The 279013-nt window shown below is 56.0% G+C and overlaps 10 protein-coding genes and 2 long non-coding RNA genes across 26 annotated transcripts; 4 read left to right on the top strand and 8 right to left on the bottom strand.

Moving 5' to 3' along the window:
- Positions 1–4109: 4109 nt before the first annotated feature.
- On the bottom strand, positions 4110–18529 carry THOC6 (THO complex subunit 6). The gene is made up of 13 exons (XM_061562239.1): positions 18430–18529; positions 17977–18092; positions 15555–15619; positions 14358–14461; positions 13581–13618; positions 11528–11576; positions 10380–10451; positions 9386–9488; positions 8712–8761; positions 8514–8576; positions 6646–6756; positions 6259–6387; positions 4110–5688 (listed from the first exon to the last, which is right to left on the bottom strand). Exons 1-13 carry the CDS (start codon positions 18442–18444, stop codon positions 5605–5607), a joined length of 999 nt encoding a protein of 332 aa, XP_061418223.1. The 5' UTR covers positions 18445–18529; the 3' UTR covers positions 4110–5604.
- Positions 18530–26508: 7979 nt separating this feature from the next.
- LOC133349087 (claudin-4-like) lies at positions 26509–37942 on the bottom strand. Of its 3 annotated transcripts, XM_061562237.1 has the most exons (5): positions 37169–37942; positions 34329–35399; positions 33607–33941; positions 30053–30306; positions 26509–28230 (listed from the first exon to the last, which is right to left on the bottom strand). In XM_061562237.1, the coding sequence occupies exons 3-5, from the start codon at positions 33790–33792 to the stop codon at positions 27906–27908; spliced, it is 765 nt and encodes a 254-aa protein (XP_061418221.1). In that variant the 5' UTR covers positions 33793–33941; positions 34329–35399; positions 37169–37942; the 3' UTR covers positions 26509–27905. The 3 variants fall into 3 exon arrangements, 2 of the variants coding, with proteins under 2 accessions (XP_061418221.1, XP_061418220.1); XM_061562236.1 differs by lacking the exons at positions 34329–35399; positions 37169–37942 and having other exon boundaries at positions 33607–34179; XR_009755887.1 differs by lacking the exons at positions 34329–35399; positions 37169–37942 and having other exon boundaries at positions 28167–28230; positions 29305–30306; positions 33607–34179.
- Positions 37943–43483: 5541 nt separating this feature from the next.
- On the top strand, positions 43484–66733 carry LOC133349086 (septin-2-like). Its single transcript, XM_061562235.1, has 12 exons — positions 43484–43662; positions 53035–53143; positions 54053–54139; positions 55169–55292; positions 55729–55863; positions 56376–56493; positions 57832–57933; positions 58689–58834; positions 58997–59080; positions 59942–60008; positions 62640–62781; positions 64300–66733. The coding sequence occupies exons 1-11, from the start codon at positions 43627–43629 to the stop codon at positions 62736–62738; spliced, it is 1107 nt and encodes a 368-aa protein (XP_061418219.1). The 5' UTR covers positions 43484–43626; the 3' UTR covers positions 62739–62781; positions 64300–66733.
- Positions 66734–67446: 713 nt separating this feature from the next.
- LOC133349085 (golgin subfamily A member 6-like protein 7) lies at positions 67447–84267 on the bottom strand. 3 transcript variants are annotated; one of them, XM_061562232.1, is made up of 10 exons: positions 83566–84267; positions 81571–81808; positions 79898–79979; positions 78365–78500; positions 77061–77114; positions 74886–76272; positions 74052–74323; positions 72893–73192; positions 72144–72192; positions 67447–69864 (listed from the first exon to the last, which is right to left on the bottom strand). In XM_061562232.1, the coding sequence occupies exons 1-10, from the start codon at positions 83602–83604 to the stop codon at positions 69836–69838; spliced, it is 2586 nt and encodes an 861-aa protein (XP_061418216.1). In that variant the 5' UTR covers positions 83605–84267; the 3' UTR covers positions 67447–69835. The 3 variants fall into 3 exon arrangements, with proteins under 3 accessions (XP_061418216.1, XP_061418217.1, XP_061418218.1); XM_061562233.1 differs by having other exon boundaries at positions 74052–74248; XM_061562234.1 differs by lacking the exon at positions 81571–81808 and having other exon boundaries at positions 83566–84266.
- A 6107-nt stretch (positions 84268–90374) lies between these two features.
- On the bottom strand, positions 90375–92131 carry LOC133349298 (uncharacterized). 3 transcript variants are annotated; one of them, XR_009755931.1, is made up of 6 exons: positions 91868–92131; positions 91783–91833; positions 91477–91629; positions 91221–91407; positions 90829–91168; positions 90375–90504 (listed from the first exon to the last, which is right to left on the bottom strand). It is a non-coding gene; the product is annotated as an uncharacterized LOC133349298 (long non-coding RNA). The 3 variants fall into 3 exon arrangements; XR_009755933.1 differs by having other exon boundaries at positions 91255–91407; XR_009755932.1 differs by lacking the exon at positions 91783–91833.
- Positions 92132–92941: 810 nt separating this feature from the next.
- On the bottom strand, positions 92942–118250 carry LOC133349084 (inositol polyphosphate 5-phosphatase K-like). Its single transcript, XM_061562231.1, has 13 exons — positions 118120–118250; positions 110018–110138; positions 103463–103570; positions 102763–102871; positions 101480–101596; positions 100776–101041; positions 99946–100057; positions 99366–99475; positions 98233–98461; positions 95662–95802; positions 95076–95159; positions 94690–94791; positions 92942–93728 (listed from the first exon to the last, which is right to left on the bottom strand). Exons 2-13 carry the CDS (start codon positions 110122–110124, stop codon positions 93645–93647), a joined length of 1569 nt encoding a protein of 522 aa, XP_061418215.1. The 5' UTR covers positions 110125–110138; positions 118120–118250; the 3' UTR covers positions 92942–93644.
- Positions 118251–118350: 100 nt separating this feature from the next.
- LOC133349083 (DNA repair protein RAD51 homolog 4-like) lies at positions 118351–130959 on the top strand. Of its 2 annotated transcripts, none has more exons than XM_061562228.1 (11): positions 118351–118461; positions 118861–119067; positions 120014–120075; positions 122033–122151; positions 122885–122966; positions 123548–123691; positions 124033–124128; positions 124809–124920; positions 125860–125930; positions 126102–126338; positions 128233–130959. In XM_061562228.1, the coding sequence occupies exons 2-11, from the start codon at positions 118986–118988 to the stop codon at positions 128287–128289; spliced, it is 1062 nt and encodes a 353-aa protein (XP_061418212.1). In that variant the 5' UTR covers positions 118351–118461; positions 118861–118985; the 3' UTR covers positions 128290–130959. The 2 variants fall into 2 exon arrangements, with proteins under 2 accessions (XP_061418212.1, XP_061418214.1); XM_061562230.1 differs by having other exon boundaries at positions 118373–118469.
- On the bottom strand, positions 128019–146000 carry LOC133349082 (septin-5-like). Its single transcript, XM_061562227.1, has 11 exons — positions 145887–146000; positions 138010–138106; positions 137075–137161; positions 136037–136160; positions 135476–135610; positions 134875–134992; positions 134047–134148; positions 132942–133038; positions 132623–132779; positions 132078–132174; positions 128019–131419 (listed from the first exon to the last, which is right to left on the bottom strand). Exons 1-11 carry the CDS (start codon positions 145986–145988, stop codon positions 131345–131347), a joined length of 1191 nt encoding a protein of 396 aa, XP_061418211.1. The 5' UTR covers positions 145989–146000; the 3' UTR covers positions 128019–131344.
- Positions 146001–157177: 11177 nt separating this feature from the next.
- On the top strand, positions 157178–208959 carry GCN1 (GCN1 activator of EIF2AK4). Its single transcript, XM_061562226.1, has 57 exons — positions 157178–157438; positions 159372–159474; positions 160562–160625; positions 161425–161556; positions 161887–161995; positions 162567–162665; positions 163547–163681; positions 164648–164716; positions 166542–166650; positions 167139–167213; positions 168128–168256; positions 169010–169060; positions 169405–169503; positions 169817–169990; positions 170124–170276; positions 170699–170791; positions 175023–175098; positions 176227–176386; positions 176920–177118; positions 177546–177670; positions 178027–178205; positions 179102–179201; positions 180135–180266; positions 180887–181085; positions 181408–181539; positions 183080–183300; positions 184209–184289; positions 184529–184672; positions 184973–185103; positions 186338–186527; positions 188081–188317; positions 188862–189056; positions 189612–189858; positions 190140–190261; positions 191150–191264; positions 192382–192561; positions 192990–193210; positions 193748–193816; positions 194605–194743; positions 195505–195701; positions 196492–196634; positions 196928–197045; positions 197545–197760; positions 198078–198242; positions 198421–198582; positions 199240–199332; positions 200112–200255; positions 200841–201119; positions 201712–201828; positions 202443–202673; positions 202883–203076; positions 203403–203517; positions 203905–204001; positions 204480–204628; positions 205012–205122; positions 205735–205956; positions 206371–208959. Exons 1-57 carry the CDS (start codon positions 157418–157420, stop codon positions 206494–206496), a joined length of 8088 nt encoding a protein of 2695 aa, XP_061418210.1. The 5' UTR covers positions 157178–157417; the 3' UTR covers positions 206497–208959.
- Positions 208960–211733: 2774 nt separating this feature from the next.
- On the bottom strand, positions 211734–223690 carry RAB35 (RAB35, member RAS oncogene family). 3 transcript variants are annotated; one of them, XM_061562224.1, is made up of 8 exons: positions 223311–223689; positions 222743–223112; positions 219432–219482; positions 215890–216013; positions 215631–215755; positions 214256–214380; positions 212689–212851; positions 211734–212466 (listed from the first exon to the last, which is right to left on the bottom strand). In XM_061562224.1, the coding sequence occupies exons 2-7, from the start codon at positions 222792–222794 to the stop codon at positions 212720–212722; spliced, it is 609 nt and encodes a 202-aa protein (XP_061418208.1). In that variant the 5' UTR covers positions 222795–223112; positions 223311–223689; the 3' UTR covers positions 211734–212466; positions 212689–212719. The 3 variants fall into 3 exon arrangements, with proteins under 3 accessions (XP_061418208.1, XP_061418209.1, XP_061418207.1); XM_061562225.1 differs by having other exon boundaries at positions 212681–212851; positions 222743–223690; XM_061562223.1 differs by having other exon boundaries at positions 222743–223689.
- Positions 223691–224577: 887 nt separating this feature from the next.
- Positions 224578–253666, top strand: ABHD11 (abhydrolase domain containing 11). 6 transcript variants are annotated; one of them, XM_061562222.1, is made up of 7 exons: positions 224578–224801; positions 233218–233368; positions 234560–234817; positions 235485–235658; positions 236019–236221; positions 237700–237876; positions 238333–241307. In XM_061562222.1, the coding sequence occupies exons 1-6, from the start codon at positions 224785–224787 to the stop codon at positions 237854–237856; spliced, it is 960 nt and encodes a 319-aa protein (XP_061418206.1). In that variant the 5' UTR covers positions 224578–224784; the 3' UTR covers positions 237857–237876; positions 238333–241307. The 6 variants fall into 6 exon arrangements, with proteins under 6 accessions (XP_061418206.1, XP_061418204.1, XP_061418203.1 ...); XM_061562220.1 differs by lacking the exons at positions 224578–224801; positions 238333–241307 and adding exons at positions 229435–231423; positions 253604–253666; XM_061562219.1 differs by lacking the exons at positions 224578–224801; positions 238333–241307 and adding exons at positions 229435–231423; positions 242095–242236.
- Positions 252631–255565, bottom strand: LOC133349080 (uncharacterized). The gene is made up of 3 exons (XR_009755886.1): positions 255525–255565; positions 253655–253850; positions 252631–253173 (listed from the first exon to the last, which is right to left on the bottom strand). It is a non-coding gene; the product is annotated as an uncharacterized LOC133349080 (long non-coding RNA).
- Positions 255566–279013: the final 23448 nt, after the last annotated feature.

Raw genomic sequence — 279013 nt, 5'->3', positions numbered from 1 at the left:
TCGGGTACTCGAGGGGCATATGTTCGACCCGGCAACAACCCCGTTTCTCATGTGAGCGCGTTGACTCACTTATATTGCAAGTGGTTATTTCAGTGACAAAAGTGGCTGAACTGTGTGTGTAATCCAAACAGGAAGGCCTCTTCACAATTCTGGCAAATTGCCTAATTAAGCTGGTTGTAATCACCAGTGAAACGTCGTACAACTCAAATTGTAAATGTGAGTTTACTCTCCAACACGCAGCCGGTGTGCTGAAGTAGTAACAAAATGGCACGTTTGTTTAAGTGACAACCCTTCCTAATTGGCTGTCGTGTGATGGCGGGTTGACGACACGTGAATATCTATGCGAACCCAGACACCTTTATGGATATTGGTCGCGAACGCCTCCGTGTTAAATCGTGTTTGTAAGTCGGCTGTGCGGGCCTTCGTCGGTGAATGCTGCTACGGCTGTACGGGTGTACGGCTGTACGGGTGTACGGGTGTACGGCTGTACGGCTGTACGGGTGTACGGGTGTACGCAAACCTGGTGGAGAGGTCGTGCAGCGGTTTAGCACATTTCGCTACAAACCCGGCGACCCGAGTTCGATTGCAGCTCACAGCCAACATCGGTGGCGAATGTCTGAACCAATTATGGACCTCCCCGAGATCGACTCGGCCTTGAATGAGTATTTAGTGCATTGTGTAAACATCACCATTGGAGAGACAAAGACAACCAGGTGTAGTGCTGGCCATCCACCTCTTCATGTTAAACAATATGTTTAACCCTTTCTGGCAATGAAACAGATGTCAGGATGTTAAAACACCAAACAGAATAATTTTTAAAGGAATCCTGTCTGCATTAACCACACGTACTTGTGGTGAACATGCCAACAAAAAACATGCTCTGATAATATATGCATTGTCTTTGAAACTAATTAGTTCACACCAGAGATAGTTTTCTTTTGAGCCTAGTCTCAAAGTGTTCACCTCCTCATGTGCCGCTCCGGCCTTCATGTGTGCTCGCCAACGGTACTTGCCCTAACTGTCTGTTTCTTATGGCTGTATGGTTACATGGGGGACCTTTGTCTTTGTTCCGAAGCTCCGGTGGAGCTGGGGTCAGAGTTCATCCCATCATCTCTCCCGAGGTCAACACAATAAACTATTACTTTGGGCGGTCACCGTCAACTTCCCACTGCAAATTTAACGGTGGCCTGTGGAATTACTACTCCCGCCGTGGAAATGTGGAATTTCCAGCACTGGCTGGGTAGGCGTTTCGCGCCTGTGCTGACAAACTATCTGCGATGCGTTCTCTGGTGGCGTCACGTGTATTTGGGCATGATGTCCGACGTTTCGCTCCACGCCTTCGACCCCACATTGCGACCGCTCAGCATCTCCCTCCGCACACCCCGTGCACCCCCCCCGGCAGCTTCCATTCCCTCCCCACCTTGGCCCCCTCCCTTCCTTCCTGCACCCCCTATGCCCCCCCTCCCCATTCTCAACAGCCGCATTATCAGCCCGCGCGCAGCTTGCGCGCTGAACACGCGCCAGTTGCGCCGTGCGCGTGCCACGTGGCGCTCTTATTGTGCTGCAGCGCCGCCGCCGCCTCCTCCTCTATCTACCGCGCTGCTGCTGCTGCTGAGAGAGATTACGCACGCGACAGTCCTCTCATCCGCAGTCACCCCAACTCGTCATCCCCACACTTAGCACAATGCAGCAGCATTACAACTACAACTCATTTGGTGGTGCTGCACAAGCACAATTAAATACAACTCCACGCGTTCGTCAAAAACAACACTGTGCCTTGAAAAAAAAAAAGAATACATCGGTAACATTCTGCGATGAAGGACCATTGGTCGAAACGTCGCCTATTATGTATTTATTTTCATAGCATATGCAGGGGCAATGACCGAATGTCGCCTATTATATGTTCTCTTGTAAGGCCACACGGGGTTACTGACAATCATGTTGCGTTTAGTTATTGTCACTCATGCTTGTGCACCACTTGCCAACGCAGCAGCATCGCCAAATCGTGTGCATGGGTAGCTTCGTCAGTCAATGGGGATTGGGTCGGATGCATCACGGCTGAACGGGATGACGGCCGAAAGACAAGACTGGTGATGGAATGGCAGCCCAAGGAGAGAGCGCGCATGAGACGACGCCCACGTGCGGGAGTGAGATGGATCGTGCCATCTCAGCACCGCGTGCGACGCCCTGGGGAGGGAGCCCTCATCCGGCAATGGATTGGCAGAGGCACTGCGTAACATACGTGTAACCAGGCAAAGTCTTGACTGACTGTGATGTTTCCATCCTATCTGCCTATGTCAGCTGATATTTCCGACTCTCTGACTCTCTCTATGCCTGTCGCTTAGATCTCTCATGCTCACAGGCCCTTTGGATTGCACCCGTTGGGTTGCACTCCCTCGTCGGAGGCCGCTCTCCTTCTATCTTACAGTTACTTGCTAATTTCTCACATTAACATCACGAGCCCCGGCCACTTCTTTACGACCCTTGGGCTACACCCATTTCAAACCTTTAAAAAAAGTCTGCCTCAGCAGCAGACCACGCTTTCCTACTTGATGAAAAACACTTGTGTTGCGCCCGAAACGTCGTGTTTAATTTTATTGTATACCTACGTGACTTTAGCGAAAGAACCAAAGAGTTTACGTGTAACGCAACACCTCCGCAGACTCAAACACGGCCACCGTCCACAGCAGTGAAGTTGGCGGTGGTGTCGTCTTCACAGAGCCTCTGCCGGGCTGCGTGTCGCCCGGCTCTCTGAGCGTGGAGACCGGCGAGGGCTGGTTGACGGGACGGCTGTGGGGGGGGGGGGGTGACAGACCCAGGTGGCTCGGGGCACCACGGTGACTAGGAGATGTTAACTACCTCGCCTAGTATACAGGAGGTCGTGGGTTCGATACCGACCCTGACGCCTGCTGCTGCTGTATATTTCAAGTTTCCATATTTTTCTCCCGTTGGTCGGGTGGAATTTTCTCCGGTTCCTCTGTTTTTCCCCTCCACATTTAGAATCCGTGTTTAGACTATTTGGCAGCTGTAAATGTTCACACAAACCACTTCATTTAGCGACTATTTGTCACCAGGTCGCCTCTGAAAAAGAGGAATACAGCTCAGTGGGTGTCACCTGGTAAAATAATTAAAAATATTTAATTTTCGTTTTGGGCCGAGATTGCCGATGAGCACAGATACGAGTGACTGCAAAGTCACCCGCGTTGCGTTGTATCCGGAACAGTCCAGAACACCGCTGTTCTGCAAACTACTTTGGCACCCAGCCACATCCATCTCTCATTCCGTACACTTGGCCTCCTCTTGCGAATGATGACGTTACGGGATCTGTACCGTCCACCGTGGGTGAAGTAGACAGTGCGTGGGATTGTGGTTCATTCGGCACCGCAGGGGCAACCAGGGCTGCCGCCGGCTTCGAGCCGTGGATCTCTGCAACGAGCGGCAAATGCAGCGCTACCGCTGGGTCGCGTCACTTACATCGCAGGATTGTGATGGAGACAGTTTTATCCAGCGGCGGATTGACGATGGTAACACACTGCACCGGGTACTCATTTTAGGCTGCGTCGACCTAGGCGAGATCCAGTAAACGGTTCAGATAATCATCACTGGTGATGGCCATGAGCGGGAATCGAACTCGGGTCGCCGGGTTGGGAGCACAGCGTACTAACAGCTGCACCACTGCTCCCCACTTGTTACACACGCATACCGCTATTTTAAACGAGGTACTATTCTCTTTTTTACCAGGTAAGGCCCACTGAGCTATGTAGCTCTTTTTCAGAAGCGACCTGGCCACTAATGACAGCTCAACAAAGTGGATCATCACGTGGAAATGTAAAGCAGTCAAGGAATCTAAACACACGCTTAGAAATGTGGAGGGAAAACCCACCACGGGGAGAACATGCAAACTCCAAATATACAGCAGGCATTGGGGTCGGGATCGAACCCGCGACCTCCTGCATACCAGGCGAGGGAGACATCTCGTCCCCATGGTGCCCCACAGATGGACCAACACGCAACAATGCTCTCTCACATCGCACGCACGCACACAGCTCTGTGCGAGTGCGTGCGCTCGTCTCGTGGTTTTCTGCACAGTATCGACTCGTCTACCGCAATCTAAAACAACATTTTTATTATAAAAAAACGAATCTGACGAGTGGTGTGTCAACAACGTACGCTTTTCCGGATGTGGTGGAAGATCTCTCAGACGTGGGTACGAATGTTGTGCCAAGTTTGTGGAGTGACATACGAAGGCATCGCGAGGCGAACATCCACTTTTGGTTTACAGAAAGTTTGAAAGTTATTTTTTCGTCAGACGTTGCAACGACGGCTCCACACACTCTTGGCAGTGATTGGTCCCATGCCGAACAGTCCCCGGGTTGTGCGTGTCCAAGTGTAATGTATGCGCGCGCACAACAGCACTTGCGATATCACCTCGCTACGGAGAAACATGCTCATAGAGACCCCCCCATTTGTCCCGAGCGTAGCCGCAGGAAAGTGGTCGCCGCTCTCTCGTGTTAACTTACGCCCCCGCACAGAGATCACGTGGCGTATCACGATCACGCACGCACGTGCTACAAAACATCCGATCCCAGCTGGTATTTTGAGTTAACAGGATGCACACGTACCCGTGTGTAATGTTTTAATTTAGCATTTGACGAGGTCTGTATAAGCACAAACGCGAACATACCCAGCGATGATGCGTGAACGTTCTCGAGTGTGTTGTTGCAAGGCACAGTTAAACTTACTATTAAACCTGTTCGAGTGAACACGATGATAGAGTAGCAAACTTTCCCCGGGGTCTACGCGCGGTGCCATCGTAATAACGAGTCGATGTCTTCACACCCGTGCATGTACGTGAGCGTCAGTGTTCGCACGCACGCTAAACGTACACGTGCTGGGGCATCTGCCTTTCTATGTTGTGTGAGTGTAGGGGTGGCCGTAACAGGTGCTCGCAAACAGCGCTTGCCCCAAAAGCCTGTGAAAGGTCACACACGGGGGATGTTTGTCTTTGAGTTGGAACAGTGGCGCAGTGGTTCGCATTACGAATCCGGCAACCCAAGTTTGATTCCCGCTAACGGATACTTAAACCTATCCTGGGCCTACCCTAGGTCGACTCAGGCTTAAGAGAGTACCCGGTGTGGTGTATTAAACTTCAGCACTGAGTAGACGAAGGCAGCTCGGCTTGATGTCGGCCACCCAACCTCCGCTTGCACCATATTGGGTTTCATAGGTGCTCACTAACAGCACTTGCCCCAACATCCTGGTAAGCCTATACGGGGGATCTTTGTATGAGTGTGTATGTGCGCTAGGTTGGGACTTGCCAACCTAACAGTCTGTTAGAGGCTGCACGTGAAAATCTTTGTCTGTGTGGGCTATTTCGTGATATTGCATTGGCAGTGGTACACAAGCACAAATAACAAAATAACTCAATACGTTCATCAAATAACACTGTGGTCCTAAGAGGAGGCGCCTATAATCGGCGACGTTTTGTTGCAAATCGCATCTTTGTCAAACGCCATGAAGAAGGGCCATTGCCCAAAACGTCGCCTAGGGCCACACGCGGTGTTTAATCGACGAATGTGCTGAGCGTTTGTGGTTATTTGTGAGCTAGGTGAAGGCGAGGCAGAAGGCCCGGTACCCAAGGTTGGTAAACACCTCCAGCTTGTGGCTGCTACCAGCAGCAGATAGAACCTGTAGCAGACAAAGCAACAAAAACAAAATCAAGGTTAATATTCATCGTCCAAACTGAATAGTGGACTCTGGTTGATAACCAGACCACCGGAGTACACGGGGCACCGCGCGCGGTAACCAGCGGCACCGCGCGCGGTAACCAACGGCACCACCGCAACAGACGGCGCCACCGTCGCTCGGAGTCTCAATCGGCTGGAGACGGCGGCGACGACGACGGACCCCCCCCGGTGCTCCCATCCCGGGCACGAACGACGTGTACAATGCGTCCCATCGGACCACCGTGGGAGGAGGGCCTCCACCCCCACCGTAGGGTATACTTGGCCATACTTCACCACTGTCACGCGAAGAACCATTACTCCTGAGCGCAGAGCACGTAGAAAGGTGGCCCGGAAGTCAATTGAATCGAGCTCAGAGGTAGCTCCACAACATCTGCTTCCGCAAGCTCTTTCTCAAACATTAAGGAATGCGGCGGTCTACAAGCGATCTGCACGCCGCCACATTGTGTGACGTGAGGCCGATAACACAATCGGGACGAAATTGTGTAAGGGTTGAACGGAGAAATGACGCCACCTTGTTCTCGGAGGAGTTGTGGTTGACCTGGAGGGAGTAGACGGAGGGGGTGGAGACCGGGATGCGCGCGCGGACTTCCCCGTTCACCTGGCAGTGGTCGATGGAGTGGCCCGAACCAGCCGAGATGATCTGGGGGGGACACACATGGAATTTGACCGTACTGCAAATGGACCGGGGTCTTGCGTTGAGACTTTTTAACCTCAAAACAAAGTTGCCCAGGTATGTGTGTATATTGAACTTGTTTCGCATTGTACGTAGCCAACCGTGCTAATTGGAGGTGCTTCCAAGTCAGACGACATTTGCTAGCCGTCAAAGCAACGACGTAGAACACACGATTGCTCGGTACCCCCAACCCACCCCCGCCCCTCCCCCCCGGCGTGTTCTCACCAGGTCCTGGTGAAACATAGCTGCATGGTGAGAGCCGTTGAGCGGGAAGACCGTGGTGGGGGTGAGCGAGCGCAGGTGCCACAGGCTGAGCGCGGGGCCCCCACCGCAGATCTTCACGCGCACGTGCGCAGCGTCGGGGCAACGCACAAGCGACGAGGGAGAGGGGGACGGGGGTTCAGGAGGGAGTCGGGGGGGGTCAGAGACATACGGTAAGTCCTCGCTTAACGCTTTGGCGCTCACACGACGCGTTTTTGCTTTAATGCGGTTCTTCAATTAGGGAACACTTTTTGCACAACGCACATCTTCATAATGCAGAACGCGCACCGTTATAACATGGTTTCTGAGCGGTCGATGACAAACTACTTTCTTGAGCAGTGCGACTGAGCGGAGTGATGCGGTATGTGGAATGATACAGAACTGCTGCAGCGAATCCTCAGTTATCTATCCCGCCATCTCACGGTGTGTGTGCGTACATTGTATCTCACCAAACTTTCTCGTTACTTTCTTTATGGGGAAATTAATTTCGCTCAAAAGCGTGTTTCGCTTAATGCGGCACTTTTCAGGAATGCATCTACCGCGTTAAACAAGGAGTTGCTGTAGGTGCGTCATTCAGCAGCAGTAGCAGCAGTAGGGGGGTAAATATGACCGGCATGTCAGTATAAACGTTTTAACAAAGGGCACACTTTTAATGGACATAACTTGGAAGTAACGTCAAGAGCGATGTTGTTTTGGTAGGTGGTCCCGCACTAACAAGGCAGAGTACTCAGGCGATGGCGCTGAGAGTTCCATGAACCCAGGGCAGATGCTTGACCCCCCGGTTCCACTTGGGGCGGTATCACTCTCGCAGTTTCAAATTTCTTAATGTGGCCAATAACGGTGAATTATGTGAGGACCACTTGAAATGAGTGGGGTTTCAAGTAACTCACCCTTGTTAGCCATGGAAATGAATCAATTTCTGTTAACAAATCGCTACCTTGGGTAGTAACCACAAGAAAGTCTCGATAACGAATGACGCTCACATAATACAGATGCCCCCTTCTGGTTGTAGCTGGATGTCAGACTTTGCAATAGCCGGGGGGATCTTGCGGGGCAAGGGTAACGATGCATGTATTATTGTCCTTTCCCCGCACCTCCGATTAGCAAGGTTGGCTACATACGGTGCGAAAGAAGTTTAACATAAATGTATGGCCATGACAAATCAGTGACCTTCGTAACAGGTGCTCGCTAACTCTCCCCAACATTAACAAATGATTTGGCGATGCTTCTGTGTTGACAGTGGTGCCCGAGAACAAATATAACAAACAAAAACACCTCATCGCATTTGTCAACAACACTGTTCTAAAAAGTAAATGTGTATAAAGGGTGACTGTTTTCGCCAACGGATCTTCTTCACAGCATGTGCAAGAGGCCAGAGGGGCGAGTCATTGGTGTTGAAGGTGTGGGTGAAGGCGGCATGGGTAACGGTGTAGCTGATGGCCACGTTGGTTGCGGTAAAAGTAAAATTAAACAAAATAAAATTAATTCGAATTTTATTTTTTTACCAGGTAAGACCCACTGAGCTGTATAGCTCTTTTTCAGAAGCGACCTGGCCACAAATGATAGCTCAACGAAGTGGCTTGTCATCGCGTGGAAATTTACAGCAACCAAATACTCTACAAGCATGATTCTAAATGTAGAGTGAAAACCCGGAGGGAAAATCCACGTGACCACGAGGAGAAAATGTGAACTCCATATATACAACAGGCGTCAAAGGGTCGGGATCCAACCCACGACCTCCTGTATAATAGACGAGGTAGTCAACATCTCACAGCGACGGTGCCAATGTTGGTTGTGACGACAGTGCGAGGTGCCAGCGGCGTTGCTCTTACCATCCAATCGGAGTCCGTGGCCAAGCAACCGATCCACTTTCCAAACTCAGGCCGGGCACATTCCTGTCCAGATGTGAAATACGTGTTAGAAACGTGTCATTGTCATCGATTGCACACGATCGCCGCCATCATCCGTGGTCATCGCGCAACCACCATAAATCGCGATCACAGACGAGGCCGTGTGCCGCCCCCTCTGACCTGGTACTTGAAGATTTCCACGCACTGCACCAGGTTTCCGGTCCGGACATCTGCAAAGGTTGAGGTCATGGACCTATTAAGAATTTGACAGTGTTCTTCTCGTTGTGGCGAAATATCCAAAAACATGTCATTTTCTTGTGGTAGCATGTGTCAAGCCATGTCATTACTAATAGCAAAACTGGGGTTGGGCGGGGGAGCGGAGGTGCAGTGGTTAGCACATTGCGCTATGAACCCGGTGGCGGCCAGTTTTATCTGGACTCATTCATCAACCCGCATTGACCAGCGAGGTAAAGTATGCTCAGACAACCCCCATGGACAACGCGGCATGGGGAGGCCCTTCTGGACAAGAGTCATCCAACTCTCTCATCATGAACCCTGCCGCTTTCTCTCATAGTTGAAGCTGGCGAGCACATACAAGTGGGAGGCAACATTTGATGTTGCTGCACTGCCCTCTGCTGCCCAAACCTAACACCTGCTGCACATGGCGGTCACCCATCCAGGTGCTATCGAGGCTCAAACCGCTGAGCTTGAGGTCGGATGAGACCGGATGCATTCCAGCTGATTTTGGTCGCCTGGTTTTTTCCTAGTGGCACAGCCTATTTCTCAGCCCACCCCAGTGACCACCTCCCTCACCAACCCCCCCCCCCCCCTCGGGCGCCGGCTCCTCCTCTTACCCCAGTGCCTCACGGTGCCGTCTTCCCCGCCCGAGAGCACCTCGCTCACGTGGTCCCGGAGCGCCAGGCAGTGCACGTAGTCCGTGTGGCCCTCCAGGAAGAGCTGCTCTCACACGCAAAGACAACCACCCCCCCGCCCCGATAGACGTGAACAGACTGGTGGGGAAGGTGCTGTTATCCAGGAGCACCGATAAAGGCCGATGAAGGCCAACAAAGCACATGCGCTCAGCATAAACATAACATTTCTGCATGCAAGGGATCCCCATATAAACCGATATATAGTATATACAACAAAGACAAAGATCCCCCTCATAGTCTGTAACAGACTGTTGGGGCAAGTGCTGTGAGCGAGCACCTGTGAAAGCCGTCACGGCACATGAGGGGGTGGGTGGCCAGCACCACGCCCGGCCGCCTTTGTCTCCCTAATGCCAATGTTTTTTACACATCGCACTCGATGCTCAATTGAAGTCAAGCTAGGAGAGGCCCAGCACCGGTTGAAATATATCCGCAGTCACTGTTATTGGCAGTGAGCAGGAATCGAACTCGGGTCGCCAGGTTCAGTAGCCCAGCGCTAACCGCTACAGTACCGCTCCCCACTATGTATAGTATATAAACACACACGCATATTCTTATTTTACTCAGTGAAAGCTCACAGAGCCTCACGGCTTATTCTAAGACTTCACGGAATTTGGAGAATTCCTTGTATTTTTTGTGCACGTGGGAAGAAACGTAATGGCAAGAAAGTCGAGAACATATAAATTCTAAAAGCAGAGCGCGTTAGTAACTTAACCACCACAGTCAAACGCCAAAGCTCTTAGTTACCGAGCCCTCAAGTCTGAAATACAAATAATAACCCATTAATTCTTGAAGTAAAAAATCTCTTCCCAGCTGACAAGCCTACAACTAGTTTCTTGGGCTGCCAAGTTTGGAATGGCTGCTCACCTTCAACAACAACCATGCACTTGCATGGGCGTGCTCTGGCATGGCTGCTTACCTTACATGTGCCCGACTCGAGATCCATGTTGTACACGTTGCAGTCCCCACAGCCCAGGTACAGCGAGTTGTCCTGCAGCAGACCACGAACAAAAGCAGAATGAGGGAGTTGTCAGGATCGGTGGAGCTTGCGCTCGCGAGATCCGCAGTTAAAGCTCTGCTCTGGCTCACCACCACGACCTCATTAGCGTTGGAAGTCGCATGCATTGTGTCTCTCGTTCAAATGCCTCAGCATCTCGATGCACCTCGCGTCGCATCTCACCTCAATCATTCCAATGCCCAGATGTAGTTTTGCAGAACTCCTCTTATTCTATTATCAGCAAATTTACTCCACGTATCCCAGACATAAAATCAGTGGATAGGCGCAGATAATAGGGTGAATTTCCTGCGCAACTCCGCCTTCCGTGAAAAAATAGCAGAGGACCACAGATAATAGGACCGCGACTGCGGATATTGTACGTATAATTTCTTTCGCACAGTACGTAGCCAACCACACTAATCGCAAGTGCTGCCTCAGTGCAGCACAAAGCCGATGCAGCACCGGCCTGCAAGTGGGCATGTGTCCGCCCGTAGCGGACGATGTTGCAATTTGTTATTACATTACGTTTTTATTTGACAATTTACACAATGGCCTACTCTCTTTGAATATTCGAATAACATGACGGGACCCTGAACGTCCACTGTGAAGCAGGAGGAATAATCATTGTTAACACCCCCCCCCCCATGACCGACATACCACCATGGAAGCTTTCACCCAGCAGTGGACTGACACAAAGATGAAAATTTTGATCATAAAGAGATGAACCCTTTCCCGTTCCTAGATGACTGCACGTTGCAGGATGGGTACTGTTCACCGCCGTATCTCGCAATGCACAAGCGGTTCAGCGTTAATTTTATTTAGCGACACGCAGCGCCGCTGTTTTTAAAAACACTGCACTCACCACAGAGAAGCGTAGCGACACGGTCGCACTCTATGACAGCTGCACCAAACATTGCCACATGCCCTCCCGCATGGCCTTGTGGGAGCCTCGGTAACAATAAAGTTATTTTATTTTAGTTTTCCTTCTGGTTCCGGAATGGAATGGGAAGAAAAACTGAACGGGAACGGGTTAATCAGTGACAAGACAAAGGGGGCGATGGTTGCCTTGCCTTCTCATTCAGCAGAAGAGCGTTGATCTCAGGTACGTCCACTCCCATCCTGCCAACACCGAAGGCAAACGAAGGTCACTTTTGCTTGTGACATTTTTCTTTTTCAGAAAAATAAAACGTGCCATTGAGAGTCCATTGCCGATATCTCAAGCTCGACTCGCATATTTGTAGAAAGAAGAATCCCGCTGATGCTCAGCACATTGTCAACACTGGACATTTATGGCATTTTACAGTTTTATTTCTCAAATTCAGCGGACGATTCCTTGCCGCCAAAACATTAATCTGGATCCAGGTTTCTAATTTTGCAAAGACGACGTTTATTCCAGGCAAAGAAGAAATGTTAGTGATTAATTTTATAATTGCAGATATATATATTTTAACACTGCGATTTTAGATAGGAGCGGTGGCACGCTAGCTAGCAGACTGCGCAATGAAACTGGTGTTCCAAGTTCGATTTCTGGCCACGGCTAACATCAGTGATGAGCGATATCTGAACCGGTCCTAAGATTCTGCCGATCCACACTGACCAGCATAGTGAAGTATGGTCAAACACACCCATGACCAATAAGAGATGGGTGGACCTTCATACAACAGTGGAACGATATAAGAGGTGTCAATTATTGAATATAAATTATTTGACATGAATACACCAACACATATCTGTGGATTAATATTGGCGCACTAAAAACAGCCCAGTATATATACTCTTTGGTTTTTTCCGTAAAGTCACGTAGGTAAAAAATAAAAGAAATGAAAACAACTCAAATAGATCACGACGTTTCGGGCGCAACACAAGCGTCCGTCATCAGGTGGGAAAGCATGGCCTGCTGCAGTTTTTTACCTACGTGACTTTACCGAAAAAAACAAAGAGTACGATTCCTTGCAGTCACGATATAGTAGAGAGCGTACTTTAACGTAGTTCACAATGTTCAGCTTTTTGAGATGCAATTTAAATAATTTATGGGCTTCACCCATCCCAAACCTTTACAACTCCTTACTTTAGCAGCGCTCCCACCGTATATTCGCAGCAGCTCTCCTGCGATATGTCTCACCTGATGACGAGTGCTTGTGTTGCAATCGAAACGTCGTGATATTGTTTATTATTTGTTCTATCTACATGGCTTTACCGAAATACCTAAAGATTATGCAATATATACAATTATTATAAATTACCATGCAGTTTTATTGGGAATCTGTCAACTCAGCCTAAACTAGTTTAAAGGCAAGCAAGATGACGGCTTGGCCAATCACCCATCACATTTAATGTACATATTTTAGCTTTCAATTGAAGTTAAGTTTCAGTTTTAAATGTTTTAATGCATACCATATGTACATGATTTAACTAGTCATTAATCAATTTACATCAATGTTATACTTCTTTATCCTTTAAATGATAACTATTTAAGTAGAGCAGATGGCCATTTGAAGTAGCCCTGTGACATTCACTCCCGCGGGCGATTGTGGAATGTTCTGCGAGTGATCCGAGTGGGAGGTACTTTGTCTCATAATGATAATACAACCGTGTGGTTTTATATATGTCGCGCTACCATCGCTCGTGCAAACTGCAAAAGCTGAGGAACCACAGACGAGCTGGATGGCAGCTAGGTGATGAGTCAATGCCAACAACTGCCTGAGCTCTGTTGTCCTCTATATATTAAGATGTTTCAGCTAATTAACAAACAGTTTATACATGTTGGAAGAAACCAGAGCACCCAGAAGGAACCTCACATATGCGAGGACGCAACAGTCGATCCCCATACATATGAACAGATGGCGATATCTGTGAATTTGCTTAAATGCATTTTGCTGGGGAGCCAGGGTACAAAATCATAATCTTCCAGTTATACTGGAGGGATCCGATGAGCGATAAAGCTATTTTTCAAGATGTCAATGACCACGGAAAGGGCATTCGGCAACATTTGTGCGATCCACCAACCCTCGCTGCCTCCACGGCACTGGGATTCAGCCTCCACTGATACCGATAGCATAACCTGGATAAAACTAGGAAAAAGACAACCAAATGTAATACGTATTTAGTGGATGTAAGGCTTACTTGTAAGGTGGTTGCTTTGACCACACCTCCTTTGCGGTCTGCAACATAATCACCATCATCGTCACTTGCACATCAAAACGCTGCCTTTCAGCGGCTACTTTAAATACTGATAGTCATTTAATCCCTAAGAACCTCAGCCTCAAGACCTTTGTATGGAAGATTCTAGCTTGCAATGTGAAGAATGTTGGGCAAAAAAACTTTGAGTTTATAGAGAAAAACAAACTACACATGCGAGGACGCTCCAACTCTGTGGAAATTAAACAACGTGTACAGGGGTGGCAGACTTGAGAAAGCAGTACAGCAACATCAACTGCTGTACTGTACATTTTATGATACCGTACACGATTCCCGTCTTCACCAACCCGCACTGACCAGCGAGGTGAAGTTTGGTCAGATGACCCCCCACGAGCCTCCCAGCGTAGGGAGGCCCTCATGTACGTTTGCTGAACTTCTTTCGCACCGTACGTAGCCAATGGTGCCAATAGGAGGTGCGGGGGAAGGACAACAAACTAAACACAAACAGCAGTTCTAAAGAAATTAGTTTTCAATCAAGATTTGAAAGTGCATAGCTCCAGTGGCTTCCTAATATGGGAAGAGCGTTTAGATGACCGCAGAAGAGCATTGGAACATGTGGGTATGATCAGCAGGGTAAGACTTGTTCAACGCTGCCTAGTCACTAGATGCTATTGGCAAGGGAAACTCCATCTAAACTATGGGCTCCTGTTCATATAAGGTGTGCTTATATCCAGCTTTTGGCCTAGCTTCACAGACCCTTACCTTCTTAATCAAGTCGCTCCAGTTCCAGGCCTTCACCAATCCATTGCCGGCACTTATGAGCAGCCGATCCGTAGAAACGAGGCTGTACACTGGACTCTCATGTGCTGCCATTATGCACACACACACACACACCACAGGCAGTTAGTCACACATGCTTGTACAGAGAGCTGTAAAGAATTCATTAGCACCTGCAAAGAACACATGCAATTAGAAAATATACGCAGGTTACCAACATCATTCTAACTGCCAAGAAAATCAAGTGAGCTTGGGAAAGACACGTTGCAAGACGGGATGATGGCCGATGGTCAAGAATAGTCAGTTCTCCTATAATGCGGGAGTTACGATCCTGAAAAACACCGCGTTATTGAAAAATCGGGTTATAATAAATAAGAGATAACATAGGGTAAAGCACAGTCTGCGATAACACGTGAGATGCGTACGCAGGTTTAACAGAGACTGTGGCGCGAAGGGAGCATCTAGAAACATCCAGCAGCATCCCGCCTTGTGGGATGCTACTCTGAGGCAGCCGCTTCCTACTTGCGTGACGTAGTTTTGTTCAGTCAATCGCGTTATAGGCAATTCACATCCGCGTTATAAAAAATGTGTTCCCTAATACATCAATCGTGTTATATATCCGATTCTCATTATGAAAATAACACACATTATATTATCGGCGAACTGACTGTAATGATGGAGTGGCAGCCTAGAGATGCAACGTGTCTGAGGGGACACCCACGGAGGAGATACAGCAAAGGGTCAGCTTGCGTGCGGGCACGAGGTGCATTATTACATAGCAGGATCGTAAGAGATGGTAACTGGCGAAACGTCGTACTCAGATTGTAAATGTTGTGGCTTGGCTCTCCAACACACCGGCGTGCTGTACTAGTGACGAATTGGCACGTTCTGTTCACGTGACAACCCTTACTAGTTGGCTGTGTCAGGTGGTGGCGGGTTTTAACAACACATTTACATATTTTCGCGATCTAACCCAAAAACCTCTATTATGGATGATATTGGTCGCGAAAGCCTACGTGTTAAACAACGTGCTTACTCAAACATTATGTTACACACACACAGGCAAGAAAAGCTTAAGGAACAGGATTTGTACAGGTACGAGCAAATGCACCGATGCGTGGCATCGATGATGGTAAGACACGAGAGTTTGTGTGCTGTTAACACTAGGAGCCTTGACAATACCTGTAAAGGTGTATATGGGTTTTCGACTCTCCTCCGTGGCATCCAAACCAAGCGCCAAGCTAAGACTGCAGAAGAGTAAGAGAATGCGTTTAATTTTCTTCTTAAACAACCCAGTACCATTGTAGACAACTGCATTGTACAAAACAACTAGTTCTAACAGAAATAACAAAAACACGCGTGTTAATATTGGTGCACAAGAATAAACCACAAGCATACACCGACACTGCAATTCTTGTTGCGGCTTATACTTGCAGTCCGCAACTATACATCTGTTAAAATCCCTGTTGTCTCTTCTTTCAGGATGGACCACTGCCCAAACACAACCAAGTACAAGTAATTGTACATGACAACACAGGTGAACATACAATTTAGATATAACTTTTGAACGTGACCACATCTCATATTTATTTCTCGATCCTGGACTTGGCCAGGGGCAGGGAGTCCACAGCACGTAAGGTAGGGGAAGGCAGTCCAGACAGTAGGGGTAGCAGATGGTGAGCAAAATGGCAGAAATTATTGCATTACTTAACAAGGTACGAATTTAAACTGATAAACCTTATAGGAGTGTAATGAGTATAGTAATAACTTGTAATCTAATCGTGTCGATACACTTTTTAACAATACGACTCAAAAAGTGTATACTTTCTTGAATCAATGAGAAACAATACATACATTATGAATGTACATCTCGGTAGGCGTGGGCTTAATAGTTAATGTATAAAAACGTATTTCATACACTGTCTCTTTATTTACAACTACTACTACTCAAGGCTAGAATGGAGTTTAGACAGCTGCAGCCGGAGGGAATGAGTTGGGGGGACGGGATAAGTGTACATATGGGGGTACATACCGTAAATGAACAACGTCAAGACTTTTGATCAAATCACCCGGAATGCACCCGATCTCGAAAGCTAACCAGGCGTTGAGCCTGGCCAGTGTTTGTATGCGGAACCATCATGCATCTCGCAGGTGTTAAGTTTGGGCCGCAGAGGGCAGTGCAGCACAATGTATTGTTGCAAATGAACTGGTGAGGTACATGTGTGCCGTTCAGTGCGATGACGTCACGTCTCCTAGGGTATTTAAGGGATACCCCGTGACGTAAGCGGGGTCACTGTAGGAACGGGGATAGTAAACAGGGTGAAGAGGGAACCAGGGGTAGAGAGAGGGATCGAGTCGTGAGTCTGGGGAGAAGCCGGTGGTAGCCGTAGAGGTGCTTCTCTCTCCGGTCGGTGGAGTCGGCAGAGTCCACGATCCGACACGAGAGAGAGAGACCAGAGCTAGCCGGCAGGGACCCGGACTCAGAGTAGGACCCCTAGCCCCTGGGAGTTGTGTACCCTGTGTAGTATTGATAAGTGTTAATAAACCCTGGCGGAAGCCCCTAATTTACCTCCGTCTCCGAGTACGTCCGTCGGAACTTCTCTACACATGTATATCTTAAACAATTCTGCCAGAAGAAGTAGGTACAGGTGAAGGGTACAGACATTCCACACGGACCCAGAACTCACTGAGTGCGGATCTCTCGGCCGTTGGAGATCAGCCTTTCCGACAGTGTTGATATGTCCCCACTAAAACACATCTTTTCAAACAAAAGCTTTCTCATAAATATCTTTGATCCTCGCTGGCCCTTAATTTGCACACATCTCTTCATAAATGGAAAATTAACGACACGTCATGCAACCCACACTATGGACCGCATAGTAAACTACTGTGGTCTGCGCTCCGTCCACGGAGGTGGAACGGCACAACGAGGATGAACTGTCTGCTGAAGCCGTCTCGCAGTGACTCGCTGACCCCGGCAATGGCATCGAGCTGCTGAACACATCGCTGCTGCTGCTGCTGCGGCCGTCACACGCAAGATCAGACTTTGCCATCGCTTTATCTTTGTCCTATTCATGCACGGCGCCTTGAGACTTTGTGAAAGGCGCCTCATACTGTGTGCAACAGTCAAGCAAGCGCCTTTTGACCCATGCGCCTTAAACAATGCGAATTTAACGCTGCTGAAGCTTGAAGAGCTGAATAGAGTTCAAAATAACTCACGAACAAATAACGAAAGGCTCAACACAGAAGAACATCCCTGGGTTTGACCTTCCACGAAGCTCACAGCCCACCCTAAATCGCATCCGCACAAACCACGGCAGATGCCGATACTTTTGATGCAAAAATAGAAAACTACAAACTCTCCAGCGTGCGATTGGTCGTCGTCCAGAGCGAATATTACAACACGTCACGACGCAATCAATGCCCGAGCCACAGATGCGAAGGGGACGTGACCGCGATACACAAACTCCGCCGATTCTGACGCGGTTATCCGGCATGAGCAGCTGCAAGTTAAACTGTCGTTGTTGCTCTGCATCGACACCAGGAGTGCGGAGGAAGAGAGACGCAGCCAAACACACAAATCGGTCGGTCACTCGGGCTGCACCTGAACACCGCGACGCGTCCGTAGCTGTTCCCCGCCGCGAGGTGTCTCCCGCACGGCGAGAAGCTCTGCGAGAACACGGTCATGTGCAGCATCTCCAGCGTGTGCTGGATGTCGGCCTGTGGGCAGGCGGGCACAGCACCAACGCATCAGATGTGCTGCTTTGACGCAAAGACCGTACAGACCCCCACTAACCTCGGCCACCGCAGCGGTGTGGGCGCGAGGCAGCCCGGCTCGGTCAACTAGTCGAGGCCCTTCACACTGCCAGAGGAGAGGCCCCGCCGGGGCAACTCGGGCGTTCGATACGGAATTGTCGGTCAATGTGTGAATTGCACGGGGGATTCATTTAAAGCGCGACTTTGTAGAGAAGTAAACGAAATGTGGCCGCTCTGTGCGGCTGCTGGACGGGAGCGAATTCGTGGGAACGCGCGCGGGTCGTCTCACGCCGGCACCCACCGCGGTGGCAGCCATCGTGGAAGCGGCTCGCGGAGGATGCCGGGAAACTCGGGAAGCTCAGCGGAGAACCGCGCACGTGGTGCTCAGCAGCGCCGGGCGGGAGACGTGGGGACTGGGAGACGTGGAGACTGGGGTGGGAGATCAGGAGGGAGACGTGGGGACTGGGAGACGTGGGGACTGGGAGACGTGGGGACTGGGAGACGTGGAGACTGGGAGACGTGGGGACTGGGAGACGTGGGGACTGGGAGACGTGGAGACTGGGAGACGTGGGGACTGGGAGACGTGGAGACGTGGAGACTGGGAGACGTGGGGACTGGGAGACGTGGGGACTGGGAGACGTGGGGACTGGGAGACGTGGGGACTGGGAGACGTGGGGACTGGGAGACTGGGAGACGTGGGGGGAGGGAGACGTGGGGGGAGGGAGACGTGGGGGGAGGGAGACGTGGTGCTCAGCAGCGCCGGGCGGGAGACGTGGGGACTGGGAGACGTGGAGACTGGGGGACGTGGGGACTGGGAGACTGGGAGACGTGGGGACTGGGAGACGTGGAGACTGGGAGACGTGGGGGGAGGAAGACGTGGGGGGAGGGAGACGTGGTGCTCAGCAGCGCCGGGCGGGAGACGTGGGGACTGGGAGACGTGGAGACTGGGAGACGTGGGGACTGGGGTGGGAGATCAGGAGGGAGACGTGGGGGGGGGGGAGGGAGACGTGGAGACTGGGAGACGTGGGGGGAGGGAGACGTGGGGGGAGGGAGACGTGGAGACTGGGAGACGTGGAGACTGGGAGACGTGGGGGGAGGGAGACGTGGGGGGAGGGAGACGTGGAGACTGGGAGACGTGGAGACTGGGAGACGTGGGGGGAGGGAGACGTGGGGGGAGGGAGACGTGGGGGGAGGGAGACGTGGGGACTGGGAGACGTGGGGGGAGGGAGACGTGGGGGGAGGGAGACGTGGAGACTGGGAGACGTGGGGGGAGGGAGACGTGGGGGGAGGGAGACGTGGGGACTGGGAGACGTGGGGACTGGGGTGGGAGATCAGGAGGGAGACGTGGGGGGGGGAGGGAGACGTGGAGACTGGGAGACGTGGGGGGAGGGAGACGTGGGGGGAGGGAGACGTGGGGACTGGGAGACGTGGGGACTGGGGTGGGAGATCAGGAGGGAGACGTGGGGGGGGAGGGAGACGTGGAGACTGGGAGACGTGGGGGGAGGGAGACGTGGGGGGAGGGAGACGTGGAGACTGGGAGACGTGGAGACTGGGAGACGTGGGGGGAGGGAGACGTAGGGGGAGGGAGACGTGGGGACTGGGAGACGTGGAGACTGGGAGACGTGGGGACTGGGGTGGGAGATCAGGAGGGAGACGTGGGGGGGGGGAGGGAGACGTGGAGACTGGGAGACGTGGGGGGAGGGAGACGTGGAGACTGGGAGACGTGGGAACTGGGAGACGTGGAGACTGGGAGACGTGGAGACTGGGAGACGTGGGGGGAGGGAGACGTGGGGGGAGGGAGACGTGGAGACTGGGAGACGTGGGGGAGGGAGACGTGGGGACTGGGAGACGTGGGGGGAGGGAGACGTGGGGGGAGGGAGACGTGGGGGGAGGGAGACGTGGGGACTGGGAGACGTGGGGGGAGGGAGACGTGGGGGGAGGGAGACGTGGGGGGAGGGAGACGTGGGGGGAGGGAGACGTGGGGGGAGGGAGACGTGGGGGGAGGGAGACGTGGGGGGGAGGGAGACGTGGGGACTGGGAGACGTGGGGGGGAGGGAGACGTGGAGACTGGGGTGGGAGATCAGGAGGGAGACGTGGGGGGGAGGGAGACGTGGGGACTGGGAGACGGGGGGGGAGGGAGACGTGGGGGGAGGGAGACATGGTGCTCAGCAGCGCCGGGCGGGAGACGTGGGGACTGGGAGACGTGGAGACTGGGAGACGTGGGGGGAGGGAGACGTGGGGGGAGGGAGACGTGGGGACTGGGAGACGTGGGGGGAGGGAGACGTGGGGACTGGGAGACGTGGGGGGAGGGAGACGTGGGGGGAGGGAGACGTGGAGACTGGGAGACGTGGGGGGAGGGAGACGTGGGGACTGGGAGACTGGGAGACGTGGAGACTGGGAGACGTGGGGGGAGGGATACGTGGGGGGAGGGAGACGTGGGGGGAGGGAGACGTGGAGACTGGGGTGGGAGATCAGGAGGGAGACGTGGAGACTGGGAGACGTGGGGGGAGGGAGACGTGGGGGGAGGGAGACGTGGGGGGAGGGAGACGTGGAGACTGGGTGGGCGATCAGGAGGGAGACGTGGGGGGGAGGGAGACGTGGGGGGGAGGGAGACGTGGGGGGGAGGGAGACGTGGGGACTGGGAGACGTGGGGGGGAGGGAGACGTGGGGGGAGGGAGACGTGGGGGGAGGGAGACGTGGGGGGGAGGGAGACGTGGGGGGAGGGAGACGTGGGGGGGAGGGAGACGTGGGGGGAGGGAGACGTGGGGACTGGGAGACGTGGGGGGCGGGAGACGTGGGGGGGAGGGAGACGTGGGGACTGGGAGACGTGGGGGGCGGGAGACGTGGGGGGGCGGGAGACGTGGGGGGGAGGGAGACGTGGGGGGGAGGGAGACGTGGGGGGAGGAGACGTGGGGGGGAGGGAGACGTGGGGGGAGGGAGACGTGGGGGAGGGACGTGGGGGGAGGGAGACGTGGGGACTGGGAGACGTGGGGGGCGGGAGACGTGGGGGGAGGGAGACGTGGGGACTGGGAGACGTGGGGGGCGGGAGACGTGGGGGGGAGGGAGACGTGGGGGGGAGGGAGACGTGGGGGGAGGGAGACGTGGGGACTGGGAGACGTGGGGGGAGGGAGACGTGGGGGGGAGGGAGACGTGGGGGGGAGGGAGACGTGGGGGGGAGGGAGACGTGGGGACTGGGAGACGTGGGGGGCGGGAGACGTGGGGGGGAGGGAGACGTGGGGGGAGGGAGACGTGGGGACTGGGAGACGTGGGGGGAGGGAGACGTGGGGGGAGGGAGACGTGGGGGGGAGGGAGACGTGGGGGGGAGGGAGACGTGGGGGGCGGGAGACGTGGGGGGCGGGAGACGTGGGGGGGCGGGAGACGTGGGGGGGAGGGAGACGTGGGGGGGAGGGAGACGTGGGGGGGAGGGAGACGTGGGGGGAGGGAGACGTGGGGGGAGGGAGACGTGGGGGGGAGGGAGACGTGGGGGGGAGGGAGACGTGGGGGGGAGGGAGACGTGGGGGGAGGGAGACGTGGGGGGCGGGAGACGTGGGGGGGAGGGAGACGTGGGGGGGAGGGAGACGTGGGGACTGGGAGACGTGGGGGGGCGGGAGACGTGGGGGGGAGGGAGACGTGGGGGGGAGGGAGACGTGGGGGGGAGGGAGACGTGGGGGGAGGGAGACGTGGGGGGAGGGAGACGTGGGGGGGAGGGAGACGTGGGGGACTGGGAGACGTGGGGGCGGGAGACGTGGGGGGCGGGAGACGTGGGGGGAGGGAGACGTGGGGGGGAGGGAGACGTGGGGGGGAGGGAGACGTGGGGGGGAGGGAGACGTGGGGGGGAGGGAGACGTGGGGGGGAGGGAGACGTGGGGGGGAGGGAGACGTGGGGGGGAGGGAGACGTGGGGACTGGGAGACGTGGGGGGCGGGAGACGTGGGGGGGAGGGAGACGTGGGGGGAGGGAGACGTGGGGACTGGGAGACGTGGGGGGAAGGAGACGTGGGGGGAGGGAGACATGGGGGGGAGGGAGACGTGGGGGGGAGGGAGACGTGGGGGGCGGGAGACGTGGGGGGCGGGAGACGTGGGGGGGCGGGAGACGTGGGGGGGAGGGAGACGTGGGGGGGAGGGAGACGTGGGGGGGAGGGAGACGTGGGGGGAGGGAGACGTGGGGGGAGGGAGACGTGGGGGGGAGGGAGACGTGGGGGGGAGGGAGACGTGGGGGGGAGGGAGACGTGGGGGGAGGGAGACGTGGGGGGCGGGAGACGTGGGGGGGGAGGGAGACGTGGGGGGGAGGGAGACGTGGGGACTGGGAGACGTGGGGGGGCGGGAGACGTGGGGGGAGGGAGGACGTGGGGGGGAGGGAGACGTGGGGGGGAGGGAGACGTGGGGGGAGGGAGACGTGGGGGGAGGGAGACGTGGGGGGGAGGGAGACGTGGGGGGGAGGGAGACGTGGGGACTGGGAGACGTGGGGGGCGGGAGACGTGGGGGGCGGGAGACGTGGGGGGGAGGGAGACGTGGGGGGGAGGGAGACGTGGGGGGGAGGGAGACGTGGGGGGGAGGGAGACGTGGGGGGGAGGGAGACGTGGGGGGGAGGGAGACGTGGGGGGAGGGAGACGTGGGGGGAGGGAGACGTGGGGACTGGGAGACGTGGGGGGCGGGAGACGTGGGGGGAGGGAGACGTGGGGGGGAGGGAGACGTGGGGGGAGGGAGACGTGGGGGGGAGGGAGACGTGGGGGGAGGGAGACGTGGGGGGCGGGAGACGTGTTTAATTTGTTGTCCCTCCCCCCGCGCACCTCCGATTAGAACAGTTAGCTACGTACGGTGCGAAAGAAGTTCAACATACATGCGTATAGACCGGGATGAGAGACCGGGATGGGAGACTTCCAGTCACCAAATAAACTAGAGAAGCAACAATGAACGTACATCACTTACAACTCCATCCGTCCCACTGCCTTCTGGGGCTGAATCGTTTCAGCAGAAATGGTTCAGCACAAGCGACATTCTCGAACCGTTTCGACAGGCAGAGTCACAGCAGCAGTCAGCCCCGCTCCTGCCGGATGTTGTTTGTTTAAATCCACTGATGGATGCATGAAGCCCTCCCCACGCTGTGGTGCTTTGATTGACCATACTTCACCATGTTGGTCAGTGGGGGTGGGTGAAAGACGGAGGAGGAGTGCGGAGGAGGGTTGGCCAGGACTAGTTCGGGAATCACTCGCCACTGATGTTAGCCTGGCCGGAAATCAAACTGAAGTGGGAGGATTATTTATACCACGGTGCACTAACCACTGCGCCACCACTCGTCGACCCCCCACCCCATCTGACTCTCGGCGCGTTTTTAATAAATAAATAAACTCTAAGCTCTATGGGAGTCGTGCAATAGCCACAGCAGTGTACATCATGAAAGGATTGTATTCTTGTGATCTCCCTTCGCCTGTCCTCCCTCCCCTGCCATCACCCCGTGTTCCTAAGATTGTAATCTAGACCCTAATTAAGAGTGCTGAGTGAGCCACGCTGGCAATGAGCGTCTTTCTGTGTGGCAGAGCCCAGCCCCAAGGTCTTAGGATCCCATTGCTCAGCCGATAATCTTTTAAAGCGAGAGTGACGGTATGCGCACAGCCTTGTAATTTATTTCTCACGCCACTGCTGATGGAAGAGCCCCCCTCTAAAAGATGCTCGCTCTAGAGAGGCTGTGTCCTCCTTCTTCCACGCTGGCCACGGATGTTAGCCGTGGCCTCAGGAATCAAATAGAAAAGAAGTGGGCGCCACGGTGGCGAGATGTTAACTACCTCGCCTGGTATGTAGGAGGTCGTGGGTTCGTTCCTGACGCCTGTATATTTGGAGTTATTACTCATATATTTGGAGTTGCTACTACTAAACTAAACATTATTTATATTTTAGCAGGCAGGGCCCACTGAGCTATATAGTTCTCTTTCAGAAGCGACCTGGCCACGAATGATAGCCCAATGAGGTGGCTTATCATGTGGAAATTATAGCAGCCGAATACTCGAGACGTATGATGTTGATTATAAATGTGGAGGGAAAAACCAGAAGACCCGGATACAAATCTAGGCGACCACGGGGAGAACATGCAAAATCTAAATATACAACAGGCGTTACACTCGGGATCAAACCCGATTATCTCCTGTTTACCAGGCGAGGTAGCTAACATCTCGCCACCGAAATTGTCCTTTGAAAAATCAACGTTTTAAATCCAAAACTCAATCCTAAGACACGCAACAGGTGACTTCTCTTTTCTAGAGAGCAAGAAGCGTGACAGCTGTTTATCAATCTGCCTTCTGTGGCCGAGTTCGACTCCCCAAGCCAGAGCGTGCGATCCTGTCCGCGTGGCCTCGGCCCGTCTCGGTGTTTTGTGGGACAGGTTGATACGAAAGAGCCGGGGCCACCAGTTGCATTCCACTACCAGGCCACGACCGAGTTCACAGAAGGCTCAACACACGCAATTGTTAGTATATTGTAACTTTATATGAAAAATGTAAGCAAACACTAACAGAAACCCAACTCATAATAGCAAGTAATACTAACAAAACACTTTCAAGGCAGTTAAGGCAACATTTCAGTGTTTGTAACGTTAGTGCCAGGTGGCTCCGCGGCAGAGTGAGTAACGCGCCATTGGGAAGTTACGAGTTCAAATCACTGGTTGCGGGTTGACCTCGTCCATCATTCTCCCGGGGTTGATAAAGTTAGTACCACTTTGTCTGGAAGTAAATAATGGTTATCCTATTGATAGTCTAATCCGTGTCACAGAAATGCGGAGTTTGCACCTGTGGCTCAGGGCTGTCAACGGGAGAAGGGCACCGCCTCAGTACTCATTTGAGCAGGAAAGCGATTTGACTTCACGACATTCCCTGTCGATCCCGAGCCAATGTGTATCAGGGTAGTGTGTGAGAGGTCAACCAGGTCCGTGTCGTTCTTATTGAGATTTGTGAATTTAAAACTAAAATTATAAACCATTTTTTTATTTTACCGGGTAAGGCCCACTGAGCTACATAGCTATTTTTCAGAAGCGACCTGGCCACAAATTATAGCTCAACGAAGTGGGCTTATCACGTGGACATTTTAGCAGCCATTTACTTTTAACGTGCATCATTTCTCAATGTGGAGGGAAAACCCGGAGAATAATCCACGCGACCACGGGGAGAGAGAGAACACGAAATTCCAAACACACAACTCACGACATCCTGTCTATCAGGCGAGGAAGATAACATCTCGCCCCGCGAAGCCCCTTGATTCCACACACACTGCCCAGAGCTCAGGACCGAACCCAACCCCGTAGAGGCTCTCTACATCTACTGGAAGCTGTGGTGATGATGGGCATGGTGGTGATGGTGTTGCAGTTAGTGATGGTTGTGGTGCTGATGGTGCTGGTAGTGATGCTGATAGTAGTGGATGTCGTGAAAGTGGCAATGGTTATGGTGCTACATGATGTGCGTGATGATTCGTATATTCAAATAATATTTTCTCATGATAAATTCATCAGATCATATGTACACGGATAGAACGTTTAATATGTTATACAGTGCTGTACTAGAAATGTAAATTATATGTAAATGTAACGTTTTAGGCTAATGGGGAAAAACACAATTTCCAGACAATACAATTGGGAATCTAAACGATTCTTGATTCAAATAGTGGCCCTGAATCCTGAAAATGTATCTTATCACGTGCGGTGGTTAGGGCACATCATGATATGCCTGTGGTGGCTGTGGTGACGGTTATTATGGTCAGGGGTTGGCAACCAAAATAACAAGAAGAGCCATTTATTTCGAATTTGGTAAAAAAAAATGTTACAGTATTTCAAGAGCCGCAATGCACGTGAATAAGGTCACAAAGAATTCCTAAAAGAGCCGTATGTGGCTCCAGAGATGCGGGTTGCCGATCCCTGGCTATGGTTGACGTGGGCTGAACTGTCAGCAGGGGGCATGGGGGGGGGTAGATGCCCCCTGCTGAACTGTCAGCAGGGGGCATGGGGGGGGGTAGATGCCCCCTGCTGAACTGTCAGCAGGGGGCATGGGGGGGGGGGGTAGATGCCCCCTGCTGAACTGTCAGCAGGGGGCATGGGGGGGTAGATGCCCCCTGCTGAACTGTCAGCAGGGGGCATGGTGGGGGGGGGTAGATGCCCCCTGCTGAACTGTCAGCAGGGGGCATGGGGGGGGGTAGATGCCCCCTGCTGAACTGTCAGCAGGGGGCATGGGGGGGGGGGGGTAGATGCCCCCTGCTGAACTTTCAGCAGGGGGCATGGGGGGGTAGATGCCCCCTGCTGAACTTTCAGCAGGGGGCATGGGGGGGTAGATGCCCCCTGCTGAACTGTCAGCAGGGGGCATGGGGGGGGGGTAGATGCCCCCTGCTGAACTTTCAGCAGGGGGCATGGGGGGGTAGATGCCACCTGCTGAACTGTCAGCAGGGGGCATGGGGGGGGGGTAGATGCCCCCTCCAGGTCCCTACGGGGCTGGGCGGTGACCCGTTGAGGAAGCGAGCGGCTGCTCGGCTGGCAGAGGCTGCGACCCAGTGGCGGTGTGTAGTGCAGCAACCAGGTCGCGTGTGAGCTCGTTAGCAGTGTCGCCTTGGCACTTTTACATCCCGATGTGTTGTCTTCACAATAACTTTCTGAATGTTTTACAGGTGTTAAGGTGGGGGGGGGGGGCATATGGCTTGCACCCTATGTTGAGTAGGGATCTGTTATTTCTGTAACCACGTGGGTCGCCCAGAAAGTAATGCCCCACTGTGTTTTTTCTTGGCCAAAATAAGTTGAAGAAAATTGAACCCATCGGATGTATTGGTTACAAGCGCAACCTCGTGTCATCAGCCAGCAGCACAGTGTCGAGAGATCAGCTGTTCCTTGACCTTCTGCTGATGTCTTTCCCCGTTTTACCCAGCAGTGACCAACATGGCTTCTGCTGTGCCCCGGTATCGTCTCCGTAGACGGTGTTTAGCCTCTTTGTGAATGTTGCCCACTGACTTGATCTCCACGGTCAACAACTCAATTGCATCTTGACTTAAAGCTTTCGTGACTGCAGGAATTCGTATTCTTTGGGTCTTTCGGTAAAGTCACGTAGATAGGTTCAAAGAAAATGACAAAAAAACAAAAAACTACGACGTTTCGATCGCAACGCAAGCGTGGCAGTTTTTTGTTATTTTGTTATTTTCTTTGAACCTATCTACGTGACCTTACCGAAAGACCCAAAGAATATGAACTCAATTGCCGCTCGCTTTGTTTGCGACGCACATCACGAAGCCATGCCATTTTGATGACTAATTGTTGCGGGGCTATTTGCGGAAAAGGATCGGGATAGTTCAATCTTACAGCACCAAATGTTTGAACGTTTTCCAGTGGGAATATTTTTTTTAATGCGGGGTATTACTTTCTGGGCGACTCTCTCATATCTAAAGTTGGACAACTCCACGCATTCTTATACATGCGTTTATCTTAGTTCATTAGGTATTGTGAAAGTCTAAGGCCAACCAACTGATGTTGGTCGACTCGCTTACCTCTACCTCTACGTTGCACTCCTATCGTGTTTGTATTGTTTGCTGCTGTAACTTGCTGACCCGCCCTGGACACCTGTGAAACGGATCTTTGTAGCTCATCGGATTCCTGCTAAAGTCTAAATGAAGATTCAGATTCTGATGTTAACCTGACAGGTCCGCTAACCAAGTCGCTCATTTCGGTTCCAATGAGACATCACCCTCGAACCACAAAGACTTTAGAAGTTTAGAGTAAGACGTAACAATAAGACCAGCACCCCCAGGGGCGCCAACGCGCGTTCACACGTAGTTGCGCTTCAGGTAGTTGCGAGCGGCGCCCGTGGGGACGTGGCGGTGCGCGTGCGGCGCCGCAAGCGGCGGCTGCTGCTGCGGGGGACGACGGTCCCAGGCAGGCGAAGGATCCCAGGCAGGCGAAGGGTCCCAGGCAGGCGAAGGGTCGCGCCACGCGCCGCCCCCCGTCGCGCTCTCCGCGTGGGCCCCGCACGCGCCGCCGCACAGCAGGGAGCCGCCCAGGAGCAGGAGGCCGGCGCCCAGCCACGCCGCGTACACGCACGGCCCCAACTCCCTCTTGAGCGACGCCGGAATCGTCGGGTCGTGGAAGTCCCTGGCGCGACACGCGGCCACGTCGGCACGGTTACGCGACGCGCGTCTGCCGACACGGCCGCGGGAATGGTGAAATTGCAGGCATGCGTCTCTGATCAGCGCAGTTGGCTACGTAAGGTGTCAAAGAAGTTCAACATCCGTACAGACATACATCGAACACCTTTCAGCGATTGTTAAAAGAGAAGAGAGGGGGTGACGGTGTTGTCTTGGTGTGGTCTGTGACTGTTGTTGTTGTTTTGCTGCCTTGCCCCACTGAAGCCGAGTATTTGCTGTTAACAAATCGGCAGGAATCCATGTGCTTGTGCAATTTGTACTTTATACTTCCTTAATCTGTATTTACATATTTAGTTTTATAGACTGTCTGACCTTTTCTCTATCTTGCTCTTCTATTGCTGTTCGTATTGTTTGTTGATGTAACCCGCTGACCCCGCGCGACCCTTAACTGGACATCTGTGATAAAAGAGCGTCATAGCTCACGCACTCCTCGTCCTGTTCCAGGTTTCTGACAGAGTCGCTCTTGAAACAAAAAGTAACTTCTTAGCTCAATGGGCTTTACCCTCCTACTCCACATCCGACAAATCAACTGCATCATGTAATTATTAAAATCGCAACTAAACGCCTTTTTATTCATCTAGGCATACACTGAAAATCAGTAGTCACTTTTTGTCCGTTGGACCGATTGATATAAATGAGTTGCAACTTTTTGGCACTCAACCACCGCCCTTCCCGTGAAGTTTGATGGCTTGGTTGGGAAGTTGAGATTGTGCTCTGGGATGTGTAGACTTCATGGACTCATTTCTTCATTGCGATTTCTTTTTTGCTGTTTCTGCATTTTGTGTTGGTGCAATTTCTTAAATGGTTTTAATTTGCTTGGTAGTGGCTGTATTTGGGATTTGGTTCTTATATATAACTAGCGGGAAGTACCCAGCATTGCCCGGGTCTTAACCATATTTCAAAACTACTCATAAAAATCTAACAGCAGTGCGTACCGACTGTGGTGGTACCTGCTATCACTACAGTAGTACATGCTGACTCTATAGCAGTAATTATCGACTCGATAGCACAAAGTACTCACCTGACAGAGTGGCGTGGTGAGGCCTAGTCCCGTGCAGAGCCTCCGACCTCTCATAGATTGTCCAGCCGGCCGAGGTGGCACCTTGGCAGGCTGGGGCTGGGCAACTACCCCTGACCCCCCCCTACCCCAGGCATGATGTCCCCGGCCGCTCTGCAATAATATCTACGGCCTATAGTGAGTGGTAGCATCTAGCGACTGTATAGTAGTAATAACTGCGCGCATCGGGGTGGGAGGGACATGAGACAGTGAAGAATTTACCTGAGAGTTTAATGTCTTTTTATAGGATTTTTAACGCGAAAGAAAATGTCCCCCTCACTCCCACCGAAGGCATGCGACTTGGCATGGGCCGTCCTCTTCACCAAAGGCGCGTGAGTTGGTATGGTCGTGCACGCGTAATAAATAAATAAATAGAATGAAAGCGCACAAAATAGCACAAAATAGCTAATTAAACTAATTTAAAGTTGACGGATGTGAAAAAGGAATAGCGCTTGCTCACCGCGGGGCTTACGGCGTGGTAAGTGGCAATTTGTTTTACTTAAACCGTTGGAGAGCCAAGCGCGCGGCCACACACAACCCCACACACAAACCCATACACAACTTTTGACTTTTATATATAGAATAGATAGATTAGATTAGATGAAGGTACAGCGTTGTGGGATGCGATTAGCATGAATGACGCGATATAAAATGAAAGTATTATTATTATAAACTTCTGCTCCTGACTCTGGCTCATCGCAGTGCGAGACACCTGATGACCGCGTGCGCCGTCCAGCTGGGCGGAGCGAGCTGCAGGGCGCCCGCCAGCGCGGCCAGGCTCCCCGCCAGCGCCGAGACGCGCGCCTTGGAGCGCGCGTGGCCGCGCGCGCAGCCCGTGCAGGGCGCGCCCGCCAGAGCCAGCGGCAGCGCCAGCAGCGCCAGCAGCGCCGACAGCACGGAGAGCGAGCGCGCCGCCTGCAGCTGCGGGCCCAGCGCCAGCACCGAGTCGTACACCTTGCACTGCACCTGCGGCACGGCGGCGGCACGGCGGCGCGCTGGGAATTGTCATCTCGGAGTCACAATGAGCATGTGAATGCTGGAGGAATCCGATGGGCTATGAAGCTCTTTTTCACATCTGTCCAGTCGGGGTACGGGGCCAGAACGTTACAACAAACAACACAAAAACACGAGAGCAGTGGAACGCATGGGAAAGGTAAACAAACAAAAATACAAATAAACTAAACTATATTTTATTGTACCAGGCAAAGCCCACTGAGCTATTAGTTTGTTTTAGAAGCGACCTGACCACAAATTAAATCTCAACAAAGTGGTTTATAACTCGGAATTTTAAAGCAGCCAATACTCGAAACGCATTATGCTAAATGTGGAAGGGAAAACCGGAGGACCCGGAGAAAAATCCACGCGGCCACGAGCAGAATATGCAAACTCCAAATATACAGCAGGCATCAGGCGAGGCGCCCCTGAAACAAATAAATAAATATATGCCCTATGGCTCGGTTTCACTTTTATTCAAACTGCACGACACCATCTCACCAATGCCGCCGCCACCCCTCCACCACCCCTCCACCACCCGTCCACCACCGCTCCACCACCCCTCCACGCTCCATCGTCGTTTTTGGTCTCCCGCCCCACCTCCCCACAGTGTCGTCGTGCACGTGACATTTTAGAGGGTTTACGTTCAGGAGAACCAGTAAAGTTAATTAGTTAGTTAATTTAATGTTTACTGAAATAAACGTGGCGCCTTTCTGGCACAAATCTGCCGTCCAAAGCGCCGTCAGCCCCGCTGAGTCGTGGGACTCTTTCTTTTGAGGATCGGAATCTTTACTTAGGTTGGAGGAGGAATCCGCTGAGCTATGAAACTCTTTCTCACAGATCTACACGATGGGTGGGTCAGCAAGTTACAGGAGGGCCTTGCCGCTGCCTCGTAGACCTTTTATTTTAAAGATGTTTTCAGCTCATCAACGACGAGGTGTGTTTATTACACAACGTGTGAGAAGAAACCGGAGCACCCGGAGAAACCCCACGCCTTTGTGCGAGGGGGGCACCACTCTATCCCCCGTACAGATGGAAACAGATGGCGATTAATCCACTTTCTCTACTGCCTTCTCCTGGCGAGCCAGAGTACGGCACCTCATCGACACCCAGGTGGCTACTCAGCGCTAGAGAGCGAGCGGCTCGCAATCGGAAGGTTGTTGACGTTATTAACCAGGTAAAGCCTTAACTGACTGTGATGTTTCCATCCTACCTGCCTATGTCAGCTGTTATTTCCAACTATGTGTGTGTGTGTCTCTCTCTCTCTCTGTGTCTCCCTCTCATCATGTGTACCTCTTTCTCTTAGGGGTTTTTTTGTTCCTGTTTCCCGGCTCTCTGACATTGGCATGCGAATCTCTCACATTTACAGCTTCAAATCAAGATGAACGAAAACACATTCCTTCTCTAGCTCCGCCCACGTACCCTTGGGTTGGGCCCACCAACATCCGAGATAAACTCTCGTTGCAGCAGCAGCTCTTTCTCCTACGTCAGCAGTCATCCTGCTGTGTTTGCTTCACACCTGATGACGGTTGCTTGTGTTGCGATCGAAACGTCGTGATCTATTATTATTGTTTCTACCTACGTGACTTTACCGAAAGAACCAAAGAGTTTGTAAACATATGAATTGTATTAATAAAGAGAGGTAAACTGTAAAGTACTAAAACAAATGTCAATGTCCGATTTAACCGAAGAGTGAAAAGCGGATAGAAAACAGGAACTGGCTTAAATAAAATTCACCACCGATAACGATGACTTGGAAACTTGGCGGTCAGTAAACTCACCTTCCAACAATGGTCATTTGTTGCAGGATAAAAATATATTTAAAAATATATCTGCACACAATCTCCCACGACCAGGGATGCAATTAAGTTTGATAGGGGACCAGGACTGTTTAATATTTTTGGGGGGTCTCCCCTCTTTGGGGGTGCCACGGTGGCAATATGTTAACTACCTCGCCTAGTATACAGGAGTTTGCATGTTCGCTCCATGGTCGCGTGGATTTTTCTTCGGGTCCTCTGGGTTTTCCCTCCACATTTAGAATCAACAACATGCGTTTAGAGTATTTGGCTGCTGCTATGAATATCTACATGATACGCAACTTTGTTTAGCTATCATTTGTGGCCACGTCGCTTCTGAAAAAAACAACTATAAAGCTCAGTGGACCTTCCCTGGTAAAATAAAAAAATGGTTTTAATAGTTTTATATTTTTAGTGCTGGTGTTTGGCAATTCCCTCAGGACTACTTTCGACATGTGGGAAGGATGCCACAATGGCTGGACAAAATACACAGATATAAATTTTATTTTCAATAGTTTAGAATATCAAATTCCTTCTCCTGACTCTGTCACCACCACGCATGCCCGATGATGCCGAACGTCCGATCGTTATTCACGTTTTTCTTAATCCTGATTATTTTTGCGTGATGCACGTATACAAGGTGAAAAGATCTAATTTCGGTACATAACTAGGAGTAATGGACACGCAGAAAGGCTCTGGCTTTAACTATCAAATTGCCTTCAGGGTTCCCCCTGATGCTGCAGCATTGCGTTTCAACCGCGACAGAGCAGTGAATATTTTTGGTGGCCGGCCTGAGACCATCAACTCGCTAACAAACATCTTGCTTGGATTCCAACCGAGGATGGTAGCAGTCCCAGGTCGGCACTCTTAACAATGTGAGCCATCATTCTGTCATTCTCGTCTGGAGCCAGTTAGTAACATCTCCCATTCTCACACGACCCCATCATGCACTTCATGCATCCCATACCAACAACAACAGCCGCCATTCGCCACTAAGTGGCACTGATGTCACCGCAGCACTTGTGTCAGGCTAGGTGCACTTTAAAAGCATGTGACGCGTCGAAGGCTCGCAGACAGGATGCCACGGGACAGATCCATGTATTATGGCGTAGACTGAGATGACATCCCATACTCCATCCTTACATGAAATAAAGACAAAGATTCCCCGTATAGCCATAACAGACTGCTGAGGCAAGTGTTGTTAGCGAGCACCTATGAAGGCCAACGCGGCACACGATGGGGTGGGTGGCCAGGACCACGCCCGGCCACCTTTGTCTCCCTAGTGGCGATATTTACACATCGCACCGGGTACTCAGTGGAGGCTACCCAGCTGAAGCCCAGGACCGCTTCAGCTAATCGTCACTGATGTTGGCCATGAGCGGGAATCGAACTTGGTTTGCTGGGTTCAGAGCGCAGCAAGCTAACCGCAGCGCCACCGCTCCACACTCCATCCTTAGATACACAAATCCTCACGTACCTGGCCCGTGCTTTGGAACACGCAGCTCATCCAGAGGCCCTCCCATATGCCCTGGGCTGTCACGATGTTGTTCCCGATGAAGGCAGTGACCCGCCACATGGGAATGGCGCAAGCGATGATGTCGCAGAGCCAGCCGATGGAACAGAGGGCCACAGCCAGCCCCTCCACTGTGGCTGAGCCCATCATGAAAGCGCGCTGGGATGTGGATACGGACGCTAACGCATGGAGCCGAACGGATGGGATGCACGCAGCTTCGAGCCTTTTTTTGACTCGAGGATAATCGTCAAAGAAAAGTTGCGCGCTTAAGGTGTTCCGCTGCTGCCACGTGGGTTTCGCTGCAAAAAACCCGAACGCACTGATGTAAGCATTATATCGAGGAGCAGAAAACAAGTCGCTTCTAATCTGAGCAGTTGGCGATGAGTCTGGGTGCGCGCGCTCGGGTGACGGCGGTCGCTGCTGAAGTCTTTGAGCGTGCATTTGTGGGATGAATAGGGTTCTTTGGGAAATAAATAATCAATGTGCTAAAAAGAATGCCGTCCCATTTCGCCTGCCTCTTGTGCCCTCGTGCACCCACCGCCTTCCAGCTCCCCCCCTCCCCCACCACCTCGTTCTTTTCTAACCTCCTTTCAGCACCCACACGACTACCTCTCCTCCTCCACCCATGCCCCCTCTGCATTCCTCATCATTACAACCCATACACCACTTGCCCACCCACCACTCACCTTAACAACAACGAGTCTGGCTGACTACGCTTAGTCGAGATTATCAGGACGACTGCTGTTGGGGAGCACCTCTTGAGGTCATTCGATGAGCTATGAAGCGATTTTGTACAGATGTCCATTCGGGGAAGGTCAGAACATTAAAACAACAAACAATACAAACACACGATAGGAGTGTAAAGTATAGGAAAGGTAAACCAATAACTTAAAATAAGAAAATGTAACTATTGTTTTTTTTATAGTATATTAATAGGTGACGCTTGGGACAATGGCCCTCATCAATAGCGCGTCGGGAGGCCAGTGAGGTTATTGGCACGGCACGTGTTGAGTCTCTTCTTGTTCTTTGTACTTGTGCACCACTGCCAATGCAGCAGCAGCGGCACCTAATAATTTACGAAATACAATTAATCAAACTGAACTTGTACGTGAAAATCACCATACCAATGTGCGCCTCCAGAATATCGCTCGTTTCACATTGTGTATTGCCTGTTTCACATTGTGTATTGCCTGTTTCACATTGTGTATTACCTGTTTCACATTGTGTATTACCTGTTTCACATTGTGTATTACCTGTTTCACATTGTGTATTACCTGTTTCACATTGTATATTACCTGTTTCACATTGTGTATTACCTGTTTCACATTGTATATTACCTGTTTCACATTGTGTATTACCTGTTTCACATTGTGTATTACCTGTTTCACATTGTATATTACCTGTTTCACATTGTGTATTACCTGTTTCACATTGTGTATTACCTGTTTCACATTGTATACTACCTGTTTCACATTGTATATTACCTGTTTCACATTGTATATTACCTGTTTCACATTGTATATTACCAGTTTCACATTGTATATTACCTGTTTCACATTGTATATTACCTGTTTCACATTGTGTATTACCTGTTTCACATTGTATATTACCTGTTTCACATTGTATATTACCTGTTTCACATTGTGTATCACCGACTCTGGCTTATGGATCAGCAACACGGACACTCACGACACGTGTGGAGCAACCGCTGAAACGTGCCCAGAGAAGCACGGAGAGGTGCATGTTTGGGAATCACCCTGAGTAACAGAAAGTGTAACACACGGATTAAACAAGACACACACACACAAGCTGTCTGTATGTATGATGAACTTCTGTTCCACCGTACGTAGCGAACCTTGCTAATCGGAGGTGCGGGGGAAGGACAACAAACTGATCACAAATAGCAGCTTTAAATAAATTAGTTTTCAATCTATAAAGAAGATGAATCCCTTGTTGATGATCGTAAACACACCGCTGCAGCACTTGGCATGAACGTTAAGCGGAATTGACATCTGAGATGCTCCGAATCCGATAGTAATTGACTCCTTACAAAGACGTGCATGGTGCCTAGGAATTATACCCAGGTCGCCAACAATCTTCCTATAGCTACAATAATAATGTACATGTGTAAGGCGTATTTCATCCATATGTAGTGGCATGGTTGACCATGATCGCCACTCCTCATAGCCGGCAGTACTGGCTCGTGCCAGTAGGGAGCAGCAGAAAGGCCGGACCGGCTTCGTCGTGATGTTGGGCTCGACTACTCATTGGCTCTTTGGTTCTATCGGTAAAGTCACGTATAAAGATAAAATAATAAATTAAATAATAGCATACGACGTTTCGATTGCAACACAAGCAATCATCATCAGGTATAAATGAAATAGCAACAAAAATCTAACCAGAAAACTATAGACAGACATATAAACAGACAGATATCACCAAGATACATAGAGAGAGAGTAACACATAGGCACACAGAGAGAGAACGTCTCTGTGACGAGGCCTTAAATAGAGAGAGGGGGCGGGGGCGGAGAGAGGGAGGGGTTAGAGAAAATTAGCATTTCAATGAGTAGGACGACGCGTGGTAAGGTGCGCAAACTTGAAAATTAGGGGAACGGGCGAGAGACACACTAAATTAAATAACCTAGAAAAATATAGAAATGTAATGTAATGCAACACACAGAGTCGGTCAACACACAATTAACGCATAGCCTGGTTGATTACGTATTTCAAACATTGCTAAGTTATAATTTAAGTGTGAAAATTCCAAAGAGAGACAAAACACAAACACGAGGAACGGAGATACACAGACAGAGCAGAACATAAGAACGACAAAAAACGAGTGGAGACAGAAAAAGTACACTAAATCAAATAAAACCGAGCAAAATTTCGAAACGTAATGCAATGCAACACAGAGGGTCGGTCAACACACAATTAACGCATAGCCCGTGGTGGTGGTGGTGTCAGCCCGTGGTGGTGGTGGTGTCACGTGGTGGTGGTGGTGTCACGTGGTGGTGGTGGTGGTGTCAGCACGTGGTGGTGGTGGTGTCACGTGGTGGTGGTGGTGTCACGTGGTGGTGGTGGTGTCAGCACGTGGTGGTGGTGGTGTCACGTGGTGGTGGTGTCAGCACGCGTCACAATCAGAATCTTTGTCTGAATGTTTTGACTGCAGGAGGATGAGCAATGAAACTCCTTTTCAGATGTCCACTATCAGCAAACAAAACAACGATAGGGGTGCAACATAGAGAAAAATGTAAGCAAGTTACTAAATATGAAGAAAATATTGTATAAGACCGATTTATAAAGCTTGAGCAAGGCAGCAAAAACACAAATAAAACAGCCCCAGACCACACCAACATAACACACAGTCCCTTAATAAATGACTCTAACATTCAAATATCGATGCACAGGAAAGGATGAAAGTTGTAAATCACATTTGCAAATGTAGCCGTACAACGTGTGAGCTGGATGGTTAGATTGCAGAATCGCGAGAGATGTTGACAACTTGGAGGGAAGCCTTCATTTACCAGTCGATTGATCCCACGACATTGTCGCGTGTGATGGCATCACGTGGCCAATGTGGAGGTGTGCTCGCCACGACGAGCGGGCTGCAGGAGAGAGAGTTGGTGTCGTTTTGCTGTCCCACCGTTGAATGAGGGCAGGCCACAGTGGATTGATCATGGATCATGATGATGCTATTGATCATGACTCATGATGCCGATATTGATCACGGCTCATGATGCCGATATTGATCATATTAAACACGAAGCTTCACATGCTGTTGCCGTACAGCAACACCAGAGGTCGCAAACGGGTAGCCGGGTATCGGGTAGGGTATCGGGTACCCGATTGCGACCTCTGAGCAACACCCAGCCTGTTTACGATTTTAGCATGTAGAAATTTATAGCATCCAAATAATCTAAACGCATGGATGATGTGCTATGAAACAGGGTTTATTTTAATAATAGTAAAATGTTTAATTTTACTATCTTTATTGTTTTTTTGCATTTATTATTTTAAATTTTTATCATTTTTATTTTCTACCTACGTAACTTTACAGAAATAACCAAATAATATGAAAGAGGGTATTGCCCAAAACGTCTATTATTCAATTTGAGGACTAAGTGTTTTTATACGCGCACCACTACCAACGCAGATATCAGCAAACACTTCGTTTATATTTCATTGTATGTGCTATGAAAATGATCCATTCCCCGAGACGTCACCTGTAATTAGTTTCTTTAGGCCACAGTTAGTGACGACGAACTACAGCACTGGGCATCTGTGAACGAAGCGCTTCTTCGCTCGTCGGATTCCTCGAGTCTAAATAATAGAGCGTCTCGACTGCAGTGCGTCATTAAGCTAACAACTAGTTGGCGGCCATATTCCGTAGGGAAGTTTATCCCTGATAGCTATGTAAGTTGTGTTATTACGTCATCAACCTGCGACCCCATTCGAGTGAATGGCGGGAAAGTGTTTGGGGTGACCTTGCCTAAGATGGCCGAGCGTGGGGCACCGAGGGCGCGAGGCACCGAGGGCGCGAGGCGTGGCCCCGTGGGCCCCACGTGTGCGGGGGGGGGACGACTCGAGTCGCGGCGCGAGTTTGAACAGCAGCTCGCAAGTCGCCTGCTCACGAGGACGCTGTCGTGTCCGTGCTACTGCGGTCCAACTTGCGTCTCTGAAAGTTACGTTCGCTTGTACACTTTGGAATCGCGTTGTGTTAAAGAAGAGACAGTGCCGATTAGTTTGGCTCCAGGTTTTGTTGTTTATACACCGTCAAGTTTTGCGTGCAGCCATATTTACCAAAAGGTTTCTTAGTACAAAGTGCCAGGCGCTAAGCATTCGTTGGGCGTACACGATGCAACCCGGCGGCGATAAAGCGAAGGTGAGGGCGGATTAAGATGATCGCTGAGCGGCTGCGTTGCTGCTGTTACTACTGCTGCTGTTGTTGCTGATGCTGTTGTTGCTGCTGCTGTTGTTGCTGATGCTGCTACTGCTGCTGTCGCTGTTGTTGCTGCTGCTGCCGCACGCGCGGTGACCTCACTGCGGGTGTTTGTGGCACACTCGGGCATCGGGACATCGTCGCCTGCTTCGCACTGCTGCTCGAGGAGCACCGACTCGCGTCTCCGATGATACATTTTATTTGGGTTTATATCGGTGTGTCACTAGCGTACGCATCTCTAGACAGCTGCTGCCCGTGGCGCCTGCCACGCAGCGCGGGCAGGAGGTCGGGGACAAGGCTCTGGCATCAGCACATGCTTTACAATGAGTTCAAGTTAATTTATTAGGTATAGCCCTGTGAGCCATTCGGCTCTTGAATCGGGTGCAACCGCAACAAACAAAAATATGAACAAAAACATCTTAAAGTGACTACGTGACTGAGGCAAACGGAATGGGGATTTAGTACAGTGGGATACAATTTAATTGTCACATTTAGAAACCCTAATACTGAACCCATTTAGTGTGTGGTGGACTAATTAACAACATAAACAATGGAAACAATGACCTGGAACACCGGAAAAGACACCAACCCCTCCCCCCTTCACCAACCCGCAGTGACCATCGTGGTGAAGTATGGTCAAACAACCCCCAATTGGCCGCCACGGCGTGGGGAGTCTCTCATCCGGCAGTGTGTTGGTGTGTTTGTGTGTCTGTGTTTGTGTGTTGGTGTGTTTGTGTGTCTGTGCACACACGTGGCATCATTTACGTGCTGCACATTTAGCACATGGTTCATAACATCCCTTTTGTACTTCTAGTAAAGTTCAAATATGCAAAACACGATCGGGGTGGATGGACAAGACATGTTGTGGTTGCCCCTTGCTGGAATGACAGCAGGGTTGGTATCTGAAGTGCACTCGAAGCCATATCAACCTGTCCATCATCTGGTACATCAAGCGTCTTTAGATGTGCCACAGTTCGTTCGAGAGATCGTCGGTTCTAAGTGCCGCTGCGTAAGTTCTGTCGGTTGTGCCAAAGTGTGAATGTTTAAACGAACACTCCGTGCTTTGGTCAATAGCAGCGGGCCACATCTTAACCCGCCGTCGTCTTCAGCTGCGATAGCAACACTCCACTCCTCACGTCCTCACGACGCTAGCAGATGTCGACATAGGGACGTGTTGTTTTTATATCCTGAACATTGCCATACTCTAGAATCGAATAACACTGTCATTGAAAATAAAAATATATATAATGAACGACGTTTCGGGCCGTGGCCCTTAATAGCAGACCGACTAATTTGTTACAATTGTATACATTGCGTCAGTAATGCAAATTGCATCTCAAAACGTTGGAACATCGCAAACTACCATACTGCCTCGCTCTCCGATGCGTTTTCGGGTTATCACGTGTTGTTTGATAAGATGTCCGACGTTTCGCTGCACGTCCTACGAGCTCCAGGAACTGAATTCAGTGTCACGGAGCTGGTTCGGCATAATTTGGTGGGCGGTGTTCCTGCCCACACGCTGAGGCCGCCTTAATCTTTAGTTGCAACGTTGCTTCTGTAATCGGCAGTTCCTGTGCCGAGGTGGAGCGGTGGCGCAGTGGTCAGCGGCACTGCTCTGGGCTCCCAGCCACGGGGAGCATCGCTGGCGAATGATATCGGAGCGGGTCCGTCCCCTGGGCGACCCGCACTGCTGAGCATGGCAAAGCGAGCACAACCACCAGCAGTGGGTTGGCAAAGTTCTGTAAATAATTTGGTTTTGTCACAGTTTTGCCGAGGGATACGAGTTGTGTAAAACACTCGGCCTTTGTGCATTCTGCAAAAAAACTACCAGCAGTTAGCAAAACTGAATTGTGGGCCTCCTTATGTGAGTAAATGTCACCGAATGGGCAGCAGTGATTGATGCAGCAGTGGACGAACACGCTCTGGTCGCTAGTGCTCACCGCAATCAAGGCGGCTGCCTCTGAAACCCGTCTATGTGCAGTCCACACTTTGGGGCCATTCGTTTGGCTAATACTGAGAATAATGGCATCTGTAAATGACGAGAAACCCCGTCATGTCAGTCACAATACACACCTCTGTAGTGTGCATACAGTACAGGGTAAGCAGAAGCCAGCTCTGTTATCTCCACATACAAACGCACCATTAGTTTCCATGCGTCTAAGTTGGCTATAGCAGTGATGTGAGAGTGTGGAAGGGTGCTGTGAAGAAGGTCCATTGCCAGAAACGTCGCCTGTTTTATATATGTGTATATATGTGTGTATATATGTTTTAAGGCTGCGGTGTTTTTTACGGACGCGTTGAGTTTGTTGGCTTGTTGTTTGTGCTCATGCACCGCGGCCTACACCTCAGCGTCACCCATCGAATGCGTCTCACGTGGGAGGAGGTGGTGGTGAGTTGAATGGAGAGTGACACCCGCTGTGGTAGCTATTCAGAACAACACGCAGATTCTCTCTCGCTTCCCAAATGCTTCACCGCCAGGAGGACTGCTGCTGCTGTTGGTGTTGTTGGTGTTGTTTGTTGTTGGTGTTGTTGTTGATGTTGCTGCTGCTGCTGTTGGTGTTGTTGTTGATGTTGTTGGTGTTGTTGGTGTTGTTTGTTGTTGGTGTTGTTGTTGATGTTGCTGCTGCTGCTGTTGGTGTTGTTGTTGATGTTGCTGCTGTTGGTGTTGTTGTTGGTGTTGTTGCTGCTGCTGCTGTTGGTGTTGTTGGTGTTGTTGTTGATGTTGCTGCTGCTGTTGGTGTTGGTGTTGTTGTTGTTGCTGCTGCTGTTGTTGTTGCTGCTGCTGTTGTTGATGTTGCTGCTGTTGGTGTTGTTGTTGGTGTTGTTGTTGCTGCTGCTGCTGTTGGTGTGAACTCGGCGTGGGATGCACGCCGCGCTGCCAAGCTGCTCGCTCGCTTTGGGCATGCGGCACATTCACTTGTCCAGACGCATTGCAGCTCAACTCTGCATGCACTCGAGATCAATCTCGCACACACACACCCCGGCAAGTCCTGATAATTATGAGGCATCTCAGAAACTGGAGAACTGTTAGCTACCAAACCGATGATTCCCACGCCCACAGCCATATTTGTTCACAACCACCGAGCGCCTACACGACGAACACACGCAGTGGAAACTGAAGTTGACCGGTCTGGCATCAGATTTGAGAGGTGTGGCATTAAACGCGTTAAAATGCAAAATACGCCTTTGTGCTAAACCGTTGTATGGCTGTCGTGCGATAGAAACTGAATATATGCAACACACCCTTGTGCTTGTGTAGATGCCATGTGCCTTCTCCCCCCACTGGTGCAATATAAGCACGTGTTGCTGAAGCCATCACTACTGTGCTTGTGTTCCGTTCTGTTTCTCGTCTTCCTCGGTCCAAGGGTTGGCCACGTTATGGGCCCCGGGCCTCAGTCTTCGGCAGTTCTTGCGTGTTGTTTATAACGGTGTTACTTCTGGGTGTGCTTATATCCAGCCTTTTCACCAACCCACGCTGACTAGCGTGGTGAAGTATGGTCAACAACAAAAATATCTGGACCGACAGTGTGTAGAGACTTTGATCCATTGGTGGATTGAGAATATCTTGAATTTATCATTTTATATTTATAATCCAGCTTCGACTGGACCGTAAAGTCGTACCGGCTGGGCATGCAGACATAGCAATGACTCTCAGCATTGGTTATTCAATGTTAACATTTTTTTGACATTTCAAACAACTCCCAACAGCAGAGAGCAGCAATCCGACGAGAGAGACTGAAGGGGAATGAGTTTTGCGAATGTGAAACCAAAGCTGCTGGAAAAAAATCACTTCCAATAAGACCGCGAGGCTAATGGGATGTGTTAAATAACAAAAAACTCTAATTTTTTGTATGTCGAGGGTCGGAGGAGGCATGTTTGTTTCCCTGCATGTTGACGTCTCACTTGCCATGGCCCGACCAATCCGAACCGCCTCTCGTATCGTGCCACCACCCCACAACCACTCCTCCTTGACCGCCAACCCCCCCATCCCCAGAATGGGTGGAACTCTTAGCTGAGCAGCTGTGCAGATGCACTGGGTCTGCATTCCTTGTGCCAAAGCTTGTTGAGCAAAAGGGGTGGGGGGGGGGGACATTTTTGTGTGTTTACGGTGGTGGGAGTAAGCGGTCCAGTGAGCCAGCCAGTCCAGCCCAGTGAGCCAGTCCAGTGAGCCAGGCCAGCCCAGTGAGCCAACCCAGTCCAGTGAGCCAGTCCAGCCCAGTGAGCCAGTCCAGTGAGCCAGTCCAGTCCAGTGAGCCAGTCCAGCCCAGTGAGCCAGTCCAGCCCAGTGAGCCAGTCCAGCCCAGTGAGCCAGTCCAGCCCAGTGAGCCAGGCCAGTGAGCCAGGCCAGCCCAGTGAGCCAGCCCAGTGAGCCAGCCCAGTCCAGTGAGCCAGTCCAGCCAGTCCAGCCCAGTGAGCCAGTCCAGCCCAGTGAGCCAGGCCAGTGAGCCAGTCCAGCCAGTCCAACCCAGTGAGCCAGTCCAGCCCAGTGAGCCAGGCCAGTGAGCCAGTCCAGCCCAGTGAGCCAGCCGAGCCAGTCCAGCCCAGTGAGCCAGCCCAGTGAGCCAGCCCAGTCCAGTGAGCCAGTCCAGCCAGTCCAGTCCAGTGAGCCAGGCCAGCCCAGTGAGCCAGCCCAGTCCAGTGAGCCAGCCCAGTCCAGTGAGCCAGTCCAGTGAGCCAGGCCAGTGAGCCAGGCCAGTGAGCCAGGCCAGTGAGCCAGGCCAGTGAGCCAGGCCAGTGAGCCAGGCCAGTGACAGGCTGGTGTCTGCTCCGTGTGCCCCGCTCGTGGCTCTGGGAAAGTTTCCTCGTGCGCCGGTCTCCGCGATGTGGTGAAACCTGAAGCAGTCGGCTGGTTTCTCCCCCCCCACCCCCTCCTGGCTCCCCCCCACCCCCTCCTGCCCCCCCCCCCCCCTCCTGGCTCCCACCCCCTCCTGGCTGGTTAGCCGCTTCCTCTCCTGTGCGCGCCGTGACTTCTCGTCTCCTCTGGAAGCGGAGAGGCGCGTTGCCTTTGGGTCTCTCGGCGGTCCCCCCCCACCTGCGTCCGTCATGTCCACCCTGTTCGGTGGTGGTGGTGGTGAGCAGGTGAGAGGCTGACAGTGGGCAGGGGTGGTGGTGGTGAGCAGGTGAGAGGCTGGCAGTGGGCAGGGGTGGTGGTGGTGGTGGTGAGCAGGTGAGAGGCTGGCAGTGGGCAGGGGTGGTGGTGATGGAAGTTGCGTGAGGGAATGGAGGGGAACGGTAGAGTGGGGGTTGTGGTGAAAGAATGCTGTGAACAATGGAGAGATGGCTGTGGACATGTGAGAGAGTGGTGGCGGTGTGGAGGAGAGAGTGTTGGATGGAGGGTGGTGGTGGTAAATAGGATAGTGTTGCTTAGTCGGAAGGTGGTCGCGGTGAGTAAGATAGAGATTGGATAGTAGGATTGAGAGTGGTGGTGGTGAGTAGGAGACAGGAGTGAGTACGAATGAGGTTAGTGGTGGTGAGTAGGTAGAGGATGGAGGTGATGAGCAGCTGAGAGAGACTGGTGACCGTGGTAAGGGTGGGGGGGGGGGGTGGTATTGATTGTGTTGTTGATTGTGTTGTTGATTGTGTTAATTGTGTTGTCAAGTCGGTAGGGTATCTCGTGATGAGAGGTTGCGTGTCAGACGGAGGAAATGGCCTTTGGGGTTGTGGTTTTGAACGAGTGGTGTGGACAAGGGATTTTGCGGTCAACTGGTTAAAGGGTGGTGGTGATAGCGAGCAGATGAGAGAGAGTGGTGAGGGGCTGAGCAGGTGGAAAGTTGGTGGTGGTGATGGTGGAACTCTTGCCATGTGGTGGTGGTGGAACTCTTGCCATGTGGTGATGGTGGTGGTGGAACTCTTGCCATGTGGTGGTGATGATGGTGGAACTCTTGCCATGTGGTGGTGGTGGAACTCTTGCCATGTGGTGATGGTGATGGTGGAACTCTTGCCATGTGGTGGTGGTGGTGGAACTCTTGCCATGTGGTGGGGAGAGCGCTTACTGCTCGTCCTGCTCACGCTGGTCCTCGTGTGGATGGGGTTTGTCGATCGTGGGCGCCCCAACGTGTCTCTTTGTGCTCTTAGCACTGGACACGTGTTTTATACAGAGATGCTCTGATACTATTGTTTAAATATTACAAAACTGAACACATTGCTCAATAACGCTGTCCTAAAGGAAAAACATAGGTGACATTTCAGGAAACGGCCTTTTACCATAGCACTTACATCAATCATTTCCATGCTATGGGGGTGATAGCCTGAAACGTCTCCTGTTATATATTTGTTTCTTTTAAGGTTGTATTATTGATGAACTTGCTGAGTTTTGTTTTTGTTCATTGTGCTCGTGTACCACTGCCAACGTAGCAGCAGCAACTTCGCCGCTAAATCGTCCTGTGAGTCTCCGCAGGCACGCCATGACTCACGCGTGACATAATGCCATTGGATGTTGAACATTCAATATTGACGTGAGTTTCAATCTTTGTTCCGGTCTCGACCAGCTGAGTCTCGCAGAACTATTATTGCTGCTGGGAGACGGCGGCTCTAGTAAAATCAGCCTCCTGCACACACGATTCATTCAACAGCTTGCTGCAGATGGCATATTTTAAATGACTGGACTTCAATCACTCACAATGTTTACTTGTGAATGACCACTCCCTTTGCTTGGCCTATTGTTGTCAGCCTTCCAATTGTCGACTTGTAATTCCATCTAATTTGGACGTTTACAATGTATTTATGTCTTCTTCTGTATAGTCGTGGTCTTCAATCAAGTCCAACGATAACGTTTGCAATATAATGTCAATGCATTGTAAATAACTTATTGTCCACACACGTGCAATTGGGTGCACATTCTCAGCGAACATTTAAAACAAATCCATGAATCGATGCATCGTTGTTGTGAATATGCCTCAAATTCCTGCTGTGGGTTTCTGCGAGATCAGTTTCCCATGATCATCTCCAGTAAAATTTGTATTTGTTGCACTCGGTTACACCAGTTATTTTCGAAACCTGAATTCCGATATTCGTGACGTTATCCTGTGTGGCCTACATCACGGGCATCGGAGCGCAGTGCGGCCAAATCTACTGTTGTACCGTACTACACCCCCACATCTGTGCTCCCCCACCTTTGTCAACCCTTACTGACAGGCATGGTGAAGTATGGTCAAATAGTCCTCACGATCTCCACGGTGTAGGGAGGCCCTCATCCTAGTGGTGGATTAACAAGAGGGCGGCTCTAAGTGTACTTCGTATTGTAAGCGTATTTTCCATGGTGTTTGTAGATTTTACGTTTTTAAAATAATCTTAATTTCCGAATGAAGATTTCCCGCAATTAACTTGAAAAATAAATTCCCAGCAATACCGATGAATACGACATAGCTCTACTTATTTCTCCCTTGCAAAATAAGTGATGAGCTTAACGGGCATTCTTTTAGCGATAGAAACACGGTGACTATTTGCACGATGAACGAAGACGTTGACTACTGACGCTGATGTTGTGCTGACACAGAAGTCGACGCGCACTTTGTGTGTAACGCAGCAGCAGCAGCAGCAGCACGTTTAAGAGTCAGCTGCTGGTCCAGTCAGCTGCTGGATGAAGGCCTCCATGCTCCTTGTTGGCCATGGGATTTTTCCAACCATACTTCACCACGCTGGTGAGGGGCCATCCATTTAGGACGCAGGGCGGGGGGAGGGGGGGGTAACCCAAACGCGTTCACGTGCGGTATGGGGGGGGGGTGAAGCCTCGATAATGATTTGTCTGCAGTGGCCTTCAAGTTAGTTAACATGATTAGTATTACGTTATTAACACGTTAACATTATTAGTATGACGTTATTAACACGTTAACATTATTAATCCTTGGTCGTGTCTGTGTGGATTCGGGGCGGGGGGGCGTCAGGCGTACGCACGTAGGTGGGGGGGGGGGTACAGGGAGGGATTTTCGCGTGCGTGCTAACGGAGGGGCTCACGTAGTTCGGTGCATAGACGACTTGAGAAAGAGGAAACTTGTCAAATCTCTCTAAAATCTCGGAGCTGGAGTCGAGGCAGGCGCACGGAGAGCGGCGCTGTGCCGAGTGCACAAGAAGAAGAAGCGCCTCGTGCTTTACCGGTTTCACATCCTTCAAGGCTCGCTCGCCATTAACACTTAAAGTGTCCCAACGGCTTTACACCAACAATGGGGGCACTTTGTTGGTGTTGTTCGTGGTCTGTCGTGATCTGGGGCTGCAGGGCAGATTATGGCGGCCCCTGCCTCGGAATTCCTGGGATGCCATCCTCCATGGTTACAGTTCCCAGATGGCTTGGCCTAAATCCTGCCCCCAGCACCAGCACCAGCACCACCAGCACCACCAACCAGCACCAGCAGCATCACCACCACCCACCACCAACCACCAGCAGCAGCACCACCACCACCCTCACACATCACCACCACCCACCAACACTCACCACCAGCACCAGCACCACCAGCACCACCACATGACTCTCTTCACCACTCTTTCCTTGGCCAAGCCACTGGGGCTATCGCAACCACTCCTCACCCACAGCCTACCCAACCAATTCGCCAGCAGCAGCAAGTATCCTCGTGTTAACACTGCCCGTCGATAATGCCCTCTTTGGTAATTGGATCCATGGGGGGAGCTGTGTTGGTACAGCGGTCGGCACACTTTTTGCGCAGAACCCGAAGATTTGTATTCCCGGCCACGACGACTATCAGTCGCGAGTGATGTGTGACTCCGCGGCATGGCGAGGCATCGCGTTGTTAAGTGTGCTAACAAAAACACCTGCCAGTGACAGACACGGTTGATTGATGGAGCTCTCTGCTGTAATTTTGTGTTGTGCCTCGTGTTGTTTGGGATGATTTCCGACTTTTGGCTCCCATGTGCTGAGAGTTTTGATGAATTCGGTCGTGTAGCGGTTAGCGTGCTGCACTATGAACCCGGCGACACGAGTTCAATTCCCGCTCACGACCAGCACCAGTGACGATTATCTGAACCAGTCCTGGGCCTCCCATAGGTCGATTCAGCCTCAAATGAGTACCTGGTGCGTCGTATAAACATCACCACTGGGGAAGCAAAGGCGGCCAGGCGTGGTGCTGGCCACCAACAACCTCCTGTGCTGTACCGGCCTTCATAGGTGCTCACTAACAGCACTTGCCCCAACAGTCTTTAAGGATATGAGGGGGATCTTTGTTTTGTATGTACAGATGCATGTGTGTCTGCTTTGAAGTCTGTCCATCAATCTCATGTTGGTAGTGAGAAGACATCACGTTTGTTTACCTCTGATCTCTGTTTAGATCTACTCCGTTCAAAGCTAGTCGAGTTTGCCTTCCTGCGAAGCGGGTGTGTCCACAGAGGTTTGAGTGGGGTGGGATGCGGGTGGCTTGTCGATGATAAATTCCTGCGCGCCACGAGGAGGCCCACCGAGGGCCTGCCGCAGCGCTGGCTTTGTCCCCCTTTCTGTTCGCGAGCTGATGAACGACGTCGGTTTGGCCTTCAGCAGACGCCCAACGGCAGCCGGAAACCAGCGTGTAGTCGAGGGAAGGAACGTGAGCAGCTCGAATCGGTTCCCGAGGAAGCTGCCGGCACGCAGAGCGGAACGTCGGCCGTGGCGCCCGACAACCCCGAGGGTCGCAGGGCTCGGCCTTCGAACAAAGACGGCCACCGCATCGCGCAACTTCCAGACGCGCTCCTGCGGCCGTCTGGAACGCTTCTCCTTCCGATATTAGGAAGCCACTGGAGCTGTGCACTTTTAAATCGTCATCATCATCTAGATTAAAAAAATAATGATGAACTGCTGTTTGTGTTTAGTTTGTTGCCCTTCCCCCGCACCTCTGATTACCACAGTTGGCTACTTCCGGTGCGATAGAAGTTCAACTTACATTCCACAGTGCTGTTTGTTGCTGCCCGCTTGCCATGCAGTGTGGGGGGCGGAGGGGGGTTTTCAGGGTAAAATTCTAGTTGTTGCTCGCCATCAACATCAGCAACAAGAAGAAGATGAAGGCAGCCAACGATGAGCTCAGGATCCCCTTCAGCTTGCGTTGCTCACATCGCTGCGTTCCATGGGCAGCCGCTGTCATCACCAAATCACCCGCAATGCGCCCCCACCATCTCGTCAGTCGCAGGAAGCGAGACAGAGCTGGGCTTGCACAGTGCTCGGGTCGGCAGCGGCGGGCCTCTGCTGTCCAGTCGGCAGAGGTGAACGGCAGCATCCACTCCCGTTGTTCGTGCTTCTACGCCTCCACGTCTCTGTGCTCTCCACTATCACCATTCGGCATTTACCAGCGTGGCGAATTATGGTCAAATGAATCCCCACGAACAGTGAAAGCGGGGGGGGGGGGGGAGAATCTCAATCCAGCATTGGGTTGACAAAGGGCTGTTTGTGTGTGTCTGTGTGTGTGTCTGTCTGTGTGTGTGTGTCTGTCTGTGTGTGTGTGTGTCTGTCTGTCTTGTGTGTCTGTCTGTGTGTGTCTGTCTGTGTGTGTCTGCGTGTGGGTGTGTGTCTGTGTGTCTATTTGTGTGTGTGTGTCTTTTTGTGTGTGTCTATGTGTGTGTGTGTGTCTATGTGTGTGTGTGTCTGTCTGTGTGTGTGTGTGTCTATGTGTGTGTGTGTGGGTGTGTCTGTGTGTCTATTTGTGTGTGTGTCAGTTATGTTGTGAATGCCTCCAGGTGGTGTTTGGGCCACCCCTTATTAAACCGGGCAAATTCCTAACGCACGATTTGGAATGCGATACACGTGGTGGTGATGCAAGCTTTCTCTGTTCCCCGCATCGAGTCGAGCTGCATTCAGCGAGGCAGGAGTGATGTTCATGAGTGAGCCGTCGTCTTCCGATTTTTTGTTTATATGACACTGATTGTTTTTCCTGTATTTTAAAACCAACATTGGGGGGGGTGGGCTCTTTCTGCGTGCGTGTGTGAACCCGGCGACCCGAGTTAGATTCCCGCTCGTGACAAATAACAGTGGCGAATAATTGAACCAATCCTGACCTCCCCTAGGTCGACTTGGCCTTAAATTAATAATGGTGTGGTGTGTAAACATCAGCACTGAGGAGAGACAAAGGCGGCCAGGCATGGTGCTGTGTCACCCACCCAATTCATGTGGATAGGTGGCCTTTATATGTGCCTCTAATAGCACTTACCCCAACAGTGTGTTTGGCCCATACGGGGGACATTTGTCTTTGTGATCAAATATTTACATCTTTAACGACTGGGTACAAGTTTACATCTTTTATTCTGGAGTATCTTGTGATGTTCGAGTGTTTAATTGATCTGGCTGCCGAACTTGATCTGTACATTTCCAATCATTGCTGACCCCAGCTTGGACTGGGCACCTGTAAAAGAGAAAATTAATAAAATGTCGAGAAGCCGGAGGATCGGGTTTATGTCGGGAGAGCTGGCCTCGAACAATGCACCGGGGAACGGAGCTCTTGGCCTTAGAATATCTAAATACAGGTGAACAGAGGGGATAGCAGAGATAGGAGGTGATGGCAGGATGAGTTAACGTAGTTGTACTGTGGACGCAGTCCAGAAAGGAAGGTTGTGTCGGCTGGGGCAGGTGGGCTTGAAGGGGGCGAGGGTGAGATGACCGACACGTTGGAGTTAGTCCTCGATTCCGAGGTGGAGCCGTCTAGGAAGTAGTTGTTCATCTCGAGAGGACATCGTGCGAAGCTCCCAGACGGTGTTGGGAAGGCCGTGCCGGTGTAACACGTTCTGCTCGCTACTACGACCAGATCACACCGAATACATCCGACCACGCCGTATCTCAGAAGCCAAGCAGGCTTGGGCCTGGATAGCGCTCTGCTTGGGTCCCCGCCATACGCGAGTCGCCATCGCTCGCCGTGTCTGCCACATGGCGGGCACCTCAGGGCACCTCAGGGCAGTGCAGACAAGTCCACTGTTGTTCTGTATTTCTGTTTTCCTCTGGCTAGGCTCCCCACTCTCACCAGCCTGCACTGATCAGCGTGGTGAAGTATTGTCAAATTGCCGCCTTAAAACTCACATGGAATGTATGGGCCCTCTTGGATTGATGAAAGCGGCGTTGCATGTGCAGCATTAACAAAACCAAACCCGACCAGCAGCCTTGACCTTTCCCCTTTCCTTGTGAGAATCAATTGTGTGTAGTCGAGACACAATGTGTTTAGATACCAACGTAAACATCACTCGGCATTCTCAGCGAAAGCGCAGCCCAAGCGGATGTCACCGTAAGTCAGGGAGGGGTCTGCGGCTCCTAAGAATGCTTCACGCAGCAGCCTCAAGCGGCGCCGTTTGGTCACTTGCCAGGGAGCAGAGCATAGGCCGTGTCACCCCCCCCCCCCCCCCCAACAACACAGGAGGAGCCAGTCGGCTCTGCAGGGAGTGCGGCGGATCAGTTGGAAAAGGGGATAAACCGGAATGTGGGGGGGGGGGTGTTAGGATCACGTGATGAGATGGTGCAAGGGTGTGGTGCGGCCGCAGATCTTTTCTTTAACGCGATCCAGATAAGGGGGAAGTCGTTCGTACATCATCTCTGCATGTCTGCAAGGGGGAGGTGGGGGTGACATGATAACTCTACTCGCCTTATTCTTATGATTATTACATTTCGTTTTGCAGGAAAGATTCACTTAGTCTCAAGACTCGTGCGAAGTGTTTGCAGTAGCAGGCGATGTTGCTGCTGTGTGTAATCCTAGTTGTTTAATTTGAAGGTTTATTTTGTAGCATTGGGACGTTTGTCCAATACCGTTTACAGTGTTTGTGGTTTTAGTTTAAGCTATGGACGGAAACCAGAGAACCGGCCTGGAGGAAGTCCTTGCAGAACAGGGCACGAACATAGAAACCTCCCAGAGCAAGGTCCCCGAGTCGGGAAGCAAACGCAGGCTACAAGTGTTGTGTTTGTGCAAGTGCTGTATCTGTCCGTCCGTCTGTATGTTGAACTTCTTTTGCAACTTTTGTAGCCAACCGTGGCAATCGGAGACACGATTAGCACAGTTCTTGGGGGGTCACGAGGGCTCTTGTGAATATGGTCTAATTTTGGTGATATTTAGTCTATAGTTGTGTTGCTATGAGCAACTAACCAGGTAGAAACCGGCCACATTTACCAAAGTGTTGCCCAAAACTTGGTGACAAACACAGCGGATAGCATCATCTCGTCGTACAGCCTGAAACGTTATCAGACACGTTGGAAGGCTTTATACAGAAACCACGCATACCAGTGATTTCACTTCCTCGTTTTATTTAACCTTTTGCTGTGTTGTTTTGTGAGTGTCAATTGTCCATGTGTCCAGTACGTGGGAAGCGCTGGTACAGCGGTTGGCACACGATGCTACGAAGCCCACCACTGGAATTCAATTCCCGACGATGGCTAACATCGGTGGTGATTAATAGAAACCAATACCGGGCCTCTATAGCATAGGTCGACGCAGCCTTGAAAGGGCAGTACCCGGTGCGGTGTTGCCAACATCAAACGCTGGGGGAGTCGGAGGTGGCCGGGTATGGTGCTGGCCACACCACTCCTTCCTTCATGGGGCAATCATGCCGACCTTCATAGGCGCTCGTGAACAGCAGTTTCCCCTAAAGCCTTTGTCAAGTGTACGACTTTTGCGTTGTCTGCTGCTGGTATTTCCGGTATGCAAGCCGGCAGCAGCAGGGGGGTGGTGGGCACTGAGAGGCGTCGTTGGCCATCTCACGGCCCCTCTGGCGAGTTTTAGACTTAGAAGGAGCTTTTGGGGTCTCTTGCAGTCAGTCTCACGCTCTTTGCAAACCCTTGGGTCTTGCATTAAGACTTGTCAGTGTGTGCATGTTCACCATGAATGCTTGTATTTTTGGACCTACATGGTTCAGAATTCTGGGAATTTTGTGTAAGTTTATTATTATTCTTGTTATCGTAGCGATCCTTTTCTTTATTATTTACTGAGCCTGTCGAGTTTTTAAATGCGTTTTTTAAATTTTCTTTACCAGAGGGTCCTATTTATTAGGATATTTGGCAGAATCCTCACGGAGGGATTTTTTGCATGTGAGATGAAAGTGGAGTGGGTGGAAACAACGCGTGCAGATGAGGAATCTACACAAACTAATCCATGCCGATGGTTCATAGTGGACGTTAAAGATCACGTGGCATAATTCGATAGAGTAGGTCATGTGTGAGCCGTTGTCACGGTTGACATTTTGTCAAATTTGAAAATCCTTATAGCCTCGCGTGCTATAAGAATGTCGCGAATACCAAAAGTACTAATGACCACATTCTCCGGATTTTAGGCGGTACTTTCCCTCCCGGTATTTAAGATAAGACGTTTGGGTACGTCGTGTGATCCGGTAGTTGTGCATGCGCGCGTGTGTGTGTGAGGCCACATTTTGTGTAACTTTATTGACACCGGGCACACGTTTGGGGTCTGTATTACTTTCCGGAGCACCGTATAATCCGGAGCACGCAGTGCTGCTTGTTGTTGTTGACCTGTGGGCCTGCGTTGTTGTTGTTGTTCTTCTTCCCTGCACGAGCAGCAGTTCACGAACCCAGAGAATCCCGGCTATGTTGGCTTTGCCAACCTCCCCAATCAGGTCCACCGCAAGTCTGTCAAGAAGGGCTTTGAGTTCACGCTGATGGTGGTCGGTGAGGCCAGCTCACTCGCACACGCTCACACATACACACAGACACTCACACATACGCACTCTCACACTTACACACACACTCGCGCCCGCACACTCACGCTCTCACACACTCGCACCCACACACACTCGCACCCACACTCTCACACTTACACACTCGCACCCCCACACTCACTCACACGCTCTTACACACTCACACACACACTCGCACCCACACACACTCGCACCCACATGCGCTCACACTCGCACACGCTGTTACTCGCTCGCACACTCGCACTGACACTCTTTCAAACTTGCACTGTAAGTGCACGCTGTCTCGCACGCACTCGCGCACACGTCCAGCCCAGCGCAATCGTCGTTTTTTCCCACAAATCAAATCTGCAGCACTCACCTGCCACGTTCTCTTGCAAACAGCTGCAATGCTCATCTTGTCTTGCCGTGACATTCTCAAAGCCCTTCTTAAGACACCTGTGCCACGCTGACCTGAACAGGTGTTCACTAGCACCATTTATTCTAAAGCTATTTTTAAGCTAAGCTATTTTTATTTTATGAGGTAAGGCCCAATGAGCTATGTAGCTCTTTTTTAAAAGCGACCTGGCCACAAATGATAGCTCAACGAGGACCCGGAGCAAAATGTATGCACACACGGGGAGAACACGCAAACTCCAAATATACAGCAGGCGTCAGGGTCTGGATCGAACCCACGACCTCCTGCATACAAGGCGAGGGAGTTAACATTTCGCCAGCGTGAGATGTGAAGCGGTCTAAACCAGCTAACAGGTGTTGTGTGTTGTGTATGTGTGGCTGTGTGTTGTGTGTTGTGTATGCGTGGCTGTGTGTTGTGTGTTGTGTGTGCGTGGCTGTGTGTTGTGTGTGCGTGGCTGTGTGTTGTGTGCTGTGTGTGTTCGTCTAGGCGAGTCGGGCTTGGGGAAGTCGACCCTCATTAACAGCCTCTTCCTCACCGACCTCTACCCCGAGCGCGTAATCCCGGGCGCTGCAGGTGGGCATCATGACTCGCGCGAGTGCAGCGTTAACCCTGGTTCACTCGTCGCCTGCACACTTAGTTGAATCGCTCCTCGACCTGGTACCGCTGCCGAGGTGTCCGCTATCTTGCTGCTGCTGCTGGAGCTGCTGCTGCTGCAGCTGCTGCTGCTGCTGCTCCCCCGCGTGTTAGTGGGTTGTGCCGTGGGGTTGTTGGGCGCCCTGTTTGACAATTTGCTCCCAGCGTGCGCGGCAGTCGGCTCGATTGCTTTACTTTGGTCTGACCTGCAGCGTGGTATCCCCATCTCTGGTTCACCCTATGAAAGCACAGCCACCGTATAATTAGCAGTACAACCAACGTCCAATTTAACACCAGTTAATATTGTCAGATTGCACTGGCGTCAAATATTCCCTGCATTCGCAAAGATCAGTAACCTGCGTTGCCGATGAGTCTCGAGTGTGAGCGCTCTTCTTTGTGTCTGTGGATTGTGTCCAGCCGTTGTGGAATCCTTCCCACATGCCGAACGTACAAACACCAGCACCTAAACTGTACAACTATTTAAACTATTTTTATTTTACCCGGTAAGACTCGCTGACCGATATAGCTCTTTTTCAGAAGTAACCTGGCCACATGTTAGCTCAACAAATTGGTTTATCGTGTGGAAATTTACAGCAGCCTAAACGAATGTTGATTTTAAATGTGGAGGGAAAAACCAGAGGATCCGGAGAAGAATCCACGTGACCACGGGGAGAGAGAGAGAGAGACGCAAACTCCAAATATACAGGCGCCAGGGTCGGGATCGAACCCACGACCTCCTGTATACCAGGCGAGGTAGTTGACATCTCGCCACCGTGGCGCCCCGAAATGCAAAAGTCTGATCCTCCCATCCAAGTACTCCCGAGGCTCGAGCCTGCGCCCCCTCTGAGACGGGACGAGATCTCGGGAGTCCTCAGGGTCTCGGGACTCGGCGAGTGGCGTTCTCCTCGGGCGAAGCGTTTGCTGCGCGCCGGCTCGCCGCGTACCCGTGACTGCGTGCGCCCCCCACAGAGAAGATCGAGCGCACGGTGCAGATCGACGCGTCGACGGTGGAGATCGAGGAGCGCGGCGTGAAGCTGCGCCTCACCGTGGTCGACACGCCGGGCTACGGCGATGCTATCGACAGCCGCGGCTGGTGCGTTGACGCTCGCTCGCAGGCGCGCGTCTTGCGTTAGTGAGCAGCTTGTGTGGCGGTGTTTATAACACGATAAAATATCACGGAACCTCCCTTGCTGGTATCAAAATATAAGAATAGGATTTACCCTTTCTGGCAATGAAACAGTTGTGTTAAGATGTTAAACACCAAATAGAAACCTTTTGCAAGGAAGCCTGTCTGCATTCACCACGTATATACTTGTGGTGAACATGCAAACAAAAAACTCATGCTCTCACAGTATGTGCAATGTCTTTGAAACGGATTGGTCTACACCAGAGACATCTTTCTTTAGAGCCTCGTCTCAAACCGTGTTAGACCAGAGGACGCCAAAAGGCGTTTTGTAGCAACTTGCCCCGCCGACGCAACCAACGAGAGAATCCTGCGTTTCCTGCGTGTGCCGCCTCGTGTTGCGCAGCTTCAGCACCATCCTGCAGTACATCGACGAGCAGTTTGAGCGCTACCTGCACGATGAGAGCGGACTCAACCGACGGCACATCGTCGACAACCGCGTGCACTGCTGCTTCTACTTCATCTCGCCCTTCGGACATGGGTGATTCACCCACCCACTTACCCACTCACCCACGCACTCAGTCACTCACCCAGCCACTCAGTCACTCACCCAGCCACTCGGTCACTCACCCAGCCACTCGGTCACTCACCCAGCCACTCGGTCACTCACCCAGCCACTCGGTCACTCACCCAGCCACTCACTCACCAAGCCACTTACTCACTCTCCCACTCACCCACCCACTCACCCACCCACTCGCCCACTCGGACGCATCGTCGACGACCGCATGCGCTGCTGCTTCTATTTCCCCTTGGGACCTGGGTGCAAGAGCATCGCTCAAATGGGGACGCTGCCTTTTTGTCATTCGCCCAAACGCGTAACCCCCACAACCTCCCTTCATCAAAAGCTTCAAGGATGTTTAACGGAGCGAGAACTCGAGGGACCAGGGTGGGTCTCATTTGCGAGAGTGATCTGGCGTTGTCCCAAGCCGATGTCCGCTGCCGCACATCGACGCGCGTCGACTCGCTGCTTTGATTGTTGCCGCACTGTCTCAGGCTGAAGCCGCTGGACGTGGAGTTCATGAAGGCGCTGCACAACAAGGTGAACATCGTCCCCGTCATCGCCAAGGCCGACACGCTCACCATGCGGGAGAGGGAGACGCTCAAACGCAGGGTGATGCCTCGCACCGCCACCATATGGCTCGCTCGCCAGCACCACCACGTCCTCACGCCCGTCCTCTCGCTCGTCCTCACACTCGTCCTCACACTCGTCCTCACACTCGTCCTCACACTCGTCCTCGCGCTCGTCCTCACACTCGCCCTCGCGCTCGTACTCACGCTCGTCCTCTCGCTCGTCCTCACGCTCGTCCTCACGCTCGTCCTCACACTCGTCCTCGCGCTCGTCCTCACACTCGTCCTCGCGCTCGTACTCACGCTCGTCCTCTCGCTCGTCCTCACGCTCGTCCTCACGCTCGTCCTCACACTCGTCCTCGCGCTCGTACTCACGCTCGTCCTCGCGCTCGTCCTCACTCGTACTCACGCTCGTCCTCACACTCGTCCTCACACTCGTCCTCACACTCGTCCTCACACTCGTCCTCGCGCTCGTCCTCACACTCGTCCTCACACTCGTCCTCGCGCTCGTCCTCACACTCGTCCTCTCGCTCGTCCTCTCGCTCGTCCTCTCGCTCGTCCTCACGCTCGTCCTCACACTCGTCCTCACACTCGTCCTCGCGCTCGTCCTCACACTCGTCCTCACACTCGTCCTCGCGCTCGTCCTCACACTCGTCCTCACACTCGTCCTCGCGCTCGTCCTCACACTCGTCCTCGCGCTCGTCCTCGCGCTCGTCCTCACACTCGTCCTCTCACTCGTCCTCACACTCGTCCTCTCGCTCGTCCTCTCGCTCGTCCTCTCACTCGTCCTCTCGCTCGTCCTCTCGCTCGTCCTCTCGCTCGTCCTCACGCTCGTCCTCCCGCTGGCACACAACGGCCTATTCTTGTGACTGTCGTCACAGGATCTGTAAGGTCCACTGAGGCAGCATTATTATTATTTGACTCGCAGCAATAACCACGGTGGCCGTTGGATTCAAACCATGAAGCTCTGCGTCCACTGCCCTTGTTGGACGTGCTTGCCACTTGCATGCCCCTTCGTTGGTCCATGAGCAATGGTGGCGAGATGTTAACTACCTCGCCAGGTACACAGGAGGTCATGGGTTCGATCCCGACCCTGATGCCTGTATATTTGGAGTTTGCGTGGTTGTGTGGATTTTTCTCCGGGTCCTCCGGTTTTTCCCTCCACACTTAGAATCAACACGCATTTAGAGTATTTGGCTGCTATACATTTCCACGTGATAAGCCACTTCGTTGAGCTATCGTTTGTGGCCAGGTCGCATCTGAAAAAGAGCTGTGTAGCCCACAATGGGCCTAAAAATAAAAATAGTTTAGTTTAAATAGTTTTGGTCTGTCTACAGTCCATCTTCGCCACCGTTGTGTGTGCATGTGCGTGCGTGCGTAGATCCTGAATGAGATCGAGGAGCGTGGGATCAAGATTTATCACCTGCCTGACGCAGACTCGGATGAGGATGAAGAGTTCAAGGAGCAGACTCGCATTCTTAAGGTGACAATCAACTCGCTGCACCTGAGAACCCAGTCGAATCACAGCTTGGTCGGTGTAAGTTTATGGGTCTCTGTGTGAGTATCGGTGTCTGTGTGAGTATGCGTGTCTGTTAGTCTATGAATCTCTGTTAGTCTGAGTCTCTTTGTGAGTTTATGAGTCTCCGTGTTAGTCTATGAGTCTCCGTGTGAGTCTATGGGTCTCTATGTAAGTCTATGGGTCTCAATGTGAGTCTATGGGTCTCTATTTAAGTCACTCGTGACCGGGCGGAAATGATAATCTCACTGCACTCGAGAAACCCGGTGGTGTAATCTCAGGCCGGGTGACTGCCGAGGATTGAACTCAGGATCTCAGCGGTGCTGACTCGGCGCCCAGACCTCCAGCCGCCTGGCTATCTCCTGTTATCTTATGTTATCTCATGTTATCTCATGTTATCTCATGTTCACTGTCTCGATGTTTGTACTGTCCTGTTCTGTCTCATTCTAACCTTTGGCCTTAAAAGTAATAATACTTGTTTTTACAGGAATCGAAATAAACTTTTACACGCACATTAAGAGCCATTTATATCCCCTGCCATATAAATGTGACGTTTCCACCACTAGCCCCGGGCTGTGAGAAGGAAATTGCCACTACCTTAATGCTCATTTGAGCAGGAAATCACCATTGATGGATTTGATCGTGAGCATAAGAATCTATTCTAAAATGCCGAATCGTCGGATCGTTTGCCCATGTGCCCTGTGCCCGCTTGCTTCCCGCAGCTGAGCATCCCCTTTGCGGTGGTGGGCTCCAATCAGCTGATAGAGGTGAAGGGCAAGAAGGTGCGCGGACGACTCTACCCGTGGGGCGTGGTGGAAGTGGAAAACCCGGAGCACAACGACTTCCTCAAGCTGCGCACCATGCTCATGTATTCGCTACGCTACATGCCACACTGCACTACCGTCCATTAGCTACTACACTATAATACACGTCACGCGACATTACTCAAGCTGTGCACCATGCTCTTGTGACTTGCTGATGAAGTTCGTGACTACTATGATGATGACGACGACGATGTCGATGTTGGCAGCACTCACATGCAGGACCTGCAGGAGGTCACCCAGGACCTCCACTACGAGAACTTCCGCTCGGAGCGTCTCAAGCGAGCCACGCGGTAAGAAGTAACCGCTGCACACTCGCCTCACACCCTGCCCCTAGGCACTCGCCTCATACTCACCGTAAATTCATCTTGACAACAAATGTGAGATTTCCATCCAAGTCGCGTTGTCGTGAGATGATTAGTCCGTGGAGAGCTCTTCGTGTTCGGGAACGGCCTGCAGAAGTAACTATCACAGAGCTAACGCTGAGATCCCGTGGAGTGACCTCTGGTGCACACAGGAGGGGGCAGCACTTCCACAACTCTCCCCGCGACTGAGAGTAATGTTTGTCAGTGACAGTCAAACTGAAAGGTGTAATTTCTCATCTGGAATTCATCCAAAGCAAGTACAAAATCTAATTTTAAAATCGATCTTTATTTTAGGTGCCAATGTCAGCCTCAATAAAGTCGGCCATCGGTGCACATTACAGCAGAATGGGAACTGTGCAGGGGGCACGGAGCAACAGGAATGAAAAAACAAACCCCGTCACGCCCTCAGCGGCGAACACCCACTGAGCAATGTAAAGTGCAACCGTGCGCAATGAATAGCATAAAAAATGATGAAGTAAATGAAAAGTAAAGCGTCTTTATTAAATTTAACATGTTAGGGAAGGCAAGTGTGAATAGATTGGGTCTTGCACAGGCCACGGAATCGAGAGGCACGCGTCGCATTCCGGATGTGGCAGGGGGCACGCATTCCGGATGTGGCAGGGGGCATGCGACGGTGCTCCAGCTTTCTGGGGCTGCGCTCGAGAAGGCTCCGTCCGTGCGGCGTCGAGTGAAGAATCCTGAGCGGCCCGCGGTCATTTCCTAGGGGTGGAGTTCTTGTCACCTGTCTCTCCTCCTCCTCCTCCTCGCCGTGTCCGTGCGGCTCTCTAGGGGTCAGGCGCCCCCCGCCGAGGAGGGTGGAGACACCGACGGCATTCTGCAGCAGAAGGAGGCGGAGGTAAACGATTTCACCCCCCGCCCTGACCCCCCCCCCCCAAACCGAGCGCTCCGTGTACCCCGCATCCTTGGACCCTCTGTCTCCCACGGATACGCAGAGGGCTGTATCGTGGAGGTATACGTGGAGGGTTTGGTTGTAAGAACCCACCCGTGTACCTGCTTCCTACACAGAGCTCTCAGACTCCCACGGACACATTCCAATTGTATAACTTCAACTTATCATGCACCACCACCGTAAATAATGTGCTCGCTTTCGAAGTGAGCGAGAGAGAAACATTCAGAGGCACGAGGAGCCACTGACAAGCTGGCTGACGGCACCCAGGCGGCGAGCCGACGCCACTGATTACCGAAGCCCTGCAGTCTTCTACATGTGAAGGTGTTATCGGCCAATTAATGAGGGGTTGACATGTGGGAGAAACCGGAGCCAGGGTACGGCTCCTCCTCTACGCTCACTGGGGAGGGGAGTTTCACGACATTCGTGCAGTGAGCCACCAACCCTCGCTGCTGCTGCTGCTGCTGCTGCCTCCACACAGCGCTGCATCACAGGCAGCCACGGGCAGTGTGGCCACCACCGCCTGACATTCACCCGGTGGATGTCCCACATTGTAAACGTGACCCACGATTGTGTACAGATCGTTTGGTGATGCTGCTGCTGTATTGGCAGCGATGCACAATGTTTGTATGTTGAACTTCTTTTGCACCGTACGTAACCAACCATGCTAATCGGAGGTGCAGGGGAAGGACAACAAACTAAATGCAAAAATCGGTTATAAGAAATGAGTTTGTCAATCGAGATGAGTTAAAAGTGCATAGCTCCAGTGGCTTTCTAACATCAGAAGAGCCTTCTCTATGGCCACAGAAGCGCATGTTATAGCGCCCGATGCAGTGACCGTCTTTGTTCCATGGTTAGCCGAAAGCCGCTGTGAGGGTGACCAGAGTTTGCCTGATGGTTTATGCTCCTTCACGAGATCCGCACAAGCGCAAATAACACCGTGGCCTTAAAAGGAAAATTACATAATAGGCGACGTTTCAGGTAGTATCGCTTCATGTATGTGCTGTGAAGATGAGCCATTACCTGAAATGTCGCCTATTATAAAAAAAAATCCTTTTAAGGCATTTGCGTAAAAACCCTTTGTCATTCCGTTGCTGGATTAATGGCTGCTCACGCCACGTTGTTCTCAGAGGTAGTTGCACCATACCTCAAATCTAGAATCACCATACCTCACTACGTTAGTCAGCGCGGGTTGGTGAAGGCAAAGCATAGATCCGGGAGCATATAAGTGCAGTACAACAACGGGTTTTGATGCACCACCCTCTGCCGCTGTCAGCTTAGCTCCGCAGCAGCCTATGGCACCAGGTGTAGACATGCCGGTGGTGGTAGACATCCATACAAGCACTACACTCGGGTTCAACTCTGGTTCCCTTCTGAGATGTGACGAGAGCCGGAGCTTGCCACTGGCGGCGGGAGAGCGGGTGAGTGGGGGTGGCTCTGCACAAACAAACGTCCCCATTGTTGTGAAGGGTGGATTTACACACGTGGGTGTAAGTGTGTGATTTACACACGTGGGTGTGAGTGTGTCTGTAGCGGTAGCGCCGCAGCGGTTACCACGCAGCGCTACAATCCCCGCGACCTGGGTTCAATTCCCGCTCATGGTCAACACCAGCGACGATTATCCTGGTCCTCCACCAGGGTGACTCGGCCACAAATAACTACCTGTTGCAGTATGCGAACATTGGCACTGGGGAGACGTGCAGGCAGCCGTGGTGCTGGCCACCCACCCACCCACCCCCCCACCCACCCACCCCCTCGTGTGCCGTGCCAGCCTTCATCGATGCTCGTTGACAGCACTTTCCCTAAAAGTCTGTTCAGGCTACACGGGGCATCATTGTCTTTGTAGCATAGTGGGCTTGTAAGTACGTTATTTACGTGTCTGTGTGTGACATTTGTGTGTACGTATTCAACACAAAAGACTTTGTTTAAAAGTTTAGGGGCCTTTAAAGGGTGGGCTATTTTTGCGGTGAGGTTAAGATTCTAATAGAATTGAGCCAAAGGAGAGAAGCGTTTGGCAACGTCTGACAGCCTCCGAACATCAGACGAGCCACAATAAGCAGGGACATGTGTCACCATCGATGCATGTAGTGGACGTAGTTTTGCCAGCGGTAGGGCCTGACCTGACACGTTTGAACCCGTGGTGGTGGTGATGATCATAATGCACTCGAACGTCGCTCGGGAATTCACATCGAGTGAAATCGCCACCGCGAGACGCGGCAAGTGCCAACTCTCACCACGCCTCGCCAGATTGTGCCGCGCCTGCCTTGGTGGGATCGTGGTTACCAGCGTGACCATCGCCGACCGAACCAACTTGACTCGCGGCAGAATCACTGCCGTTGCCAACAACGCTACAGTCATCACCATCAACAACGAAAACACCATCATCACTTATCAACGACACCATTATCACCATTAACGATAACGCCACCGTCATCACTCTGTAGAGCTCCCCCTAGTGGAAGCACTTTCACCAGCAGTGGCGTGTGGCAAGCAATTAGAGGGCAGCACCTTTTGCCCCAATTTATAGAAAGCTACAACAAGTGACTCGTTGCCTGTGTTTGCGTGCGTGCGTGTGTGCAGCTGCGGCGCATGCAAGAGATGATCATGCGCATGCAGGCTCAGATGCAAATGCAGATGCGTCCGGAAGGAGAATCCGTTCCGCGATCGCACAACGTGTGAGGGGGGGGGGCCCCACATCGCGCGCCCCCCATCGGGGAAATGGGTAGGTCCCACGTGCACACGCAACAATGTTCCGTTCGTTTACACGCAAGCGTGATTATTCCGCAACCTGGGTAGTCCAACCAGGTGTAAATATGAATAATTAAACATAATTTCTAACGCTGGGTGTTTTCGCGAATCTGATGCAATGTTCGATCGACCACTTCGGAGGTGCGGTTCAAAAATTGACGGTCGACCGTTAGTTTACTTTGAATTATTTGAGCTTCGTGTATTACGAGGCATACTGCGACGTAATGTTTCACGATATCAGCCCTCCCGCCACTTGGTGATTTTCCTTCGCTCTGCTCGCACCGCCCAATGGGCATAACGATCGCGTAGACGACCTTCAACTGAAGCTCGCTCTCCACGTAAGGCGGGTGCCACGAGCGCCATCGTCATCGTTACCATCTGTTGCGACCGTGGCCACCACCTTGGCACCCTGCCCCGGCGTGGCGGGCTGCTGGTCACACGCGGCGCGCACCGCGGCCGTTTACACGACAAGCAACTAAACGGAGTGGATGACGGCCATGACGGTGGCGTCCTAACTGCCGGGCCGTAACTTACGCACAGAAAGCCCGCTTTGTAAAACACTCCTTTAACGTAAAATAGATGTTTAATTGCAACGTTTATAAAAAAATATTTCGGAAAAATAAAATGCGCTACTTGAGTCATGATATAATATTGTGCAATAACGAACGAGATGGTATTACCACTCATCCTGCGTTGTCGTTCCGCTACAGCATGGGAACAGCCCCAGCGTTTGTGGATGAATGTAATACAACACTAAAATGTAATATAACACTGTAAAATGTAATACAACACTGTAAAATGTAATACAACACTGTAAAATGTAATACAACACTGTAACATGTAATACAACACTGTAACATGTAATACAACACTAAAATGTAATATAACACTGTAACATGTAATACAACACTGTAAAATGTAATACAACACTGTAACATGTAATACAACACTGTAAAATGTAATACAACACTGTAACATGTAATACAACACTGTAACATGTAATACAACACTAAAATGTAATATAACACTGTAACATGTAATACAACACTGTAAAATGTAATACAACACTGTAACATGTAATACAACACTGTAACATGTAATACAACACTGTAACATGTAATACAACACTGTAAAATGTAATACAACACTAAAATGTAATATAACACTGTAAAATGTAATACAACACTGTAAAATGTAATACAACACTGTAAAATGTAATACAACACTAAAATGTAATACAACACTGTAAAATGTAATACAACACTGTAACATGTAATACAACACTAAAATGTAATATAACACTGTAACATGTAATACAACACTGTAAAATGTAATACAACACTGAAATGTAATACAACGCTAAGATGTAACAGAATACTGTAAAATGTAATACAATGCAATACAGTTTAGGACTGTACAAAGTAATATAGTGTAGTGTGTCCTGGACAATGCAATGTAGTGATGTCTTGCGGTGCCGTGTGTGTGCACGCAGGCTGGGGAGGACCCCCCCGCCACCACCTCCATCGGCAGCTTGAGCTTCCTCACAGCCTCCTCCCTCCCTCTCTCCCCTCCATCACCTCCATCACCTCCATCACCTCCATCACCTCCATCATCTCCATCACCTCCATCACCTCTCTTGCACCCCCACCGCTGTCTACCCTGCACCTCACCACCGCCACCGTCTACCCTGCACCTCACCACCGCCAACTCGCAGAGAACACGGACGCTTGGTTGCAATGTCACTGCCGATATCAATGAGCAATATTTATTCGGTTGTGGTTTTTTAAATCCGCGAAAACAAAGAGTCAATATTTGTACCGCCTGAGTTTACGAATCAATACAGCTTGCAGACTAACAATGCAGTAGCTCTCCCAGCAGCTCACCGCCTTGCCACCGGAATCGCGGGGTGCGTGTGTGTATGTGTGTGTTTGTGTGTGTTTGTGTGTTTATGTGTGTATGTATGTGTGTTGTGTGTTTATGTGTGTATGTATGTGTGTTTGTGTGTGTGTACGCACACGCCATGTGCAGTATTTTCCCGTGGCGTTGTGCACATCCGTCACTGCGCAGTGAAACTGTACGTGCAGCCTTTCATGTGTGTGTACGTGTGTCACTGTGTGTACGTGTGTCACTGTGTGTACGTGTGTCACTGTGTGTACGTGTGTCACTGTGTGTACGTGTGTCACTGTGTACGTGTACGTGTGTCACTGCGTGTGTGTACGCGTGTCACTGTGTGTGTGTCACTGTGTGTGTCACTGCGTGTTGTATGTCTTCATCTTAAATGATGAGCGGGAGTGCAGTGGTTGGCGCTCTGCATTTAGGAAACTTACGACCCGCGGCCAACATTGGTGACGAATATATCGACCGGTCCTGCTGCTCCCATTGGTCGACTCGGCCTCAAACGAGTCGCCGGCGTGGTGTGTTAACGTCGGCATTGGGGAAAGGCGGCTGGGCACGGGGCTAACCACAGAACTTCCTTGTGCGCTGTGCTGGCATCCCCAGGGTGCTCGCTCACAGCGCCCGCAGTCCGTCCGTCGCAAGCTCGGTGTGCGTGTCTGTGTATGCACGACAATGTTTCTTTTTTTGCGGGAGTCTTTTTGTTAAGAAAAATCAAACGAATGCTCTCTGATCCTCAAAGAGCACCCGCGCGGCGTCTCCTCAATGTGCCTTGGTGTTTTGCCTTCTCTGGCTGGAGCCCAGCCTCGCGCAACGAGTCTCGCACGAGGCCGCCTCGCTCCGTAGATCTCCTCTGGGAGAAGCAGCACACCCCTTGCTCGCTACCGTCCCCTTGCTGCTCAAGATGATGCAAAAGGAGGAGTTCTTCTCGAGAACCCCCCGCGCCAAAAAAATCGTTACGTTTTAACATAAATGCTCGTTAAGGGTTGTAGATTAATTTTGATATTTTTAAGTTCGAAGTTACGATCGGAGCAGAAAGGTGCTTAAAACAAAACTCGTCTCAAAGCGTTGCGGCTGCACGTGAGCCCACACGTGACCCGCACATGACCCTAGACGTGACCCTGCACGTGACCCCACACGACCCTAGACGTGACCCCACACGTGACCCGCACATGACCCTAGACGTGACCCCGCACGTGACCCCGCACATGACCCTAGACATGACCCCGCACGTGACCCTGCACGCGGGGAAGCCGTGGCCGTGGAGTGGGACCCGGGGGGAGGGAGTTCTGTGAGGCCCGAGGCGACTGCCTACCCCGGTAGATGCAGGGAAAGAAGAGCAGTCTCAAGTTTTAGTGACCCAAACACTAAACCTGAAAGCCTCTACGCCCTAAGCCATAACTTCTAGCTTCTCACTTGTAACCCTCATTGGCAATCCCTGCTCATTAACTGGAAATAATCCTAAACCCCAACATGAACTTCTCACCCTTATCACTAAACTATACCCAACCCCCTACCCCTTGACCCGAACCCACGAATCGGCAACCAAAATAACAAGAACCATTTTTTCGAATTCAATAAACCTCAATATTTGAAGAGCCGCAATGCGGTGGCCCTTAATAAATATCGATCACGAAGCAGTTCCTGAAAGAGCCGCGGGTTGCCGACCCCCGCCCTAACCCACAAACCCATTATAAACCCTTTATAAACCCATAAACCCTTTATAAACCCCAACTCCGAACCCGAACTCGGTTGCTAAATCCCGGAACCCGAGCCCATTCACCACCCTGCGCTGCAAGCCAAGGGAGAAGGCTGTGGTTGGATTTGAATCTGCTCGGTGATGGAAGAAGGCGGCAATGTGCGGGATGGAAGTGGGAGGCAGAGCCTCGCTCGGATTCTCCCCCCCCCCCCTCACATCTTAGCGGGGGAGGGGGGGGAGCGGTCGATTATTTTGTGATGCATTGGCACAGCGTGATTCGCGTGTTTCGGTCCGTGTTTTAAACGTGAAATAAAAGCTGTCATTCAGGATTCAAGCATGCGGACACTGTGTGCCTTTTGTCGACACGGAGGGGGCGCGTTCGTGAAGATGGAAACCCCGCGGCAATCGAGAGACGACCGCTTCTGGCGCCGTTTCTTGGGGTTCCCGATCGGTTTCTTGAATCTCTGCCTCAATTTCTGGGGTCCCCCCCCGCCAGGTTTCCCAGGAGGGGTCTCACTGATGTGAAACCCCTTCGTGGTTGATGTGTCCGTCAATACGTAGAGGACATGATTCTAAATGTGGAGGGGAAAACCGGAGGACCCGGAGAAAAATCCACGACCACGGGGAGAGAAACGCAAACTCCAAACAGCAGCAGGCGTCGGGGTGTGGATCGAGCCCACGACCTCCTGTAGACCTGGCGAGGCAGTCAACATCTTGGCATTGTGGCGCCCCTTTGTCCGAGATTCCTCGGCGGTCGTGACAACTGCTACACATTAAAATACACGACTTAACATGTAATAGTATTGTACATTTAACATGTACTACATAGAATTTAAGTGAGAGTGATGCGTTTTGAGAGGCAAATGTGTGTTGGTCTTTATCTGACAGAACTCGTCAAGAGTGTTCCCATCCTTCCCCCTCACCTCCGATGAACACGGTTGGCTACGTACGGTGCGAAAGAAGTTCTACAAACTGTAGACTGCATCGCTGTCAGTGAAAGAAAGTTTACAAAAACATTGGCGAGGTATATATTGTTTTATTATTGCATTAGCAACAACTTTTGCCAGAACTTCCTCCGCGTCGTTGATCACCGTTACATCCCAGATACGCAGCGCGCAGCTGCCGCGTGCCGCGACACGTGGTGCGACACGTGCCGCTACACGTGGTGCGACACGTGCCACTATACACGTGTGGCACCACGTGCCGCTATACACGTGCCGCTACACGTGGTGCACCACGTGTAGCGGCACGTGCCGCTACACGTGGTGCACCACGTGTAGCGGCACGTGCCGCGACACGTGCCGCAACACGTGGTGCGACACGTGGTGCTGTACCCAGCGCAACACGTGGTGCAGGCACGTGCCGCAACACGTGGTGCGACACGTGGTGCCGTGCCACTGCACGCAGTCGATAGCGAGCAGGGTGGTGGCACGGCCACACGGGGGTCGGTGGATCACACAGGTCACGTGTTGTGCTGCCACTCGGCCTCGGCAAGGTCAGGTAATTCACCCTTTTTACCGGGTAAAAGGGTAAAGGTGTCGACATGCCAAGGGGTAAGGTCAAGGGTAGGGTGAAGGTAGCTCGGAAGAATTACCCGGTAGGGTAAAGGTAGCGCGAAGTATAATCCGGTAAATACGGTGCCTTGTTTACCGCTAAAAGCTCCGTGACGTAGTCCGTGGCCTCCATTTAACAATATAAAAAAAACTTTTTTTTAAACACACTTTTATTAAATGTACTCGTAATGGCAGAACTCCACGACTCCAGGAAGTGGCCCTGAAGCTTGCCATGAAGTAAGGGACCGTGGCCAATTACAGCCAACGTCAGTTGACCGTGGACAATTAGACCCAAGCCGAAAAATAACATATAAAAAAGAATGTTGAAAAATATATTAATTTTATGATATAATATAGTATTGTCATCAGTATGACATAAGTATACCAAGTTTGCAGTCGATACCACATTAGGAAGTGGATACAAATTGAGTGACAAAATTTGAGGATACAACGACAACAAGCGTGTAAAATTGGAATCATCGAGAGTATTCTATATGCATAAAGCGCTCTACCTTACAGCATTTACCGTTATAAACCTTGTTCATGTGTAGTAGTACCCCAGTAATTACCCTGTAATCGGGTCATTTGTATGGGGCAAGGGTAAAAGGTAGGGTAAAGGTAGGCTCGTTGTTTTTACCTTTTAACTTTTACCTCACCTTGCCGAGGCCTAGCTGCGAGAATGTACACAAACACGACTCAACACGCTCGTCACGAGCACTGCGAGATCTCAGTCCGCGGGGTTCCTCGCTCTGGGAGTCGCGTTCCCAAAGGAGGAGCGCACAAAGCAAAACCGCGTCGCGTCACCCAGCCCACAATGCACCGCACGAGGAGACGGCTGCCTGCCGAGTAGCGCACACAGCACACATCATACTGTATGTACTGTATGTACTGTACATACATTACATACAGTGCGCGCAGTGCGTACAGTACACGGCGCACACAGTACTGTACACACAGCACACACCGTACTGTACACAGTACACACACTGTACATATAGTACACACTACATATACTGTAGTACACGCCGTACGCACAGTACACACTGTACATAGTACACACTGTACATAGTACGCACTGTACATAGTACACAGCACGGATAGTACACAGCACACACAGTACACACACCACATATAGTACACACAGTACACAGTACATACAGTACATACAGTACACACGACATAGAGACTGGAGTAGCCGGAGAAAATCCCCGAGTCAGAGACGACCGCCAATTGTAATCGCACAAACTCAGCAGACACATCACGTGCCTCCTCCTTCCCATATGCCCCTCCACATAGAATCGTTTTTGAATCCAAGTTGTTGTTTTTACACATCCCATCAGCCAAACGACCTTCTGAGAGTGCATCATCTGAACTGGATTGGTTCAAGACTCGCAAAACTCTGAAGTCGTTTCGACAAACTGCGTCTCGATGTACACACGGATCGGTTCAGCGACACTGGCTGCTGGACTGCCACCTGGACTGGTTGCTGCTGGCCACATCGGCGACACAAACACGATGTGATCCACCAAACCTTGCCCCCCAGAGTGACCCGTCACAGATGTCCGGTTGGTTCCCTCGACTCAGATCCCACAAGGTCGTTCAAGTTTGTGTATCCAGGATGGAGAACGCAAAGGACCAGGACACGGTCTCAATTTGTCGAATTCCAAAATGACGCTGCAAGTGACTCATTGGGATTCTACAGAGCAGCACTCATTGGGCCCCGATGGTTGACCAATCTCCCCAGGCCACTCTTGCACATGAGGCTCCCTGGGTGTCTCGAGTTCTCACCTGGCTAAACACATCTGACATGGGTCGCCATTAATCACAGTGAAGTCCAGCACGTGCAGCAAACGCATCCACCAATCCCAGTTGAGAAATGGCCATCACCAGTCCGGGGTCCACGATCCCGGGTCTGAGGGGTGCGGAGGACACAACGAGAGGGTCAGCGAACGCAGAGCTCTAGGAGGTGGTGCAGGCAGCGGAGCAGAGGGTGAGACGGGGAAAGAGTAAGATGGGCAGGAGGGGGGGGGGGAGAGGGGGAGAGGGGGACAGGGGGGGGAGGGGGGAGAGGGGGACAGGGGGGGGAGGGGGACAGGGGGGGAGGGGGACAGGGGGGGGAGGGGGACTGGGGGGGAGAGGGGGACAGGGGGGAGAGGGGGACAGGGGGGAGAGGGGGACAGGGGGGACAGGGGGGAGAGGGGGACAGGGGGGAGAGGGGGGGAGAGGGGGGAGAGGGGGACAGGGGGGGGAGGGGGACAGGGGGGGGAGAGGGGGACAGGGGGGGGAGGGGGACAGGGGGGACAGGGGGGAGAGGGGGGACAGGGGGGGAGGGGGACAGGGGGGAGAGGGGGACAGGGGGGGGAGGGGGGAGAGGGGAACAGGGGGGACAGGGGGGAGAGGGGGGACAGGGGGGGGAGGGGGACAGGGGGGAGAGGGGGGAGAGGGTGACAGGGGGGGAGGGGGACAGGGGGCACAGGGGGGAGAGGGGGGAGAGGGGGACAGGGGGGGGAGGGGGGAGAGGGGGACAGGGGTGGGAGGGGGACAGGGGGGGGAGGGGGACAGGGGGGGGAGAGGGGGACAGGGGGGGGAGGGGGACAGGGGGGGAGGGGGGAGAGGGGGACAGGGGTGGGAGGGGGACAGGGGGGGGGAGAGGGACAGGGGGGGGAGGGGGGAGAGGGGGACAGGGGTGGGAGGGGGACAGGGGGGGAGGGGGACGGGGGGGGAGAGGGGGACAGGGGGGGGAGGGGGACAGGGGGGGGAGGGGGTAGAGGGGGACAGGGGGGGGAGAGGAGGACAGGGGGACAGGGGGGGGAGGGGGACAGGGGGGAGAGGGGGACAGGGGGGAGAGGGGGGAGAGGGGGACAGGGGGGGGAGAGGGGGACAGGGGGGGGAGGGGGACAGGGGGGACAGGGGGGAGAGGGGGGCGAGGGGGACGGGGGGGGAGAGGGGGACAGGGAGAGAGGGGGACAGGGGGGACAGGGGGGACAGGGGGGAGAGGGGGGAGAGGGGGACAGGGGGACAGGGGGAGAGGGGGACAGGGGGACAGGGGGGGGGAGGGGGACAGGGGGGACAGGGGGGAGAGGGGGGGGAGGGGGACAGGGGGGACAGGGGGGACAGGGGGGAGAGGGGGGAGAGGGGGACAGGGGGGAGAGGGGACAGGGGGCACAGGGGGGAGAGGGGGGAGAGGGGGACAGGGGGACAGGGGGGAGAGGGGGGAGAGGGTGACAGGGGGGAGAGGGAACAGGGGGGACAGGGGGGAGAGGGGGGAGAGGGGGACAGGGGGGGGGAGGGGGACAGGGGGGACAGGGGGGAGAGGGGGGAGAGGGGGAGAGGGGGGAGAGGGGGAGAGGGGGACAGGGGGGAGAGGGGGGAGAGGGGGACAGGGGGGAAAGGGGGGAGAGGGGGACAGGGGGAGAGGGGGACAGGGGGGGGGGGGGAGGGGGACAGGGGGGGAGGGGGGAGAGGGGGACAGGGGGGACAGGGGGGAGAGGGGGACAGGGGGGGGAGGGGGACAGGGGGGAGAGGGGGGGGAGGGGGACAGGGGGGACAGGGGGGGACAGGGGGGAGAGGGGGGGAGGGGGACAGGGGGGACAGGGGGGAGTGGGGGGAGAGGGGGACAGGGGGACAGGGGGGAGAGGGGGGACAGGGGGACAGGAGGGGGAGGGGGACAGGGGGGACAGGGGGACAGGGGGACAGGGGGACAGGAGGGGGAGGGGGACAGGGGGGACAGGGGGGAGAGGGGGGCGAGGGGGACAGGGGGGGGAGAGGGGGACAGGGGGGGGAGGGGGACAGGGGGGACAGGGGGGACAGGGGGGGGAGGGGGACAGGGGGGACAGGGGGGACAGGGGGGAGAGGGGGGAGAGGGGGACAGGGGGGAGAGGGGGACAGGGGGGAGAGGGGGGAGAGGGGGACAGGGGGGGGAGGGGGACAGGGGGGACAGGGGGGAGAGGGGGACAGGGGGGGGGGACAGGGGGGACAGGGGGGAGAGGGGGACAGGGGGGAGAGGGGACAGGGGGAAAGATGGGGAGGAGAGGGGTGAGATGGGGGGGGGGGAGATGGTGGCATTCGGTTATAAACAGAATGAAGTGGCCATGGTTTGTGTGTGGTGTAATATGATGTGATATGGTGTGATATGGTGTATTATGGTGCGGTGTGGTATGATCTGGTGTAACATTATGTGGTTTATCTCACCAGAAGAAAAACTTGTCATGACTCTGAATTGCTGCGCCAGACATTCATGCTATTAACATTACAACACAAACGCACACAATAACATGTTAAATAAATAAGTATTCGATAGTCATATCAATATATGTATATATCTGTACGTGTGTGTATGCATGTGTCTATGCGAATGTGGGGAGCGGTGGCGTAGTGGTTCACGCGCTCTAACACAAATATGATACAGGGTACGGAGTTGAACAACACAAACCACGTGGGGCTACAGCACACGCCACCGCACACACCACTCACACCACTGCACACACACCACTGCACACACACCACACACACCACCGTACAAACACCACTCACACCACTGCACACACCACACCACCACCGTACAAACACCACACACACCACTGCACACACACCACCGTACAAACACCACACACACCACTGCACACACACCACCGCACACACACCACCGCACACACACCACTGCACACACACCACCGTACAAACACCACACACACCACTGCACACACACCACCGCACACACACCACACACACCACTGCACACACACACCACCGCACACACCCCACACACACCACCGCACACACACCACTGCACACACACCACCGCACACACACGACCACCGTCGCCGCCGCAGTTTCACGAGGACACAACGACGGGAGGTAGATGTGGCCGGGGGACACAATTCCCGGAGCGGCGTTCCGGAGCGCTGGCTCGGCACGAGCGAGCGGCCCGTGCCCCGCACCTGGTGCTCCTGCAGACGCTCGGCCTCCACCAGCTCCGTGCAGATCTCGCACGGCAGACGGTGATCCGGGCCTCGCGAGGGCTCGCAGGAACTCGCATCCAAACGTGGGTTCGGGCGATCCGAGATCGCGAAGGGATCGCGTTGAGCCGGGTTCCCGGGATGGCGAGGGGAGAAGGCGTTCCCGGAGGGCTCGCGGTGACCCCGGGGGTCACCGGGTCGCTGCTGGACCCTGGTGGGGGTTGTGGGGATGGCGTGTCGGTGGTCCGCAGACGCGTGCGCCAGCTCCACGTTACAGCCGCTCTACACGGGGGATGACAACCGCAGAGTTACGTTTGATCAAACCAAACAGAATATTTATTTAGACTGGGGAAATCCGATGAGCTGTAAAGCTCTTTTTCACAGATATCTCTTCGACTAAACTATTAAACTATTATATTTACCAGGAAAGGCCCACCGAGCGAAGTGACTGACGTCATCAAGACGTGTGGGAGTTTATAGCAGCAGCCAAACTCTGAGCGCACGTCCAATGTAAATGTGGAGGACCCGGATAAAGATCCACGCGACCGTGGGGAAAACACGCAAACTCCAAATATACAGCAGCAGCAGCAGGCGTCAGGGTCGGGATCGAACCCACGACCTCCTGCACACCAGGCGAGGGAGAGAACATCTCGCCACCGCGAGGCGCCCGGTTTACTCTGCTGTGTGAAGATTTGCAGTGGATGCCCCATAGAGGACGCATCACTGTGAGCTCCTCTTGGCCATGGGTGGGTGAATGTCCTTGGATGTGAGAAGATGTTTTCACCGCGGGGCTGTTCTCATTGACAAGGCAGCTGTCCATAGATCTGCTCTGTACTTGTCCACCAAAACACCAAAAATATCTTCTGAGCTCAATGGGCTTTACTCGGGAAAGGGGGGCGGTGGCAGTCCGTCAGTTTACCACGGGGGGTGGGGCGGGGTAGCCTGGGAGTTCACCAAAACACGATGAATGAATGGTGACACCGGTCGCGAGAGCACGCGACACGGCGTGGCTACAGCTGCACGTGCGAGCGCCGCGCGGCACGGCCGCGGAGACGTTCGCGTGGAGCGACCCGGAGAGAGGAGGGCCCCCCCCCCTCTGGGTTGCTCCGCACGAGCGCTCGCACCCGGCGCCGTCTCTCGCCTGGTGCAGGATGAGCTCGTCAGCCGCGACGGGCAGCCCGCAGAACTCGCACGGCAGGAACGTGCGGTCCCCACCGTCCGCCCCGGGCGTCACCGGGGCCCGGTGCGACGGCGCGGCGGGGGTCGGTCGCGAGGGTTGGGGGTCTCCGAGGAACCGCGCGTGGCCGCCGGGGAGTTCCTCGCCGCTCTGGCTGTCGTCTGTCGGCAAGGCGGCGGCACGGTCAAGATCAGGCGGTGGCAACGTCACCGGTGAGATGTTGGGCAATGGGCCATCTTCGCCGCACATAAACAGAGAAGCCAGAGAGACAGATTGGAGACTTAACAGCACGGGGCCTGATGAGAATTAAATAATAATAAAATGCTTATGACCAGTTTTTAAATAGGCATGCGAATAGTTACCCAATAGTAGCTACTGAGTGCCAGACAAAAAAAACCTTCAGTAATCACAAAGTACGGATGGTATATGTTGTGGCTTGGCTTTCCAACACACCGATGTGCTGTACTAGTATACTACACTATACACTACACTACTCTACACTATACACTACTACACACTACACTACACACTAGTGCTGTACTGGTGACGAATTGGCACGTTCTACGTGACAACCCTTACTAGTTGGATGTGTCGGGTGGTGGCGGGTTCTAACGACACATTTATTTATTTACGCGATCTAACCCAAAAAACACCTCTTATGGATGATATTGGCCGCGGAAGCCTACGTGTTAAACATCCGTCCACCTGCGCACGTGATTCCAAGGTACACGCTGTAAACAGGCAAGTAAACAAAGCAAGCGCGCAGGTACACGACGCGCACGGCAGGGCCGCCCTCACCGCTGCTGTAGGACACCAGGCTCCTGCGGGACACCAGGCTCCTGCGGGACACCAGGCTCCTGGCTGGCCCGGCCCGGCTCGTGCCCGAGCCGGGCCTCCCCACGCGAGCCGCGGTCCCTCCCGGCCAGCTGGACTGCCACCGCTGCTCCATGAGAACCCTTGTTCCCGTCTCCTTTTGCGTCTCCATCGCCAACTCCCACTGCCCCTCCCCCTCCTCTTGCTCTCCCGCTCTCTCCTCTGCCTCTCTGGCTCTCTCCTCTACCTCTCTGGCTCTCTCCTCTGCCTCTATGGCTCTCTCCTCTGCCTCTCTGGCTCTCTCCTCTGCCTCTCTGGCCCTCTCCGTCTCGTCTCTCCAATGGACTTGGTGCGCTCCAATCTGCTGCCGCGTCTCCCGCTGGCTCCCTGCGCCTGCTCTGCGACTGGGACCCCTTCCACCCTCTCTCTGTGTGCAGGCCCCGCGGTGCCGCTGCTGCTGCTGTCCCTGCGCTCGATGCCGTAGCAGCTCCTGATGCGGGTGCCCTTGCCGCAGCCATTGCTGCTGCTTCCATTGCTTCTGTTGGTGCCCCTCTAAGTTTGGTGTTTGCTCCAGTTGCTGCTGCAGCCACTGCTGGTGCTTCTGCTGCTTCTGCAGTCGATTCTGCTGCTCCTGCTGCTCCTGCTGCTCCTGTTGCTTCTGCTGCTGCTTCTGCAGTCGATTCTGCTGCTCCTGCTGCTCCTGCAGCCACTGCTGCTTCTGCTGCTCCTGCTGCTTCTGCTGCTCCTGTTGCTTCTGCTGCTTCTGCAGTCGATTCTGCTGCTCCTGCTGCTCCTGCTGCTTCTGCTGCTGCTTCTGCTGCTGCTTCTGCTGCTCCTGCTGCTGTTGCTTCTGCTGCTCCTGCTGCTTCTGCTGCTGCTTCTGCTGCTCCTGCTGCTTCTGCTGCTGCTGCTTCTGCTGCTCCTGCTGCTTCTGTAGTCGATTCTGATGCTCCAGTTGCTTCTGCTGCTCCTGCTGCTTCAGCTGCTGCTTCTGCTGCTCCTGCTGCTTCTGCTGCTCCAGTTGCTTCTGCTGCTCCTGCTGCTCCTGCTGCTCCTGCTGCTTCTGCTGCTCCAGTTGCTGCTGCTGCTCCTGTAGCCACTGCTGCTGCTCCTGCTGCTTCTGGAGTCGGATTTGCTGCTCCTGCTGCTTCTGCAGCTCCTGTTGCTCCAGTGTCTTCTGCAGACACTCCTGCTGCGCTCGCGGGCAGCCGAGCGCGTGGGCCTTCTTGTCGCGGTGCTGGACGAAGGCCCCGCAGGCCGGGCACGGCTCGGTGCGGGCGCCGCAGAAGCGCTCGTGCTGGGGGAGCTGGCGCTGCGCGAGCGCCAGCTCGCAGTAGCGGCACTCGCACAGGCGCAGGCCGCAAGCACCGCCCTGTGCGCTCAGAGGCACGACGCGGACACGCGCGTGTGGGACGCGTGTACGTGCACACACATGTACGCGCACAGGGAACACGTGGTACACGCGTACACGCGCACACAGAATACGTGTACATGCACGTGGAACACGTGTACATGCACGTGGAACACGTGTAAACCCACGTAAAACACGTGTAGAAAGATGTTCAACGTGCAAATATACATTGTGCGAAGGGCCCTTGAACCTTGTTGTGGAAGGCCCTCCGTGAATAAGGATAAAGGAGACTCGTGGCTTGTATCACGGCCGATGTTCGTACCTGTGTGGTGATGTGGAATGGGTCACTACGGCGTGTAGCGTTGGCTGCTGGCAAAAAGGGGCTCGGTTGCCATGGCAACCCTGTCGGCCAGCAGGTGAGGGGGTAGGTGGGAGGAAGGGGTGCGGGAGAAGCCCGGGAACCTTCCAGGAGGTTCTAGAAGGGGGGCGTAGCCAAGGGGGAGCGAGGCTGCGCTGGGGGGATAAAAGGGGGGCCCCAGAGAGGACTCAGGGCTGTTGTTGGACCCGTGGAGCGTCACGAGTCTCCGTCATCGTCTACAGCGCTGTGGGTCCGGCAGCCTGCTGCTCCCCTCACCTAAGCATCGTGTCCCTTGTGCCTGTGAAGGCTTTAGTGCCTCCCATGTTGTGTCTGCGAAGTGCGTCACTACTCCTATAAAGCCCCATAAACCATAACCTAACAGCACGTTTGGCCCTGCTGAAATCAATGAAATCTATCCATCTAAATTGTTATTACAATGATGACCTCTCACCTGATGATCTTCGAGTTGGCATTTCTCGAGGACCACACCACAAGGGCACCTCACCTGGGTGCAGAGGAAACATGCAGAGAGAGACACAAATTTGTTTACACCTGGATGCCTCCTCGTGTCGCTGTGGTCCCACGAAGCAGTTTCCCAACTCCAGGCCTCGCGAACCCCGACCACACTCCGCCTTTCCCTACATTTACTAACCTACATTTACTAACATTTACTAACATTTACTAACGTACTAATTGTACAAATTGACTCTTGCCACACTGCACGCGCCCGATGATATTTAAACACGTCTCACGCGACGCGCTAAGCCATGAACGCTGACTACCATCACGTTTTCGATGTACGCACACGTGTTCCATCTGTTCGACAGGCAGCCAAAAGCCGCTGCGAGGATGACCGGAGTTCGCATGATGGTTTATGCTCCTGAACAATATTAGCAAGGTAGTTCGGTTCATTTGCGACCTTGTACCATATTCGTTCGGGAATTGGAAGTCAAAGCAGCTTGGCGAGCACTGGATGGACACGGTCAGATCTTGCTTGACAAGTCACGTGCCAGAGAAGCTTGTACACGCTGCAGCTTGGTGATGATTTTGCCAAACGTTCCGTAGAGTAGCGAGTTGCAATAATCGAGTCGATATAATTCACTACACGCCACCGTGTTGGCCATGTCACGACTCGATCGTGGTCGAACGTGTCGTGTCTATGACAATTTTAGCAGGCGTTGAAATGTCCTGGAATCTCGAAGCGCTTTACATCATTCTCATGTCATCTTGAACGTTCCCACTGTCCTGCGGCAGAAGTCGTGGTCTCGCCTAGGGGGCCCCCAGCGGCAGCTGTCCCTGTGCCACCGCACGAGATGTGTACGGAGCGCTGGCGAGCACGTGGGTAGCAGCTGCCAGCGGGGGGGGGGGGGGGTGCTCGCCATGCGGGTAGAGGGGGGGGTCATTGCTATGGGGGGAGAGGGGGGGTTATTGCTATGGGGGGAGAGGGGGGGGTTATTGCTATGGGGGGAGAGGGGGGGTTATTGCTATGGGGGGAGAGGGGGGGGTCATTGCTATGGGGGGAGAGGGGGGGTTATTGCTATGGGGGGAGAGGGGGGGTTATTGCTATGCGGTAACTCGTGTGGGTGTTGCCTTGCAGATGCTGCCTCGTGCGACATCGCGCTGTCTCACGCCGTCTTGTGCTATCCTGTACTATCCTGTGTTATCCTGTACTATCCTGTACTATCCTGTACTATCCTGTGTTATCCTGTACTATCCCGAGTGCTATCCCGCGTGCTGTCCCGCGTGCCGCCTCACCTCCGCGTGCTCGCTCTCCACGTGCTCCTGCAGCTGCCCGCGCGGCACGGCGTCCCCGCAGCGCTCGCACAGCGCCAGGCGGCCTACGCAGTGCGCCTCGTGCAGCAGCAAGTTCGCCGCGGCGATCGGGCGCCGGCTGCGGGGGCGACGACACGCGGGGAACACGACAACAACGACAACAACAACAACGACGACGACGGCCGTCAGCCGCTCGGTGGCGGTGACGTCACCACGGCGCTCGTGCCAGGCTAGGTGGACTTCGAGGCCACGTAAAATGTCGAAGGGCTAGCGGCTGCCCTTCCCCGCGTGTTGTCTTTCCCCAGCACTTCCGATGAGCGCGGTTGGCTCCGTACGGCGCGAAAGAGGTTCAGCAAACACACTGGCAGGTCGTAACGGGACAGACCCAGGTGTCACGGCTTGACCGAGATAACCGGCAGGTGCACCAGCTGTGCCCCCCTCCTGTGGCACAGTTGGCACAGTCGACGCGGGGACACAAAGACAAAGATCCCGCGTAAAGCCTTGACAGACTGTTGGAACAAGTGCTGTTGGTGAGCACCTATCAAGACCGGCACGGCACACGAGGGGTAAGTGGCCAGCACCGCGCCCGGCCGCTTCTGTCTCCCCAGTGGCGATGTTTACTACACACCGCACCATGGAACTCATTTGAGGCCGAGTCGACCTAGGGGAGGCCCAGGACCCATTCAGATAACCGCCACTGGTGTTAGCCGTGAGCGGGTCGCCAGCCAGAGCTTCTCATCTCGCTCAGTGACTTGTCTGGGTTGGTGGTTCTCTGGGTCGCAATCCCGAGGACAGGGGGAGGGGGCAGGGCACTTCCGGTGGCTAGGAGATGTTGACTGCCTCGCCTGGTACACAGGAGGTCGTGGGTTCCGATCCCGACTCTGACGCCTGCTTCTGCTGTATATTTGGAGTTTGCGTGTCTCTCTCTCTCCCCGTGGTTGCGTGGATTTATCTCCACATTTAGAATCAACATCACCACCACGCGTTTAGAGTGTTTGGCTGCTGCTGTACATGTCCACGTGACGAGCCACTTGGTTGGGCTCTCATCTGTGGCCAGGTCACTTCTGGAAAAGAGCGACGCAGCTGAGTGGGCCTTGCCTGGCTGGCAAAATACAAAACTAGTTTCCTAGTTTTAGTTTCCACCCCTAACCCCAACCTGTGGAGTGCCCCCCTCCCCCACCCCACACACTTTGGTGAGTTCACCTGTGTGGGTGAGTGTTTGGGGTGTGAGTGCACATTGCGTGTGTGGGTGAGTGTGTGGGGTGTGTGGGTGAGTGTGTGGGTGAGTGTTTGGGGTGTGTGGGTGAGTGTTTGGGGTGTGAGTGCACATTGCGTGTGTGGTGAGTGTTTGGGGTGTGTGGGTGAGTGTGTGGGTGAGTGTTTGGGGTGTGTGGGTGAGTGTGTGGGGTGTGTGGGTGAGTGTGTGGGTGAGTGTTTGGGGTGTGTGGGTGAGTGTTTGGGGTGTGTGGGTGAGTGTATGGGGTGTGTGGGTGAGTACACATCGCGTGCTCTCACCAGTTTGAACATTCCCGTACGTCCTCACCCCCCTCCTCCTCCGCCTCCTCCATTGCCCTCCTCACGATTCTCGTCCCAGCCACTGAAGACACGGACACGATAGAACAAAGACAAAGATCCCCCGTGTAGCCTTCACAGATTTTCGTAACAAGTCGCGTTAGCGAGTAGCACACGAGGGGGAGGATGGGCAGCACCACGCCCGGCCGCCTTTGTAGGGAGACGCGGCTGGGGCGGAGAGTTGTTGGGTTGGGGGAGGCGCCACGCCGCGTCAAGCCAGGTAGCCAGCCAGGTAGCCAGCCAGCCAGGTAGCCAGCCAGGTAGCCAGCCAGCCAGGTAGCCAGCCAGGTAGCCAGCCAGCCAGGTAGCCAGCCAGGTAGCCAGCCAGCCAGGTAGCCAGCCAGGTAGCCAGCCAGCCAGGTAGCCAGCCAGCCAGCCAGGTAGCCAGCCAGCCAGCCAGGTAGCCAGCCCGTTATCACGCAGGACGCACTCCCCCGTTATCACGCGCCTCTCGTTATAACGCAATTTCTGAGCAGTCGACGACAAACTACTTTCTCGAGCTGCGCGCCTGAGCGGAGTGAAGCGGTAATGTGACGGCGTTACCGTCAGCAAATTGACGCCTCGCCCCATCTCACTGCTGCGTGTGCGTAGTTCACCGTACCTCGCCCAACTCCATCGCTACTCTATTTATGGCGAAATTGTTTTCGCTCAACGCGTTTTTCAATTCATGCAGCACTTTTCAGGAACGCATCTACTGTCGCGTGAAACATCCACCTCGCACGAGTGTCCTCATTCTATATCCCTATCGACCTGTCCGTAGGGCGATCAGAATAGAGGGCTACAATAACACAAGATTGTTAAGGATAGGCGTGCCTTGTACTCTAGTGGTAGTGCCTTACGCCGAGAATCCCCTTAACTCCAAGGCAGCCTATTAGCAGCCTATTAGCGGCCTATTAGAGGCCTATTAGCAGCCTATTAGCGGCCTATTAGAGGCCTATTAGCGGCCTATTAGCGGCGTTGCGGAGAACATCGAGTGAGAAATGGGGCCCTCCTGTAGAGGGGGCACGCGTCTGAAATCCGGTGGGAAACATTCAATTATTTATTTAGAAATGTGGGGGTGGGGGGGGCTGCTGGAGTAGATTGGGCGCTGGTTGGGCTCTTGTTTAGCGAGAACAATCCGGGTTCCCTGCAGGCCGGGTAGGAGGGAGAGCTTCTTCTGTCACGTGCAGGTGGCCACCCAGACAGCCGCACGAGGAGCAGCGGAGTGGCTCGTCGCCTTCATGTCTCCTCCGTGTTTGCGGGTCGGGCACAGCGCCGCTACGCGTAGCACCGCGCTCCGCTCTGTATGGCCACAGGAGCACTCTGGGCAGTTTTTATTTTTCCATTCGTGCATTCGGCATCCAAATCTGCCAGAGTGCCGATACCAAACAACAACAATGACGACGACGAGGACAACGAGGGCTTTGAACACTGCGCCGCCGCCGCCGCCGCTCGGCATCCGCTCTTCGCTCTCGGAGAGAGGGACACTCAGAGGTGGCACGTGGAGCAGCAGCAGCAGCAGCCACGTGGTGATGAGGAGCCGGCGCCAAATCCCCCCACCTCCAAGTTTCGCGGTCCTCTGTATATGAAGGCGTTATCAGGCAATCAACCTACGATGAGCGAGGTGGCCTACGTACGGTGCCAAAGAAGTTCCACAAACACGTCTTGACGTTGTGCGTGGACACCAGAGCGCCCGTCGGGTCGTGCCCACGTGGCGGCAGTGGGGGCCAGACTCTCTCGTCTCACGCGGGTGGAACAGATGGAGATTCGGCCGCACTCTCCTGTAGCGCCTCCTTGTGGCGAGCCGGGGGACGGCTCCTCCTCGACGCCCACGTGCGGTGATCCACCAGCCCTCGCTGCTGCCTCCACACAGCGCTGGATAACAGACCACGTGCACAGACCACGTGCACTGCCACCCGGCTCGGGGTTGTGACTGACGACCCGAGGTGTGGGTGTCAAGTAAACCCGTGGCCCTCCAGCACGCCACACAGCCACACAAATGACGTTGTCACCCGACAAACACGACAATAGTCGCTTTTAAATGATTACATTGTGAATTTAACAAAAAAATCGAAATATGAATCAGAAGAATCAGAATCTTAATTTAGACGACAGGAGGAATCCGATGAGCTATGAAGCTCTTTACACAGATGCCCACTATGGGTGGGTCAGCAAGTTATAACAGGAAACGACAAAAAACGATAGGAGGGCAACATAGAAAAATGTAAATGAAGTCACGAAATACAAATAAATACATCATATAGTCCGACTGATGCAGATTGGGCAAGGCAGTAAAACAACAACAGCAGCAGCAGTCGTAGACCACGCCAGGACAACAGCACACCCTCAATACAATGGCACATTCACATTGAACGATCGATACTACCGACACGTGTGACGATCACAGGTACAAATCGCGTTGGCAAATGTGACTCTATCCAGCACTATTTGACTTGAGGGCCTATTTTTAAAGGAAGACGACCGATGTTAAGGGAGGAAGTGAGGTCTTTACAAACATTGCTGCTGCTGCTACTACTGCTGCTGCAGCTGCTGCTGCTACTACTGCTGCAGCTGCTGCTACTACTGCTGCTGCTGCTACTACTGCTGCTGCTGCAGTAGTATTTGCCGTGCGGCGCTTCGAGTCGTCAACCCGCTCGGCGGACCACGCAGAAGCAGAGAGGCGTTCCTGGAGCTTTGTTCGATTATTGAACCTTCCCATCGCGATGGGCGTACAGCGAACAGAACGATAAGGATGCGTTTCCAGCCTTCGTAACTACCGTTTCATACCACAAACACTTCATTACTTATTGTGAACAAACATAATTTATATTGAACACAATCGACTTTATACTGGACGGTGTTCACATTTAAAACTGCGGGGGGGGGGGCACGGTAGACACTGTTAGTCACAGGTAGTCGCAGGTAGACACAGGTAGACACTGGTAGTCACAGGTAGTCGCAGGTAGACACAGGTAGACACAGGTAGTCACAGGTAGACACAGGTAGACACTGGTAGTCACAGGTAGTCACAGGTAGTCACTGGTAGTCACTGGTAGACACTGGTAGACACAGGTAGACACAGGTAGACACTGGTAGTCACAGTTAGTCACTGGTAGTCACTGGTAGACACTGGTAGACACAGGTAGACACTGGTAGTCACAGGTAGACACTGGTAATCACAGGTAGTCACAGGTAGTCACTGGTAGACACAGGTAGTCACTGGTAGACACAGGTAGACACTGGTAGTCACAGGTAGACATAGGTAGACACTGGTAATCACAGGTAGTCACAGGTAGTCACTGGTAGACACAGGTAGACACAGGTAGTCACAGGTAGTCACAGGTAGACACTGGTAGACACAGGTAGTCACAGGTAGTCACTGGTAGACACAGGTAGATACTGGTAGACACTGGTAATCACAGGTAGTCACAGGTAGTCACTGGTAGTCACTGGTAGTCACAGGTAGACACAGGTAGATACAGGTAGATACAGGTAGTCACAGGTAGACACTGGTAATCACAGGTAGTCACAGGTAGTCACTGGTAGTCACAGGTAGACACAGGTAGTCACTGGTAGTCACAGGTAGACACAGGTGACACGCTGACCGTCCCGTGCCGAGCGTTCTAGCTCACCTGGACGTGCGAGTGGGGCCCCTGGGGCTGTGAGCTCATCAGGCCGCAGTCTGCGAGCTCCTGTCCCAGCTCCTGTCCCAGGGGGAGTCTCCCAGCCGCTGTCTCGGCTCCTGTCTCAGCTGCTGTCTCAGCTCCTGTCCCAGCCTGAGTCTGCGAGCTCCTGTCCCAGCTGCTGTCTCGGCTCCTGTCTCAGCTCTTGTCTCGGCTCTTGTCTCAGCTGCTGTCTCGGCTGCTTCGTTCGCAGCTTCCGCGTAAAAGCTCCGTAACTCGTCATAGCAGGAAACAAGTCGAGCCCGGGCCACCCCAAGGTCGACTCGGCCTTAAAGCAAGTTGCCTCGCGTACATTGTAAACACACGGCTCTGGGGAGACAAAGGCGGCCGGGCGGGCGTGTGTGGGTACAGATCGCAGGCAACCCGCACGTAGCAAGTGCTCTGCTCCCAAGAGCGCGGCTGATGATTACGATGAATCATTTACAGCCATCTGTGAATCCACTGCTGGATGAAGCCCCCCCCCCCCCCGCCGTGTCGAGCACGTGGCTCGCTTGACCATACTTCACCACGCTGGTCAATGCGGCTTGACAAGTGGAAGGTGACGAACATCGAAGCCAACTCAATCTCCCGCGCGACGCGTCGCAGAGCCCCCGTTTACAAACCCCTTCAACCCGCCGTGGGTGACAAGGGGGGGGGGGGTGACAAGGGGAGGGGGTGACAAGGGGAGGGGGTGACAAGGGGGGGGGTGACAAGGGGAGGGGGTGACAAGGGGAGGGGGTGACAAGGGGAGGGGGTGACAAGGGGAGGGGGTGACAAGGGGGGGGGGGTGACAAGGGGGAGGGGGGTGACAAGGGGAGGGGGGTGACAAGGGGAGGGGGGTGACAAGGGGAGGGGGGTGACAAGGGGGGGGTGACAAGGGGGGGGGGTTGACAAGGGGGGGGGGTTGACAAGGGGGGGAGTGACAAGGGGGAGGGGGGTGACAAGGGGGGGGGTGACAAGGGGGGGTTGACAAGGGGGGGGGTTGACAAGGGGGGGGGTTGACAAGGGGGGGGGGGTGACAAGGGAAGGGGGAGGTGACAAGGGGGGGGTGACAAGGGGGGGGGGTGGTGGTGTCGCCACTGTCGAGGTGGTTGACAAGGGGGGGGGGTTGACAAGGGGGGGTGACAAGGGGGGGGTGACAAGGGGGAGGTGACAAGGGGGGGGTGACAAGGGGGGGGGGGGTGACAAGGGGGGGTGACAAGGGGGGGGTGACAAGGGGGGGTGACGAGGAGGGGTTGACAAGGGGGGGGGTTGACAAGGGGGGAGGGGGGTGACAAGGGGAGGGGGTGACAAGGGGGGGGGGTGACAAGGGGGGGGGTTGACAAGGGGGGGGTGACAAGGGGGGGGTTGACAAGGGGGGGGGGTGACAAGGGGGGGGGGTGGTGGTGTCGCCACTGTCGAGGTGGTTGACAAGGGGGGGGGTTGACAAGGGGGGGTGACAAGGGGGGGGTGACAAGGGGGGGGTTGACAACGGGGGGGTTTACAAGGGGGGGGGTGACAAGGGGGGGGGGTGACGAGGGCGGGGTTGACAAGGGGGGGTGACGAGGGGGGGGGTGACGAGGGGGGGGTTGACAAGGGGGGGGTGACAAGGGGCGGATGACAAGGGGGGGGGTTGATAAGGGGGGAGGTGACAAGGGGGGGGGTGACAAGGGGGGGGTGACAAGGGGGGGGTGACAAGGGGGGGTGACAAGGGGGGGGGGTGACGAGGGGGGGGTTGACAAGGGGGGTGACGAGGGGGGGGGGTGACGAGGGGGGGGTTGACAAGGGGGGGGTTGACAAGGGGGGGGTGACAAGGGGCGGGTGACAAGGGGGGGTGGTGACAAGGGGGGGGTGACAAGGGGGGAGGTGACAAGGGGGGGGTGACAAGGGGGGGGGTGACAAGGGGGGGGTGACGAGGGGGGGGTTGATAAGGGGGGAGGTGACAAGGGGGGGGTGACAAGGGGGGGGGTGACAAGGGGGGGTGGTGACAAGGGGGGGGTGACAAGGGGGGAGGTGACAAGGGGGGGGTGACAAGGGGTGGGTGACAAGGGGGGGGTGACAAGGGGGGGGGTTGACAAGGGGGGGGGGGTGACAAGGGGGGGGTGACAAGGGGGGAGGTGACAAGGGGGGGGTGACAAGGGGGGGGTGACAAGGGGGGGGTGACAAGGAGGGAGGTGACAAGGGGGGGGGTGACAAGGGGGGGGGGGGTGATGGTGTCTGTCGAGGGGTCGCCACGAGCCCGCGGGGCGGTCCCGTGGCAGGAGCCGCTGACGTCACTGCCGGGAAACATCAACATCGACGACGACGCGGATCACGCGAAGTGACGCGAGACTTCGCACAACAGGAACAGCCCGAGACGCACACAAAGACAAAGCTCCCCCGTGTAGCACGAGCAGACTGCCGGGGCAAGTGCTGTTGGCGAGCGCCCGTGATTGGCAGGCGCTGTGGCACACGAGGGGGTGGGTGGCCAGCACCACGCCCGGCCGCCTTTGTCTCCCCAGTGGCGATGTTTACGACACACCGCGCCACGTAGTCATTTTAGGCTGAGTGGACCTACGGGGAGGCCCAGGACCGGTTCCGATAATGTAATCGTCACCGGTGTTGGTGGTCGTGATCGAGAATGGTCAGCCCGAAGAAGAGAAATGCGGCCGTGCAAGATGTTGCCCGATTGAGGCTACGGGGGGAGGGGGTCTTCGTCTGGGCACGCGGGGAAAGGGATCAACCGTGAGACCTCGGTGACTCATCCTGGAATGGCCGTGTGCAAAACCCACGGCCGCGTTGATCTGTGATCAGGAGAGAGCGCCACGATCTACTGTGTTGACCAGGAGAGAGCTCCACGATCTACCGTGTTGATCGGGAGAGAGCGCCACGATCTACCGTGTTGATCAGGAGAGAGCTCCACGATCTACCGTGTTGATCAGGAGAGAGCGCCACGATCTACTGTGTTGACCAGGAGAGAGCTCCACGATCTACCGTGTTGATCAGGAGAGAGCGCCACGATCTACTGTGTTGACCAGGAGAGAGCTCCACGATCTACCGTGTTGATCAGGAGAGAGCGCCACGATCTACTGTGTTGACCAGGAGAGAGCTCCACGATCTACCGTGTTGATCAGGAGAGAGCGCCACGATCTACTGTGTTGACCAGGAGAGAGCGCCACGATCTACCGTGTTGATCAGGAGAGAGCGCCACGATCTACTGTGTTGACCAGGAGAGCTCCACGATCTACCGTGTTGATCAGGAGAGAGCGCCACGATCTACTGTGTTGACCAGGAGAGAGCTCCACGATCTACCGTGTTGATCAGGAGAGAGCGCCACGATCTACTGTGTTGACCAGGAGAGAGCGCCACGATCTACCGTGTTGATCGGGAGAGAGCGCCACGATCTACTGTGTTGACCAGGAGAGAGCTCCACGATCTACCGTGTTGATCAGGAGAGAGCTCCACGATCTACTGTGTTGACCAGGAGAGAGCTCCACGATCTACCGTGTTGATCAGGAGAGAGCTCCACGATCTACTGTGTTGATCAGGAGAGAGCGCCACGATCTACTGTGTTGACCAGGAGAGAGCTCCACGATCTACCGTGTTGATTAGGAGAGAGCTCCACGATCTACTGTGTTGACCAGGAGAGAGCTCCACGATCTACTGTGTTGACCAGGAGAGAGCTCCACGATCTACCGTGTTGATCAGGAGAGAGCTCCACGATCTACTGTGTTGATCAGGAGAGAGCTCCACGATCTACTGTGTTGATCAGGAGAGAGCTCCACGATCTACTGAGTGTTTTGATCAGGAGAGAGCTCCACGATCTACTGTGTTGATCAGGAGAGAGCTCCACGATCTACTGAGTGTGTTGATCAGGAGAGAGCTCCACGATCTACTGAGTGTGTTGATCAGGAGAGAGCTCCACGATCTACTGAGTGTGTTGATCAGGAGAGAGCTCCACGATCTACCGAGTGTGTTGATCAGGAGAGAGCTCCACGATCTACTGTGTAGACCAGGAGAGAGCTCCACGATCTGCCAACTGCGTTCGGGTTGGTGGGAGACCTTTGTCGACTTGTAAGTAAAATGTTAAAATCTCTCATCAGTCGTCTCGATTATTTTACCAGGGTGTTCTATTTCTTGAATGTCGTCACCGAGACCAAACGTTATGACGACGTTTCGGCCAATTGACCTCCTTCGTCAGCAACGATTGAGATTGGCGATAGCCGCACAGGGTCTTCAAGGTCTGACTCGGGCACCGCGGTGGTGAGATGTTGACGACCTCGCTTGGTACGCAGGAGGTCGTGGGTTCGTTACCGGCCCAGACACTTGCTGCTCTACATGTGGAGTTTGCGTGTTCTCCCCATGGATTTGTCTCCGGGTCCCTGCACATTTAGCACCAACGTCAGTGGCTCAGAGCGGCGGGCTACTGTTGCTGCTGCTGGACATTGCCACACGCTGAGCCACTTTGGTTCGGTTTGTAATTTGCGGCGGGCGGGTCGCTTCTGAAAAAGAACTACATGGCTCCGTGGGCCTTGCCTGGTCAAATACAAGTAGTGTAGTAGTGTAGTTCTTGTTACAACTTGGGTTCATTTCCCCGCGGGAGTTTACAGCAGGCTGTGCGCGACGATCGGAAGAGTTCACTCGACTGCAGGCAGTGCGGTACGAACGTTTACTACTCTTCACCATCAACAAAGTTTACTCCTCTTCACCACCAACAACGTTCACTCTTCACCATCAACAATGTGTATCAGCGACGGTCAATCCACTGCTGGATGAGTGCCTCCTCCCAAAGCCGCCGTCACCATCTCGCGCGATCCTGCGACGTAACTATTGATCGACGTGGCACCTGCACAGGCCGATTGATTTGTTATCATTGATAATGTAGCGATCACCAGGCAGTCGAGTAATAATGTTGTTTATTCATAATAAGTACAATAGCTTAGTACATTGGTCACTCCTCAGTGCCGTGCTGGGAGCGCGAGAAACATGTGTAGCAACAACGTATGATTGTCATGGAAGTGCACATCGTTAGCTTCGGTACGTCACACCTGGCCCTGCCACATCACACAACTGCAACCCCACCACCAATCCACACCACACCACGCATCAAACCACGCCAAATCCACCCCAATCATCACACCACGCATCAAACAACACCAAATCCACCCCAATCCTCAGCATACCACGCATCAAACAACACTAAATCCACCCCAATCATCACCACTCCACGTATCAAACCGCACCAACCATATAACCACACAACCCGCGCCACAACCCCAGAGCACGTGGCCACCCCACGCTTCTAATCACATAAAACATCACCTGGTCATAACCGAGCTCGTCATATCACACCACACTCAACCTAGCAACCCACGTCACCATGTCACACCACGTCACCATGTCACACCACGTCACACCACGTCACGTCACGTCACACCACGTCACTCGAAACCACGGCACGCTGCACCACCCACCACAAAGATCCCCCACTCAGCTTGAACAGACTGCTGAGGCAAGTGCCAGCACCTCGACAGATACCCGCACACAGGTAGACGGACGTGATGACCGTCCCATCCCAAGCGTTCCGGCTCACCTGCGCATGTGGTAATGTTTACACACCAAACCGGGAACTCATTTGAGGTAGAGGCGACCTAGGGGAGGCCCAGGACCAGTTCAGACAATTGTCACTGGTGTTGGCTGTGAGCGGGAATCGAACTCTGGTCACCGGGTTCATAGCGCAGGGCAGCGCCCGAAACCGCTACACGCCCGCTCTCCATACCACCCACATCACCACACACACACGAGCACTCTATGTGGCACCAACATAATTCCACCACAACGGTCCGAACCGTATGCCACGTGTTAGTTTCAGCCTAACCACACACCACCCCCACACCACACACCACCCCCCACACCACACACCACCCCCCCACACCACACACCACCCCCCACACCACACACCACCCCCCACACCACACACCACCCCCCACACCACCCCCCACACCACACACCACCCCCCACACCACACACCACCCCCCACACCACACACCACCCCCCACACCACCCCCCACACCACACACCACCCCCCACACACCACCCCCCACACCACACACCACCCCCCACACCACACACCACCCCCCACACCACACACCACCCCCCACACCACCCACCACCCCCCACACCACACACCACACACGACGTCCCACCACCGACTCCGCAAACCTGTCGAGTCGCGCCACACGTCACTCCACCCGCTAAACAATTCACGTCACAACACACGACACCCCCGTGCCACACCCTAACAACCCACACCACACTTCACGGCGGCTCACACATACCACCACCACCACCACCACGTCAGCCCCCCACTGCACGCCACACACAGCGGTCCACACCATAGCACACACACCTACACAGCACACACACCTACACAGCACACACACCTACACAGCACACACACCTACACAGCACACACACCTACACAGCACACACACCTACACAGCACACACACCTACACAGCACACACACCTACACAGCACACACACCTACACAGCACACACACCTACACACACAGCACCCACAACAGCACACACTACCACACAGCACACACACTACACAGCACACACACCTACACAGCACACACACCTACACAGCACACACACCTACACAGCACACACACCTACACAGCACACACACCTACACAGCACACACACCTACACAGCACACACACCTACACAGCACACCACACCTACACAGCACACACACCTACACAGCACACACACCTAACACACACACACCTACACAGCAACACACACTACACAGCACACACACCTACACAGACACACACACCTACACAGCACACACACCTACACAGCACACACACCTACACAGCACACACACCTACACAGCACACACACCTACACAGCACACACACCTACACAACACACACACCTACACAAGCACACACCACCTACACAACACACACACCTACACAGCACACACACCTACACAGCACACACACCTACACAGCACACACACCCTACACAGCACACACACCTACACAACACACACCCTACACAGCACACAACCTACACAGCACACACACCTACACAGACACACACACTACACAGCACACCACACCTACACAGCACACACACCTACACAGCACACACACCTACACAAGCACACACACCTACACAGCACACACACCTACACAGCACACACACCTACACAGCACACACACCTACACAGCACACACACTACACAGCACCACACCTACACAGCACACACACCTACACAACACACACACCTACACAGCACACACACCTACACAACACACACACCTACACAGCACACACACCTACACAGCACACACACCTACACAGCACACACACCTACACAGCACACACACCTACACAACACACACACCTACACAGCACACACACCTACACAGCACACACACCTACACAGCACACACACCTACACAGCACACACACCTACACAACACACACACCTACACAGCACACACACCTACACAACACACACACCTACACAGCACACACACCTACACAACACACACACCTACACAGCACACACACCTACACAGCACACACACCTACACAAGCACACACACCTACACAACACACACACCTACAAAGCACACACACCTACACAACACACACACCTACACAGCACACACACCTACACAACACACACACCTACACAGCACACACACCTACACAGCACACACACCTACACAGCACACACACCTACACAACACACACACCTACACAACACACACACCTACAAAGCACACACACCTACACAACACACACACCTACACAGCACACACACCTACAACAGCACACACACCTACACAGCACACACACCTACACAGCACACACCCCTACACAACCACCACACCTACACAACACACACACCTACAAAGCACACACACCTACACAACACACACACCTACACAACACACACACCTACAAAGCACACACACCTACACAACACACACACCTACACAGCACACACACCTACACAACACACACACCTACACAGCACACACACCTACACAGACACAACACCTACAAGCACACACACCTACACAACACACACACCTACACAACACACACACCTACACCAACACACACACCTACACAACACAACACCTACAAAGCACACACACCTACACAACACACACACCTACACAGCAACACACACCTACACAACACACACACCTACAAAGCACACACACCTACACAACACACACACCTACAAAGCCACACACCCTACACAACACACACACCTACACAGCACACACACCTACACAACACACACACCTACACAGCACACACACCTACACAACACACACACCTACAAAGCACACACACCTACACAACACACACACCTACAAAGCACACACACCTACACAACACACACACCTACACAGCACACACACCTACACAACACACACACCTACAAAGCACACACACCTGCACAACACACACACCTACAAAGCACACACACCTACACAACACACACACCTACACAGCACACACACCTACACAGCACACACAACCTACACAGCACACACACCTACACAGCACACACACCTACACAGCACACAACCTACACAGCACACACACCTACACAGCACACACACCTACACAGCACACACACCTACACAGCACACACACCTACACAGCACACACACCTACACAGCACACACACCTACACAGCACACACACCTACACAGCACACACACCTACAAAGCACACACACCTACACAGCACACACACCTACACAGCACACACACCTACACAGCACACACACCTACACAGCACACACACCTACACAGCACACACACCTACACAGCACACACACCTACACAGCACACACACCTACACAGCACACACACCTACACAGCACACACACCTACACAGCACACACACCTACACAGCACACACACCTACACAGCACACACACCTACACAGCACACACACCTACACAGCACACACACCTACACAGCACACACACCTACACAGCACACACACCTACACAGCACACACACCTACACAGCACACACACCTACACAGCACACACACCTACACAGCACACACACCTACACAGCACACACACCTACACAGCACACACACCTACACAGCACACACACCTACACAGCACACACACCTACACAGCACACACACCTACACAGCACACACACCTACACAGCACACACACCTACACAGCACACACACCTACACAGCACACACACCTACACAGCACACACACCTACACAGCACACACACCTACACAGCACACACACCTACACAGCACACACACCTACACAGCACACACACCTACACAGCACACACACCTACACAGCACACACACCTACACAGCACACACACCTACACAGCACACACACCTACACAGCACACACACCTACACAGCACACACACCTACACAGCACACACACCTACACAGCACACACACCTACACAGCACACACACCTACACAGCACACACACAGCACACCACAACACACATCACACAGCACACACATCACACACACAGCACACACAGCACACACACAGCACACACAGCACACACACAGCACACACAGCACACACACAGCACACACACAGCACACACAGCACACACACAACACATCACACACACACAGCACACACACAGCACATTACACACACACACATCACACACACACAGCACATTACACAGCACACACACACACAGCACATTACACACACAGCACACACACACAGCACACACACACAGCACATTACACACACAGCACCGCACGCAAAGCCCCCCCCCTCCCCCAATATGGATCTAAAGTGCAGCTGCGTAGCAACCGCAGCGAAGTTCAACCGCGGGTTCCAATCAAGCACGTGGGATGGTCGCTCACGAGGCGGGGCGATGAGGGGAGGGAGGTGCGGGCCTGTGATGCGGAGGAGACCGGTAGATTCACCATCGATCCCCATACTTCACCGACGATGACCGTTCCCCCCACCTCGTCATCTCCCGCCCCTTCGTCAGTGGAGCCGTTAACGAGGAGCGCCATCAGAAGTCGTTCCCCCAAGAGGAGCGGTCCTCAGTGGGGGTGCGGGGGGGACTGTCGGGGGGGGAGAAGGGAGCAGTGGAGACCTGTGGGGGGTTAGAAGGGAGAGTTAATATTTACTAATGTTCGTTATGCCACAGAGCTGTGTCGCTCTCTTGCAGAAGTGACCTGGCGATCACAAATGATAGCGCAACCAAGTGGCTTATCACGTGCAAACTTAGAGCAGCCAGATACTCTGAAATGCACGTTAATTCTAAATGTGCAGGGAAAACCCGGAGAACCCGGAGAAAAGTCCACGCAACCACGGGGAGAGAGACACGCAAACTCTAAATATACAGCAGCAGCAGGCGTCAGGGTCGGGATCAAATTCATGACCTCCTGTATACCAGGCGAAGTAGTTAATATCTCTCCATCGTGGCACCCTGAGTGAAAGAGGGAATGGAGAATGAGATTGAGTGAAACACCCCATTCAGAGAGTGATTGCTAGATGATGATAATCGCATAGTGAACAAGTGAATGACTGACCAGAGTGAATGAGTGTGATTGAGAGAACACCGGTGAATGAGAGAGTAAATTAGAATGTTATGTTGGGTAAATGTTATGTTGGGTAAACAGGACGAATCATCAGCACAAGACTAATAGAACATCAGCTAAATATTTAATTCTCCCAAATACAGCTGTCAGCAGTAGCAGAGCACGCGTGCCAACAAGGACAATCGATTGATTTTGATGTTGAAGTTCTGTGCAAAACTAGCTACTACTGGCCAAGACTAATTAGAGAATCTATCGAAATGGAAAGAAATAAAATAACTTTAACCGTTAAATAACAAGGGGGGATTTGAAAGAGTGGGTGCTAATAATTTTCATTAATCACACAATTATCGCTGCTCGGGTGGCCCCGGCCTTCGCGTCATCACTCGAACAAGAGGCCAGAAACTGTTAAACTGGAAGAAAATTCAAGTTTTCGGAAAATCTTTAGGCGACCGGGACGAACTTTCCGAAACCACGAGGACCATGCGAGCCCAGTGTCCAGTGTGCGCTACGCACCGTGAAGGGGCGGCTGATTCCCACAATGCCGTGCTTGCGGCTGTAGAACGCGAGCACATGCTCGCCACCATCGCGTGGAATCAGCTCCGAGTCGAAGCGAACCTGAAGCAACGCAGACAGCCACCGTGACGCAGTCACAGTGACTCAGTGTGACACACAGTGACACACAGACAGCCACCGTGACTCACTGTGACACACGGCGACACACAGACAGCCACCGTGACACACGGCGACACACAGTGACACGCGCTCCACGGGGGAGGAGGGAGCTCGCCTGCGTCTCCATCAGCTCTGGGGGGAGGGGGGCGGGGAGGGGGGGGGCGGGGAGGGGGGGGCGGGGAGGGGGGGGCGGGGAGGGGGGCGGGCGGGGAGGGGGGGGCTCTCACCAGCCGGTCATCGCAGAGGCTCCAGAGTTCCTCGTCGCGGGCCCACACGTACGACACGTAGTCCTTGGGGTGACGCCAGCCGACCTGCACGCACGCGTCAACGCGCGCGTCATGGGGAGTGATAGTGGAGCGGTTAACGCGTCGTGGGTCTCCCCCTCCTAGGTCGACTCGGCCTCAAACGAGTACCCAGTCATGTGTGTAAACATCGCCACGAGGGAGACAAAGGCGGCCGGGTTTGTTGTTTGTCACCCACCCCCTCGTGTGCCGTGCCAGCTGACATAGGTGCTCACTCAGCAGCCTGTAAGACTACACGGGGGCCTTTTCGTGTGTGTCAGTCGTTGTTATTTACTGCAAGGCCCGCGGGCCGCTCCCCACACACCGACATACAAACACGAGCACACGTTAACATGTGTGTTACACGTGTGTTACATGTGTAACACACGTGAACATGTGTTACACAGCGGGCCCCTGACGTGTGGCTTACAACAATACACAAATGTGAAAACGCCCATTAAAAGGCAATGTGGCGGCACTCACACCGATGTCTTATCGGCGAAAGCGTGGGTGCGTGCGTGCGTGCGCGTACAGCATAGAGCCCGATCCAGTCCCAGGGGTTTGTGGGAAAGCCCGGCTGCACATGGAGCGAGAGCTTGGCATCCCGCGCTGCGCTCCACTCCCCGATCGCCTCCACGCTCACCGGGGCCTCGGCGTCCACCTCTCCCTCCAGCTGCACCGCACAGCAGCCACCGCACGTGGTTACGGCAACCGTCGCAGCAGTGTCCTCTGCCGGCCCCACGGTGCGGGTTGCACGGCCACGCTAGCACTGTGGCTTGTCTTCAATGTGTCTCTCTGTGTCTCTCTAAGTCTCTCTGTGTCTCTATAAGTCTCTCTGTGTCTATGTGTCTGTGTGTGTCTATGTGTGTCTGTGTGTCTCCGTGCATCTCGATGGGTTTACTATACGGTCCATAGTTTGGGTTGGATGGCCACGATCGCACTACTGTGGCTTGTGTCTTTAATATTCCATTCACGAAGGAGATTTGTGCATTGGCCTGCTGATGATGTTCTGATGCTAATACTACTAAGCGTGTGTACACGGGACAGCCTCCGCGAGTCTCATGGCTCTGTTTGCAGCAGGGTCCTGCCAGGTGTTTGCAGTAGGGGGCGATGAGGGTGATGCCAGAACACGATGGCCTACACTTACAAATTACGTTATTTGTGAACTTATAAAGTGCATTGAGCGTTGTCTCGGGTTTAAAAGGAAGTTAGCGCTTTATATTTGACCAGTAGGGAGACAAAGGCAGCCGCGGCGTGGTGCTGGCCACCAACCCCCTCGTGTGCCGTGCCAGTCTTCATAGGTGCTCGCAAACAGCACTTGCCGCAAGTTTGTTAAGGCTACACGGGGGATCTTTGGCGGCCCCACCTCCTCGTGGTTCACTGTATGGTCCATAGTTTGTATTTCACGGTCTTTGGTGCGTGGCCCAGCGACTCGTTGATACTGGGTCGTTTCACTTAACGAGTGTGAACTGCAGATGCTGAGGACAGGCACCTGCAAACACTGCGGTTCTTCACATGTGGTGTTACATTTGACGTTTTATTACTTTATTTGAAAATCATAATTTGCACTTCTCACAGAGAAAAGTCGTTCAATAGTGGAGAATGTTGGGGCTCAAATGTACCTCGAACAAAGGCGGTGGTCACTGCGTCGCGTGCTTTCAGACGCGCTTTTGCGACCATCTGGAGCGCTCTTCGATTCGATATTAAGAAGCCACTGGAGCTTTGCACTTTTAAATCTAATTTTAAAACGCATTTATTTAGAGCTGCTTTTTGTGCTTCGTTTGTTGTCCTTCCCCCGCACCTCCGATTGGCACAGTTGGCTATGTACGGTGCGAAAGAAGTTCAACATACACACATTCAACTCGGAAGGCATCTCGCTCGCGAAGCGAGACACGCGTCGCCCAGCGAGTCGGTTAAGCGACGCTGTACCCCTGTACTCTACCAGCGAGACACGTGCCCCCCAGCGAGTCGGTTAAGCGACGCTGTACCCCTGTACCCTACCAGCGAGACACGCGCCCCCCAGCGAGTCTGTTAAGCGACGCTGTACCCCTGTACCCTACCAGCGAGACACGCGCCGCCCAGCGAGTCGGTTAAGCGACGCTGTACCCCCGTACCCTACCAGCGAGACACTCGCCCCCCAGCGAGTCTGTTAAGCGACGCTGTACCCCTGTACCCTACCAGCGAGACACGCGCCCCTCCAGCGAGTCGGTTAAGCGAAGCTGTACCCCTGTACCCTACCAGCGAGACACGCGCCGCCCAGCGAGTCGGTTAAGCGACGCTGTACCCCTGTACCCTACCAGCGAGACACGCGCCCCCCAGCGAGTCTGTTAAGCGACGCTGTACCCCCGTACCCTACCAGCGAGACACTCGCCCCCCAGCGAGTCTGTTAAGCGACGCTGTACCCCTGTACCCTACCAGCGAGACACGCGCCCCTCCAGCGAGTCGGTTAAGCGACGCTGTACCCCTGTACCCTACCAGCGAGACACGCGCCGCCCAGCGAGTCGGTTAAGCACGCTGTACCCCTGTACCCTACCAGCGAGACACGCGCCCCCCAGCGAGTCTGTTAAGCGACGCTGTACCCCTGTACCCTACCAGCGAGACACGCGCCCCTCCAGCGAGTCGGTTAAGCGACGCTGTACCCCTGTACCCTACCAGCGAGACACGTGCCCCCCAGCGAGTCTGTTAAGCGACGCTGTACCCCTGTACCCTACCAGCGAGACACGTGCCCCCCAGCGAGTCTGTTAAGCGACGCTGTACCCCTGTACCCTACCAGCGAGACACGCGCCCCCCAGCGAGTCTGTTAAGCGACGCTGTACCCCTGTACCCTACCAGCGAGACACGCGCCCCCCAGCGAGTCGGTTAAGCGACGCTGTACCCCTGTACCCTACCAGCGAGACACGTGCCCCCCAGCGAGTCGGTTAAGCGACGCTGTACCCCTGTACCCTACCAGCGAGACACGTGCCCCCCAGCGAGTCGGTTAAGCGGCGCTGTACCCCTGTACCCTACCAGCGAGACACGTGCCCCCCAGCGAGTCGGTTAAGCGACGCTGTACCCCTGTACCCTACCAGCGAGACACGCGGCAGCTGGTGCGCGACTCCGTCACCTGGATCAGGAACTCGGCGGCGACGGGTTTGTGGTCGCTGACGTTGCAGTCCATGTGACTCGTGTAGGAGAGCAGCTTCACTCGGGCCGAGGGGGCGGCCGCGCCGTCGCCCCGGTCCTCAACGGCGCCCGCCCCCCTCCCCTCGCCCTCTGGCCCCGGGGCGTTGCGGGAGTCACCCCTGACCCGCCACAGCACGCGGTCGGTCCACGCGGGTTTGCGCTGCTTGCCGCTGCCGATTGCGCGCAAAAAAAAACGAAATTAGAGCGAAAAGGCAAAGGCGCAGCCCTCCAACTGCGTGCTCGTGCCGCTGCTGGCGGAAGGGGCCTCTGAAAGAGGGAGCTCCGATGAGGCCCACGATGGCCAGAAGTAACCCGCACACGAGCTCACCGCGCGAGATCGACTAACCATGACGTGCTCCTTTATATGGCTGCTACTGGGTGGACAAGAGGCCATGGTGGGCGGGGGATTATATCAACTCGCCCCCCATTGTTTAACATGCCGCATCAGGATATGGAGTCCGGATTGCAAGTCTCGTGGCGCTCAACTACTACACCAGGGTGGCAGCAGCCCCGTTTTAAAAACAACGATACGTGTTCCACTGACGCCAAGTGGTTAGTTACGCACCAATGGCCTAGACGTGACCCCAGCTTTAACACCGAGGGCAGGGCCGTCCATAGGGGCGGTGAGAGGCCCGGGGAAAATCTCACCGTGCTGGTCTCCCCCCCCAACTTCTTCACACTAAACCGGAAGTATTCCATCTGACACTGTGACGTCGAAGCGCGGGGCCCCCCAAATCGCGGGGCCCCCCAAATCGCGGGGCCTGGGGAGGTCGTCCCGATTCACCGTACCCTTGGGATGCCGCCGAGGTCGTGATGGGTATGATATGCCCCCTGTACCGTTCCCGTTCTGCCGTGATGTACATCGATGCCTACTTTATTGAGGGCGACATTGTCACGTAACAAACAGATCGACCGACCGATCGATTGACCTAGGGGGATGAGAATGGCCAGTCGTGGTGTTCCCCGGGCGTCATCTGACAAGGCACAAAAAGCTTTGTCAGGGAGGGAGGGGGGTGGATCTGCGAGCCCCACGGGACACGGACTGCTGCCCTGCAACACGCGGCTCGGCCCCACCTGGTGTCGTAGGTGTTGGTCCCCTGGTCGAACTTGTACGTGGGGGGGAAGGAGAGCGGCCCCTCTTGAAAGTCGCGCAAGAACGCCTCGTTAGCCTTGGATATGTTCAGCTGCAAAGGGGAGAGCATATATATATATATACACATTAATTAAATTGACGATTCGTTATGACGTTTGTTGTAAATTTACAATTTATTTTCGATTTACGTCTCCTTTGCTTCATCATTACGTTGTATTTTTGTGTTTTTTTATTCTACATTGCGTATTTTTTTGGTGAGTCTGTTTGCCTGGCTGCCGCGTCTTGTAGCCTCACCACTCGTCGTTTGCAAGCCGAGCCGTGTCGTTCAATCTGCTGTTTGTTCCGTCACACTTTCGACTGTAAGCTCCTGCTGCCCCTCCCTCACCCCTCCCCACTTCACATGTCGTGGTGTATTTGGTGATGTTGGTGACGGTTGTGTTGACGATGGTGGTGTGACGAGAGGGATATTGGTCATGTGGTTGATGGCAGTGGCGATGGTGGCGTGATGAGGGGGATATTGTCGATGTGGTTGATGGCGATGATGTTCAGGAGGCCACGCGCCTCGTCCTTGCCCCACAGGAGGTGGAGGCGGCCGTTGTCGATGGAGTCGCGCGTGAAGCGAAGGCCGTGGTCGGCGATGCGGAAGTTGAGGTCGCCCAGGCAGAGCACGACGCTGTGGAGGCGTGACACGGAGACGCCCACTCGCCGATTGGCACGGGTGGCTACGTACGGTACGAAAGAGGTTAAACGTTCCCACCAACACTGAGGTGGCTGCCAAGGTGAAAGACAAGAGGCTGACAGCCGGGCCGACGATCGCGCCTCCTGGCTTAGCGCACCCCAAGGACAACAAACTTAACAGAAAGAGCAGTTCAACCACCGTTACTCATCCTCCCAAGATTCACTCCCCGTCTCCCGGAGCTCTCCACCGATATCAAAAACTTGACGCCACACGGCGACTCGTTACTATCCCTCGCTACGACGTCGCCGTCGCCATCGCCCATGCCGCTCCGCAAGTGCTGGCACGCCTCCTGTTGTACGTTCACTGCTGGGTGAGGGCTGTCCCCAAGCCGCGCGGATCGTGGGGGCTATTCGACCATACTTCGCCTACTCTAGTTGCCACTGATATCAGCTGTAACCAGCAATCGAACGTGCAGCAGAGGGTTCATATATGCAGCACCCTCACGACTGCCATGAAGACAAGGATCCCCCATACAGCTTAAACAGGGCCGAGTTCTGTTAGCGAGTAACAGCTATGAAAGCCGAGTCGATGTCGGGGAGGCCCAGGACCGATTCAGACGATCGTGGCCGTGAGCGGGAATCGAACTCGAGTCGCCGGGTTCCTAGCGCGGTGCGCCAACTGCAACCCCACCGACCGGCGTGCGCATCCTCACTCGTGCTCCAGTATCGCGAGGCCGGCCCCGTTCCCGTCTCGGCCAGCCGCGTCCCTGCCGCCGCCGTCCCCGCCGCTCCCGTTGGCGTCGTTCTCCACCGGCGTCATCGCCGGTGCCACCGCGGGGTAGCGCTGCTCGTCCAAGATCCGCTCCAGAGCATCGAGGCGCTGCAGGTGGCCGCCCTCGTGCGGCGGGAGGTGGCAGTTGACGAAGCAGAAGGAGAGGCCGCAGAGCGACACGCGCACGCTCACGCCGCCCTTGTTGCCCTGGACGCAGGCCGGGACCACGCGGAACGCATCACTCGCACGGCATGGAATGGAGCAGGTCACTCTTCCCACTCAGAACGGATCATTTTCCTCCTCCGGAACGGATTACTCACTGCAACTAGAACAGATCACTCTTCCCAACCCGAAAAGATTAACGTCCCTGCTAAAACTTTCCATATGATAGGCGACTCCGTCGTGATTGTGGCCAGCTCGCTTCTGAAAGGAGCTATATAGCTCAGTGGGCCTTACCGGGTAAAATAAAAATAGTCTTAATAGTTGTAGTTTAATGTGACGGAGAGGTGGTGTGAGATGAGACAGGAGGTAGGGGGGACGGCGCCAAGACTATGTTGTCGTTGTGTCTGTGTGTTTGCAGGTATGTGAAACTTCTTTCGCACCATACGTAGCCAACCGTGCTAATTGGAGGAGCGGGGTACGCACCCAGTAGCCCCCGAGGCCCGTACGCGTGTACGCCGTGTGTACATCCCTCACGAGCGGCAGCAGGGAGCTCTGCACGAACACGAGCAGCAGCAGTCCCTGCAGACGCACCGACTCGCGCTGCACGCACGTACACACGCACACAAAGACAACGATCCCCCGTGTAGCCTTTGTACGTATGTTGACCTTCTTTCGCACCGTACATAGCCAACCACGCAAATCGGAGGTGCCGAGAAAGAACAAACTAAACACAAATAGCAGTTCTAAAGAAATTAGTTTTCAATTTTGATTTTAAAATGAATCGCTCCAGTGGCTTCCTAATATCGGAAAGAAGACCGTTCCAGACGGCCGCAGAAACGCATCTGAAAACGCTCGCGATGCAGTGACCACCATCTGGCTAGTGAAAATCCGCTGTGATGAGCGGAGTTTGCGTGATGGTTTATGCTCCTTGACAAGAAACAGACTGTTGGGGGAAGCATCGTTAGCAAGCAATATGAAGGCCGACATGGCACACGAGGGTTAGTGTGGCGGGTACCACGCCCGGCCACCTTTTGTCTGCCCAGTGCCGATGTTTACACACCGCAGCAGGTAATCATTTGAGGCCGAGTCAACCGAGGGGAAGCCATGCACTGCTTCAGATAATCGCCACCGTTATTGGCCATGAGCGGGAATTCAACTTGGCCAGCTGGACAGCCGGGTTCGCAACACAAGACGCTGACCCGGAATGCGCCCCGTCTCGTCGGCTCTCGGATGCTCAGCAAGAGTTGAGTCTGGAGAGTGCCGGGAGGGCCTCCCTGTGCGCGTCCTGGGGCCCAGCCCGCACGAACCCACGCAGGGGCCCTACCCGCCTGGGGGCCCTACCCGCCTGGGGGCCCTACTCGCCTGGGGGCCCTACCCGCTTGGGGGCCCTACCCACTTGGGGGCCCTACCCGCTTGGGGGCCCTACCCACTTGGGGGCCCTACCCGCTTGGGGGCCCTACCCGCTTGGGGGCCCTACCCGCTTGGGGGCCCTACCCGCTTGGGGGCCCTACCCGCTTGGGGGCCCTACCCACTTGGGGGCCCTACCCGCTTGGGGGCCCTACCCGCTTGGGGGCCCTACCCGCTTGGGGGCCCTACCCGCTTGGGGGCCCTACCCGCTTGGGGACCCTACCCGCTTGGGGGCCCTACCCACATGGGGGCCCTACCCGCCTGGGGGCCCTACCCACTTGGGGGCCCTACCCGCTTGGGGGCCCTACCCGTCTGGGGGCCCTACCCGCCTGGGGGCCCTACCCGCCTGGGGGCCCTACCCGCACGTATCCGCGCGGAGCCAGCAAGTCCATCAGGAAGCAGCTCCAGGGGTCATCGACGAGAGAGTCCCGAAGAAACAAGTCCACACGTGCACTCAGCTCCTGCAGCCTGCAAACACAAACCAACAAAGACCCCCCCCCCCGTATAGCCTTGGACACTGTTGTTGGGGCAAGTGCTGTTACAGAGCTCCTATGAAGGCAGGCATGGCACGTGATGGGGGGTGGGTGGCCAACACCACGCCCGGCTGCCTTTGTCTCCCCGGTGCTGATGATTTACACACCGTGCCAGGTACTCATTTAAGGCTGAGTCAACCTAGGAGAGGCCCGGAAACAGTTCAAATATTCAACGCTGTAATTGGTCGTTAGCGGAATTCATAACGCCGTGCGCTAACCGCTACACTACCGCTCCCCGCGCACACACGCACAGCCATTTTATCGCCCACACATAACGGCATTCATGTCAGAACTCAAAACACATCTCTCTACGCTTGTATAGAACAACTAACTCACAGCCACAACTTGATTTACATTTTTTTTTAAAGGTGGCACATTTGTGCAAGGCACCACACGTTGACATACTGGAGATCAGTAAAACCTACTGGACATCTGTAAAAAAAGAGCGCCACGGCTCATCGGATTCCTCCAATCTAAATAAAGATTGTGATTCAGTAGTGGTGTGGCGGGTGGGGGGGTGGCTCACCCTATGATGTAGAGATGTGGTGGGGGGCCCTCCTGGTCCAGGGCGAGCAGAGCGTCTGCCTCTTCGGGGGGCTCAGCCGTTCCCACGTTCCATGTGATCACGCGCAGTCTGCGAGTCACGCGGCGACACGCATCGCGGATTTAACGGGAAAATCGCAGAACCCGGGCATCGTGAGACTCGCCATCGTCGCCGCCGCCATCGTTTCTGTATTCTCCCCATTACAAGACGCGGCAGAAAGTAAGATGCACCCCGTCTCCCCCCCCCCCCCCCCCCCAAACTTGTGGATCTTGAAATAAAAAACACCCCATTTGTATCCAAGAATACAAGGGTAGATGCATGCATGTTGAACTTCTTTTGCACCGTACAGACCACTGTGCTAATCGGAGGTGCAAATGTAGTGACATTAGACAGACTGTGAGAACGATGGTAGCCGGTAGGATTACACCGCCAACATTGCGTCACCTCTCCATTTACGTGCGCTGAAGAAGGGCCATCGCTTCTCATAACAAGATTCCTTTCAAGGCCACAGTCGTATTGATGAATGTGCTGAGGACCTTGTTGCTCGTTGGGGGGGTTAGGGGGGTGGGGGGGGGGCGTGATGTCAACCCGGCGCACGAACCCGGCGCGACGACGCTGCGGGATGCGGGTGACGTCATCACGCGGATGCGTGCGGTGACGTCACCACCTGCGCACTTGCCTGCCTGTCCACGCGCCAGCCAGCCAAACGCTTTTTCTATAATATATTTCATCTGCAGTAATAATCACGTATATATATATTTTTTTCTTCATATAAGACGAGGATGTTGTGCTTGTGCACCACTGCCAACGCAGCAGCATCACAAACACAATTTGTTGCATTTCATTGACCAATGCAAAGATTTTTCATGAAAGTAAATTGCAAATCATGAATTCATAATTTTCCATGAAGATTTAATTTTAGATACCTTTAATACTATGCTGTATAACCAAAACTTTATTCAAATTTAGCTTGCAATCATTTCCCCCCCCCCCCGACACGTTAAGGGAGGTGCGCCACCACTGATGGGAATTCTGGAAATGCTGGAACCAGGGGCCACAGACTGAGTGATTTCGCATCACTCCTGGAATTCAACAAAATAAATGCAGGAATTATGTAGCTCTCAGCACAGGGAACCAGGCATCAATGGGAATCAAACAACACAGATAACGAGGACCTTGGGACTTTTACAACTGCCGGAAATGGAATCGGGTATTCCCAGGTATCGAGAGACTTAGCAGAATTCCGTTGTTCGAGGATTCGACTTATTCACGGGATTCCTGGTACCAGGAATTAAGAGGTGTTCTCACAATTTTGGGATTCGCGGCACCAAGAATCATGTTACAGCAATACGGATCAGATATATCACCAAATTAATTTAACCTCGAACCATAGAATTCATGCCTCCAGGAATCAGGGATTCCAAGAAAATCAGGAAGCATACGATTCATGGCACTTGGGATCAGGAATTTAAACATTTGACAAAAGCAGGCACGAAAAAATGTCAGTAAAAAGGAATAAGGATTTCCTAGATATCATGGGAAACTCGGAACTACAGAGCCACGAAACGTGTGACTTTAACAGCCAAGAACTCAGGGGAATTCACACCAGCCTGACGAAGCAACCCACTAGCCACCAGGGGACACCTTGTAACGTCACAACGAAACGAATGAGAGAACGGACGATCCGTTCGCCCAACCAACTCACGGCACCTCATCTGCACCTCCGGCTCTCCCCGTAACGACCGCATGGCCCTGACCAGCTCGTCGAGCGCCCAAGTGGCAGCAGCTTCTTCTCCTCCCACCACCTCAGCCTCCTCCTCTTCGTCCCCATCGCAATAATCATCGGCGTCGTCGTCGCGCTCCCCGTCTCCGCCGCGGGCGAAGCGCCCGCCCCCCTCGCGGCACAGCGCCAGCGAGGAGTTCCACGAGCGCAGGACGCTCGCGCCCAACGCGGCGTCCCCGCCAAGCGGCCCGCCGGGCCACGGCGGCGCTGGCGAGTAGGCGCAGGACGAGGAGGCCGAGCTCGGGGCCCGGCTGCGGCGGCCGCAGGGGGTGCCGACCGCCGAAGACGCCGCGGTGGACGCCCCCCGCCCCCTCCGGCGCAGCACGAGGCTCACGCCCTGGACCGCCTGCTCCAGCCGGTCGAGTTTCGTCGACAGCGACTGCAGGCTCTGAGCGCGGTTCATGGTTGTGGTCGTCGTCGCCGCGGTCGTTGAGGAAGAAGCGTGGACGGATGGGAGGGCGGACGGACGGGCGTGGAGGTACGGCTTTGGGCAGAGTGCCGTGATCGTGCTGAAGTTGGTCAGGATCTTACCAGATGCAGCTCGAGTGATCGGGTTATATTGATGGATGAGCAGGAGCGGAGTAAATCTTGCTGAATACGTAAATATTGCCGGATGAATTTACAGCTGGATTGGTTATAACTGCAATGGACTGATACAGGACGGTCCTGGAGTGATTAAGATATCTCTGATCTTTCCAGATGAAGCTGAAGTGAGGAACGTCTTTGAAAACCGAGTTGTAGCAATTGCGATCTTCTGGATCAAGCTGGCACGATTGAGACCTTGCTAAGATCACGATGGCGTAATTGAGAGCCTGCTGGAGCGACCAGGAGTGTTCACAGTCAGACTGCGTGGGTGGGAGCGCTCACGGTCGTGCTTGATTGAGATCTTGGTAGATATCACCAGATTGTGCTGCAGAAAGTGGGATCTTGCTTAAGTTCGATGGAGAAATGCGGACCTTTCACGATCAAATTGCAGTCATCAGGATTATCAGTGAACCCTGCTGGATCATTCTGGAGTTGTCAGAATCTTTCCGGACCGTGGAGCATTGGTGGTTTTGCCGGAACGAGTCCTGGTATTACCAGGATGGTGTAGGACCTCGCTCTGAGTGACCACGAGTGATCAAGACGTTTCTAGATCTTGCTGAAAAGAACTGCAGCTCTGGATCTAGTTGAACTGATGCGGGTCTCTGGACCGACGATACCAATATGAATACGGCCGTTAAATCCAAAGCCGAACAACGATTAAGGATCGGGACGCTGCGAGGAGACGAGAGATACGGGGCGGGAGGGGGACAATCTTCAAGAAATACACACAGAGACAAAGCGAGATGACTGGAGATATGGGAGAGGTAGGATAGACTCAACAACACACAACCTACGCCTCGCAAGCGAGCCAAGTTATAAGTGGCACCGAGACAACGTCGCTCCCCGGTCACCCGCACAGCCTCCCCACACCATGAGGATTCCACCAGCCGCACCCCTCCCTCCCTCCCTTTGCCCACCCATCACACAGGGGGTTCAATGTGATTTTTCGGGCAGACCGAGTCACGGGGTCTGGTTTGGCGGGGGTGTGCGGGGTCTGCGGATGGGGCAAGCTATTCAATCGTGACCTTAATCCTGATCAGCGCCACGTGGGAGTCACCTGTATGGGATTAGTGAGGACCCAGGCGGAGGGGGGGGGGGACTTGTGTAGGCAATGAAGAGGGGAGGGGGCTCAAGCGATTGGGCGTTGAAGCGGGAGGAGAGGAGATCAAGCTGGCATGAGGAGAGGAGACAATGCTTCTTCTATGCCGTCTGTAAGAAGCACCTTGTTCATTATAGTCTGGGCCCCATCACAGAAATGTGGAGTTTGGAAATTTCACAGTAGTTCAGAGACAGGTATAGTCTGTGAGGATTGGGTGAAAGTGCTAAATTGTTTCACGCTATCCGCCAGTCGGCACTGCGGTCAGAGGCTTGACTCTGAATTGGAAGGTCGCAGGTTCCAATCCCGGTTTGGGAATCGATTAAATCCATCATCATCATCATGCCTCCATGGTCGATAACATGACAACCATTTAGTGGGAAGCCAACAGCAGTTGTCGAATGGATGTACTCGGCTCCTCACAAACAAACAACTTGTAAAAGACCAAACGTAGAAGATTCTAAAGGTCCACCCTAAACCGCACTCACTGCACACACCACAGCAGTAGATGCCAATACCTGACGCACAAATGGAAACATAAAAACTCTCAAGTAGCAGTGTGCGACTGCGGTCATCCAGAACAGACCCTACAATGTATAACGACGCGATGCCCGATCCACAAATACAAAAGAGACATCACAGCGATACACTCCGAAACATCCTGATGCGGTTATCTGGCTTGGCCACCTGAATGTGAAATTGTAGTTGTTGCTCTGCATCAGCCATACGAAAGACGAATACGACTTGGCTCCTCCAGATAAATGTGGAATTTCAGCTGTGGGCTCTATTCAGGCTGCCAACAACGGAGATGAGCACTGCCCGTGAGACTATTAAACTGTACTCACTGTGAGCCATTGTGTGCTTTCCATGTAGAGATCACCAATGTGATATCCCTGTGCGGCAGTTCCCTCCCCACCCACCAATGTCCACCCAGCGATATAAATGGGTACACCAGTTAGTCAATCAGTAGGTTGCGTGTGGTGGGGTAAAATGTGGGTACTCCCAACTATTAGACATCTGATCAGCATGGGACAGTCTGCCAAAATACCCTCCCTCTAGCGGAGGCCCCTTTCGCGAGCAGTGGCATGAGCAAGACATTGCGGGGATGCGTCGTTACATTGTTAGCTTAGGTCAGTACAGAGGTGAAAGGTTTATGTTCAAAGCTTAAGATCAAGCAATAAAGTTAAGCATTCGGCAGTGGGAGACGATAAAGGCGACGATGATAAGATTGTCAGTGTGTAATTATTCACCCGGCCATTCAAAGCATCACCTGATTCGGTGTCACGATTCCATTTACCATTACATTAGCTGGGCGGTGGTGGCAATACACGCGGCTGCCTGTAACCCAGCAATGAGGGTTGATGGATCACACACAGATGTTGTGACACTCCCTTCCCGTGGGCTTCGAGGAGGTGCTGTACTCTGGCTCGCCAGAAGGTGGCACAGCAATTTGTAGACTAATCTCCATCCGTTTCTATCTGCACAGGGGGAGAGTATTGGCCCCCTCGCTGCGCGGGGGTTTTACAACACTTGTGCAATCCTCCAACCCTCGCCGCCCCTACAGTGCTGGATTAGAGGCCAAGTATGTATGCATTTTGAACTTATTTCGCACCGTACGGACGTAGCAACCACCGCACGGTAAGAGGATGACCTCTGAACACTTCACATAAAGTAATACTCATTATTCCTGGAGTCGAGTTGGAATGTTTTACAATGAAACTCCCAGCTCACTATTAACCATGGCTAGCCAGAGAGCCGGGCATTGTAGCCGCACAGCATGCACCCGATGTGTAGTAGAGAGACCACAGGGCAGCATGCCCTAGTTGGAACAGCAGGCTGCCAACCTGCGGGGGAGTCACCCCTGACAATATTGTCCACCGTCATCATCGTTCACTACTTCATATATCTCCTCGCAAGTATAAAACAAGTCCCGAGGTACAGACGGAATGAAGAAGCAGATTTGAACAGAGCCTCTGCGAGTGGGCAGCAGCAGACACGAATTTAAATCACAAATAGTTTTCAAGACAGCCAATAACATCGTTGTGGAAAAACTAGTTCACTCAATTGTCATAGCCAGAAAGCACCATACATCGAAGTGCAAACACAGCCCATTAGGCAGAGCTCGGCTAATGATTTGCATTGACAAGGCAATGCTTTTATCAGTGTGGGCTGGTGAACGGAGGAGGGCCCAGGACCGGTTCATACATCACTCGCCTGTGTACACGAGTGTGTCAGTCTGTGTGTCACTCCATGCAACTCTGTGGGTGTTTCACTCCGTGAGAATGTCCGTGAGTGTGTCACTTCATGAGCGGCAGTGCGTGAGTGTATCGCTCTGTTAGTATGTCAGTCTATGAGTAGGTCAGTCAGTGAGGATGGCAGTCCATGTGTCCGACTACGAGTATGGCCACCCGTGCCAGTCCGCAAGTGTCACTCTCAGCATGTGTCACTGTGTGTCATGGCAAGAGATCTCTTAGTTTGCAGTGGCGCAGTGGCTCGGCATACAAGCTCGCCACATGACTCTGGGGGCTGCGACTATTACGTCACAATAAGATTAACATTCCATGAGCCAGTAATCAGGGCAGTGTGGACGCATGAGGACACAAACCCTGTGAAATGCAATTCAGGAATTAAAAGGTTCTCATTAACAGTATTTTCCACAGCAATCTATAAGGATTTATGTTTGTACACGCTAATTTGCCTTGTGTAAGCTGGCCTTGGTGAATCCATTGTTGGATGAAGGCTGTCCCTTGCCGTGCTGGTCGCGGGAGTGTTGTGTGATCGTGCGGCTTGGTGACCGGTTGAGATATCAGTCGCCAGTGTGTCAGTCTGCAGGCCCATGGGTGTGTCAGTCCGTGAGTGTGTTAGTCCGTGTCAGTCCACGAGTGTGTCACTGTGTGTTAGGCCATGAGTGTCAGTGCCTTAGTGTCACTACAAGATTGCGTCACCTTACGTGTACATCCGTCCGTATGTCAGTCCATTAGTGCGTCACGTTGTGGACTTGTTCCCTGCACACGTCAATCCGCGAGTCAGAGGCCGGTATGTCCTGTCGTGCCGACAGCCCCACGCATCTCACCTGAGTGCCCGTCGTCTCTTGTTCGCCTCGGCCAAGCCAAGGCCCCTCACCCCAGCCTCCAGCTCTCCCACCTGCGCTTTCCCTGCATCTGCCCTGGGCTCCTCCATGACTCCAGGTCCCCCTTAGCAGAGGGCAGGGACAGCCATTCAGTGTTACAGGCTGCGGCGGGGCTACATTACAACAACAGCGTGATGCATACACAGTCCCTCGCTGTACTCCGGGCTTCACTGCAGCCGGATACATTGACTCAAGGTTGCACTGTACTGTGCTCCCACGTCTACGCTCCCCGCCCTCACCGACCCGCAGTGACCAGCGTGGTGAAGTATGGTCGAATAACCACCCACGACCCCCGTAGCGGCATTCGGAGGGCCTCATCCAGCAGTGGGTTGGCTAAACACGACGGCAAGACGCGCGCTCGTGAACGTGGCCTCCGCAGTTCAGCGAATAACGTCGGACAAGCGCGCACTGTGTCCACATCCAATCAAGACTCGTCGTGTGATCGCACACCGGAGTAAACTCACTCACAACGATGATGGAAATATTTTGTCAGATTCTGCAGCTATAACAGTGTAGGGGTGTCAGGGGAAGGATTCCCACCAATAGATGGGTTAGTGGGAGGGGTGATCGAAGAGATATAAGGAGAGAACGGGCGGGAAGAAGGGGCCTTTGGCGGGAACGAGATTGGGACGGCTGGGGGACAGGTGTGGAGAGAAGGAAAAGAATAAAGGACGAGACCCCTGCAATCTGGTGTCGGCTCCTACTTTACATCTGGTGGCAGCGGTGGGATCTCATGGCTACAAAGAAAAATCCCCGCGGGAAAGAGCCAAGGGAGGAGGAAGCAGGGGCCGGGGATCCTTCCCATCCCGGGCAACAAGGGGGCCTGCTATCAGAAGCAGCAGCAGGGGGCCCGGATCGCCTGGAGGACACCATGGAGGACCGCATGGCCCGCGTGGAGAGGGCACTCCAGGAGCTCCTACAGAGGCTCCCTATGGGGGACCCGCCAGCACCGGGACCCCCACCCCCACGCGTACTACGGGAGGAGAGGCCACGGGACCCGGAGGCCGACCAGCCGGCCGGGCAACCAACCTCGTCACGCCAGCCGCCACCGGTCCCGCCAAAACCCCCAGGGCTAACCACCCAACAGGGAGAGCAGGTGGCCGGACGGCCGCGTCGGCTGGGGCCCGTCGACAAGTTCGTGGCTGAGGAAGAAGACTGGGAGGAGTTTGTCCGCCGATTCGAGGCTGCCTTCCACGCTCTCGAGTGGACAGACGAAGAGGCACTACGAGCGCTGCCATCCGTTCTGGGCAAGGAAGCACTCGCCTCTTACACCTCCCTTCCCTCGCACAGCAAGACCACGCTACAGGCGGCCTACGAGGCTTTGGGGGAGATCTATTGCCCGGCGGAAGGGGCCTTTAAACGGTTCCAGGATCGCCAGCGAGGGGCTAAAGAATCCCCTTTATCCTACAGGGGTGCACTGCTCGTGTTGGCGAGGAGAGCTTTCCCTCGCCTGGCTGAAGAAGCGCTCGAGGATCTCGTGGTCGAGCACCTCATCGCCTACGCTTGCCGCGCCGGCGTTGTAATGCCCGTGGTGACGCCGGGGGAACGCACCTCGCTGTGGGCTGCCCGGACCATCCAAGCCCACGAGCAGGTCATGGGCCGGGCGCCACCCGTGGGCCCGGTAGCTGGCGCGGCGGGGGGGAACAGCCGAGCCGTTGCCGGGGCACTACTGGGTCCAGCGACACCAACCGCCGAACCTGCACCGTCGCCACAGGCTGCCTGTGGAGCAGCTGGGGACGGACCCCCGACGTCTGAGACGGAGCCATCGCTACGGGAGGTGTACGCGGCGATCCGGGGACTGGCGGAGCAGAGGGACCAGGGGCGCGACCAACCGCCGCGTCGCTGGCAGCCGCCTCTACAACATCGCGCCGAGCCCCCCCGACGGAACGCCCCGTGGGTCTGCCACCGTTGTGGTCGAGAGGGGCATGTGGCGAGGGGGTGCCGCACAGAGCCGGAGGCCGCCAACGTTACCTGGAACCCGCCGGGGCCGAACGCCGACAGGATCCAGGCGAGTGACGCCGTCCCGCCCGGCCTCTCGGTCGGGCCGAGCAATTATAATTCCGACGCCGCGAACTTACCGGGAGTCTCCTCGGGGTGGGCGCCGTCGGTGTCGTTCCCCGGTCCCCATTGTCCGGGTCGGGGGAAGGGAATCGCGCCGGGGATAGCGCCGGGGCCTGGGATGGCGTCGCGACCAGGGGTGGCGTCGCGACCCGGAGTGGCGTCGCGAACGGACGTGACGTTGCATCCGGGAGTGACGTCGCGGCCAGGAGTGGTGTCGCGGATCACGTCGGGGATCGCGCCGAGGCCGGAGACCGCGTCGGGAGTCGCGCCGGGGCCGGAGACCGCGTCGGGAGTCGCGCCGGGGCCGGAAGGGACGTCGCGGGCGGACGTGACGTCGCGGGCGGAGGTGACGTCGCGGGCGGAGGTGACGTCGCGGGCGGAGGTGACGTCGCGGGCGGGCGTGGTTTCACCGGCGGGCGTGACGTCGCGGGCGGGCGTGACGTCCCGGGCGGGCGTGACGTCGCGGGCGGGCGTGACGTCGCGGGCGGGCGTGACGTCCCGGGCGGGCGTGACGTCGCGGGCGGGCGTGACGTCGCGGGCGAGCGTGACGTCGCCGGCGGGCGTGACGTCACCAATTGCCTGCGACGCCGGCGAGTTGCCAGGGGCAACGGCCCGGGGGCGGAGGCAGCCCACAAGATTGACAGTGCGCCCTGAAGCAGTTCCACGGGCCGCCTCACCACCGCTTTGCGGCAGATTGAGACGGAACCAGGGGGACCACGCCCCCGTGACAAAGGGAAGGGAGGGGAGAAGGGAGGGGCTCACGGGAAGGCCCACCCCCCAGTCCCCACTGCCCCCTACAATGGGGGGGGCCCCCCACACCACAAGGGGGGCCCATCCTACGTCACCAAAGGGGGGCAATTTGCACCACACAGAGAGCCCAGCCCGCAACCCAGGGGTAAGCCCACACTATGTAACAAGGGCGCGTTCACCCTGCTGCGACGCACTCCAAAGGGAGGAACCCCATCTTCAGTCCATTCACATCCATCCCCCATCATTTCACCATGCACCACAGGATAACGAGACGCCGCCTGGTCAGTGGCCGGACTCAGCCACACAATGGAGGAAGCTGGCAAGGCGGGTGGTAGCGGCCACGTCAGGAACCTCGGTCCTGGTCGGTGAAATCGCGGGAGTGTCGGCACGTATCTTGGTTGATACGGGGGCATCAGCCACGATCATCTCGAGCACCATGCACGAGATGCTGCCGGATAAAATCCGACCTTTAGTCCCCGTCAAGACAACGTTCATTGCAGCAAATGGAGGCAGCATGGGCTTCCTGGGCCAGGTTGAAGCCCCGATACAGATTGGGCAGCTTTCGGTAGCAGGACCCATCCTTGTCTCCGCAACATTGCCCGTACCCTGCCTGTTGGGGACGGACTTTCTGAGGCGGATGCCAATGAAAATCGATCTGGCCAATGGGCGGGTGGAAGTCCAGGGAACGCATCTCCATTTCCTAAAGGCGGAGGGAGCCAGCCGGGGAGTACCCTACGTGCAGGCTCTGGTCAGTAAGTCTGTCTCCATTCCCCCGGCAGCCCAGATGCTGATTCCGCTGCAATATCGGTCTCCCCTCGTGACAGCCCGACCAGACTCACCCATCCTGGTGTCTCCGGCATCAGCTACCATGGATCGCCATGCGCTGGTGGGGGCCGAAACTATTGTACAGAGGAACCAGCATCTGTTCATTCAGGTGCTGAACATCTCCGATAGAACAGCGACGGTGCAGGAGGGAACAGTTCTGGCCCACGTTAGTCCCTTGTCACTAGGAGCCCCAGGGACAAAGCCCGAGCTTGTAGGCAGCATCAGCCAGTCCGAGGACAGAGGGGCCGAATCGTGGATGGACCAGCTGGCGGGGCCTGAGCCGGGATTGCCGCCCGACCAGAAACAGCAGCTGCACTCATTATTGCATGAGTTCTCGGACGTGTTCAGCCGGGGACCGTTCGACCTAGGGCGCACAAATCTGTCGCAGCACCACATTAACACGGGAGATGCCGCACCCCTGCGCCAAAACACATATAGAATGAGCCCAATGGAAAAAGGGCACATTCAACAAGCGGTGCAGGAGATGCTGCGGGCCGACATAATTTCTCCATCCTCGAGTCCCTGGGGGGCACCGGTGGTCCTAGTCAAGAAGTCAGATGGGTCACTGAGATTCTGTGTGGACTTCCGACGCCTCAATGCCGTCACGCTGGCCGACGCATATCCCCTACCACGTATTGACGACTCATTGGATGCACTGGCGGGAGCAAAATTTTTCAGTACGCTGGATTTATTGTCCGGGTTCTGGCAGGTCCCACTAGACGTGGACTCCCGGCCTAAAACAGCGTTCCGGACACCACAGGGCCTGTTCGAGTTCAACTGCCTGCCTATGGGCCTCCAGACTGCGCCGGCGACGTTCCAACGCATAATGGAGTTGGCCTTAGCAGGCCTCCAATGGGAAACGTGCCTCATCTACCTGGATGACGTCATTGTCTTCAGCCGATCATTCGAGGAACACATTGACCGATTACGTCAGGTATTCCTGCGGTTCCGGAACGCGAACTTGAAGCTCAAGCCGTCGAAGTGCCACCTTATGCAGTCGTCGGTACGCTACTTGGGCCACGTCGTCAGTGAGTCTGGAGTGGCTACAGACCCGGAAAAGACGGCCTGCGTGAGGGCCTGGGCTGTTCCCACAACGGTTCCAGAGGTACGCCGGTTTGTGGGTTTCGTTTCTTATTACCGCCGGTTCGTACCCAACTTCGCAACCATTGCCAAGCCCTTGCACGTGTTGACGGCGAAGAACCAGAGGTTTTATTGGGGCCCTCTGGAGGAAGAGGCATTCCAGCAGCTGCGCTCACGTCTGACAGATGCACCACCATTGGCTTTTCCGGATTTTGGCCTCCCCTTTATCCTGGACACGGACGCCAGCGATGTGGGCATCGGCAGTGTTTTGTCGCAAGTCCAGCAGGGTCGCGAGGTGGTTATCGCCTATGGTAGTCGCGTGCTTTCATCAGCGGAGCAGCGCTACTGCGTCACACGTAGGGAACTCCTGGCAGTCGTTCACTTCGTGCAGCAATTTCGACCCTACCTGTATGGTCGCAAATTTACGGTCCGCACTGACCACGCGGCCTTGCAGTATTCGCTCCGCATCGACCAGCCTTCGGGCCAGCTGGCCAGATGGATAGAGCGCCTGCAGGAGTACAGGTACCAAGTAGTGCATCGCAAAGGGACCAGACATGCCAACGCAGACGCATTGTCCCGACTGGCGCCCCAGGGCCCTTGTGCATGCACCACAGGCGGGGCACGCTGCAAGGAGGCGAGGCCGGAGGGGACAGTCATCGCTCCCGTACGCACGGCGGAGGACGCACAGGGTGAGGTCCAGCTGACCGACCACGACCTGGGGCTGACCTTGGACGATTGGCGACGGCTACAGCTGGAGGAAGCCCCACTGCGAACGCTACGCGCCTCAGCAGAGGCAGGGGGGGAGGAGTACATCGTATGGGAGGACCTCCTCATGCGATGGGACCCGACAGGGCGCCGACGATGCCTGGTAGTTCCGGAGTCGCTGCGTCAACAATTGGTTATGGACGTACACGGCCGCCAGCTGCTGCACCTGGCGGGGCGGAAGACACTGTACACATTACAGAGTCGGTACTTTTGGCCAGGTATGACCGCTGATGTGCATCGATGGGTCGCTACCTGCGTCGAATGTGCGCGGCGAAAGCCGCCACCCCGGGTAAGCCGGGCGCCCCTACAGCCCATCACGGTGACCAGGGTCAACGAATTGGTTGCATTGGACATCCTGGGACCACTGCCGGTCACGCCACGGGGAAATAAATACCTGTTGGTCGGAGTCGAGTACTGCACGAGGTGGCCGATGGCGTGGGCCCTCCCGGACCAAACGGCACAGACCATCGCCGATGCCTTCGTGGGAGGCTATGTCCTTGATAAGGGGGCACCGGAGCGGTTGCTCACGGATCAGGGCAGGAATTTCTCCTCACAGCTATTGAAGGACGTCTGCTCTATCCTGGGCACTAAAAAGGTCCGAACATCTCCGTATCATCCCCAGACCGATGGGATGGTAGAGCGGCTTAACCGCACCATAGCGGCCATGCTGTCCCAAGTGGTGGACGAAAACCATTCCGACTGGGACCTCCACATTCCATCTGTCTTAGCGGCGTACAGGGTGGCCCCACACGCGGCGACGGGGTTCTCGCCGTTTTTCCTGATGTACGGACGGGATCCCGTTCCGCCTATTGAGGTGCAGTTGACGGACATTCCCGCAAGAGCCGACGCATGGCCGAAGGCACTAAAGACCTCCCTCATTTATTTGAGAGAGGCCCGCCAAGCAGCCGAGGCCGCATCGGCCACGAGCCAAGAGAGTAATGTACGGATACGGGAGAGGACAGTGACAGCCAAGCCCTTCAAAGTCGGGGACCAGGCATGGCTACACTGTCCTCAGGTGCCGGTTGGCCTCTCACCAAAGCTGCACCGACCCTGGAAAGGGCCGGTCGAGGTCATTAAAGCACTCCGACCGCAGTGCGTCCAGGTCCAACTGGGTAAGCGACGATGGTTTGTACACCCCACCCGCCTTAAGCCATACATCTCTCCACCGTCATCTTCACCAACATCACCACCAACATCACTGCCAACATCATCATCATCCCTACCCAGGCCAAGGTCGCCGACCACCACGCACCGACCGGCAGGGGGTTCGGTGCCCTGTGTTCCCTTGTCACCTACAGCACCCCATGTGAGGCCTGACGGAGCGGCGGCACGAGCGGGGGCCGGAGAGACAGCGGCGCCGGGCAAGGCGACACCAGCACCACCGAACCAGGGACCGCGACGAGAGGGCCTTCGAAGGAGGGGGCCGCCACGGTCATCTGCTGCCTGTGGATGTCCGGGCTGTTACGGGATGCTGGCTGGAGACCTGGGCAGGCCGCGCAATTGATTTCGTTGTGTTATGTTGCATTGTATGGTTGTGGGGGGGGTAAGGGCTGTCGTCACTGTCAGTGGGGGGAGGCATGGGGAGATTTAAATGGTCCATGGGGGAGGCAGAACCGAGGACGGTTATTTTTTTCTCCGGGGGGGGGGGTGATGTAGGGGTGTCAGGGGAAGGATTCCCACCAATAGATGGGTTAGTGGGAGGGGTGATCGAAGAGATATAAGGAGAGAACGGGCGGGAAGAAGGGGCCTTTGGCGGGAACGAGATTGGGACGGCTGGGGGACAGGTGTGGAGAGAAGGAAAAGAATAAAGGACGAGACCCCTGCAATCTGGTGTCGGCTCCTACTTTACAACAGCATGCACGTCGGTATTATACAGTATTGTAGGCTTAATTATAAACGGTGCATTATTCTTAATCAATCGCCGATGCTTTATAATCGGGGGATGCAACCGATCTCCTCAGATAGGTGACCGCCGTGCATATCAGGTGCTACAGGCTGCTGCGCAGCTCGTACGTGCTGGGCAGCAGCAGCAGAGGGCTGCTGCCCCACGGCAACGCCTTCCTCGCCGCCCGCAGTGACCCGCGTGGGGAAGTATGGTCAAGTCGCCCGCTCCGCGCGCCAAGGCGGCGCGAGGCCCGAGCAGTGGCCTGCCGACGCGGGCTGCGCGTGTCACACTCAGCACAGCATCGCGGTCAGCACCGGGTCCATTGTAGCGGTGTGATTCGCAATGATTTGCTTTCACAATACAACAAATGTTTAAGTTGCAAGTCTGACAATGCTACGGCTTTCATTGTATGTACAGTACTACAGTATTTATAACGGACCCAGGGTCTGATTACAGAGATCGACGCGAAGGCGTCTCCCCGATCTAAGCAGCGTAGAGCGGCGCCGTGCACCTGCTGGCTTCCATGAGCCGACGTGGAAACTCCACACTCCCATGGCCGGGGCCAGTGAGGTGTACAAAGTCACGTGTCATACCCGCCGCGCCGATCAGTCAACACGCACACAGTAGAACTGCGTCACAACGTCTAAGATAACCCGATGTGTTCACGCTGATGTGTTACCGCTGCTGTTGTCGCTATTGTCATCGGTGCTGAGCCGCAGAGGTCAATGTTCGTCGTCGTCGCCGTTGTTTTAGGGGAACCGCGCAACGCAAAGCCGCGATCACGCAGCTACCGACCTTTGACCCGGAAGACGACGAATCCCGGTGATGACGTCGCGGGTGGAGCGAGGGGCGGCCATGTTGGTTAGGGGACTGAGGGGCAGGGACGTCACGTGCCTGTTCGTCATTGCCCCCCTCCCTTACAAAGATGGACGCGCGCATTCAAATCAGAGAACTGCGATTAAGAGTGGAGACATCCGATGAGCGACAAAGCTCGTTTTAAACAGATGTGCAGTGCGCGCAGGTCAGAACGTGAGAATAATACAAAACACGAAAGGAGTGCAAAGTATAGGAAACGTAAACAAATCTTTACAGCTTCAAATCAAGATTAAATCCTTAAAAATCTATGAAACTATTTGTATGTTATACCACGTCAAGCCCATTGAGCTATTAGCTTCTTTTTCAGAAGCTACCTGGCCACAACTGATAAGCTCCACGAGATGGTTTATAATGTGTAACTTTATAGCAGCCACATCTAAATAATGTAAACGCGTGTTTCAGGTCTCGCCTGGCCACAGGAACTAAATGTGAAACCACTCTTTAATGAGGGCGACTGGGCGGTTGACAGTTTTCAGTTAATGACGCCACGATTCCACACATTGCCGATGACGTCATGTGACCGTATCGCTGAATGTCGTCACAGGCGGCCCTCGGCCGGTGACGTCACCTCATGCACCACGTGTTTGTGTCAGCGTGGTCGGTGGGTGGCGAGCGGGGCGAGTGTTGTTGACGGTGGTGACGATGGCGATGGTGTCGGCCTCCTGAGCAATGGTTCGGCTCCGCCAGGGCCTCTGCCCGGGCCTCACAGCCGACGTGGTGGCTGTGCTGCGGGGACACAACATCGGCACAGGTGGCCTGGGACAGGCGGTGTGCACTGTGAACGTGTCTCACGCGCTGTGTGGTGGTGGTGGTCGTGTGTGTGGTGGTTGTGGTGTGGTGGTGGTGTTTGGGGTGTGGTGGTGGTTGTGTGTGGTGGTGGTTGTGTGTGTGTGGTGGTGGTGGTTGTGGTGTGGTGGTGGTTGTGTGTGTGGTGGTGGTGGTTGTGGTGTGGTGGTGGTTGTGGTGTGTGGTGGTTGTGGTGGTGGTGGTTGTGGTGTGGTGGTTGTGTGTGTGGTGGTGGTGGTTGTGGTGTGGTGGTGGTTGTGGTGTGGTGGTGGTTGTGGTGTGGTGGTGGTTGTGTGTGTGGTGGTGGTGGTTGTGGTGTGGTGGTGGTTGTGGTGTGGTGGTGGTTGTGGTGTGGTGGTGGTTGTGTGTGTGTGGTGGTGATTGTGGTGTGGTGGTTGTGTGGGTGGTTGTGGTGTGGTGGTGGTTGTGGTGTGGTGGTTGTGGTGTGGTTGTTGTAGTGGTGTGTGTGGTGGTGGTTGTGGTGTGTGTGGTGGTGGTTGTGGTGTGTGTGTGGTGGTTGTGGTGTGGTGGTTGTGGTGGTTGTGGTGTGGTGGTTGTGGTGTGTGTGGTGGTGGTGGTGGTTGTGGTGTTGCCGTGGGAAGTGGTGGTGGAGCTATCAGCTCGCGGCGCTACGAACCCGGCTCCACCGGAAGTCGAATCTGGCTCACGGTCAAGAGCAGTGACGATTCGGATAATTATAATGATCATGGGCCTCCTCTAGGTCCACTCAGCCTCAACGGACTGCCTGGTGCGGTGTGTAAACATCACCACTAGGGAGACAAAGGCGGCCGGGCGTGTTGCTGGCCACCCAACCCCCTCGTGTGCCTTTCCGGCCTTCATAGGTGCTACTCGCTAACAGCACTTGCCCCTACGGTCTGTATCGGCTACACGGGGGATCTTTGTCTTTGCAGTTGCGGCGCTGGTGACCCAGGACAGCCAGAGTCTGGCTTGGACCACGGGGATCCCCTACAAGGTGTCTGCCGCCATCAGCTGCAGAGAGAGAAGTTGCCCAGTCCGTGAGCTCTCTCTGGTCTCCAGAGCGGGGCTCGCGGAGCCCTGGGGGCTTGCGGAGCCCTGGGGGCTCTCGGAGCCCTGGGGGCTCTCGGAGTCCTGGGGGCCCGCGGAGCCCTGGGGGCACGCGGAGCCCTGGGGGCACGCGGAGCCCTGGGGGCTCTCAGAGCCCTGGGGGCACGCGGAGCCCTGGGGGCTCTCAGAGCCCTGGGGGCACGCGGAGCCCTGGGGGCTCTCAGAGCCCTAGGGGCAGGCGGAGCCCTGGGGGCTCTCAGAGCCCTGGGGGCACGCGGAGCCCTGCGGGCAACCGCGTGCCAATGTCCCAGGGTGGGCGGGAGGTGGCTTGCAAATGTGTGAAATGTTATCATACACGAGAGTCATTGGTGAGTGGCCAGGTATGAATCCACCAATATAAAACAACAAACCCTCGTGGTAACCTGCAACGACGACCTTTGTGAACTCGGCGGTTGTCAGCAACGAGGCGGTGACCGACAGGAACCAGCGGGCGGGGACAGATGACGTCACGCGCGCAGAGCGCCCGCGGGATTTTGACTTTAAATTCGCTGCCAGTCACTCAGCTCGTTGGGATACCTCACAAAACGGACAGTTGGTTAAAATATTAATGTTCATTACTCATACGTTTATTTCTCAGAACCATACTCGGTTGAAACAAAATTCAACAAGGGGTATAGGAGTTCGTCAAATAAAGGTGCCGGGTGGCTCGGAGGTCAGACGGAGCGAGCACCGCTGAGGTGTCCTGGGGTTGAGCCCAGGCGGCATCCTCCTGTGGGTAACCGCTTTGTCACGCGGTAGTGGACCTGATGCTGTCGGCCCAGAGACCAAGGACTGCACAACAATTCGTCACGTTACACTCGGTCCTTTAATACCAGCACTGCGGATGTTGATCCCAGCACTGAAAATGTCATTTCAGGCACTCGAATTCGAGTAATGGTTTGACTGTCCATGCGACGAGCATGGCTCTCAGTGGCAGAGTGGGTGACAGAAGGTGCTGGCCTCTGCTGTGGGGACCGGAGGTCACTTGAAGGGATATCAGAAGTAGTTCTGTGATATCCGCTTACATGGGCCATGCTGTACCTTGCTGAGTGAGAAATCTGAATGGATTCTTCATGATTTGACACCAGTAGCACAATTCGGGAACATTTTTACAAGATAAAAAAAAAACAAATGTACAAAGTTGGAAATGTTGAATGTGTTCCAAACGTTAAGAGTAAAGCATTGTAACATGTTTGTGCGTGCATGTTTGCAATTGTGGGTGCGTATCAGTGCTTGTGCGTGCATGTGTAGCGGTTAGCGTGCTGCAATACAAACGCAGCGACTCGAGTTCGATTCCCGCTCACCGCCAACACCAGTGACGAATATCTGAACCGTTCCTGGGGCTCCCCTAGGTCGACTCAGCCTCAAATGAGTACTTGGTAAGGTGTGTAAACATCGCCACTGGGGAGACAAAGGCGGTCAGACGTGGTGCTGGCATTCACCACCTGGTATACCGTGCTGGCCTTGAAAGGTGCTCGCTAACAGCACTTGCCCAAAAAGTCTGTTTCGGCTATACGGGGGATCTTTGTGTGTGCGTGCGTGCGAGTGTGTACGCATGGGGAGCGGTAGCGCACTTTGCTATAAACCCAGCGACCCGAATTCGATTCCCGCTCACAGCAAATATCTGACCTTGTCTTGGGCATCGCCTAGGTCGACTCGGCCTTAAATGATTAGCTGGTTATGTGTGAAAAAACATCGGCATTGGAAGAGACAAAGACGGCCAGGCGTGGTGCTGGCGACCCACCCTCTCCACGTGGCGTGCCGGCCTTCACACGCGCCGCTAGCTTACGTCATTAGCCCCAGCAGTCCGTTGAAGGCTATGCACGGGGGGGGGGGGACCTTCGCCCCTGTTGCGTGTGCTGCAGACTCTGCGTGCCGTGCGCCGCGTGCTGCTGGCGCAGTTCGCCGCGTTCCCGAGCAGCGCGGCGGACGCCTACGAGGAGCTGCTGTCGTGCACGGCCATCCTGCCCACGGGCTGCTCGCGGTCAGCGCTGCACCGCGGCCGGCACGCTCCGGAGCTGTCCGCAACACTGTCCTGCGAGAATAATTTAGGCTCTCATCATCACGATCGACATCACGGTCTATGGGGCAGACAGCCCGTCTTGTGCCAATATGCTCAAGTAGTGCCACATCTTTCTGGCACCAATGTCTGACGTGGTCATGAAGCCATTCTCTGTTGGGTTATTCCTCTCTTTCCGGTTCCTTCCATTTTTCCGAACAACACACTTTTAATCTTCCTGTTAGTGTCCATACTACATGTGTCCAAATAGTACCAGTTTCCTCCGCACCGCCTGCATCAGGTCTTCCTCTACGTGCAAACTTCTTGCATTGCGCTGCCCAGATGGTTGTATTTCGGCATGCCGCGACCATTATAGGATTAATATCAAGAGGCGTACCTCGTATTCTAGTGGTAGTGCCTTGTGCCGATAATCCCTACTGCCAAGTCAGCCTCGCAGCTGTTTCCAGAGAATTTCTGAGTGAGGAATTAAAAGTCCCTGCTCGGGGTTCCCACGTAGCAGGGAGCTCATGCCAGGGGTGGCACACACACACATGGCATGGACACAGTGACGTGGGTGACACACGAATGACGTGGGTGACACACGGCACGGGGGCGAGGTGCGGCAGGTGACACAGCGCACGGGGGCGTGATGCAGCAGGGAGTGTGGGCTATACTGTGCTGTGACCCCCCCCCCCCCCCCCCGTGTGTCTGGTCTCAGGTTGGACTCCCTGCTTGACTCTGGGCTCTACACGGGAGAGCTCACTGAGCTGGCAGGAGGACCGGCCACGGGAAAGACACAGGTCTTGTCACGGCACATCCTGCCACGGCACATCCTGCCATGGCACATCCTGCCACGGCACAGCCGGCCACGGCACACATGGCCACGGCACAACCTGCCACGGCACAGCCTGCCACGGCACATCCTGCCACGGCACATCCTGCCACGGCACACATGGCCACGGCACATCCTGTCATGGCACAGCCTGCTACGGCACATCCTGCCACGGCACAGCCTGCCACGACACACATGGCCACGGCACACCTTGTTACACTCGATGCTGCCACACCACAGCCTGCGATGGCACATTAAGCCACACCACAGCTTGCCACGGCACATTCTGCCACACCACTTTCGGCCACATCACAATCTGCAACACCACAGCCGGCCACAGTGAAGGGCAAGTGTGAACCATGTCTCTCTGTCTCCCCTCGTGTCTCCCCGTACCTCCCTGTACTTTCCTATGTCCCTCCGTGTCTCCCCGTGTTTCCATTTGTCTTTTCCTGCGTCGCCCCTTGTATCTCCCCATGTATCTCCCCGTGCGTGTTTCTCCACGCGTCTCCTCCCTGTGCGTCTCCCCGCGCGTCTCCCCACGGCATGTAGGTGTGCCTGAGCGTGGCGGTCACCGTGGCCTGCGACTTGGGCCAAGCCGTGATGCTGGTGATGGCCGGGGGGGCGGCCGGGTGCCTCGCCTCCCGTCTGCTCGCCATGGTGCAGGGGAAGACGCCAGACTCCGGGGCGAGCCAGGTGTGCCGGGCGGCACGACACGGCACAGTCAGTCTCGGGACAGCACACCAAGAAACGCCATGTCGTGGCAAAACGTGCCATGGCATGACACGGACTGGCACCGCATGGGCACACCACAACATAGCACGGCACAACAAAAACATAATTGGCAGGGCAGAGTCTGGTGCAGCATTCCACATCACGGGACAGCGCAGAGTCCCGGCGACGCATTGGCACGGTCGGGCGTGGCTCGCATCTTAACATTTTGGAGGGGGGGTTCGCGGATCGCACCGAGAATACGCTACTCTCTCAGCGTGCTGCTGAGTTGTTGTCATGAGAGTGATTGTCGCCGACGTGTGCAGGTGGCGGCTTTGCAGCGCGTGCAGGTGGCGCGCGTGTTCGACGCATTCGCTCTCCTGGATCTGCTGCAGGACCTGCGGGCCCGGCTGGGAACACAGGCACGCGCGCACGCACTCACGAACGCACGCAACTACAGCCGCCCTTCACCACGACGCTGTGGTGACGTCGCCACGGTGCTTGTGCCAGGCTAGGTGCATTTGGAGGCCACGTGAAATGTCGAAGGCCCGCTGCTAGCAGGAGGTCATGGGACAGACCCAGGTGCCATGGTTTGACTCGTTTAGATTGCTAGCAGATGCACCACCTGCACCCCCTACTGTGCCTTGCTGAGTTTTATTCGCCCGGCGCTCTGCTTGTTGTGCACATGGCTCCTCCTCCGCCGTCCGTTGTTGTTGTTGTATGACGCCTCTTAGAGATTGGGATGGCAAGTAATCCACATTCACGGGAGTTGGTTACACCACAAAAACATGGTTACAGTAAAAACACACAAAAAAAACAATGTGTTAGGTTGGGAATGACATGGTCGTCCATCACCAAATATAAGGCTACTAGAACACGTCACATACAATAATACTGCATATTTGATAGCAAAAATATACATCATTTTAAAAATAGTATATGCTACGAAGAATGGCCAGAGCCCAAAACTTTGTTATTATATATATTTTTATTCTTTTAAGGCTGACAAACGCGTTGAGTAGGCCTGTCCTGCCTTGCGGAGCCTGTGCCTCGCCCAGTGCAGCCGAGTGACCAGGCGGCTCCGTGCACCGTGCCGCGGCAGGTGCCGGTGACACCTGCCTCGGGGGGCGCAGACTCCTCTGTTCTGCGCCTGCTGGTGATCGACTCGGTAGCGGCCGTGATTACGCCGGTGCTGACTACGGAGCGCCACGACGGTAACGACGCACGTGGCTGCCAGTTATGTTTTGCAGATAAATCACTTCTTGGGACGCTTTAGACAAATGACAAAAACATTTTAAACTGTTCTATTCTCTCGGCACCGCGACCGCACACAGCTACTCCTGCTACACCACACCACAACACCGTATCACTATGCCACACCATTATACCACACCGCTACACCACTCCACCACACTACTCCACCACAACACCGTACCACAACACCGTATCACTACACCACACCATTACACCACACTGCTACACCACTCCACCACACTACTCCACCACAACACCGTACCACTACACCTCACCACTACACCACACCATTACACCACACTGCTACACCATTTCTAAATGTAGAGGGAAATATCGAAGATAAATCCACGCGATCACGGGGAGAACGTGCAAACTCAAACTATATAAGCATTAGGGTCGGGATTAAACTCACGACCTCCTGTATACCAGGCAAGGTAGTTAACATCTCATCACCATGGAGTACATAAATGAGCCCCGGGGCAGCTTCACACCAACCCATGTTTGCTGCTTTTGCCTCTCTGTCCGTGTGACTGTTTTTTCATTTGTCCAGTTGCTTCAGCTGTCTGTGTTTACATAAATTTGCCCATCTGTCTCTCCTTGTCCATTTGTTCTAAATCTGTCTTTGTTCGTCTCTCTGTCCATCCGTGTTTCCTCCGTCGTCCGTCCCCGTCTGTCTGCTCGTGCCTGCTGACGCGTGGTGCCGCGTCCTAACGGTTGAGTTGCACAACGGGCAGCGGTTTCTCTCACCTCCCGACCACGGCACAAACCACCGTCGTCACAGCGGCACGTGGCGTTTGAACCTTGCCTGGTTCACTCCTCGGTCATCTCGGGCCCAATGTGATTCCTTCTACCCTTGACCCTGTGGCTCTGCTGCTCTCCCGCCCTAACGCCACCCCCAGGACTGGCGTTGCTGATGCACATCGGCCGTGAGCTGAAGTCGATCGCTAAGGAGCACGCGTTGGCAGTGCTGGTAATGGTCTCACCGCAGTGGCAGGAAGTGCATTCATTCATTCGTTTATTCTAGAATGGACGACTGGTTCAATACGGGCCATCGTGCCGAGTGACGCGCGACACAACCACGACGGGCCCCGGGGCGGCGCAACCTCCCCTCTCCTTCCCCACGCCGTCCATCCCCACGCAGGTGACGAACTGGGTTTGGCGCGAGGACGGAAGACGTCCCATGCCCAGCCTGGGCCGGGCCTGGAGCTTCCTGCCCAACGTGCGGGTGCTGCTCGAGAGGGAGGGCGAGCGCCAAGGAGGCGGCGCGAGGGCAGGAGGGGGGGGCGGCCGTGAGGGGGGGGGCGGCCGTGAGGGGGGGGGCCGTGAGGGGGGGGGCACGCTCGTCTGCCGCGCTACGCTGCTCAAGTCTTCGCGGCAGGTGGGCAAACGAGCAGGGCCTGGCGTCTGGCTCGATGTCTTTGCCAGAACGCTGTCAGGGCTGGGCTTGCATGTACGTGCGTGTATGTTGAACTTGTTGTTGAAACATTTGAACACACCTGTATTCTTGCCGGAAACGGTAAAGCCTATAGAAGAAAATGTCATTATCTTGACACTGGTCCCATAGATGAAAAGCGTCCCATACATATGTTGAGAGTCACGCGGGGCCACGGATGACGTCACGGATTACGCAAGGGGCTTTCGGAAAGCACTTTCGGGAACGTGGACAGGCCAAGCTGGGGGGAGGAGCCACCCAAAGGGTTCTTAAGGGGGACCGCGTGACGGGGGCGTCGTGGGGAGACGGGGTAAGGACCGGCTGGAAGAGGGTCTCTCTCCTCGTCGGGGAGCGGTGTCCGGGTGAAGTCGGGGTGAAGGAGCGAGATAGTGTGCACCTCCACTGGTGGAGGATGCCGAGTGTGAGAGTGTTTTAATAGACGGCAACAGCCCTTATAGTATTCCTCGTCTCCGCGTGGTTGTACTGCACAACACTTACATACAACTCTGTAGAACAGGGGGAGATCACACCAACTCCACTCACACTCTCAGTCACGCGCACACTACACAATGGGGAGAACATTCAAACTCCACCACAGAAAGGCACGAAGACGGACATCGAACCTTGGGCCTGCTTGTGAGGCGCAAGTGTCACCATTGCAGCATTCCGGACTGTTTGAGGCTTAAATTAATTCGCTAATACACACGAGTGTTTCGGCAAACGTATACAAGTGACATTCATGCATAATGTCATCATTCAACGGGAACAATCTGTGTTCCTATGGCGGGAGCGAGTATACAAAGTGGTGCTCGCTTTAACGACCCTGGAGGGATGATGGGCTAAGTCAATCCCCGCCCCAACCAGCATTTGGACTGCCAACGCCCGATCGCCAAGCCGTCCCCTCTCCCAAAGATGTCACGAAGCTCCTTGTTGGTGGGTGTCGAGCGGGAGCCCGACCCTGGCTCGCCTGCTACAGCACAGTGTGGACTCCACCTGTTGCGTCTAGAAGGGATAGAGGGTTTCCCCCTCGCACGCGTGGGGTTTCCCCAGGTGCTTTGGTTTCCTTCCACATGTCGCGCACGACGGTTGATTGGCTGGTAACACCTTCATATATAGAGGACCGCAGAGCTCGGCGGGGGAATTTGGTGCCGGCTCATCTGCGGTTCCTCCTCCCGTCTCTCTTGGAGGAGTATTATTATTGTTGTTGTTGCTATTCCATTACTTCGCTTGAATAACTCCTTAAAGATGAAACGTTCCATTTGGCAAGGGTGCGTGTATGCACACGAGACGTCCCATCTGCCCTGTTTGTCCCAGGAGTCCCAGGTCTTGGTGCGGTCTGAGACCGTTGTTGTTGTTGTGCTGCCTTGCCCCAAGCGCGGCAGGAACTTGTGTATTTGTGTGTCTATGCATTATATATATATTTTAGTGACTAGTTTTCGCTATCTTGCACTCGTATCATGATTTGTATTGTTGATGTAATTCGGTGATCCCACCCCCAGTGGACATCGGTGAAAAAGTAGCTTCATAGCTCATTGGTTTCCTCTCCGATAAATACGCATTTTGAAGTGTAACATTTGCATATCATTTGCATAAAGGGAAAGAAGTGATTTTCACGCACGCGATTCATTCTGTGTCATGAGCATAAACATTTATTATCAGAGGGATCTATTTGCCCTTACTTACCGGGTATTCAACGCAATGCAGCTTACATTAGAGCAGTACAATATCCGATTTCTAATTGCGAGACTTATTATAATAACTAACAGACACTGCATATTGAAACGAACCGTTTCATTGTGAATCCTTCCCTCACCCCCTCTGCTTGTCTGCTCAACCGCAGGCCACAGGCCAGTCCGTGAGCATCTCCGTGGGAGCCCTCGGAGTGCTGGATTCGTGACGTCTTCAAAAACCTAAATCCTCTGCCGCCTTTTAGCACGGCGCACGTGCGCGGGATCGCAATACAACTACATCTCAAGATTCCACAAATTATACCTGGTGATGTGACGGCTGCTGCTGCTGCTGCGTTGGCAGCGGTGCACAAGCAACAAAATACAACTCCCAACACATTGGTCAATAACAACACTGTGTGGCCTTAACAGAAAACTATAATAGGTGACCTTTCAGGCAATGGGCCTTCTTCAGAGCGGTGGTGGATCGCTGGTGGATCACTGGTGGAACGTTTACCATGCTGCTCTATGAACGCAGCGACCCGAGATTCCCACTCAAGTACCAACACCGGTGACGATTATCTGAACCGATACTGGGCCTTCCCTAGATCGACTCGGCCTCAACTGTATAACCTGGTGCAGCGTGTAAACATCGCCACTGGGGAAACAAAGGCGGCCTGGCATGGTGTTGACCACCCACCCCCTCGTGCATCTTCATAGGCGCTCGCTAACAGCACTTGCCCCAAGTCTATTAAGGCTATACGGGGGATCTTTGTCTTGGTGGTGGTAGTGCTGAAGTAGTAACTAATTGACACGTTTTGATTACGTGACAAACCTTACTAATTGGCCGTGTCGGGTGGTGGTGGGTTAACGACATTTATGCGACCTGCCGTAAAAACCTTTATTGTGGTGGGGGTGGTGACGGTCAAAGGCCAAAACGGGACCTGTGCAGGCTCCCAAGGTGGCCACCCAAACGACCTCATCGCTGACGAGGTGCGGCGATGCCTGGGGCGGACAGGGACCGGGGAGCAGCTGGAATTTGTTTTGTGGTAAAATACGACCGGGAACATCGGCGCAGGGAGCCCACGAGCGCCACAGGGGAGCGCCACGGGGGAGCGCCATGGGGGAGCCCACGGGGGAGCCCACGGGGGAGCACCACAGGGGAGCGCCACAGGGGAGTGCCACAGGGGAGCCCACGGGGGAGCCCACGGGGGAGCGCCACGGGGGAGCGCGCACGAACAGAAGGGACGTTTAAAAAGTCGTGAACGTTTGGGAGTCACGTTCCAGACTTGCAAATCCAGATGGTTGCCGGTGTGTCGGGGGGAGTACCCACACTTTGGACCCCGACGCTGGCATGCGACGGGCCCACTCTTTTGCGAATGATGTTGCCAGATCTTTAACGTCCTATGCAATTGAAACGGACAGCAAGTGGCAGTGTCATGGTTATTATAGTCGCTTGCTTCTAACAGGAAAGCACCGTCTCGTGTTTAAAGCAGTTTGTGCTGTGTGGTAGCATAGCCACAGATGTTCACATATCTGGATTTTTCAGCCTGTATATAAAGCCGTCCAAACCTCGGTCTCCTGCGAGTCGGATATATGCGAGTTGCACTTGACCACCAAGGTGGGACTATTTGATGATTTCGCACGGACTAGGGCCGGACGTAAGCTCCACTGCACGAGTGGCTGAAGCAGCGCTGCGGTTTGTAAATGCAACGTGAATTCAAGGGAGGTGTGGGGACTCTAGAAAAGGTTGAATATAGCGCACTATTAAAGCTCGGAATTCTCTATTTAAGATGTTTCGGCACGTGTCGCCACTCGTGACGTGTGTCACGCAGCGCCCATCTCCGTTATACGTTCCGTGCCCCAGAAACCTTGGTGGGGAAATTCCACATTCCTCTGGCAGGAACCATGAACTTCACTCATCGACTCCTCGAAGTGTGTTGCCTGTATTCCAGACTGGCTGGCTGCTGCTGTTGGTGTTGCGAGTTCTTGATGACGATTGGCTCGGCTGTCTGTGCATGGGGAACAAGCGATGCTAGCGGTCATCAGCACACTCGGTGATTCATTGAGAGAAGACTGTTTTTTTAAAGCTTCAAGTTGATTGTTGTTAAAGCATGTGAGAACTTAAGCGACCAGGATAAAGTCTGTCAGTAGGGAGCAACGACTCCCAAATTAGTCACTTCTGGCCTCAGTTTTCGAAATTGGCAAATTGAGATCATGCCCTGGTTTCGTGAGTCCTCTCCTGGATACACAAACGTGACCGGACTTGTGGTATCCGAGTTCTGGGAAGCAACGGGACACATCTGTGGTGACGCACTTTGGGGGCGGGCGGGCAGGCAGGGCCGTCCATCGGGAGGGGCGCGGGGAAAATCACGCCGTGTGGGCCCCCCCCCCCCCCCCCCCCCGACGCCTTCAAAGTAAACTTGGTCTCGAGTTCTCACTCTGGTTACACAATCAACTTGCAGAACACCGCGACAATCGTTCATTCTGACACACTTGCACAGTGACACCCCCGTTATGAGATGACCGTGCGGATGTTCGCGCAGGCTGAGTGCAAGATGTGAAGGCCGGTGGCCCAGGACAATGAACGTTTAACCCAAACCCAACTGAATTCGTCTATGAAAGAGACATTATTTGGTGATGCTGCTGCGTTGGCAGTGGTGCAAAAATACAAAAAAACCTCAACACGTTCGTCAATAACACCGTGGCCTGGCAATGAAAAAGTATAATGGGCAACATTTTGGGCAATGGCCCCTCTTCCTGGCTGTGCTTCTTTGCTTCATTTGACTCGATGGCGTTTGTCGTTGTGGTGGCCCAGGTCATCACGCTTGCAAACGAGACTCCTCCATCCTGGCCTCTCGAGTTATTCTTGTTAAAGACAATAAACTTGAACTTTTGACTTTGTAGTATCCCACTGGTTTGAGATTGGAGGGTGACAATTGGGGATGTGTTGTTGCTTTCCTGCAAACATGGACAACTTGAAGATCGTTGGGACCGTGATGAAAATCAGTTGCGTGAAATTTGCGATTGGATCTCTTCGGCATTGGGAGAAAACTGGTAAATAAATACGGTGGGGTTCACGGAGTTTGCGATCACGTTTTGGTTTTCAGCGACCGTGGCTTTGGAGGTGTTTGGGAAGATGAAGATTTGGGCTCCACTCGATCCTGGTCCACGCTTGAGTGAGCAGTTGCAAGCAACTCGGTTGGACAAGCGCAGGGGAGAATCCTCGGGGTGTTTTGATGCAACGGGACGGAATGATCGTGGACCTCGCCTGACACAGCTGGATTATGTTGATGACTGAGTCGACTGGGCCTGAACCTTGTTCTGCATGTGAGCCAGCATCTCCTGCATGCGGGCGAGCTGTGGACACACACGCACACAATGAGCCATTGTGTAGCCCGAGACTGTTGGGAGCAAGCTCTGTTAGCAAGCACCTATTAAGGCCGGCCACGGGCATCGTTGTGGTCAGAACCTCGCCCGGCCAGCGACACACGTCGCTTCCTTATCATAGATTTTGCATTTGCAGCTATTGGTTACAGTCTGCACATATGTCTAGACAGTGTGTATATGCTGCGTGTGTATGTATATATAGTCCGTGTGTGTAAATATATGGATGCAGATTTAAGTTAAACGCAAAACTTTCTCCAAATGATTAAGAAAAAAACCATCGCAATGAGAGAAGAACGCGTGCGGGCCGGAGACCACCGACACAAGACGACCAGCACGCACCGGGGTTGGTGCTGGTCTCGACAAGGCCGAGAGCGTTGTGCATGCATCGTGGCATGGGGGCGTGACCCCCATGCCACGTGGCATGGGGGGTGGGGGTCACGTGACATCCGTGCAACGGAGCACGCAGCCGTGTGCCCGTCGCTGCCATTGGCGAGCAGCCACCGCTGCACGTGCTGTTATTTAAAAACGCGGCTCGCAAATTAAAAGGGGGGGGGGGGCATCTTAGCCCCCCTGCACCCCCCTCACTGGGGCGGCCATCGCGCGGCTCCTCCCTGTGCCTCTCTCTCACCTCCTGCTCCTTGGCCCGGATGAGCGCGTCCGCCCGGCCCGCTAGGCCCGACACGATGGGCGTGGGGAAGTCCACGACGCTCTCGCGGGACAGCTTGCTGCCTCGGGGGGGGGGGGGGGGGTGAGAGGGCGGGGGCGGACATGATAGGCATGGGTACGAACCCGGTGACCCGAGTTCAACTCCCGCTCACGGCAAACACCAGCTACGATTCGGCTTCAAATATGAGCACCTGGTGCGGTCTGTGAACATCGCCACTTGGAAGACAAAAGCGGCGGGGCGTGGTGCTGACGACCCACCCGCAATGTGGCCGTGCCGGCCTTCGTCGGTGCTCACTAAGCACTTGCCTCAAAAGTCTACTGAGGCTGTAAGGGGAATCTTTGTCTATTTGCATCTACGTGTACCGGCGCGTGCGCGTACCCACCTCTGTGTGCGTGCAGGTACCTGCGTATGCGCGCGTGTACCGGTTGTGCGTACCTGTGCGTGCCCGCACATGCGCGTGTGTGCCTGAGCACGTGCGTGCGCGTGGCGTGTGCCCGAGCGCGTACCTGCGCGTGCGCGTGGCCACGCGCGTCATGTGCTGGATGCAGCGCGCGCGGTGCTCCTCGTAGTGCAGGTCACGCGTCACGTCCTTCAGGTCCTGCATGTGCGTGCGGATCAGCATCGTGCGCAGCTTCGCCAGGTCGCAGTGCTCGCTGCTGTCCACTGCTCCGCAAGGGGACACGGCGGCGGGGGGGGGGGGCACAGAGAGGGGAAACACGGGGATAGGCTGCCAAGCCACATCTGTCACACCCCGGCCATCAACCGACAGCTGTCACACCGCAGCCCTCGCACCGCTGCAGATGTGTAGAGCCACGCCGTCCTCACCCTCGGCGATTCCCCATGGGTAGAGGCGGCCGCGCACCCGGCGCCCTGAAGCCTCCACAACCGCGCTGCCACCAATCACTGCGAATGGGATGCTGGCCTAGAGAGCACGGGGACACGCGCAAATACGCACGCACACAGACAAAGGTCTCTCATGTAGCCTTAACAGACTCTGGGGGCAAGTGCTGTTAGCAAGTAGTGCCTATGAAAGCCGGCACGGCACACGAGGGGGTGGGTGGCCAGCACCACTCGTGGCCGCCTTTGTCTCCCTTGTGATGTTTACACACCACACCAGGTCGTCATTTGAGTCGGATCGCCGAGTTCATGAGTTCATAGCGCAGTGGAGCTAACCCCCCACCTACACACACAGCCACTCCAGAACAGTCAAGGTTTGTTCCCCAAACCCATTCCCACCATTCTGCCGCATTCTGCTCTCGCGTGCGACAGCAGCAGCAGCGATGTGGTTCAGGAGCTCGATGCCAAAGTCGGAGTCTGCTGCTGCTGCTGTCACGACAAGAGGGCTTCAGCAGAGCGAGTTCGTGCCGCTTTGCGAACCCTACGCAGGCGACTCCGGACTACGATATTGTTCCCACTGCCGGGTTGCGTTGCACACAGCTCGTAGACGGAGCAATGAGATCCATTCCTTCGTAGGCGTGAGACACGGTGGCAAGATGTTAACTACCTCGCCCAGTATGCAGGAGGTTGTGGGTTCGATCCCGACCCTGACGCCTGCTGCTGTATATTTGGAGTTTGCGTGTTCTCCCCGTAGTCGCGTGGATTTCTCTCCGGGTCCTCCACATTTTCCCCTTCACATTTAGAATCAATATCAATATTTAGCTGCTATACATTTCCACGTGATAAGCCACTTCGTTGGGCTATCATTTGTGGCCAGGTCGCTTCTGAACAAGAGCTACATAGCTCAGTGCGCCTTACCTGGTGAAATAAAAATAGTTTATCGTTTAGTTTAGACGGATTTGCGGCGAGGGATGGCGACGATGGCGACGATGACGGCGATGGATGGTTGTGACAATGAGGGCGATGACGACGATGAGGGCGATGACGACGATGAGGACGATGTGATCTGCTCCACCGGCCTCCCGGCACACACCTTCAGCTCCTCGTCCTGCCTCTTGAACTCTTCGTCCTCGTCCGAGTCGCACTCCGGGAACTGGTAGATCTTGATGTCGTTTTCACTCAGCTCCTCTTGCACCTGGGAGAGGGCGAACATCGGCATCGACCAAGGGGCGATCGTACGGTTGCGTGATCCGATGGAAGAGTGGGGTCATAGGTGGTGCTGGGGGAGGGGGGGTGATTAGGGGTGTTAGGGGAGGCTCTCACTCCCACTTCTGTCGTCAAATTTACAGTTGCTGAGGAGAGGCCCAAAGCAGCCAGCAACAAACTGCACAATTGAAGGTGAAATAACAATAGATACACGTTGACAGGTTTCTTGAGCAAGGTGTGTGTGTATACTATATGTATAGCACTGTATATACTATATGTATAGCACTGTATATACTATATGTATAGCACTGTATATACTATATGTATAGCACTGTGTTTGTGTATAATTACGTGTACATGCACATGTGGGGAGCGGCAGTGTAGCAGTGCTGGCCACTCACCCCATTGTGTGCCGTGCCGGCCTTCACAGGTGCTCGCTAACAGCACTTGCCCCTACAGCCCGTCAAGGGTAGATGTCTTATGTACGTAATCAGGGGTTCGATTCCCGCTCAACGAGTACCCCTAGTCTCAAATGAGTACCCGGTGCCACGTGTAGAAATTGCAGCCGGGCGTGGTGCTGGCCACCCCCCCCCCCCCCCCGTGCGCCATGCTCGGCCTTCATAGGTGCTACTCGGTATCAGCATTTCCCCCAAGCGTCTGTTCGAGGCAACACGGGGATGTTTGTCATTGTCCGTGCGAGCGAGCGAGGCATCACCCTGCGTTTGAGCGTCTCCCTCTCCCGCATGGTGAGCGTGTCGGCCTTGGCGATGACGGGGACGATGTTCACCTTGTTGTGCAGCGCCTTCATGAACTCCACGTCCAGCGGCTTCAGCCTGGGACAGCGCGGCAGCGGTCAAGGCAACGGGGAACGACAGCCACCACGAGCCCCGCGGCCCTGGGCACCGGTCTCATCCCGGCAGTGGAGGTGACAGAAGTGTCGCGTATCCGCCGCAACCACCGCCGCCACGATCACCGTGGGGAGCGCGGGCGCCGTCCCCGTGGGGAGCGCCGTGGGGAGCGCCATCCCCACCCGTCCCCGTAGGGAGCCGTGCCCACCCGTCCCCGTGGGGAGCCGTGCCCACCCGTCCCCGTGGGGAGCCGTGCCCACCCGTCCCCGTGGGGAGCCGTGCTCACCCGTCCCCGTGGGGAGCCGTGCCCACCCGTCCCCGTGGGGAGCCGTGCTCACCCGTCCCCGTGGGGAGCCGTGCCCACCCGTCCCCGTGGGGAGCCGTGCCCACCCGTCCCCGTGGGGAGCCGTGCTCACCCGTCCCCGTGGGGAGCCGTGCTCACCCGTCCCCGTGGGGAGCCGTGCTCACCCGTGCCCGTAGGGCGAGATAAAGTAGAGGCAGCAGTGGACGCGCGTGTCCTGCAGGCTCTTGCGGTCGAGGCCGCTCTCCTCACGGAAGTACGACTCGAACTGCTCCTCCACGTATTCCACCACCGGCTGCCAACTGCTCAAACAAAGACAAAGATCCCCCGTGTGGCCTTCAACAGACCGTTGGGGCAAGTGCTGTTAGCGAGTTTCACCTATGAAGCTTGGCACGGCGCACGAAGGGGTGGGTGACCGGCACCACGCCCGGCCGCCTTTGTCTCCCCCCGTTGCTGATGTTTGACACACCGCACCAGGCGCTCAGATTAAGGCCGACTCCCCGTAGGGGAGGCCCAGGACCAGCTTGGACATTCGTCGCCGATGTTGGCCGTGAGCGGGAATGTATGTTAAACTTCTTTTGCACCGTGCAAAGCCAAACATGCTAACAGGAAGTGTGGGGAAGGACAACGAGACATGTTGTTGGCATGAGATGACGCTACATAAAATGAAAGTGTCATTATTAAGTCCCCTCACCACCACCTCCTCCTCCTTACCACCCGCAACTCACCACTCCGTGTTGTCGATGGCGTCGGCAAACCCGGGGGTGTCGACCAGGGAGAGGCGCAGTCGCACGCCCTTCTCCTCGATCTCCAGGGTGCGCCGCAAGATCTCCACCGTGCGCGAGATCCGCTCTGCGGTGGAGGAGACCTCGCCGTCACGGAGCGCAGTGGCCCAGCGCAGTGGTCCCACGCGGAGGCCCCACGCGGAGGCCTCACGCGGAGGCCCCACGCGGAAGCCCCACGCGGAGGCCCCACGCGGAGGCCCCACACGGCCAACCGCGCTCATCGGAGGTGCGGGTGAGACTCGGACGGTGACAGCAGCAGCAGCACTATCCCAGAAGGGGATTGAATGATCTCCGATTAGTGGACCATACTTCACCACCACGGTCACGCTGTTCCGTGCGGCTTGATGACGGAAGGGTGGTGAGGGAACCGGGACCAACCGGTTCCGATGGCGCCCGCCACTGACGTTAGCCGTGCCTGGGAATCCAACCCAGGTGCAAGTTTCGTGACGGCAGCCGACTAGGTAATCCGTGAGGATCCTCCAACTACAGCGCTCGGTGCGGATCAGCACGCCTCTGCTACTTTGTTCGGCACGATGTCCGACGTTTCCTTCCACGTGCCGTACGGGAGCTTATTTAGGAACTGTTCAGCTCCCGTGTTTGTTGTGTGTTCGCATGTGCACGTGTGTGCGTGCGTGTGCACGTGTGTGCGCACGTGTGTGCGTGTGTTTACACTGTGTAGCGGTTAGCGCACTGCGCTATGAACCCGGCGACAAGTTCGATTCCCGCTCACGGCCAACACCAGTGATGATTATCTGAAACGGTCCTGGGCCTCCCCTAGGTCGACTCAGCCTCAAACGAGTACCCAGTGAGGCGTGTAAACATCACCACTATGGAGACGAAGGCGGCCGGTTTTGGTGTTGGCCACCCACCGTGTGTGCCGTGCCGGCCTTCACAGGTGCTACTCGCTAACAGCACTTGCCCCAGCAGTCTGTCCGGAGGCTATATGGGGAAGCTTTGTCTGTGTGCGGTGGCGTCTCTTGCCGTCAGCGGGCAGCAGCACGCGCTCGTGGTAGAGGTCGGTGAGGAAGAGGCTGTTGATGAGGGTCGACTTCCCCAAGCCCGACTCGCCTGCGGAGCAGGGGCCAGAAGAGGGGGGGGAGCAGAGGGGAGCAGAGGGGAGCAGAGGGGAGCAGGGGCCAGAAGAGAGGGAGAAGCAGAGGGGAGCAGAGGGGAGCAGGGGCCAGAAGAGAGGGAGAAGCAGAGGGGAGCAGAGGGGAGCAGGGGGGAGCAGGGGGGAGCAGAGGGGAGCAGGGGCCAGAAGAGGGGGAGCAGAGGGGAGCAGGGGCCAGAGGAGAGGGGGAGCAGAGGGGAGCAGGGGCCAGAGGAGAGGGGGAGCAGAGGGGAGCAGGGGTCAGAGGAGAAGAGGGGGGGGAGCAGAGGGGAGCAGAGGCCAGAAGAGAGGGGGAGCAGAGGGGAGCAGGGGCCAGAGGAGAGGGGGAGCAGAGGGGAGCAGGGGCCAGAGGAGAGGGGGAGCAGAGGGGAGCAGGGGTCAGAGGAGAAGAGGGGGGGGAGCAGAGGGGAGCAGAGGCCAGAGGAGAAGAGGGGGGAGCAGAGGGGAGCAGAGGCCAGAGGAGGAGGGAGCAGGGGGGAGCAGGGGCCAGAGGAGGAGGGGGGAGCAGAGGGTGGGCATCGATGAGCAGGGGGGAGCAGGAGTGAATATTGCAAGGCATCAAGTCTGAAACATGCTACAGACGCGCGTTGACTGCTCGTTGACTTCGTTAATTACCTGAAATTGTCGTTTAAATTCGGACAAAACCGAAATGTTGTGAATCCCAAACTCATCCCGAGCCTCAAGTCATTTCCATCGATCCCGAGATTCCCGACACTCCCGCCCGTCCGCCCTCCACTCGCCCCCCACTCGCCCCCCACCCAGCGCCCGGAGAACAGCTGAGAGGAGAAGCAGGAGGACGACTCACCGGCCACCATCAGCGTGAACTCGAAGCCTTTCTTCACGGACTTGCGGTGGACTTGGTTGGGGAGTGTGGCAAAGCCAACATATTCCTTGTCATGATCCTGCGTGTGTGTGTGCACACGTGTGTGTGTGCACACGTGTGTGTGTACACACGTGTGTGTGTACACGTGTGTGTGTGTACGCGTGTGTGTGTGTGTACGTGTGTGTGTGCACGCGTGTGTCAGACAAGACACAGCAGTGAGGCAAGCCGCGTTAAATCAGCCGCATTGTCACGCAGTCAGTTGGCCAGGCAGGGAGTGGCCATTCTGAATCTTCGTGGTTTTGTTGTCGCGACGCCATCCAAGAGTCAAACATCGTTGGCCACGTTTCGCCGCGTGGTTTGTACTGTTACCGGTTTGGTCCGTTTTGTTTACTTTTTGAGCCTCACTTCTATTCATCATGTCTTTTATTTATATTGCTATCATGATAATTACTTTCAGATAGTTTATTTAAGAATTGTGGGTCTCTGAACGTTGTCCTCTGTCTGCGTACACACACACGCGTACACACACACGTGTACACGCACCGAGATCTCAATCTTAATTTGAATCGGTCCTCTTAACAAAAGTAGCGGTAATTGCTTAGCGTGTTACACGGGGCGTGTTTAACAATTATCATGCGCGTGTCGCGCGAGACGAGTGAGGCGAGTCACGTTGTATGTCAATGGGGACGAGTAAATTGGTAAACGCGGAACGACGGAGCAGCTTGGTGGTGGTGGTGGCGCCAGGAGGACTGGAGTTGTGACTACCCTACACTGGGTGATTATCAATGTTTACTCCAACTCTTACTACCCATGGGCCTCTCTCTCTCTCTGTGTGCGATGAAGAACTGCCCGAATCCCGAGGGGCCACTGCACTTGGAGCGACGCGGACGTCCGGGATGAACTCCTCATTCGAGACGCAAACATCACCACCCCCCCCCCCCGCCTCTTGCTTGTACCATTCCCCGCTGAAGACAGCGGTGGAAGCATCGACCAATTCATCGGAACATCGTCAGCAGGCCGATGCGCACGTCTCCTTCGTGAATGCAACAATTAAAGACACAAACCGAATGGAGTGCGATTGTGGCCACGCAACCCAAACTACGGACCCGTACAATAAACTCATAGACACACAAAGATACAGAGGCTCACAGAGACCCAAAGAGATACATGGATACATAGAGATACATAGAAACCCATAGAGATACATAGAGACACATAGAGATACACAGAGATACATAGAGACACATAGAGACCCATAGAGATACAAAGAGACCCATAGAGGTCCATTATGTAGACAAGCCACAGCAGTGCGACTGTGAACATGGCACCCACACGAGTGACCGCCACAGTGACCCCACTGCGCTAAACCCACACGGTGACCCCACTGCGCTAAACCCACACGGTGACCCCACTGCGCTAAACCCACACGGTGACCCCACTGCGCTAAACCCACACGGTGACCCCACTGCGCTAAACCCACACGGTGACCCCACTGCGCTAAACCCACACGGTGACCCCACTGCGCTAAACCCACACGGTGACCCCACTGCGCTAAACCCACACGGTGACCCCACTGCGCTAAACCCACACGGTGACCCCACTGCGCTAAACCCACACGGTGACCCCACTGCGCTAAACCCACACGGTGACCCCACTGCGCTAAACCCACACGGTGACCCCACTGCGCTAAACCCACACGGTGACCCCACTGCGCTAAACCCACACGGTGACCCCACTGCGCTAAACCCACACGGTGACCCCACTGCGCTAAACCCACACGGTGACCCCACTGCGCTAAACCCACACGGTGACCCCACTGCGCTAAACCCACACGGTGACCCCACTGCGCTAAACCCACACGGTGACCCCACTGCGCTAAACCCACACGGTGACCCCACTGCGCTCTGCGCTCCATCAACGCAGCAGCAGCAGCAGGAACAGCGGCAGGAGACGAACTCTCTCCCTGCTCAAGGCCTCTCGTCGTGACAGCAGCAGCAGCAGATCTCGACATTGGCACTGAACTCCTGAACCACATCGCTGCTGCTGCCATCATGCACAATAAGATAATTGCTCGAATCATCCCCCGTTATTTACATAGACACTTGTAAGGCCACACACAGCGGTGTTATTGACGAATGCGTTGCGTTTGTGTTTCTCTCCAATATTTGAAGGGCAGCCATTGCCCTCGGGCCTCGACTACCGCACGCGGAGGGCGCAGCAGCAGCAGAGCGCGACCATCGCATCGGGAATCGTTGCGGCGACCTTGTTTTGCTTTTCCACTGCAATCGATCTCCCGGTGCGGCCGACTCGGGTCCCCCACCCCCCCGTGTCCCCGTGAATGTCGCCCTCCACCCGGGGGCGGGGGGGGGGGGGGTCGGCGGTGCTCATTGGCACGGCTGTCACGCCGGAGGAGGCACGGCACGACGGCCGTGTCGAAGAGGGCATCTACATAAGATTCCGACTCGAGCTAAACTAACACCCAACTTGTGTTCTAGCAGGAGAGGCCCCCACTGAGCCACGGAGCTCTTGATCAGCAGCGACCTGCCCATCACAGACGGTAGCGCAGCGAAGTGGCTTATCAAGTGGACAATTATAGCAGCCAAACACTCTGAACGCGTGCTGGTGTTGATTCTAAATGTGGAGGGGAAAACCGGAGGACCTGGAGAAAGATCCACGCCACCACGGGGAGAGAGAGACATGCAAACTCCAAATATACAGGCGTCAGGGTCGGGATTGAATCCACGACCTCCTGCACACCAGGCGAGGTAGTGAGCGCAGTTGGCTACGCACGGTACTAATATTGAGGGTCTTCAAGGGCCCCTTGCAGTGCGCTGAGCTCCTCAGCTCGATTGGCAGTGCCTGCCCACAACATCGCGAATCAGTGCGGTTAAATGACCCGAACATACGAAAAAATTGACGGTCCTTAATAATCAGATTGTTTTCCTCATCTGAAACGCATTAACAATTGATACCATTGGACGTATACATACATCCGCCATATTTCCATAGGCTTTAGGGGCAAGTGCTGTTAGCAAGCACTTATTAAGGACGACACAGCACACAAAGCGGAGGTGTGGACAACACCACGCACGGCCGCCTTTGTCTCCCCAGTGCTGAATTTTACACACCGCACCAGGTAGTTATTTCAGGCTGGGTCGACCTAGGGGAGGCCCAGAACTGGTATAGATATACAGCAGTTGTCACTGCTGTTTTCCGTGGCCAGGATTCGTAGCCAAGTGCACGACCCCACCGGCTGGGACACGGAGACAAAGACTCCCCGTGCAGCCGTTTCACAGATTGTTGCGAAGGTGCTGTTAGCGAGCAGCAGCACCTATGCAGGGCGGCACAGCACACGAGGGGTGGGTGGCCAGCACCACGCCCGGTCACCTTTGTCTCTCTTGTGCTCATATTTACACACCGCACCAGGTACTTATTTGAGGCTGAGTCAACCTAGGGGAGTCCCAGGACCGGTTCAGATAATCGTCACCGGTGTTGGTGGCCATAATCGGGAATTGAACTCGGGTTGCCGGGTTCATAACCCAGTACACGAACTGCTGCTACACGACCGCTCCCCGCGTTCGTCACGCACACAAACACACTGGCAGCCAAATACCTCCAGGGTGTCGTAGGGATCGAACACTGCCCAGGGACTCTTTGGCCGCGAGCTGCCCGGGGGGGCGAGGCCCCCGTCACTGGGGCTCAGCAGATCGACGTCTTCCGCGCTCCGCGCCGCGGCCGCGTGCCGCGCTGCCCTCAGAGTCGCCCCCGCGCCACCTCCGCTGTCGTCGTCGTCTCTCACGCGATTGGTCGCCGTGGAGGTCGCACGGCCTGTGACGTCACAAGGGCCCGTGATGCCCACCACTGCCGGGTCACTGTGGGCCTCCTCCTCTTCTTCCTCTTCACGCTTCTCTTGCTCCTCTTCTCCCTTAACCGCGGGAGTTGCCTGTGGCCCCTCGATGCATCGTGGGGATCGGGTTTACGGTTGCAGGAGGATCACGACAAGGATTGACCACGTGTTTGTTATATCCGCATGCGTCCGGGAAACATGACATTTGTCATCGGTAGGAAAATCACACGAGGGCAGGTGGGTGGAGAGGTAGGGGAAAACGTCCACGTGAGAGGCAGCACTCCACATGCATCGTGGGGAGTGTGGGACAGGCGTGGGAGAAAGATGAAACAGAACGTTAGCACAGGGGGACAAGGCAGAATGTTGTGTTTGTATGGAGAGGAGCCACTGTGGACGTGAGCTGTGGGAACTTGTGACCGCACTGGAGAAGTTGTCGGGATATTTGGAAGCCACTGGAGCTGTGCACTTTTAATCGAAATTGAAAACTAATTTCATATTCTTTGGTTCTTTCGGTAAAGTCACGTACATAGAAAAATACAACAATAATAAATAAATTAAATATAAATTATAAAAACCACGTTTCCATCGCAACACAAGCAGTCGTCATCATGAAAAGGGGGTTAGCCTGATGACGATCGCTTGTGTTTTAGTAACTTTTTTTTGTATTATTATATTTTTCTATCTACGTGGCTTTACCGAAAGAACCAAAGAATATGAATTCCCGCAGTCAAGAAAGTTTTAAGTCAAAATGAAATCAAATTTATCTAGAACTGCTCTGGGTGTTCAGTCTGTTGACCTGCACGGCGTGAGAAGGCACTCCTCGTTCAGCAGTGGATCGACATGAGGGCTGCACGTGCACAAGAAACACGAAACTAAAAACCATTTTTATTTTACCAGCTAAGGCCCACTGAGCTGTGTGGCTCCTCTTTTTCAGAATCTCAACGAAGCGGCGGCTTCCGGAGGACCCAGAGAGAGATCCACGCGATCATGGCAAGGGTCGGGATCGAACCCACGTCTTCCTGTACACCAGGCGAGGTCGTTAACATCTTGCCACCGTGGTGCCCCACAGATACCGTTTCGGTGTCCCCGACACGCCCACTATGACCACCCCTCTCCCCCAGAGCCACCGAGTCCCGAGGGGCCCCCACCGGGGGAGTAACGACGCACGCTGGCCCGCGCCGCGCCGTGCCGGCCCGCGCCGGGTCGCGCCGGGTCGCGCCGCGCCGGGTCGCGCCGCGCCGGGTCGCGCCGCGCCGCGCCGTGCCGGCCTGCACCGCGCCGGGTCGCACCTGCCGAGCGGGCGGGACGCGGGGCAGCGGCCGGCGGAACCCGCGCACCGTGGAGTAGAGGGCGTCCCCTGCCTCGTCGCCCTCCACTCCGCACCCGGAGTCTGCCCCGATGGGACGGAACCGCCTGCCCAGGGGCAGCACCTTCGGGGGCAGGGCCGGGGCTGGGGGTACGGTCTGGGTGGGTTTGGGGGGCAGAGTCTGGGTGGGTTTGGGGGGCAAAGTCTGGGTCGGTTTGGGGGGCAGGGTGTGGGTGGGTTTGGGGGGCAGGGTGTGGGTCGGTTTGGGGGACAGGGTGTGGGTCGGTTTTGGGGGCAGGGTGTGGGTGGGTTTGGGGGGCAAAGTCAGGGTGGGTTTGGGGAGCAGAGTCTGGGTGGGTTTGGGGGGCAGGGTCAGGGGTGGTGTCGGGACTTTGAGTACTGGGGAGACGAGGCGAGCTCGGGTCGAGGAATCTCGAACGAGGAGTTCCTCCTCTCCTGTGTTCTATAGGAGTGTCAGTGTTTGTTAGTGAATGTGTGTGAGCATGCGTGAGTGTGTGTACATTTTCATACACAAGGACATGTGTACACACATTCACAAGTGCACGTGTGAACACTTGTACAAGTAGGCTGGTGTATAAACACACATTTAAATAAGGTGGACTCCAAAGCTCCAGTGTATATGTATGTATGTAATTTGCACTGCAATATACACATATGTAGACACCAAGTAGGTGCACACACACATATAAACAATCTGAAACATAAACAATTGGATGTGTGTGTAATGTATGCACATATGCACACTTAGACACGTCACATCGTTTTCCATGTGTAGTGACATGGAATGGGTCACTATGGCGCGTAGCGCTGGCTGCTGGCAGAGAAGGGGATCTCTGCTGTTGGAGCAGCCCCGTCTGCCGCTGGGTCACGTGACGAGCCGGAGAGAGGCAAGTGGGACAAAGGTGACAGAAGGGACACGTGGGCTGGAGCCGGGAACCTTCTGGTCGGTCCTGGAAGGGGGCGGGGCGAGGGGGCGGGGCCGAGGGGGCGGGGCCGCGCTGCGTGGAGTCAAGGGGGACCCCGAGCAAGGTTGGCGGCTGTTGTTTGGAGTGGAACTCGTCGTGCTACACGAGTCTCTGTCACCGTCTTCACCTCCTCGGGGTCGCTGCTCAGGCAGCCTGTCAACCGTCCTGACCAGAGTAGTTACTCCTTGTGCCGGTGACAGCTAGAATAAAGAGGGTGCATCCTACTCTTGGTGTCTCTGAGTGACTCACTACACATACAACGTGTGCCCTTATACAAATATACATGAAACATACACATGCAAAATTATATATGGAACATGATTGCTTTAAAGCCTTAAATGCATGGCAGGAGAGCAACAGCGGTGATGGAGACAAGAGAGGGAGGATGGGCAGGGAGGCTCTTGCACGATGTGTTGGAGTTGTGGACCAGGCCAGGTGACCACCGCTACGTCACACGCCGCGCACACACGCGTGGCAGGGCGTGAAGGGAGACACGTGGCTGTCAGATTGTGCACATGCATGTCATTCTATACTTAACAAAATACGTTTTGCTGGCTGGCTGGCAACTGTGCAGGTGGTAACGTCACCGCACATATTTGCGTGATAATGATCATATGGTAATGATCATAATCCTAATAATGTTACGTCTCTGAAGCTGCACACGAGACACGCATCGTTGCGATGTCAGCTTAAAGAGGCTGCTGAGACGCAGGCTGCTGGAGGCTCGAATGGCGTGGATGCCCAATACCACAGCAGGAAAACTACACAGGGTGCAAGTCACAGACCACCAGCCAACAACGGGCACTGGACAGATCTGTCCTACTCTCGGTCCTGATGTCAAGGACACCATGGGCTCGTGACAGAGCCGCCATCCGCCACCAAGTGGCGGTGACGTCGACACAGCGCCTATGCCAGGCTAGGTGCACTATGAGACCACGTGAGGTGTTGAAAGCTCGTTGGCAGGAGGTCACCGGACAGACGACCCAGGTGCTATGGGTTAACTGAGATAACTGGCAGATGCACCATCTGTGCTCCTCACTGTGACTATTTGCTGCGTTTTATGCACCCGGCGATCCGCTCATTGTTGTGAGCATCGCTCATTCACGGTTGTTAATGGGCGATAGCCTCCAACTGCCCAGCAGCGTCTTTCACGAACTTCCTCCACAGAGGCCGATCTTGACACCGCTGGTACCGGCCATCTCTTCTCCAGCCCGTGCCGCACCCGTTGAGCCCCCTCTATCCGGTCAAACAGAAGCTGCTTGGGGGCATGCGGCGGCTGGGGAGTGTTGGGGCGAGTGCTGTTAGCGAGCAGCACCTGTGAAGACCGGCACTGTGGCACACGAGGGGGTGGGTGGCCAGCACCACGCTCGGCCGCCTTTGTCTCCCCAGTGGTGATGTTTACTACACACCACACCGGATACTCATTTGAGGCGACCGAGGGGAGGCCCAAGACCGTTCATGATCATCGTCGCTGGTGTTGGCGGCCGTGAGCAGGAATCAAACTCGGGTCGCCGGGTTCCTAGCGCAGCGTAGCGCTAACCGCTGCACCACCGCTCCACCCACCACAACAACAACATACACAACACACACACAACATACACAACACACAACAACACACACAACAACAACAACACACACAACAACACACACACCAACACACACACACAACACACACACACACAACAACAACACGCACACAACACACACGCGGCGTCGTCACCGTGCGCTCGCGCTGCCCGGCCGAGGCCGCCGCCGTCGCCTCGGCGGCTCCCGGCAGAAGGAGCCGCTCCACGAGCCGCTCCGGGATGGGGCTCCTCGCCATGGGATGGGGGGCGGGGGGCGGGGGGCGGGGGGCGGGGGGCGGGGCGGGGCGGGGGGCGGGGGGGCGGGGGGAGACGCGCTCCGGGGGACTTCAACCCTGAGGCGAGCGGCGGGAGGTGGAATGGGGACAGAGCGAGAGACACGCACAGTCAGTGTACACAGTCAGTTTACACAGTCAGTTTACACACAGTCAGTCAGTTTACACACAGTCAGTTTACACACAGTCAGTGTACACAGTCAGTTTACACAGTCAGTTTACACACAGTCAGTTTACACACAGTCAGTTTACACAGTCAGTTTACACACAGTCAGTCAGTTTACACACAGTCAGTTTACACACAGTCAGTGTACACAGTCAGTTTACACAGTCAGTTTACACACAGTTAGTTTACACACAGTCAGTTTACACAGTCAGTTTACACACAGTCAGTCAGTTTACACACAGTCAGTTTACACACAGTCAGTGTACACAGTCAGTTTACACACAGTCAGTTTACACACAGTCAGTTTACACACAGTCAGTTTACACAGTCAGTTAACACACAGTCAGTTTACACAGTCAGTCAGTTTACACAGTCAGTTTACACAGTCAGTTTACACACAGTCAATTTACACAGTCAGTTTACACACAGTCAGTCAGTTTACACACAGTCAGTTTACACACAGTCAGTGTACACAGTCAGTTTACACACAGTCAGTTTACACACAGTCAGTTTACACACAGTCAGTTTACACAGTCAGTTAACACACAGTCAGTTTACACAGTCAGTCAGTTTACACAGTCAGTTTACACAGTCAGTTTACACAGTCAGTCAGTTTACACAGTCAGTTTACACAGTCAGTTTACACACAGTCAGTTTACACAGTCAGTCAGTTTACTCAGTCAGTTTACACAGTCAATTTACACAGTCAGTTTACACAGTCAGTTTACACACAGTCAGTTTACACAGTCAGTCAGTTTACACACAGTCAGTTTACACACAGTCAGTTTACACAGTCAGTTTACACACAGTCAGTTTACACAGTCAGTTTACACACAGTCAGTTTACACACAGTCAGTTTACACAGTCAGTTTACACACAGTCAGTTTACACACAGTCAGTTTACACAGTCAGTTTACACACAGTCAGTTTACACAGTCAGTTTACACACAGTCAGTTTACACAGTCAGTTTACACACAGTCAGTTTACACAGTCAGTTTACACACAGTCAGTTTACACAGTCAGTTTACACACAGTCAGTTTACACAGTCAGTTTACACACAGTCAGTTTACACACAGCCACCGGCCGACAGCTTTGCAGCTCGTGTCCCCGGGGTTCCACCTCAGCGGGATGCAAGCGGCATGGACGTCGACACGGACACACGAGACACCCACATGGTGCGTGGGTTGGACTGCCAGCGAGCAGAGTAACTCGCAGCCTCGCGAATTGTTGTTAGAATCCTCTGTTGTCTAACCGGTAACCGCATGGTAAAACCGGTAAAACATGGTTTCCGGTTAGGTGCACATATACAGTATGTAGAAATGTCTGCAGCAATAAACACAACACGAGTTGTCTTAAGCATAAAAGGTGATATACCCTGTCTGACATAAACACAGGTGATGTTAAGATGTCCACAAACCAAATAGAGGCACATTGCAAGGCATCACGTCTGCATTCACCACCTGTACACCTGTGGTGAGGAAATACGCAAGGGCGCGTGTGTGTGGTCCATGCAGACTTGATGACTTATAATAGGTGTCTATTTGGTGTTTGCACATCCTAACACCTCCTATATTTATGCTAGAAAGCATAGAGCATGCAGTATTCTCATGTTTTATATCAAATTCTTAGTACTGACGAAGAGTTCCCAGACATTGATATCGACTGAGACGCAGACGCCGCAGCTGACACTGGTGCAACAGCAGCACGCACTGGAATTAAACGTCTTAAACTAAACTTTTAAAATAGGTATTTTACCAGGTAAGGCCCCACTTCGCTATATGGTTATTTTTCAGAAGCCACCTGGCCACAAATGATAGCCGAACGAATTTTCTCATCACGTGGAAATGTATCGCAGCCAAACACTCTGAACGCGTGGCGATGTTGATTCTAAATGTGGAGGGGAAAACCGGAGGACGCGGAGAAAAATCCACGCGACCACGGGGAGAGAAACACTCCAAATATAGTGGCGTCAGGTGAGGCTCGATCCGATGACCTCGTGTGTACCAGGCGAGGTAGCTAACAGCTGCACACGAAGCCACTCGTCCCCGGAGCGCGACTTCTGTCTGGGAGACACGAATCCTCACCGCGGACATTCGCGACGCGCCAGCGGAGTCCGCAGGAGCGATGGAGAGCGGCTGTCTGGGAGGCGACTCAGGGCGCTGTGTGGAGGGCTGGCTGGGTGGGTGGGTGAACGGGTGAGTGGTTGTGTGCGTGAGTGAGTGGCTGGTTGGGTGAGTTGGTGGCTGTGTGCGTGAGTGGCTGGTTGAGTGTGTGAGTGGTTGGATGTGTGCCGAGTGTGTGGGAGAGTTTACGTGTCGGTTAGCGGATATGTGTATGTTGCGAGTCGATTGGAGTGAGTGGATGGGCAGGTGTGAGCTTGGATGGCTAGGTGGGTGAGTGATTCGGTGTCTCGGGGAGTGGATGTATATGTGGATGCGTGTGAGTGGATGTGTGCTGGTGGGTAGCTGAGCGTGAGTGAATGGGTATGGGTGGGTGCGTCAGATGATGTGTGTGTGTGCGTGAGTGAGTGAGCTGTGGGTGGGGAGTCCTGGTAGTGACAGGGTGTGTTTCCGACACGAGCTGCTGCTGCTACGTGCTTCTTCGAAACAGGAAAGGCGCCCGCGCCTCTGATGCTTCCTCAACGCAAGCGGCAGCAGCAGGAAAGGGAAGGGACGAGAGGGTGTGGGGTGGGTGGGTTCCCCTCCAAGCATCAAAGTTCACACGTCGAGTGTAGGAGTTGTGGAATTAATCCCACGCGGCGCTGCAGAAGGGCCAACATCGGACAAGGCACACTGCCCGCACATGCATACACATTCACGACGAGGACGAAGGCTACCCACCCCATGTAACATTAACAAAACTGTTGGGGCAATTGCTGATTGCGAGCACCTATTAAGCTACTATGAAGGCCGGCCACAGCGAACAAAATTTTTTATTTTTATTTTACCAGGAAAGGCCCACTGAGTTTTTTCAGAAGCGACCTGGCCACAAATGACAGCTCAACGAAGTGGCTTATCACGTGCAAATCTATAGCAACCAAATACTCGACAAGCATGATTCTAAATGTGAAGGGGGAAACCGGAGGACCTGGAGAACACACCGCAAACTTAAAATATACAGAAGGCGTCAGGGTCGACCTCCTGTAGACCAGGCGAGGTAGTTAACATCTCCGAGCCACCGTGGGGCCCCACGCTGGGCGTGCGGTGTGGTCAACACACTCCCAGCCGCCTTTGTCTCCCCCAGTACTGATGTTTACATACCAAACCAGAATTACACATTTTAGGTCGAGTTGACCCAAGGGGAGCCCGGGACCGGTTCAGATATTGGCCACTGATATTGGTCGCCGGGTTCACAGCACAGGATGCTAACCCGCTGCGCCACCGCTCCCCACCAATGTAGACAAAGTTCCCCCGTGTAGCCTGTAACAGACTGTTGGGGCAAGTGCAGCTAGCGAGCACCTATGACGGCTGGCACGGCACACGAGTCGGGGTGGGTGGCCAGCATCACGTTTGACCTCCATCTCCCAAGTGGCGATGTTTACACACCGCACCAGGTACTCATTTGAGGCTGAGCCAACCTCGGGGAGGCCCAGTACAGATTCGGATAATCGTCACCGGTGTTGGCCGTGAGCGGGTAATCGAAATCGGGTCGCCGGGTTCGTAGCGCAGCGCTCACCGCGACCATTACAATATAACGAGGGAGTCGCCACGCTTGGAATCTTGGATAATCTACTCCAGTCTGATGTTTGGAAGCTTTGTCAATTGCAGTACAGTGCAGTCTTCTGAACTCTGTCGAAATCGTACACCGAGTGGGCTCGCTGCGCTGGGCACGCTGCACAGTGCCTCTGTGTCTACGAGGCACGGGGCGACGCGCGGGAACTGGCAGGTGAAGAGCTAGATTCGAGTAAGCGCCGTGACACTTCCCCTTCGACGGTGGTGTCGGTTGCGCTCGGGGTGACGTGAGAGCGCGGAAGAGGCGGTAGTCACCGCGGGAAGGGGCCCACCGCCTCCCACCCATCGACCGAGACCCATCCGAGAATTTGAGACCCCAACATGATCATCATCGTCGCACCTCCTCCTGGTTCTGACATTCCTCCTCGAAGACACCGGTGGAACCATCAACAGCGGGCAGATGTGCACATCGCCTTGATGAATGGAACGTTAAATCAAACCCACAGCAGTGCGACTGTGGCCATGGCACCCACACGAGTGACCGCCACAGTGACCCCACTGCGCTAACCCCACACGGTGACCCCACTGCGCTAAACCCACACGGTGACCCCACTGCGCTAAACCCACACGGTGACCCCACTGTGCTAAACCCACACGGTGACCCCACTGCGCTAAACCCACACGGTGACCCCACTGCGCTAAACCCACACGGTGACCCCACTGCGCTAAACCCACACGGTGACCCCACTGCGCTAAACCCACACGGTGACCCCACTGCGCTAAACCCACACGGTGACCCCACTGCGCTAAACCCACACGGTGACCCCACTGCGCTAAACCCACACGGTGACCCCACTGCGCTAAACCCACACGGTGACCCCACTGCGCTAAACCCACACGGTGACCCCACTGCGCTAAACCCACACGGTGACCCCACTGCGCTAAACCCACACGGTGACCCCACTGCGCTAAACCCACACGGTGACCCCACTGCGCTAAACCCACACGGTGACCCCACTGCGCTAAACCCACACGGTGACCCCACTGCGCTAAACCCACACGGTGACCCCACTGCGCTAAACCCACACGGTGACCCCACTGCACTAAACCCACACGGTGACCCCACTGCGCTAAACCCACACGGTGACCCCACTGCGCTTTGCGCTCCTTCAACAGCAGCAGCAGCAGGACACGAACTCTCTCCCTGCAATAGCCCTCTCGTCGTGACAGCAGCAGCAGCAGGAACAGCAGCAGCAGCAGGAGGGGGAACAACAGCAGGACACGAACTCTCTCCCTGCTCAAGTCCTCTCGTCGTGACAGCAGCAGCAGCAGGAACAGCAGCAGGAGGAGGGGGAACAGCAGCAGGACACGAACTCTCTCCCTGCTCAAGTCCTCTCGTCGTGACAGCAGCAGCAGCAGGAACAGCAGCAGCAGGAGGGGGAACAGCAGCAGGACACGAACTCTCTCCCTGCTCAAGTCCTCTCGTCGTGACAGCAGCAGCAGCAGGAACAGCAGCAGGAGGAGGAGGGGGAACAGCAGCAGGACACGAACTCTCTCCCTGCTCAAGGCCTCTCGTCGTGACAGCAGCAGCAGCAGCAGGAACAGCAGCAGCAGGAGGAGGGGGAACAGCAGCAGGACACGAACTCTCTCCCTGCTCAAGCCCTCTCGTCGTGACAGCAGCAGCAGCAGGAACAGCAGCAGCAGGAGGAGGGGGAACAGCAGCAGGACACGAACTCTCTCCCTGTCCAAGCCCTCTCGTCGTGACAGCAGCAGCAGCAGGAACAGCAGCAGCAGATCTCCACGTTGCCACTGAGCCCCTGATCCACATCGCAAGAGCGCTGTACAGTAGAATAGCTGAGAAGCTTTTACAAGCGATCTTTACTCGTACGACTCAAAATAACACGACGTAACACAAATTCTGTTCCTGGGTAGTAAGTGTTATTTCGAAATTGCTTATTTCTAAAAAGTATAGAATTGGCTATTATTCCCCACAAACTTTTATTTTGTGACCAGGACAGTGATATTTTGAAATGTACCTATTTTCAATGAGAAAACGGGCGAATTTGTGTCTTTTCGTTCACATAAAGTCAGCAAAAACAACATATGAATCAAAACTAACCTGTATTTATACTAAAGTAATAAAAAATAACTACAGAAGATTTAGAAGTGAGTAGCTTTTCGAGATTTACGATTATACTATAAATCACTTTCACGAATCGGCCCCCAAATGTAGTCTCCCATCATGTTCTCGTGATACTGTCCTCGGTAGCGGCGTTCAAAGTCCAGATCATCCTGGTGGTAGCGCTCGCCTTGCTCCTCCGAGTACGCTCCCATGTTCTCCTTGAATTGATCAAGATGAGCATCAAGGATATGGACTTTGAGGGACATCCTACAGCCCATTGTGCCGTAGTGCTTCACTGTCCTGGCCGCAAAAAGCAAAGTTTGTGGGGAATAATAGCCATGTTCTGGACTTTTGAGGCATAAGCAATTAGGAAATAACACTTAGTACCCAGGAACAAAAACAGGTTGTTACACAGTGTAATCATCAGAGTCGCTCATGAGAATATAAACACCAAGATACAATTGGTCTCCACACATCTGTCACTCCGCATCCACAGAGCACGATGTTGCACATCCCGTCAGCTGCACGCACGCCCTTCTCAGAGTGCCACATTGTTTGCAGCATAAGTTCAAGACACGCAAAACCTTGGATCGATTTCGACCCACAATGACTCATCAGCAGTCAGGCCTGCTGATGAGTCACTGAATGGCGAAACCGGTCCAGAGTTGTACTCGTCTTGAATCAATGCCGCTAAGAAGCACTACCAGGACACCCAGCGGCTGATTGGTTGTGTAAAATTTTATTTTATTTTTCTGACGTGAATGGATGGATATGTGAAGGTGACTATTGTCTCATGATTTACTTGTACTAGAAGTGCCGCACATCGGAGCACACAAACAACAAGATCGGGATACGAAAATACAATGACAGAAAAACAAGGGAAACGGATACCGCGATAGTAATACGGGGAATGTCTCCATCGTGGACTATCAGAGCATGGCAACCAAACTCTCGCACACGCAGACAGCCCTTAGATCAGCGCGCCTGGCTACGAATGGTGCGAAACAAGTCCAACACACACACACAGACTGACTAAACAAGTCCAACACACACACATAGACTGACTAAACAAGTACAACACACACACACAGACTGAATAAACAAGTCCAACACACACACAGACTGACTAAACAAGTCCAACACACACACAGAGACTGACTAAACAAGTCCAACACACACACACAGACTGACTAAACAAGTCCAACACACACACACAGACTGACTGAACAAGTTCAACACACACACACAGACTGAATGAACAAGTCCAACACACACACACAGACTGAATAAACAAGTCCAACACACACACACAGACTGAATAAACAAGTCCAACACACACACACAGACTGACTAAACAAGTCCAACACACACACACAGACTGACTAAACAAGTCCAACACACACACAGAGACTGACTAAACAAGTCCAACACACACACACAGACTGACTAAACAAGTCCAACACACACACACAGACTGACTGAACAAGTTCAACACACACACACACACAGACTGAATAAACAAGTCCAACACACACACACAGACTGACTAAACAAGTCCAACACACACACACAGACTGACTAAACAAGTCCAACACACACACACACACAGACTGACTAAACAAGTCCAACACACACACACACAGAGACTGACTAAACAAGTCCAACACACACACAGACTGACTAAACAAGTCCAACACACACACACAGACTGACTAAACAAGTCCAACACACACACACAGACTGACTAAACAAGTCCAACACACACACACAGACTGAATAAACAAGTCCAACACACACACAGACTGAATAAACAAGTCCAACACACACACACAGACTGACTAAACAAGTCCAACACACACACACAGACTGACTAAACAAGTCCAACACACACACACACACAGACTGACTAAACAAGTCCAACACACACACACACACAGAGACTGACTAAACAAGTCCAACACACACACACAGACTGACTAAACAAGTCCAACACACACACACAGACTGACTAAACAAGTCCAACACACACACACAGACTGACTAAACAAGTCCAACACACACACACAGACTGACTAAACACGTCCAACACACACACAGACTGAATAAACAAGTCCAACACACACACACAGACTGACTAAACAAGTCCAACACACACACACAGACTGACTAAACAAGTCCAACACACACACAGACTGACTAAACAAGTCCAACACACACACACAGACTGACTAAACAAGTCCAACACACACAAACTGACTGACTGGGCAATTCGCCACCTTTCAAAAGCACCACCCCACCCCCGCACATCTCCCGCAGCACAGCACGGGGGGTCGATCACCACCAAACTGTGCAGCATCCTGCACAGGAGCGGTGCCAAACAGAGACAAAGATCCCCCGTGTAGCCTAACAGACTGTTGGGGCAAGTGCGGTTAGCGAGTAGAGCATATTAAGGCCGGCACGGCACACGAGGGGGTGGGTGGCCAACACCACGCCCGACCGCCTTTGTCTCCCCAGTGGCGATGTTTACTGCACACTGCGCCAGGTACTCATTTGAGGCTGAGTCAACCTAGGGGAGGCCCAGAATCGGTTCAAATATTCGCCACTGGTTACACACACAAACAGAGACAACGATCCCCCGTGTAGCCTGAACAGACTGTCGGGGCAAGTGCTGTTAGCGAGTAGTCGTAGCACCGACACGCGCCCACAGGCAACGCAGCAGCGTCGAGACGGTGCCAGACTCACCGGAGCTGCCTCGCGAAGAGCCACGGGTCGTCGTGGACACGCAAGGAGATTATCAACTTAAATCCATCAAATCCGGAGCTGTGAGGAAGCTTTCTACAGCCTGACAAAGACAAAGATCCCCCGTGTAGCCTTTACAGGCTGTTGGGGCAAGTGCGGTTAGCGAGTAGCGAGTATGAAGGCCGACACGGCACACGAGGGGGTGGGTAGCCAATACCACGCCCGGCCGCCTTTGTCTCCCCAGTGGCGATGTTTACACACCGCACCAGGTACTCATTTGAGGCTGAGTTGACCTAGGGGAGGGCCAGGACCGATATAGAAAATAATCGTCTCTGGCCGTGAGCCAACATACACCCACACAACGATAACAACAACCCACCTTCACACAACAACAACCCACCAACACCACCACTCCTCACCACCTTCACACCACCACTCCTCACCACCTTCACACCACCACTCCTCACCACCACCACCACTCCTCCACCACCACCACCACTCCTCACCACCACCACCACTCCTCACCACCACCACTCCTCACCACCACCACCACTCCTCACCACCACCACCACTCCTCACCACCACCACCACTCCTCACCACCACCACCACTCCTCACCACCACCACCACTCCGCAACAGCCATCACCACCACCACCAACTCCTGCGGAGCTCATGTGCACGAACCAGCATCGACAACCCCCTCACCTCAATCATCCCAGGCCAGTCCTGCACACACGTGTGCGGTCTGCGTGTGAGTGTACATATAACATGTGTGTGAGGTGTGTGTACGTATAACATGTGTGTGGGGTGTGTGTACATGTAACATGTGTGTGGGGTGTGTGTACATATAACATGTGTGTGGGGTGTGTGTACATGTAACATGTGTGTGGGGTGCGTGTACATGTAACATGTGTGTGGGGTGTGTGTACATGTAACATGTGTGTGGGGTGTGTGTACATGTAACATGTGTGTGGGGTGCGTGGGGTGTGTGATTGCGCGCTGTGCTTGTGAACCCGGCGACCCGAGTTCGATTCCCGCTCACGGACAATACCGGTGAGGATTAATTATCTGAACAGGTCATGGGCCTCCCCTAGGTCAACTCAGCCTCAAGTGAGTACCTGGTGTTGTGTAAACATCGCCATTGGGGAGACAAAGGCGGTCGAGCGTGGTGTTGGCCACCCACCCCATCATAAGTGCTGCTACTCGCTAACAGAACTTTTCCCAAGTCTGTTAAAGCCCGCACGGGGCAGAGTTTAGTGTGTGTGCATACAACACACACACACTTTTATATCTGTATTGAAAGCTAATTTCTGTAGAACAGCTTTTCGTGTTTAGTTTGTTGTCCTTCCCCAGCACCTCCGATTAGGCAAATGTACAGGTACAGTGGAATGAGAGGTGAGAAATGCAGACGCGATAGAGAAGAGAGATATTAATTGTTAATGAGCTCATCGTGTTCATTAAACTGAATTCGAGTTGATATTGAATGCACCTCAATAATTTCGTTAATTCGGGAACCCCTTGAGCCCCTCGGGACATGACGCTTTGCTTGAGCCGAGCGCCACCTGCCGGTCCTGCCGGGAATGCAGCTCGGTGTTGACGCGCGGGGGTGCAACACAGAGCCCCCACCCCCCCACACGGTGACAGGAGATGTTCACTACCTCGCCTGGTGTGCAGGAGGTCGTGGGCTCGATCCCGACCCTGACGCCGCCTGCTGCTGCTGCTGTTCTGTGTTTGCGGATTGCGTCTCTCTCTCTCTGTCTCTCTTCCCGTGGTCGCGTGGATCTTTCTCCAGGTCCTCTGGGTTCCCCTCCACATTCAGAATCAACACCACCACGCGTTTAGGGGTCGTCCATAAATGACGTCACGCACTTAGGGGGGAGGGGGTCAGACATTTGTGACGATGTGTGACGAGGGGGGGTTCGAGAAATGTGACGTCACATCAAAATGCGCAACTTTAAATAAATATAGACAACACGTTCTACTTAATTAAATAGACTTTTTGATAAATGTTTTCTCCTACATCAGAGTGCAGCGCCACATTAAATACGCACTACAATGACAATAGTTTAAAGCGATTTGAAGCATGTGTTATTTTCAAAATTGAAATATTTTTTTGGGGGGTGGGGGGGCAGAGCTTTGTGACGTCATATTTGAGGGTCTGACTTTTTGTGACGCCGTGTGACGAGGGGGGGAGTCAAAAATCGTCTAAAATCGCGTGACGTCATTTATGGACGGCCCTTAGAGTATTTGGCTTCTGCTATGAATGTCAGTGACGGCTTGAGGGACGTAATTCGGTTTGTGACGACATCGTTGCGAAACGACGTCACCGGGGGAGGTCCTGGCGCTGTACAGTGCGTCACGTGGCTTTGTCTACCCCGTACAAAGATGGCGGCGGCCCGTGTCGAGTCGGGCGCGGGTCGCGCGGCGATGACGCGTCGCGCCGCGGAGGAGGCGGCGGCAGTCCCGGCACGTGGTCGCAGAGGCGCTCCGGGCCACGCCGCTTCGAGGCCTACGACTCCTCCTCCTACTCCTCCTCTCACCTCCACGCGGCCACAGCCGCCGCTGCTGCTGCTGCTCCTCCTGACACCACCACCACCCCCCCCCCTGATTTAGCAACTCGCTTTAAACATCTCTGCTGTTAAAGAGGCTCCTGCCCCCCCCCCCTTCCTCCAGCTGCGCGGTTGGACAGAGACATGAGCATGGCAGACCCACAGGTCTCTGTTTCAGTTGTGGCGCTCCTGCTGCTGCTGCTGCGACTCCTTGCTTGCCGTGATGGTGGTTGTGGTGGTGATTGTTGGAGTGCTGGTGGTGGTGGTGATGATTGTTGGAGTGATGGTGGTGATTGTTGGAGTGATGGTGGTGATGGTGATGATTGTTGGAGTGATGGTGGTGATGGTTGTTGGAGTGATGGTGGTGATTGTTGGAGTGATGGTGGTGATGGTGATGATTGTTGGAGTGATGGTGGTGATTGTTGGAGTGCTGGTGGTGATAGGGGATGTGATGCTGCTGCTGGTGGTGAGGTGGTCGTTATGGTGGTAATGTTTTTAGGTGCTTGCTAACAGAACTTTCCCCAACAGTTTGTTAGGGCTATACGGGAGATCTTTGTCTTTTGTGATGTTTTTTGTGGAAACGTGATGGTGATGATGGTAGTGGTGGTTATGGAGAATACAATGGTGGTGATGGTTACTGGTGGTGATGGTACTGGTGGTGATGGTTACTGGTTGATGGTACTGGTGGTGATGGATACTGGTGGTGATGGTACTGGTGGTGAGAGGAATCGGTGGTGGTGGTAGTGGTGATGGGGTTGGTGGTGGTAGTGGTGATGGGGTTGGTGGTGGGGAATATCACGGTGGTGATGGTATTGGTGGTGGTGATTATAACCGTGGTGAGGAGAATCGTGGTGGTGGTGGTCATCGTGAGCATGATGGTGATCATGGACGTGGTTAAAAATGATGATGGTGGTGATACTACTGCTGATGAGAGGAATCTTGAGAGTGGTGTGAATGGTGATGTTGAGGATTACGGCAATGGTGATCATGATAGGAATTGTCCTCCTGGTGGTGTGGATGCCGCTGGTGATAATGGAGGTTGGTGGTGATGTTGGCACTGGTTGTGGGGGGATTGTGGTGATGTGGGACTGGACTTGCCAATGACCGGTACCAGTGGTGTCAAGATCGGCCTCTGTGGAGGAGGAGGCTCGTGAAGGACGCTACTGGGCAGTTGGAGGCAGTCGCCCTCCAGCAACAACGGAGGGCGGAGGAGCGACGCTCACAACAACGAGCGGAGCGCCGGGTGGCTAAAGCACAGCAAGTTGGTACAGTAAGGGGCACAGGAGGTGCATCAGCCAGGAGTGGTCTCAGTCAACCCATGGCACCTGGTTGCCTCAGTGCACCTAGCCTGGTACAAGCGCCGTAGTGACGTCGCCGCCACTTAGTGGCGAATGGCGGCTATTGGTGTTGGTAGTGAGTGATGATGATGGCAATGGTCATGTTTAGTGTCATGGTTGTGGTAACCTTGTGGTGGTGGTGGGTATAAAGGTAACGCTGGGGATTCAGGCAATGGTGCTGCTGGTGATGGTTATGGTGTTTGGGATTGTTGTGATGGGAGTGGTTGTGATGATGATGGTGGTGGTGGTGTTAATGATGGGGGTGATGGTGGTAAGGATGTTCGTGAAGACGATAATGGTGATTTTGGTCGCGATCGTGGTAATGGAGACTGGTTATGAGGTTGGTGGTGATGGTGGTCATGAGGATTCTGGTAGGGGTCAAGGTGGTGGTGATGTATTGAGGATGTTGATGTTGAAAGATGGAAGTATCGTAGTGCTCGACCAAACCTCGCCAACCGAGTTTGAGTCCCGCTCAAGGCCACCAACACCGGTGATGATTATCTGAACCGGCGCTGGCCCTCCCCTAGGTCGACTCGGCCTCATGAGTACCTGGTGCGGTGTGTAGTAAACATCGCCACTGGGGAGACAAAGGCGGCCGGGCGTGGTGCTGGCCACCCACCCGCTCGTGTGCCGCCCCGGTGCTCATTAACAGCACTTGCCCCAAAAGTCGGTCCGGCCTTCACGGGGGATCCTCGTGTTTGTTGGTAGCGATGGAGCGAGTGGTGTCAGTGACGCTCACCTCTCTGTCCGTGTGGCTGCAGGGCGTGGAGGCGGTGAGGAGGCTCGCGTCCCGCGTGACCAGCTCCAGCGTGCGGGACCGGGAGGCCACATTCACCGAGCTGAGACCCTCCCTGTGCAACGCCGGTGTGTGGGGTGTGTGTGTGTGGGGTGTGGGTGTGGGGTGTGTGTGTGGGGTGTGTGTGTGTGTGTGTGGGGGTGGGGTGTGTGTGGGACGGGTAGCGCATTCACCACTTGTTGCGGAGATTTGTGGATTAAATCGGGTGTATTAAACATTAAACACGAGCCGTCTGATTCAAAGCGGACGTTAAAAATCTCTGGAAGCGTCATCCCAATCGAGTCGGCCATGGCTGTGATGGAGTCGTGGTCCAGATCTTTTAAAAGTAAAAAGTTACACCGTGAAAAATTACTCACTTGAGATTACACAGCAGTGCGTTCGTGGTAGCCCTGCGCTGTATGAATGGCACAAATACGGGATGTACTAAATTCTAATAAGTTATTATAACTGCAAAGCACAGGCGAATGTTGTGTACCTTGGACAGCTCCCGAAAGCAGGCCGGAATGAAAACGATGATATTAAGAGATGGATCAGACGAGATTGAAATGCTTATGGAAAGATAATAGTGATATTCAAAAGCAACGTAGAGGTGAGCCTAGAGAAAGGAGAGTTGCTAATCCACGTGTACCACCTGCTATGATGTATGGATCGGAAACGTGTACATTAAAGAAGATAATGGAACAAAAACTGGAAAGTGCTCAAAGAAGCAAGGGTGGGCGCCTGCTTGCATTGAGAGAGGGAGAGAGGGGCACGTGGGCTCAGGAGCGTACGCAGGTTACACACATCCGGCAACATGTCGCTCGGTGGGGTGGTGATGACCCAGCCTCTACCTCTAACTCTCGAGCCATGAACTATCACTCTTACCCATGACTCTTACCTCTAACCACTTACTGTAACCGCTAGCCATAACCCTACTAACTCTAACCCCAAACCCTTAACCCTTTTCCTAACTCTAAACCATTACACTAATCGCTAACCCTATTCCTAACTCTAACCCCAAATTAAAAACTCAACCTCTACACATGATTCTAACCCCTACTATCCCATGCCCGTAACACCAGACTTTAATCCCTAACTATAATCCCTAACTCTAACCCATGTCCCTAACTCTAACCCATGTCCTTAACTCTAACCCATACCCTCGTGTGTGTGCAGGGCTGCCCGAAGCGGCTGTCAAGGCTGTGTGCCGGCTGATGTGCATGACTCTGCAGCGCTACAGGTACCGCCCTCGCCCCCAATCGCAGTGTCCCCAACGTCAACTCCAGCCTGCTATAGTTGCGTGTGTGGGCGTATGGGGAGCGGTAGTGTAGTGGTTAGCTCGCGGAACTACAAATACAGCAACCAGAGTTCGATTCCTGCTTACAGCCAATACCAGTGTTGAGTATCTGAACCGGTCCTGGGCTGGAGATCTTGCTGGCTGCACCATCCCCTTGGGTACCGTGCAGGCCTTGAGACTTGGCCTATGGCGACCTTTGTGTGTGTGTGTGTGTGTACATGTGGGGAGTGGTGGTATAGCGGTTAGCACTGCACTGCATTATGGACCTGGAGACCTGGGTTCGATGGATGGCCAAAGCAAACATCAGTGGCAAGTAATACCTGAAATGATCCTGGACCTCCCCTAGTACGACTTAGCCTTAAATAAATAACTGTTGGAATGTGTGAAAACATCAGCACTCGGGTAGACAAGCAACCGGGTACGATACCAGCCATACAACCCCCTCATCCCATCCCAAAACGCGTGTATCTTCCCGTCACGCGTGTGCCAGGTCCATTACACGTGTGCCAGGTCCATTACACGTGTGCCGCTCCCACCACGCGTGTCCCATCTCGCCACGCTTGTGCTGTCCCATCCATTTGTCGCACGTTTGCCATCCTGTCGCGCGTGTACCATGCCTTCCCATCCCGCCACGCTTGTGCCAACGCATCCGTCCGTCGCGCGGGTGCCGCTCCCGTCGCGAGTATGCCGCTCCCGTCACGTGACGTGTGTGTCGCCCCGTCACCCATTTGCGCATCTCCAGGGATGCAGCGTCGCGCCGGGCGGTGCGCGAGACCCTGCGCGTGCTGGCCGAGGCGTATCCCGCCGCCACGGCGCGTGCTCTGCCTCCGCTGCTGCCCCAGGCGGCCCTCGTCTCCAAGGGCAGCGGTCCCACGTGAGTGCCGTCCGCCGGGGTCAAAGGTCATTGCTGCGCCCCCACGGTTCGGACGGCCAGAGGGACACTTGGACTCGTCTCGGCGTGATACATATCATGTAAAAACCAACACGCCAGCAGCCGGGCCAACATACTTACTGTGCTGCCACCTTCCATTGGTGTGGTTTTACTTGCTGCATGGTGGGGGTGCGGGGGGGGGAGAAGGTCAGGGGATGAGTGGGATGGGGATGCAAGGAAGAGGTCATGGAATTTGGCGACGATTCCCCACGAGGATTCCTCACGCTACACAGCCAGGTGTCGCCATTGATGGCTGCCGCGTGGCCCCCGCAGGAAGTGCAGCAGTGCGGCGGCGGCGGAGGCGGTGGCGTGGACCTGCACGCTGGCACGAGCGGCGTTCACCTCGCCCGACTCCCAGGAGGGCGAGGCCTGGAAGCAGCTGGTGAGGGGCGACGCACTCGCCGCAGCACACGGTCACCGCAGAAGAAGCACTCCTCGCTGCCAGCGCTATGAACCGATGGTTACCCGACTGCACATGACGACGATGCACTCGTGCTACTGGCACTCTACAAAAGACACGATCCCATATGTAGCCGTAACAGACTGTTGGGGCAAGGGCTTTTAGGGAGTGGCACCTATGAAGGCCGGCACGGCACACGAAGGGGATGGTGGCCAGCACCACGCCCGACCGCCTTTGTCTCCCTAGTGGTGATGTTTACGCACCGCACCAGGTACTTATTTGATGATGAATCGACCTAGGGGAGGCCTGGGACCAGTTCAGATAATCGTTACAGGTGTTGGCCGTGAGCGGAAATCGAACTCGGGTCGCCGGGTTCGAAGTGCAGCTCGCTAACCACTGCACTACCGCTCTGCAAACGAACACTGCACACCCACACTGACACCATGACAAGCACTGGCACTCACTGTACACTTTAAAGAAGGTCTTGTGGGGATCACGTGAAGGTGGTCTTCCCTCTGGTCGAGTCATCGTGCCGTCTCCCCCTGCGGTGCAGGTGGAGGTGCAGGGCGTGCTGCTCACCGAGGCACTAGGAAGTCCGCGTCGGAGCGTCCGGGACTCCGTCGGCAAGAAGCTCGTGCGCCTCTGGACCGAGGTACGGGCGCTGCTGCTGTGCCGGGCCGTGGGCCGGAGCCGATTCATCGACTCAGTGATTGCCAGGGCCCCATCCTGCCTCCCGTAGGCAGTGAGCGTGCACTGCGCTACGAACCCGGCGACCCGAGTTCGATTCTCGCTCACGGCCAATGTCGGTAACAATTATCTGAGCTGGTCCTGGGCCTCACCTAGGTCGATTCATTGTCAAATGAGTACCTGGTGCGGTGTGTAAACATCACCACTAGGGAGACAAAAGCAGTCGGGCCTGGTGTTGTCCACCCACCCCCTCGTGCGCCGTGCTGGCCTTCGTCGGTGCTCGCTAACAGCACTTGCCCCAAGTTTGTTCAGGCTATACGGGGGTCCTTTGTGCGTGAGTGAATCATCTGCCAGTCACGTCAGTTATCCCATAACACCCCTGGGTCTGTCCTGTGACTTGTTGATGGTGAGCATTCTACACTTCACGTGGCCTCAACGTGCACCTAGCCTGGCACAAATGCCGTGGGGATGTCACCACTACTTGGTGTCGAAAGCCTGTTGTGGTGCGAGTGCGTGTCGGTACGTGCTCGTGTGGGGAGCGGTGGCGCAGTGGTTAGTACAAACCTGGCCACCCCAAGTTCAATTCCTGGTTACAGCCAATATTCATAACCGGTCGTGGGCCTCCCTTGGGTGAACTCCTTTAAGTGAGTAACTACCTTGTGCGTCGCACAAAACATCTACACTGCGGGTAACAAAAGCGATGGCTATGCCACCTCCTTGCTGGCCTCCAAAGGTGCTCGCTAACAGGGCCTGCACCAGCTAACGCAGGTGATATTTATCTTTGTGCGTGTCTCTGCGTGCCTCTGCGTGTCTCTGCGTGTCTCTGCGTGCGTCTGCGTGGCCTAGCTGCCCGCGCTGGTGGAGCGCTACATGAGCACCCTGTTGTCTGGAGATGCCGGTGCCAGCAGCCTGTGTCTCGTCGGTGCCCTGGTGGAGCACTGCTGCAAAACGGGCCACACCAGCACGGTCGACGGGCACAAGGTGTGCCCCGCTCGTCTGTGCCCCGCTCATCCGTCCATTCACCCACTCGGCCTCTCACCCGCTTGCCCGCCCGCTCGCTCGGCCGCCCATCCAACCCCCCTCCCGCTCGTCCCCTCTCTCACCTAGTCACCCGCACGCTCGCTCGCCCTCTGCCAATCAGTGGGCTAAGTAAGTGGTTGAGTAGTAGACGGGAGAGGGCAGGCGAGCGAATTGTTGTAGGTGGTTGAGTGGTCGTAGCTTCTATGGCCGTCTGGAACACTCTTCCTTCCGATATTAGAAAGCCACTGGAGCCATGCAATTTTACATCTAGATTGAAAACTTCAGACCTTTTTGTGTTTAGTGTGTTGTTCTTCCCCTGCACCTCAGATGAGTATGGTTGGTTACGTGCGGGAAGAGGTTCAACATACATACGATACAACACCGTTACATAGACGGGAGGGAGTGGTTGAGTGGTGCCGACCAGAGGAGTCGGCCCAGCGTGGGGACTGCATCCTGGAGCGGTGGTTCCAGTCCTGTGGTATGCATACCCGCACGGTACCTGTGAGCTCTCTAGGGGGATACACATCACCTCTCTAGGGGGTACCCATGGCATCTCTCGGGAGTACCCGTGACCTTTAGGGGGTACCCGTGACCTCTGGGAGGTATGTGTCACCTCACTAAGGGGCACCCGTGACCTCTGGGAGGTAAATGTGACCTCTGGGGGTTCCCGGTGACCTCCCCAGGGAGTAACCGTTTGTGCACAAGAGATTTATATTAAAGTTCTATACTTATCTGTAGTATGTATTGTAGAGAACCCGTGCCCTTGATTTCCTGCTGGGGCAGTTCTCTTGCTTAACATCCACGCGCCGTGCCGGCCCTCATAGGTGCTGCTCACCAACAGCACTTGCCCCAACAGCCTGCTAAAGGCTACACGGGGGAACTTTGTCTCTGTGTGTGACGTTACTTCTGCTGATGCTTCTGCTTCAGGCTCAAATGATCGACCTCTTCATCAAGGCTTCCTTCCTCGGCAAATCGAAGCCTTCCGCCCACGTGTTGGTGAGCTCCTGTGTGTGTGTGTGCGTGTGAGGAAGCTCATGAAGGACGCTACTGGGTATTTGGAGGCAGTCGCTCTCCAACAACAGAGGAGGGCAGAGGGAGCGATGCTCGCAACAACAAGCGGAGCGCCAGGCAGATAAATGCAGCAAGTTGGCACAGTAGGGGGGGCACAGCTGGTTCATCTGCCAGCCATCTTAGTCGGTCAACCCACGGCACCTGGGTCTGTCCCGTGACCTCCTGTCAGCGAGCCTTCGACACTTCACGTGGCCTCAGAGTGCACCTGGCCTGACATAAGCGCCGTGGTGACATCACCGCCACTTTGTGGCGAATGGAGGCTGTTGTTGTTCTGTGCGTGTGTTTGAAGAGGCGGGATTGGTGGCGCAGCGGTTAGTGCGCCGCGCTACGAACCCGGCAACCCCAGTTTGAATCCCGCTCGCAGCCAAGACCAGTGACGATTATCTGAACGGGTCCTAGGCCTCCCCTAAGTCGGCTCGGCCTCAGATGAGTACCTGGTGCATTGTGTAAATATCGCCAGGACGTAGACAAACGTCGCCGGGTGTGCGCTTGGTGCCGGCCTGCATAGGTGCTCGTGAGCAGCACTTGCCTCAAGGTTGTTCGAGGCTATACGGGGGAACTCTGTTTTGGGTGTGTTTATGTATTACGGATGAGTTTGGAATTACAACATTTCACATTTTTCTTTATTTGAGGACGATTTTGTATCTTATTTCTGATCTTTATTCTACAACAATGCAATGGTTCTTCACACTGACAGAAGTGACGTCACCTGACACCAGATGTGTTGTCATTTCCTGTGACGTCACTGGTATCAATCCGAACCTATATTTTTTGTCAGTCCACGTTTTGTATCTCGGTCTAGATATTTATGTATAAACTTTTGATACTCAACTTGATGTTGCCAGGTAAGGCCCACTGACTGGAGCAGCACCGTGGCAAGATGTTGACTCCCTCGCCTGGTGTACAGGAGGTCGTGGGCTCAATCCTGACCCTGACACCTGCTGCTGTATATTTGGAGTTTGCGTGTTCTCCCTGTGATGCTCCGGTGTCTCCAGTTCTTCCCTGCTTTTAAAGTATTTGACTGCTATAGATTTCCAACTGACAAGCCCCTACTTTGAGTTATCATTTGTGGCCAGGTCGCTGCTGAAAGAGAGCAACGTGAATGATAGCTTAACGAAGCGGTGTATCGTGTCTAATTGATAGCAGCCAAATACTCTAAAAGCATGTTGATTCTAATTGTGGAGGGAAAAGCCGGAGGACCGTGAGAAAAATCTCCACGACCATGGGGAGAGAGAATATGCAAACTCCAAATATATGGAGCCCACGACCTCCTGCATACCAGGCAAGGGAGTTAACATCTGGCCACTGTGGTGCCCCCCCACACGTATTTACATGTCCCCCCCTCCACTCGCCCCTCGCCCCCTCCCCCCTCGCCCTCTCCCCCCTCGCCCCCTCCCCCCTCGCCCCCTCCCCCCTCGCCCCCTCCCCCCTCGCCCCCTCCCCCCTCGCCCCCTCCCCCCTCCCCCCTCCCCCCTCCCCCCTCGCCCCTCGCCCCTCGCCCCCTCGCCCCTCCCCCCTCGCCCCCTCCCCCCTCGCCCCCTCCCCCCTCGCCCCCTCCCCCCTCGCCCCCTCCCCCCTCGCCCCCTCCCCCCTCGCCCCCTCCCCCCTCGCCCCCTCCCCCCTCGCCCCTCCCCCCTCCCCCCTCCCCCCTCGCCCCCTCCCCCCTCGCCCCCTCCCCCCTCGCCCCCTCCCCCTCCCCCTCGCCCCCTCCCCCCTCGCCCCCTCCCCCCTTGCCCCCTCCCCCCCGCAGGAGCACTGTGGCCCCTTGGTGCGCCGTCTCACCCACGCCGACTTCAAGGAGCTCGTCCTGCCGGTCGTCGTCAAGTCGATGCTGCGCAGCCCCGAGAACGCCATCGATGGTGAGCATCATCACCACCATCATCATCACCATCATCGTCACCATCGTCACCATCATCACCATCATCGTCACCATCGTCACCATCGTCACCACCATCATCATAGTCACCATTGTCACCATCGTCACCATCACCACCATCATCACCACCATCATCACCTTCACCATCATCACCACCATCGTCACCATCATCGCCACCATCGTCACCATCACCACCGCCGCCATCAATACCGCCGCCATCAACACCGCCATACCCACCGCCATCACCACCAGTTCAATACTATGCCCACTCCATTATTAACACAATCACATCCATCAATACCATCACTGCCTTCCCCGCCATTGCCAATATCATCACCATGCCTGCCTTATCTACGGGTGTTACGCTAACCCTAGCCGGAATGTTAGTCTTCGCCACAAACTTAACCCTGATCTCCACAGCTTGATTTAACCCCAGCAGTAACCCCCAGCGTGCGTGTGCGTGTTCCACAGCGGTGGGCTCGCTCCTGTCACTGGTTACCCTTGACCTGAGCCAGTACGCAATGGACATCGGCAGAATCCTCGCGAGTGAGTCCCCCTCCTCCTATCTCCCCCCTCCCCGCTCCGTTTGCCCTCCCACCACTAGTTCACATAAGATGTTGTCAACACGCGGACATTTGTTTGCGAGATACCGACACCGGGACGGACTTTGAGAAACCGGGACTGTCCCGGCAGAACCCGGACGATTCTCAGTCTGACCGGGAACGGAGTAAAACCAAGGTGGACATGGCAGGTGGACATGGCAGGTGGACATGGCAGGTGGACATGGCAGGTGGACAAGGCAGGTGGACGTGGCAGGTGGACATGGCAGGTGGACATGACAGGTGGACGTGGCAGGTGGACGTGGCAGGTGGACGTGGCAGGTGGACGTGGCAGGTGGACAAGGCAGGTGGACGTGGCAGGTGGACGTGGCAGGTGGACGTGGCAGGTGGACGTGGCAGGTGGACGTGGCAGGTGGACGTGGCAGGTGGACGTGGCAGGTGGACATGGCAGGCCGCTGCGGCAAGTGGGTAGAATCAAGCCAAGGCCGCTCACGTGTGCCCTCTCCGCCTTTATGCCCCCTCCACCTACTCCCCTCAAGATTGCGTGACCACGTGAGTTCGTGTAACCTGTGTGGCTGTGTGACTGCGTGATTGTGTGACCACGTGATTGTGTGACGACGTGACCGCGTGATCGTGTGATCACGTGATTGTGTGACCACGTGATCGTGTGACCACGTGATTGTGTGACCACGTGATTGTGTAACCACGTGATTGTGTGACCACGTGATTGTGTGACCACGTGATTGTGTGACGACGTGACCGCGTGATCGTGTGACCACGTGATTGTGTGACCACGTGATTGTGTGACCAGCGTGATTGTGTGACTGCGTGATTGTGTGATCGCGTGATTGTGTGACCGCGTGATCGTGTGATCACGTGATTGATTGTGTGACCGCCCAGGCCAGCTCAAGTCGAACAGCGCTGCGCTGGCGGAGGCGGCCGGGGTGGCGCTGCGTGGCCTCGCGCGCCAGTGCAGCGAGGGGGACGCCCTCGAGAGCCTCCTGAGGCACCTCTTCGCCGTCCTCAATGGTAGCGCTCGTGCCGGTGATGATGGTGGTGCTGGTGGTGGTGATGATGGTGGTGGTGTTTGTGGTGATGATGGTGGTGCTGGTGGTGGTGGTGATGATGGTGATGATGGTGGTGGTGTTTGTGGTGATGATGGTGGTGCTGGTGGTGGTGATGGTGGTGTTTGTGGTGGTGTTTGTGGTGATGATGGTGGTGGTGTTTGTGGTGATGGTGCCGGTGCTGGTGGTGGTGCTGGTGGTGATGATGGTGATGATGGTGGTGGTGTTTGTGGTGATGATGGTGATGATGGTGGTGCTGGTGGGGGTGATGGTGATGGTGGTGTTTGTGGTGATGGTGGTGTTTGTGGTGATGGTGGTGTTTGTGGTGATGGTGGTGGTGATGGTGATGGTGGTGTTTGTGGTGATGATGGTGGTGGTGTTTGTGGTGATGATGGTGGTGTTTGTGGTGATGGTGATGGTGGTGTTTGTGGTGTTTGTGGTTGTGATGGTGGTGTTTGTGGTGATGATGGTGGTGCTGGTGGTTGTGATGGTGATGGTGGTGTTTGTGGTGATGGTGGTAATGATGGTAATGACGGTGGTGCTAATGGTTGACGGAGGGGCCGATGGTAGCGTTGTTTGTGGTGCTGAGGTTAGCGGTGGTACAGGCGGCAGTGATGATGGTGCCGGTGCTGATGGTGGCACGTGGTTGGCGATCGTTTTGGTTTTGTCGTTGCCGCTGTGACTCGTTCCAACTGTGAACCCCGTTCACCTCTCTCAGGGTCGGAGGGGAAGCTGACGGTCGCGGCACAGAAGATCAGCGTCCTGTCAGGTCAGTCGCTGGGTGTGAGTCACCCCCTCCCCCGCCCACCTCGCGCCTCTCCCCGCCCCCCCCCCGCCCTGTGTGCGCACGTGCCTGTGTGCGCAAGTGTCGGTGTGCGCAAGTGTTGGTGTGCGCAAGTGTCGGTGTGAGCGTGTGCGCCGGTTGGTGAGTGAATGCGTGCGTGCGCGTGTGTGTGTGTGTGTAATGGTGGGGCCGGCCGTGGTGTTGGCCACCCAGCCCCCTCGTGTGCCGCGCCGCCCTTCGTAGGTCCTGCTACTCGCTAACGGCGCTTGCCCCAACGTTATGTTGTGGCTACACGCGGGATCTCTGTCTGTGTGTGTGCGCGCATGCAGGTGTGGCGAGTCTGAGCCAGCACGTCGTGTCCACCGGCGCCGCCCAGGCCCTGAGCCGAGTGGCAATCGAGCTCTTTGTGCATTTCCTGCAGCAGGAGGGTACGAGCACCCACACGCCAATCACCGCCATCGCAACCACGGCCATCGCAACCACGGCCATCTCAACCGCCGCCATGGCAACCGCCACCATCAACTCCATCTACTCCCGTCAACACCATCAGCATCGTCGCCATCAACAGCACAATTGGCACCATCATCATGACCACCATCGCGATCGCTACCAACAGCGCCGCCGACACGAGTAAGAGATTGGTCTCCCTCCCGTCCGCGCTCGCCTCCCACGGTCCCCGCACATGTTCCGTCTGTGTCCGTGCCCCCCCCCCCCCCCTCGCGTGCCTCCCCTCGCGCGTAGTGCACGACGGCACGCTGGTGTCAGCGCTCGCGGCTCTCTCGGCGTGGTGCGCCCGCCTGGCGGCACCGCCCGCACCGCTGCTGCTCGCGGCCTTCCGCGACGGGGCGACGCGCAAGGGAGCAACGAGCGCCACACGGCTCGCATACCTGCAGTGCATGAACGCCACCTTCCACGGTGCGCACCACACCGTGTCACCGTACCACACACACCGCACACCGTGTCACCACACCACACCGTGTCACCACACCGTGTCACCACACACAGCGTGTCGCCACACCGCCTCACCGCCGGTCCCCTGCGAGTGCAGGAGACAGCGCGCTGGCGGCGCTGGAGCTGCTGCCGTGCCTCTCGCAGGCGCTGGAGCGCGCCGCCGCGCAGGGCTCGCAGGTCGCCATGGTGACGGAGGGGGCCTCGGCCGCGCTGCTCGTGTGCCGCCTTGCCGTGGCCGACGCCCAAGTCGGTGAGCTGGGAGGTCGCGACGCCGGTTCAACAGGAACAATCATAATTTGCGCTCCGGGTCCCCGCGCACGCACACTGCACCCATCGCACGTGAAGCGACCGCGTTTGTTCACCCACCCACCATTCAGAGTAATGCCGGCTGCTTGACCGCTGAACTGATATTTTGAATTGTCAGAGCTGGAGTTTATTATTACCTCCTGGACATCTGTGAAAAAGAGCTTCATGGCTCGTCGGATTCCTCCGGTCTAAATACAAAATCGATTTCTGATTCTGACCTGCGCTGTTCCCGAACGGAGACTTGGCGAGTGGTGTGGAGCCCGCCTTCAACGGGTGCTCGCAAGCCGTGGGTTGCCCCTTGGGGCTGTGGGTTGCCCCTCGGGGCGGCGTGAACGCACTGCGTGTCCGTCTCGTGTTTTGACCCAGACACCAAACTCTCGGCGCTGTGGCCCCTCATCGTGGACGAGAAGAAGCAGCTCTTCACGGCGGACAAGTTTCTGGCACAGGGGTCCGATGAAGGTGCCGCGCCAATCTCTCTCCATCGCCGTTGCCGGCCGTTGCCGCCCGTCATCGCCGCGGGTCGCGTGGCGTCGGTCTCCCGCGTCGCGTGCCTTGCGTCTCGCACAGGTTTCCCTCGCCCTGTGCGGGAGTGTGGTACTGTATGCACGTTGAACTTCTTTCGCACCGTGCGTAGCCATCCTTGCTAATCGGAGGTGCGGGGGAAGGACGACAAACTAAATGCAAAAAGCAGCTCTAAAGAAATGAGTTTTAATCGAGATGATTTAAAAGTGCACATCTCCAGTGAATTCCTAATATCGGAAGGAAGAGCGTTCCAGACGGCCGCAGGAGCGCGTCTGAAAGCGCGCGATGCGGTGACCGTCTTTGTTCGATGGTTTGCTCAAAGCCGCTGCTGCTGCCAGGATGACCGGAGTCCGCGTAATGGTTTATGGTCCTTGACGAGACCGGCAAGGTGTGTGCGGTTTAGTCGTGGCAGGCGCTTGGTGACGAGTGCAACCTCACAACGTGTTCGCTCGGCAACCAGAAGCTAAATTTCGATTTAAAGCTTTCGTGACTGCAGGGATTCATCTTCTTGTTTCTTTCGGTAAAGTCACGTAGAAGGGAAGTAATAAAATAATAAAAATAAAACATAATAAAACAATTCTCACGACGTTTCGGCTACAACGCAAGCAGCCGTCTTCAGGTGAAGAATGAGACACTACCAAACTAGGAGCTTATATATAAGCTGCATTGGGGGTTGAAGAGCGCCTTAACAAAAAGAATGTGCATGTGAAGAGGGATTTAGCATATTCATGGAAAATGCGTAGGCGTTGGGCGGGGGGGTGTCAAAGTCATATTATGCCCATGCATTATGCAGGATCAGCAGCAACCAAGGGGGGTGCAGGGATTAGCAGTAACAAAGGAAAGGAATGTTAATGATATGTAGCTGCAGTTACTCAACAACCACGTAGAAAACTAAAGTATAAACTACATAAAAAACTAAAGTATAAACTGCATCGCACCATCAGTATACTTACTATACTCTATAATAAGCTGAGTTACTAACAGCAAGTAATACATTACAATTTTACCTCGTAAAAATTCTATAATATGCTTCCATCTAAACCTTATTCTCTTACATCACACGAGCATATACCGTACTATATACTGCCATAGATAAACCCAACATTAAATTATATACTGTATTGCTGTAAACCAACCTATATCTTATACATTTAATATCACACTATGTATTATTCTACACACCCTAATGTGTATCGAAATGGTTTATTACGTCCTTCCAATGATTGCTGAGCCAGAATCCATCTTCTCGGTTAAAGTTGTCTCTGTGTTTGTATATGTGGATCGCCTCATGAACGAATCTCTCATGATAGCCAGATGGCTTGCAGAGAACCTCCGTCTTGGAGAAGTCAATATCATGTGAGCCCACTGAGTTGTAACAGTGATCTGCCACGGCTGAGGTGTTAGTCCTACCGTGTTTCAGGTCAGCTTTATGTTCACGGATGCGGTCCGAGACATGTCGTTTGGTTTCCCCAATGTAACTGCTACCACAGAGGCAACTTAGTTTGTAGACGCCAGGGTACTGTATGTCTGGAACCACATCTTTTACAGACGGTACCAGATCACGGATTTTATGTACTGTGTTGAATCGGACCTGGATCTTGTGTTTAATCAGGATTTTGGAGATCTTTTTTGTGACCCCAGCAATGTAGGGTAAGGTGATGGTCTTGAAAGGCTCCTCAACAGGATCCTTCTTGATGGTTGGAGTGATGGCTTTGCGGATTGTATAGTCGGAGTAACCATTTGCCTTAAGAGCTTGGCGTACGTGTTTGAGTTCACATTTCCAGTGAACTCAAACACGTACGCCAAGCTCTTAAGGCAAATGGTTACTCCGACTATACAATCCGCAAAGCCATCACTCCAACCATCAAGAAGGATCCTGTTGAGGAGCCTTTCAAGACCATCACCTTACCCTACATTGCTGGGGTCACAAAAAAGATCTCCAAAATCCTGATTAAACACAAGATCCAGGTCCGATTCAACACAGTACATAAAATCCGTGATCTGGTACCGTCTGTAAAAGATGTGGTTCCAGACATACGGTACCCTGGCGTCTACAAACTAAGTTGCCTCTGTGGTAGCAGTTACATTGGGGAAACCAAACGACATGTCTCGGACCGCATCCGTGAACATAAAGCTGACCTGAAACACGGTAGGACTAACACCTCAGCCGTGGCAGATCACTGTTACAACTCAGTGGGCTCACATGATATTGACTTCTCCAAGACGGAGGTTCTCTGCAAGCCATCTGGCTATCATGAGAGATTCGTTCATGAGGCGATCCACATATACAAACACAGAGACAACTTTAACCGAGAAGATGGATTCTGGCTCAGCAATCATTGGAAGGACGTAATAAACCATTTCGATACACATTAGGGTGTGTAGAATAATACATAGTGTGATATTAAATGTATAAGATATAGGTTGGTTTACAGCAATACAGTATATAATTTAATGTTGGGTTTATCTATGGCAGTATATAGTACGGTATATGCTCGTGTGATGTAAGAGAATAAGGTTTAGATGGAAGCATATTATAGAATTTTTACGAGGTAAAATTGTAATGTATTACTTGCTGTTAGTAACTCAGCTTATTATAGAGTATAGTAAGTATACTGATGGTGCGATGCAGTTTATACTTTAGTTTTTTATGTAGTTTATACTTTAGTTTTCTACGTGGTTGTTGAGTAACTGCAGCTACATATCATTAACATTCCTTTCCTTTGTTACTGCTAATCCCTGCACCCCCCTTGGTTGCTGCTGATCCTGCATAATGCATGGGCATAATATGACTTTGACACCCCCCCGCCCAACGCCTACGCATTTTCCATGAATATGCTAAATCCCTCTTCACATGCACATTCTTTTTGTTAAGGCGCTCTTCAACCCCCAATGCAGCTTATATATAAGCTCCTAGTTTGGTAGTGTCTCATTCTTCACCTGAAGACGGCTGCTTGCGTTGTAGCCGAAACGTCGTGAGAATTGTTTTATTATGTTTTATTTTTATTATTTTATTACTTCCCTTCTACGTGACTTTACCGAAAGAAACAAGAAGATGAACCAGAAGCTAGTGCACCTCGGCGAGCGCTGGGCGGACACGGTGGGATCTTGCAGCACCTGTCGCGGCACGTGCCAGGGAAGTTAGAGGAGTGGATGCGTTCCTAAGAAGGGGAAGCGCAAAGCGAAACCGTGCAGCGTGGAGCACGCAGTGCACTGCACGAGGAGACAGCTGCCTGCCGAGTGGTGCTCACAGTGCACACAGTACATACAGTACACACTGTGCATACAGTACACACGGTGCATACAGTACTACACATGGTACATATGGTACACACGTAAAATATCCCACGTCCTAGTGCGTAGCTGCATCTGAGTGAATTCACAAGGGAATGTTTATTTAGACTGGAGCAATCCGATGAGCTATGAAGCTCTTGTTCACAGATGTCCAGGCGGGGCGAGTTACAACTAAACACAAAAAACGATAGGAAGATCAAAATAGAGAAAATGTAAGCAAGCGTGGAGGCAGTGAGGGTTAGGGGGTCACGTGACCTGTGTCCAGTGTGGAGGCAGTGAGGGTAGTGGGTCACGTGACCTGTGTCCAGCGTTCTGGAGGCGGTGAGGGTTGGCGGATCACCGCACGAATGTTTTTAAACTCCCTTCCCGTGGGTGGGCGTCAATGTGGTGCCTGTACCTGGGCCCGCCAGGAGGGTGCGGCACAGCAAAGTGCCGACTAATCTCCATCTGTTCATTCCGTGTGGGATAGAGCGTTGCCCCCTCTCTCATTCGTGAGTTTTCTCAGGGTGCTCTGGTTTCCGCCCACGGTATAAACGCTCCATTAATGGGCTTGGTATGCCATTTGTCTCGCGTCAGATGTCGCGTGTTACGTGTGTTGTGAAGGTCGCACCGTGTGCATTGCCTAATGTGCTGTGTATTGTCTCTCGTGTCACGTGTGACTCATGTGTGTGTGTCACGTGCGTGTTGCGTGTGTTTTGAAGGTCACACCGTGTGCATCGCGTAACGTGCTGCGTATTGTGTCAGGTGTCACATGCGTGTTGCGTGTCAGCTGCGAGTCTCGTGCGAGTCGCGTGTCACATGCGTGTTGTGTTGCGTGTCTCGTGCGAGTCGTGTGTCACGTGGGCTCCGTGTTGTGTCCTCTGCCCCCGCGCAGCGCTCTGCACGGTGCTGCAGCTCTCCGAGCGACTGCTGCTCGACCACCCGCAGACGGTGACGGCCGAGAAGGCTCGGTGAGAACCCAGCGCCAACATCGCCATCATCGCCATCATCAACGTCATAGCCACCACTGGCGCCACCATCGCCGCCCTCGCACATCATCACGGTCGTCATCATCGGCAGCATTATATAACCACCAACACGGAAGGCGCCACCATCACCAACATCGTATCCATCGCTGGCTACCATCACTGCCAGTCGTACACATCGTGACCACTGCCGTCACTACCATCATCCCACACCTCCAATTCGCGCGGTTGGCTACGTATGGTGTAAAAGAAGTTCAACATGCATATACCACCTCCTACATCATAACCACCACCACCATCGCCAGCACCGTGTACGTCATCGAAACCAGCAACACCAGAACAACTTAATTCTCGTCATCATCATCAGCACCAGCACCACCACGTGGGGAAGGGGATGAGGCAGGGTGCTGTGGCTCAGTGTCTTCTTCCTGGTCTGCCTGTGTCCGTCTGCCTGTGTCTTTGTTTCCCTGTCTGTGTGTCTGTCTGTGTGTGCCATTTCTCTCTGTATGTCTCCATGTCACTGTCTGTGAGTCTTGTGTTTGAGATACGTGTAGATGTTTCCATATCTACATGTATCTCACCCAGGTACATATGTTCTGAGCCAACCCGAATGCATAAACATCAGGGCTGGGGAGACCGAGGCGGCCGGGCACAGTGCTGGAAACACCACCCACTCATAGGTGCGCCTTGTCGGCTTAGTAGGTGATCGCTAATGGCACTTTGCCCAACAGCCTGAGTAGGCTATACAGGGGATCTTTGTATTCTGTGTGTTGTGTGTGCGTCAGGCCATATACGGCGAGCGGTGGCGCAATGGTTAGCACGCCGCGCTACGAACCCGGCAGCCCAAGTTCAATTTCCGCTCATGGCCAACATCGATGACGAATATCTGACCCGGTCCCGGACTTCCCAGAGGTCGTCGCGACCTCAAACGAGTACCCGGTGCGGTGCGTCAACATCAGAACTGGGGAAACAAAGGCGGCCGGGCGTGGTGCTGCACCCCCACCACCCCCCACGTGCGCCGTACCGGCCTTCACAGGACGCCGCTTGCTGACGGCACTTGCCCCCACAGTCTGTTAAGGCTACACGGCGGGGACCTTTGTCTGTGTGCGTCAGGCCGTACGTGCGCGCCGTGCTCGTGGGCCTGCTGCACCGCGCCTGCGCCGTGCGGCGTCGCGCGCTGCAGACGACGAGGAAGCTGCTGTCATCGGCGGGCGGCATGGGCCTGGCGCACGGCCTTCTGGGAGAGCTCAAGCTCGTCCTCGCTGGGCACAAGGTGAGACGGTGCGGGCGGCGGCGATGGCGGCGGCCGTGACGTTGTGGTGGTGGTGGTGATGGTGGATTCATTGGCAGTGATGGTGGCTGTGATGGTGGTGGCGGTTCAGACATTGTGAGCGATGGTGTCGGTCGTGCCGGTGATAACAATGACCCGGTGTGTAAACTACCACCTTGCCCCGGCCAATCCTGAGTGAGAACGTTCGTTTATTTCCGTCGCAGCCTTCGAGACAGCGCCGCCTTCGTTAACCGCCACGGTGGCTAGGAGATGTTAACTACGTTGCCTGGCATGCAGGAGGTCGTGGGTTCGATCCCAACCCTGAGGCCTCTATATTAGCAAACTGCATTTAGAATCAACTTGTGTTATTTGGCTGATATAATTTGTCCACACAATCAGCCACTTTTTTGAGCCATCATTTGGGGCCAGGTCCCTTCTGAAAAAGAGCTCTACAGCTCGGTGGGCTTTACCTGGCAAAATAGAATAGTTTAGTAGTTTGCTAGTTTAACCCCCTACCGCCCCCCCACCCCCCCAAGGTGGTGGCGCCCGAGCTGCTGGTGAACGAGGCAGGGGAGCCCACGGACTTGGGCCGCTCGTACGCGGCGCCGCGCCTCCTCGCCGGCGCCCTGTGGGCCGTCACGGCCACGGCGCCGCCACCGCACGGCGCAGCGGCAGCGGCGGAGACGGAGGCGCTGGCCCAGGACGCGCTCCTGCCGGCGCACCACCCGTCCGTGGGTGAGCCCCCCGGGGCGGATTGGGGGGGGGGGGCTCTTGACCCCACGACCCCTTGGTCATGAGTGAGTGATGGGGCACGATCTTACGACCCTTGCGCTGGGAGTGTGTTCACTTGGGAGTGAGGAGCGGCCATGTGATGGTGAGTCCACCACGCTGTGAGTGCGAAGGTTGATTACCGGCCATGGCTAACAGCGGTGGTCGAACCGATCCTTGACTTTCCCTTGGTTGATCCGGCCTTCCCATTGCTGATGTATAAAGATCACAACTAGGAAGACAAAGGCGGCCGGGCGTGGTGTTGGCCACCCACCCCCTCGTGGGCCGTTCCGGCCTTCATAGGTGCTGCTCGCTAACAGCACTTGCCCCGACAGTCTGGTGAGGCTACACGGGGGATCTTTGTCTTTGTTGAACGTGTGTGTGGCACCGGCAGTGTCGGTGAGGCCCGGCCTGTGGCTGGCGCTGCTTGCGCGCTGGGGCCTGAACGCGCCGCGGCTGGTGGCCAAACTCGGCCCCAAGCTCCTGCCGGGCCTACTGGCCACGCCTGACGCCAGCCCGGTGAGACGGACCATACCGCTCACTCGCCACCACTTGCCTGCACTCGCCACCACTTGCCTGCACTCGCCACCGGCCGCCACACTCTCCGCCGCTCGCCGCCGCTCGCCTCCACTCACCATCACTCACCATCACTCACCATCACTCACTTATTCACCACCACTCACCACCACCTTACTCCACTTATCACTCACCTTTACTCACCAACACGCATCGTTACTCGCCGACGCTCAACAACACTCACCTAGAGCTCATCGTCACCGACCACCACTCACCTGCACTCATCACCACTCGCTGCTGCTGCTGCTTCAGCTGTTGATTGTGTTGTTTTTGTTGCTTATCGTGTTGCGCGGCGCCAGGCGGCGCTGCAGGCGGTGGTGACGTTGGTGGGGGTCGCCCCCCGTCCCATGCTGCCCCCCGTGGTGGGGCACGTGCGGGCGGCGCTCTCCGAGCCGGCGCTGCTGCAGGTGACGCGCGACGACGCGGCCGTGATGCGGACCCCGCCCGGAACACTGTGGGACCGCTCGGTCATCGACAGGTGAGCCTCGCCGGGAGCGTGCCAGAGGTCTGGACGCGGTCCCCAATACCGGTGAGCTCTTACGACAGGCGAGGAGGCTGCGTTGGCCGGGTCGTGTCTCCCGCATGCCCGGACTCCGCTTGCTGCCCAAGCAGCTTCTGTTTGACCGAATAGAGGGGGATAAATGAGCACGGCGTGGGCTGGAGGAGAGACGGACTGATGTGGTACAGGAGGATGTGGAGCTGAGCGGGCTTGCCGATGACCGGGCACCAGCGATGTCAAGGTTGGCCTCTGGTGGAGGTGGCTCATGAAGGATGCAACTGAGCAATGCCAGGCTAGGTGCAATTTGAGGCTACTGGGCAGCTGGAGGCAGTCACCCTCCCAACAACAGCGAGGAGCGGAGGGGCGCGGGGCGGCTAAAACTCCGCAGGCTGTCACAGTGAGGAGCACCGGTGGTGCATCTGTCGATCATCCGAGTCAACTCCTGGCACCTGGGTCTGTTCTTTGACCTACCCGCAGCGACCCCTCAACACTTGGCGTGGCCTCAAAGTGCACCTAGCCTGGTACAAACGCCGTGGTGACGTCTCCGTCATTTAATGGCCAATGGCGGCGGTTGTTATTGTATTGTGCCTGTGTGCGCACCCACGTGTGGGAGCGGTGGCGCAGCAGTTAGCTACAAACCGGGCGATTGGCGCTCAAGCGAAGGACCTCGTACGCGGTGTGTAAACATCAGCACCGGGGGAGACATTGGCGGTCCGGGTGTCGTGTTGGCCACCCACCCCTCGTTAGGTTTTGCTGTGCCGTAGACGCCGCTCGTGAACGGCGCTGACACCAACAATCTGGTGAAGGCGACACGGGGGGGGGGGGGGGGGGGGGGGATCTTTTATCAGCGTGCGCCGCGTTCCGTCTCCATGCAGCAGCAAGAAGGAGGCGTCGGGGAAGCGCTCGGGGAACATGAAGAGGGAGAACAAGGCCTACTCGTACCAGGAGCAGATCCTGGAGCTCGAGATCAAGGAGGTAACGTTGTCCTCGTCATCATCGTTGTCGTCGTCATCGTCGTCGTCATCGTCGTCGTCATCGTTGTCGTCATCGTTGTCGCTGCCACCTCCCGCTGCCGGGCCCAGGCTTGTGGACAGCAGCGGCGGTGGCGTGCGATACTGGAGAAATCCGATGAGCTATGAAGCTCTTTTTCTCAGACGTCGAGGAGAAGGTGGTACAGCAGAACTGTGGACCGTTCACCTGCTCCGTCCGTATGGGAGCGAGTGTTTCCTCCTCGCACGCGTGGGCTTTCCCCGGATGCTCGGGTTTCCTCAATTGGCCGATACAACTTTCATATGTAGAGGACCGCAGAGCTTGGGCGCTGGCCCACCGCGTGGCTGCCTTCCTTGCTTGTCCGTGGTTTATCCTCGCACCTCACGGGTCATTCTGTAAACTAAACTATTACCAGGTAAGGCCCGTTGCTACGTAAGCTCTTTTTCGGAAGCGACACAAATGATAGCCCAACAAAGTGGGTATTAATAGCAGCAGCCAAACACTCTAAACATGTGATGTTGATAATGTGTAGAGAAAAACCAGAGGACCCGGAGAAAAATCCACGCGACCATGGGGAAAGAGAGACGCCACAATCCTGTATACCAGGCGAGGGAGTAAGCATCTCGCCACCGTGTTGCCCATTCTGTCTCTACGAGAGCCAGCGAATGCTGTGCGGCACGGTGCAAGTTGAAATTATTATTATTATTATGCATATTTTATACCCCGGGGGAAAGCCTCGCTTCCTGTCAGAGAAGGTCCCGGCAGGTTTTGGCAACGATTGCTTTGTGCAACCCCAGTTGAGTAATTTTGTATAGAGATGGAGGAGGGAGGGGGGTGGCGGGGGAGGCCCGTCCCCCCGCACAGGTGGCCCCCCCCATGACCCCCTCCACCCCCCCCCCGCCACGGCGCCGCGTGCAGGAGCTGAAGAAGAAGAAGAAAGGCGGAGGAGGCGGCGGCAAGGACGCCGCCCCGCAGCTCACGGCCAAGCAGCAGGAGATGGTGGAGGAGCAGCTGAAGAAGGAGGCGGAGACGCGTGCACGCCTGCAGCAGGTCAGGCTCCGGGGGGGCAGCAGGTCGGGCTCCGGGGGGGCAGCAGGTCGGGCTCCAGGGGGGCAGCGGGGGGGGGGGGTCGCTGTGGGCCGGGCTCGATCTCCCGAGAGCCGGAGGGTGCATGATGTCCCCATTGCCGTGCCCGAGTTGTCTCCGCGTCGACCCCTCACCCCCTCACCCCCACGGTGATTGTGGAGGAGTTATCGCAATTGGGGAATCCATTCAACGATCGGTTCCTCATTCCTTTTCAAGCCGCCTGTGTTACGGCTCGCACGGGGACGCATGCGCGTGTCCCTGTGCGTGCGTGTAAGTGCGCGTGTCCCTGTGCGTGCGTGTAAGTGCGCGTGTCACTGTGTGTCCGTGTAAGTGCGCGTGTCCCTGTGCGTGCGTGTAAGTGCGCGTGTCCCTGTGTGTCCGTGTAAGTGCGCGTGTCCCTGTGCGTGCGTGTAAGTGCGCGTGTCCCTGCGTGTCCGTGCGTGTGCGAACCGGGCGTGGTGCTGGCCCCTCGCCCCCCTCGTGCGCCGTGCCGGCCTCCACGGATGCTATTCACTAACGGCACTCGGCCCAACGGTTTGTTCAGGCTGCACGGGGGATCTTTGTCTTTGTGTGACTCGGCACAGATGGACAAGCGTCTGGCGTCGGCGCTGGCGCTGCTGGGGGCGATGGTGCGGGCGCGGTCTCCGAGGCTCGCGTGCCACGCGGCGCCGCTCGTCGCTGTGCTCACTCCGCTGCTGGCCTCCCCGCTCGCGGCGCCGCGAGCCCTCGACACGCTGCTCTCCCTGCCGCAGCTGCTCATGCCGCCCGAGCACGCCCAGCTCGGTGCGTGCTTGAGTGCGTGTGTGTATGTGTGTATGTGTATGTTTGGTCGTGTGTGCGTGCGTACATGTGTGTGCGTGCACGCACGTGTGCGTGCGTACATGTGTGTGCGTGCGTACATGTGTGTGCGTGCACGCACGTGTGCATGCACTCGTGTGTTCGTGTGCGTATGTATGCACGCGTGCGCGTGTCTGCGTGCATGCATGCACGCACGTGTGTGTTTATTCGTGTGTGCATGCGTGTATGTGTGTGTGTGCTCGCTAACAGCACTTGCCCCAAAAGTTTGTTAAGTCTAAACGACGGGGCTCTTTGTCTGTGTGTGCAGGCGAGGTGCTGGGCTACGTGACGATGCGGCTGCTCGTCCCCGAGTGCGAGGTGCCCGCCGCCTGGTGCCAGGAGCCGCTGAGCGACGCCGCTGAGAGGGTCGTGGCGGCGCTCTACGCGCTGACCGTGTCCGGTGGGAGCGCTCACCCAACCACGCACTCGCTCAGCCGCTCATCTACCCTCTCGCTCACCCACCCACGCACTCGCTCAGCCGCTTATCCACCCTCTTGCTCACCCACTAACGTACCCAATCGCTCATCCGTTCATCCACCCTCTCGCTCACCCACCCACGCACTCGCTCATCCGCTCATCCACCCTCTCGCTCACTCACTAACATACTCAATCGCTCATCCGTTCATCCACCCTCTCGCTCACCCACTAACATACTCAATCGCTCATCCGCTCATCCACTCGCTTGCTCACAACTAACTCTTCTATGCAGCCACTCGTTCACCTGCTCCCATATTCAACCACTTGCCCACTCACTCTCTCCCTCGCTCGTCCTATCATTGTCTAATCATCGGGCGTTGTCGTGCCCTCTCTTGGGGTCTCGTTGTGGTGTGTCGTGTACTCGCTCATCGTGTCTGACCTCATATCCCATCATTGCATCTCTTTGCATCTCGTTACGTGTTTTTTATTCTTTTCGCGACTCATCGCCGCATCCCATCGTGTTGTCTCGTCTCATCGTTGCATTCCACCAACACGCCGTCCCATCTCACCGTCCCATCTCACCATCCCGTCTCACCGTCCCGTCTCACCATCCCGTCTCACCGTCCCGTCTCACCGTCCCGTCTCACCATCTCACCATCCCGTCTCACCGTCCCGTCTCACCGTCCCGTCTCACCGTCCCGTCTCACCGTCCCGTCTCACCATCTCACCGTCCCGTCTCACCGTCCCGTCTCACCGTCCCGTCTCACCATCCCGTCTCACCGTCCCGTCTCACCGTCCCGTCTCACCATCCCACCGTCCCGTCTCACCGTCGCGTCTCACCATCTCAGCGTCCCGTCTCACCATCCCGTCTCACCGTCCCGTCTCACCGTCCCGTCTCACCATCTCACCGTCCCGTCTCACCGTCGCGTCTCACCATCTCACCGTCCCGTCTCACCGTCCCGTCTCACCGTCCCGTCTCACCGTCCCGTCTCACCGTCCCGTCTCAGCATCTCACCATCTCACGGTTCCATCTCACCGTCCCGTCTCACCGTCTCACCGTCCCATCTCACCATCTCACCGTCCCGTCTCACCGTCGCGTCTCACCATCTCACATCCCGTCTCACACCATCTCACCGTCCCGTCTCACCGTCCCGTCCTCACTCCGTCTACCGTCCGTTTCTCACGGTCCCGTCTCACCGTCTCACCGTCCCGTCTCACCATCTCACCGTCCCGTCTCACCGTCCCGTCTCACCATCTCACCATCTCACCATCTCACCATCTCACCGTCTCACCGTCCCGTCTCACCATCTCACCGTCCCGTCTCACCATCTCACCGTTCCGTCTCACCGTCCCGTCTCACCATCTCACCGTCCCGTCTCACCATCTCACCATCTCACCGTCCCGTCTCACCATCTCACCGTTCCGTCTCACCGTCCCGTCTCACCATCTCACCGTCCCGTCTCACCATCTCACCATCTCACCGTCTCACCGTCGCGTCCCGTTATCGTGCCGTCCTGTCGCAGGCCCCGGGCCGCTCCCTGCGCCGGCCTTCGCGCTGGCGTTCCCGCTGCTGCGCACGCTGCTGCTGCCGGCGCCGGCGTGCGACGTGTCGGAGGAGACGCGCGTCGCCGCGCTGCTCGTCATGGCCGCGCACGCGCAGCTGCGCTCGCGCCAGCAGCAGCGCCAGCAGCAGGACGAGGAGGAGGACGAGGAGAAGGGAGAGGAGGAGGAGGAAATAGACGAGGTGACGGCAAGTGCTGGCGGGGCATTGTAAGACGACCGGCGGCGATAGAAGAGGTGGTTGAGAGGCCAAGAGGGTTGAGCCGGCACCGCGTGCGGGGCGCCACTGGCTAGGAGATGTTAACTCCCTCGCCTGGTGTGCAGGAGGTCCTGGGTTCCATCACGACCCTGAGGCCTACTGCTGCTGCTGTATTATCGGAGTCTGCGTGTTCTCCTTGTAGTCGTGTTGATGTTTCTCTGTGTGCTCCGGTTTTTCCCTTTCCACGTTGAGAATCGGCGTCACGCGTTTCCAGTATTTGGCTGCCACTTGATTGGGCTGTCATCTGTGGCCACGTTGCTTCTGGAAAAGAGCCACATCGCTCCGTGGGCTTGACTTGGATACAAATAAGTGTTTTTATTTACCACGGGTTCTTAGCCGGGTTTTGGCCACTCCTGATTGAACCGAGTTCTCAAGTGTGGCAAGTCAAGCCCAGTCATTGACGAATGCAATAAATATGAATATTAATAATTCACCTCTATCCAGCTCACAGAGGCTTTGGTCTAACACTTCATGAGCACGGCTTGCTTGGTCAGTGTTGGCAAAGAGAGGCCTCTTGGAGGGACTGTGCTCATTTTGCTGGCACAGGGGAGTGCACTACTTGCTGGCGGAATTCCATTTCAGAAATGTCTTCGTCCGATAAATAATAAAATAAAGACATCCATGAGCACTTCAGCGGCTAGCACAGACTGAGCAAACTAAATTGCAACCGTGCGCAAAATAGTGAGCAGCCGTTTCACAATGGGGGGGAACCCTAATGAACCCCGAAACGCCTCCACCGCAACGCTGCGCTGTGACGCTCTGCAATGTGACGCTCTGCGCTGTGATGCTCTGCGCCGTGACGCTCTGCGATGTGACGCTCTGCGCTGTTTCAGAACGGACCGGAGCTGCTTCCCAGGAAGGACATGATGCTGCTGCTGACCTCGCTGGTTGCCACGGCGTCGCCACGGCTACAGGTGACGAACGGTCGCCCGGGGTTACGGCAACGCTGCCGCTGGGAAAACCCGGCACGGGGAAGGTGGCGGAGCCCATGGGGAGATCTGCGGTATCACCGCGCTACGAGGGTCGAACGGCCCCCCCAGTTCGCTCGCGATCCTGCGCTTGTAATCGGTGGAACGTGTTCTCTCTCGGGAGTCATCGATTCCTCCGTGTCGCCGCTCCTCGTTGATGGTTGATCTGCGTGTTGCCGCCGCAGGTGACGGCCGCGTCGGCGCTGACGGCGCTGTGCACCAGTGCGAGCGGGAACCCTGGCTGCGCTTGCGCCGAGCAGGCCGAGGTGGAGGTGCTGCTCGCGGCGCTGCTGTCCCCGTGCACGGCGCTGCGCGACGCCGCGCTGCGGGTGAGCCGGGCGCGGAGACTCGCAGACACGGAGACGCAGAGACTCGTAGATGCGGAGATGCAGAGACTCGCAGACGCGGAAGCGTAGAGATGCAGACACGCAGGGACGCAGAGAAATGCAAACATGCATAGCCACAGGCACACAGACACAGAGACACAGAGACACAGACGCAGAGACATAAAGACAACGGAGAGATCCTGCGTGTCCCTGCTGCGAGCGCCATGTGTATGTACGTGGAACTTCTTTCGCACCGTACGTGGCCAACCGTGCTGACGGAGGCGTTGGCTGTGCTGCCGGCAGGGTCTGCTGGAGCTGGAGCTGGTGCTGCCCACGCCCGACGGGGGCGAGGGCGAGGCGGGCGTGCACGTGCTGCGCCGCGTCTGGCTCGCGCGCTTCGACCCCGAGGAGGAGAACGGCAAACTCGCCCACGGGTGGGTGCCGCCCGGCGGGGCCACGTCGGGCCCACGGGGCGAGTGGCGGAACGAGCGGCCTGTGGACCGCCAAGCGATGAGGCGGGCAGACGAATAATAACACGGCAATGACCCTCCATGAAGCAGGGGGATGTCGGTGCCTCTGTCTGTTTCACTGTACCTCTCCCTCCCATCTGTGTTCGTCTCTCACTCCCTCTCTCTCTCTCTCCCTGCCCCTCTCCCCCTGCCCCTCTCTCCCTGCCCCCCTCTCCCTGCCCCCCTCTCCCTGCCCCTCTCTCCCTGCCCCCCTCTCCCTGCCCCTCTCTCCCTGCCCCTCTCTCCCTGCCCCTCTCTCCCTGCCCCCCTCTCCCTGCCCCCCTCCCTGCCCCTCTCCCCCCTGCCCCTCTCTCCCTGCCCCCCTCTCCCTGCCCCCCCTCCCTGCCCCCCTCTCCCTGCCCCCCTCTCCCTGCCCCTCTCCCTCCCCCCTCTCTCCCTGCCCCTCTCCCCCTGCCCTCTCTCCCTGCCCCCCTCTCCCTGCCCCTCTCCCCCTGCCCTCTCTCCTGCCCCCCTCTCCCTGCCCCTCTCCCCTGCCCTCTCTCCCTGCCCCCCTCTCCCTGCCCCCCTCCCCCCCTCCCCCCTCCCCTGCCCCTCTCCCCCTGCCCCTCTCTCCCTGCCCCTCTCCCTGCCCCTGTCTCCCTGCCCCCGTCTCTCACTGCCCCTCTCCCTGCCCCTCTCTCCCTGCCCCTCTCCCCCTGCCCCTCCTCCCTGCTCCACTCTCCCTGCTCCACTCTCCCTGCTCCACTCTCCCTGCTCCACTCTCCCTGCTCCACTCTCCCTGCTCCACTCTCCCTGCTCCACTCTCCCTGCTCCACTCTCCCTGCTCCACTCTCCCTGCCCCACTCTCCCTGCCCCTCTCCCCCTGCCCCTCTCTCCCTGCCCCCCTCTCCCTGCCCCACTCTCCCTGCTCCCCTCTCCCTGCCCCACTCTCCCTGCTCCACTCTCCCTGCTCCACTCTCCCTGCTCCACTCTCCCTGCTCCACTCTCCCTGCCCCCCTCTCCCTGCCCCTCTCCCCCTGCCCCTCTCCCCCTGCCCCTCTCCCCCTGCCCCTCTCTCCCTGCCCCTCTCTCCCTGCCCCTGTCTCCCTGCCCCCGTCTCTCACTGCCCCTCTCCCTGCCCCTCTCTCCCTGCCCCCCTCTACTCCTCTCCCTTCCCCTCCCCCTCTCTCTGCGCCGTGTCTCTGCGCCTGCCGTGCAGGCTGTGGGAGGCGCTGGGCCTGGAGCTGCAGCCGGCGCTCTGCTCGCTGCTGCTGCGCGACGTCCTGTCGCACGTGGAGGCGGTGCGCGTCGCCGGCGCCGCCGCCCTGGCCGCCGCCCTCGAGCCGTACCCCGAGCTGGCGCCGGACGTGCTCGGCCAGCTCCGCACGCTCTACCAGGAGAAGCTCTACGTGAGCAGCGGCGCCGCGGCCTCTACCCGCACTCCGGCGCTCGCCCCCCCCCCTCCCTCGCTCCCTCCCTCGCTCCGTCCCTCGCTCCGTCCCTCCCTCCCCCTCGCTCCGGTCCCACGCTCCGTCCCTCGCTGCCTCCCTCCCTCCAGATGAAAGAGGTGGGGGCTTTGAGTGCCCCGTAGAGGTCGGTGTGGGCTGAACGCTGCCGGTGCTGGTGACGTGCAGCAGCAGCAGCAGCAGCGGCAGCAGTGGGGGTCTTGATGATCGTCGTGTTCCGGACGGCGGCTGCTGTGGAGAAACAGTGACCACGGTCCTGGTCCTTGGTGTAGAGTTGCACCCCGAGCCATAATGCAGGGTGACAGGAGCTGTAGTGCAGGGTGACAGGAGCTGTAGCGCAAGGTGACAGGAGCTGTAGTACAGGGTGACAGGAGCTGTGGTGCAGGGTGACAGGAGCTGTAGTGCTGGGTGACAGGAGCTGTAGTGCTGGGTGACAGGAGCTGTGGTGCAGGGGGTGACAGGAGCTGTGGTGCAGGGTGACAGGAGCTGTGGTGCAGGGTGACAGGAGCTGTAGTGCTGGGTGACAGGAGCTGTGGTGCAGGGGGTGACAGGAGCTGTGGTGCAGGGTGACAGGAGCTGTGGTGCAGGGTGACAGGAGCTGTAGTGCTGGGTGACAGGAGCTGTGGTGCAGGGGGTGACAGGAGCTGTGGTGCAGGGTGACAGGAGCTGTGGTGCAGGGGGTGACAGGAGCTGTGGTGCAGGGTGACAGGAGCTGTAGTGCAGGGTGACAGGAGCTGTGGTGCAGGGTGACAGGGGCTGTGGTGCAGGGTGACAGGGGCTGTGGTGCAGGGTGACAGGAGCTGTGGTGCAGGGTGACAGGAGCTGTGGTGCAGGGTGACAGGAGCTGTAGTGCAGGGTGACAGGGGCTGTGGTGCAGGGTGACAGGGGCTGTGGTGCAGGGTGACAGGAGCTGTGGTGCAGGGTGACAGGGGCTGTGGTGCAGGGTGACAGGAGCTGTGGTGCAGGGTGACAGGAGCTGTGGTGCAGGGTGACAGGAGCTGTAGTGCAGGGTGACAGGGGCTGTGGTGCAGGGTGACAGGAGCTGTGGTGCAGGGTGACAGGAGCTGTGGTGCAGGGTGACAGGGGCTGTGGTGCAGGGTGACAGGAGCTGTGGTGCAGGGTGACAGGAGCTGTGGTGCAGGGTGACAGGAGCTGTGGTGCAGGGTGACAGGGCTGTGGTGCAGGGTGACAGGAGCTGTGGTGCAGGGTGACAGGGGCTGTGGTGCAGGGAGAGAGGAGCGATTCAGGGGACGGCCGAGAGTAGAGGCGGCGGTGGTGGCGCAGGCAGCAGGGGATGTTGTTGTTGACCTGCTGCTGCTACTGCTGCTGCTGGTGGTGGTGGTGGGAAGCCAGTGGGGGAGGGAGGTGAGGGAGCTGAGGGGGACTCAAGCCGGCGGGCTTCAGGTACGGCACGACCGCAGCGGGAGTGACAGGCGGCGCAAGTGGAACGTGACGCCCTCACCGACTCGCGCCCTCCCCCGTCCCCTCCCCGGCAGCGAGCGCCGCCCGTGCTGGACGGGCTGGGCCGCGTGGTGACCGAGTCCCCGCCCGACAAATGGGAGGCGCGCTGCGGCGTGGCGCTGGCGCTGGCGGCCGTGGCCGGCTCGCTGGGCGGCGAGCGCGTCACGCCGCTCTTCCGCTTCTTCGTGCCCGAGGCGCTGGGCGACCGGCACGCCGAGGTGCGGCGCCGCATGCTGGACGCAGCGCTCGCCGCGCTCAACCACCATGGCAAGGTGCGGGCGTGTGCGTGTGCTTGTCCGTGCGCGTGTGTCCGTGCGGGCATGTGCTTGTCCGTGCGTGTGTGTCCGTGTGGGCGTGTGCGTGTGCTTGTCCGTGCGTGTGTGTCCGTGCGTGCGTGTGTGTCCGTGCGTGTGTGTCCTTGCGTGCGTGTGTGTGTGCGCGTGTTTGTCAGAGGTGCTATACGGTGAGTGAGTGAGAGGGTGAGCACATGGAAGATAGGGTGGGTTTATGAGTGGGTGGGTGGGTGGGGTGGTGGGTGGGTGGGTGGGTGAGTGGGTGGGTGGGTGGGTGGGTGAGTGGGGTGGGTGAGTGGGTGGGTGGGTGGGTGGGTGGGTGAGTGGGTGGGTGGGTGAGTGGGTGGGGTGGTGAGTGGGTGGGTGGGTGGGTGGGTGAGGTGGGTGGGTGGGTGAGTGGGTGGGTGGGTGGGTGGGTGAGTGGGTGGGTGGGTGGGTGGGTGAGTGGGTGGGTGGGGTGGGTGGGTGGGTGGGTGGGTGGGTGGGTAGGCTACATGGGGGATCTGTGTGCATGCGTGAGCAGGAGTGCGTGAACGAGCTCCTGCCGCTGCTGGAGGATTCGCTGCGCGACTCTCCGGACGACGCGAGCTACGACGCAGTGCGGCAGGGCGTCGTTATCCTCATGGGGTCGCTCGCCAAGCATCTGGACCGCAGCGACCCCAAGGTCAAGCCCATCGTGGCCAAGCTGGTCGCAGCGCTCTCCACGCCTTCGCAGCAGGTGACCTGCAACCACACTCACTCACACACAGGCGCCTTGACATACACAAATGTCGCCGACTCTTCCACTGATCCACCCACTCGCACACCCACTCGCACAGCCACTCGCACACCCACTCGCACACCCACTCGCACACCCACTCGCACACCCACTCGCACACCCACTCGCACACCCACTCGCACACCCACTCGCACAGCCACTCGCACAGCCACTCGCACAGCCACTCGCACAGCCACTCGCACAGCCACTCGCACAGCCACTCGCACAGCCACTCGCACAGCCACTCGCACAGCCACTCGCACAGCCACTCGCACAGCCACTCAAACATCGCACACCGACGCACACACCTCCACAAACAACTAGCTACACGCAGACCCACGTACTCGCACAACAACAAACAAAGATAGAGATCCCCATATAGCCTTAAATTGACTTTTGGGCAAGTGAGCACCACTCACACACCCACTCGATCAACCACGCCCTGTGCCCCCCTCGCTGACTCTGCGTGCCGTGCCCCCCTCTCGCCCTCCCCTCTCTCGCCCCCCCCCCCCACAGGTGCAGGAGTCGGTGGCGAACTGCCTGGCGCCGCTGGTGCCGGCGATGCGCGAGGACGCGCCGGCGATGGCGCGCCACCTCATGGCGCTGCTGCTGGAGGCGGAGAGCTACGGGGAGCGGCGGGGCGCGGCCCACGGCCTGGCGGGCCTCGTGCGCGGCCTTGGCATCCTGGCGCTCAAGCAGCTGGACGTCATGTCCACCCTCACCGACGCCATCCAGGACAAGAAGCACTACCGCCGCCGCGAGGGTGAGAAGCCGGAGCCCGTGGGCGGCTGGGTGTGTGGTGGTGTGGTGCAGTGAGTGGGTTGGTGGGTGGCAGAGTGGGTGAGTTACGTGGCGATTCGGTAGTGTGGATGGGTTTGTGAGTGAGAGCATGGGTGAGTTGGTGGGGTGTGGGTGAGTGGTTGATGAACCCGATGTGAGAGTGAACAGGTGTGTGGGTTTGGGTGAGTGTTGAGGTGCGTGTACCCTGCCCTTCACCCTGCCCTTCACCCTGCCCTCTCCTGTGCCCTACCCCGCGTGGCACAGGCGCGCTCTTCGGCTTTGAGATGCTGTGCAGCATGCTGGGCCGGCTGTTTGAGCCGTACGTGGTGCACGCCCTGCCGCACCTGCTGCTGTGCCTGGGCGACGGGAACCAGTACGTGCGGGAGGTGAGTGCACGCGCGGCTTGTCCACAGCTCTCGCCCGCAGGCGCCTGCTGGCAGCTACGTGTGGGGGGGGGGTCTTTGTCTGTGTGTGTGTGACTCTGTGTCTGTGTGTGACTCTGTGTCTGTGTGTGACTCTGTGCATGTGTGACACTTCACGTGGCCTCAACTTGCACATGGCCTGGCACAAGCGTCGCGGTGATGTAGTGTTGGGGTTCGCGCTCTGCGCTATGAACCCGGCGACCCGAGTCCGATTCCCGCTCACGGCCAACACTGGTGACGATTATCTCCCCTAGGTCAACTCGGTCTCAAATGAACACCTGGGCGTGGTGTGTAAACGTCGCCACTGGGGAGCCCCCCCCCCCCACCTCGTGTGCCGTGAAGGCTGGACGGGGCGGGGGATCTTTGTAGTGCCGCTCGTCTGTGCGGGACGCCACTAACACAACCACGGCCCTCCCCCCGCGTGCTCCCCCCCCCCCCACGTGCCCCCTCCCCCCGCGTGCTCCCCCCCCCCACGTGCCCCCTTCCCCCGCGTGCTCCCCCCCCCCACGTGCCCCCTCCCCCCGCGTGCTCCCCCCCCCCCCCCACGTGCCCCCTTCCCCGCGTGCTCCCCCCCCCCACGTGCCCCCTCCCCCGCGTGCTCCCCCCCCCCACGTGCCCCCTCCCCCCGCGTGCTCCCCCCCCCCACGTGCCCCTCCCCCCGCGTGCTCCCCCCCCCCACGTGCCCCCTCCCCCCGCGTGCTCCCCCCCCCCCACGTGCCCCCTTCCCCCGCGTGCTCCCCCCCCCCACGTGCCCCCTCCCCCCGCGTGCTCCCCCCCCCCCACGTGCCCCCTCCCCCCTCGTGCTCCCCCCCCCCCCCCCCACGTGCCCCCTCCTCCTGCGCGCCACCCCAGGCGGCCGAGGAGACGGCGAAGGCCGTGATGCGGAACCTGAGCACGCACGGCGTGAAGCTCGTGCTGCCCTCGCTGCTCGCCGCCCTGGAGGAGGACTCGTGGAGAACCAAGACGGGTGGGCTCGCCGCTCGCCGCTCGCGCTCACCGCTCACCGCTCACCGCTCACCGCTCACTCGTCACCACACCTCCACCGCTCATCGTCACGCCTCATTGCTCGCCGCTCGCTCGCCACTCACTCGCTCGCGCTCACCACTCACTCGTCACCACACCTCCACCGCTCATCGTCACGCCTCATTGCTCGCCGCTCGCTCGCCACTCACTCGCTCGCGCTCACCACTCACTCGTCACCACACCTCATCGCTCACTCACCACCACACCTCACTTCTCATTGTCACGCCCCACCATTCGCGATCTAACCCAAAAACCTCTTATGGATGATATTGGTCACGAAAGCCGACGTGTTAAACCCACCGTTCGCTCACCTTTCGCTCACCCCTCGCTCACCACCACCAGCACCACCACCACCCTGTGCGTGTGTGCAAATTTTTGCATGTGCTTGTGATCTCGCGTGTGTGTACAAGCACTTGCGTGGAGAGCGGTGGCTGCAATGGTTAGCTATGAACTCGGCGTTCAATTCCCACTCACGACCAATTACAGTGGGGAATATCTAATTCTGTGCCTGCCCTAGGTCGACTCAGCATTAAATGAGTACCTGGTGTGGTATGTAAACATCGCCACTGGGAAGACAAAGGCAGCCATGCATGGTGCTGGCCATACCACCCCCTCGTGGGCCGTTCCGATTATCATGGTTGAAAGAAGCGTACATACGTTCCCGGCCTTTATAGGTGTTACTCGTGAACAGCACTTGTCCCAACACTTTGTTAAGGCTATATGGGGAATCTTTGTCATTGTTTGCACCTTCTTATACACATGCACGCGCATGTCCACGTGCTCACTTGCAAGCGTGTACTTGTGCGTGCGTGTGTATACCTGTGCATGTATGTCTGTATGTATGTCTGTATGTATATGTGCGCAGGGATGTCCTCTGGCTCCAACATTATTTAACATCTATTTCGACCACGTAGTTCGTGAAGCTTTGAATAGCTGCACCGGAGGAATTTCCATCTGGTACAGATACAATGGGAGGCTGATCGATGCCCGGGTGCACGTCCGTGCGTGCGTATACCCGCGTGTATGTATGTATGCACGTGTGTCTGTGCGTGCGCCCGTAGGCTCGGTGGAACTGCTGGGCTCGATGGCGTACTGCGCTCCCAAGCAGCTGTCGGCGTGCCTGCCCAGCATCGTGCCCAAGCTCACGCAGGTGCTCACCGACTCGCACGTCAAGGTGCAGCAGGCCGGCCAGCAGGCGCTCAAGCTCATCAGCAGCGTCATCCGCAACCCCGAGATCCAGGGTGAGGGGACGTGGTGGGGACACGGGGACGGGGTGGGGACGTGGTGGGACGTGGTGGGGACGTGGTGGGGACATGGTGGGGACGTGGTGGGGACGGGGGGACGGAGACGCGACGGGTCGTGCTGCTGCTGCGAGACGCCTGCTGGACGACGTGTCCATCCGTGGGGTGGTGGTCCCCTGGCCAGATCAGTCGCCCTCACTCTGGAGGGAATTAGTTCTGATCGTTACAATAAAAACAACAACAATGCAATCTATAACGTGCACAAAATGAGTGGTCGTGCCACTCCCTGATTTCCGGTTTCCACCCCCCGTACCTTCCCTGTGTGCCCCCCGACTCCCCTCCTAACCTCCCCCCCCCCCCCCCCCCCACAAACCTGCCCCCCCCCCCACCCCCGTGTCGCGCGACAAACGGCGTTGCCGCTGCGCCAGCCATCACGCCGGTGATCCTGGAGGCGCTGACGGACCCGTCGCGCCAGGTGCACCGCTGCCTGCACACGCTGCTACAGACGCAGTTCGTGCACTTCATCGACGCGCCGTCGCTCGCCCTTATCATGCCCATCGTGCAGCGCGCCTTCCTCGACCGCTCCACCGACACGCGCAAGATGGCGGCGCAGATCATCGGCAACATGTACTCGCTCACCGACCAGAAGGTGTGCCGCCCGCGCCGCACAGCCACGGGGAGAGCGAGAGCCGGCGGGAGGGAGGGGGGGGAAAGGGGGAGGGAGGGGGAGGGAGAGTGAGAGAGAGGGAGTGAGAGAGAGGGACGGGCGCACGCGTATACACCGCCAGGTCTGGCGGACAAGCCGGCGCCTCACTCGAGCGATCAGTGGCATGCAACCATCTTCCTGCTGCTCCCTTCACGCGACCCAATCGGCCCCGTGTCCAGTGGGAAGGGGCGTAGCCTAAAGAGGAAGGCCCGGGGCCTAGTGATTAAACTTATTTGTTGCATTAATAGGAACATAAAACTGAATATGTGCGGCAGGCGGCGGTAGCAGAATAGCTTCAGTGGCACAGACGGCGCGGCAGGATGTCGCATGGTACCCTAACAATTGGGAGAGAATCGTGGTGAGCGGAGAGTTTCAGGCACCTACCCCTGCCGGCGACTCGGATATGGACGTTAGCGCGGAACCCTCGCCTGGTGTTGAACCTGACTCTTGCCCCCCCCACCCCGCCCCGCACGTCTGCAGGACCTGGCACCGTACCTGCCCAGCGTCATCCCGGGCCTCAAGACGTCGCTGCTTGACCCCGTCCCAGAGGTGAGGCCGCACGACTCCCAGTGCCAGGGGGCCCCACAGTTGCTAGGAGATGTTGACTCCCTCGCCTGGTACGCAGGAGTCCCTGGGTTCCATCCCGACCCTGACGCCTGCTGCTGCTGCTGCTTCTGCTGCTGTGTAGTTGGAGTTTGCGTGTTCTTCCAGTGGTCGCGTGGATTTTTCTCCTGGTTTTTTCCTCCACATTTAGAATCAACATCACCACGCGTTTAGAGTATTTGGCTGCTATACATTTCCACGTGATAAGCCACTTCGTTGAGCTATCATCTGTGGCCATGTTGCTTCTGAAAAAGAGCTGCATAGCCTCCGTGGTAAATTAAAAAGTTTCGTTTTTTCGATAAGTGGTGAACTCCAACAAGCCAAAAATTATTTGTAATGCCGCTTTACAAATCATTGTGCCTCTGCCGTTCTTAAAATATGGGTTACACAACGTGCTGTATTCACACGCATTGCGAGTCTCGAAATATCGAGTTTATTTTACCGAATTCAAAGAAAATTACTCTTGTTGCTATTTTGGTTGCTGACCCATGCCCTAAACCCAGAGACCAAAATCAAATGCTCCTGCATCTACCTGTACACTGCGTGCTGTGGGGTACCCGCTGTGTGTGCGTGGTACGTTTGTAAATGCGCACGTGCCGCTGTGTGTGTGTGTGTGTGGTACGTGCTTATATGTGCGTGCGTGCGTACGGGCTGTGTGTGTGTACAGTGTGTATGGCGTGTGTTCACACGGTGCCGGCGTGCGTCCTCGCGTCCCCCCCCCACCCCCCGGCAAGGTGCGTGCGGTGTCGGCCAAGGCGCTGGGCGCAATGGTGAAGGGCATGGGCGAGGAGAGCTTCGAGGACCTCATGCCCTGGCTCATGCAGACGCTCACCTCCGAGCAGAGCTCTGTGGACCGCTCCGGAGCCGCGCAGGGTGAGATGAGCAACTCGGAATTTGCTCGCCACATCGCTCGCTCGCTCATTTGCTCGCTCGCTCATTCGCTCGCTTGTTCAATGAAAGATCATTGGAGTGAATCTTTGTTGGGCTGGAAGTCCAGCACAGCACAAAACCAAAACGATACCAATTACGGGAAACCGATATCGTGATGGTCGTCATGACGTGAAAAAATCATATCGGGGCAGTACATGTGTATGCATGTTGAACTTCTTTCACATCATACATAGCCAAACGTGCTAATTGGAGGTGTAGTCACCGTGTATGATTGTGTGTGTGTGTGTGCGTGTGATCATAGTGTAGCAGAGCGGTAGTGTCGTGGTGAAGCACACTGTGCTTCAAACCTGGTGACCCAAGTTAAATTCCCACTCGACACCAGTGACGAATATCTGAACCGTTCCTGGGCTTCCCTTTGGTCGACACAGCCTCAAATGAGTACCTGGTGTGGTGTTTAAACATCGCCGGGCGTGGTGCCGGCCTTCATAGCTGGCTCTTGCTACAACAGCACTTGCCCCCCAACAGTCTATGTGGGTGGGGGGGGGGTATTTTGACGTGATGCGTGCGTGCCCGAGTGTGCTCACGAGCTCGCACGTGCCGTGCGGTCTATGCATCGTGCGCCCACGTGTGCGTACGTGCGTTTGTGTGTGTGCGCGTGCATCACCGTGCGTGCATCACCGTGCGTGCGTGCATCACCGTGCGTGTGCGTGCATCACCGTGCGTGCATCACCGTGCGTGCACAGGCCTCTCGGAGGTGCTGGTGAGCCTGGGCGTGGAGAAGCTCGACAAGCTGATGCCGGAGATCGTCGCCAATGCTTCCAAGGCCGACCTGGCACCGCACGTGCGCGACGGCTACATCATGATGTTCATATTCCTGCCCGCCACGTTCGGAGAGCGCTTCACCCCCTATGTGGGGCCCATCATCCCGGCCATCCTCAAGGTGAGAGGCACGGGGGAGGCACTCGCACGCGCGCGCTCGTGCACACGCACGCAGACACGCACAAAGACAACAATAGCCGCCGTTCGCCACTAAGTTTCAGGCCAGGTGCACTCCGAAGCCAAGTGAAGTGTTGAAGGCTCGCTGAGAGGAGGTCACGGGACAAACCAAGCCACCACGAGAAGACTGACTGACATGCACACACACACATGCACACACACAAATGCACACACACATGCACACGTGTTCATGGGTGACGGACGGAAGCAGGATGTGGTTTCTAGGGCACAGAGTGTGGTGTGCATCACGTCACGCGCACACGCTCGCAAAGACAAAGATCCCCTGTATAGCCTTTACAGACTGTTGGTGCAAGTGCTGTTAGCGAGTAGCAGCACCTATGAAGGCTGGCATGGCACACGAGGGGGGGTGGCCAGCACCGTGTCCGGCCGCCTTTGTCTCCCCAGTGGCCATGTCTACACATCGCACCAGGTACACATTTAAGGCTGAGTCGACCTAGGGTTACGTTAAGATCATGATTAGTGGGAGTGCTGACTAGTCTGGTTAGTGGTTGTGGTAGTGTCTGATTGGCTCGTGTGGTTATGGGTAGTACTAGTTATTAAGGACCATTGTCTCGTATTCACTCCGTGCATTGCGTCTCTGACTTTTACCGAAATCTAAAAAATGGCGTTTAATATCTCCCTCTCTTCTTTTCACCTTTTCTGCTGTTCCCAACGCCCCCCCCACAACCACCGCCGCTCCCCCCCGTCCCCCCGACCGCCGCTCCCCCGCGCAGGCGCTGGCCGACGAGAATGAGTTTGTGCGCGACACGGCGCTCCGCGCGGGTCAGCGCATCATCTCCACCTACGCGGAGAAGGCCATCACGCTGCTGCTGCCCCAGCTGGAGGACGGCCTCTTCAACGACAGCTGGCGCATCCGGTAGCGCAGCGCCGGCTAAACCGCCACCACGGACACTCGCCCACAGCGCCAGCTAAACCGCTAACACTGACACCGTCGCAGCAATACCAAACTCGTAGGCACCACAGCCCTGGGTCGCACACCGGCGCCGTTCCATTGCCTCGGCCGTAGCCGAGGCACCACCCTCACACCCGCCGCGAGCCGCCGTGAGCCGCCGCTGAGCCCCGCTGAGCCCCGCTGAGCCCCGCTGAGCGCCGTGTGCCGCCGTGAGCGCCGCTGAGCCCCGCTGAGCGCCGTGTGCGTGCCGTGTGCAGGTTCAGCTCCGTGCAGCTGCTGGGCGATCTGCTCTTCCACATCTCGGGCGTCTCGGGGAAGATGACGACCGAGACGGCGTCCGAGGACGACAATTTCGGCACCGTGCAGTCCACCAAGGTGTCCTGCTCCTCCCCACTCCGCCACACTCCCCAACGCTTTTCTTGCTCCCCGCACCTTCCTCCTGCTCCTCATACTCCTCCCCCCTCCCTCCCCGCTCTCTCCTCCTACTACACCCACAGCGCCAGCTAAACCGCTAACACTACACCCACAGCGCCAGCTAAACCGCTAACACTACACTTGGCCGTAGTATTGTGTTGCGTATGTTGAAGTGTGGCTGGGTGTTGTGGGTATGTGCGCGTGTTTGTATGTGTGGGTGTGTTTGAGTGTGTACGTGCGTGTATTTGAGGGTGTGTGTGTGTGGGTGCGTGCGAGTGTGTATTTGGGTGTGTACGTGTGTGCATGTGTGGAGTCAACACCGCTTCCCACGCACAGACACAGCACACACACCACGTTCTTGTCACCCCATCATCCTCCTTTTCCTGCCTCCCACCCGCCTAACCATATTCCATCCCTCCATCACCCCCCCCCCCCACTCTCCCCCCCCCCCCCCGCCCAGGCCATCATCTCGGCGCTGGGCCCCGAGCGCCGGAACCGCGTCCTCTCGGGCCTCTACATGGGCCGCTCGGACGTGGCGCTGGTGGTGCGCCAGGCGGCGCTGCACGTGTGGAAGGTGGTGGTGGCCAACACGCCGCGCACGCTGCGCGAGATCCTCCCCACGCTCTTCGGCCTGCTCCTCGGCTTCCTGGCCTCCACTAACTACGACAAGCGGCAGGTGCGGTGGTCACGCCGCTGCTGCTGCTGCTGGCGGCGGTGGCGGTGTTGGGGGCGGTAGTTGGGGGCAGTAGTTGGGGGCAGTAGTTGGGGGCGGTAGTTTGGGGCAGTAGTTGGGGGTGGTGATAGTTGGGTGGCGGTGGTGGTGGTGGTGGAAGTCGGGGGGTGGCGGTAGTTGGGGGACCGGCAGTGGCGGTAGTCGGGGGTGCCTGTGGCCGGGGGCGGTACGGGACGTATTCGCTGTCCTCCCTGTCGCCGTCATCGCAAACCTCGTGTCGTCGTCGCCGCCGCCGCGGTGTTGCCTGTGCGGGGCCGCAGATTGCGGCGCGCACGCTGGGGGACCTGGTGCGGAAGCTGGGGGAGAAGATCCTCCCCGAGATCATCCCCATCCTGGAGGCCGGCCTGTGCTCGGAGCACAGCGACGAGCGCCAGGGCGTGTGCATCGGCCTCAGCGAGATCATGCGCTCCACGAGCCGCGACGCGGTGACGCACGCACGCAGATACACCGGCACGCGCGCAGACACACGCACGTGGATACACACGCGTGGTTACGCCTTCGCATGTACACGGATACACGTGTGTGTGCATGCGTGTCACTTATTATTTTTGTGCGTATGCCTGCGTGTGTGCGTGCGGTGCGTGCGGTGCGTGCGCTCCACAGGTGCTGCTGTTTGCGGGCAGCCTGGTGCCCACGGTGCGGCGTGCGCTGTGCGACCCGCTGCCCGAGGTGCGCGAGGCGGCAGCGCGAACCTTCGAGCAGCTGCACACCACCGTGGGGCAGACGGCGCTCGACGACATCCTACCCAGCATGCTCCAGCAGCTGGTGCCGCCCCCCCCCTCCACCTCCCCCCCCCACCTCCCCCCCCCCACCTGCCCACAACACCACAAAGCAGCTCGCTGCTGCCACCAGCAGCTACGTGCCACCCCTAACCCCTCCACTACCTTGCCGCCGAAAACCCTCCCTCGCCACCACCACCACCACCAGCCGTGCGTGTGGTGTACGGGCGTGTGCACCGCGTGCGTGTGCATGCGGTGTGCGTGCTTGTGTGCGCGTATGCACGCACGCTTGTAGCGCATGTGGGTTGCGTGTGTGGCAACCACAAAGGCGGCCAGGCGTGCTGCTGGCCACCCGCCCCCTCGTGTGCCGTTCCGGCCTTCACAGGTGCTGCTACTCGCTAACAGCACAGTCTGTTCCGGCCATACGGGGGGGGGTGGGGGGGGATCTTTGTCGTTTTTTTTTATCGTGTGCGCGTACCTGCCTGCGCGTGTGGCGTGTACGTGCGTGTGTGGCGTGTACGTGCATGCGTGGCGTGTACGTGCATGTGTGGTGTGTGCGTGCGTGGCGTGTACGTGCATGTGTGTACGTGCATGTGTGGCGTGTATGTGCATGTCTGTACGTGCATGTGTGGCATGTACGTGCGTGTGTGTACGCGCGTGTGCACCCTTATCGACCCTCTCTCTGCCTCCACCGCGGACCCAGGATGACGAGGCGGTGTCGGAGTTTGCGCTCGATGGCCTCAAGCAGGTGATGGCCGTCAAGAGCCGCGTTGTGCTGCCCTACCTCATCCCCAAGGTGAGCGTTCACAACAACGACGACAATCGCTCGCCGCTAAGGGGCGGTGACGGCCTTAATAGGTGCTCGCTCACAGCACTTGCCCCAAATGTCCGTGTGGATGCACATGGGTGGCGCGTGTGTGTGGAGCGGTAGCGTAGCGGTTTTGCTCGCCGCGCTACAAACCTGGCGATTCCTGCTCATGGCCAACAATAGTGACGATTGTGAACTGGTCTTGGGCCTCCCCTAGGTCAACTTGGCCTCAAATGAGCACCTTGTGCGGAATGTAAAAATCACCACTGGGGAGACAAAGGCGGCTGGGTGTGGTGCTAGCCACAGGTGCTATTCGCTAGCAGGACACGGGCGCCACGGTGGCGGGATGTTAACTGCCTCACCTGGTCTACAGTGGGTTCCGTCCCGACCCTCACGCCTGTATGTTTGGAGTTTGCATGTTTCTCTCCCCGTGGCCGCGTGGATTTTCTCCGGATCCTCCGGTTTTTCCTCCACATTTAGAATCGACATGGATTTAGAGTATTTGGCTGCTATAAATCTCCACATGATGAGCCAGTTCGTTGAGTTATCATTTGTGGCCAGGTCGCTTCTGAAAAAGTCGGCCTTACCCGGTAAAATAAAAAGTTTCGTTTAGTACTTGCCCAGTCTGTTAAGGCTATACGGGGGATCTTTGTATTTGTGTCACGTACATGCGATCGCGCGCGTCCGTGTGTTCACCCACCTCAACCACCTCCCCTCTCTCCCCCTGTACCCCCCCCCCCCCCGTACCCCCCCCCCCCCCGCTCCAGCTCACCACGCCCCCCGTGAGCGTGCGTGTTCTGGCGTTCCTCTCGGCGGTCGCCGGCGATGCCCTGACGCGGCACCTGCCGGTGGTGCTCGCCGCTCTGCTCACCGCGCTGCGGGACGCCAGTGGGACGCCCGGGGAGCAGCAGGTGCCCTGCCTCACCCATCCACTCGCTCGCTCGCTCGCCCCACAGCTCGCTCGCCCACTCGCCCGCCCGCCCACTCACTTGCTCGTTCATTTGCCCGCCCGCTCGATCACCGGCCCGCTCGATCACCCGCCTGCCCGCTCGCCCACTCGTTGGGGCGCCATGGTGGCGAGATGCTACCTCCCTCACCCGGTATACAGGAGGTCGTGAGCTCGATCCCGACCCTGATGCCTGCCGTATATTTGGAGTTTGCATGTCTCTCTCTCTCTCCCCGTGATTGCTTGGATTATTTCTCTGGGTTCTCTGATTTTCCCCTCCACATTTATAATCAACATCACGCATTTAGAGTATTTGGTGATAATAATCCACTTCGTCGAGTTATCATTAGTCCGATTTATCGCTCGCCCGCTCGGCTGATAACTTAGTTAATCTCGCTCATCAATTAATGTTTTTCATTGCTCATCCGGTCTCATTCACTCGTCCCCATAATTCCGCACTCATTCCCTCGCTCATCTGCTCGCTCGCCCATCCCTTCACCCGCTCCCCGACCTCCTCGCCCCTTGACCTCACTCCCCCCCCCCGCCACAGGAGCTGGAGCACTGCCAGGCGGTGCTGCTGAGCGTGACGGACCCGGCGGGCGTGCGCGTCACCGTCGACACGCTGCTCGAGGCGTCGCGCTCCCCGGAGGCGGCCGCGTTGCCGCAGCGCCGCGCCGCCACGGCGCTGCTGGGCGCCGTGTGCGCGCGCGGGCGCGCCGACCTCTCGGACCACATCCCCTCGCTCATCCGCGGCCTCCTCCGCCTCTTCGCCGACGAGGACGACGTCGTTCTCAACAACAGCTGGGACGCTCTCCACGCCGTCATCAAGGCGCGTCGTCCTCGTCGTCCTCGTCGTCCGGTGTCGCGTTACGAAACCCGCGAGTTCGATTCCCGCTCGCGGCAGTCGCCGGCAGCCAGCGGTGACGACGACGATGATCGCGCGTGTCCACGAGTTTGTGTGTTTAGTCGGCAGCGGTCGCTTGGAGGTTCGCATGCCGAGTTACAAACCCGAGTTTGCTCACGGCTAACACCGGAGACGATTGTCCGAATCGGCCCCGGGCCTCCCCCCGGTCGACTCAGCCTCAAATGAGTACCTGGTGCGGTCGGGCGTGGTGCTGGCTACTCACCCCCTCGTGTGCCATGCCAGCCTTCATAGGTGCTACTCTCTAACATAACTTGCCCCAACAGTCTGTTAAAGGAGGGTCTTTGTGTCAACGTGTGTTCATGTATTCATTCATGTGTTTTAATCCGTGCATGTCCGCACGTGTGTTAATCCGTGCGTGTCCGCGTGTGTATTAACGTGTGCGTATCTGCGTGTCTGCGTGTGTACGTGTGCGTGTCTGCGTGTGTACGTGTGCGTGTCTGCGTGTGTATTAACGTGTGCGTGTCTGCGTGTGCGTGTCTTTGTTCCTCGCGAGCAGAAGCTGGACGCAGCGGAGCAGATGCGCTACATCCGCGAGCTGCGCCAGGCAATCCGTTTGGCGGCGTCCGACCTCCTGCCCGGGCAGCACCTGCCCGGCTTCTGCCTTCCCAAGAAGGTGCGGCGGTGGCAGCAGCACGACGCGCCCATCGTCCCAGAGCAATGCAGCTACTGCTGCTGCTGCTGCAGCTGTTGCTGCTGTTGCTGCTGCTGCTGTTGCTGGTGGTGCACCGCGATGCGATTATCGGTTGTGCCGCGTGACCAATTGGAGAAGGCCGCGGTGGTGCCGACGCTCGCGTGTTCGAGTGCGTTTGTGTGCGATGCCTCTGCCGGTCATCTCGGTCCACCCACGGCACTTGGGCATTCGACACTTATTCCCGTGGCCTCCAAGTGCACTTGGCCTGGCACGGGCGCCGTGGTAACGTCACGGCCACTTGGCGGCGAATGGTTGTTGTTGTTGCGTGCGGTTAGGGTTAGTCGGCAACCCGAGTTCGACTCCCGCTCGCGGTGAACACCGGTGACGATTATTTGAACCGGTCCTGAGCCTCCCCGAGGTCGACTGGCGCGGCGTGTAAACGTCGCCACTGGGAGACAAAGGCGGCCGGGCGTGGTGCTGGCCACCCACCCGCTGGTGTGCCGTTGCCGGCCGTCGTAGCTGCTGCCGCTGGCCTACGGCACGTGCCCCCGACGGTCCGTTAAGGCCACACGGGCGACCTTGGTCTCGGTGCGCAGGGCGCGTCGTCGATCCTGCCCGTGCTGCGCGAGGGCGTGCTGAGCGGCGGGGCGGAGCTCAAGGAGGAGGCGGCGCACGGCCTGGGCGAGGTGGTGCGCCTCACGGCGCCCGACGCGCTGCGCCCCTCCGTCGTGAGCATCACGGGGCCGCTCATCCGCATCCTGGGGGACCGTTTCGCGTGGAGCGTCAAGGTGGCGCTGCTCGACACGCTCGCCCTGCTGCTCGCCAAGGTGACGCGCGGACAGACAAAATGACGCTCGCCAGGGTTCCGCGTCACGCACGTACATGCGCACGCACGGACCGCGACCCTCCGCAACGAGCGGCTGGGCCGGGTCGCCGCCCCCCCCACCCCTCTCTGACCGCCCACTCCCTTCGACCATCCTTCCCGGCGTGACCCATTGACCCCACCCCCCCCCCCCCCCCCCCCGGCGGCTCGCAGGTTGGCATGCAGCTGAAGCCGTTCCTGCCGCAGCTGCAGACGACGTTCACCAAGGCGCTGCAGGACCCCAACCGCCTGGTGCGCCTCAAGGCGGCCGAGGCACTGGGCCACCTGGTGCCCATCCACGCCAAGGTGGACCCCCTCTTCACCGAGCTGCTCGCCGGGGCCAGGGCGGCCGAGGACGCCGGCGTGCGGTGAGCGTGGGGGGAGCGGGGGGCGGCGGGGTAGCACTTGGCGCTGCACGATACGAACCCGGCGACCCGAGTTCGATTCCCGCTCGTGGCCAACGCCGGTGACGTGTATCTGGACCGGCCCTGGGCCTCCCCTCGGTCAACTCGGTGTCAAACGAGTACCCGGTGCGGTGTAAACATCACCACTGGGGAGACAAAGGCGGCCGGGCGTGGTGCTGGCCACCCCACCCCTCCTGTGCCGTGTCGGTCTTCGTGGTGCTACTCGCTAACCGCACTTGCCCCATGTGGAACTCCTCCCCCCCACCCCCCTCCCCCCTCGGCCGCTGCAGGGAGACGACGCTGCAGGCGCTGCGTTTCACCATCGCCGGCGCTGGCAGCAAAGTGGACCCATCCGTGCGGCGTAGCGTGACGACCGCGCTGCTCGGCATGCTGGGACACGAGGAGGTACGCGAGCGGTTGCGTGCGAGCGTCTCGTAGGGGCTGCTCGCTAACAGCGCGGTGCTCAGGGGGTGCCTGTTGGAGTGTTTGTGCGCGCGGACGGGGAGCACAGACGAGCGTTGAGCGCGCCGCGCTATCGGGGGAGTATTCCCCGAGCAAACCGCGTAGAGCCAAGGAGCTGTTTGTCACCGGGGCGACTCGGCTGGCAGACGGCGTTGAAGCGTTCCCCACAATCACAAACCCCTCGGCCCGAGTTCCATCGCCGGCCACGGCCAACGTCGGCGGCGACAAAGCTTCCGGGACGTGTGACCGTGCTTCAGAGAGCGGGGACGGTGCGGTTACAGTGACGGTGAGATGCACGGTGACGGTGGGGCGTGCGGTGTGACGGTGCAGGACCCGACGCGTGCGGTGGGAGCCGGCTGCCTGGGGGAGCTGTGCGCTTTCCTTCCCGAGGAGGAGCTGCAGTCCGTGCTGCTGCAGCACGTGCTGGGTGACTCACTCACTCACGCACACACAGACATATATACACACACACAGACATATACACACACACAGACAAAGATCCCCCATATAGCCTGTAATAGACTGTTGAGGCAAGTGCTGTTAGCGAGGACCTATGAAGGTCGGCACGGCACACGAGGGGGTGGGTGGCCAGCACCACGCCCGGCCTTTGTCTCCTCAGTGACGATGTTTACTCATTTGAGACTGAGTCGACCTAGGGGAGGCCCAGGACCGGTTCAGATAATCGTCACCGGTGTTGGCCATGAGCAGGAATTGAACCCGGGTGGCCGGGTTTGTAGCGCAGCGCGCTAACCGCTACACTGCCGCTCCCCACACACACGCAGACTCGAGTACACACACACTGATGCACACATACTCGAGTACACACACTCAAGGACACACGCACCTAGCTTCATAGTCAGCGATTGCCCCAACGGTCTTGTTCATAGTTTGTGTTGCGTGCCCAGTGAGCGAGCAGGCGGTGGACTGGATGACGCGCGCCGGCCGCGCTCTGGCGCTCTGCGTGGCGCTCAAGTCGTGCCCGAGCGCGGTGTGCTCCCCGGAGCGGGCGCCACGCGTCCTCGACTGCATCCTGGCCAACGCCAACGCCGACCGGGTGAGCGCAGAGAGGAGTGGGGGAGAGGGGGTAGAGAGGGTGGAGACTGGGAGAGAGGGTGGAGACTGGGAGAGAGGGTGGAGACTGGGAGAGAGGGTGGAGACTGGGAGAGAGGGTGGAGACTGGGAGAGAGGGTGGAGACTGGGAGAGAGGGTGGAGACTGGGAGAGAGGGTGGAGACTGGGAGAGAGGGAGACAGTGAGAGGGTGGAGACTGGGAGAGGGAGGAGAAGACGAGGTGGAAGACAAAGGTGGTCGGGTGCGGTGTTGGGTACCCGCCCACGTGCGTCGTGCCGGCCTTCACAGGTGCTGCTGCTCGCTCACGGCACTTGCCCCAACAGTCTGTTAAGGCTACACGGGGGGGGGGGGATCTTTGTATTTGTAGGTGCTGATCGCGGTGAGCGGCGTGCGAGCGGCCGGCTACTTGATGAGGCACCAGATGGAGCGCGAAGGGGGCGGCGGCTTCTCTCCCAAGCTCGTCACCGTGCTCGTCAAGGTGCCGCCTCCTCCTGCTGCATCGTCGTCGTTGTTGTTGTTGTCGTCACCGTTGGCGACGTCACTCTGACTTGCGCCGTTGGCTTCAAATCCATTGGGCACCCTGGCAGGGTGGCGTGTCGCCCCGTGTTGGAGAACGCAACCCTCCCCACTCACCCACCCCACCCCACTCACCCACCCCACTCACCCCACCCCACTCACCCCACCCCACTCACCCAGACCCACTCCACTCACCCCACCCCACTCACCCAGACCACCCCACTCATCCCACCCCACTCAGACCACCCCACTCAGACCACCCCACTCATCCACTCCACTCGCGCACCCACCCCATTCACCCCACTCCACTCACCCACCCCACCGACACCGTCCCACCCACCCACCGACACCCTACCCTACTCACCCCACCCACCCTACTCTCCTCACCCACCCCACCCTATTCACTCAACTCTCCAACAGCCCACCCTGCTCACTCACCCACCCCACCCTGCTCACTCACCCCACCCTCTCCCAGCTGCCCATCCACACACCGGCTCGCCGCCTACCCCACCCACGCACGCGCCAACGTACCCACCGCGTACCACCCTCCCCTCTCGCCCTTTCGACCCCGCAGGGCCTGCAGCACCAGTCGAGCGAGGTGCGCCTGGTGGCGGCGCAGGTGTCGTGCTGGGTGCACCGCGCGCCGGGCCCCGAGGCGGCCGACGCCGGCGCCGCCAAGCCGCTGCTCAAGGCACTGCTGGACGGCTACAAGGACAAGAATACGGCGGTGCGAGCCGCCAGCGAGCTGGCGCTCGTCAGCCTCCTGCGTCTGCGCCACGGGGACGCCACCTGCCAGGTGAGCACGGCATGCCGGCCCCCTCGTCGTCACCGTCGTCACCACCGCTGCCGTCGCCACCCACCGATGCTACCGTCACCGCCGCCACCATTACCGTGACCATCGCCACCGCCAACACTCACCGTCTCCATCACCGCCACCACCGTCACCATCACCACCGTCACCGTCACCACCGCCTCCCCTACTGTCACCGCCACCACCGTCACCAACACCATCACCGACACTCTAGTAATGTCACCGTTACCACCACGACTGTCATCGCCACCGTCATCACCGATACCGCCACCACAATTACCACCGTCACCACCAGCACCACCACCACCGGTGATACACCGAGTGAGGAACTTCTCACCGGAAGAAGAGATTATCACCGGGCGAGGAGACACCGTCCTCACTCGCTGTCGCTCCCTCTAGGCCATGTCCAAGGAGCTGGACCCCACGAGCCTGGAGCTGCTCAACGACTGCTGCAAGCGCTCGCTGCGCAAGCTGGCCAGCCAGCCGGAGCCCGCCGAGCACATCGACGACACCATCCTCACGTGACGGCCTCGCCCGCCCGCCGGCACGAGCACCGCTCCTCCTGAACCTCCCACTCCTCTTCCCGCTCCTCCTGAACCTCCCACTCCTCCTCCCACTCAACCTTCCACTCCTCCTCAGCCTCCCACTCCTCCTCCCACCCCTCAACATCCCACTCCTCCTCAACCTTCCACTCCTCCTCAACATCCCACCCCTCTTCCTCCTCCCACCCCTCTTCCACCTCCCACTGCTCCTTCTCCCCGACCTCATCCTCCTCCGACCTCTGCCGCTCCTCTTCCTGCTTCTTCCTCGCCACCGGTGGTTTCGGCCACGGAGTTCTGAATCCATCAACACCACCGCCAATGTCGTCATAATTGTCACGTCGTCTTGATCACCACCATCAACGGCCGTCTTCACCACAATCATCATCATCTTCGTCGCTACTGTTGCCTTGATCACCAGCATTGCGATCGTCACGATCATCGTTGTCGGAGTCGTCGCTGCTGCTGCTGACGCGCTATGTGACGTTCCACCTTCGGGGCGTCGTGTCACTCGGGGTCACGTGACGGCTGCAGCCACGAGAGGCGCTATATTCGACGGTGGAAAAACAAATATTTGATTCTTGAATCGCAAAGCACGCAACCGTGAGAGTTCCTCAAATCCCAGGGGGCTAAATCGCGAAAAGGCAACTTCTCACCACATCCTTTGTTTCCATTTTAATTCTCATGATCATCACAATCAATGACAGTCATCATGATTTCATCGCTCTCGTCATTATGATCATCGTCATCTTAATTCCTCCGCCATCGACCGAAACGGGAAGAACTCGCTCTGTGGGGATTCAGCTGCGACTGTCCTGCCGGAGAGACTGGCCCCTGTTTTAAGAATGTGGAATTTCCACAACTGGATTTCAGGATTACCAACAGAGGTGGCAATTCCACCCCGGAGGAATGATGGTGGTGGTGGTTTATGGCTACTGGCGCCCGCGTATATAATCTTATTACCTGGTCGCGAGTCTCGCACTCCAACCATGACGTCCGTCGCAACGCCGAATGTGAAACAGACTTTACACGGTCCCTTTTGCGCACTTTCCCGATGTCCGCTCCCAATTAGCGTTGTCACAATTTCTCCTTCAGAGCAAACCCTGGACACATTTCTCGGCGTTTGGTCTGTCAGCACTGCGCAGCACAACGCCACCAGAAATCGGCACAAGTCGATTCCCGGACTGGTGGCGTCCGTAACTCGGACTCCACCGCCACCATCCGAAGGGTGAGGAGGAGAGGAGGGGGAGGAGAAGTGAGGGGGTAGTGGAACCCGGAGGGAATCTGTCGCGGTTCGAACGCGAACTGGCAGCCTCACGCGGGTCAAGGGATAGCGCGCACACGGACACACGGACACGCGCACACACACACACTGCCTCTTCAATACATAACCCTTGACCCAAGAACTTTCACTCTGGACCCAGCAACATTCTGGGGTCACCTTTGACACGGGGATTTCATAATGCTGCGTTCGTAGGGAAACGCGGTTTAAGATATAAAACAGAAAAATGACGACGAAGTGGTTTAATGTACAACTCGTCCTGTTTTCTAGGCCTTGTGGTTTTGTGTTATTTAGATCTCAATTCCTGAAATTGTAGGGAATGAGGGGCAATGGTGATTTAAAAATAAATTGTTTAAAAAAGCGTTTAAACAAAATAAAATCGTCAGCGAAAGTCGATTGGAGCTCAGAAAAACCGAACGGATGATGTTCCAAAAGCGACGCCTGGCAAATCCAGGCCTGGCGGCCCTTGCCCGGACATCTGAGTAACAACGGGGGGGGGGGGGGGGGGGGGGATGTTTTGTCCTGCGGTAAATTCTCTGCAAGGTGCGAGCTGTTAATTTGAAACACATGGTGGTGTTGTCCAGTTGGCAACATTGGCAGAAACCTTTGCCAATAGAGGGTGGTGGTGCTGCTGGTGGTGCTGGTGCTGGTGGTGGTGCTGGTGGTGGTGCTGGTGCTGGTGGTGGTGCTGGTGGTGGTGCAGCGGTCGGCGTGCTGTGCTACGAACCCAACGACCCGGGTTCGATTCCCGCTCGGGGCCACCAACACCACTGGCGATTATTTGAACCGGTCCTGGGCTTCCCCTAGGTTGACTCGGCCTTAAATGAGTACCTGGTGCGGTGTGTTAACGTCACCCTGCTGGGGAGACGAAGGCGGCCAGGCGCGTTGTTGGCCGCCCGTCCCCCTCGTGTCCCGTGTCGGCCTTAATAGGTGCTGTCCGCCAACAGCACATGCCACACAGGGGGATCTTTGTCTGTTGTTTTGGTGGTGGCGGTGTCACCGGCTGGACGTCTCGGATGTCGATGTTGGCGTGGCTCCCTCGCAGCGCACCGAGCGAGTGGGCAGCGCACGGAGCGAGTGGGCAGCGCACCGAGCACCGTTGGGGAGGCCGGCCGCGCCCTCGAGTGGTTAAATAAAGGTCGACGCCTCTGCTGGGTCCGAGTGCGAGATGGTGTCGGCTGGGACTGCTCCTGTGACTCCGCACGCGACTCGCGTTCCGGTTATTGCTGCAGGTGACCGTCACGAGCGGTGACTGCGCGCTGTCGACTTACTGCACAGGTGGAAAGTCGAAAACTGTCTGTGGGCAGCGTGCGGAGAGACTGTGGCCACCACTCAGAAGGGAGCATACCCCCATTCACAGATGCAGCGACATCGATCATTACAGCGATACCCATCCCCCCTCCCACGACGACTGATGCGTCACCTGGCTCGTGAAGCTGTGACGTTCTAGCCGGTGGGTCGACGTCGGCCACACCACGAGGCTTGCTGCGGTTGAGTAAATGCCGAAACGAGCCGATGCCACGGTTCGTGCCCTGCACCACGGGGTTGTTCGACTGCCGGCTTCACGTAAATTCTGGGGACGGCAACAACACCGACGGGGAGGTGGGGGGGGTTCTTGGCCAACCGAGTGGCGATGAAGTCCTGTCCGCTGCCTCGGTCACGGGGGTTGTTTGACCATACTTCACCACGCCGGTCGGTGAGGGTGGCTGAAGGGGGGGGGGGGGAGGGCCCAGGTCCACTTGGGATGTCGCTCGCCACTGATGGTAGCCGCTCACCGGGGTGTGGGGGGGGGGAGTCTGCTGTGTGCTAACCGCTGTGCCACCACTCCACCCCCTAAGCGCGATGCGTCTCAGCCACATCGTGGGGGTGGTGGAGGGCGCTCATCCGTCAGCAGCCCATGAGTGAGCCCAGTGGTGGGAATTCCACCTTCCCAGCGCGGAAGTTGGCTCCCGCCACAGGAATGTGGAGACGTTTCTCCCAACAGGCCCCAAGCAGCCGCCAGTGGAGGGAAGCCCCCACGAGTCCAGCACCGCACAGCAGCCTGGCTGGGGCCCCCGCCTAGCACCACCACCACCATCAACCATCACCACGACCACCACCATCAACCATCACCACGACCACCATCACAAACCATGACCACCACCATCACCAAGCATGACCACCAACTATCAATCACCACCACGACCGCCACCAGCAACCATCACCACCACGAACATCACGATCACCAACCATCGACCACCACGATAAACAGATGGAGTCCTCTGACGAGGCGGTTTGCAAGTCGCCATCTCGTCTTCGTTTGTCGCCGCTGCACTCCGCTGCACCCTCCTCAAAGTGACGGCTCTGGCCGCGAGCTGCTGCTGCCAACTCTGCTGAGAAGTGCCTGGAGCGAGCAGCCCCCCTCCCAGCCCCCCTCCCAGCCCCCCTCCCAGCCCTGCCGCTCGCATGGCCCTCGTCGTGGTGGGGGTCGCCCACACCGAGTGGGGGGCGACAGGAATCCACCCAGGGGTTGGCAGATCACGGCAGAGATCGTTGTGGCCTGCAACGATTCCCCCACACACTTGAGCGCGCCACACGCGACCCTGCGCCGATGGACTGCGGCGTGCACAGGCGATGATGGTGGTGGGGAGGTGTGATGTGTGCGTAATGATGTCACGCGTGGACAGTGTTGGTGCCGAGGGACGAGGCGGTGGGCCCAGAGGGATGGACAACAGGGATGTCTGTGTGGGGGGGGGAGGAAGCACAGCGACACAATGGGGGCGCGTGGTGATCCACGCTGACATGGCCCACAGTGCCCTAGGCCACAGGCGGGGGGGGGGGGGAGAATCCAAGAATCCTTCAACTCCCACGCGGCGAGACGTGCGGTTCGCGCCGCCCACCTCCTGAATCCCGACAGCGCCGCGTTGCAGCTGCCGCTCTCACCATTGGGGCTCGCCGAGGTATTCCTGAATAAACATCCAATTCAACTTTCTCGACTTTTCGGCCGATTTTTTCCAGATTATTGTTTGCGTGAACAAATATTTCTCAAGCGTGTCGGAGACAGAAACGGAGAGCCTGGGCGGAAACCTCATGCACGAGGGGCTAACGCGAAGGCAAGGTCCGCACAGACGGGTTCGTGATCCCACGTTCACGCTGGCGTCTTCCCGAGCAGCGGAGAGTTCGGGAATTTCCCAAATCCGCGTGGGACCCACTAAGCCTGACCCACCAAGCCTGTCCCACCAACCCTGACCCACCAAGCCTGTCCCACCAACCCTGTCCCACCGAGCCTGTCCCACAGGCGCACGAGGAGGGGGTGCACGGAGAGGCGGCCGCTGGCTCCGTGGCTGTGACACGGCCACCGTCTCATCGCCCTCGCCCAGAGCTCCTCGCCCCTGGGGTTCAAACCTACGGTGTCCCAGCAACACTGGGATGGGTGTCCTGGCCATTAGAATAACCCTGTGGGATAGATGAGTCCCGTGGTGGCGAGATGTTTACTACCTCGCCTTGTAAGCAGGAGGTCGTAGGGTCAATCTCGACCCTGTTGGATATTTTGCGTCTTCCTGTGGTAGCGTGGATTTTTCTCCGCGTCCTCCGGTTTTTCCCTCCACATTTAGAATCAACATCATCACGCGTTTAAAAGATTTGTCTGTTGCTATAAATGTGCACGTGATAAGCCACTTTGTTGAGCTATCCTTTGTGGCGGCCATGTCACTTCTGAACAAGAGCGACAAAGCTGTGGGCTGTACCTGGTAAAATAAAAAAGTAGTTTTTTTCTTTAGTTTTAAGGCTCAGCCCTTAAGGCTTAAATATGGGATTCACAGTGGCTCTGACATGGCCATTGTGAACCCACCTGGCCACGTGAATTTTCAAGACGGCAAGGGGAGAATTAGTTATTTTGTTTATATTCTCCCTGGCGTGGAGTCTGCGATAAAAACGACAAAAGACTTTTACGATTTGAGTGCTGATAAAAAGTCTCTTTATTTATTTTCTCAACAAAATTGGACATTTGTACGGCGGAGTTGGCATCGGTTGAAAAGTGCAATTTGCGCGCAGCAACGGTTATGTACAGTACGTCTAAGGGTTATGTACAGTACGGCTAACGGCGCGTCGCGCACAAAGTGCCCTCCCCGTCTCGTTAAGTTCTGCACTCCTCCCAAATTCACGGTTAAAATGTCTCTCAACTCATTTCACGTTTCTCAAATTACCATTCTTATTTTATCTTTTTGGCAAACTTGCCTGCGAACCCCCCGCCCGACAACCCCCGATACAAACGACGACGACGAAGACGACAAAACGAGAATGCTTGGAGGACGGGGGGCGGCTCGTGGGGCGATGGGAAAAGAAACAAAAATCCACCGCCGAGTCGCGGCTGGCCCCCAACCTCCTGCCTACACCCCCCCCCCACTCCCGTGTCGGCAGCCGGGTCAACGACGATGCTCAATCTGCGACAGCCTCGTGGCTCATCGAGCCAAACTAAGGCACGCCTAGCGTTTGCCGTCGTGCGGTTTAGTCGCGAAATCACCGCGCCGCCATCTTGAGCTTCAAGAGCCTCCTCTGCCCCAATCCTCTGCCCCGATCCCCACCCCCCTCCCCGTTTGCTCGCATCCCTTCAGCCCCTCCGCCGAAACCTCTCCCGCGGACTCCCGACACCCAAGCAGTTCCCCCGAACCGCCGCCCGCCCCTTCCCCGCGCGAGGCCGGGCCGCGAGGCCGTGAGGCCGCGAGGCCGCGAGGTCGGGCCGCGAGGCCGTGAGGCCGCGAGGCCGCGAGGTCGGGCCGCGAGGCCGTGAGGCCGCGAGGCCGCGAGGTCGGGCCGCGAGGCCGTGAGGCCGCGAGGCCGCGAGGTCGGGCCGCGAGGCCGCGAGGCCGCGAGGTCGGGCCGCGAGGCCGTGAGGCCATGAGGCCGCGAGGCCGCGAGGCCGCGAGGCCGAGCGAGCGGCGAGAGACGCTCAGCAGCACTTCCCGCGGCTGCGTCCCGAGGAGCGGCCGATCTTGACGACGTCGCCGGCGGCCCGCTGCTGCATGCGGGCCTGGTTCTCCTTCTTGGCCCGCAGCACCAGGTCCGTGATGGCCTTGAACATCTGGCGGCGGACAGAACGAGCGCGGACGTCAAATCAAATAGAATCGACGTCAACGCGCATTTAGAGAATGTGCTGCTGCTTTTAATGTCCGCGTGACGATGAGCCGCTTGGCTGAGCTATCATTTGTGATGGGCACGCCGCTTCTGACAAAGAGCTACAGAGCACAGTGTGGCCGACACCTGGTAAAATACAAAATAGTTTACTCACCACGAGACTCCCACGCTGCTTCCCCCCGTACGTTCCCCCTCCTATCTCCCCCCCCCCACCACTCGTTTCTCATAACACCTTCCTGCGTCTCCCGATAACTCCGGAACCTCGTATCTTCCCCGACTGCCATGCCACATCAAAACCCGTCTCGTGTTATCCCGTTCATTGCTGTGGATGTGTGTACCTTACCCACTTGATCAAACCTTTTCTTATGCCATTCTCGTATCACAATCTTGCCTTCTCAAATCTCCCTCGGATTCTACCTGTCTGTGTATCAGCGTGACCTCAACAACCCTGGGATGCCCGTGTCTCGTCTCGATCCCACCACGCCACGTCTCCCTGCCCATCTCTCTCTGCCCAGCATCTCTCCCCTACCTCTCCATGCGCTTAGCTCACCTCTCTTCTCTGCTTCTCCCCACATCTCCCCACATCTCTGTCCCACCGATCTGCCTCCATATCGCTCCCCCGCCTCTCTTCATGTCTCCACCCGCCTCTCCCCGTGTGTCCCTCTCCCAGTGTCCCTCTCTCCCGTGTCCCTCTCTCCCCGTGTCCCCCTCTCCCCGTGTCCCCCTCTCCCCGTGTCCCCCTCTCCCCGTGTCCCCCTCTCCCCCTCTCCCCGTGTCCCCCTCTCCCCCTCTCCCCGTGTCCCCCTCTCCCCGTGTCCCCCTCTCCCCGTGTCCCCCTCTCCCCCTCTCCCCGTGTCCCCATCTCCCCCTGTCCCCGTGTCCCCCCTCTCCACGTGTCCCCCTCTCCCCGTGTCCCCCTCTCCACGTGTCCCCCTCTCCCCGTGTCCCCCTCTCCCCGTGTGTCCCTCTCCCTGTGCCCCCTCTCCCCGTGTCCCCCTCTCCCCGTGTCTCCCTCTCCCTGTGTCCCCCTCCCCCGTGTCCCCCTCTCCCCGTGTCCCTCTCCCTGTGTCCCCCTCTCCCCGTGTCCCCCTCTCCCCGTGTCCCCGTCTCACGTGTCCCCCTCTCCCCACGTCCCTCTCCCTGTGCCCCCCTCTCCCCGTGTCCCTCTCCCCGTGTCCCCCTCTCCCCGTGTCCCCCTCTCCCCGTGTGTCCCCCCGTCTCACGTGTCTCCCTCTCCCTGTGTCCCTCTCCCCGTGTGTCCCCCCATCTCACGTGTCCCCCTCTCCCCGTGTCCCTCTCCACGTGTCCCCCTCTCCCCGTGTCCCTCTCCCCGTGTGTCCCCCCGTCTCACGTCCTCCACGTGGATGTTGTCCTTGGCGCTGGTCTCGTACAGTCGCACCCCCATCTGCTCCGCGAAGCGGCGTGCGTCCTGCGTCTCCACCACCTTCCGGTTCGGGTCGTCGTCCTTGTTTCCCACTTCGCACAGCGACGAGAGAGAGAGAGAGAGACAGCGCCCATCATAAAGATCCCCGCGTAGCCTTAGCAGGCTGTTGTGGCAAGTGCTGTTAGCGAGTAGCATCTATGAAGGCCGGCACGACGCACGAGGGGGTGGGTGGGTGGCCAGCACCACTCCCGGCCGCACTTTGTCTCCCGAGTGGCGATGTTTACACACCGCAGCAGGTAATCATTTGAGGCCGAGTCGACCTAGGGGAGGCCCAGGACCAATTCAGATAATAATTACTGATGTTGGCCATGTGTGGGTTTCGGAGCGCAGCACTACCCCGACCTGTATCGGCGCCCATCAACAACAACAACAACCGCCATTCGCCACTAAGTGGCGGTGACATCACCGCAGCGCTTGTGCCAGGCTAGGTGCACGTTAAGACCACGTGAAGTGTCGAACGCCCGCTGGCAGGTCACAGGACAGACCCAGCTGCCATGGGTTGGCTGACTGAGATGACTGGCTGATGCACCACCTGTGCCCCCTACTGTACCCATCACACACACATGCTCATACACACACACACCCACACACACCGACCCACACCCACAGAGCGATCGTCATTATCTCCGTCTCCCCGGTAGTGTGGGCCATTTGGTGGAGGCAGGGAGCACAGTTCGGTCTAGGCCCCAATTAGCCACAAAGTGCATCTAAAATTCAGGAAATTCTGTGCGTTTGCTTCTTTATACACAAATACCCAATTCCAGAATATTAACGAACAAAGATGACTGAAGCATAATTGCTTATTTATCCAGGAAAGCTTAAGTCTATTATACAAGTGGGAGGAAGCCGGAGCACCTGCAGGAAACCCACGTGTGTGTGCGAGGGGGCAACGCTCTATCCCACACCAAAGGGACAGGTGAGATTATTCGGCACTTTTCTGTACTGCCTTCCCCTGGCAAGCCAGAGTACGGCACCACCTTCATGCCCACATACAATTTATATAGTCTGTAATATATATTTACATGATATATATTATATTTTTAGCAGGTAGCTCTTGAATTTTTTTCTCCGGGTCCTATGGTTTTTTCCTTCCACATTTAGAATTGACGTGTGTTTAGAATATTTGGCTGCTATAAACGATTTCAACGCGATGATGGTAAGCTGCTTTGTTGCGCTCTCACTTGTGGCTCAGGTGACTTGTCTGAAAAGGAGCTAGACAGCTCACTTGGTAAACATTTAAGAGAGTTTGCGAATCGTGAGGTTTCCGTGTTTCCGTGCTCACCGAGGATGCGGCAGACGTCCTCGCAGTTGGTCGTTATCTCCTGGAGCCAGCGCTGAACGTTCACAAACGACTCTGCGCTCGTCACGTCGTACACCACGATCACGCCGTGCGTGCCGCGGTAGTACCTGCTCGCACGCACACACGCGCACAAAGGTCACCACGCGTGCAGCCTTCAACAGACTGCGGGGCAAGTGCTGCCGTCGGTACGGATATGTGCGACCGTGCCGATACGGGCGACTGTGTCGGTGATGGCGCTCACGTGGAGGTGATGGTGCGGAACCGCTCCTGCCCTGCCGTGTCCCAGATCTGCAGCTTTACGCGCTCCCCGCCCACGTCCATCGTCCGGATCTTGAAGTCGACCCCGATGGTCGTGATGTGACTACCTGGGGGTCACGTCATCGCAGGGTCACCGAGTCGCACGGGTCAAAAGGTCAAGCAGAAAAACCGCGTGCAGTAATATGGCGAATGGAGAACACTTTTCGTTCGTTTTGGGAACGATACTCCAAACGCGCGATCGGGGTCGCGCCACGAGACACCCAGGGCATTCGGAATGCTCGCAGAGCAGTGCCTCACTCTGCTCGTGGCTCGCGGTTCCAATCTGGTGGCTGCCCTGGTTATTACTGCAGGGGCACCACGGTGGCCAGGAGATGTTAACTACCTCACCTGGTACACAGGAGGACGTGGGTTCAATCCCGACCCCGACGCCTGCTGCTGCTGTGTATTTGGAGTTCTCTCCCCCCCGTGGGCACGTGGATTTGTCTCCGGGTCCTCCGGTTTTTCACTCCACATTGAGAATCAACATCGCCACGCGTTTAGAGTATATGGCTGCTATAAATTTCCACGTGATGATGATAAGCCACTTCATTAAGCTAACAATTATGGCCAGGTCGCAACTGAAAAGAGCCACATAGCTCTATGGGCATTACCTGTTAGGTGCTTTAACCGTAACTACAACTACACACGCAGTCCGCTTGACGGGTTGATGTTAAAGATCGCGTGACATCGTTCAACACTGGGACTACCCGGCCAGAGTTGCCTTGTGTCCGTTCTCCTTTGGGTGCGTACTGCAGAAGAAATTTCCAAGGCAAATAATAACAATGATGATCGCGTGGTTTTGATGCAATCTAAACGCCACGAGTGAACGGCGCACATGTCCAATCAGGTCTCCGTGGGTCAAAGTGCTCGGCTCAATAGAAAGGTCGCGGAGTTCAAATCTTGGTCAGGGGTGACTCACACCATCATTCTGCATTAATATCACCCCCATTATCATCACCATCATCATCCCCGTAATCGTCATTGGACATCAATATCAAAATTATCATCAGGAACATCACTACTGTACTATCATTAACATCACTCCCATCGTAAAATCACGACTGTATTATCATTATCAACATCGCTACCATCACCACTATGATCATCAGGAACATCACCACCATCATCACTGCTGTATCATCACCATCAACATCATCACTGTTATCAGCATAATCAATAGTATCACCATCATCACTATCCCTCTACTGTCAACAGTCATCATCCAATGGATAGTCTGGGAATGTGGAATTTCCACCGCTGTCTTGTCTCCAATGGAAGTAGAATGCCAGCCCAAGGGATGATGTTTGAGCAGCGAGGCTTGTTGATTTGACGGCTAGGAGTCCAATGTTTACATGTGACTTGCCTCACAGTTGCCGTATCATTAACGCCACAAACTTGACGCCTTGACAGTGACAAGGTTGTCAGTCTGACTGGATGAGATAAACTTAGATTTAGGCGAGGGTGGGTGTGTGCGAGTGATTGTGTAGGTGTGTCACTATATATAACCATAGACGTGCGTCGCTGCGTCACTGTGAAGTTGTGTTGAGCAGTACACCGAGGTGGTGCGAGTGTGAAGCGGTAGTGCAGCAGTAGCGGTTAGCCACGAACCCGGCCACACGAGTTCAATTCCCGCTCACGGCCAACATTGGTGACAATTATCTGAATAGGTCCTGGGCCTCCCCTAGGTCGACTGAGCCTCAAATAAGTACTTGGTGCGGTGTGTAAACATCGCCACCGGGGAGACAAAGGCGACCGGGCGCGGTGCTGGCCACCCACCCCCCTCGAGGCCTTCATAGGTGACAGCACTCGCTAACAGCACTTGCCCCAACAGTTTGTTAAGGCTACACGGCGGATCTTTGCATTTGTCTTTGTCACTGCAATTGAAGGTGTGGGTCTGTATAAAGGTCAATACATTTGAGTCACTATGCTCACTGGCTCATGCAGTGTGTATGTGCTTTGTGTGCAAGGGTCTGTATCTGAGCGTATGTTGTGTGTGTGTGATGGAGGTCGTTGTGATTGAATGCGTGTTGTGTTTGTGTGTGGAATTGTGCGTGCACAGCCAGTTTGTAAATCCTCCACTGCTGGATGAGGGACTCCCTACTCCCATGCTGTGCAGGCAAGGAGGGCTCTTTCATCCATACTTCACCACGCTGGTCAATGTGGGTGAGTGAAGTTGGGTTGCGATGAATGTTCAAGACCGTGAGCATTCCCCTACAGCGATGAATGTTCAAGACCGTGAGCGTTCCCCTACAGCGATACATGTTCAAGTCCGTGAGCGTTCCCCTACAGCGATACATGTTCAAGACCGTGAGCGTGACGACGACGACGCGATGGGGGCAAGACGGGCTGTGACACCAACAGCCTCGAGGTGCAGCCGCCGCCAAGAGACAAATCACAACATTGGGGGCCCCACGGGACCGATTGCTGCACCCCCTGAGCTGATGATAACGCAGTTACTACGACCCTGGTTACTTTCGGTACTTCGTCATAGATGTTAGTTACTATGCCACTGATAATGTCGTTACTATGCCACTGATAACGTCATTAATATGCCACTGATAACGTCATTACTACGCCACTGAAAATGTCGTTACTACACCACTGGTCATGCCGTTACTATGCCACTGATATAATGTAGTTGTTACACCACTGATAATGTAGTTACTAAGCCACTGATAATGTAGTTACTACGCCACTGATAATGTAGTTACTACGCCACTGATAATGTAGTTACTACGCCACTGATATTGTACTTACTACACCATTGATAATGCAGTTACTACGCCACTGATAATGTAGTTACTACGCCACTGATAATGTAGTTACTACGCCACTGATAATGTAGTTACTACGCCACTGATAATGTAGTTACCATGCCACTGATAATGTAGTTACTACACCACTGATAATGTAGTTACTACGCCACTGATAATGTAGTTACCATGCCACTGATAATGTAATTACGCCACTGATCCAGGTTCAATCCTCCTTAGATTCCTGCATCTGACAGACACGTGGCTGCATGCCTGCGTGGTCGTGTGTGCTATTATAGAGTGGGTGTGAGTGCACGATTGTGTGTGTGCGGTTATGGAACGACTTATTATCAGATCTTGAGTTTGTGTGTGTGTGTGATTGTGTGCGTATCGGGGCTTGTGTGGGATGTCATTGTGTGGGAGTGGTGGTGCAGTGCTTAGCGCGCTGGGATACGAACCAGAGTTATATTTCCGCTCACGATTTTCTGAACCGGTCCGTGGGCCTCCTCTAGGTTGACTCGGCCTCAAATGAGTACCTGGTGCTGTGTATAAACGTCGCCACTGGAGAGACAAAGGCGGCCAGGCGTGATGCTGGCCACCCACCCCCTCGTGAGCCGTGCCGCCCTTCATGAGTTGCTGCTACTCGCTAACAGCACTTGCCCCCAGTCTGTTCAAGGCTACAAGGGGGAATCTTTGTCTTTGCGTGGTTCGTGTATTGAAAGTGCCGGCTCACCTGAGAAGACGTTATCTGAGAAACGTAGCAGCAAGCTGCTCTTGCCCACACCTGCAACACACACACAGAACATGTACCATACACACCTGCAACACACACACAGTACATGTACCATACACACCTGCAACACACACACAGTACATGTACCATACACACCTGTAACACACACAGTACATGTACCATACACACCTGCAACACACACACAGTACATGTACCATAACACCTGCAACACACACACAGTACATGTACCATACACACCTGCACCACACACCATGCATGTACCATACACACCTGCACCACACACAGTACATGTACCATACACACCTGCAACACACACACAGTACATGTACCATACACACCTGCAACACACACACAGTACATGTACCATACACACCTGCACCACACACCTCCACCACACACCCTGCATGTACCATACACTCCTGCACCACACACAGTACATGTACCATACACACCTGCACCACACACAGTACATGTACCATACACACCTGCAACACACACAGTACATGTACCATACACACCTGCACCACACACAGTACATGTACCATACACACCTGTTCCACACACAGTTCATGTACCATACACACCTGCACCACACTCCGTGCATGTAATATATAATCAGAGCCATGTCTGACCACATGCTTGTGTGGTTAATGCAGACTTGATGCCACGGGTGTCTATTTGGCGTCTTCACCCTCTGCACAGCCCCCGTGTTATTGCTGGATAATGGTAAACGCCTATTCTCCTGCCATCGCTGCTGCGTGTTGGTGGGTAGTGCGAGCAGGAGATCGCGTCTCGTGGCGGAGTGTTAAAGCCGCTGGTGTCGCCGTGTGAGTGGCGCAGAGCAAACCACCGCGCAGTGTCAGCAGTCTACACAGCACTGTACCAAGTACAGCAGCTTCCTGTTCACCCCCAGCACGGGCCTCGACTTCAACACGGCACTGCGCTAAGACTACAACCACGTTGACAACACCAAGACAGCCACCATTCGCCACTCAGTGGCAGTGACGTCGCCACGACGCCTGTGCCAGGCTAGGTGCACTTTGAGGCTGCCACGTGAAGTGTCGGGAGGCTCGCTGCTGACAGGAGGTCTCGGGACTGACCCTGCAGGTGCCACGGGTTGGCCGACTGTGATGACTACTGGTAGATGCACCACCTGTGCCCCCTACTGTACCAACTTGCTGTGCTTTAGCCACCCGGGGATCCGCTCGTTGTTGTGAGCGTCGCTCCTCCGCCCTCCGTTGTTGTTGGAGGGCGACTGCCTCCAACTGCCCAGTAGCGTCCTTCACGAGCCTCCTCCACAGAGGCCGATCTTGACACCGCTGGTACCAGTCATCGGCAAGTCCACTCAGCTCCACGTCCTCCTGTACCACATCACTCCATCTCTTCTCTAGCCCGTGTCACTCACTCACCCACTCATTCACTCACTCACCCACTCACTCACTCAGCTCCACGTCCTCCTGTACCACATCACTCCATCTCTTCTCTAGCCCGTGTCACTCACTCACCCACTCATTCACTCACTCACCCACTCACTCAGCTCCACGTCCTCCTGTACCACATCACTCCATCTCTTCTCTAGCCCGTGTCACTCACTCACTCACCCACTCACCTACTCACCCACTCACTCAGCTCCACGTCCTCCTGTACCACATCACTCCATCTCTTCTCTAGCCCGTGTCACTCACTCACCCACTCATTCACTCACTCACCCACTCACTCAGCTCCACGTCCTCCTGTACCACATCACTCCATCTCTTCTCTAGCCCGTGTCACTCACTCACCCACTCATTCACTCACTCACCCACTCACTCAGCTCCACGTCCTCCTGTACCACATCACTCCATCTCTTCTCTAGCCCGTGCCGCGTCCGTTTAGCCCCCTCGATCCGGCCGAACAAAAGCTGTTTAGGCATGCGGTGGCTGGGCATGCGGGCTACATGGCCCAGCCAACGCAGCCTTGCCTGCCGGAGGAGCTCACCGATGGGACTTTGTCCAGATCTTTCAAGGATTTGAGAGCTCCTCACACAATCCATCCTGTAGGTTAAACCCAGGATGGATCGTAGGCAGGCCAGCCTAAATGTTTCCACCCGGTGAACATATTCCATTAGAGGGGTCCACGCTTCGCAAGCGTAGAGAAGGGAGGGCATGACCGTGGCCGAGAAGATCCGAAGCTTCGTGCGGAGTGACAGACCAGGTAGCTTTCACAGAGCAGCAGCGTTACGCAGCCGATGTAAAGATGATGCCACCCGGCTGATTCGGAGTGAGACCTCTGATGTGGGGTTGTTGGTGGTGTGGTGTGGGGTTGTTGGTGGGGTGATGTGGGGTTGTTGGTGGTGTGATGTGGGGTTGTTGGTGGTGTGGTGTGGGGTTGTTGGTGGTGTGATGTGGGGTTGTTGGTGGTGTGGTGTGGGGTTGTTGGTGGGGTGATGTGGGGTTGTTGGTGGTGTGGTGTGGGGTTGTTGGTGGGGTGATGTGGGGTTGTTGGTGGTGTGATGTGGGGTTGTTGGTGGTGTGGTGTGGGGTTGTTGGTGGTGTGGTGTGGGGTTGTTGGTGGTGTGATGTGGGGTTGTTGGTGGTGTGATGTGGGGTTATTGGTGGTGTGGTGTGGGGTTGTTGGTGGGGTGATGTGGGGTTGTTGGTGGTGTGATGTGGGGTTGTTGGTGGTGTGATGTGGGGTTGTTGGTGATGTGATGTGGGGTTGTTGGTGGTGTGGTGTGGGGTTGTTGGTGGTGTGATGTGGGGTTGTTGGTGATGTGATGTGGGGTTGTTGGTGGTGTGATGTGGGGTTGTTGGTGGTGTGATGTGGGGTTGTTGGTGGTGTGATGTGGGGTTGTTGGTGGTGTGGTGTGGGGTTGTTGGTGGTGTGATGTGGGGTTGTTGGTGGTGTGATGTGGGGTTGTTGGTGGTGTGGTGTGGGGTTGTTGGTGGTGTGATGTGGGGTTGTTGGTGGTGTGATGTGGGGTTGTTGGTGGTGTGATGTGGGGTTGTTGGTGGTGTGATGTGGGGTTGTTGGTGGTGTGATGTGGGGTTGTTGGTGGTGTGATGTGGGGTTGTTGGTGGTGTGATGTGGGGTTGTTGGTGGTGTGGTGTGGGGTTGTTGGTGGTGTGATGTGGGGTTGTTGGTGGTGTGATGTGGGGTTGTTGGTGGTGTGATGTGGGGTTGTTGGTGGTGTGATGTGGGGTTGTTGGTGGTGTGATGTGGGGTTGTTGGTGGTGTGATGTGGGGTTGTTGGTGGTGTGGTGTGGGGTTGTTGGTGGGGTGGTGTGGGGTTGTTGTGGTGTGTCACTCACCGCTGTCTCCGATGATGAGCAGTTTGAAGAGGTGGTCGTATTCGCGAGCCATTGCAGCAGCAGCAGCAGTCGCCGGCAGTCAACGCGACCCCCTCCACGACCCACCGACCCCTTGGCAACACGAACGGCTACCACGCAAATTCACCTCGCCACTGCAACACCCACAGAGTCAAACCCCAGCCCAATCGGGACCACTCACGGCCACTGACGGCCACTGACTCACGGCCACTGGCCACTGACACTCACTGACACTGACCACTCACACGGCCACTGACTCACGGCCACTGACACTCACTGACACTGACCACTGACACTCACACGGCCACTGACTCACGGCCACTGGCCACTGGCTACTGACACTCACTGACCACTGGCCACTGACACTCACTGACCACTGACACTCACTGACACGGCCACTGACACTCACTGACCACTTGCCACTGACACTCACTGACCACTGGCCACTACACTCACTGACACGGCCACTGACACTCACTGACCACTGGCCACTGACACTCACTGACACGGCCACTGACACTCACTGACACGGCCACTGACACTCACTGACACGGCCACTGACACTCACTGACACGGCCACTGACACTCACTGACCACTGGCCACTGACACTCACTGACACGGCCACTGACACTCACTGACCACTGGCCACTGACACTCACTGACCACTGGCCACTGACACTCACTGACCACTGGCCACTGACACTCACTGACACGGCCACTGACACTCACTGACCACTGGCCACTGACACTCACTGACACGGCCACTGACACTCACTGACCACTGGCCACTGACACTCACTGACACGGCCACTGACACTCACTGACACGGCCACTGACACTCACTGACCACTGGCCACTGACACTCACTGACCACTGGCCACTGACACTCACTGACCACTGGCCACTGACACTCACTGACCACTGGCCACTGACACTCACTGACCACTGGCCACTGACACTCACTGACACGGCCACTGACTCACGGCCACTGCCACTGAGGCCACCACCGACTCACTCGCGCCCAGCAGCGCTCCGCCTGCTCCGCGCCGCGTCTGGCGGCAGCGATAAGAACCCGCCCTGGCGACACCCAGCGCCGATACTAATTGAACTATAAATGGAGCTGCAAATTGAACTATAAATTGACCGAACGGCGTCTGGCGAGCGAGACGGACGAGGCTGGCGAAGGAGCCGCGCGCGTCTCGCCGACTGCGACTGCCGCCGCTGGGCCACGAGAGGCGGCGCGTCCGCCGGGCAGCCGGGGCCTGCTCCTGCTGCTGCTGCTGCCGCCTCCTGCTGCTGCTGCCGGCTCCTGCTGCTGCTGCTGCTCCTGCTGCTACTGCCGCCTCCTGCTCCTGCTGCCGCCTTCTCCTCCTCTTCCTGCTGCTGCCGCTACTGCCGCCGCCTCCTCACGGGTCCCCGACTCGCCAGCGCCGAGAGGAACGCCTCTCGCCACACGGTTCCGCCTCCTCGGGGGGGACTCCTCGGCGAAGGCGCCCAGCGCCTCGAGCAGCGCCTCGACTGCGGGATCCCTTCGCGAGGGGAGAGCGCCCTCACAAAGACCACTCAGACTCCTCTTCCTCCTCACAAAGCCTCCTCCTGCTGCTGCTGCTTCTCTCCCTGCTGCTGCTTCTCTCCCTGCTGCTGCTTCTCTCCCTGCTGCTGCTTCTCTCTCCCTGCTGCCGCTGCTGCTGCTGCCCCCCCCCCCCCCTCTCTCTCTCTGTGCCCGTGAGCGCGCGGCGGGCTCCACAGACGCCGCCTCGTGCCCCCCCCCCACGTGTCCCCCCCCCCCGCGCCGCCGTCGGCAGAGCGACGCGACCCTCGGAGGTGGTGGAGGATGAGGAGCGACGCGGAGCTTCACAGGGTGACGAAGATGTCAGAGTCCTCCTCCTGTCCTCTTCCTCTCTCCCCGTGCGAGTCTCTGTGCGAGTCTCTGCCTCGGGTTAGCGAGCGGGCTGGGCCGGGCTGGGCCGGGCTGGGTTGAGTGAAACTCGGCACCCGGAACACGCCAGATCCGGAAACGGCGATGAGCCTTCAACGCAAGTAAATAAATATATAATTGCGCCTTTATTTTTTTTCTTTTTCGAAAAGTCAGGGCGGAGCTGAGCCGCCCACCGCGTATCGCGAACGAGTCCCGGGGACTGTGTGTGGTGTGTGTGTGTGTGGTGTGTGTGTGGTGTGTGTGGTGTGGTGTGTGTGTGGTGTGTGTGGTGTGGTGTGTGTGTGGTGTGTGTGGTGTGTGTGTGGTGTGTGTGGTGTGTGTGGTGTGTGGTTTGTGTGTGGTGTGGTGTGTGTGTGGTGTGGTGTGTGTGGTGTGTGTGTGGTGTGTGTGGTGTGTGTGGTGTGTGTGGTGTGGTGTGTGTGTGTGTGTGTGTGGTGTGTGGTGTGTGGTGTGGTGTGGTGTGTGTGTGGTGTGGTGTGTGTGGTGTGTGGTTTGTGTGTGGTGTGGTGTGTGTGGTGTGTGTGTGGTGTGGTGTGTGTGGTGTGTGTGTGGTGTGTGTGGTGTGTGTGGTGTGGTGTGTGGTGTGTGGTGTGTGTGTGGCATTGTGTGTGGTCAGTGTGTGGGGTGTGTGTGGTGTGTGATGCGTGTAGTGTGGTGTGTGTGTGTGGTGTGTGTGTGTGTGTGGTGTGTGTGTGTGGTGTGTGTGTGTGGTGAGTGTGTGTGGTGAGTGTGTGTGGTGAGTGTGTGTGGTGAGTGTGTGTGGTGTGTGTGTGTGTGGTGTGTGTGTGGTGTGTGGTGTGTGTGTGTGGTGAGTGTGTGTGGTGAGTGTGTGTGGTGAGTGTGTGTGGTGAGTGTGTGTGGTGAGTGTGTGTGGTGTGTGTGTGTGGTGTGTGTGTGGTGTGTGTGGTGTGTGTGTGGTGAGTGTGTGTGGTGAGTGTGTGTGGTGAGTGTGTGTGGTGAGTGTGTGTGGTGAGTGTGTGTGGTGAGTGTGTGTGGTGAGTGTGTGGTGTGTGTGTGGTGTGTGGTGAGTGTGTGTGGTGAGTGTGTGTGGTGTGTGTGTGTGGTGTGTGTGGTGTGTGTGTGGTGAGTGTGTGTGGTGAGTGTGTGTGGTGAGTGTGTGTGGTGAGTGTGTGTGGTGAGTGTGTGTGGTGAGTGTGTGTGGTGAGTGTGTGTGGTGTGTGTGTGGTGCGTGTGTGTGGTGCGTGTGGTGTGTGGGGTGTGTGGTGTGTGTGTGGTGTGTGTGTGGTGTGTGTGGTGTGTGTGTGGTGTGTGTATGTGGTGTGTGTGTGTGTGGTGTGTGTGTGGTGTGTATGTGGTGTGTGTGGTGTGTGTGGGTGTACAGCCCAGTGCGTGGTGGTGGTATCGTAGTGGGCCAGGCGCCGGGTCTGGGGCTGGTTGGGGACCAGAGCTGCTGCGATCTCTGCCTCATCGCCTGCCTCATCACCTGCCTCATCGCCTGCCTCATCACCTGCCTCATCGCCTGCCTCATCACCTGCCTCATCACCTGCTGCCGCTGCTGCTGCTGCACTCTGACATCGTTGCGAGTGACGGCAGCAGCAGCAGCGATGTGAACACGACACGAGTGTAAAGTATAGGAAATGTAAACAAATAACTTCGAACAAGACAAACTAAACTATTTTTTGTATTTCACCAGCTAAGGCCGACTGAGCTATTGGCTTATTTTACAGAAGCGACCTGGCGATCACAAGTGGCAGCTCAGCGAAGTGGCCTATCACGTGGACATTGATAGCAGCAAACTACTCTAGGTTCATCTAGACACGTGCTTATCAGCGGCATTGTTCGCGTCTATCTCAGCTGCGTTGGTAGCAGCAGCAGTAGTAGCAGTAGTAGCAGCAGCAGTAGTAGTAGTAGCAGTAGTAGCAGCAGTAGTAGTAGTAGCAGCAGTAGCAGCAGTAGTAGCAGCAGCAGTAGTAATAGCAGCAGTAGTAGTAGCAGCAGTAGTAGCAGCAGCAGTAGTAGTAGCAGCAGCAGTAGTAGTAGCAGCAGTAGTAGTAGCAGCAGTAGCAGCAGCAGTAGTAGCAGCAGTAGTAGTAGCAGCAGTAGCAGCAGCAGTAGTAGCAGCAGCAGTAGTAGCAGCAGTAGTAGTAGCAGCAGCAGTAGTAGTAGCAGCAGCAGTAGCAGCAGCAGTGTCACAGGATGAGCCACTTAGATGAGCTGTCATCGTGAGAGGTCGCTGCTGGACATGAGCTCAGTGGGCCTCATCCAGTAACATAAAGAGCAATAGTTCGTTTGTATTTAGTTTTATCATCATTACGATGTCATCATAGCTGTCAACCCCTGATCAGTGACCCCCACCTTGTTACAGACCATTGGAATTGTTGACACTGCTGCTGGTTAAGCCATGTTTGTTTGTTGAAGTACGGAGTTAGCCTGACAACTTTATCTAAATTGTCTTATGGTTGTGATTGTTCGACTTGCACTGGGATCTTTGCACACAGTGTTGATATCGGCGAATCTCTCTGTAAGATATCGCTGGCTTTCCTGGATGTTTCTGTTGCGCGTCGTCGCTTTCAGATGTCCCTTGTTCGTGGTTTTGTTTGTTGCGGTTGCACCCGAGTCAAGAGCCTCATGGCTCACAGGGCTATTACCTAATACATGAAACCAACTCAGACCTCATTGGTCACCCCGTGCCCTTCATACATCTCAACGTTCACCCCACAGAGTCCCATCATCACGAGGGAGACGCACAAACACAGACGACGGCTTTGCCCGTCCTGACACGGGCTCTACGCCACGTGGGTTGACGGCGCCGCCATCACTTGTCAGCACAGAAGCCGCGGTGACGTCATCGCACCGTGACGTCACCGCGGCATCGTGCTGACAAGTGACGTCACCCCAAGCCGCGTGACCACTTGGCGGGGGAGGGGGGGACGCCATTTTTCAGTGACGTCATATTAGGATCAATCCGAATGATCGGGATTTTATCGATTAAGCCGATTTGTCGTGATTTGTCGTGATGTTAGTTGACGTGAGTGTTTTGGTTAGTTATCATCCCCGTTCATAGTGATCGCGCCTTTAACACATTCCTGCGGAGGGAGCTGGTAGGAACACGTTGGGCTGCTCGGTCAATGGCCTGCAGGGTCAACGGCGGCGTGGTGTATTCCGCAAATATGCCGACTGTGAGGGCGGGCACAAGCCGGCGTGAGTAGGTGCAACGTTGAGTTTTATAAGGGCACCACGGGGTGACCAGCCCCTCCCCACCCAGCCCCACCCTCCCACCCTCCCCCCACCCAGCCCCTCCCCACCCAGCCCCTCCCCACCCTCCCCACCCAGCCCCACCCCTCCCACCACCCCCCACCCAAGTGATGTCTCAATGCCAACTCACGTGGCTTGAAGCATCGAGTTGTTAAACATGTTCAATAAAAACTAGTCAGTGTGCAATTGGATCTTCGCTGTGTGAGAGCTGTCCTCAAGATGTACCTCGTCACTGCTTCAAAGGCACCGATCTGACTACTCTTTGTATTTTCACACTTTGTATTTTCACACTTTGTATTTTACTACTCTTTGTATTTGACTACTCTTTGTATTTTCACACTTTGTATTTGACTACTCTTTGTATTTTACCAAGCAAGGCCCCACTGAGCCCCGGAGCTCCCTTCTCGTGTTAGTAGTTCTGTGGTAACGAAGTGAGCACAAGTTCGCGTTATAAACACGACCACGAATCTGTCGCTTCGCGGCACGACTGCGTCCCGCGTGTGGCTAATCGCCTGAGGAAGCTGGTGGTAGTTGTGGCTGTAATCACCGCCACGGGACTCGCATGGTGACCCTTGTCGTGGGCTACTCTCCAGCACAGCGCCGTGCTGGACAGTGAACTCGTCTTCTGCGCCTTCTGTTCACGTGACAACCCCTCCTGCTGAGTGGCCGTGTCGGGTGGTGGCGGGTTGAACGACACAACATTTATATTTTATATTCGCGTGATCTACCCCCCCCCTCTATGATGGACGACTTACAGTTGTGTTTGTATTAAAATAAAAGTCAGAATGTCATATTCCTGCCAACGCGCACGTTCACCCACACGGCCTCTCGCGGGGAAGTTTTAGTTTATTTTAACGACGGAACCGGCGCCGGTTGGAGCGACGACTCGATACGCGACTGACGCGCCGTCCGCCATGTTGGGCAAGGGGGTAGGACCGTCCGCCATGTTGGGCAAGGGGGTGGGGCCGTCCGCCATGTTGGGCAAGGGGGTAGGACCGTCCGCCATGTTGGGCAAGGGGGTGGGGCCGTCCGCCATGTTGGGCAAGGGGGTAGGGCCGTCCGCCATGTTGGGCAAGGGGGTAGGGCCGTCCGCCATGTTGGGCAAGGGGGTGGGGCCGTCCGCCATGTTGGGCAAGGGGGTGGGGCCGTCCGCCATGTTGGGCAAGGGGGTGGGGCCGTCCGCCATGTTGGGCAAGGGGGTAGGGCCGTCCGCCATGTTGGGCAAGGGGGTGGGGCCGTCCGCCATGTTGGGCAAGGGGGTGGGGCCGTCCGCCATGTTGGGCAAGGGGGTGGGGCCGTCCGCCATGTTGGGCAAGGGGGTGGGGCCGTCCGCCATGTTGGGCAAGGGGGTAGGGCCGTCCGCCATGTTGGGCAAGGGAGTAGGGTCGTCCGCCATGTTGGGCAAGGGGTTAGGGCCGTCCGCCATGTTGGGCAAGGGGGTGGGGCCGTCCGCCATGTTGGGCAAGGGGGTGGGGCCGTCCGCCATGTTGGGCAAGGGGGTGGGGGAGCTGTCGCCTAGCAACGGCGCGTCGCAGCTTGGTGGCGTCACATTCACCTCAACATTTACAATTTTTAAGTTACAATAATAATGTTTTGTTCTTCTCTTTAAGGCCACAAACATTGTTACTGTTGTTGTTATTTACGAATGCGTTGTGTGTTGTTTGTGCACCACTGCCAACGCAACTGCAGCCTCTCCACATAATGTGCTAATACGGATCGGTGGTTTCCCGGGGCAACACGGTAAACCCGTTGACAATGTCTTATAATTTTAAATGTTATGTTCGGTGTGCACCTGAGACTCAATGAAACTTGTGATCATTCGTTTTGCATGGAACTGTATTTACTAAAACAGTTTTAACTTAACCCCGTTCACTGGTTCGGCCCCACCGGAAGCCGCGGGTACAGTGCGTGTAGAGGACACGCCGGTTACTGTACCAAGGCTGGGCTGTCACAGAGACACTCAGATACACAGATACACTCAGATACACAGATACACTCAGAGACTCACAGATACACACAGAGACACACACAGAGACACTCAGATACACAGATACACACAGAGACACACACAGAGACACTCAGATACACATACACAGATACACTCAGAGACTCACAGATACACACAGAGACACACACAGAGACACTCAGATACACAGATACACACAGAGACACACACAGAGACACTCAGATACACAGATACACACAGAGACACACACAGAGACACTCAGATACACATACACAGATACACTCAGAGACTCACAGATACACACAGAGACACACACAGAGACACTCAGATACACAGATACACACAGAGACACACACAGAGACACTCAGATACACAGATACACACAGAGACACACACAGAGACACTCAGATACACATACACAGATACACTCAGAGACTCACAGATACACACAGAGACACACACAGAGACACTCAGATACACAGATACACACAGAGACACTCAGATACACAGATACACTCAGAGACTCACAGAGACACTCAGATACACAGAGACACTCAGATACACAGAGACACTCAGATACACAGAGACACTCAGATACACAGAGACACTCAGATACACAGAGACACTCAGATACACAGAGACACTCAGATACACAGAGACACTCAGATACACAGAGACACTCAGGGACTCACACAGAGACAATCAGATACTCAGATACACACATAGACACTCAGATACACTCAGAGACACACAGAGACTCAGAGACACTCAGATACACACAGAGACACTCAGATACACAGAGACACTCAGATACACACAGAGACTCAGATACACACAGAGACTCAGATACACTCAGATACACTCAGAGACTCAGAGACACTCAGAGACACACAGAGACACTCAGGGACACACATAGACTCAGACAGAGACTCAGAGACACACAAAGACATAGACACTCATAGACACAGAGACTCAGATACACACATACACTCATAGACAGAAACTCAGAGACTCATAGACACAGACACTCAGAGACAGAGACTCAGACAGACACAGAGTGTCTGGAGCTGGCAGTGTCACTCTGACAGCCACACACGTGGGCACATTCGCAGTCATCCTGACGGATAATTCGTGGTTTGTTCAGCCAGTCACGAAAGGCAGACATTTATTGAACGTGTCGGAGACCGGGTTAACCCAGTCAGCCAGGCTTAGTGCTGCAGTCACTGAAGTAAACACGCCGAGTGAGTCAATCAGGCAAGCACTTCAGCGAGCCGCTTAATTCGTGAGATATTAAACTCCGCTCGTGAGTTATCCGTGACCAGGGCGGCCCGACTGCTGCTGCTGCCGCTGCTGCCCCCCGGGGCGATGCTGGGGAGCCTGGGGCCGGGGAGGCTGGCGAGGCTGGGGGGGCTGGCGAGGCTGGGGGGGCTGGCGAGGCTGGGGGGGCTGGCGAGGCTGGGGGGGCTGGCGAGGCTGGGGGGGCCGGGCGTGCGGCGCGTCTGGCGGGAGGCGGCGGCGAGGGCGGCTCACGGCGACTCGAAGTGAGCGGCGCCCTTCAGAGACACCCGCGGTCGGCTCCTCGCTCTGTGTGTCCGGCTCCTCGCTGTGTGTGTCCGGCTCCTCGCTCTGTGTGTCCGGCTCCTCGCTCTGTGTGTGTCCGGCTCCTCGCTCTGTGTGTGTCCGGCTCCTCGCTCTGTGTGTCCGGCTCCTCGCTCTGTGTGTCCGGCTCCTCGCTCTGTGTGTCCGGCTCCTCGCTCTGTGTGTCCGGCTCCTCGCTCTGTGTGTCCGGCTCCTCGCTCTGTGTGTGTCCGGCTCCTCGCTCTGTGTGTGTCCGGCTCCTCGCTCTGTGTGTCCGGCTCCTCGCTCTGTGTGTGTCCGGCTCCTCGCTCTGTGTGTGTCCGGCTCCTCGCTCTGTGTGTCCGGCTCCTCGCTCTGTGTGTGTCCGGCACCTCGCTCTGTGTGTGTCCGGCTCCTCGCTCTGTGTGTCCGGCTCCTCGCTCTGTGTGTCCGGCTCCTCGCTCTGTGTGTCCGGCTCCTCGCCCGAGTGTCCTTCACCAGCGTATCTCACCTGCGTGCCCCTCTGCCCCTCACCTCCGTGTCCCTCACCCGCATATCTCACCGCGTGTCCCTCGCCTGCCTATCATTCACCTGGGCCTCTCGTCTGCGTATCGCTCGCCTGCGTATCCCACACGTGCATGACACCTGCCTGACCTCACCTGCCTGACCTCACCTGCCTGACCTCACCTGCCTGACCTCACCTGCAAGGCCCCCTCTCACCTGCCTGGCCTCACCTGCAAGACCCTCTCTCACCTGCCGCTCTCACCTGCCTCTCTCACCTGCGTGTCCCCCTCTCACCTGCCTCTCTCACCTGCGTGTCCCCCTCTCACCTGCCTGACCTCACCTGCCTGACCTCACCTGCCTGACCTCACCTGCGTGCCCCTCTCACCTGCGACTGTCTCACCGGTGTGGCGCGCCCAGCCGCGTGGAGTTCCGCCGCGTCCATCGCTCCGAGCTCTGAGCTCTGCTTGGGTCTCTCTCACCTCTCACCTGTGCCGCCTTTCCCCGGCGCGGCTCGCGACTGTTGGATCTCACGCTAGCGTGGATTGTGTAGCAGAGTTTGGTGGACATCGTCTGGCGTGGAGCGGCACGTATGTCTGTACGTTGCACTTCTTTTGCACCGTACGTAGCTGACCGTGCTACTCGGAGGTGTGGGGGAAGGACAACGAACTCAACACAAAGCGCAGTTACTTGTTCACGCATCTGTACACTCTGACCCACACCTGCATCAACACTCACACAGGCACGGTGGAGCGTAGGTGTCAATCGCACCTCATGGTGCGGAGGAGAATATTGTCAGCGTGTGGCGGTGTCTTGTGGTCCGTGCAAGGTGGTGCGGTTTGGCGCTGTGTGTTGTCTCGTGGGGTGTTGTGTCAAGGTGACAGACCACCCCACGGCACAGCGTGGCACCTCACACCATCATGGACCACACCACGACAAGCTGTGACACCGCACTAGGACACTGAGACACACCACACGGTAACATTCTTAGCCGACAATATGCCGCAAAGCATTTCAGAGATTTTTCTGAAAGGTAAAAATAGCAAATACCTCAATAACTATTTTACCCCCTATGACATTTCCAGCTGGGTGTTGCCACTGCATTGATGCGCCACGATGTCACGGTGTGGCGTGTTGGGGGTGGTGTGGCGATGACACGGTATGATGTAACGCGTCGTGTCACGGTGCGATGTGTCATGGTGCGGTACGTGCGGCGTCGTGTCATCATGTCGTGGTGTGAGACCTCGCGGTGTGCCACGGTCTCGTGCCGGGAGCAGGCCGGTGCCGCTGGCGTACGACGTGGTGGTGGCGGCGGCCAGCGGGGAGGGAGCCGCCCGGCCGCCCGTCGTCTTCCTGCACGGCCTCTTCGGGAGCCGGGCCAACTTCACGTCGCTGTCTCGCGCACTCGCCCAGCGCACGGGCCGCACGGTGCGCGCGCACGGTGCACACGCACACACTCACGCGCACGGAAGCGGACGCACGCACTCGCACGCACGCACTCGCAAAGATCCCCCCTACAACCTTAACAGACTGTTGGGGCGAGTGCCGTTAGCGAGTAGGAACTATGAAGTGCAACACGACGCACGAGGGGGCGCGTGACCAACGCCACGTTCCAGCCGCATTTTTCTCCCCAGTGCTGGTACTCACTTAATGCCGAGTCGGCATTAGGGGAGGCCCAGGACCCGCGTCAAACATTCGTCACCGGTGTTGGCCGTGAGCGAGAATCGAACCCGGGTGGCTAGCGTCGTAGCGCAGTGCGCTGAGCACCGCACCACCGCTCCCCGCGCTGACACGTGCGCGCGTACATACACACACGTGCGCGCGTACATACACACACGTGCGCGCGTACATACACACACGTGCGCGTACACGCGCGAAGCTCTCCTTTAAAAGCGAATTGGGACCCAACACGGCAAATGCAGGACTCCCTCCTCAAACGTTTTTGAGAGTCTTGTGGAGTTATATTTGTGGACCGGTAACCCCCTGCCTGTGCCTTGCGCAACGTCTCCCGTGTCCGCCACGCTCCTGCCGCACCCGCCACGACCACCCTGATCTGTGCCGCCGCCGCCGTCGCATCTCGACTCGACCGCCGTCGCCGTGACCCCCGCTTCCTCCTCCTCCAATCCGGCGCCTGCCGGTTTTAAACGACGCCGCACACCGCGACCGCATCAGCGGTCCAAGCCGTAGCGCCTCCAATCTAATCCTCGATGCGAAACGTCGTTTTCAAATTGTAAATGTTGTGGATTTACTCTCCAACCCATCGGCGGGCTGAAGTCGCAACTAATTGGCACCATTTGTTGTCGTGACAAATCTTACTAATTAGCTGTGTCAGGTGGTGGTGGGTTAACGACACATTTATATTTACGCGATCTCACCGAACGAAACAAAACCTATATCGTGGATGATATTGGCCGCGAGAGCCTCCGTGTTCATCATGAGTTTAGTTTAGTGTCTGTGTGTCTCTCACCCTCGCTGTGTATCTCACTGTGTGTGTTTATATTTGCGCGTGTCTATTATGTCTACGTGTGTCTCTGACCCCAGCGGTGTCCGTCTCGTCGCTGCTGCGTTGCCCCGTGTCTCTTCCAAGTCGACGCGTCCGTCTCTTTGCGCCCCTATCAGATGGTAACGGTGGATGCTCGTAACCACGGAGACAGCGCCCACGCCCCCACCATGAGCTACACGGAGCAGAGTCTGGATGTGCGAGCGCTGCTCACGGGGGAGGGGGGCCCCCCGGTGAGGGTGGGGGCGACCGGGGGGGGACGGGGAGCCGGGGGGGACCAGCGGGAGGCGTCGGGGCCCCTCCCCCCGCTGGGCCCCGCGGTCCTCGTGGGGCACTCCATGGGGGGCAAGGTCGCCATGGCAACAGCGCTGCAATGGGTGGGTGGATGCTGTCTCTCTCGCACAGACAAAGATCCCCCGTGTAGCCTTAACAGACTGTTGGGGCAAGTGCTGTTAGCGAGTAGCTCCTATTGAAGGCCGGCACTGCACACGAGGGGGTGGGTGGCCAGCACCACGCCCGAGTGGCGATGTTTAGACTCCCCAACACCACTTGTCACTGCTGCTGTTGGTGGCCGTGAATGGGAATAAAATTCGAGTCGTCGAGTTCGGAGCGCAGCGCGATAACTGCTGCGCCACCGCTCCCCATACCTTGCCTTAACCCTTTCCCATTGCCATGACGTACACGTACGTCATCAGAACGGAACGTGAAGAAAAAATTTACTTTTTATCAGCACCGAGGCTCCCTCAAGGCCATGCCGGAGGGCGTGTGGCACAGTTTGGAGCCGGCTAGCGCGGCGTGGCGGTCATGTCGCTACGGTTCTTTGCGGTGAGTGCAGTGGCTTTAAAAACAATGGCCCTGCTACGCCTGCCTCAATGAAATTGACGCTAACCGCTTGCGCGTTCCCACACTCAGCGGTGAGCGAGACTCGGACCCTGCAACTTGCAGATGTGTCGGAACGGGAAATGGTTAATAGGCACTCGCTCACTCACACGCGTGTAACATACGTACGTCCCTATGTCTGTGCGTGCGTGCGCGCGTCCGCAGCCGGAGCTGGTGGCGGGCCTGGTGGTGCTGGACGTGGCTCCGGGCCTCACGCGAGGGTTCACTCCGTTCCGGGACTTCATCGGCGCTATGGAGCGCGTGTCGTTCGCAGGGGCGCAGGGCACGCGCTCGCAGGCGCGCACCCTCGTGGACTCGCAGCTCGCCCCGCGCATACCCGTACGTGCCTACGTATAGAGACTAAGATCGCCCCTATAGCCTTTGGCAGACCGTTGGGAAAAGTGCTGTTAGCGAGCAGCACTTATTCAGGCTGGCACGGCACGCGAGGGCAGCGCCGCGCTCGGTCACCTTTGCCTCCCCAGTGCTGATCTTTACACACCGCACCGGGTACTCATTTAAGGCTGAGTAGACCTAGGGGAGGCCCACGACCGATTGCAACGGCGCCCTGTGCGGCGGTTGCACGCGGTACTGCACCTCCAGTGCCAGCCCTGACGCAGAGAATAACGACGATGACGATTGTGATGATGTTGATGATAATAAACGATAATGATGAAGACGACGATGACGACGTTGGTGTAGGACTCAACCATCCGCCAATTCCTTCTCACCAACGTGACGGAGCGGTGGGCCGCTGACGGTGGCGCGCGGTTTGGCTGGCGCGTGAACCTGGAGGCCATCGTGCGACACATCGACTGCCTCTTTGATTTCCCGCGGCCGGCCGAGGGAGCCTCCTACTCGGGGCCCACGCTCTTCATCGGCGGCGGCGATTCTCCCTACATCAGGTGACGCCCGAAGAACACGTTGCAAATTGTACACTCAAAAATCTCAGCTGTTCAACTAAACTCTGGTTTTTTACCAGGTAAAGCCCACTGAGCGATGTAGCTCTCTTGTCAGAAGTGACCTGGCTAGCACAAACGGTAGCCCAATGAAGTGGCTCATCATCATGTGCACATTTATAGCGGCAGCCAAACTCTCTAAACGCGTGCTGGTGTCGATTCTAAATTTGGAGGGGAGAACCGAAGAACCCGGAGAAAAATCCATGCGACCACCTCGGGGAGAGAGAGAGAGAGACACGCAGACTCCAAATATACAGCAGCAGCAGGCGTCGGGGTCGGGATGGAACCCACGACCTCCTGTACACCAGGCGAGGTAGTTAACATCTCCTAGCCACCGTGATGAAGATGAGAGAGAGAGAGACACGCAAACTCCAAATATACAGCAGCAGCAGCAGGTGTCAGGGTCGGGATGGAACCCACGACCTCCTGTACACCAGGCGAGGTAGTCAACATCTCCTAGCCACCGTGGCGTCCCAACGAGGTCGCTGCAATCCGGTCGTGATACGGGCACCAGATTTCAATGACGCGACGGGCGTCACGCACGGAGGCACTCGCAAAGATGCTATTTATAAGTTCATAAGGGGACAATGTCTTTATGTGTAATGTAAAACAACAGTTAATATGAGAATTAATGGGTTCATAAATGAGACTGTATTCTTGTGTAACGTAATACAGCAGTTAATACGTGAAGGAATGATGGAATGAACGAGATAGTTAATTTCAATGGGCTTCTGGTTACATCTAAAGATGACGGATGAGTGCATGAGTTAAGTATTGAGATGATTTTTCCTCATACGGTATAAATCTTGCCGACGGGATGATTATCGCGATGTCAGCTTCCCACGCCGTTGTGACCGTATTTCATGGCTGTATTGTTTTGTGCTTTTGCGTACTCCCGGTGTGAATAGAATCACTCAAAAGTTCTTCAACTGCGGTTCACTCAACACGAACCAGCGATTTGTCTTCTCATCGTCACAACCTTACATTCTGATAACAGACCCCTCTCCCTCTGTCCCTTTTTCTCCCCGTATGCTGACTTCCCCTGTCCTTGTCCCTCCCATGTCCACCGGTCTTCCACGTCTCGTCTGTGCCCCCTTGTCTTGGCCGGTCTCCTGTCTTCCCCTGTCCTCCTCTCCCATGCCCGCCCCCCGTATCTCCCTGTTGCTCTCCCCGCACTCTCTCCCCGCACTCTCTCCCCGTGTCTTCCCCATCCCTCTCGCCCCGTGTCTCCCCGTGTCTTCCCATTTCCCTGTGTCTCACCGTCTCTCCCCGGTCTCCCCGTGTCTCCCCGTGTCTCCCGTGTCTCTCCGTGTCCCCCGTGTCCCCCCGTGTCTTCCCGTCTGTCCCCCCCCGTGTCTCCCCGTGTCCCCCGTGTCCCCCTGTGTCTTCCCCGCCCCCCCCCCCCCCCCCCCGTGTCTCCGTAGCCCCGAGGACCTGCCTGTGATTGCGCGCTTGTTCCCGGGGGCGCGAGTGTCCCACATCCCCGGGGCCGGCCACTGGGTCCACGCGGAGCGCCCGGCGCAGGTGGTGGCGGCCCTCGCCGCCTTCCTGCAGCCCAGCCGCCTCTCCCTGTGGGGGTGACACGGACACAGGTCCCCCAGGTAGCCTGCGCTATGCACGCACAGCGACACACGCACACAGCGTGGCGCGCATACACACACGGTGATACGCACGGCAGTGAGATTGTGGCAATGCAACCCACACTATGGACTGCACAGTAAAGGCATAGAGACTAATAGAGATACATAGATAAATAGAGATACATACATAAATAGAGATACATAGAGACCCATAGAGATGCATAGAGACCCATAGAGATACATAGATAAATAGAGATACAAAGAGACACCCATAGAGATACATAGAGACCCATAGAGATACATAGAGACCCATAGAGATACACAGAGACCCATAGAGATACACAGAGACCCATAGAGATACATAGAGATATGCAGAGATACATTATGTAGACAAGCCACAGCAGTGCGACTGTGGCCATGGCACCCACATGAGGGATCGCCACGGTAACTCCACTGCGCTCTGCGATCCATCAACAGCAGCTGACGCAGCAGGAACAGCAGCAGGAGGAGGGGGAACAGCAGCAGCAGGAGGAGACGAACTCTCTCCCTGCTCAAGGCCTCTCGTCGTGACAGCAGCAGCAGCAGCAGCAGCAGAACTCCACGTTGTCACTGAGCTCCTGAACCACACCGCTGCTCCTGTCATCCGCGAGAGTAAAATAGAAATGCGTTTCAGGCCACCATGTATAGACGCTCAGTTATTGGGTGAAAACATCTTAATGTAGAGAGCACTGCAGAGCTCAGGCAACCGTTGGTGCTGCTGCTGCTGCCTTCCAGCTCGGTGGCTCCTCAGCGATCGTGGTGAGTCGTACCATTTGCATGAACGACGATGATTCTGGTGAAGATAATACTTCAACATCGTCAGCCTCTTGGCTCTCCAGACCAACGGCAACATCTCGGCACAGTCGGGCCGACGAGACAGCGAAGATCAAAACCGGTGCCGAATTTTGCTCGGTTGAACAAATGCTGCTGGATGATGTTGGTCTGGAAAGCCAATGATTGGCAGATTAACTGAACATTTCCGTTCAGCTAAAAGTGATTTGAATCTAGCTAAAAACAGCCGAATGCTGTGAGATTTGCTGCGAATGACTTTTATATCTTCTTATCGCTCAGGCCCACTGACCTGTGTAGCTCTTGTTCAGAAGTGGCCTGGCCACAAATGACAGCTCAACGAAGTGGCTTATTGCGTGGAAATCTATAGCAGTAGCCAAATACTCTAAACGCACTTTGATTCTGAATGTCGAGGGTAAACCCGTAGGACCCGGAGAAAAATCCACACGACCACGGGGAGAGAGAGAGACACGCAAACTCTAAATATACAGCAGCAGCAGCAGCAGGCGTCAGGGTCGGGGTCGAACCCGCGACCCCCTGCACACCAGGCGAGGTAGTAAACATCCCGGCACTGCGGCTATCGCACGGAGCAGCATCATCACCCCCCTACTACGAAAACATGGCAGGACCCTCCTGAAAGGAGTCTTGAGACTCGGTGAGGCTTGCTTCCGGGGTAAACGAGCGGAAACAACGACAGTGAAACGTCTTGTGTGGAGAGTGGCGTTGTGCTGGTATATCGTTCCTTTACTCATCGCTGTATCGCTGACCGATCGTTTTATTGAATTCTCGACCGGGTATTTGACCGATGTTGGGGGGGGGGGGGGACGCAAGCCGGTACATCGAGCACCTCTGAGCTAAGGCTTGGTGGATCAAGCTGGGATGCCTGGCAGGCAGGAGATGGCAGCACAGCAATGGATTCTTGATTCCATCTGTGCGAAGCTTTGTCCCCTCTGATTTTGAGGGTTTTCTCCCGGATGCTGGCGTTCCTCCCACGCGCCACACTCCCATCAATCGGCTCGGCCAAACATCCCAATGCAGGACCCTCCTCTCCTGGTTGAACAGTTTAGGTATGTATTGTGGAATGTAAAAATTAGTCTTACTTTATTACGTCGACTTCAATATGAACTAAACTACAAACTATTGTATCTATGGGATCCTTTGCTGGTACATTATCAAGACATTGAATGATTCATTCAATATGAGCCCTGTTTTATTTAGGCAAGTAAAGGCCGCTGCGCTGCTCAGAGGCAAGCTGGACACAGGTGATGGGAGCTCATCAACATCGTCGCACGTGGGGGGAGTTCGTAGCAGTGGCCAAATTATCTGACTGCGTGTTGGTTCTAGATGTGGAGGAGGAACCCAGAGACCGATCGACGCTATGACCACCACGGGGAGAGAGATCACGCGGACTCCGAATATACAACTACAGCAGCAGCAGGCACCACCAGGGTCCGGCATGGAACTCACGGGCTCCTTCCTGTGCTACCAGGCGAGGGGGGTAACACCTCGCCTGGAGATTGTTGTGGGATGTTTCACTCTCGCTTTGCACGTGGGAGGAGGACACCAGAGTACGTGTGTATGTAGGGCACCACAAGATGTTCACTACCTCGCCTGGTATACAGGAGGTCGTGGGTTCCATCCCGACCTTGACGCCTGCTGCTGTATATTTGGAGTTTGCATGTTCTCTCTCTCTCCGCGTGGTCGCGGGGATTTTTCTCCGGTTATTCCCTCCACATTTAGAATGATGCATTTAGAGTATTTGGCTGCTATAAATGTCCACGTGATGATGAGCCGCTTCGTTGAGCGATCATTTGTGGCCAGGTCGCTTCTGAAAAAGACCGAGACAGCTCAGTGGACCTTGCCTGGTGAAATGTAAATAGTTTACGTTGAAACTCTTTCGCACCGTATTTATTCAACCGTGCTAATCGGAGGTGCGGGGAAAGACAACAAACCAAACGAGAGTTAGAGTAAGGGAACGTGACCTCTCGTCAAAAAATCCACACGCACAGGCCAGCAGACCGCTTCGTGTGCTGCCTCTGATGGGCATCCCTACGATCTCTGCGTGATCCACCAAGCGGGACATTGTTTAATTCCTCTTTGCTGATTACGCACAACGTAAGCAAGCGCGGCTTTGGGACGTTACTGAAGCCTCGCTCCTACGAACGAGAGCAGCTCTTATCTTGTAGTTTACAAATCGTCAGCGGTGTTGGCCGTGAGCGGCAATAGAACTCTGGTAGCCGGGTTCGTAGCGCAGCGTGGCGCTACCCGCTACACTACTGCTCCCCAACGCAGCTCAACACATCCGTCAATAACACGGCGGGACTTGACAGGGAGAACATTCAAATAATAATAGTCGATGTTTCCGGGCAATGGCAGCACAATGGCCCATGTGCTCTGAAGAAGGGCCTTTGCCTGAAACGTCGACTATTATTGTTAGGCCACGCACGGTGTTGGCTGTCCGTGCCACGGCACGTGCCGAGTGGCGGCGGCAGGAGCAGTGGAAGATCCCTGGGAGCGATGTCACCTTGGCCGAGCACACGGCCTCGTGACAGGCATCTACGCGATGGGAGCCGCTCATCTTTCCTGATTCTCTGTAATATTCAAGACGGTGAAAGTTGGGGGTGGGGGGCGGGAGAGTACAGTATTAATATAAATAAATGATTTACAATGTCTTAAGGATGACATCGTGGTGTACTTATAAATATAACTTGGAAAGTGATCCATTGCTTCTGTGCTGTTCAAATTTTTTTTCTGTATTTTATTTATGGTGAGATGTTAACTACCTCGCCTAGTACACAGGAGGTCGTGGGTTCGATCCGGACCCCGATGCCTGCTGTATATTTGGAGTTTGCACGTCTGTATGTTAAACTTCTTTTGCACAGTACAAGGACAAGCGTGCCAATCGCAGGTGCGGAGGAAGGACAACAAACTAAACACCAAGAGCAGTTAGAGACATCACTTTGTCAATCTCGATGATGATGATGTAAAAGTGCGCAGCTCCAGTGGCTTCCTAATATCCGAAGGAAGAGCGTTCCAGACGGCCGCAGGAGCGCGTCTGAGAGCGCCGCGTGACGATGCGGTGACCACCGCCGCCGCCTCTGTTGGATGGGTAGCCACAAGCTGCAGCTGCTGCTGGTGGTGGTGGGTGGTGGTGGTGGGTGTGGGTGGTGGGTAGTGGTGGTGGGTGGTGTGGTGGTGGTGGGTGGTGGGTGGTGGTGGGTGGTGTGGTGGTGGGTGGTGGTTGTGGGTGGTCGGTGGGTGGTGGTGGTGGTGTGGTGGTGGGTGGTGGTGTGGTGGTGTGGTGGTGGGTGGTGGTGTGGTGGGTGGGTGGTTGTGGGTGGTGGTTGTGGTGGTGGTGGGTGGATGGTGGTGGTGGTGGGTGGTTTTCACCACTCGCTGTGTATTTGTCAGGAGCTGCATCAGAGGTGCCCCGCCGCTGGACGCTGCAGCGCCTCGTTCGGGGCTCGCGAGGCGGCCGCCAGGCGGCGCACGCGGCCCGCGGCGACCACGAAGCTGTGGCCACGGCACGTGGCGGTGGTGGTGGTGGTAGCGGTGCTGCTGCTGATGATGATGAGGCGCAATTATCGCTGCCATTAACGCGGCTTGAGAGGGCGCGGAGTGTAATTGGTGTTTGCCGAGAGGGGCGCGCGGTCGTTAATCAGCGTGGCAATGGGGCGGGGAGAGAGGGGGGGGGGGGAGAGTGAATGGGGAGAGGGGGGGGGTGAATGGAGAGAGCAAGCGGGGTTAGAGGGGGGGGGGAGATGGGGGTGGGTGAATGGGGGAGAGAGGGGGGGGAAGAGCGGGGAGAGTGAATGGTGGTGGGTGGCCAGCACCACGCCCGGCCGCCTTTGTCTCCCCTGTGGCGATGTCTACACATCGCACCAGGTACTCATTTGAGGCTGAGTCGACCTAGGGGAGGCCCAGGACCGGTTCAGATAATCGACACTGGTGTTGGCCGTGGGTGGGAATCGAACTCGGGTCGCCAGGTTCGTAGCGCAGCGTAGCGCTAACCACTACACCACCGCTCCCCACGGTGCAAAATAAGTTCAATGTACACACACACGTACACACACACGTACACACAACAACCGCCATTCGCCACTAAGTGGCGGTGACGTCACCACGACGCTTGTGCCAGGCTATGTGCACCTTGAGGTCACGTGAAGTGTCGAACGCCCGCTGGCAGGAGGTCACGGGGCAGTCCCAGGTGCCACGGGTCGACTGACTGAGACGACTGGCTGATGCACCACCTGTGCCCCCTACTGTGCCAACTTGCTGCGCTTTAGCCACCCGGCGCTCCGCTCGTTGTTGTGAGCGTCGCTCCTCCGCCCTCCGTTGTTGTTGGAGGGCGACTGCCTCCAACTGCCCAGTAGCGTCCTTCACGAGCCTCCTCCACAGAGGCCGATCTTGACACCGCTGGTACCAGTCATCGGCAAGTCCACTCAGCTCCACGTCCTCCTGTACCACATCACTCCATCTCTTCTCTAGCCCGTGCCGCGCCCGTTTAGCCCCCTCGATCTGGCCGAACAAAAGCTGTTTCGACATGCGGTGGCTGGGCATGCGGGCTACATGGCCCAGCCAATGCAGCCTTGCCTGCCGGAGGAGCTCACCGATGGGACTTTGTCCAGATCTTTCAAGGATTTGTGAGCTCCTCACACAATCCAGCCTGTAGGTTAAACCCAGGATTGATCGTAGGCAGGCCAGCCTAAATGTTTCTAACCGGCGAAGATGTTCCATTAGTGGGGTCTACGTTTCGCAAGCGTAGAGAAGGGAGGGAATGACTGTGGCCGAGAAGACCTGAAGCTTCGTGCGGAGCGACAGACCAGGTAGCTTCCACACAGCCTTACGTAACCGATGAAAAGATATTGCCGCTCGACTGATTCGGAGTGAGACCTCTGCTGTTAAACCGGAGCCGGTCATGAGCATACTGCCCAGGTATGGGAAACTCTCCACTCTCTCCACTACTGCCCCATCACCAATTGGGAGTTGTGGGGGTGGAGTGTCCGATGGTACAGAATACCCAGGCAGGTGCTGAGTTTTGGCAGGAGCACAGACACGCACGCGGTGCGCACCAAATATCGCGACTCGCTGAGCCCCGTGCCCCGATTGGACATCTGTGAACAAAGAGCTTCATTGCTCATCGGATTCCTCATCCTCCTGCTGCTGCTGCAGCAGTCTAGAGATCGATTGTAATTGTGAGATAGAAGCCGACCGTGAATGCGGTGACCACTGCAAGGCGTCCACAGCGCGTCAGGGTTGCACTGCGAGTATTATCAAGTGCAGCGAAGAAGGGCCATTGCCCGAAACGTCGCCTATTTATATTTTAGTTTCCTCCTAAGGCCACACACAGTGTGATTGATGATGATGATGATGCTGATAAAAAGAATGCATCAGCGTGGTGATGTCAACTTGTGACACTGTGCCACAGTCCGAGATTATCCGTTCGCTTTCATCGAGAGAGAGGACGACTCGGAGAGAGGACGACTCAGAGAGAGGACGACTCATAGAGAGAGATGACGACTCGGAGAGAGAGGACGACTCATAGAGAGGACAACTCAGGAAGGACGACTCAGAGAGAGAGGACGACTCATAGAGAGGACGACTCATAGAGAGGACGACTCATAGAGAGAGGACGACTCATAGAGAGAGGACAACTCAGGAAGGACGACTCAGAGAGAGAGAACGACTCGAAGGTCTTCGACCCCCATATAGCGGAGGGCGGGGAAGAGGGGGGGGGGGGTAGAGGGGGGGGTAGAGGGAGGGTGAGAGGGGGGGTGAGCGGGGAGGGGCGGTCTCCTGTAAACACGCAGTGGCTGCCTCCATACAGCACGCGGCGCTGTCTCTCCGGCCTTGTCACTCGCTGGGTGTGTGTCTCTGTGTGTGTGTGTCTGTGTGTGTGTCTGTGTGTGTGTGTCTGTGTGTGTGTGTGTGTGTCTCTCTGTGTGTGTGTGTCTGTGTGTGTCTGTGTGTGTGTGTCTGTGTGTATCTCTCTGTGTGTGTGTCTCTGTGTGTGTCTGTGTGTGTGTCTCTGTATGTGTCTGTGTGTGTGTGTGTCTGTGTGTGTGTGTGTCTGTGTGTGTGTGTCTCTGTGTGTGTCTGTGTGTGTGTGTCTGTGTGTCTCTGTGTGTCTGTGTGTGTGTGTGTCTATCTGTGTGTGTATCTCTGTGTGTGTGTCTGTGTGTATCTGTGTGTGTGTCTGTGTGTGTATCTCTGTGTGTGTGTCTGTGTGTATTTCTATGTGTGTCTCTGTGTGTGTCTGTGTGTGTCTCTCTGTGTGTGTGTCTGTGTGTGTGTGTGTCTGTGTGTATATCTGTGTGTATCTCTGTGTGTATCTCTGTGTGTGTCTCTCTGTGATGATCATCAGATTTTCATGATTATAATCTTATCAATGTAATTATCTCATAAATATGATCACATTTATTTGATCATCAATAACATCATCATCAGATTTCCATGATCATTATCTCATCATCATCATCGTCACCTCTCCAGATGTCGACCAAACGAGGACGTACGTGGTTGCTCTATGGATGGGAACTGCCTTCCGCCATGGGAATGTGGAATTTCCACCACCAGGCTCGGGGCCACCAACCCAATGTCACGGTGCTGCTGCCGCGGTGCAAGTGGTTCGTAGCGCAGGGGACTTGCAACGCAGAGGTGGCGAGTTCGATCTCCCGGGGAGGCAGCTGCCGACACATTTGGGACCCCCCCCCACCCCCCATCATCTCTGTGCTCCGCCCCCACCAGAATCCACTGCACGTGTCGTGGCTCATTGTATGTCGCCACACGTGCGTACAGCACAGGTCGCGTGTTGGTGGGGTACAGTGTGGGGGGGGGGGGGCTATCTAGAGGGGCTCTCCAGAGCTCCCTCTGCAGGAGGCTCTTGTACCAGCGGAGAGGGTGAGCAGGCAATTGCTGTGCTGTGTCTTTGCCTTGAGAGTGTGGCAAGAGGGGGGGAGGGGCGGGAGGGGAGAGAGTGTGTTGGAGAGGGGGGGGGGGTGTGGAGAGAGAGGGGGGGTAGAGAGTGTGGAGAGCGTGGAGAGAGGGGGAGATAGTGTGGAGAGAGATAGGGGCGGGAGGGTGTACGGGAGATAGGGGAGGCAGGAGAGAGGGGGGGTACACATGAGAGACATAGAGAGAGAGTGGGGAGAGAGAGGGGGAGAGGGGGAGAGAGGGAGAGGAGGGGAGAGAGAGTGGGGGGAGAGAGAGTGGGGAGAGAGTGGGAGAGTGAGAGGGGACAGTTTGTGTGTTAGACACTCGGCGAGATTCCTCTGATCGGGGCCCTGTTACCCGCCACTCCAATAATCCGCGAAAACTCTCCTTATCCGCGAATCTATCCCCGTCAGCGCGTTACCCCGATCTCCCCTGGGCGCCAAATCCACTCAAGGACCGGGAGAGAGACGCGGCCCTTGCCAATAACATCTGGCAGTTCAACAGCATCGATTGCAGCGAGGCTGGCTCTGCTGATGAGACACTGTGCGTCGAAGCCGGCGCAGGGTTCATACTCTTAGTTCTTTCGGTAAAGTCACGTGGGTAAAAAATGAAATTAAAGTTAATAAAAATAAAATAAAAATCACGACGTTTCTGAGGCAACACAAGTCTCCGTCATCAGGTGGGACCGTCACAGCCAGATTTGCTGCATCAAGTGAAAGCTTAAAATCTAGAATTAATACTGGCGCAGGGTGTTGCTTGCGCTGAATCAAGGCTGCTGGAAACAATCACTCGCCACTGATGTTAGCCGTGCCAGTGCGCTACCGATCTCGGGCACTCCCTCACGAACATATACAGCTCCCCGTGTAGCCTTCGCAGGCTGCTGGGGCAAGTGCTGTTAGCGAGTAGCACCAGCTACGAAGGCCGGCACGGTGGCACACGAGGGGGTGGGTGGCCGGCCCCACGGCCCGAACGCCTTTGTCTTCCCCCAGTGCTCGCGATGTTTACTACACACCGCGCCCAGGTACTCATTTGAGGCTGAGTCGAACTACGGGAGGCTCAGGACCCAGGACCGGTTCAGACGTTCACTGGCGTTGGCCGTGAGCGGGAATTGAACTCAGGGTCGCAGGGTTCGTAGTGCAGTGCGCTGACCACTGCCCCACCGCTCCCCCCCCACAGGCGCACATCTGAGATGAGTTTCGACTCCCCCCACCCTCCTCCTCCCCCCCTCCCCTCCAGGACACGCGGCCGCATTAATCTGATGGAGGAGTTCCCGGTTTGCGAAAGCGGAGGAGACAGTGGAAGAGGGAACCACGTGCGTGTGGGTGGGGTGTGTGTGCGTGTATGTGAGTGTGTGTATGTGAGTGTGTGAGTGTGTGTATGTGTGTATGTGTGTGAGGGTGGGTGTGTGTGTGTGTATGTGTGTATGTGTGTGGGGTGTGCGTGTGGGTGGGGTGTGTGTGTGTATGTGAGTGTGTGTATGTGAGTGTGTGAGTGTGTATGTGTGTATGTGTGTAAGGGTGGGGTGTGTGTGTATGTGTGTGGGGTGTGCGTGTGGGTGGGGTGTGCGAGAGTGTTTGTGAGTGTGTGTATGTCAGTGAGGGTGGGGTGTGTGAGTGGGGAGCGGTAGTGTAGTGCTTAGCGCGCTGCGCTATGAACCCGGCGACCCGAGTTAGATTCCCGCTCACGGTCAACACCGGTGACGATTATCTGAACCGGTCCCGGGCCTCCCCTAGGTCGACTCAGCCACAAATGAGTACCTGCTGCGGTGTGTAAACATCGTCACTGGGGAGACAAAGGTGGTCCGGGCGTGGTGCTGGTCCACCCACCCCCTCGTGTGCCGTGCCGGCCTTCATAGGTGCTCGCTAACAGCACTTGCCCCAATAGTCTGTTAAGGCTATACGAGGGATCTTTTTTTCTTTTGTACGTGTGTAAGTGTGAATGTGTGTGTGTATATGCGTGTGTATATGCGTGTGTTTGAGTATGTAAGTGTGTATGCGTGTGTGTATGTAAGTGTGAATGTGTGTGATTGTGTGTATGTGTGTAAGTGTGTGTATGTATGTGGTGTCGGGGTTAGCGCGCTGCATACCAACCGGCGACCCGAGTTCGAGTCCCCCTCACGGTGAACAACATCGGTGACGATTATCTGAACCGGTCCTGGGTCGTCGACTCAGCCTCTTATGAGCACCTGCTGCGGTGGTTAAACATCACCACTAGGGGCGACAAAGGCGGTCGGGGGGGTGGTGCTGTCCACCCATCCCCTCGTATTCCACAGCGCCGGCCTTCAATAGGTGCTTACTCGCTAACAGCACTTGCCCCAACAGTCTGTTAAGGCTATACGGGGATCTTTTTTCTTTGGGGAGCGGTGGCGCAATGGTTAGCGCGCTGCGATACCAACCCAGCGATCCCAACTTTGATTTCCGCTCACGGCCATCGACCATCGGTGATGATTATCTGACACGGTCCTGGGACTCTCCCCTAGGTCGGCTCAGCCTTAAATACGTTTCTGGTGCACCACTGGGAAGGCAAAGGCGGCCGGGCGTGGTGTTGGCTACCCGGCCCCTCGTGCGCCGTGCGTCCACTGCGTTAGTAACAGCGGACTCAACCGTGCGGCCTTAACATGGAAAATAATATATAATAGGTGACGTTTCGGGCAATTACCCTTCTTCATGGCATGCCGCACCGCCCGCCCCGTGCCCCCAGCCGGCCCCCTCCTCGTGGCTGTCGGCGTGGGGTGAAAGGGGAGGCGGCGGTCAGGCCGCGTGGGGATGGAGCGAGACGGGATGGGAGGAGAGGAGCAGGAGGAGCGATTTGAACGAATTCGATTTTCGCTATCAGGAAATCGCCATCGAGACGTTGGCCCAGCAACCGCCAGGGGGTCGCAGAGTGGTCCGGTGGTTGTCTTTGTACTGCCTAGGTCGACTCAGCCTCAAATGAGTACCAGGGGAGACAAAGGCGTAGCAGCTCGATACCAGCCCTTGGCCGCCCCATCGGTCCGTGTGGGCTACCCGGGGGACCTTTGTCTGTGTCAGCCGAGCTTCCTGTCCGCGGGGGTCTCCACTCGCATCCGTCAATGGGCCGAGGCAGATTGACGCCATCCTCTAATCACAGCTGATCGTTGTCTCACCAAGGGGCGCAACAGGCGGACAGATTTACAGCCACCGCTGTGTGCGCGTGTGTGGCCCACACCAGTGGCCATCATATGAACTTGGCCCTGGGCCTCCTGCTCCCCTCTAGGTCGACTCAGCCTCAAATGAGTCAACATCGCCACTCGGCGTGGGTGCTGGTCATCCACACCCCTCGTGCGCCGCGAACAGCACTTGCCCCAACAGTCTGTTAAGGCTTCGCGGGGGATCTTTGTCTTTGTGCGTGTGGGGGTGGCCGTGTTCGTAATGCATCGGCCCCACGGCCTTCTGGGAGCGAATCCCGTCCAGCAGCATTGGGGCCTTAATTTCAGATTGTTTTAATTCGGAGACCGCGAGTCCGACCGGATGTGCTATGTGGAGGGACCAACATTTATTATAGAAGACTTTACTGCTCTTGATATTACTGGACATCTGTGAAAAAGCTGTACAGCTCATCGGATTTCTCCAATTCAAATACACAATCTGATTCTCATGTTCTCCACAACGGTCCTAACGGTGAAGTTGTAATAGTAAATATAGTGTAGTCACTCGTGTCTTGAAGAGAGAGAGAATTTTGTGGGGTGAAGAGACGATGGTGGCTGTGATGATGGTGATGAGAGGGGTGGATCAGAGAGATAAGTGAGTGACCTGCAGTGTGGTGGGTGAGTGTGTTAGTGAGTGTACGAGTGAGTGTGCAAGTGAGTGAGTTGGTGAGTGTGTGGGCGAGTGTGTGAGTCAATGGGCGAGTGAGTGTGTGAGTGGAACTTGCGGGGACCGATTGGTACAAGAATCCGGACACATTCCCATCGGTGAGCTCCCAGCAGGCGAGGAGGCGACGTTGGCCGGGTCACGTGGCCCGCATGCCCTGCCGCTGCGGGCCCAAGCAGCTTATTTTTGGACGAATAGAGGGGGGCTACACGGGTGCGATACGGGCTGGAGAAGAGATGGAGTGATGCGGTACGGGGGAATGTGGAGCTGAGTGGACTTGCCGATGACCGGTACCAGTGGTGTCCAGATCGGCCTCTGTGGAGGAGGCTCGTGTAGGACGCTGCTGCTGCTGCTACTGGGCAGTTGGAGGCAGTCGCTCTCCAGCAGAGGAGTAGGGGGCACATCTGGTGCCACTGCCAGTCATCTGGGTCTGTGAGTGGGTGAGTGGTGAGTAGGTGGGTGAGTGGGTGGGTGATTGGGTGGTTGAGTAGGTGGGTGAGTGGGTGGGGTGAGTGGGTGAGTGGGTTAGTGGGTGGTTGAGTGTGTGGGTGAGTGGGTGAATGAGTGGGTGGGTGGGTGAGTGACGATTATCTGAACCGGTCCTGGGCCTCTCCTAAGTCGACTCGTGCGGTGAGTAGTCAACATCTCAACTCGGCAGAGGCGGCCGGGGTTGGTGTTGACGACCCATGCCCACGTGTGCCACAGTGCCGGCCTTCATCGGCGTCACTCGCTTCGAGCAGCACTTGCCCCAACAGTGCGTGAAGTCTACGCGGGGCTTCTTGGTCTTTGTGTGTCCACGTGTGCGGAGTAAACCCGCCTCGTGCTCCACGCGCCTCCTCCTCCCTCTCTCAGCGTCATCCATCTTCGTCAAGTCAACACGGGGCGGCGAGGGGTGACACCACGGGGGGGCTTCTCCCTCCCCCCACTTCCTCCCCCCTCCCACACCGCCCCTCCCCTCTCGCCATTCCCTCCCCTCCCCCTCTCGCCCCCCATCTTCTGTCTCTCCCTCTATCCCTCCACCTCCACGATCTCCCCTCTCCATTCTCTCTCCTCTCCCTCTCCTGTCTCCCACTCTCGGTTTCCCTCCCCATCTCCCTCCCATCTCCCTCCCGTCTCCCTCCCCATCTCCCTCCCGTCTCCCCTCCCCATCTCCCTCCCATTTCCAACACGACTACTCTCCCCCTCTCCACTTTCACCTCTCCCTTCACTCTCTCCGTCCCTCTCTCACTACTGACTCCCCCTCTCTCATTCATTCTCTCGTGTCGCGTCTCCCTCTTCCACCCCCCCCCTCGTGTCTCTCCCCATTCCTCACCCTCACCACTCACTCACTCACTCACCCCATTCATCACCCTCACCACTCACTCACTCTCCCCATTCCTCACCCTCACCACTCACTCACTCTCCCCATTCCTCACCACTCACTCTCTCTCTCTTCATTCCTGGCACCAGGATCCATGCCAACCGCGCTCCGCTACTGCACTTACAGAGACCCATAGACTTACACAGAGACCCATAGACTTACACAGAGACCCATAGACATACACAGAGACCCATAGACTTACACAGAGACCCATAGACATACACAGAGACCCATAGACTTACACAGAGACCCATAGACTTACACAGAGACCCATAGACATACACAGAGACCCATAGACATACACAGAGACCCATAGACATACACAGAGACCCATAGACATACACAGAGACCCATAGACATAGAGACCTATAGACTTACACAGATACCCATAGACTTACACAGAGACCCATAGACTTACACAGAGACCCATAGACTTACACAGAGACCCATAGACATCGTTAGAGACCCATAGACTTACACAGAGACCCATAGACTTACACAGAGACCCATAGACATCGTTAGAGACCCATAGACATCGTTAGAGACCCATAGACTTCGTTAGAGACCCATATTCTTGCTTAGCCACCACTCGACTTACATAGGCAGCCCTGGACTTTGATAAAGCGCCTTGCTGTTTGCCTGTCGCGATGTTTGTAGGTGGCGATGTTTGTAATAACTTTATCCTTCCCCCTCGTTCCGTGTTCCTACATCACCCGCGCGTTTGCTCGCTCTGCCCTCTCGCTCATCCCACGTCTCTCTCTCATCCCACGTCTCCCCGTCTCTCTCTCATCCCACGTCTCCCCCGTCTCTCTCTCATCCCACGTCTCTCGCTCATCCCACGTCTCCCCGTCTCTCTCTCATCCCACGTCTCCCCCGTCTCTCTCTCGCTGCGAGCGCTCTCCATCAGCCCTCACTCCTCCTCTCCCATCGCTCGATGTCACTCTCTCGTCACTCTCCCCCCTTCCCATCTCTCTCGTCTCTCCACTGCACTCTCTGCACGCTCTCCCATCTCATTCGTCTTCGATCACTCCCCCATCTTCCTTCTCCCACTCCCATCTCCCCCGCCTGCTATCTCTCTCTCTCTGTCCGAACTCTCCCCCTCATTTCTCCCCCACCTCTCGTCCACCACCATTTCCCTACCTCTCCCTCCCCGTCTCCGTCTCTCGCCTCCCACACTTTCTCTCCTCCACTCTTCCATCTCTCTCGTTAGTGGGAGGTCACGTGTGGTGTTAATGAGGTACTTAATATTCAACCAATTACCGCGCTTCTCATTACCGCGACGCGTGACCGGGAGTCACACGGAGTCACGGGGAGGGGACGAGGGTGGGCGCTGGGTGGGTGGGAGGGGGGAGGGATATTTTATATCCACCCGGCTCCCTGGATCGGTGCATTCGGCCCGGGACATCCTCTGCAGAAGACAATTATTGGTCTCAATGGACCCGTGTCTGGTTATAGAGGCTAACTGCCTACCTGACTGCGTGTCTGCCTACCTGCTTAGTTGCCTACCCACCCACCTCTATACCTACCTGCTCACCCACATACCTACCAACTAACCTATGCAGATCCCTACTCTAGCTGCTCACCATGTCAGTAAGCTCACAGCAAGCCCCTTGTGTGTTAGTGAGTCATGGTCACTGTGTTAGTGACCATGGCTACTGTATGACTAAGCAGGGTATTCACACCTCATAGTCACATCTTTCTGGGAGTGCGTTTGCTTGTCGGTAGCATTGGTTCAATACGAGCGAATCTGTGGACGGGTTTCGACATTCAGTGCCTCATCAAGTAGTCAGGCTCGCTTGAACTGATGCTGGTGAACTGCCCAGATGTCTATAGGCAAGGGCCCTCTCTCGGTTCGACGTGGCAGACTGGACCAGATGTGGGCTCTGCTTCACCATCATCCTTCCCATATATTTCCCCTGCACATATAAACGAAACAAATCAAGTATCTTTTTTACACATCCCATCAGTCAAACGGCCTTCCGTAAGTTTATTTTCAGCAGCATTGGTTCAGCACAGGCAATGCTGCCGAAAAATCGCAGTCCAAATCGCGCAACTTCATCATCGCGCCGCAACTGCTTTGTCCGCATCTGAGCGAGTAGTTGCGCAACTTTGGAAAACGTGTCACGTGACGGTAAAGCGCGTCGCTTGCAAATCGCCGAGCAGATCGGCACACCGCTTGCAAGTAGAGTCTCCGTCTCTCCCTCTTGCAACCGGTTGCGTGGCTGCCTGCAACCGGTTGCCCGGCTGCTCGCAACCACGAGGAGGAGGAACCACAGACGAGCGGGGAGATTCAGCAGCAGCAGCAGCAGCAGCCACGCGATCAGGAGCTGGCACCAAATCCCCCCTCCCTCCAAGCTCTGCGGTCCTCTATATATGAAGTTGTTGTTGGCCAGTAACCGGCAGCACCCGGAAAGAAAAAAACCCGCGCGTGTTGGCGAGGAATAAAATGTGTGTATGTATTTTGCGTGTATGTTGTATGTTGCATGCATGTTGTATGCATGTTGTATGTATGCTGAACTTTGGCAAGGCAGCAAAACAGCAACAGCAACAGCCCCAGATCAGACCAAGAGAACACCACCACGCAGCCCCTGGACACGATGGCACTTCAAGGCTGAACATCACAACGTGCCCAGCGCCGTGTACCCGATCTTCATCGTAATCCGTGAACCAAGCCATTCGCCTCTCGACAATATTAATTTAATCATTTTCTCTCAAAACGTAAAAATGTCACTTCTTGTTAAAACTTTGTACGTATGCATCTTGTATGTATGTTGAACTTCTTTCGTACCGTACGTAGGCAACCGTGCTAATTGGAGGTGCGTGCAAGGACTACAACCTACACACTCACTGGCGATGGTCACTGCGATGACCTCTTGACCCATTGCCGGTGGCCTGCAAGGAGCGAGCCTGAAGCTTCGCGAGGGCGAGAATCTGAGGATCAGAACATTTCCTTGCGCCGCAGGATCCGATGAGCTTCCACGCTCTTTGTCCGCAGATGTCCGGAATGTCACGGACCGGTGATGGGTCGGAACGACTCGCGGGAGCTGTTGAGAGGAGGCCAGTGATTGAGAGAATGTCGTCATAAATTTAAATACATTTAAATAAATCTCTTGAATTCATTTTAACGAAACGAGGAATGACAGTGCCGTGATATTGTGGATGGCCTGTGCAGCAAACACAAAGACAAAGATCCCCCGTATAGCCTTGAACAGGTTGCTGGGGCAAGTGCTCGTTAGTGTGCACCTCTAAAGGCAGCCACGGCGCGGGAAGTGTGCGGTAGTGATGGCCAGCACCACGCCCGGCCGCCTTTGTCTTCCACAGCGGCGATGATTACACATCGCACCAGGCACTCATTTGAGGCTGAGTCACCCTGGAGGAGACTTGGGGCTGGCTCGGATATAATCAGCCACGGGTGTTGGTCACCGTAAGCGGGAATCGAACTCGCCGGGTTCGCCACGCAGTGCGCTAACCACTACCCCACCGCTCCTGCACGGACACACACACACCTCCCTACCTGCCGACATAGGTGCTCCTCGCTAAGAGCACTTGGCCCCAACAGTTCGATAAAGGCTACACGGGGGATCTTTGTCTGTGTGCGTGTGTTGGGTGTGTAAATAAATAAATATCAGCGTGCACGCGCGCGCACACAATCACGCACGCGCGGCGCTAAAATCACATTAAATTAACACGGAAAGCCGGGATAATTGTGAGCAATTACAGCCCCCACCCCCCCACCCCCTCCAACTCTTCCCCCCCTCCACCTCCCCGGGGTAATCAGCGCCAAGTCACGTGGTGCGTCGCTACGGGTGACTCGTTATGAGTGTTTATATTTGTAGAGTGGGGGTGGGGGGAGATGGGGGGAGGTAGATGGAGGGGAGTTGGGGGGTCGGATGGGGGGAGATGGGGGGAGTGAGGGGAGATGGGGGGCAGATGGGGGGAGTGAAGGGAGAGTGGATGGAGATGGAGGGGTTGGGGGAAGGGGTTGGGGGGAGGGGAGGGAGGGGTTGGGGGGAGGGAGGGGTTGGGGGGAGGGGTTGGGGGGAGGGAGGGGTTGGGGGGGAGGGGGGGGGAGGGGTTGGGGGGAGGGGGGGAGGGGTTGGGGGGAGGGGGGGGAGGGGTTGGGGGGAGGGGGTGGAGGGTTGGGGGGAGGGGGTGGAGGGGTTGGGGGGAGGGGTTGGGGGGAGGGAGGGGTTGGGGGGAGGGGTTGGGGGGAGGGAGGGGTTGGGGGAGGGGGGGAGGGGTTGGGGGGAGGGGGGGGAGGGGTTGGGGGAGGGGTTGGGGGGAGGGAGGGGTTGGGGGGAGGGGTTGGGGGGAGGGAGGGGTTGGGGGGAGGGGTTGGGGGGAGGGGTTGGGGGGAGGGGGGGGAGGGGTTGGGGGGAGGGGGGGGAGGGGTTGGGGGGAGGGGGGGGAGGGGTTGGGGGGAGGGGGGGGAGGGGTTGGGGGGAGGGGGGGGAGGGGTTGGGGGGAGGGGGGGAGGGGTTGGGGTGGAGGGGGGGGAGGGGTTGGGGGGAGGGGGGGGAGGGGTTGGGGGGAGGGGGGGGAGGGGTTGGGGGGAGGGGGGGAGGGGTTGGGGGGAGGGGGGGAGGGGTTGGGGGGAGGGGGGGGAGGGGTTGGGGGAGGGGGGGAGGGGTTGGGGGAGGGGGGGAGGGGTTGGGAGGAGGGGGGGAAGGTTGGGGGGAGGGGTTGGGGAGAGGGGTTGGAGGGAGGGGGGGATGTACCGGCACACGCGTCGTGACGTCATCAGCCCAAACATTGGATCTATGGGGAAAGAGCGAGAGAGAGTGAGGGGTGAGTGAGGGAGAGGGGGTGAGAGTGTGAGTGAGATGAGTGAGAGTGTGAGTGAGAGGAAGTGAGTGAGATGGGTGAGAGTGTGTGAGATGAGTGAGAGTGTGAGTGAGAGAAAGTGAGTGAGAGGGGTGAGGGCGAGGGAGAGGATGTGGGAGAGGGTGGGGGGAGTGTGGGAGGGATCGAGTGAGTGGGGGTGAGTGTGTGGAAGAGTGTGGGAGGGGTGAGTGTGTGGGAGAGTGTGAGAGTGGGGGAGGTGGAGGTATGTGGGAGAGTGAGTGGGGGTGAGTGTGTGGAAGAGTGTGGGGGGGGTGGGAGAGTGTGAGAGGGGGGGAGTGTGTGGAAGTATGTGGGAGAGAGAGTGAGTGAGGGGTGAGGGTGGGAGAGTGTGAGAGGGGGGGGGGAGTGTGTGGGAGTGTGTGGAGAGAGCGAGGGGAGTGTGTGGGAGTGTGTGGGAGTGTGTGAGAGTGGGGGAGTGTGGAGGTATGTGGGAGAGAGTGAGGGGGTGTGTGGGAGTGTGTGGAGGTATGTGGGAGAGAGTGAGGGGGGGTATTGGGGGGGGTGCGAGTGGGAGAGGGCGTGCGATAGAGTGGAGCGGTGGCGCAGCAGTTAGCCCACTCCACTACGAACCGGGCGACCCGAGTTCGATTTCCGCTCCCGGTCACCAATCCCAGTCATGATTATCTTAGCCGATCCTGGGCCTCCCCCACCCCACCCCCACTAGGTCGACTCAGCCTCAAAATAAGTACCTGGAGCGGTGTGTAAACATTACTACAGGGAAGACAAAGGCGGTCGAGCGGGCGTGGTGCTGGCCACCCACCCCCTCGTGAGCCGTGCCGGCCTTCACAGGCGCCACTCGCCAGCAGCACTTGCTCCCAACAGTCTGTGAAGGCTACACGGGGGATCTTTGCCTTTGGCGGAGTGGAGCGGTAGGCAGAGCTCCGTGTGTGAGAGTGCGACACGGAGAGTGAGCGGAGAGAGTCGCGCGGGATGTGTAGAGGAGAGGTGAGGGAGGGGTGAGGGAGGGGTGAGGGGGGGGTGAGGGAGGGGTGAGTGAGACGTGAGTGAGAGGTAAGGGGGAGGTGAGGGAGGGGTGAGGGGGGGGTGAGTGAGAGGTAAGGGGGAGGTGAGGGAGGGGTGAGGGGGGGGCGAGGGAGTGGTGAGTGAGAGGTGAGGGGGAGGTGAGGGGGAAGTGAGTGAGAGGTGAGGGAGGGGTGAGTGAGAGGTGAGGGGGAGGTGAGGGGGAGGTGAGGGAGGGGTGAGGTGAGGGGGAGGTGAGAGAGTGGTGAGTGAGAGGTGAGGGGGAGGTGAGGGGGAGGTGAGGGAGTGGTGAGGGGGAGGTGAGTGAGAGGTGAGGGAGGGGTGAGTGAGAGGTGAGGGGGAGGTGAGGGAGGGGTGAGGTGAGGGGGAGGTGAGGGGGAGGTGAGAGAGTGGTGAGTGAGAGGTGAGGGGGAGGTGAGGGGGAGGTGAGGGGGGAGGTGAGTGAGAGGTGAGAGAGTGGTGAGTGAGAGGTGAGGGGGAGGTGAGGGGAGGTGAGGGAGTGGTGAGGGGGAGGTGACGGGGAGGTGAGGGGGAGGTGAGGGGGGGTGAGGGGGAGGTGAGGGAGTGGTGAGTGAGAGGTGAGTGAGAGGTGAGGGGGAGGTGAGGGAGTGGTGAGGGGGAGGTGAGGGGGGGGTGAGAGGGAGGTGAGTGAGAGGTGAGGGAGTGGTGAGTGAGAGCTGAGTGAGAGGTGAGTGAGAGGTGAGGGGGAGGTGAGAGAGTGGTGAGGGGGAGGTGAGGGGGAGGTGAGGGGGGGGTGAGGGGGAGGTGAGGGAGTGGTGAGTGAGAGGTGAGGGGGAGGTGAGGGGGAGGTGAGGGAGTGGTGAGTGAGAGGTGAGGGAGAGGTGAGGGAGAGGTGAGAGGGTGGTGAGTGAGAGGTGAGTGAGAGGTGAGGGAGTGGTGAGTGAGAGGTGAGGGGAAGGTGAGGGAGGGTGAGGGAGTGGTGAGGGGGAGGTAAGGGGGGTGAGGGAGGGGTGAGGGGGAGGTGAGTGAGAGGTAAGGGGGAGGTGAGGGAGGGGTGAGGGGGGGGGCGAGGGAGTGGTGAGTGAGTGAGAGGTGAGGGGGAGGTGAGGGGGAGGTGAGTGAGAGGTGAGGGAGGGGTGAGTGAGAGGTGAGGGGGAGGTGAGGGGGAGGTGAGGGAGAGGTGAGAGGGTGGTGAGTGAGAGGTGAGGGGGAGGTGAGGGGGAGGTGAGTGAGAGGTGAGGGAGGGGTGAGTGAGAGGTGAGGGGGAGGTGAGGGGGAGGTGAGGGAGGGGTGAGGTGAGGGGGAGGTGAGGGGGAGGTGAGAGAGTGGTGAGTGAGAGGTGAGGGGGAGGTGAGGGAGTGGTGAGGGGGAGGTGAGTGAGAGGTGAGGGAGGGGTGAGTGAGAGGTGAGGGGGAGGTGAGGGGGAGGTGAGGGAGGGGTCAGGTGAGGGGGAGGTGAGGGGGAGGTGAGAGAGTGGTGAGTGAGAGGTGAGGGGGAGGTGAGGGGAGGTGAGGGAGTGGTGAGGGGGAGGTGACGGGGAGGTGAGGGGGAGGTGAGGGGGGGTGAGGGGGAGGTGAGGGAGTGGTGAGTGAGAGGTGAGGGGGAGGTGAGGGAGTGGTGAGGGGGAGGTGAGGGGGGGGGGGTGAGGTGAGTGAGAGGTGAGGGAGTGGTGAGTGAGAGGTGAGTGAGAGGTGAGTGAGAGGTGAGTGAGAGGTGAGGGGGAGGTGAGGGAGTGGTGAGGGGGAGGTGAGGGGGAGGTGAGGGGGAGGTGAGGGGGGGGGTGAGGGGGAGGTGAGGGAGTGGTGAGTGAGAGGTGAGGGGGAGGTGAGGGGGAGGTGAGGGAGTGGTGAGTGAGAGGTGAGGGAGAGGTGAGGGAGAGGTGAGAGGGGGGTGAGTGAGGGGTGAGTGAGAGGTGAGGGAGCGGTGAGTGAGAGGTGAGGGGAAGGTGAGGGAGGGGTGAGGGAGGGGTGAGGGGGAGGTGAGGGAGGGGTGAGGGGGATGGGTGAGGGGGAGGTGAGGGAGGGGTGAGGGGGGGTGAGGGAGTGGTGAGGGAGAAGTGAGGGGGAGGTGAGGGAGTGGTGAGGGGGAGGTGAGGGGGAGGTGAGGGAGTGGTGAGTGAGAGGTGAGGGGGAGGTGAGGGAGAGGTGAGAGGGTGGTGAGTGAGAGGTGAGGGGGAGGTGAGGGAGTGGTGAGGGGGAGGTGAGGGGGAGGTGAGGGAGTGGTGAGTGAGAGGTGAGGGGGAGGTGAGGGGGAGGTGAGGGAGTGGTGAGTGAGAGGTGAGGGGGAGGTGAGGGAGGGAACGGAGAGGAATGCGGGAGAGTGAGCGAGAGAGCGAGAGGGGAGAGAGCTGCAGACCCGGGGAGTGGAGGCAGAGGGAGGAGAGCGGTGAGAGTGACGAGAGACAGGGGGGGAGGCGAGGGAGGGAGGGGAGAGGCTCTGAGTGTGAGAGGAGAGAGGGGGGAGAGGAAAATATGGGAGAGTGAGGAGAGTGAGTGAGGAGAGTGAGTAAGGTGAGTGAGGAGTGTGTGATGAGAATGAGGAGAGTGAGGGGAGTGAGTGGAGTGAGGAGAGTGAGGGGAGTGAGTGAGGAGAGTGAGTGGAGTGAGGAGTGTGTGATGAGAATGAGGAGAGTGAGGGGAGTGAGTGGAGTGAGGAGTGTGTGATGAGAATGAGGAGAGTGAGGAGAGTGAGTGGAGTGAGGAGTGTGTGATGAGAATGAGGAGAGTGAGGGGAGTGAGTGGAGTGAGTGGAGTGAGGAGAGTGAGTGAGGAGAGTGAGTGGAGTGAGGAGTGTGTGATGAGAATGAGGAGAGTGAGGGGAGTGAGTGGAGTGAGGAGAGTGAGGGGAGTGAGTGAGGAGAGTGAGTGGAGTGAGGAGTGTGTGATGAGAATGAGGAGAGTGAGGAGAGTGAGTGGAGTGAGGAGTGTGTGATGAGAATGAGGAGAGTGAGGGGAGTGAGTGGAGTGAGTGGAGTGAGGAGAGTGAGTGAGGAGAGTGAGTGGAGTGAGGAGTGTGTGATGAGAATGAGGAGAGTGAGGGGAGTGAGTGGAGTGAGGAGAGATAGGAGAGTGAGGAGAGTGATTGAGGAGAGTGTGGAGAGTGAGGAGAGTGAGGAGAGTGAGTGAGGAGAGTGAGGAGAGTGAGTGAGGAGAGGGAGTGAGGAGAGTGAGAGTGAGTGAGGAGAGGGAGTGAGGAGAGTGAGGAGAGTGAGTGAGAGTGTGAATGAGAGTGAGTGAGGAGAGTGTGTGATAAGAGTGAGTGAGGAGAGTGTGTGATAAGAGTGAGGAGAGTGAGTGAGGAGAGTGAGGAGAGTGAGTGAGGAGAGTGTGGAGAGTGAGGAGAGTGAGGAGAGTGAGTGAGGAGAGTGTGGAGAGTGCGGAGAGTGTGGAGAGTGAGTGAGGAGAGTGAGTGATGAGAGTGAGGAGAGTGAGTGAGGAGAGTGAGTGAGGAGAGTGAGTGAGGAGAGTGTGGAGAGTGAGGAGAGTGTGGAGAGTGAGTGAGGAGAGTGAGGAGAGTGAGTGAGGAGAGGGAGTGAGGAGAGTGAGTGATGAGAGTGAGGAGAGTGTGGAGATTGAGTGAGGAGAGTGAGTGAGAAGAGTGAGGAGAGTGAGGAGAGTGAGTGATGAGAGTGAGGAGAGTGAGTGATGAGAGTGAGTGAGGAGAGTGAGTGTGAGTGAGGAGAGTGAGTGAGAAGAGTGAGGAGAGTGAGTGAGGAGAGGGAGTGAGGAGAGTGAGGAGAGTGAGTGAGGAGAGGGAGTGAGGAGAGTGAGTGATGAGAGTGAGGAGAGTGAGGAGAGTGTGGAGATTGAGTGAGGAGAGTGAGTGAGGAGAGTGAGGAGAGTGAGTGAGGAGAGTGAGTGAGGAGAGTGAGGAGAGTGAGTGAGGAGAGTGAGGAGAGTGAGTGAGGAGAGTGAGTGAGGAGAGTGAGTGATGAGAGTGAGGAGAGTGAGGAGAGTGAGGAGAGCGAGTGATGAGAGTGAGGAGAGTGAGGAGAGTGAGTGAGGAGAGGGAGTGAGGAGAGTGAGTGATGAGAGTGAGGAGAGTGAGTGAGGAGAGTGAGGAGAGTGAGGAGAGTGAGTGAGGAGAGGGAGTGAGGAAAGTGAGAGTGAGTGAGGAGAGGGAGTGAGGAGAGTGAGGAGAGTGAGTGATGAGAGTGAGGAGAGTGAGGAGAGTGTGGAGAGTAAGTGAGGAGAGTGAGTGATGAGAGTGAGGAGAGTGAGTGATGAGAGTGAGTGAGGAGAGTGAGTGTGAGTGAGGAGAGGGAGTGAGGAGAGTGAGAGTGAGTGAGGAGAGGGAGTGAGGAGAGTGAGGAGAGTGAGTGAGGAGAGGGAGTGAGGAGAGTGAGTGATGAGAGTGAGGAGAGTGAGGAGAGTGAGTGAGGAGAGTGAGGAGAGTGAGGAGAGTGAGTGAGGAGAGTGAGTGAGGAGAGTGAGTGAGGAGAGAGAGTGAGGAGAGTGAGTGAGAGTGTGAATGAGAGTGTCTATGTAGGGAGAGGAGTGAGTGTGAGGACGAGTAGAGAGTGAGGAGTGAGTAGAGAGTGAGGAGAGTGTGAGTAGAGAGAGATGGAGGAGGGGAGCGGTGGCGGAGTGGTTAGCGCGCGGCGCGACGAACCCGGCGTCCGAGTTCGATTCCCGCGCGATTATCTGAACCGGTCCTGGACATCCCCGAGGTCAACTCAGCCTCAAATGAGTGCCTGGTATGGTGTGTAAACATCGCCACTAGGGAGACAAAGGCGGCCGGGCGGCGTGCTGCTGGCCACCCACCTGCTCGCGGACGGCACTTGCCCCAACAGTCTGTGAAGGCTATGGGGGGGCCCTTTATCTTTGTGAGGAATGAGAGGGGGGCGGGGCGGGGGGTGTGGGAATGCTGCGGTCACGTGACTCCCGCCAGCTCCCCGACTCCTCTCCCTCGGCGACGCGCGGTTCCCATGGCAACCCAGGGGAGGGGTAATAATTGGCAGGGGGCTTGAGCGGGGGGAGGGAGTGGGGGGGGGCGGGGGGAGCGGGGGGAGTGAGCGGGGGGGGTGAGGGAGTGGGGGATTGAGTGGGAGGATTGAGTGGGGGGCGGGGGGAGGGAGCGGGGGGGGGGCGGGAGTGGGGGGAGAAAGTGGGGGGAGGGAGCGGGGGATTGAGTGGGGGGAGAAAGTGGAGGGAGGGATTGGGGGGGAGGGAGCGGTGGGATTGAGTGGGAGGATTGAGTGGGGGCGGGGGGAGGGAGCGGGGGGGGGGGCGGGGGGGAGGGAGCGGGGGGGAGGGAGCGGGGGGGCGGGGGGAGGGAGCGGGGGGATTGAGTGGGAGGATTGAGTGGGGGGCGGGGGGAGGGAGCGGGGGGGGGGCGGGGGGAGGGAGTGGGGGGATTGAGTGGGAGGATTGAGTGGGGGGAGCGGGGGGGAGGGAGCGGGGGGGGCGGGGGGAGGGAGTGGGGGATTGAGTGGGAGGATTGAGTGGGGGGGAGCGGGGGGGAGGGAGCGGGGGGGGGCGGGGGGAGGGAGTGGGGGATTGAGTGGGAGGATTGAGTGGGGGGGAGCGGGGGGGAGGGAGCGGGGGGGGCGGGGGGAGGGAGTGGGGGGATTGAGTGGGAGGATTGAGTGGGGGGGAGCGGGGGGGAGGGAGCGGGGGGGGCGGGGGGAGGGAGTGGGGGGATTGAGTGGGAGGATTGAGTGGGGGGGAGCGGGGGGGAGGGAGCGGGGGGGGCGGGGGGAGGGAGTGGGGGGATTGAGTGGGAGGATTGAGTGGGGGGGAGCGGGGGGGAGGGAGCGGGGGGGGCGGGGGGAGGGAGTGGCGGGATTGAGTGGGGGAGGGAGCGGGGGGGGGAGCGGGGGGAGCACAGGGACTGACGCTGGGCAGCTGTAGACACCTCTACTGTATTCTTAGGTTTTTTCGGTAAAGTCACGTAGGTAAAAAAATTACAATTAATAAAAGTAAAATGAAAATAAAATAAAAATCACGACGTTTCGGAGGCAACACACGCTTCCGTCTTGCCTCCGAAACGTCGTGATTTTTATTTTATTTTAATTTTACTTTTATTAATTTAACTTTTTTTACCTACGTGACTTTTCCGAAAAAACCTAAGAATATGAATCCTTGCAGTCACGAAAGCTTCAAATCTAGAATTAATAACCTCTACTGTAGCTTGGCCTCCTATTCCCCGCTGGCGGAGTGTTTTGTAGAAAGAGTTGGGAGGTTTCCCGCACTGAACTTCTTTCGCACCAGTTCTATAGGAATTAGTTGTTTCAATCTCGATGATGATTTAAAAGTGCATCACGCCAGGGGCATCGCTCCAGTTCTGGACGGTCGCAAAAGCGCATCCGAAAGCGCCCCGCAGTGACCACGGTCTGTCCGATGGCGAGTTAAGACCACCGCTGTTGCGAGGATGATCGCAGGATGATCGGAGGATGATCGCAGGATGATCGCAGGATGATCGCAGGATGATCCCTGTCGCACCCCGGGGTGGACGGGGAATGGCTCCGACTGCCCGGGTCGCGCCGCTTCACCCGGGCCTGCGCACCGTCACGACGGCCCTCGGTGATTGTGAGCACAGGGTCAGTGGAGCCTCACATCACGAGGGGCAATTAAAATCCCTGGCCGCTGGGTGGGATCGGAGGCCTTGACCTGGTCAACAAAGCAGCGCTGTAAATCCCGGTACAACTCCCGACACTTCTGCTGTACACACGGACAGAGAATCATACGGAGTCCGTGCAGGAGCGCCAAGGCCGGCGTGAAACAACATTTGGGGGCCCCGCAAGCCTCTCCTCGGCGTTCTGCTTGCTAAGGGGATGTTGAGTAACCCTTGCCAGGACCTTCCTGGGCATGGCAGCTGTTACAATCGGCGCAATGTAGTTACTACGCCACTGATAATGTAGTCACTACGCCACTGATAATGTAGTTACTACGCCACTGATAATGTAGTTACTACACCACTGATAATGTAGTTACTACGCCACTGATAATGTAGTTACTACGCCACTGATAATGTAGTCACTACGTCACTGGTAATGTAGTTACTACACCACTGATAATGTAGTTACTACAACACTGATAATGTAGTTACTATGCCACTAATAATGTAGTTACTACACCACTGATAATGTAGTTACTACGCCACTGGTAATGTAGTTACTACACCACTGTAATGTAGTTACTACAACACTGATAATGTAGTTACTACACCACTGATAATGTAGTTACTACGCCACTGATAATGTAGTTACTACGCCACTAATAATGTAGTTACTACACCACTGATAATGTAGTTACTACGCCACTAATAATGTAGTTACTACACCACTGATAATGTAGTTACTACGCCACTAATAATGTAGTTACTACACCACTGATAATGTAGTCACTACGCCACTGATAATGTAGTTACTACGCCACTGATAATGTAGTTACTACGCCACTAATAATGTAGTTACTACACCACTGATAATGTAGTTACTACGCCACTAATAATGTAGTTACTACACCACTGATAATGTAGTTACTACGCCACTGATAATGTAGTTACTACGCCACTAATAATGTAGTTACTACACCACTGATAATGTAGTTACTACGCCACTAATAATGTAGTTACTACACCACTGATAATGTAGTCACTACGCCACTAATAATGTAGTTACTACGCCACTGATAATGTAGTTACTACGCCACTGATAATGTAGTCACTACGTCACTGGTAATGTAGTTACTACACCACTGATAATGTAGTTACTACGTCACTGATAATGTAGTTACTACCCCACTGATTATGTAGTTACTACGCCACTGATTATGTAGTTACTACACCACTGATAATGGAGTTACTACGCCACTGATAATGTAGTTACTACGTCACTGCATCTGTCTAATCCCACGGAACCCAGTCTGTGGTCCAAATATAGCAATGATGACGATGTCATGGACAAATCAGCCTGCACATCATGGCCACTCTGCCTCAACAGTTCGCTTGGGAGGTTATCCTTGCACACAATGCGATATACCTTGTCTCAATCGCCGGATCTCTCCTCGCATCTCGTCTGCATGTGTCACATCGGCCGGGCACTCACAGGGGTTGGCCACTTCCTCTAACCTCTGAGGCGCGGCAACCCCTCGCAGGGCCAGCGAGCGTGCAGACACTTCACGTGGCCAGCGGTAGCGATTTCCTGTAGCTTCTAACTACAACAAAAAATATCAATAAATACACTGGTCAACAATTTTTTTTTTCTGACCTGGACTTTTGCAGTTGTTTTAGACTAATTTCAGGGTGCTGATTCCAAATCTGATCTCAGATTTGCTGTATCACATCTCATTTGTATGCTATCGGCATACCCCATTTTCATTTATTTTACCCGGAATTAACTCTGTCACTTATGATTGCAAGTTGTTGCGAGTCAGTGACTGCTTTAGTGTTAAAATATGGTGCTGTATTTTTAGGATAGTGTGTTTATAATATAATGTTATGTAGATATCCACATTTATTTAATATTTTTCTTCTGAAGTTTTTATTGAAAATGCAATATGATATCTCAAAAACCTGATGTGATAGACAAAAACTGATGCCAGATTTGGAATCAGTACCCCAAAATTACCTTAAAACCGTTGGAATATCTTATGCCAGAAAAAGTGTGTTGACCAGTGTTATTACTGCTGCTGTGCACAGCACAGATCCGGCCTCGGTTGGACTCCTGCTGCTGCTGTCTCTGCTGGGGTGGAGCGCTCCGTCTCCTCGACCTGTGTGTATGTTGATCTTCTTTCGCACCGTACGTAACCAAACGTGCTCATCGAAGGTACGGGGATGAATCAACCTGCTGCGCCCGGTTGAGTCATGATCCAGCACTCGCTGATCACTCGCTCACCCACCGGCGGTCAGTCGCATACTTATCGCTCTTCTGCAGCTACTACTGCCGTGGTCACTGCTCCCCGTGAGCGTCACTTGTGGATTCCTCCCCCTCGTGTTGAGGACTCGGTCTCTACCTGGCACGGGCTGTGTCGTCTCATCCATCACGACCACCACCACCACCACCACACTGTGCTCAACAATCACCACCACACTGTGTTCAACCACAACCATCATACTGCGGGTCACAACATCTCACTCAGCCACACACTCAACCACCCACTCACACACTTACTCACCCACTCACTCACACACCCACTCACTCACCCACCCACTCACACACTCATTCACCCACCCACTCACACACCCACCCACCCACTCACACACTCTCACCCACCCCCTCACACACTCACTCACTCACCCACTCACTCACACACCCACTCACTCACTCACCCACCCACTCACTCAGACACTCACTCACCCACGCAGAAGTCAAATATCCCCCTTAAATGCCACTATAGCCTGAAACAGACTGTATGGGCAAGTGCTGTTAGCGAATAGCAGCAGCACCTATGAAGGCCGGCACGGCACACGAGGGGGTGGGTGGCCAGCACCACGCAGGCCGCTTTTGCCTCTCCAGTGCTGTTTGAGGCTGAGTCGACGTAGAGGAGGCCCAGGACCGGTTCTGATAATCGTCGCCGGTGTTGTCGGCCGTAAGCGGGAATCGAACTCGAGTCGCCGGGTTCGTAGCGCAGCGTGGCGCTAACCACTACACTGCCGCTGCCTACTAAACACAGTCACACGTGAACACACGCCTGTCCCCTGGGTAATGCCGTTACCTGATCCATAACTCAAACAATCATCAGCGTCGTGCGGAATATAAATAACAAAATTGATAATCAGACAATGTCTCCTTCACCCTGCATCCGTCTCTCCACATCAGAAATAAAACATTATGTTTGTAACACATCCCATCAGCCGCGCGTCCTTCTGGTGAGTAGATACATTCAGCAGCGTTGCTTCAATAGAAGCAAAACACCCGGACTGGTTGTGACATTTTATTTTACCAGGTAAAGCCCCACTCGGCTGTGGAGCTGATTTGTCAGAAGCGACCTGCCCACCACAATCGACAGCTGATAAACGCAGCCAAACACTTTCATGGCGTGGCGACGTTGATTCTAACTGTGGAGGGGAAAACCGGAGGACCCGGAGAAAAATCCACGCGACCACGGGAAGAGAGAGAGACACGCAAACTACAAATATACAGCAGCAGCAGCAGGCGTCAGGGTCGGGATGGAACCCACGACCTCCTGCGCACCAGGAGAGGTGGTTCACATCTCCTAGCCACCGTGATGATGATATAGACAGCAGCAGGCGTCAGGGTCGGGATGGAACCCACGACCTCCTGCGCACCAGGAGAGGCAGTTCACATCTCCTAGCCACCGTGATGATGATATAGACAGCAGCAGGCGTCAGGGTCGGGATGGGACCCACGACCTCCTGCACACCAGGAGAGGTAGTGGACATCTCCTAGCCACCGTGATGATGACATAGACAGCAGCAGGCGTCAAGGTCGGGATGGAACCCACGACCTCCTGCGCACCAGGAGAGGTAGTTCACATCTCATAGCCACCGTGATGATGACATAGACAGCAGCAGGCGTCAGGGTCGGGATGGAACCCACGACCTCCTGCGCACCAGGAGAGGGAGTTGACATCGCCCATAACAAGTTGCGTCGCATCAGCAGCAAGAGGCAGCGTCGCGCTGGAATCAATGCCGGTGGAAGTGGCGGGAATATTTGTGTTGTTGTCTGATCCATAGTTGTTGTTTTTTATGCGGTTAACTAGCCACCAAAGATTACTGTGAAATAACCTCCACCACCCGACGAGACCGTCACGGTTCATTGTTCTTGTTGTTATTTATAATTATAATTTATGAGAACAACATCACGCGTTTGGAGTGTTTGGCTGCCGTTATAAATGTGCACGCGATAATCCGCACCGGCCACGTCGCTTCTGACAAAGAGCTACTTGCTAAAATAACAGATCGTTTAGCTGAGATTGATCAACAACGTACAACGCCGTGAGCTTCAACGTCGACTTGTATTCAGGATGTGTTAGATTGTTGAGTTTGTAATTGTGAGCATATTTTGTGAGAATGATCAATAAAAAGCGGAACCATGTAACAATATGTTTTGGCAAATCTGACGACCGACCGCACGATAATCGTGACCTTCACCCAGCACGATTATCGTGACCCTCACCCAGCACGATTATCGTGACCTTCACACCACACGATTATCGTGACCCTCACCCCACACGATTATCGTGACCCTCACCCAGCACGATAATCGTGACCCTCACACCACACGATTATCGTGACCCTCACACCACACGATTATCGTGACCCTCACACCACACGATTATCGTGACCCTCACACCACACGATTATCGTGACCCTCACACCACACGATTATCGTGACCCTCACACCACACGATTATCGTGACCCTCACACCACACAATTATCGTGACACTCACACCACACGATTATCGTGACACTCACACCACACGATTATCGTGACCCTCACGCGTCACGATTATCGTGACATTCACACCACACGATTATCGTGACCCTCACCCCACACGATTATCGTGACCCTCACCCAGCACGATAATCGTGACCCTCACACCACACGATTATCGTGACCCTCACACCACACGATTATCGTGACCCTCACACCACACGATTATCGTGACCCTCACACCACACGATTATCGTGACCCTCACACCACACGATTATCGTGACCCTCACACCACACGATTATCGTGACCCTCACACCACACAATTATCGTGACACTCACACCACACGATTATCGTGACACTCACACCACACGATTATCGTGACCCTCACGCGTCACGATTATCGTGACATTCACACCACACGATTATCGTGACCCTCACACCACACGATTATCGTGACCCTCACACCACGATAATCGTGACCCTCACCCCACACGATAATCGTGACCCTCACACCACACGATAATCATGACCCTCACCCCACACGATAATCGTGACCCTCACCCCACACGATTATCGTGACATTCACACCACACGATAATCGTGACCCTCACCCAGCACGATTATCGTGACCCTCACACCACACGATTATCGTGACCCTCACCCCACACGATTATCGTGACCCTCACCCCACACGATAATCGTGACCCTCACCCCACACGATTATCGTGACATTCACACCACACGATTATCGTGACCCTCACGCGGCAGCAGCGCGCTTGTGTTTGGACGTCTGCGCGACTCAGCGACGAGGGAGCCCCCCGCCCCGCCCCCCTGCCCCCCGCCCCGCCCCCCGTGCCCCCGTGCCCAGCCCCTCTGCCCCCCGGGCCCCGCCCCCCGGCCCCTGGGCGCTGTAATCACCGCCACTTAGAGGCCATTCCAGAGCCATTTCCCGCCTCATTGAGAGCGGTGGGGGGGGGGGGCTGCGAGAGTTGTGAGCGGGGAGCGGTGGCGCAGCGGTTAGCGCTACGCTGCGCTACGAACCCCGGCGAGCCCAAGTTCGATTCCCGCTCACGGCCACCGGCACCGATGACGATTATCTGAAGCGGTGTTCGGTCCATTCAAGTGCTAAAACGAGTACCTGGTGTGTTAGACATCTGCGTTAGGGAGACAAAGGCGGTCGGGCGTGGTGCTGGCCACCCCACCCCCTCGTGCGCCGTGCCGGCCTTCACAGGTGCTCGCCAACAGCACTTGCCCCAACAGTCTGTTAAGGCTACACGGGGGATCTTTGTCTTTGTTTCATTTTGACTCTCAGGTGCCCGCTGCTGTTAATCGACGGGCAGCACGGGGCGGGGGGGGCAAGTGAAGTGCAGTACAATAATGTTGTACTGCACTTCTAGTGCACTTCTAGTGCAGTACAACAATGTTGCCCTCTGCTGCCCACGCGGAACGGGAGAGGCCCCGCAGCAGCCGATACCGCCTGGCACGCGTGGTGGAGGTGGTGGAGGCGGTGGCACGCGTGGTGGAGGCGGTGGCACGCGTGGTGGAGGTGGAGGAGGTGGTGGAAGTGGTGGCACGCGTGGTGGTGGAGGTGGTGGAGGTGGTGGCACGCGTGGTGGAGGAGGGAGGAGGTGGTGGAGGTGGTGGCACGCGTGGTGGAGGTGGTGGAGGTGGTGGCACGCGTGGTGGAGGAGGAAGTGGAGGTGGCACGCGTGGTGGTGGAGGTGGTGGCACGCGTGGTGGAGGTGGTGGAGGTGGTGGAGGTGGTGGCACGCGTGGTGGAGGAGGTGGAGGTGGCACGCAAGGTGGTGGAGGTGGTGGCACGCGTGGTGGAGGAGGAGGTGGAGGTGGCACGCGTGGTGGTGGAGGTGGTGGCACGCGTGGTGGAGGTGGTGGAGGTGGTGGAGGTGGTGGCACGCGTGGTGGAGGAGGAGGTGGAGGTGGCACGCAAGGTGGTGGAGGTGGTGGCACGCGTGGTGGAGGTGGTGGAGGCGGTGGCACGCGTGGTGGAGGAGGAGGAGGTGGAAGTGGCACGCGTGGTGGAGGTGGTGGAGGAGGAGGTGGTGGAGGTGGCACGCGTGGTGGAGGAGGTGGTGGGGCACTTCCACTCACCGGCCCCGCTGGACGATGATTCACCAGTCGCGGTGTTTGTGAATTGGCCGCAGTGGAGCTTACGTTGTAAAGTCGTCGTCACACGTAGCGAGTAAATAAAGACAAAGATCCCCCGTGTAGCTGTTGAGCCAAGTGAAGTCAGTCAGCACCACGCCCGGCAACCTTTGTCTCCCCAATGGCGACGTTCACACGCCGCACTGAGTACTCATTTGAGGCTGAGTCAACCTAGGGGAGGCCCAGGACCGGTTCAGATGATCGTCACCGGAGTTGGCCGTGAGCGGAAATCGAACTCGGGTCAACGGTTTCGTAGCGCAGCGTAGCACGAAACCACTGCGCCACCACTCCCCCTACACAACAACAACCGCCATTCGCCACTAAGTGGCGGTGACGTCACCACGATGCTTGTGCCAGGCCAAGTGCACCTTGAGGCCACGTGAAGTGTCGAAAGCCCGCTGGCAGGAGGTCACGGGGCAGACCCAGGTGCCACTGGTCGACTGACCGAGATGACCGAGATGACTGGCTGATGCACCACCTGTGCCCCCTACTGTGCCAACTTGCTGTGCTTTAGCCACCCGGCGCTCCGCTCGTTGTTGTGAGCGTCGCTCCTCCGCCCTCCGTTGTTGTTGGAGGGCGACTGCCTCCAACTGCCCAGTAGCGTCCTTCACGAGCCTCCTCCACTGAGGCCGATCTTGACACCGCTGGTACCAGTCATCGGCAAGTCCACTCAGCTCCACGTCCTCCTGTACCACATCACTCCATCTCTTCTCCAGCCCGTGCCGCGCCCGTCTAGCCCCCTCGATCCGGCCGAACAAAAGCTGTTTAGGCATGCGGTGGCTGGGCATGCGGGCTACATGACCCAGCCAACGCAGCCTTGCCTGCCGGAGGAGCTCACTGATGGGACTTTGCCCAGATCTTTCAAGGATTTGTGAGCTCCTCACACAATCCAGCCTGGTTAAACCCAGGATGGATCGTAGGCAGGCCAGCCTAAATGTTTCCAACCGGCGAAGATGCTCCACCAGGGGGGTCCACGTCTCGCAAGCGTAGAGAAGGGAGGGAATGGCCGTGGCCGAGAAGACCTGAAGCTTCGTGCGGAGCGACAGACCAGGTAGCTTCCACACAGCGTTACGCAACCGATGAAAAGATATTGCCGCTCGACTGATTCGGAGTGAGACCTCTGCTGATAGACTGGAGCCGGTCATAAGCACACTGCCCAGGTATGGGAAACTCTCCACTCTCTCCACAACTGCCCCATCACCAATTGGGAGTTGTGGGGGTGGAGTGTCCGATGGTACAAAATACCCAGGCAGGTGCCTGGTTTTGGTGGGGCTGATGGTAAGGCCCCACCTCTTAGTGGCACGCTCCAGTCTCAGCAGCAGCGCCTCCAACTCCTCTTCTGAATGAGCAGCTATTACCAAATCATCGGCATACATAACGTGGTTGACCAATAGGGAGCCATCCCTTGATCGCACCCGGGCGTCGATCACCTTCAATTCATTACCACTAAACCACGAATTTCCCCCCTACACACACACAAAGACACACACACACGCACCCTCTATCACCGACACACACACACACGTCTTCACACTGACACACACACGTCTTCACACTTACACACACACACAGACACACACACACGCACCCTCTATCACCGACACACACACACGTCTTCACACTGACACACACACGTCTTCACACTTACACACACACACAGACACACACACACGCACCCTCTATCACCGACACACACACACACGTCTTCACACTGACACACACACGTCTTCACACTTACACACACACACAGACACACACACACGCACCCTCTATCACCGACACACACACACACGTCTTCACACTGACACACACACACGCACCCTCTATCACCGACACACACACACGCACCCTCTATCACCGACACACACACACACGTCTTCACACCGACACACACACACGCACCCTCTATCACCGACACACACACACACGTCTTCACACTGACACACACACACGCACCCTCTATCACCGACACACACACACGCACCCTCTATCACCGACACACACACACACGTCTTCACACTGACACACACACACGCACCCTCTATCACCGACACACACACACGCACCCTCTATCACCGACACACACACACACGTCTTCACACTGACACACACACACGCACCCTCTATCACCGACACACACACACGCACCCTCTATCACCGACACACACACACACGTCTTCACACTGACACACACACGTCTTCACACTTACACACACACACAGACACACACACACGCACCCTCTATCACCGACACACACACACGTCTTCACACTGACACACACACGTCTTCACACTTACACACACACACAGACACACACACACGCACCCTCTATCACCGACACACACACACGTCTTCACACTGACACATACACAGACACACACGTCTTCACACTGACACACACACGTCTTCACACTTACACACACGTCTTCACAATTACACACACACACACACAGACACACACACACGCACACTCTCTCACCGACACACACACACACACGTCTTCACACTGACACACACGTCTTCACACTGACACACACACGTCCAGACACCCTCTCTCACACACTCTTTCTCTACCACCACCACACACTGTTTCTCTCACACACAAAGACAAAGATCCCCCATGTAGCCGAAACGGCACAAGAGCGGGAATGTGGCCAGCACCACGCCCGGCCGCCTTTGTCTCCCCAGTGCACGCCGCATCAGGTACTCGTTTGAGTCGACCGAGGACGGGAGACCCAGGACCGGTCCAGACAATCGTCACCGGTGGTGTTGGTGGCCCTCAACAGGAATCGAACTCGGGTGGCCGGGTCCGTAGCGCAGACCAAGCCACCACCATCGCCAGACACGGCCAATCTACTGCTGGATGGAGGCCTCCTGCCCCCCCCCACCCCACCGGCGGGGGATGCACGGAGCCTTCTGCTCCTGGGCCGCGCTGCGTGGGGCTGCGTGGGGCAGCGTGGGGCTGCGTGGGGCAGCGTGGGGCAGCGCATTCCCGTCTCTCCTCGAGCTGCCGCTAACCCGCTATTGTTCTTCACCGCCGCCCATCGTTCATCCCCTACAGCCACGTGCACTGCCCCAAGCCCCCCCCCCACCCGCTGGTTTTATGTTTTTTAAGGGGCAGTTGTAGTTATTTAATTAAAACTAAAACTATGAGACTAATATTGTTTTATTCTACGAGGCGAGGCCAGCTGAGCCTGTGTAGCTCTTTTCTCAGGAGTGACCTGGCCACCACGAATGACGGCTGCTCGACCAAGATGCGGCTTACCACGTGGACATTCACAGCAGCACCAATCACTGTGAACGCGTGGTGCTGACGTTGACTCTAAATGTGGAAGGGAAACCCGGAGGACCCGGAGAAACATCCACGGGACCATGGGGAGCGAGAGAGACACGCAAACTCCAAATATACAACAGCAGCAGCAGGCGTCAGGGTCTGGATCGAACCCACGACCTCCTGTAGACCATCTCCTAGGTGAGGTAGTTAACATCTCCTAGCCACCGCAGCTTGAAGGAGACAATTCAATATCTAGAGTCGTGTCCATAGGCGGGGGTGCGAGGTCAATCGCACCGTGTGGCCCCCTCCACCCTGGGGAAACGCGTGGGGCCCCCCAAAGCACGGGGCCCGGGGCGGTCGGCTCGATTCTCCGCGCCCTGGTGACGTCTCTGGCTATGCACCCGGACACATTCGCATCCTTCACACAGCTGTTTCTGCACACGAACGTCAACGTACTAATCATAATAATAATAATACAGAATATTTGACTCATCCCATCAGCCAGCCACACGGCCTTCTGGGAATAATTGTATTCTTGTTTCTACTATCACCGGGGGTGTGTGTACCGTACGTGTGTTGAACTTCTTTCGCACCGTGCGTTGCCAACCGTGCTAATCGGAGGTGCGGGGGGAAGGACAAAACACGAAACACCACAACAACCACAACAACCACAACAAGAAGCAGTCCTCAAGAAGCGAGATGGCTACCCTCTCCAATCCCTGCAGGGTCAGTTTAGCATTCAGACATGCCACGTGGCCGACTTCGACATTCAGTGGTTCATCAGCAGAGTCAGCGTCGCTTTAACCAACGATGGTGAACTGGCCCCGATGTTTCAGGCAACGACTCTGCTGCAGAGTAAAGGCCCAAACATGTCGAGCGGCTAGCAACAAACAGCACTGCCCCCGTTGTAATGGACACGGAGAGCGGAAGGCGAGGTGACTTATTCTCAGAGTTTTGGGGGAAAGGGGGTGACGATGGGAGGAGGGAATTCCAAAGGGGAGCAGTGCGAGGGATGAAGCAGAAATAGAAGCGAGGTGACCTGCGGTGTGGTGAGTGAGCGGGTGAGTGGCTGGGTGAGTGAGCGGGTGGGTATGTCATCAAGAGTGTAAGTGGGTGGGTGGATGAGTGGGTGAGTGTGTGAGTGAGTGGGTAGGTGAGTGGGTGGGTGTGCGAGTGGGTAGGTTTGTATGTGAGCAAGTGTGTGAGTGGGTGGATGTGTGAGTGGGTAGGTGAGTATGTGAGTGGGTGGGTGAGTGAGTGGGTAGGTGAGTATGTGAGAAAGTGTGTTAGTGGGTGGATGTGTGTGGGTAGGTGAGTGGGTGGGGAGCGGTAGTGTAGTGGTTAGCGCGTTGCACTACGAACCTGGCGACCAGAGTTTCGTTTCCCACTCACGGCCAAAATCAGTGACGATTATCTGAACCGGTCCTGGGCCTCCCCTAGGTCGACTCCGCCTCAAATGAGTACCTGGTGCGGTGTGTTTATATCACCACTAGGGAGGCAAAGGCGGTAGGGCGTGGTGCTGCCCCCCCCCCCCCCATCATCGAGAGGGAGGGTGGTTCATGAGCGAGGGATGATCCTCCGCTCAGCCACGAGATGGCAAACGCGCAACTCGCGCGGCACTCGCGCCGTGACAGAGACCCACAGACTCACACAGAGACCCACAGACTCACACAGAGACCCACAGACTCACACAGAGACCCACAGACTCACACAGGGACCCACAGACTCACACAGAGACCCACAGACTCACACAGAGACCCACAGACTCACACAGAGATCCACAGACTCACACAGGGACCCACAGACTCACACAGAGACCCACAGACTCACACAGAGATCCACAGACTCACACAGGGACCCACAGACTCACACAGAGACCGACAGACTCACACAGAGACCCACAGACTCACACAGAGACCGACAGACTCACACAGAGACCCACAGACTCACACAGAGACCCACAGACTCACACAGAGACCCACAGACTCACACAGAGACCCACAGACTCACACAGAGACCCACAGACTCACACAGAGACCCACAGACTCACACAGAGACCCACAGACTCACACAGAGACCCACAGACTCACACAGAGACCCACAGACTCACACAGAGACCCACAGACTCACACAGAGACCCACAGACTCACACAGAGACCCACAGACTCACACAGAGACCCACAGACTCACACAGAGACCCACAAACTCACACAGAGACCCACAGACTCACACAGGGACCCACAGACTCACACATAGACCCACAGACTCACACAGAGACCCACAGACTCACACAGAGACCCACAGACTCACACAGAGACCCACAGACTCACACAGAGACCCACAGCTGGGAGCGGCGGTTCCGTAGCGAGTTGAGGGGCTCTCGGCAGCAGCTCTGTGACATCCGCTTCCGCGGGCCACGGGGTGGAGCTGCAGTGGCAGAGACTCACCGACGTGACGACATCGATAGCAACACTCAGGATGTCAATTGTTGTTGTTGTGTTTAAAGATGGTCTGTTTGAAACGCAGACTCCAAGTTTGCCGAATTGGTATCGGGCACGAGGGTGAGTGAGTTTGTACGAGTTGGTATTTGTATTAAAGCAAACAAACAAATGGAGATTAACTCAGAGTGTGACTCAGTGTAACTGTAGTAGTAGTACTGTAGAAGTACACACAGTACACATACTACCTACAGTACTCACAGTTCTCACAGTACATACAGTACACTCAGTACATACAGTACACACGGTATATATATATAGTAGATACACAATGTATCTCTGTGTGTATCTCTGCCTTTGTGTTTGTATCTATCTGTGTGTGTGTATGGGCGGTTAGCTGCGCTACGAACCTGGCGACCTGAGTTCGATTCCCGCTCACGGCCAAGATCAGTGACGATTATCTGAACCGGTGCTGGGCCTCCGCTCGGTCGACTCAGCCTCAAATGAGTCTCGAAGTGAGTTGTGTGGTAAATATCGCCACTGGGGAGACAAAAGCGGCCGGGCGTGGTGCTGATGTTCTGGCATTCATAGGTGCTCGCTAACAGCACTTGCCCCAACAGTCTGTCAAGGCTACACGGGGGATCTTTGTCTTTGTATGCACGAGAGATGGGTCACGATGCCCCCCCTCACTCCCCCCCACCCCCCACCGCTCCCCAAGCGCCGTCGAGAATCGCCACAACAACTTCCACCCCCACCCCCCACCCCCTCCCCCTCCGCGGGGGGTCGCCCCCGGGTAACCCCCACCCCTCGCGGGGGGCACAACCCCGGCCCCCCCCCCAAATCACTGCCACATGCGGCGGGAACTCGCGGCCGAATTGTCCGCAACAGCAGCGCACTCGCAACTCTCACGCACACAAAGACAAAGGTCCCCCGTGTAGCCTCCAACAGGCTGTGGGGCCAAGTGCTGTCAGCGAGGAGCAGCGCCTATGAAGGCCGGCACTGTGGCACACGGTGGGGGGGGGGGGGTGAGGTGGCCAGCACCACGCCCGGCCGCCTTTGTCTCCCCGAGTGGCGATGGTTACTGCACACCGCACCGGCTACTCATTTGAGGCTGAGTCGACCTAGGGGGGCACCGTCGTCACTGGGTCGTAGGTGACGACGGCTGCACCTTCACCCGCACAGACAAAGGTCCCCCGTGTAGCCTACCCCCGGCCGCTGGGGCAAGTGCTCTCGGCGAGCCGCGCGAGGCGACGGGTGGCCAGCAGCGCGTTCACCCGGCCGCCTTCGTCTCCCCAGTGCCGAGGGGTAATGCAGAGCGCGGGAGGTCGCTAATTGAAGGCTGAACCGACCTAGGGGAGACCCAGGAAAGGAACAGGGTTCAGGTTGTTCTGGTGCACCGATGTTGATGCCCGTGAGCGGGAATCGAACTCGGGTGGCCGAGGTTCGGAACGCAGCGCGCTAACCACTGCGCCACCGCTCCCCCGCTCCCCCGCCCCCCTTACAACACACACATCGACGCATGCACAGAGGAGCGTGTCTGAGTCGAGACACTCGATAGTTTTGTAATATTTATTGGTGCGATTGTGGAAATAATAACCCGATAATTGTAATGATGATCTATGTGTGTAATATGGCCCTGGTAGGGGAGCGGTGGCGCAGCGGTTAGCACGCTGCCCTACGAACCCGGCGACCCCAGTTCGATTCCCGCTCACGGCCAACACCAGCAGTGGACGCTGATATGAACCGGTCCTGGGCCTCCCCTAGGACGACTCAGCCTCAAATGAGCACTGCACCTCATGCGACATGTAAACATCGCGACTGGGGAGACAAAGGTGGCCGGGCGTGGTTGTGCCCCACCACACACCACGCCCTCGTGTGCCGTGTCGGCACCTCACGGGTGGTGCTACCACTACTCGCGAACAGCACTTGCCCCAACAGTCTCCGCAAGGCTATACGGGGGACATTTGTCTTTGCAGGCACGTGATCACAGGACGGCGTGGCCCCTGTGCACATTCCACAGCAGAGGAGCGGTGATCTTTGCAGAGTGAGGGCACCACGGTGGCGAGGAGATGTTGACTACCTCGCCTGGTGTACAGGAGGTCGTGGGTTCGATCCCGAGATGTTGACTACCTCGCCTGGTGTACAGGAGGTCGTGGGTTCGATCCCGAGATGTTGACTACCTCGCCTGGTGTACAGGAGGTCGTGGGTTCAATCCCGAGATGTTGACTACCTCGCCTGGTGTACAGGAGGTCGTGGGTTCGATCCCGAGATGTTGACTACCTCGCCTGGTATACAGAAGGTCGTGGGTTCGATCCCGAGATGTTGACTACCTCGCCTGGTGTACAGGAGGTCGTGGGTTCGATCCCGAGATGTTGACTACCTCGCCTGGTGTACAGGAGGTCGTGGGTTCGATCCCGATCCTGACGCCTGCTGCTGCTGCTATATATTTGCGCGTCTTTCTCGCTCTCTCCCCGTGGTCGTGTGGATTTTTCCCCGGGTCCTCCGGTTTTTCCCTCCACATTTAGAATCAACGTCAGCACCACGCGTTCAGAGTGTTTGTCTGCTGCTGTAATGTCCACGTGGTAAGCCGCCACTTTGTTGAGATGTCATTTGTGGCCAGGTCGCTTCTGACAAAAGAGCGAAATCGCTCAGGGGGCCTTACCTGGCTAAAATAAATACTTTAGTTTTAGTCTCAATCTTGACTTGAAGCTTTCGTGACTGCGGGAATCCATACTCTTTGGTTCTTTCGGTAAAGTCACGTCGGTAGAAAAATTAATAGATGACGACGTTTCGATCGCAACACAAGCGATCGTCATCAGGTGGGACAACCACAGCGAGAAAAGACTGCTGAAAGTAGCAGTTTTGTGTTGTGATCGAAACGTCGTGATCTATAGTTTAAGTTTCGTTTGCAATTCATCATCAGCGCGTCCCTGTGAACAGATGTAACTAACAGAGTGACGAATCGGCAGAATGCTGCAGCAGTATTTCTCACACAATCCCATCAGTGTGCAAGTTCAGCAGCATTGGTTCAGGACAAGCAACACTCTGAACTCCATCACATAGCTGTGCATGTACGTACCTTGAACTTCTTTCGCACCGTACGTAGCCAACCGTGCTAATCGGAGGTGCGGGGGGAAGAACAACAAACTAAACAACACAAAAATCAGTTGTGAAAAAAAATCGAGATGATGATGATGAT

This window comes from Lethenteron reissneri, chromosome 29, assembly GCF_015708825.2.
Source record: "Lethenteron reissneri isolate LAM-NWPU_2019-01 chromosome 29, ASM1570882v1, whole genome shotgun sequence".
NCBI lineage: Eukaryota > Metazoa > Chordata > Hyperoartia > Petromyzontiformes > Petromyzontidae > Lethenteron > Lethenteron reissneri.
This window is presented reverse-complemented; position numbering and strand designations above follow the sequence as displayed.

What these genes read in the sequence shown, in the direction of transcription:
- THOC6 (XM_061562239.1), bottom strand. An exon ending in GGACGCGTCGCGGTGTTCAG is followed by an intron (nt 15,620 to 17,976) that starts GTGCAGCCCGAG and finishes ACTCTTCTGCAG; the next exon opens with TCTTAGCTTGGCGCTTGGTT. An exon ending in CTCTTCTGCTGAATGAGAAG is followed by an intron (nt 10,452 to 11,527) that starts GCAAGGCAACCA and finishes GGTCTGCTGCAG; the next exon opens with GACAACTCGCTGTACCTGGG.
- LOC133349087 (XM_061562236.1), bottom strand. Translation starts at nt 34,083, where the DNA reads ATGCACGCTCAAAGACTTCAGCAGCGACCGCCGTCACCCGAGCGCGCG. An exon ending in TGTTCCAAAGCACGGGCCAG is followed by an intron (nt 30,307 to 33,606) that starts GTACGTGAGGAT and finishes GCCGTGCCGCAG; the next exon opens with GTGCAGTGCAAGGTGTACGA. An exon ending in ACGGCGCACGCGGTCATCAG is followed by an intron (nt 28,231 to 30,052) that starts GTGTCTCGCACT and finishes GTGTCGCGCCAG; the next exon opens with GGACTTCCACGACCCGACGA.
- LOC133349086 (XM_061562235.1), top strand. Translation starts at nt 43,627, where the DNA reads ATGTCCACCCTGTTCGGTGGTGGTGGTGGTGAGCAG. An exon ending in AGCAGACTCGCATTCTTAAG is followed by an intron (nt 57,934 to 58,688) that starts GTGACAATCAAC and finishes TGCTTCCCGCAG; the next exon opens with CTGAGCATCCCCTTTGCGGT. An exon ending in AAGCTGCGCACCATGCTCAT is followed by an intron (nt 58,835 to 58,996) that starts GTATTCGCTACG and finishes CGATGTTGGCAG; the next exon opens with CACTCACATGCAGGACCTGC.
- LOC133349085 (XM_061562232.1), bottom strand. Translation starts at nt 83,604, where the DNA reads ATGAGCTCACAGCCCCAGGGGCCCCACTCGCACGTCCAG. An exon ending in GGCCCCACTCGCACGTCCAG is followed by an intron (nt 81,809 to 83,565) that starts GTGAGCTAGAAC and finishes TCTGTTATCCAG; the next exon opens with CGCTGTGTGGAGGCAGCAGC. An exon ending in CATGACAAGTTTTTCTTCTG is followed by an intron (nt 69,865 to 72,143) that starts GTGAGATAAACC and finishes CGCACCCCTCAG; the next exon opens with ACCCGGGATCGTGGACCCCG.
- LOC133349084 (XM_061562231.1), bottom strand. Translation starts at nt 110,124, where the DNA reads ATGGAGGAGCCCAGGGCAGATGCAGGGAAAGCGCAGGTGGGAGAGCTG. An exon ending in CGGGCCTCGGGGGCTACTGG is followed by an intron (nt 101,042 to 101,479) that starts GTGCGTACCCCG and finishes GCCTGCGTCCAG; the next exon opens with GGCAACAAGGGCGGCGTGAG. An exon ending in ACCAACACCTACGACACCAG is followed by an intron (nt 98,462 to 99,365) that starts GTGGGGCCGAGC and finishes CGCAATCGGCAG; the next exon opens with CGGCAAGCAGCGCAAACCCG.
- LOC133349083 (XM_061562228.1), top strand. Translation starts at nt 118,986, where the DNA reads ATGGTTCGGCTCCGCCAGGGCCTCTGCCCGGGCCTCACAGCCGACGTG. An exon ending in CTGCCCACGGGCTGCTCGCG is followed by an intron (nt 122,152 to 122,884) that starts GTCAGCGCTGCA and finishes GTCTGGTCTCAG; the next exon opens with GTTGGACTCCCTGCTTGACT. An exon ending in GGGCCCGGCTGGGAACACAG is followed by an intron (nt 124,129 to 124,808) that starts GCACGCGCGCAC and finishes GTGCCGCGGCAG; the next exon opens with GTGCCGGTGACACCTGCCTC.
- LOC133349082 (XM_061562227.1), bottom strand. Translation starts at nt 145,988, where the DNA reads ATGGCGAGGAGCCCCATCCCGGAGCGGCTCGTGGAGCGGCTCCTTCTG. An exon ending in CGTGCTGCTGCCCGCTGACG is followed by an intron (nt 136,161 to 137,074) that starts GCAAGAGACGCC and finishes CCTCCACCGCAG; the next exon opens with AGCGGATCTCGCGCACGGTG. An exon ending in GGGAGACGCTCAAACGCAGG is followed by an intron (nt 134,149 to 134,874) that starts GTGATGCCTCGC and finishes GCCCTCTCCCAG; the next exon opens with GTGCAAGAGGAGCTGAGTGA.
- GCN1 (XM_061562226.1), top strand. Translation starts at nt 157,418, where the DNA reads ATGAGCATGGCAGACCCACAG. An exon ending in ACCCTCCCTGTGCAACGCCG is followed by an intron (nt 159,475 to 160,561) that starts GTGTGTGGGGTG and finishes GTGTGTGTGCAG; the next exon opens with GGCTGCCCGAAGCGGCTGTC. An exon ending in GCTTCTGCCTTCCCAAGAAG is followed by an intron (nt 201,829 to 202,442) that starts GTGCGGCGGTGG and finishes CTCGGTGCGCAG; the next exon opens with GGCGCGTCGTCGATCCTGCC.
- RAB35 (XM_061562225.1), bottom strand. Translation starts at nt 222,794, where the DNA reads ATGGCTCGCGAATACGACCACCTCTTCAAACTGCTCATCATCGGAGAC. An exon ending in TTCCGCACCATCACCTCCAC is followed by an intron (nt 215,756 to 215,889) that starts GTGAGCGCCATC and finishes GCGTGCGAGCAG; the next exon opens with GTACTACCGCGGCACGCACG. An exon ending in ACAACATCCACGTGGAGGAC is followed by an intron (nt 212,852 to 214,255) that starts GTGAGACGGGGG and finishes GTCCGCCGCCAG; the next exon opens with ATGTTCAAGGCCATCACGGA.
- ABHD11 (XM_061562220.1), top strand. Translation starts at nt 231,248, where the DNA reads ATGCTGGGGAGCCTGGGGCCGGGGAGGCTGGCGAGGCTGGGGGGGCTG. An exon ending in GCGGCTCACGGCGACTCGAA is followed by an intron (nt 231,424 to 233,217) that starts GTGAGCGGCGCC and finishes TGCCGGGAGCAG; the next exon opens with GCCGGTGCCGCTGGCGTACG. An exon ending in CCCAGCGCACGGGCCGCACG is followed by an intron (nt 233,369 to 234,559) that starts GTGCGCGCGCAC and finishes CGCCCCTATCAG; the next exon opens with ATGGTAACGGTGGATGCTCG.